Here is a 262225-nt window from a genome sequence, read left to right as displayed (position 1 = left end):
GAATAAATGTGTATGTGTGTGAACAAACACATAAAACCGATAAGTGCAATTATTAAGATGCAAAGAGTGCAAATAAAATTACACAAAAATAATAAATGATAAAAGGTGAAGGTGTATATAAAAGCGCTCACCATTAGAGCAGCAAAACAAATAAATAAAGGCACTAGACTCCGCACTGAAAGTGAGGACACGAGGCAGCCTCGCCTGCAGGAAAGAGGCCAGCCAATCATGAACATCACTCAGGGCGTAATCCAGCATTCATATAAAATTAAGTGAAGAATGGAAAAGTGAAAAATTCTTTAATAAAGAACTAAAGTGAAAAATTCTTTAATAAAGAACTAAAGTGACAAAAGTGTAAAAAATACACTAAAAAAGTATCAAAGTGCAATACTGTAAATACATATACAGATAATTGAAAATACAATACTTATAACATGACAAAGCTAAATTCACATTTTGATAGTGTTATCACATAAACCATGAAAAACCAATGTGCCCAACAGAATTCATAATCAAAGTCAAAAAATATTAATTCTTACAGCATAAGATGCTGCTAAATTGGACCACAGTAGAAAAACAAAAAAATCAATCCAGCAAAATAAATCAGTCCACATAATTAAAATTATGATAATATATAACGTTCATGTTAGGCGGGATTCTTGATTGTAAACCATATAAAAGTATCTCTTGTCCAAACATTTCTATTCTTCAAAAATTCTCTCCACTTGACCAGAGATGGCAATGACGGATGATACAGATGAGCCAGGATAACAGTATAACATCCTACGAACAACAAAAATAATTAAAACACATAAAAACAAGCAAAAAAAATTTTTAAAAATAAAACCAGAGACACATTAAAATTGTGGATTCAGAAAAACCACAAATTATAGAAAAGCACTGAACCCAAGGCTTTCATTGAGGCCCTGAGGGGCCAGAGAGCCTAGCCAGTAAATCCAGCAGCTCTCAACTTGGGCAAGTGCTTTACCCAAATCCCCCCCTCTAGGTCCCAAGCTGACCAAATCAATACCCTTTATCTTAAGAAGATAAGGATCACAGCCATGAATTTTTTTTATAATGCCTCGGAATTGTCTTTAAAGTGGAAATATCATCCACAGTTTTGGCTTTAACAATATCCAAATGATGTTCTCGGACACAAATCTTCAGCTCCCTTGTGGGAAGGCCAATATACAATTTGTCACATGGACACGTCGCATGGCACACATCCCCTTTTGACGTGCACGTGATAAATTTCCTGATATCATATTTTTTGGAACCATCAAAGTTAGTATAAGTTTTGGGCTTAATGCAATTTGCACAGGCTTTATACCTGCCACAAGGGAAAAAGCAACCAGTTCCTTATCAACCCTATTACTGCCTTTCATAGGCTCATAGTGGCTGTGTACTAGGATATCCTTAAGATTCCTAGATCTTTTTGGCACAATCATAGGGGTAGAAAGTAAGATTTGTTTCAAAACTGGTTATGCCTGTAAAATGGGCCAACACTATCAAAATGTGAATTTACCTTTGTCATGTTATAAGTATTGTATTTTTAATTATCTGGATATGTATTTACAGTATTGCACTTTGACACTTTTTTAGTGTATTTTTTACACTTTTGTCACTTTAGTTCTTCATTAAAGAATTTTTCACTTTAGTTCTTTATTAAAGAATTTTTCACTTTTCCAGTCTTCACTTCTTTTTATATGAGTGCTGGATTACGCCCTGAGTGATGTTCATGATTGGCTGGCCTCTTTCCTGCAGGGGAGGCTCTAGTGCCTTTATTTATTTGTTTTGCTGCTCTAATGGTGAGCGTTTTTATGTACACCGTCACCTTTTATTATTTATTGTTTTTGTGTAATTTTATTTGCACTCTTTGCATCTTAATAATTGCACTTATCGGTTTTATGTGTTTGTTCACACATATACACATTTATTCTGCAGTAAAAAAGTTCTCTTTTGTTAATAGAAGGACTGAGTGGGTGCGTGTCTATATATACATATTTATTCCATTGGACCAACTTTCCTTTTTTGATTTGGGGTGGCTACCTTTTCTGGTGGTTTAATGCGTGCTGGATCCCACTCCTTTTATTGGATTCACATGTTCCTTCCCATGTGGGTCCGTATAATTTATAAAACAATATGAGTGTTGTCCTTGGCGCCTGATTTATTGGGTTGTTCAGGTTATTATTTTTTGAGGTTTTTTTCATTATATATTTATATTTTTGCCAATATTGGCAACATGCCTGGGCTGGATTGAACCACAAGTGCATCTTAAATCTAAGTGGTTTCTTTGATTTAATGCCCTGTGCTTGCGCTTCTTATATTTGAGTCTGGTAACTGTAGTAATTTAGGGGAGCATGCGCAGTTTCATTTTGAGTCCGACATCTTGGTCACTTCCACAGAATTTGGTTTGGTTTATGCCATGTACGCTTTTTCCAGTTGCCGGGGTGATTCAGAGCCGCATGCGCAGTCCTGACCAGGTATACAAACCTTAGTCCTGCCCAATGGATTTTGATTGGTTAGAGTCAGGATATAACTCCTACGTTGTCCTTCCATAGACACGCCCCCAGGAAGAAGCACTTGCGATGCGAAACGCGCGTCGGGGTCCGAGAGTTCAGCGTGTCACTTGACATTATATTCGTGGGTAACACCATTCAGGTAATATGTATTATTTATGGGTCTATGCGCTTGAATTTGTTTAATATGCATGGGTCACTTTTTTGTTTGGATATGTGCAATATTTGTTTGAATCTGTGCAATATACATGGGTCATGTTTTCTGTCTGGACACGTGCAATACCATTAGGAGCAGGACTCCATTGAAAAGATAAGGCTAAAATGACAGCCATATTTGGCCTGTTTTTGCACAAATAGTTTTTTTCTGTATGGGTCTGCGCGAACACGGCACTTTCTATATATACATGCATTTATTTTAGGAGTACTCTCTAGTATTGGATTGCATGATGATGTTTAATATTTAAATACGCAGTAAGTGTGTGGATACCATATAGATGTGAATTGTTCATTTCATTGAGATATATTGCTTTATGATTAGACCTTTCTTTCCTGAATTTATTTTTATGTGTTCCTCAATTTGTCTGTACTCTTTTGTTCTTTTTGTTTGGTTTGAGGCACCAACATTTATTTATTTTTTAATTATGGACTATTTAAAAAAAAAAATTATTATTTTATATGTTTTTTTGAGTAGACACTTCTTGGTCATATTGTTAGCTTAGTGGCTACATGTTCAATATGTTTGATTATTCTGTGAAGTGTTGCCCTTCCTGTGTTTAGGTAAATGGGCTTGGGTGGTATGTTCATCAACCCTGTGCCAGATGCAGCAAAGTGGCCCCAGAGCATAACAGAGCCTCCTCCATGTTGAGTGTGATACACACACCATGTCACCAAACAGCACAGTGAGTAACTGTAGCCCTCTATACAGGCCCACTCACTGATTCCAAGATTGTAGACACCTGTGATGCTAATTAGTGGACACACCTTGATTTAACATGTCCCTTTTGTCACATTATTTTCAGGGGTACCATCATTTCTGTCCAAGCCTATTTCATGAGTTTTAATTTTAAAAAATTCTGTGGAAGCATGGTTGAAAAGCAATGTCTGACTTTCATTTGTTCATTTTCATAGATTTTTGATTTATTATTACTTTTGTCAGATTCAAGTTATTTCTGTGACCATTGTGGGTTTTTCTGTTGTTAAACGAGGGGTTCCAACAATTTTGACCACGAGTGTATTTGTGTTTCTTCAGATACTGTGTTAAACCATACCTGATGAAGAGACCGAAGAAGTCTCAAAAGCTTGCTTTGCAACATCACTTACTGTAGCTGTCACAGCTGATAGTTCCCACTTTGAATATAGAAATGTTCCCTCATCCCCTGATAAGATATGCTCAGGACACAACCTGTTTTGCCATATCAAACAAGATGGACAATTGTCACCATATCAGGAAATAGCCACAGACTGCCAGGACAAAGGATCAAAGTGAATGCGCAGTACATCAAAGCGCCCTGCCGTGGTGCTTGGGTGTGAGCAGGGAGTCAGCATTGCCGTGCAGTTTCCCTGGCCTATGCGCCACATGGAAGTTAAAATCCTGATGTGCTAGGAACCACATGGTCACTTGGGCATTGTTTCCCTTCTTCTCCCTCATCCACTTAAGTGGGGCATGGTCTGACATTACTCTGACCTTCCTGCCTAAGAGGTAGTACCTTAGAGTGTCCAACGCCCACTTGATGGCCAAACATTCCTTCTCCACTGTGGAGTAATTCTTCTCACAGTATGACAACTTCTGACTCAAATACATTATGGGATACTCTTCCCTGTTCACCTCTTGTGATAAGACAGCACCCAGCCCAACACTGACGCATGCATCTGGATCAAAATGCACAAAAATAAGGCTTGCATAAGACGTAAGTCACACAGATAACTAATACCCCATGTAATGTATTTATTACAGTACTAGATGGTGGTCTGATTCTAACACATCGGGTATTCTAGAATATGTATGTAGTTTATTTATGAAGATTTAAGAATAATGCAATGAATACACAGGATTTTCCAGGTGCGGCAGGAGATGACCCACGGTAACCGTCGGGGGATCAGCGGCTAGCGCCGCAGATCTCCCGATGGTAGCGGTGGCGTGCGTCGTTCGAATTCCGCGCCAATTTCCGCGACCAATCAGATACGTGGGATTTCCATTACAGAGAGACAGACAGAATTAGACGATTATATAGAAGATATGCATTATTTTTTCATCTTTTTTGCACTTTTTATCATTTTTGCAAGATGCAACTAGGCCTCTTTATGTTGGCTTGGTTTTCTGTGTGATGCACATATATAGTGCTTAACAGCCCGCCTGCTATTACTATGGGCGTGATCAATAGGCTATTCAGACACTTTGTATCACACTTATCTGTGTGACTTACATCTTATTCAAGCATTATTTTTGTGCATTTTTCCACTAGGCAGCCAGCCCCTCCATTGTTTGGTTGGGTGGCTGGTTGTTTTCATCAGTGGAATGCACCTGTGTTGCCCCAGCCTTTATCAATGGGGGTCTGCTGCATCCTGCTAGTGCATTAGTCAAGGTTTTGGTGACTCTACCTTTCATATTATGTGTTTTTTTTATCAAACTTCGAGACCTCATTCAGCTTCCTATAGCTGTTGCAAAACCGCCATTCTTCATCTGGTTTTGCCACTAAGACTACGAGACTGGACCAGCCAGTCTTGAACTCTTCAATGACTCCCAGGCTCAGCATCTGCTTCACCTCTTTCGAGATCACCTCTCGAAGGGCTTCGGAAATCCGATATGGCTTCAAGTTTACCTGGACATGAGGCTCCGTTAGAACCTCATGCTCAATGATCTTAGTTCAACCAGGTAGTTCTGAGAACTGGTCTCGGTTCCGATGTAGCAACTCTCGGCACTGTTGCTTTTGGGCACGTGACAGCGTCTCTGCCACCTTAACCTTTTCCACATCAGCTTCAGTTTTAGCCACTAAACACGGAGCTTCCACAGGCTCCCTATCTAGCCATGGCTTAATCAGGTTGATGTGGTAGACCTGGCAGGGTTCCGTCTTCCTGTTGGATTTTGTAGTTGACGTCTCCAACCTTTTCAACTATCTCATAGGGGCCCTGCCACATGGCTAGGAATTTCCTCTCCAACTTAGGTACCAGTACTCGAACCCCATGGTTGAAGAGTCTCACCCTCGTCGATCTATTGTACACCCTCGCCTGTGCTTCTTGTGCTTTCAGGAGGTGTTCCTTCACAATGGACATCACCTCGGCAATTCTCTCTTGCATCTGGGTCACATGTTTGATTATACTCCAGTAGAATCTAGATTCCGCCTCTCCGGTCTCCTTTGCTATGTCTAGGAGTCCATGGGGGTTTCGGCCATACAAGAGTTCAAAAGGGAAGAATCCAGTGGAGGCTTGTGGGACTTCTCTGATGGAGAACAGTAGGTACAGCAGTAGACAGTCCCAGTCTCAGCCATCCTTCTCTATGACCTTCTTTAACATCGCCTTCAAGGTTTTATAAAACCTTTCCACCAAGCCATCCATCTGTGCATGGTAGATTGAGGTCCGGAGTTGTGTGATTTGCAGGGTTTTACACAACTCCCTCATCACCTTTGACATAAACCTTGGACCAACTACTGGGCTATACACTTGGCCGAGGAGTTTCATAGTGGCACGGCATCCAGATATCGTGTAGCATAGTCCAGTACCACCAAGATATACTGGTGCCCTCTGGCAGACTTGACCAGGGGTCCCACTAGATCCATGGCTATGCAGTCAAATGGAACCTCAATGATGGGAAATGGCACTAAAAGCCTACAGAAGTGAGCCACTGGGGATGTCAGCTGGCCGGTGGGACATGACCTACAATAATTTACAATTTCTCAGTGACAACCAGGCCAATAGAGCCTCTGGAGGATCCATTCCTAAGTTTGCATCTCTATGGCCCTTGCACCAGTAACTGCTTAATTACCTCGCTTCTCAGCTTGGTGACCCAGTAGAGTAACTCCCCATTTACGACAATGTACAGGTATCGGGTGTCAGCCCCCCGGCTCTTGAACAACACCATTAAATGTGATGCTAGTGACTTCTCACAGCCAAGCTGTCAAGCTGTGAATCAGAATGGTCAGGGAGTCCAATGTCAGAAGCCAGGAGGGTACGTCATAAACAGAAGGAAGAGACAAAAGCATAGTCAGTTAACGTTCCAAGGTCAAAGTACTGGGAAGATAATGGATCGGAGCTGAAGGTGTTAAACAGGCGGATGGTCAGAACGAAGTCCAAGGTCAGGCAACAGATCAAGCATACAGAACTCAAGGCACAGGAGAACAAACCTCACAACTGAATGTTAGAGCAGCACTCATTGGGACAGTAACTGGCTGCTTGGTCATTCCTCCATACGTCACCATTGTACCACCATAGTCCATATGACATATCATTTCAGTTGTGCTTTTTCCACCAGCACAGTTTAGTATCAATCACTGAAGTGGGCAATTCTTAAACAGATCTTTCATTTCTGGCTTTCTGGCTTTCGCAGTTGTTCTTCAGTGATCACATGGTCGGCTTCTAATTCACAAAGTCTTTCCACCAAACTTTAGAGAGTTGGCCTGTTACGTACAACATTAATAGTAGTGGTACCCAAAGAAGCTGCAATCTGTATAACACACGGAGACCTGCCACTACTGCACCCACTCCTTACCATTCTGACTTACAACTTGGCCATGAGAAGTGACTAGCGTCACATTATATCTAGCCAATTTCTGGGAGACATAGCTTAGTTAAGTAGCATGGCAATTACCTGGAATAATTAACACTAGGAGACAGCTGACGCTTAAAAGTCTCAGATTGGATAGTTGAGCTGTCAATCAACACACTGATATCTCAGCACATCCCTCTACCAGATTGGATGGCCGAGCTGTCAGTAACTGCATCCCATTCACCCTGAGGGGTGGAACTGTGACATAAGTACCATCACATTATCAAATGCCCCTTTTAGAGTTAAATCCCTGAGTTGGGCAGTTCCAAAGTTCCCCTGGACACTTCCAGCTCAGGGATGTCAGCCTTCGGGGATGCTGCCTCACCCTCATCGCCAACAAGCACAAAAAAAGGAAACCTGTCAGCTGCCACCTGTGACAAGGTTTCTTTGGGAGAGACCTGGCTTTTGTCCAGACAACCAGGCATACTCTCTTTTCCCCACAAGTCCCAAAATAATACAAAGTCCCGCCCTATTATAATAGGGTGCAATAGGTCCTTGACTACGCCCACCACATGGGTTTCGGTAGCCCAGTTTGTGTCTATGATCACTCGGGCCACAGGGTAATTCTTAGTGTCCCCATAGATACAGCGGATGTCCACCATCTTCCCAGGAATCAGCTGATGAGGAATTGTGGCCCTCACTAGGGTTACCAAACTACCTTAGTCCAACAGGTTAGACATTTTGCACTCTGTTCACTGATTCGGGGCGCACCTGTGGCCCCTCGCCTGGTTGAGGGACAGCACTGCAGGCAGGATATGCAAAATAAAAGCAGCACCATCCTATGCTGCAGGCCATTGTCTCGGTGGTCGTAGGGCAACTGGCGGCTATTTGACCCAGGGTGTGGCATCGCCAACAACTTACATTATTGAATGGAGCCTTTTGTAATAACTCAGACTTAGGTGCCCCCCAGATTTATCTCTAGTATCCCTCTTTCCCTCTTTTGGGTGTCTGCCTCCCTTTGAGAACCTCAGTATGGAGATGCTATGACCCCATGCTTCCCCAAGGAACTCTCGACTGCCTGATAACTTTCGACCAGACCCACCAGTTCATTGGCATTACGGGGATCTCCCTGGGCGGGATCGCACCGGCCTCGAAAGGGAATGTATGAATCTGTCCATACCGACCATCTCCAACATTTGTGCTAAGGAGGAAGATTCAGGTTGTAACCATTTTTGGACCAGGTATAGGAGGTCAAACATTTGGGACTGAGGAGGTTTGTCACTGTAATAGGCCCAGTGGTGCACCCATTGCGCACTGACAGTCAGTTACTCCTAAGCGTGCCAAGATCTCAGTCTTCAACTTAGCATACTCTTTTGTATCCTGCATGGCTAAGTCATAATAAGCCTTCTGCGTTTCCACTGTTAAATATGGCACCAGAACCTACTCCCACTGCTCCAAAGGCAATTTGTCCAATTCCGCCACCCTTTCGAAAACCGTCAGGGATGTCTCAACATCATCACCCGGGTCATCTTTTGCAATGCTCTTCTTTCCATCTTCCTTGCATGTAAGTCATCACCTGGATTTGGGTTTGGGTTGGTTGCCCTGCCACAGATCACTTCGACTAGGAGTTCCAACTGCTGTTGCCACTGCTGCTGTTGCTGTTGATGCTGCTGCTATATCTGTTGCTGTTGGAGATTAGCCTGCACTAGTTGCTTGTAGACTTTCACCCGGGACATGCAGTATCTCTGCGGCAGTCACACTGCCCCTTAGGATTCATGCCCGTGTTTCTATCAACAATTGTAGGATTTCGGTACTCACTCAGCTGCAGTTGAGGTAGGCACAGGAAGCAGTTTTCATAAAATTGTCCACTCAGGTTTATTAAAACTTCATAAACCTGCTTAAGCACAAGCAACACAAAGGATAGCTGTCTCCGGCACAAAGTGAAAACAAACAAACCGCGATGATACATATCTTCCCTCAAGGACCCGTTCGGCCACCGTTTTACAATTGATACACAGTTTTGTCTCAGTTATTCTCCGTTCATATACTGTATAGCTGTAAGGAGGTGGCAGGGACCCTCACGTTCCTCCTCTCCCCTAGTGGCTGCGTGCGGCACCTCATTGTTCTTGATGTGATATGAAATGTTTATACATTGCGATGTCATGTACTATTATAAGATTAGGGCTAGAATAGGAACTTAGGTAGTATAGAACCATAGTGGGGTAGAATAGAGGGGGAACATTAGAGATAGAGAACAGCATAGAATAGAGTGGGAGAAAGGCAGCACAGGAGTTAACAAATTGGGAGTAGCACGGGACCGTGCTGTACACCAAGGGAAGGTGGCACACCTCTTTTAAGGACAGAGAACTTCTGCTTGCACAGTGTTGTTCCTGGACTGCCGATGCTTATGGATGGACTGTATCCGTGCACCCGCTTGTATATTTCATAAGAAGAAAGTGCTCCACTCAAAGGAAGGGGGATCATCCTTGAGGACTGTGGACCCTAGGAGGTCAATTGTTTGCACCTTAGTGTTGTTTCAGAGACGTAACGAACATTTGCTTCGTATAAATGTGGCTCATATTGAGTCGTTACATAAATGTGTTTTCCTTGTGTGGAGTATTTATTGCAATTCATAAAAAAAGGGTTTTTATTAAGTATAATGTGGGGGACGACAATAGTTAAAGAAGGAAGAATGTAAGGGGTGACAATGAGATGGGGGCACACAGTTCAGTAGTATGTGCATAGTAGTGAGCAGGGTAGGATATAGTTAACTGTAGGAGAGGATAAATGGAGAGTAAGACAGGAGTATTTCCTGGTTATGGTCAGTCAGGGGTTATATCCCTAGGTGCTCAGGTGGGCTATAGGCCCAGGCTGCCCAATTAACCCGTAACGTTCAAGCGAGTGCCCAGCCATCCAGGGTACACAGAGAAGAGCAAGGAACAGCAGATCCATCTGTAGAGAGAGAGAGAGGAAGTAGAGGAAGGCAAGAGGTCACTGTAAAAGTGTATGGGCAAGTCGCTCCAGAATGTGGCAGATAGCTTCGGGGGTTGAATCTCTGATGTCTGGGGCAAAACTGATGGGAGAGTGCTTCACCGTGGTGATGCTGTACAGAGAGGACACTGAGGGGCTGTCTGAGAAGCTCCGTCCCACAGAAACACTTAGTGAGGAAGGAAACAGTCAAGGGAAAGATGAAGTGATGTGCAGTATCTACTGTGATGGGAATGCTGGAAACTATTTGGATCTGCTGTGTCCTGAAGTGAATAAAATTGTTTGGTTAAGAGTTACCCTGGACTGTGTCTCTATTCATTGTGATTCTGTAGCTGCTTCATGCCAGCGCGGAAAAGGGGACACTGACAGCACAGTGAGTACTGATTGTAGAATGCAGCATAAGAAGCACCTTTTTCATGTAAAAGGAGGCCAGGGTACACAATGCCCAACAACCTTAGCCACGACTACTGCCTTGGCCGTCCTTTACAATTGGCATAGTTGGCAGGATGCCGGATGCAGGATACAGTGCGGAGGAGCCATAAGAAGAGTTGAAGATTCAAGTGTCAGCAGTAAAAATGTCAGCCACAATGACTGGCGGTGACATCATCGAGGTTACATCTGGTCACTGAGGTTGCGTTCCCAGCCAGGATGAACTGCCAGTCACACACCACTGGTTCTCAGCCTGGATGGTCGCATCTTGTTTTTCCCCCAGGCATAGATTATGGCGTGGGAAAGAACGACCGACAGGTGAGAGATATTGTTGTTTTTTCATTTTTTGTTTATTACAGGAGATCGAGGGCTTCAGTGGAATTAGGAATTAGGTGAGTATAACTGTTTGTTATTTTTAAATAAAAAAGGATAAGTGTGTTTTGTTTTATTTCTATTAGAGGACTTTATTCTGGCTGTTTCTTTATTTACCATACCACTATAGGATTTGCAATGGGTAGGTGTTTTATAGAAGCCTCTCTATTGCTAATCCAAGTCCTTGATGTCACCTGACAATACAAAGGTGACATCAACCCCACAAATATTGTGAGTTTTGCCTCTCTGGTTATCAAAAATATAGGGGAATCCACGCCGGTTTTTAAAAAAATTATTTATTTACAGCGCAGGAGCTGGCTAATTAATACACCCATTAGCAGCTCCTTCACTTGCTGTTATTAGCGGCAGCAGGTGTTGGATGATAGGAGCTGTAGTCCCATCAGCTGACACCAGTGACTAAAGGTAAACTTTATACCTCTAAACACAACTGAGCACTTACGCTGTCTTTTGACAGCGTGGGAACTCCGGCTCTCTGACCGGCGGGGATGATTTCACAGCTGATCAGAAGCGGTGTTTGCTGCGCTGCCATGCACATGACAGCACTAAAAGCACCAGGCGTTCGGGTAGCCGAACCTGAACAGTAACACGGACTTTCTGGTGAAGTCCATGTTCGGTGTCTGTGCCCAAACAGTAGGTGTTCGGTACGGATGCCGAATTTTACTGTTCGGGTTCGCCCATCTCTACCTATCAGCTTAATGTTAATGGGTATATCCTGCTGCACACTTGATACATAATTCTCTGGTAGTGGTAAAATGGCAACTACTTCACAGCAATATCTGCCAGGGCATTACTCTGAGCTTCTCTTGTCTTTTTCTACTTGTGAGCCTGGACTTTGATAATAGACACCAGATTGGGCAACTTCAGAGCTCTGAATAGTGTGATACTTTCAGCATGCGAGAAAGGAAAAAAGTGGCACTTATTGTCCCTTTAAATCTTTCTTTATTCATGAAGTTTAAAACATGGAAGCAGGATGAAAATGCATTCTCAACCTGTGGGATGTGGGGCCATGGTGGGGCCATGTTTTGAAGTTCATGAATAAAGGAAAATTTTAAGTTACGGTGAGTGCCAGTTTTTTCCTTTCTCACATTCCACAATATTTGTTTGTTTTTACTGGCACCCAAGATCCCTACTGTTTGGAAGACTGTCCACATATTTTCAATGATATGGCAAGTGTTGGTGAAAGTTTTTCTGTCACTGAATAACTTCCAGCATTGTATATGGACTTACTTGAGGACCCAATAAAATCCCTGCTCTTCCAGGTGAGTTCATAGTCATGTGCCTCTCCAAAATCTTACTTGTAATCAGTGTAAATGTTTGTCATGTGATTTTTTTTGCCATTGTACACACTGTAGTGTGTGCTTTCAGCTACATCTCCTGCACTGAACAGGAGGACAGGTGTGGTTCTTCTAGCAACACATCTTCCAAAGTGGTCACCCCATATTCCGTGTGTGGACTTCCCTCATAGCAGTACGTGAAGCCATCTACAAAATTTAAAAATCTGCATTAGCAATAGGGGTTTTATTCTCAAATTCTTTCACCTCAGTTTTCATTAGCTCCAAACAAACATGATCATCATCAGGTTAAAAAAAGGAAAATTATGTATGAAGACCCATTTTTTATTTCCATCCTTGTGCTTTCTCTATCCTCGTTTGAACTCAACTACATTGTTACCACTGAGTTTAAATCTGTACATCTTTTTATAGTAGTCACATCTGTGAGTGTTAATAGAACTACTTCATATTTTGTATAAATCTTAAGCAGCAGCAGTCACAGTCTAGACAAAAGAGGGTGCACCTCTTATGATGTAATCTTTAGTATAAACTGTCAACCAGTGATAGATCATTAAAATTAAAAAAAACCTAATCAACTTCATGTTACTAAAACAAATTGCAAAACTTTTTATTCTTTTCTCCATCTGGGTCAAAGACCATTCCTGGCCTTTAGTCCCTTTCCAACAGTAGCTTTACTTTTCTTCCCTATCCATAAACCTCATCCAGTTCAATCCTAATTTCTGCCTAGTGATACACCCTGTTGTACCCCCCTCTTCTGCTCACATGGCTTGGCATGCCAATCCTGAAAATCTGTGAAGGAAGAGGTGTAGAATTTGGGTGGCAGGTCTGGTGGTAACATTGGTGTTGGTGATGTATCATACACCTCCCTCTTAGTTGTTCTTCTCATGGTTTTGTTCCTCCTAGTCTTCAGATCCAGGGAGCAGGTGTGAAGGCATCCCTTCTTTTGTAGAAACTTTCTGTATATTTATTATTCAAAACATTACTGCATTCTACTGCTCACTATAGCTCTGGCGTCTTTGTTATTCGGGATCCCCATGGGATCTGTAAAAGTAATTCCAGGTACCTTGGAAAAATCTCTACTCTGAGAATTTAGATCCTTTCTATAAAACTAAGTTTAAGTATCTCGAAATTTTCTCTAATCTATCCTGAAATTAATATCAGGTATTTTGAAAATATCACAAATTTTATTCAACTTATTTCAAGCACATTTAAATAACCTCTAGTTGAAAAATACAACTTTAAATCTCAAAGTGAGGGTACGTTCCATATTACCTAGCTCAATTCTTGTACTCCTAATCTATCTTTGAGGCAGAATATAAAAAAACACTACCAATGCAAATATAAAAGCACCAAATTCCCATCAGTCCAAGATGCCTGGCATTTTTTGTTTCCTTTCAAGGAAAGAACATTTCAGAATGTATCAGGGGAAAGATGTAGTCTCAGTTTCTACTAGCCAGGTTACTTACCAGTCTTCTCCATACACAGATTCTGTAAATCAAACTTTAGGATAAAAAGAAGACAAAAACAAAATCACACTAATATATAACAAACAGATTAGTTCTGAAATTCATACCCTTAGGGAATTTAGTATCTGGAGTCAAAATCCAAAAGGCCTCACATAAGGTAAGATATCTTTGTCAGCTACCTCCTCTGATAAGGTGTTTAACTCTCTCAATACCATAACATATTTTAGATGTGTAATATCTCCATTATATTTTTTAAAAATTAAGGGGTACCCATGAAATTCCAACAGCTCAAGTCTGTTCCTGTCCCCTGGTTGGTCTCTACTTTCAGAATCAAAGAGGGGTATCATAGTCCTGAATTCAACTTATCTCAATCGTTCACTCAAACACATGCCTAAAATCAATTGAGACACATAAAAAAGCATAAATAGCATGGAATCCCAGAAAGTACTTTAAAATTCTGTAATAATCTCAATAAACTGACTGGGGAGTTTTCACATAGAAGAAGAGTGCTTGTAAGACAAAGGCTTAAGTGCATCATTTTTACTTAGAATCATAGAATCATAGAATCGTAGAGTTGGAAGGGACCTCCTGGGCCATCTGGTCCAACCCCCTGCTCAAAACAGGATTCGCTAAATCATCCCGGTCAGATGTCTGTCCAGCCTCTGTTTGAAGACTTCCATTGAAGGAGAACTCACCACTTCTCGTGGCAGCCTGTTCCACTCATTGATCACTCTAACTGTCAAAAAGTTTTTTCTAATATCTAATCTGTGTCTCCTCCCATTCAGTTTCATCCCATTGCTTCTAGTCTTTCCTTGTGCAAATGAGAATAAAGTTGATCCTTCTACAATGTGACAGCCCTTTAGATATTTGTAGACAGCTATTAAGTCTCCTCTCAGTCTTCTCTTTTGCAAACTAAACATTCCCAAATCCTGCAACCTTTCCTCATAAGACAGGGTTTGCAGACCGGTCACCATTCTGGTCGCTCTTTTCTGAACTTGCTCCAGTTTGTTGATGTCTTTTTTAAAATGTGGTGCCCAAAACTGGACACAATATTCCAGATGAGGTCTGACCAAAGAGGAGTAGAGGGAAATAATGACTTCACGTGATCTAGACTGTATGCTTCTGTTAATACATCCTAGAATTGCATTTGCCTTTTTTGCTGCTGCATCACACTGTTGACTCATATTCAGTCTGTGATCTATTAGTATACCCAAGTCTTTTTCACATGTGCTGTCACTTAGCCCTATTCCTCCCATTCTGTATATGCTTTTTTCATTTTTATTGCCCAGATGTAGTACTTTGCATTTCTCCCTGTTAAAAACCATTCTGTTAGTTGCTGCCCACTTCTCCAGTTTATTTAAATCTTTTTGAATCCTCTCTCTCTCTTCTCTAGTATTAGCTATCCCTCCTAGCTTAGTGTCATCAGCAAATTTAATCAGTTTACCCTCAATTCCTTCATCTAAATCGTTGATAAAGATGTTGAACAATACAGGGCCCAGGACAGAGCCCTGTGGTACCCCACTTGAGACATTCTTCCAACTGGATGTGCAGCCATTTACGACCACTCTTTGGGTCCGATCACTAAGCCAGTTATGAATCCACCTAACAGTTGCCTTGTCCATTCCATACTTAGTCATTTTTTCAATAAGGATTGTATGAGAGACTTTGTCAAATGCTTTGCTGAAGTCAAGATATACTATATCTACAGCATTTCCTTGATCTACCCAATCAGTGATACCGTCGTAAAATGTCCCCTTTTTCAGATCTCGGAAGGTATTGTAGGGATCTCAGCAGTACCTCCAAAACCTTTCAGAGGAGTACTAACTCCAATTTACATGTTTCTGGGATTCAGTTTACGGCCGGCGAAAATAAAAAATGCATTTTGTGATTTCCAACAATCTCTACTGTTTAAGGTAGTGTTTATTTATTTTATACTCCTCATGAGCATAGGTGTTCTGTGCATAAATGTAGACCTTTCTTACAAGATACTAAATAGCGGAATGCATAGTTGTATAAGAAGTATAAGACAAGCACTGTGTCAACGCAACTTAGGCACACCCCTCAACAAGTCTTTGTTTCATGAGACTTACCACACCGCTTGGGATTCAGAAAGACTGAAGATATTAACCCCTTCTTTACTCCTACATAAGCATGTAATCTAAGTGGATAAAGAGAACTAATTGAATACGTGTGTGGATGGAGTGTAAAGTAGATTAGTGTGTCTGTGTATATGTAAAGCACCCTGGGGAGAGAGAATCTAGCAGTGTAAAGAAAAAGGCGCTCAGGATAAAAATATATGCAGAGAAAAAATAAAAAAAAAAATTAAACATACTTGGCAATAACTATAGAATGTTTAAAAATTGTACAAAAGGTAAGTGTGTAGTAGAAAATCATGACATATGTACAGTAAATAATAAAGTATTTGTGTGACCAATAAAGTGCAAATGAATAATAAATGCGCACATAAATGTTGCCAGATGTTGTCTTTTAATAAATAAGCAAAGACAATAACATACTGTATGTAGTACCTGGTAGGAAAATAAAATCAAAAAATACAATCCAAAGAAAATAATAATTCCATATAAATAAACAAAGTGCAATAGATGCTGGTTTCACCTGTAGGATTTGTTCTTATTTCCACGCTGAGGCTCCGTCTCGCAGCTGTTGGCCGAGCATGTGTGGCTTTCTCTACTCATTTCAATCCTTTTCTCAAGATGGGTGTTTGTTAGCAAAAATTACTTGAAATGTGGTCAAAATATATATAGGTATACTTTTTTTTAAAGTTTCTTTACTTCATTAAATGCATAACAATACAGAACAATATATAACTTTAATGTAACTTTATTGGAAGATAAGCGATGCAAACACCAGTATAGTGACATTAACAAGTAGATGCTCAATTTCAATGAAGCTCATATACATCTATGTAGCAGAGACAGGTAAATCTGCTTATATTAGCTATATGGCATTTGTCTGGATAGGGTATTAATGCAAAGCTCCGAAGAGTACATAAGTGCAACTATAGTGTTTGCCCCAGAGACATCATGACATTATAGTACTCTCTACATGTTGGCATTATTGAACTCTGTTCAGATGAATGTCAGAAAAGCCATGACAATGTATCTACACTTCATAATTATTCTCTGATTGTCTTCTTGTTATTTATTTTGTTTTGTAATATTCAGTATCACAAATTTCTGTATTTTTTTCAGAATGTTGTAAAACAATAGAAAAAAGCCCCAATATGTATGCAACCAAATTTGCCTTTTAGCCCTTTTAGTCATACTAAATTTTCCAAATATGTAAACCTGTACTGTATTTTGAACTATATATAGAAACATATACAGGGAAGGAAATAATCATTTGATCCCTTGCTGATTTTTTAATTTTCCCCACTGACAAAGAGATGAACAGTCTATACTTTTAAGGGTAGGTTAATTTTAACATTGAGAGAAACATTGAAAAAAGAAAATCAAGAAAATCACATTGAATAAATTCTATAAATTTATTCGCATTTTACAGTGAGAAATAAGTATTTGATCCTTTTGTCAAACAAGACTCTCGCTTGTCAACTCGGAGCTTCAACTCCCTCCATAAGTTTTCTATGGGATTAAGGTCTGGAGACTGGCTAGGTCACTCCATGACCTTAATGTGCTTTTTTTTTGAGCCACTCCTTTCTTCCCTTGGCTTTATGCTTTGGGTCATTGTCTTGCTGGAAGACCCAGCCATGACTCATTTTTAATGTCCTGGTGGAGGGAAGAAGGTTGTCTCTCAGGATCTTATGGTACATGGCTCCATCCATTCTCTCATTGATGCGGTGAAGTAGTCCTGTGCCCTTAGCAGAGAAACACCCCCAAAACATAATGTTTCCACCTCCATGCTTCACAGTGGGGATGGTGTTGTTTGGGTCATAGGCAGCGTTTCTCTTCCTCCCAACACGGCGAGTTGAGTTAATGGCAAAGACCTCAATTTTTGTCTCATCTGACCACAGCACCCAATCACTCACAGAATCATCCAGGTGTTCATTAGAAAACTTCAGACGGGTCAGCACATGGGCCTTCATGAGCAGGGGGACCATGCGTGAATTGCATGATTTTAAACCTTTACGGCGTAATGTGTTAGCAATGGTTTTCTTGGTGACTGTGGTCCCAGCTGCCTTGAAATCATTAAATGGTTCCCCCATGCAGTTTTAGGTTGATCTCTCATCTTCCTCATAATTAAGGATAGCCCACGAGGTGAGATTTTGCATGGTGCCCCAGTTCCATGTCCATTGACAGTCATTTTCTATTTCTTCCATTTTCTTACTATTGCATCAACAGTTGTCTCCTTCTCATCCAGCATCTTATTTATGATTTTGTAGCCCATTCCAGCTTTGTCTTTTCCCTGACATCCTTATAAAGCTCTTTGGTCTTGCCCATGGTGTAGAGGTTAGGGTCTGACTGATTAATTGAGTCTGCGAACAGGAGTCCTTTATAAAGGTGACTATGTAAGACAGCTGTCTTTAAGGCAGGTAACGAGTTGATTAGGAGCGTCAAACTGTTCTGTAGGAGCCAGAACTCTTAATGGTTGGTAGGGGATCAAATACTTATTTCTCACTGCAGTATGCAAATATATTTATAGAATTTATGCAATCTGATTTTCTGGATTTTATTTTTGATATTCTATCACTCAATGTTAAAAGTAACCTACCATTAAAATTATAGACTGTTCATGTCTTTGTCAGTGGGCAAACTTACAAAATCAGCAAGGGATCAAATACTTATTTCCTTCACTGTATGTATCTAATTTATACATTGAACACTTCTGAAATATTAAGATGTAAGATAGCGAATGATAATCTGTATAATTCATTTTAAATTTATTCTGTTTATTCTTCCCATTGTTCCAAAGATCTTTTATAAACAATTTAAGGTTATGTCAGAATTATCCGGACCTTTTCATAGACCTTTGTCTGAGCCTTAAAGTTAGTTACTTAGTTAGATTAAAAGGTCAGACAGTATCGTCTTTATTCTTGTTTAATCCAAATGGAAGTCAATCTCCTTCTAAACTCATTTAAACTGGATTTAAAACAATGAGTAGCTGATAGATTACTTTTTGCTGGTCTAGTACAGACTGGTATGGTTTTGCTTTCTTACATAATATAAAATTTCTTTCAAGGCAATAGCTGTAAAGTACTTGAAGCATTCAGTATGTCTTAACTTTGCTGTTTTGTTCATTCAGTCTTAGCAACCACCATCCATACAAAACATTCCTGATGATAAATGCAGAGATCTCCAGAAAACAAGACATCCTCTTATGTAAGACAGTTATATAGAGATCCGAAGTTTATGGCATTCCGTTTATGGAATACTTCTCCGTCTTCCATTCTGAATAACTTTCAATACATTGGATAGGTCAAAACTTTTTGAGATTATTTCCAAAAGCTCTGGGTTTTTTTCTATTCCACCGATAAACTCTTCTAAGGTCAGCTCACCTAGAAACAGAGGGCAGCATATGAAAATGTGTGCAGAATTCATTTTTTACATTGAAACAAAGGGCAGTACCTTCAATCTTTCACAAAAAAATTTAAAAAATCCATATAATAATGAATCTTATTAGACAAGTAGTCAAAGCTTCGTCATTGTTTTGTTTTGTTTTTTTGTTTTTACTTAGAGATATTGAAATGTTTCTATTTTATTACATTTCTTGTCAATTGTGGTGCTAATTTCTACAAAAATTACAGTAAGAACTGCAGACATATTGGTTTGCAGCTTAGTCTTCAACTATGAATAAAAGAAATGTTTCCTGAAAAAAAAAGTAGGCCTTCTTTAACCCCTTCGTGACCTTGGGCGTATTATTCAGTCCAGGTGCCCTGGCTCCTATGACCCTGGTCGGAAGAGTACGTCATACACGATCAGCCGCGCTCATGGGGGGAGCTTGGCTGATCACGGCTGGGTGTCAGCTGTTTATCACAGCTGACATCCGGCACTAAATGCCAGGAGTGTCAGACACTTTAACCCCCGGCACACTGCGAGCAAACATGATTGCAGCATTCCGGAAGCAGGCACAGGTGCTGTCAACTGTGACAGCCCCTCTGCCTTTGGATCGGAGACCCCGCGGCATGACGCGGGGTCCCAATCGCTCCCATGGTAACCCGATGTCATCATGACAACATCCCGGTTACCAGAGCTCAGAGACTTCCTGTCATGCACAGTGCATGTCTCTGAGGTTAGTGAGAAATTACATGCAGGGCTGACAGCTTTTATGGCATGCAGATCAGCATGCCATATAAGTGATCAGCCTGCACAAAATGAGTGTCTCATAGTGGGACCCAGTGTAAAAGTAAGAATGAAATAATTTTTTTTTTAATAATTGTAAAAATATGAAAAAAAAATAAAAAATGAATATTTATTTTATCATGAAATCAATATTTGAATAAAAATTCTAAACAATAAAAGTACACATATTTATTATCGCCGTGTCCGTAATGACCTACAAAACTGTCCGACTAGTTAATCCCTTTAGTGAACACCATTAAAAAAAGGCAAAAAAAATACTTCATTATCATACCACCGAACAAATAGTGGAATAACACGCAACTAAAAAGACAGATATAAATAAACATGGTACCACTGGAAACGTCATCTTGTCCCGCAAAAAACGAGCCACCATACAGCTCCATCACCAGAAAAGCAAAAAAGTTATAGCTCTCAGAATAAAGCAATGCAAAAATAATTATTTTTTCTATAAAATAGTTTTTATTGTATAAAAGCGCCAAAACATAAAAGATATAAATGAGGCATCACTGTAATTGTACTGACCCAAAGAATAAAACTGCTTTATCAATTTTACCACATGCAGAACTGTATAAACGCCCCCCCCAAAGAAATTCATGAATTGCTGGTTTTTGTTCAGTCTACCTCCCAAAAATCAGAATAAAAAGAGATCAAAAAATGTCATATGCCCAAAAACAGTACCAATAAAAACGTCAACTCGTCCCGCAAAAAACAAGACCTCACATGACTCTGTGGGCCAAAATATGGAAAAATTATAGCTCTCAAAATGTGGTGATGCAAAAACTATTTTTTGCAATAAAAAGCCTTTTAGTGTATGACAGCTGCCAAACATAAAAATTAGCTATAAATAGTAAATCAAACCCCCCCTTTATCACCTGTTTAGTTAGGAAAAAATAATAAAATAAAAAAGTATTTATTTCCATTTTCCCATTAGGGTTAGGGCTATGGCTAGAGATAGCGTTAGGGTTGGGGCTAAAGTTAGGGTTAGGGATGTATTAGGGTTAGGTTAGTGGTTAGGGTTGGGATTATGGTTGGGATTAGGGTTAGGGGTGTGTTAGGGTTGAAGTTAGAATTGGGGGGTTTCCACTGTTTAGGCACATCAGGGGCTCTCCAAACACTACAAGCGTCTGATCTCAATTCCAGCCAATTTTCGTTGAAAAAGTCAAATGATGTTCCTTCCCTTCCGAGCTCTGCCATGCACCCAAACAGTGGTTTACCCCCACATATGGGGTATCAGCATATTCAGGACAAATTGCACAACAACTTTTAGGGTACAATTTCTCCTGTTACCCTTAGGAAAATAAAAAATTGAAAGCGAAAATATCATTTCTGTAAAAAAATATGATTTTTTATTTTTACGGCTCTACATTATAAACTGCTGTGAAGCACTTGGGGGTTCATAGTGCTCATCACACCTAAATAATTTCCTTAGGGGGTCTGTTTTCCAAAATGATGCCACTGCCATGCACCCAAACAGTGGTTTTTCTTGCATATATGGGGTATCAACGTACTCAGGACTAATTGTACAACAACTTTTGGGGTCCAATTTCTCCTGTTACCCTTGGCAAAATAAAACACATTGGATCTGAAGTAAATTTTTTGTGATAAAAAGTTAAATGTTCATTTTTTTAATCATTCCAAAAATTCCTGTGAAGCACCTGAAGGGTTAATAAACTTCTTGAATGTGGTTTTGAGCACCTTCAGGGGTGCAGGTTTTAGAATGGTGTCACTTTTGGATATTTTCTATCATATAGACCCCTAAGGCTATGTGCACACGCTGTGGATTGGTCTGCGGATTTTTTATCTGCGGAACCGCAGGTAAAATGACCTGCGGTTTTACCTGCGGATTGGCCTGCGTTTTTTCTTGCGGTTTATCATCTCTACAATGGAGGAGATGGTAAACCGCAGCAGAATTCGCAGAAAAGAATTGACATGTCATTTCTTTCTGCGGATTTAAAACCGCAGCGTTTCCGCAGTTAAAAATCCACAGCATGTGCAGAGAAAATTGTTAATCCCATAGGATAGCATGCTACTGTACACTGTCTGCAGAACTGCTACAGTTCTGCTGCGGCCAAAACCACAGCGGAACCGCAGCAAAAACTGCAGCGTATGCACATAGCCTAAAAGTGACTTCAAATGTGATGTGGTCCCTAAAAAAATGGTGATGTAATATGAGAAATCGCTGGTCAACTTTTAACCCTTATAACTTCCTAACAAAAAAAAAATTGTTCTAAAATTGTGCTGATGAAAACTAAACATGTGGGAAATGTTATTTATTTACTATTTTGTGTGACATATTTCTCTGTTTTAAGGACATGAAAATTCAAATTTGGAAAATTGTGAAATTTTCTAAATTTTTACCAAATTTCCATTTTTTTCACAAATAAAAGCAAGTCATACCAAAGAAATGTTACCACTAGCATGAAGTACAATATGTCACGAGAAAACAATGTCAGAATCACTGGGCTCCATGGAAGCGTACCAGAGTTATTACCTCATAAAAGGACAGTGGCCAGAATTGTAAAAATTGGATTGTCATTAATATTCAAATCACCCTTGGGGGTAAAGGTGTTAAAGGAGTTGTCCACTACTAGAACAACCCCTTCTTAAACTACATGTTTGAGCCGGATAAAATGATAAAGCCTATACTCAACTCCAGTGCTGGTTCCATTCCCGCGGTATCAACACTTGCTGTCCCAGGGCTGTGATGCGGTGTTGTGACACGTGATGCCCAATCATCGCTGGCGTCAATGTCTCCGCCTTCAGATAAACTACACATGAAGAGGAAGTCTGGGATGCAGCCCTGGTTTCCTCTTCATGTTCAATTTGTAAGAAGGCGGTGACAGTGATGCCAGCACTAATTGGGCGCCGGAGTCACGCGTCACAACACCGCATCACAGGCTTGAGGACAACGACTGCCAACACCACAGGAATGGCGCTGACACGGAAGGTGAGTATAGACTTTATTATTTTATTGGGGCCAAACATTTAGCTTAAGAAGGGGTTATCTTAGCAGTGGACAATCCCTTTAAGATTGCACATGTCACCTCACTTTCCTATTATAAAGATGGCACCACTCTGTTACCACGTAACAAATCATCTATGTAGAAGACTGTTAGTGATGGGCAGGCACTGAATTTACTTTCTCTGAAAGCCAGCTCTTCTGTTCATATATCCTTCAATCCTTCAACTAATTTGCAGCTAGGAGCTTGAAGGATCAAGCACCCCAGGGGAGGCAAATCAAAAAAGGAAGAGGAGGTGTGGTCATTGGATTTTAGTATATGTCGTCTATGCTATGTATATATGTACTGTTATGTATGATGTATGTATATGGTGTAACTGTAGTGTATTTTGTTTGTATAATGTATATTGTATGTGTAGTATATACTGCATAAGTGGGTAAGTGAGCAGTACTGCAGTAGTTCTGTAAGTGGTGGAGACTCATCTGAGGTCCAACTTGATATTTGATCTGGTCTGAGATCTAATGGCTTTTAAGGAACCCTGGATTCTGGATGTATTATAGACCTATTCTAGTATGTGAATTTATTTTAGGATCTACCGTGTTTCCCCGAAAGTAAGACCCTGTCTTACATTAATTTTACCCCAAAAAGTCCCACCCTGTCTTACTTTCGGGGGAGGTCTTACATTAGCCGAAAAAAAATGACAATTTCTTTTTAACCAATAAATTAACATTTATTAACATGCTGTTATACCCCATAACAGTGCCGTATCCCACTGCACACAGCCCCACACCCCATAACAGTGCCGTATCCCACTGCACACAGCCCCACACCCCATAACAGTGCCGTATCCCACTGCACACAGCCCCACACCCCATAACAGTGCCGTATCCCACTGCACACAGCCCCACACCCCATAACAGTGCCGTATCCCACTGCACACAGCCCCATACCCTATACAGTACATGCTTCCCTACTTGGTTTTTAAATGCTGGACGTTTTCCTCTGCGGTGCGGCTGTGGGTGCGGAAGACCTGTGCTGCAGGGAACGCTGTGCCAATCAGCAGGGAAACAGCGGTGACGTGGGGCTGGGGCGGCCAATTACAGCCCGAGCTGCTGGACCAATCAGTGCTCGAGCCGGGGGCCGGCGGTGACGTGGGGAACAGGGGCGGCCAATGAGCTGTTGAGCTGGGCGGATTGCGGGGTTAACACGGCGAGTTAACCCCATGAGCGCTGGACCCGCCCAGCTGCACCTGAGGACACCTCTGGAGCCTGGGGACCCAATGGGGGACAGCGGCGGCCCAAAGGTAAGGGCCTTACATTTCACAGCGGCCCCCAACCCTGCCTTACATTCGGGGGAGGCCTTAAAGGACCCCCCCGTAACCCCCACCCTGTCTTACTTTCGGGGGGGTCCTACTTTCGGGGAAACACGGTACAATTAGATCTGATTTTTTAAGCTGGTTTCACACTGATGCATAATGAGTGCATTTCAGCATAAAAAAAACATGCAAGTTTGAAAAACATTTGCTCCTCTTGTGATTCTGCTGATCTAAAGCTAGTGTAAATCATATAACAATCTTCTTGTCTTTTCATGCGAGGTAGAAAGAATTATGTATTGACTGACATTTAACTGAAGGAAGGCCCAGTCTGGGTGTACTAATTAGTGATAATAAAAGTCTGCCAAATTTAAAATTCCGCAATTTGCTCTTATTTGGTCACTAAATTCTACCTGAATCATATGTTTATTATAATTTTTAAATAAACTCCAGAGCTTAATAAAATTGGAGTGAAAAAAATTACCTTGCTGTTCACATTTTTCACTGTTGCAGCCCTGTCTTCATTCCTACACATATCAAAGATGATGGAAGAGCCAAAGAGCACGAGTGGAGCACTGTACGTAAGATGGTGGCAATGAGACAGGAGACCAAAGTGGCATTTTTTATGACAGTCTATAATTCAGCAAAATGGCAGTTGGATGTCATTTTGCTGAAATCGCACAAATCAAGTTTTCAGATGAATTCAAATTATTTGTAAAATTTTAGATGTAATCAATTTGTGAAGGGAATATAGAATTAATAAGGGAAAAGCATCACAACAGTAGAGTTACATTTTGTTGACTAAAGGGTGAAACAATATACCAGTTTTGCAAACACAAAGGGGCTTTTGCTATAGGTGTTAGCCACGACATCTAGGCTCCTGATCCATGATCTTTAAAGGGGTTGGCAAATGGTCTGTACTAGACACAAAATATTTGAAATGCCTCAGCTTATCCTGTCCTCCACTCACAAACAGCATCTTTTAAAGGGGCCAATCCGGGTCATCCTGGAAATATGAGCTTATGGTCAGGATTATAAAAAGCTGGGTGACACAAGGAGAAGTTGTTCTCATTTGAGGGCAGCCCAATAGGCTGATGTGATCCATAATTTCCTTCCCTCAAGGAAAACAGAAGGTAACTGTAGATAGAAACGTTTAGAGATTTTTCTGTTATTTCTCCCTTTTTATTTTATAACTGTTTTGCATATTTGTATGTCATTTTATTTTTACCTTTTTATATAATTATTGTAAGCACTGTATTTTTATATTAGAGCTTAAAATCTGTAAGTTGCATGCTCTAAAAGAATCTATTGCTCTTCAGAGCATGTATGACCTTTTGATTGTCCGACAGTAACATATTTTGGGGACTCATCATCACCCCGTGTGTTTGAGTGGGGGCAGAGTGCTAGGAATCGGGGTGTGCTGAATGTGTTGGGGTGTGATTTATGCTCACAGTATAGACTAAAACAAAGGTTGAGAGCTAGATTGAATGAGAGAAGATAAACTCATCCGTGCAGGCGTACTCCACGTCTCGTGCTGAGAAGTTTGTATGTGATAAATTTGCCTAGAACAGATTCACACATTTCTTCTATTAACACTTCCAAACAAGAAAGCAAACATACCATCTCCATTGATATCAATTTTTTCGAACAACATTGATGTGAAATCCTCAGGACTTATTCCCTGGTGACCGTTTATAGATTGAACTGCCTAAAAAAATAGAATCACATGTAAGATAAAACTACTTATGTATAATTGTTTGAATAGTCCATCAATAATAGCCAGTAGAATGTTAAACTTTAGCAGAATGATAAACTTTCAGGAACAATATGGCTAATGTACCTTTATTATAGAAAGCATACTATGTTATGCATAAAATAAAAGTTGCTTTGGTGACACATTCATTACTTTTTAATGATTTTTAGTAGCGAGTACTAAAACATTTACACTGTGAATATTGTATTGACAGAAACGCACTCCTGTCAAAAGTCCTGTGTTTCATAGAACATCCCTGTGAAAGAGTAGCAAAAGAGTGAACAGTAATTATAAATGTTTATTTATTTATGTCTTCAATGAGATGGGAAAAATGGCACTCACCATTCCATAAAAAATCCTTTATTTTAACCTCATAAAGATTTGTTGCAGGGGGCATGGGAAAGCACGGTCAAAGGCTGTTTTGTGTTATATTAACGCTTCAACAAGTCGTGTTGATTGAAAACATTTCGGTGCATTGCAATGTACTTTACCAGTGATCAGAGTAATAAAAGTTAAAGTCAGATAGAGGGACTAAGTAAACAAACAAGAACTGTAAAAATAGAAATGTGTATAAAAAAATAAATAACAAAAAATGTAAAATATAAAACCAATAAACACGTATACTTATGTAAAAATAAAACGGAAACAGTGCATATATTGCCACGTCCGGAACAATGTGATCTATAGAACTGTCAGTGTTGAAACCCTTACAGTGGACGCTGTAAAAAAGTATATAAAAAACATAGCAAAAAAAGTCGACAGAAAAATGAAATAAGATGTGATCAAAAAGTAATATGTAAATAGACATGCTATCCTTCCATCCTCAGAGAAATGAAAATGCCGTGCAAATGCAATTTTTTTTATGAAATAGTTTTTATTGTGTAAAAGTAGAAAAACAGAAAAAAAAAACAAAAATATAATTGTGGTATCACTGTCTTATCACTTTTACAACATGGTAAACAGTGTAAAAAAATACAGTTCCTGGATTGCTGTTCTTTGTTCATTTTGCCTCCCAAAAAGTGCAATAGAAAGAGACAAAAAATGATGTGCCCAAAAATAATAGCAATAAAAACACCAATTCATAACACATAATACAAGTCCTCACACATAATACAAGTCCTCACATGTCTGTCAGCAGAAGAATATAAAAACTATAGCCTTCAAAATTTAATGATGCAAACAACTTTATTTTGCAAAAAAACGGATTTTTAATATGACGATAACCAAACATAAAAACCCCCCCATATAATTGTGGTATAGCTGTAATCTTTGAAAAATGCATTTTAGACATAGAGGGAAACCCATATGTAAGTGCTCAGTGTAGAGCACAGGATAATTGCGAACTGATCCAAACTGTTCTGTACCCCAAAATGCTACCAATAGCTTTCAACTCAACCCACAAAAAAACAAGATAAGCAAAAAAAAGTAGTCAGCTCACTTGTCTGGGTGTGTAGTTCCCTTCAAAGGTCCAAGTCACATGTGGATCAAGGCAGTATGCATAAGAAAAAGGGAGTAATGATCAAGCGATATAAGCTGTGTGCCTTCTTCAGTAAAAATATAGCTTTTATTGAGCCACTTTATTGATCCAAGTACATATAAGCAGATAGTTGGCAATAAATACACAGGTGCTATGGTTTAAACCAACACATTTCGACTTGTGTATTAATCATGGCTCAATAAATGGCTCAATAAAAGCTATATTTTATTCGAGAAGGCACACAGCCTACATTGCTGGATCATTACGTCCTTTTTCTTGTCCAAAAGAAGTCCCCACTCAGGTCTTACATCTGTTAATGGAAATATAGTAAGCTCCCACACTACTAGTAGCACAAAGGTCCTGGAAAAGCGACATGGCTCCCAATGTACCCCCTCACTATGCTGGAAAGAAATCCAGCAAAATCTGTGCCCCTGAACCCAGATGCTCCTTTCTGCACCCCACAGTGTGCCTAAACCACATTTAGCATCAATATGTTTGGCATTTTTGTAGCGATAGGAGTCTGATTAATTTACAGAGTGCTTGTCTATAGAAGCATGAGCTGGCACATTGTATGGGCACTACAATGTACTGGGCACTACAATGTATGGGCACTATAATGTACGGGCACTACAATTGCAGATTAGAAATTTTCACTCAGCAACATTGCTGCTTGTTTTTGAAAAGCACCCATGGAGTCAAATTTTCACTACACCTGTAGATAAATTTCCAGAGGGGTGTATTTCCAAAATCAGGTCACTTCTGCTTTTCTGGTACTTAGAGGCTCTGTATATAGAGTCTTCAAACTATTCTATGTAAATTTGTTCTCCAAGAGTTAAATAGCATACCTTGCTTTCAGAATCTCGCCATGTGGCTAAGCAGTAGTATACAACCACATATGGGGTATTGCGACATTCAGCAAAATTTGTGTGACAAATTTTGGTTCCCTATTTAGCTATTTCCCCATGTGAGAATCGTAAAATCTGGGGCTGAAACAACATTTTTGTTGTAAGAATGTAATTATTTTTTCTTCGCTGCCCAATAGTATAAAATTCCGTGATGCATTCAGGGTGTCAATATGATCACTGAACCCCTTAGGTGAGTTCATTGAGAGGTATAATTTGTAAAATGGGGTAACTTATGGGGGGTTCTGCTATATTGCACCTCAGAGACTCTGCCAATATAACATGCCACAAGTAAACCATTCCAAAAAAATCTGCTCCTTTCCTTCTAAGCTTTGCACTGTGTCTGAAAGTAGTTCCCAATTATATGTAGGGTATTGTCACAATGAAGAAATTGCACACCAAACTGTGTGGGCAATTTTTCCTATTAGTTTTTCTAAAAATGAAAAAATTGGGGCTAAAACAACAATATTTGGGTATTTTCTATCACATAGGCCCTTCAAAGTCAGTTCAAATGTGATGTAGACCTTCCAAAAAATAGGTTTTGAAATTTTGGTGGAAAAATGAAAAATTGCTGATAAACTTTTAACCCTTCTAACATCCTAATAAGTAGACATGTGGTAATTGTTATTTATGAATTATTTTAGTGGTGTATCTAGTTTAACCCCATAACTCATAAGGGTGGTTTGCACATTATTGACCAGGTCAATTCTGACCATTGCCCCTTTATGAGGTAATAACTCTGAAATATTTCCATAGATCCTGGTGATTCTGAGATTGTTTTTTTTCATGACATATTGTACTTCATGTTAGTGGTAAAATTTCTTTGATATAACTTGTCTATTTGTGAAAAAAACAGAAATTTGGCAAAAATTTTGCAATTTTCCAACTTTGAATTTTCATGCCCTTAAATCAGAGATATGTCACACAAAATACTTAATAAGTAACATTTCCCACATGTATACTTTACATCATCAGAATTTTTGAAAAAAAATTTTTTTGTTAGGAAGTTATAAGGGTTAAGAGTTGACCAGCGATTTCTCAATTTTCCAACACCATTTTTTTTAGGGACCACATCACATTTGAAGTCACTTTGAGGGGTCTATATGATAGAAAATACCCAAAAGTGACACCATTCTAAAAACTGCACCCCTCAAGGTGCTCAAAACCATATTCAAGAAGTTTATTAACCCTTCAGATGCTTCACAGGAATTTTTTGAATGTTTAAAAAAAATGAACATTTAACTTTTTCATTAAAAAAATTACTTCAGGTCCAATTTTTTTATTTTACCAAGGGTAACAGGAGAAATTGGACCCCAAAAGTTATTGTGCAATTTGTCCTGGGTACGCTGATCTCCCATATGTGGGGGGGAAACAATGTTTCAGTGCATGGCAGAGCATGGAAGGGAAGGAGAGCAGTGTGACTCTTTCAACACAAAATTGGATGGAATTGAGATCGGATGCCATGACACATTTGGAGAGCCCCTGATGTGCCTAAACAGTGGAAACCCTCCATAAGTTACCCCATTTTGGAAACTAGACCCCCCCAAGGAACTTATCTAGATATGTGGTGAGAACTTTGAACCCCCAAGTGCTTCACAGAAGATTATAACGTAGAGCCATAAAAATATACTGCTCAAAAAAATAAAGGGAACACTTAAACAGCAAAATGTAACTCCAAGTCAGTCAAACTTCTGTGAAATCAACACTGATTGTGATTCAATTTCTCCTGCTGTTGTGCAAATGGAATAAACAACAGTTAGAAATGATAGGACGGTCACTATCATCCATGTGTCTGCTCAGTAAGAGTGCCCAAGGTTCCCTTTATTTTTTTGAGCAGTGTAAAAAATCATATTTTTTTCCACAAAAATGATCTTTGAGTACCCAATTTTTTTTAATTTCCCCAGGGTAACAGTAGAAATTGGACTCCAAATGTTGTTGTGCAATTTGTCCTGAGTAGGATGTTACCCCATAGGTGGGGGTAAACCACTGTTTGGGCACATGGCAGAGCTTGGAAGGGAAGGAGAACCGTTTGACTATTTCAACGCAGAATTGGCTGGAATTGAGATCAGACGCCATGTCGCGTTTGGGGAGACCCTGATGTGCCTAAACAGTGGAAACCCCCCAATTCTAACTCCAACCCTAACCCCAACACACTCCTAACCCTAGCCCTAACCTTAACTCTAGCCCTAACCCTAACAGGAAAAGGGAAATAAATACATTTTTTAATTTTATTATTTTTCCCTAACTAAGGGGGTGATAAAGGAGGGTTTGATTTACTATTTGTATCATTTATATCCTTTTTATGTTTTGGCGATTTTATACAATAAAAACAATTTTATATAAAAATTAATTATTTTTGCATCGCTTTATTCTGCGAGCTATAACTTTTTTATCTTTTCACTGATGATGCTGTATGGCAGCTCGTTTTTTGTGGGACAAGATGACGTTTTCAGCGGTACCATGTTTATTTATATCTGTCTTTTTGATTGCGTGTTATTGCACTTTGTGTTCAGCAGTATGATGATAAAGCATTGTTTTTTGCCTTGTTTTTTTTAAGGTTTTCACTAAAGGGGTTAACTAGTGGGACAGCTTTATAGGGCAAGTCGTTACGGATGTGGTGATACTAAATATGTGTACTTTTATTGTTTTTTGTTTTACATAAAGAAATGAATTTAATATTTTTTTTTCTTTATTTAGGAATTTTGTAAAAATTATTTTACACATGTTTTTTTTTTTTTAACTTTTTTACATTGTCCCAGTGTGGGACATTACTATATAGTGTCAGATCACTGATCTGACACATTGCACTGCACTGTGTCAGATCAGCGATCTGACAGGCAGTGCAAGAGGCATCTCAGCACCTGCTCTCAGCAGGCACCAAGAAGCCACCTCCCTGAAGGACCTGGAAGGACCCCGTGGCCATCTTGGATCTGGGGGCATGCAGGGAGGAGGCCCTCGGAACAACGCGAGCACATAGCGTTGTTCTGAGGGTCTCAGGGAAGCACTCAGGGAGCCCCCTCCCTGCCCGATGCTTCCCTATGCCCCCGGAAAACTGCGATCATGTTTGATCGCAGTGTGCTGGGAGTGGTCCGTGACTGCTCCTGGCACTTATTGCCGGGGGTCAGCTGTGATAATCATCTGACACCCGGCCGCGATCAGCTGTGCTCCCCCCGTGAACGCAGCTGATCGGTTTTATATACTATATTGTCCATGGGCATTAAGGCCCAGGGCACATGGATGGTATAGTAGTCAAATGACAGGAAGGGGTTAAAGGTTTAAAGGCATAAAACCTCAAAGTTCAAGGATTGCAAAGTTTTCAAAATTTTCACCAAATTTCCATTTTTTTCATAAATAAACACAAATCATATCAACCTAAATTTACCACTAACATGAAATACAATGAAAAAATTATCTCAATTTTTCCTGGTCAGGAAGGTAAAAATAGGCTTTGTTGGTAAGGTGCTAAAATATCAGGTTTTTGTCATGTAAAAAAATATTATACCAAGAAGAATATCACCTTTAATGTCAACCATAATCTATACAATTCTATTCAGAAACAAAATGAAATCATTTTGAGGGGAAAATAAAAATACAAAAATAATTTGGTTTCATACATGTGAATACCTCTCATAATTAAGGATGAGTTTATGCCCAGAATTAATTACATTTAATCTCATGTTAAAGTGTATTCAGTAGACAGCTGCCACCATTTACACTGATTCTGATTAATTCCATATCAAGCTTAGCTGTTCTTGTATGAATTTCCTGATGTTTAGTTTTACAACACAAGCCATGGTCCATAAATATCTTACAAAACAGCAAAGAGATCTCATTGTTGAAAGTTATCAGTGAGGAGAAGGGTACAAAACTTTTTCCAAGGCATCAACAAGAAGTGGCTCAAATGTGACACAACAGTTACAATACCTAGAACTGGATATCCCTCCAAAATTGATGAAATGACCATGAGAAAATAGGTACAGGAGACTGACAAGAGGCCTATCGCAAGATTAACGGAGCTATGGAAATCTCTGGCACGTACTGGTTGTCTACTGTATGTGACATCAATTTCTCATTTGTTTGACCTGTGGGGTAGGGTAGCAAGATAAAAGTCTTGCCTCATAAAGAAAAACACTCAAGCCCAGCTGTTTTTCCAAAACCTGCTGTCACGGATGTGGTTTGTGGAACCATTGTGCCACGGACCATGGAGAGCCTGGAGGGGCGTGACTAAGCTAACACTTGCCTGTTCACTAGAGCCACTGATGGTGAAGTTAGACTTGGCTCCCGATGAACACCAGGTGCCACTCCAGGACAGACCAACGGACGCGCAGCTGCTGGACCCAGAGGACAGACTGGATGGAGCAGCAGGCAGAACTCGTATTAGAATGCAGCAGACAGAGTTCGCACCAGAGTGCAGCAGACAGAGTTTGTATTAAAGTGCAGCAGGCAGGATTTGCCTGCAGCAGGCAGGATTTCAACTGAAAATCTTTGGGTTGAACTGGAAAGGGTTGTACAAAGGAGATGCCCTCACAATCTGACAGATTTGGAGCTGTACTGCAAAGAAAAGTGGGTTAAAGATTGCCATATCTAGATATACCATGCTGATACAGTTGTGGCCAAAAGTATTGACACCCCTGCAATTCTGTCAGATAATACTCAGTTTCTTCCTGAAAATGATTGCAATCACAAATTCTTTGGTATTATTATCTTCATTTAATTTGTCTTAAATGAAAAAACACAAAAGAGAATGAAGCAAAAAGCAAAACATTGATCATTTCACGCAAAACTCCAAAAATGGGCCAGACAAAAGTATTGGCACCCTCAGCCTAATACTTGGTTACACAACCTTTAGCCAAAATAACTGTGACCAACCGCTTCCGGTAACCATTAATGAGTATCTTACAATGCTCTGCTGGAATTTTAGACCATTCTTCTTTGGCAAACTGCTCCAGGTCCCTGATATTTGAAGGGTGCCTTCTCCAAACTGCCATTTTTAGATCTCTCCACAGGTGTTCTATGGGATTCAGGTCTGGACTCATTGCTGGCCACCTTAGAAGTCTCCAGTGCATTCTCTCCAGTGCTTTTTGAAGTGTGTTTTGGGTCATTGTCCTGCTGGAAGACCCATGACCTCTGAGGGAGACCCAGCTTTCTCACACTGGGTCCTACATTATGCTGCAAAATTTGTTGGTAGTCTTCAGACTTCATAATGCCATGCACACGGTCAAGCAGTCCAGTGCCAGAGGCAGCAAAGCAACCCCAAAACATCAGGGAACCTCCGCCATGTTTGACTGTAGGGACCATGTTTTTTTCTTTGAATGCCTCTTTTTTCTCCTGTAAACTCTATGTTGATGCCTTTGCCCAAAAAGCTCTACTTTTGTCTCATCTGTCCAGAGAACATTCTTCCAAAACGTTTTAGGCTTTTTCAGGTAAGTTTTGGCAAACTCCAGCCTGGCTTTTTTATGTCTCGGGGTAAGAAGTGGGGTCTTCCTGGGTCTCCTACCATACAGTCCCTTTTCATTCAGACGCCGACGGATAGTACGGGTTGACACTGTTGTACCCTCGGACTACAGGGCAGCTTGAACTTGTTTGGATGTTAGTCGAGGTTCTTTATCCAACATCCGCACAATCTTGCGTTGATATCTCTTGTCAATTTTTCTTTTCCGTACACATCTAGGGAGGTTAGCCACAGTGCCATGGGCTTTAAACTTCTTGATGACACTGCGCACGGTAGACACAGGAACATTCAGGTCTTTGGAGATGGACTTGTAGCCTTGAGATTGCTCATGCTTCCTCACAATTTGGTTTCTCAAGTCCTCAGACAGTTCTTTGGTTTTCTTTCTTTTCTCCATGCTCAATGTGGTACACACAAGGACACAGGACAGAGGTTGATCGAACTTTAATCCCTGTCAACTGGCTGCAAGTGTGATTTAGTTATTGCCAACACCTGTTAGGTGCCACAGGTAAGTTACAGGTGCTGTTAATTACACAAATTAGAGAAGCATCACATGATTTTTCGAACAGTGCCAATACTTTTGTCCACCCTCTTTTTTATGTTTGGTGTGGAATTATATCCAATTTGGCTTTAGGACAATTCTTTTTGTGTTTTTTCATTTAAGACAAATTAAATGAAGGTAATAATAACAAAGAATTTGTGTTTGCAATCATTTTCAGGAAGAAACTGAGTATTATCTGACAGAATTGCAGGGGTGTCAATACTTTTGGCCACAACTGTAGACTCCTACCCATAAAGACTGAATGCTGTCACAAATGTGAAGGGTTTTTCAACCAAATATTAGTTTAAGACTGTACATATTTATGCAACTACATTTTTTTGTTTATTTTTCTTTTCCCATTCAAAAAGATTTTTATTTGTTTTCAATTGAATTGTAAAGTTTATGTGACATGAAACATGGAAAAAAAAATTGCAATGATTCTTTTTCATATGTTTTTTTTACATTGCAAAAACCTGGCATTTTAACAGGGGTGTGTAGACTTTTTATATATTCACTGTATATTTTACTGACGCTAAATGTACAATACACACAGAAGAAAAGGAAACATTAGTAAATTCATTCCATACATATTATTGAAATAAAACATAAATATATATATAAAATACTCAGAAACCTATATATTTTTTATAATTATTTGGAATATAATGAGAATCATATTCTGGATGCACAAAAAAAATTAAATAAAACACAGAGGAATACATATCCCGTGTTACGTGAATCAGTCAGCAAATGTGTTTAACCCCTTGAAGACTGCTGATGAGCCTTTTAATGGCAGCAGTTAAGGTACTTATTCCTTAGTGCCGCTTTTTAACAGTGATGAGAAATAAGGTTATAGCGCCACCCAGCGTCATAAATTAGCCAAGACTCTGGAGAACATGATTCGGGTCGGTTGTTACCGACCCCAGTGTTGCGATCACTGTTATTCATGGAATAATGGCGGCCGCAAAAAAAAAGTCTGAAATCCCATTTAATTTCTCTCTCCTCTGACATGATCTAGCACACCAGAGGAGAGAGAAATGTGGTCACCTGAGGCCCCCGATACCTCCGGTGTCCCTGGACTCTCCCGCGTCTCCCAGTCCTGTCCCCCGGCCAACATCATCTTCTTTCCAGAAGAAAATAGTAGGCGCATGTGCAGTGTGCCCGCCAAGATCTGCCGGCCGGCACCTGGCAGCAATAGATTTCACCTATTGGTTAATTTTGATCACTGTGATAGACCTTATCACAGTGATCAAAATAGATAAAAATAGTAAATCAAACCCCCCTTTATCACTGCCTTAGGTAAAAATAAAATAAAAAAAATGTATTTTTTTTTCCATTTTTTTCATTTGAATTAGGGATATAGCTAGGGTTAGGGTTGGGCTATGCTTAGGGTTGGGGCTAGATTTAGAGCTAGGGTTAGGGTTGGGCTAGGGATAGGGTTGGGGCTAGGGTTAGAGCTAGGTTTAGGGTTGGGCTGGGGTTAGAGTTGGGGCTAGGGTTGGGGTTAAGGTTGTGTTGGGGTTAGGGTTGTGGTGTTGGAGTTAGGGTTGTGGTTAGGGTTGGGATTAGGGATAGGGTTTTGCTGGGGTTGGGGTTAGAGATGTGCTAGGGCTGGAGTTAGAATTGGGGGGTTTCCACTGTTTAGCTACATCAGGGGGTCTCCAAATGCGACATGTCACCAGCCATTGATTCCAGCCAATTTTGCATGCAAAAAGTCAGACGGTGCTCCCTCCCTTCTGAGCCCTGCCATGCGCCCAAACAGTGGCTTTTCCCCACATATGGGGTATTGGCGCACTCAGGAGAAACTGCATAACAAATTTTGTGATTCATTTTCTCCTGATACCCTTGTGAAAATAAAAAGTTTGGTTCCAAAGTCAATTTTTTGTGAAAAAGTAAATTGTTCATTTTTTCCTTCCACTTAGTTCTCTTGAAGCACCTGAAGGGTTAATAAACTTCTTGAATGTGGTTTTCAGCACCTTGAGGGGTGCAGTTTTTAGAATGGTGTCACTTTGGGGTATTTTCTGTCATATTGACCGCCCAAACTTACTTCAAATGTGAGGTGGTCCCTAAAAAAATGGTTTTGTAAATTTTGTTGGAAAAATGAGAAATCGCTGGTCAACTTTTAACCCTTATAACGTCCTAACAAAAAAACTTTATTTCCAAAGTACCAAATTGGCTCTGTCACTAAGGGGTTAATAACAGCATGCTTGTAAAGTCTTGTGTATCTTTTCAAGTCTGATATTAAATGTGTTCCCTTGTTTGTAGCTGTTCAAATGCTTAAAACCTGCTCTGCATTGTATACAGATCCAGAGTGTTGAAAACTGTCCATGGAAAACATACCTTAGTTCCTGGCATAATGCTGGAACATGAAACAGTTTCTTGACACAATGTTGGTCAATGTGTTAGCTCACGTACATGTTTTTCCACGCACACTTTGGATAAAATGACAGCATGTGCTAAGTCTCATCTTTTTTTCTAATGAGAACCATCTTTAACAGTGGTGGCAAACCTATGACACATATGCCAGAGGGGGCACGCAGAGCCCTCCCTGTGGGCACACATGCCATCGCCTCAGCACTAGCGCAGTTCCACATGAATGGACTGGGCCCATGCGGGTGAGGAGCCCGGCGACGTCAGTCCCTACTTCAGCTAGATGTGCATCCTTCGATGCAGCTGAAGTGTATTGCAGCCCATGATCTTACAAGGTCCGTGCGCCACAATACACGCTGCTTGGCAATCAGAGGTCAGCTTCTGATACTGGCGTACATGCGAGTGGGCGGCATGGCAGCGACGTTGTACATCCCTGTTGCTTGGAGGCTGAAGGCAGCTGCTAGCTTGAGAAAATGGAGCAGAGGGGGAGAGGAAAGAAGGTGAGTTGGAGTGTTTATTGTGTGTTTTGCTTTTTTTCTATGTGTTGAACAACAACGGCCCCGCCAGAATGAGGACACATACCAGAATGGTGGCATATATACCAGGATGAAGGGCATATACCAGGATGGGGGAGAATATGCAAGGATGAGAGCAAATATACCAAGTTGAAGGGCATATATCAGGATGGGGGCATGTATACCAGAATGGGGTGCATATACCAGGATGGTGAGCAAACTGCAAAGTATGTCATACAAGGAACAGTTAAAGGATCTGGGAATGTTTAGCTTTCAAAAAAAAATAGTAGACTTAATAGCTGTCTACAAATATCTGAAGGAATGTCAGGGTAGAGGGATCATCCTTATTCTCATATGCACATGGAAACATGAGAAGCAATGGAATTAAACTGAAAGGGAGAAGATAAAGATTAGTTGTTAGAAAAACTTTTTGACAGTGAGGGTGATCAATAAGTGGAAAAGACTACTACTAGAGGTGGTGAGTCCTCCTTTGATGGAAGTCTTCAAACGGAAGCTGGCCAGATATTTGTCTGAGATGGTTTAGTGAATCCTGCATTGAGCAGGGGGTTGGACCTGATGAGCCTGGAGGTCCCTTCCAACTCTAGCATTCTATGATCCTATGATGGATATATATACCAAGATAGGGGGTCATAAACAAGGATGGGAGGCATATCCAAAGGTGGGGGCATATACAAGAATGGAGGGGCATATACAAGCATGGGGGGGCATATACCAGGATGGGGTGCATATGAAAGGATATGGGCTTCCAGGATGAGGTGCATATACAAAGATGAGGGGCATATACCAGAATGGGGGGAGCATATACCATAATGGGTGGAGCATATAACTGGATAGGGAGCATATTCCTTATATATCTGCATTTTTGTACCCATGCTCCTGTCTGTGGCTGCTCTCTGTTGCTTATGTTAAATTGCCGTGTTGGCACTTTGCGATAAATAAGTGATTTTTGGGTTGCAGTTTGGGCATTTGGTTTCTGAAAGGTTCGCCGTCACTGATCTATACATTTCAATAGGTGCACAAAAGCAAACCATGCAATATTGGCACCATATTCCAATACAGCTAATAACATGCAAAGCTGTATGTATCCTTCTATCACTTTTACTTATCTACTATATAATCGTCTAATTCTGTCTGTCTGTCTATTTGTAACGGAAATCCCGCATCGCTGATTGGTTGCGCCCGGCTGGCAGCGACCAATCAGCGACAGGCACAGACCGGCCACAAATCCCTCGTCGCTGATTGGTCGCGCCCAGCCGGCCTCGACCAATCAGCGACAGGCACAGTCTGACCGTGAATTGGTGCGGAATTCGAGCAACGCACACTACCCCTACCGTTGGGAGATCTGCGGCGCTAGCCACTGATCTCCTGATGGTTGCTGCAGGTCATCTCCGGAGGTCAGCGGCGACGCAGCCGGGAGATGACCGGCGCTAATCTCATTGGTCGCAGCCGGCTGGGCGAGACCAATCAGCGACAGGTGCAGTCCGCCAAAGAATTGCCGCGGAATTTGAACCACGCTTTTCTGATTGGTCGCGCCCGGCGACTAATCAATGATATTGGCGTGTAATTTAACCCTCACAGCGCGACGTAGTTCACTCATCTTTACTGAACAAGTTCTGTCTTAAATCTTCAGAAGTAAATTACATACATGTTCTAGAATACCCAATGCGTTAGAATCGGGCCACCATCTAGTTGATGTATAAAAACAGATCCCATATGGATGTCTAAAATGGGAATATGGATGGCATATGGGTGACAATACGTGTGAACAATTGACACTTTTTTATTTTGAATGAAAAACGGACAATTGTTCATACATTTATTTGAAATTAGACAGTTACCTGTGTGCATAAGCTGTTACTCCAGAAAGTTGAGGACATTTGAGTCTTGCATTTATTTTACATAACGATAGGAATCACACTGTTCTGTTGGCCAGAAACAAATACAGATAATTTTAAGCTCAGCAGGAAATACAGGACAGTTGGCAGCTATGTTATATACATATTCAATCTGTAAGTACATACTTATCTGGTATTTTCAACTGTCTGTGCCATCTGTTAGGATCAATTTGCATTTAGTGAATAAGTCAAGTGGTATGGTAATTTTGGTCTAATTTTTGTTGTTATAACTGTCAGCCAGTCAGCATCTGTGTTGGTGACATGCAATAATGCTTCTCAGTGTACTTATCTTCCCGCACAGGAGTGCTAACAGCAACTAGCAGAAAGTCTTATTTGCTCCTTGGTTTTAAAGTATTCTAGGCCTGTGTGCTGAGCCTTATCTAACTGTACAATAAGATACATTGTTAAGGTCCACTGAATGATTGATTGTAAGGAGATGGACCTACTGCCCATGTTCCCCAATGAAAACACATGTTTTTTTGTAATGTGTAATGTGACATGTTGTTGGTGACAGTGTTGTGTTCAGTAAAGAGAGTAAGGGATAATGTTTGGGACTAGCTCATAGTGGGTGTGGATAAATTGAAGGGACAGAGGTAGTTTCCTGACAGGATGCTAGATAGGGCCCAGTGTGTGCCCGAAGCAGACCTAAAGTCTGACTAATTAGCAGATCCGCATGGCGTGGGTGTCCCTGACATGAATGGAGACCTTGACAGTGGATAGCAAAAACTGGAGTATAGAAAAGAGAAGTGACTAGAGGATGATCAACAGGAGATAAGTCCTGGGACAGAATGCTTAACAGTATGGCTCTGATTTTATAACTCAGAGAGATAAAGGACCAGGACAGAACAGAGATCATGAGACAAAGAGAGTGCCCTGGGCAGAAGTTCCAAGGCATCAGCAAGTTGAGTAGCTAAGTACCAGTCATATTGGCAAATGAGTACCCTTAAGAATGAAGCGTGCGCAGAACCGAGGGTTGAGAATAGGACTCTCACTAACTGGACTGTACAATCCGCAGCGTCCAGATGTTACAGCATAGTGGAGGGGATTTTATGAAATCCCGTCTCCACTATGCGTGCAGGGGACGCTGGTGACACACCCGAAATTACGGACATGCGGCGCATCTTTTCAGACTGCAGAATGTCTATTTATCTTGCGGAGACGCTCCATCTCCGCAAGATAAATAACCCAGTCTATGGATAGGATGCGGTGATTCCGGACGTGTTCAATGAGCACATGCGGTATCGCCACGCGTACAACAGGGAGCGACGCTTTGGGGGGAGCGGGGTTTCCGCTGCATCCAAAACGCTGCAAGTACGCAGTGTGGAAACATACCCTAAAAGATGAATTTCTCATCCAAGACTACCACCCCACGCCACACAGCTACAGAGTTTTGATCTGGTGTCCCAAGTACAACCATTCTACACCAAATTAAAAGATATTTGTCAGAGACACCGCACTACACTCGCTCACAGAGCCAGTGCGCGTGTTCTGAGTACAGAAACAGTGCTAAAAGATACCTGTGGAGCAGGGCAGCAGAGGTGACAATGCGTGCCTCAAACTATTGGTATCAGGGTCCAGTCAGCGCCGGAAAGTAAAGATGAACAGGACCTGTGGACACAGAAGTTAGCAAGCTGGCACAGGACCTATGGTCATGTGACTGCAAGGGGGCGGGGCTTAGCGTCCTGCTTTCAGATATGACAGGACACCATACAACAACTCAGAGTCAAACAAAACGGAGGTCACAACAGTACGGGCAAACGAGGCACAGGAGGGACAAACAGACGGGTGGTCAGACAAAGCCAAAGGTCATACACAAGAGGGCGACGTGGTACAAAGGGGACGAGCAGAGAAAAGTCGGGTCACAAGCAGAGAGTCATACACGAGAGGTAGCGCAGTACAGGAGGGGCAGGCAGAACTCGCAACAGGGACAGAACCGGATCAAAACCAAACAAGCAAGCAAGATATCAGGCACAAGGCACACGTATGCACAAGGTCAACTAACTCAGCCGAGGGCAGGAGTATAACTGACACCGGACCTAGGTCCAGTGAGCATTAAATAGCCACCCTCTGCCAGAGAGAGGCAGAACAATTAACCCCTAGTCTGATCAGGACAGGCCAAAGCGAAACCCCATCCTGGATCATGACAATATTATAACTAAATTTGAGAAAGAAATCATTGAGGGAAACGGCCCAAATGGGCACGAGACAAACAGGACTACGTCAAGCAATCAGCCTACAGGTGGAAACACACAGGGTATATCAGAGGAAATTTCCCAAGAGTCCACCAGTCCTCTGTAGTTCACTCAGACCCTAGCCTGAGTGATTTTTTAGTGTCAGAAAACAGCGACACAGACGAAACACCAGACAGCGGAACTTTCCCCAAGCCAAATGGAGGAGATACAAGCAGTAGAACCAGATAACTCATAGCTTCAGATTATCAACCTTTCAACTCATGTCCTGACAGATACGGAGAGATCAGTTTTGGAGAGAGGCCTTACCTTCTCGCCCATGCCCCAAACTGATAAGTTTACCTTAATTAAAGATCTTTTCTTGTCTTGTAGAAAAATTGTTTTACAGGCACTGCACTCTAAACCGGATCTTTTTCCAGAGTCTTCAAGTCAACTTGATAGAAGGGTCTTCAGGGACCTTTTGGATCTGCTTAATGAAAACGAGACATACACAGGTAGGAGACGATCTCTTGCAGACTTCCATCGGTAACCACACCCCCATTGTCACTTATACCATCTGTTAAAACTTTTTTTGAAGTTATGAAGAATGAAATTCAGGGTCTTCCTTTAAATTCCTCCCAGGGTGAAAATCTTTCTATTTTGGACAGAAGGGCAGTTACTAATTTAAAGACCAATACCTCGGTAGTCATTAAGATGGCTGACAAAGGAGGAAACGTAGTCTGTCATGAACTCATTTTCTGCCCCACCAGTTGAGAGTTCCCCTTCCGTTCTCCCTCTGGTGGTGACAGGAGGTAGTGCAGTTGGTTTAAGTGGTAGTGATCTGCCACCTGATGAGGAAGATAACGATTGGATCTCTGGAGTATCAGACTGGATATAAGACAGCCGACGCCCTATCCGGGTGCTGGTGATTCAGTCTGCTTCTCAGGTCCTGGACTTCAGCTCTCTTCCAGTCTTCTTAAGTTTGTTTTTTGCTAATGTTCACACTTGCGCTTGTTGGTCAATTCAGTTTTTTGTGTAATCAGCCTGCCCCTGCTGGGGCTATGCTGAAATTCCACTCCTATTAATCAGTATTTGCCAATCTGCTTTTTGTCCCTTATTAGATTGGCCTCTTTTTTGCTCTGTCTCAGAATATTTCAGAGTGCTGATATAGGTTTAGAAGTCTAGTGACTTCAGGGTTAATTTTGCTATCAGAAGTGTTGGACATTATTTTTGTTGGTTGTTTTTGGCAGATTGCAGACAGTGTCTTTCCTTTTCTGTCCTTTTTAGTTAGCCGGGCCCCATCGTTTGCTCAGCCTATTTTCTGCCTTTATTTGTATTTTCATCTTGCTTCACCGTCAATACATGTGGGGGGCTGTCTTTCCTTTGGGGTCTGCTCTGGGGCAGTTAGTTTCCCTCTTTTCCTGCTTTAGGCTTATGTAGTTCTCCGGTAGTGACGAGGCATCTAGGACCAACGTAGGAACGCTCCACGACTGCTGCTAGTTGTGTGGGTAAGATCAGGGATCTGCAATCTGCATAGTTACCAACTTCTCTGGTTTTCTGAGACTTAGCTTGTTGTCTTTTTTCCTCTTCGGTTTCCCATTCATAACAGAATTACCAGCCATACCACAGATTCTAGGGTACTCAAAAGCAGGAAAGAATTGTTAGAGAAAGAAAAAAAAAAAAAAAGGAAAAGTGTCAGAATTTTTTTTTTTTTTATTATGTATTTTTTCCTCTTTTTCTCTGGGGCCGTAGGAGGATTTTTTTCCTAATGGAGATTAAGCAACTGTCTGATCGTGTGGAGCAGCTTGCTGCTGAAGTACAGGGAATTTCCACCTACCTTATTGAGTCACCTGCTGTTGAACCCAGGATTCAAACTCTTGATGTGTTTTCTGGGGATCGGTCTAAATTTCTGAATTTTAAGAATAATTGTAAATTATTTCTTGCTTTGAAGCCTAACTCATCGGGGAGCTCTGTGCAGCAGCTTAAAATTGTCATCTCCTTGCTGCGCGGCGATCCCTAAGATTGGGCTTTTTCTCTGACACCTGAAAATCCTATTCTGAATAATGTGGATGCATTTTTTCAGACCTTGGGGTAGTTGTTTGATGAACCTAATGCCGTTGATAAAGCTGAGAGAACTCTGTTGGCATTAAACCAGGTTCAGGATCCTGCAGAGTTGTACTGTCAAAAATTCCGAAAGTGGGCAGTCCTTACTACATGGAATGATAGTGCATTGGCAGCTCTCTTTCGGAAAGGTTTGTCAGAGACCATAAAAGATGTTATCATGGGATTTCCTGTTCCCTCTGGTCTGGATGGCTCTATGTCATTAGCCATTCAAGTTGATCGGCGTTTACGTGAACGTAAAACTACACGGGAGGCGCTGCCACCTTTTGAACAAATGTCTGAACCTATGCAATGTGATGGGGTTTTCTCTAGGGCGCAACGTCAGGAGTTTAGAAGGCGTAATAAGCTGTGTTTTTTCTGTGGAGACGCCTCTCATACTATTTCTGCCTGCCCTAAACGAGAGAAACGTTTTGCACACACATTTGCTGTGGGCAGTATACAACCTAAGTTTCTTTTGGCAATTACTCTGATCTGCTCCTTGTCCACATTTTCCACTAAGGCTTTTGTGGATTCAGGAGCAGCTCTGAATCTGATGGATTTGGACTTTGGTAAACATTGTGGTTTGTCCATGACGCCCCTGCAGACGCCCATTCCTTTAAGGGGTATTGATGCCACTCCTTTGGCGGAGAATAAACCTCAGTTTTGGACCCAGGTGATAATGCGAGTTGCCCCAGATCACCAAGAAAATTGTAAATTTTTGGTGCTGCATAATTTGCATGATACTATTGTTTTGGGATTCCCATGTGGAACATGTCCGGACTGTGTTCCGGATTTTGAGGGAGAATTCCCTGTTTGTTAAGGGATCGAAGTGCCTCTTTGATGTACAGAGGATTTCATTTTTGGGATTTATCTTGTCTCCATCGACTATTGAAATGGACCCAGCCAAGGTACAGGCCATTTATGATTGGGTTCAGCCTACTTCTTTGAAGGCTCTCCAGAAGTTTTTGGATTTTTCTAATTTCTATTGTAAATTTATAGGTAATTTTTCTAGTATTGTCAAACCACTGACTGATCTGACCAAGAAGGGAGCTGATGTGCTGAATTGGTCTCCTGAGGCTGTCTCAGCATTTCAGGAGCTTAAGCGGAGATTTACTTCAGCTCCAGTTTTACGGCAACCTGATGTCTCACTTCCATTTCAAGTGGAGGTGGACGCTTCTGAGATTGGTGCAGGAGCTGTGTTGTCCCAAAAAGACTCTGTGACTTCTAAGATGAATCCCTGTGCCTTCTTTTCTCGAAAGTTTTCCCCATCTGAACGCAACTATGACGTGGGGAATCAGGAATTGTTGGCCATGAAATGGGCATTTGAGGAGTGGAGACATTGGTTGGAGGGAGCTAGACATCAATTTGTGGTCCTCACCGATCACTAGAATCTGATTTATCTGGAGTCGGCCAAACGCTTGAAATCTAGACAGGCTAGATGGGCCTTGTTTTTCACGCGTTTTAATTTTGTGGTCTCTTTTCTTCCGGGCACTAAGAATGTTAAGGCAGACGCCCTTTCTAGGAGTTTCTTTGCTGATTCTCTTAATGTGACCGAGCTTACTACTATCCTAGGTGAGGGGGTAGTTCTTTCTGCCATTTCGCCCGATTTGAGGCGCGCCCTGGCAGAATTTCAGGAGGATAAACCTGAGCATTGCCCTATGGGAAGATTGTATGTTCCTGACCAGTGGAGAAAGAGAGTGATGTCTGAAGTCCATTGCTCCGCATTGGCTGGTCATCCTGGTATTTTTGGTACAAGAGATTTGGTGAGTCGGTCGTTTTGGTGGCCTGCCTTATCTCGTGATGTCAGGAATGTTGTACAGTCCTGTAGGACTTGTTCTCCGTCTAAACCCTGTTCTCGTTCTAGTGGGTTGCTGATGACCCTGCCGGTGCCCAAGAGGCCATGGACCCATATCTCAATGGATTTTATTTCTGATCTTCCTGTCTCTCAGAGAATGACTGTTATCTGGGTGATTTGTGATAGATTTTCGAAGATGGTCCATCTTGTACCACTCCCAAAGTTGCCATCTTCCGCTGAGTAGGTGCCCTTGTTTTTACAACAGGTGGTTCGGTTACACGGGATTCCTGAGAACATTGTGTCCGATAGAGGAGTCCAGTTTGTTTCCAGATTCTGGAAAGCCTTTTGTTCCAATCTGGGAATTCAGTTAACCTTCTCCTCCACGTTTCATCCCCAGACCAATGGGCAGACTGAGAGAACAAACTAGACCCTGGAGTCTTATTTAAGATGTTTTATATCTGCTGATCAAGATGATTGGGTCTCATTTTTGCCCTTGGCCTAATTTGCGCTGAACAATAGAGCTAGTTCTGCCACTCAGATGTCACCCTTTTTCTGTAATTTTGTGTTTCATCCTCGATTCTCTTCAGTGCAAGTGGAATCTTCGTCCTGCCCAGGTGTGGACACTGTGGTTGTGAGAATGCAGCAGATATGGGACCAAGTGGTGGATAAGTTGTCACTCTCTCAGGAAAAGGCCCAGCGTTTTTCCAACTGGTGTAGGACCATTGGTCCCCGGTTTAAAGTGGGTGATATGGTTTGGCTGTCGTCTAAGAATATTCCTATGAAGGTTGCATCTCCAAAATTTAAGCCAAGATTTATTGGATCTTATAAGATTTTGGAGATTCTTAATCCTGTTTCTTTTCGATTGGCTCTTCCAGTTACGTTCAAAATCCATAACGTATTTCACAAGTCACTGTTGAAGAGGTTTGTTGAGCCAGTAGTTCATGTGGCGGCACCTCCTGATCATGTATTGGTTAAAGGCAATGTGGAATATGAGGTAGAGAAAATATTGGATTCTCGTTTGGTTAGACGGAAACTCCAGTATTTGGTCAAATGGAAGGGTTATGGCCAGGAGGATAATTCTTGGGTCTCTGCCTCTGATATTCATGCCAATAAATTGGTTCATGCTTTTCACCGGGCCCATCCTGATCGGCCTGGTGGCATGGATGAGGGTTCAGTGACCCCTCCTCAAGGGGGGGGGTACTGTCATGAACTCATTTTCTGCTCCACCAGTAGAGAGTTTCCCTTCCGTTTTCCCTGCCCTGATTCAGTCTGCTTCTCAGGTCCTGGACTTCAGCTCTCTTCCAGTCTTCCCAAATTCAGTTTGTTTTCTGCTAATGTTCACACTTGCGCTTGTTGGTCAATTCAGTTTTTTTGTGTAATCAGCCTGCCCCTGCTGGGGCTATGCTGAAATTCCACTCCTATTAATCAGTATTTGCCAATCTGCTTTTTGTCCCTTATTAGATTGGCCTCTTTTTTGCTCTGTCTCAGAATATTTCAGAGTGCTGATATAGGTTTAGAAGTCTAGTGACTTCAGGGTTAACTTTGCTATCAGAAGTGTTGGACATTATTTTTGTAGGTTGTTTTTGGCAGATTGCAGACAGTGTCTTTCCTTTTCTGTCCTTTTTAGTTAGCCGGGCCCCATCGTTTGCTCAGCCTATTTTCCTGCCTTTGTTTGTATTTTCATCTTGCTTCACCGTCAATACATGTGGGGGGCTGTCTTTCCTTTGGGGTCTGCTCTGGAGCAGTTAGTTTTCCTCTTTTCCTGCTTTAGGCTTATGTAGTCCTCCGGTTGTGACGAGGCGTCTAGGACAAACGTAGGAACGCTCCATGACTGTTGCTAGTTGTGCGGGTGAGATCAGGGATCTGCAATCTGCATAGTTACCAACTTCTCTGGTTTTCTGAGACTTAGCTTGTTGTCTTTTTTTCCTCTTCGGTTTCTCATTCATAACAGTAGTCCTATGGCCTACAGAACTTTATATCAAGGAGGCCAATAGACAGTTGAACAACACCAATAACTATGTTAAATTGCCGTCTGATCCGACTGAAATTTTTAATAGGAAGCTAGAACGCCTGCTACTTGTAGCCCAAGATGAGGGCACGATTAGCAGGCAAGAAAAAGAATATATCTTTGTGGAAAAAACAGTTATTCCAACCTTCTATTTAACTCCTAAAGTGTATAAAAATCTAGAGTCTCCGCTGGGGAGACCTATTGTGGCGGGAATTGGATGCCTTGGGGAGAGGGCCTGTATTTATTTAGATTTTTTTCTACAGCCCATTTATTTACTTTACCATCTTACTTGAGGGACTCACTAGATCTAATTCACAAAGTGGAAAGTATGCAGGTACCAGAGAAGGCTCTATTGGTGGTAATTGATGTTGAATCGTTATACACGAGTATAGCACACGAAAAAGGCCTACTAGCAGTTCAATATTTTTTGAAACGTCAGACACATGGTGATGAACAGCACAATGAGTTTCTTTTGGGCTTATCAAATTTTGTGTTAACACACAATTATTTCATTTTTGATTTTATGTTTTTCCGTCAGATCTCTGGTACAGCGATGGGTGCACAATGTGCCCCGTCTTTCGCCGACATTTTTCTGGGTTGGTGGGAGGCGGAGCTAGTGTACCCATCGCTGGAATTTCAGGATCATGTTTTTGCTTGGTTTCAGTTTATAGACAATATTTTTTTCATTTGGACAGGCACAGAGTGTGAGGAGTTTCTTTACATCTCTCAATCAGAATGTCTTAAATATTCATCTGACTCACTCAATCTCCTCCTCTGTCGTAGAATTTCTGGATTTGAGGCTTTCCCTGGAAGGGGAGCATTTATGCACTGACTTGTTCCTAAGAAGACAGCCACAAATGGACTGTTGGACTACCGGAGTTTTCACCCAGACCATTTAAGATGGGGAATACCGTATGGACAGTTTGCAAGACTGCACCATAACGGCTCTAGAGAACAGGGCTTTCAGGATCAATATAGGATCTTACGAAGCGTTTGAAAAATAGGGGGTACCCTAAATTTGTGATTTCGCAAACGTACAGTAAAACATTGCCTAAAATGCGTGATGAGTTGCTAAGACCCAAACCACGAAGTACAGACATAGGAATAAGATTCATTAGCACGTTCCACAACCAGTGGGATGCGGTAAGGGGTCTTTTCCTGAAACACTGGCAAATCTTGAAGACAGATGTCAGGATCTCAGAATTGTTACCAGAGCGACAGATGCTCGCGGCTAGGAGGGCACCCAATCTTGGGGATTCTTTAATGAACAGTCATTTTATTTGACCCACAGTGAAGACTCAGGCAGGGATCCGGTTATGGGGATCATATACCTGTGGTGAGTGTAATGTTTGCGCCTTCATGAATCGTACAGATTCATTCAGCAATCCGTATGATTCCCAGCTTCATAGGCTGGGTGATTACATCAACTGCAAAACGCAAAATGTGGTGTATGTACTGACGTGCTCTTGTCCCATGGTATATGTAGGCCAAACTTCACAAGAGGCTACGGAAGCGGATACAAAAAAAACACCTCTAATATCAATTTGGCAAAATCGGATTTGGCAAAAGGTAAGACATTATCTTCAGTAGCGCAACATTTTCTAGAGCATCACAATGGCAATACTAGAGGGTTGAGAGTGGTGGGCCTACAGAAAGTCAGGGCTAACATCAGGAAAATGGACAGGCAGGGAGAGCTGCTAAGGTTGGAATCCAGATGGATTTATAAGCTCAAGTCAGTCAGACCGGCTGGTATGAATGAAGAGCTGTGTTTTACAGAGTTCCTCATGACATAGGGTTTTTTCATATACTTTCATTAGGGTTTTTAGGTTGGAAGATAGGACCATAGGCTTTAGCAGTTATGGTGGTTGAGGGGTTAAAAAGTTATATCTATATATCTATGGCTATACATCATATATGTCACAACAAGTCTGTGGTCGCTTTGGGTAATCTGATGCATGTCTTGCCATCTATTGATATATTTAAGGTTTATATTCATGGAGAATTATTTCCCATTTGGGGCATGGGAGATTTTTTTAGTAGCCCTAATGTAATGGGCTCAATTTACAAGTATATATAGGCATGTATTTTTCATAGGAGAATCTAAGACAAAATAAGATATATAGTACCTATGTTAGCGATGGACTTTATGATAGCTGTGTATATGCCAATATTTTTTAGTTGTTTTCTTTATAGATATATGTGCTGGCAAGGACTTCTAGATCCTATACAGTAGTGGAATGTATTTGGATTACATCTGTACCACCGTATAATGGGTAAATGGATGGACATATATCAGGTTTAAAAACCATATGTCCATAGTATATAGGAGTAGATTCTGTATTATATCCATGTCAGCTAAATACATGGAGATTCACATATTGAATGGGGATGTGGGGGTTGCTACATAGCTAAGTAACAGCTTGTGTGCCTGGCTCTGTAATCATGGATTTTTACCATCTCCCATATCTCCTGCCTTTGCAGCTTGTCAGTGTCCCTGCTGTGCTGTGACACAGCCTGTGTGCCCCATGCTGTCATTGTGCATTTCTTACTACCATCCATAACTCCTGCATCTGTAGCACATTAGTGATCTTGCAGTTTTGTAAGAACCAGTGAGCCCTATGTTACTATAATGTATTTGTCACTACCATCTATACCTCCTGCCTCTGCAGCGCATAAGCGCCTCTAATTGACTGTATGTAGTGATTTATTTAGCAGAGCAGATCGCTGAGCTAAGAAGAATGCTTTTCCATATATATTTTCTGTCGCTGGTACACAGCAGCACCATCTTTTTGGTGGATGAAGTGAATAACCTCCTACAGCGTATGCCCAGTATTACACTTCCTGTCACTGGTGCACAGCAGTGCCATCTTTTTGGTGGATGAAGTGAATAACTTCCTACAGAGCATGCCCAGTATTACACTTCCTTTTGCTGGTACACAGCAGCACCATCCTTTTGGTGGATGAAGTGAATAACCTCCTACAGAGCATGCCCAGTATTACACTTCCTGTCGCTGGTGCACAGCAGTGCCATCTTTTTGGTCGATGAAGTGAATAACCTCCTACAGAGCATGCTCAGTAACTCAGAATTAGTTTCACTTTCCATTTGATTGGAAGCACCAGGGAAACGCTGCACACAGCTGCTGGTGTGATCCAGTGTGATTGTAAGTGCACTGAGTGTGATTTGTAAAATAAACGTTTATAAATTGGTGCCGCTGGGGCTTTGCTGAACAAACCAAATAGGCAACAACAAACTGTCCTCGCAGGGACTCAATAACATTTACAACACTTTTCTTATACTAGATGCGACTAATCCGGCTAGTCCGGGTGTTGTAGGCCACGTATGACCAAACTACGGGTCCTTATCTCATATATTAAACTTATTCTTCCAGGGGTCTGTTAGGATCACAAGCGTGGCCGCGTAGAGGTCGCTGATGCGGATGCCTTGACGCCTCGATATTCCGGGAAGGAACTGGGCTCGACAGGCCCTGAAGAGACAATGCTGGTGGGGCGCAACGGGCCCTGACGACACGATACCGGTGGGGTGCAACAGGCCCTGAAGGAACAATGCCGGTGGGGCGCAACAGTGTTGTGAGTTCATTTTTCCCTTCACAATTGAGGTATGATGAACTCCCTCCTCTGGTGAAGGAAGGTAGTGAGGCTGATTACCAAACACCTGGGCAGCTAGATGATGACTCTGTGGCTGGAATTGAGGACTGGATATAAGGCTGCCGACGCCCTTCTTCCTGGCTGGTGACTTTCCTGCTGGATTCTTGGAGACCAGTCTGATTCCTGCATCTCAAAGCTAAGTTTTTCTGCTCTGCTTTGTACTCTTCAGTTTTGTTTTTGTTTTGCCTTGTTTTATTGGGAGTTCTGCCATCCCCGGCCGGGGGTGAGCTGAATTCCATTTTTGTCTCTGATCTGTTGATCTTTTGCTCTGTCTTCAGAATATACCTGAGTGCTGATATAGTCTTTTGAAGCCTAGCGACTTCAGGGCCTGTTTTTCCTATCAGTCAGTTGGCTCCTTTTGAATAGGGTTTTTGTGGATGGCAGACAGCAGCTTTCCTATCCTGTCCAATGTAGTTAGCTTGGGCCCCATCATTTGCTCAACCTATCTTTCTATCTGTGTTAGTGTTTTCATCCAAGTCCATCAGGTTCAGAGCTGCTCCTGAATCCACAAAAGCCTTGGCGGAAAATGTGGACAGGGAGCAGATCAGAGTAATTGCCAGAAGAAACTTAGGTTGAACACCACCCACAGAAAACGTGTGTGCACAACGTTTCCCTCGTTTAGGGCAGACAGAAATAATATGCGAGGCATCTCCACAAAAAAAACACAGCTTATTACTCCTTCTGAACTCCTGACGTTGCGCCCTAGACAAAACTCTATCACATTGCATAGGTTCAGACATTTGTTGAACAGGTGGCGACATCTCTTGTGTAGTTTTGCGTTCACGTAAACGCCGATCCACCTGAATGGCTAATGACATAGAATCGTCAAGACCAGAGGGAACAGGGAATCCCACCATAGTATCTTTTACAGTTTCTGACAAACCCTTCCGAAAGAGGGTTGCCAAGGCACCATCATTCCAGGTAGTAAGGACCGCCCACTTTCGGAATTTTTGACAGTACATCTCTGCCGAATCCCGACCCTGGCTTAATGCCAACAGGGTCTTTTCAGCCTGATCAATAGCATTAGGTTCATCATACAACAACCCCAAGGCTTGAAAAAATGCGTTCACATTATTCAGAATAGGATCTTCAGGTTTCAAAGAAAACGCCCAATCCTGGGGATCGCCGCGCAGCAAAGAGATGACAATTTTAACCTGCTGCGCGGAGTTCCCCGACGAGTTAGGCTTCAAGGCAAAAAATAATTTACAATTATTCTTGAAATTCAAGAATTTAGACCGATCCCCTAAAAACACATCAGGAGTAGGAATCTTTGGTTCAGCAGCATGTGAATGAGCAAGATAGGTGGAAATTCCCTGCACTTCAGCAGCGAGCTGCTCCACATGATCAAACAATTGCTTCATCTCCATTGAGAGAAAAATTCCCCCTACGGCCTCACTACCTTCCTTCACCAGAGGAGGGAGTTCATCAGACCTCAATTGTGAAGGGAAAAATGAACTCACAACAGTGAAAACACTAACACAGATAGAAAGATAGGTTGAGCAAATGATGGGGCCCAAGCTAACTACATAGGACAGGATAGGAAAACTGCTGTCTGCCATCCGCAAAAACCCTATTCAAAAGGAGCCAACCGACTGATAGTTAAAACAGGCCCTGAAGTCGCTAGGCTTCAAAAGACTATATCAGCACTCAGGTATATTCTGAAGACAGAGCAAAAGATCAACAGATCAGAAAGAAAAATGGAATTCAGCTCACCCCTGGCCGGGGATGGCAGAACTCCCAATAAAACAAGGCAAAACAAAAACAAAACTGAAGAGTACAAAGCAGAGCAGAAAAACTTAGCTTTGAGATGCAGGAATCAGACTGGTCTCCAAGAATCCAGCAGGAAAGTCACCAGCCAGGAAGAAGGGCGTCGGCAGCCTTATATCCAGTCCTCAATTCCAGCCACCCAGTCATCATCTAGCTGCCCAGGTGTTTGGTAATCAGCCTCACTACCTTTCTTCACCAGAGGAGGGAGTTCATCAGACTTCAATTGTGAAGGGAAAAATGAACTCACAACACAACAGGCTCTGAAGGAACAATGCCGGTGGGGCGCAACAGGCCCTGAAGAAACGATGCCGGTGGGGCACAACAGGCCCTGAAGAAACGATGCTGGTGGGGTGCAACAGGCCCTGAAGAAACGGTGCAGATGGGGCGCAACAGACGTCTCCTTGTGGCTCTCGTCTCACCGCAGAGTTATGACGCAGTCTCTAAATATAACCGTTCTCCAACCTCTGCTCAGGGTCCCTTAGCAAACCGGACGGGGGCCCCTGCTGCCGCCTGTAGCGAGGTGGCGCTCCCTGGGGCCGGTGATGACAGGGCCGCAGCTATGGGAGAAGGCGGGGGGCAGTGTCCTGACCGCTGTAAAGGAACCGTCTCTAGTCGCAGCGGTCAGTGGAGGTCGTGGACTTGTCACAGCAGGGAGGGAAACAGCGGGGGCGGCTGTATGCGTCCGTATGAGGGGAGCGGCCGCCGGTGCAAGGCTCTCACGTGTCACTAGCCGGTAAGTCCGCAGCTTTCCTTTCACAGGGCCCTGTCGGTCTCTCCACAACACACCATCCGCTCCCTCGGTCCTCTCTGTCTCACACGGCTTCCTGTCTGTTGTCCGGCTCTCTGTCAACTGCCACTTCAGCGCGCCCCCTGCTCCTTTTAAGCTTGCCCTGCCCCCTGTTCCCCTGACAACTTCAGTCAAGTCTTTCCCTTTACTGTCCTCCCTGTATTGTTCCCTCAGGAACTCTGAAGGCGGTCCCCTGGGTACCTGCCCATTCACTGTCTGGGAGTCCTCCTCCCCACACTCCTCCACCCTGTAAGCTCACCAGTCCTCGGGCGAGGGCCTTAGTCTATTGAGATCGGTCTGTAGGGGTTTCAATGTTCGTTGCCATATGAATTGATCTTGTTCATATCGTTCAGGGGGTTTGCCGGCTGTTGACCGCTTGGAGCGGCTAAGTTCAACTGGGGTAGAGTCATCTGGGGTGGTGGACATTGGTCGGCTGGTTGGTGCGGGCGGGCTAATTGTGTCAGATGATTCATTACTGAATGGAGGGCCTCCGGGTCCTGGGAGACAATCTTCGTCATCGTCTGGGTCCCAACATACGGAAGACGGTTAAGATGTTGATGGGATAGGCTCCGGTTGCTTCGGGTAGGAGGAAGTACATGGGCGTAACATATTACGATGCACAACACGAGTGGGCAGTGTTTCAACCTCCTCAGGTTTTATTTCGTGCACCGGTCCGTCCGGATGGATACGGCATAAGACCTGTGATAGAACACTTCGGGATCGCCTTTGCTGGGGTCAAAGGTCACGTGCGTCCAGCATGAAACTCAGGCGCAGAGCTGGGATTCGGGTGTAACTGACCCTGCGTCAGGTTTATTAACGGTGAAAGCAATGCAAAAAGGAAATAAAACATAAAACAAATCCTTGCCTGTCCGGCACTAACTAAACAATGGACAACCTAACTACCAACTGGCGGGCTTCTCCCGTCCAGCCAAACCACAGTTGCAGTGGGCACTGCTTCCACTCACGTGTGTCTCTCACACAGACAGGCTCTCTGTGTTCCCAGGCTGAGACACTCACACAACCACCTGGCATCCTTTTATATCCACCTCCCATTATTCATTAGCAAGCAGGTGCGATACTGACCAGACTAGGCCACATAGGAAAGGAATCTGGGCGAGATATACCTGCCCTCATCCACTATTCCCACATGATTCTCACATATCCCCCCCCTCTGCTCAGACCACTCCGGTCGAGCAATGACACCCGCCAAACAGTGCACTCGGGACAGGGCATCTGCATTTCCCATCTGTACGCCTGGGCGGTGCTCCACCGTAAAAGTGTAGGCCTGCAGGGCAAGGAACCACCGGGTCACCCGGCTATTCCATTCCTTGTTCAAGTGCATCCACTTGAGAGGGGCATGGTCAGTGATCAGCCTGAACTTTCGGCCCACCAGGTAATATTTGAGGGCCTCTAGAGCCCACTTAATGGCGAGGCACTCTTTTTCTACGACTGCATACCTTTGCTCGTGTTTATTCAGCTTCCTGCTGAGATAGAGGACTGGGTGTTCCACTCCGTCCCTCACTTGTGAGAGTACGGCCCCGATACCGGTATCAGAGGCATCCGTTTGTACCAAAAACTCGCTTCAGAAGTCCGGAGTCACCAGTACGGGCTGAGAGCAAAGTGCCCGTTTTAGGCTATGGAAGGCTTCTTCAGCTGCTAAACTCCATTTAATCATGACGGAGTCTTTCCCTTTTGTAAGATCCATCAGGGGGGTAGCGATGGCTGCAAAATTGGGTATGAACCGGCGATAATAGCCGGCGATCCCCAGGAAGGCTTGTACCTGCTTCTTGTTGACAGGTTGCGGCCAGTCCTGAACTGCCTGAATCTTATCAACCTGGGGTTTAACAACACCCCTCCCAATTACATACCCCAAATACCGGGCTTCTTCTAGCCCGATGTAACATTTCTTGGGGTTCGCGGTTAGACCTGCCTCCCACAGGTCGTCAATCACAGCTTGTACTTTCTGGAGATGAGTCTCCCAGTCCAAGCTGTAAATGACAATGTCGTCCAAATAGGCCGAAGCGTACCACCTATGTGGCCTCAGGACTCGATCCATCAGTCTCTGGAAGGTTGCCGGTGCTCCGTGCAGTCCAAACGGCATATACACATACTGAAATAGACCTTCTGGGGTAGCAAATGCCGTCTTTTCTCTGGCAGCCTCCGCCAGAGGGATCTGCCAATACCCCTTTGTTAGGTCTAGGGTCGTAATATACCGGGCTTTTCCTAACCGATCTATTAACTCGTCGACCCGGGGCATAGGGTAGGCATCAAATTTTGAGACCGCATTCAGTTTCCTGAAGTCATTGCAGAACCGGATGGTGCCGTCCGGTTTAGGAATTAGCACAATCGGGCTGGACCAAGCACTGTGCGATTCCTCAATGACACCTAACTCTAACATTGCCTTCACTTCTCGGGAAACGGCTTCACGGCGCGCTTCCGGGATTCGGTAGAGCTTTACGTGAACTGTGACACCAGGTTCCGTTACAATGTCATGTTTCATTAGCGTAGTCTGCCCGGGTTTTTCTGAGAAAAACTTTTGGTTGTAAAGTAGAAACTGCCTGACCTCAGTCTTTTGCCGCTCCGAGAGAGTCTCTGCAACCCGTACCTCCGGTACGGTATGTGAGCAGACGGGACGGGCCAGCTCCGCTGACAAGGCAGACCGATCTTTCCAGGGTTTTATCAGATTTACATGATAAATCTGTTCAGGTTTCCGTTTACCTGCCTGGTATACTTTGTAGTTTACTTCACCAACTCTTTCCTTAATCTCAAAGGGGCCCTGCTACTTTGCCAGGAACTTACTGTCCACCGTGGGGACCAGGATCAACACCCTATCTCCGGGTGCAAACGTACGGATCTTGGCGCCCCTATCATAGATTCTTTTTTGGGCTCCTTGAGCCTGTATCATGTGTTCTTTGACGATAGGCATAACAGCCGCAATACGGTCCTGCATTTGTCTGACGTGATCTATCACTGTTTTAAACGGTGTGACCTGACCCTCCCAGGTTTCTTTTGCAACGTCTAACAGTCCGCGAGAACGTCGGGCGTACAATAACTCGAAAGGCGAGAATCCCGTGGAAGACTGGGGTACTTCCCTGATGGCAAAAAGCAAATATGGAAGTAAATAGTCCCAGTTCTTCCCATCCTTGTCTATCACCTTTCTCAGCATCTGCTTCAGAGTTTTATTGAACCGTTCGACCAACCCGTCTGTTTGAGGGTGATACACGGATGTGCGTAACGGTTCGATTTGTAACAATCGGCAGAGCTCCTTCATTACCCTGGACATAAAGGGGGTCCCCTGGTCGGTGAGTATCTGTTTTGGTATACCGACCCGACTAAACACATGCACCAGTTCCTTGGCAATCGTCTTGGTGGCCGTGTTACGCAAAGGGATGGCCTCCAGGTAACGAGTGGCATAATCCAAGATGACCAGGATATGTTGGTGTCCACGTGCAGACCGTGGAAGGGGCCCAACTAAATCCATCCCAATCCTCTCAAACGGGACTTCAATAATAGGTAGTGGTACCAAAGGGCTACAGAACCGGGGCTTAGGTGCAGAGGCTTGGCAGTCAGGACAAGACTCACAATATACACGAATATCGTGATGCATGCCTGGCCAAACAAAACAGTGTAATATCCTTTCGGTGGTTTTCTGGACTCCCAGGTGACCTCCCATCACATGTCCGTGGGCCAGGTCCAGCACCTGCCGCCGGTAGGGTTTTGGCACGACTAATAGTTGCACCGTATCTTCCCCCTTTTTCTCTATCTGATAGAGTAAATCATTCTCCAGAACCATGTAAGGATATGCCAGCCTAGAGCCAGGTTCTACGGGTACCCCATTTATCACTTTTACATTTGTCCTAGCCTGAGAAAGGGTAGGATCCTTTATTTGCTCGCTTTGGAAGTCATCTTTCTGAACTTCTAAATCCGGCAAACGGGGAGGTGGACGGCTGTCGGCTTCCTCCTCTTCCCCGGTCTCCTCCGTATCACCCGCCATGACTGAAAACGGGAACTGCAGGTCATTTCCCGCAGACTCTTCCCCCGAGTCTTCCGGGGAGACATCTTCCAGGGGTTCGAGACCCCCACGCGCCCTGGGAGAAGAATCATGTACACTATTACCCGAGGGCATCAACTGATTCTCCCACAATTGCCAGAAGTGGGGAAAATCCCGGCCCAGGATAACATCATGCAATAACGCCGGGATGAGTCCCACTTGATGTTGCACAGACCCATAGGAAGTAGTAATGCATATGACCGTGGTGAGGTACGAACAGGTGTCTCCATGCACACACGTTACAGAAAATTTGTCTGATGGTCCAGTCGGGGCTGACACCAGAATGGCCTTCACCAGAGTCACCACACTTCCCGAGTCTAACAATGCCACCACATTTTTGCCATCAACAGTTAAATCACACAAGTGTTTTTCCACATCCTTTTGACCGGCATTCACACTCACTACCCGTGCAACCATAGACATGCGGATTTTAGAGTCTGTGATGTCGCACTGCATGGGTTCAGTAGTGACCGGACAGTTCGCAGCAATATGTCCCATCTCTTGGCAGTGGAAACACCTAACGGGCCCCTTGCTTAGACCATAGTTCGTTACTCTCGGCCTCGCAGTGCGGGCAGTCCCGTTTTCCTCCCCCACTGTCTTAGGGATTTTTCCATCTCCCCTACTCCCTGGAACAGTCTTACTGGTTCCACGTGGAGATGATGAAGAACGAGGTGGGGTAGCGTCGTCTCGGAGTCCTTCCGCCACGGAGTAACGTTCAACCAGATCCACCAGTTGATCTGCCGTCATAGGATTTCAATTTCTTACCCACTTCCTCAGGGCTGGCGGTAGAGCTCTCAAGTACTTGTCCATGACGACTCTCTGGATTATCTCTGGCGCTGTCAACACCTCGGGTTGTAGCCACTTCTTCGTCACATGGATCAGGTCGAACATCTGTGACCGCGGTGGTTTATCCGGCTGATAAGTCCATTGATGCACTCTCTGTGCACGGACAGCGGCCGTCACTCCCAGCCGGGCCAAGATCTCGGCTTTCAGTTTGTCAAAGTCCTGCGCGGCTTCAGGCTCTAAGTCATAATAAGCCTTTTGGGCCTCACCGGAAAGAAACGGGGCAATCAGGCCGGCCCATCGTGCCTTCGGCCATTTTTCTCGCACCGCCGTCCGTTCAAACGTGGTCAGGTATGCCTCGACGTCATCTTCGGTAGTCATCTTCTGCCAGTACCGACTCACGTGAATCACTCTCGACTCGGCTTCCAGGTTAACCTCATGTAGGCTTGCCAGGCGCTGCGCCACCTGCTGGAGAAGCGAACGATCGGTAGCTGTCATGTCCACCAACTCCTTCAGCTGGGCCATCATCACCCGATTAGCTTCTTGCTGGACGGCGGTGGACTGTACCAGCGCTTTCACCACATCCTCCATGCTCATGCTTGCAACGTGATGCCCGCATTCTCCACCACAATGTGATAGAACACTCCGGGATCGCCTTTGCTGGGGTCAAAGGTCACGTGCGTTCAGCATGAAACTCAGGCGCAGAGCTGGGATTCGGGTGTAACTGACCCTGAGTCAGGTTTATTAACGGTGAAAGCAATGCAAAAAGGAAATAAAACATAAAACAAATCCTTGCCTGTCCGGCACTAACTAAACAATGGACAACCTAACTATCAAGCGGCGGGCTTCTCCCGTCCAGCCAAACCACAGTTACAGTGGGCACTGCTTCCACTCACGTGTGTCTCTCACACAGACAGGCTCTCTGTGTTCCCAGGCTGAGACACTCACACAACCACCTGGCATCCTTTTATATCCACCTCCCATTATTCATTAGCAAGCAGGTGCGATACTGACCAGACTAGGCCACATAGGAAAGGAATCTGGTTGAGATATACCTGCCCTCATCCACTATTCCCACATGATTCTCACAGACCCAATAAGGACTTTCTTCCCAATGCGGCTCCAGTTTGTTCTGGGGGCGTTGATCTAGTACAAGCACCCGGTCCCCGCTTTGGAGGTGAGGAGGCGGGGTTGCATTCTTCCCTGGGTGCTCCCAGTCTCGGAGCTTGGTGTGTACAATTCGGTGAAGAGTTTGCAGCCGATGGTGATGATTTCGGATCCAAGACGACACTCCAGTCCAGGGCTGAGGCTCTTCCGGGTCTAGCTCCACCTCCGTGATCCCTTTACCTTCTCGCCCAAACAACAGGGAATAGGTGGTATAGCCAGTCACTCAATGTACCCTATTATTATAGACCCAAACTAATTCGGAAACGTATTCGGGCCAACGGGCCTTCTTGTCACTTTCCAGAGTGTGCAACATCTGAATCAATGTCCGATTAATTCGTTCACAAGCCCCATTCCCATGCGGGTGATACGGTGTGGTCCGGGATTTGTCAATTCCATAGAGGTGATGTAGTTCTTCCATGACTTTTCCCAAAAAACATGCTCCCTGATCAGAATGTATTCGTTGAGGACAGCCATATACTTGTATAAAGTTTCTACAAATTGCGGAGGCAGCTGACTCTGCGGTCTGATCCCGAGTGGGGGTGACCACAGCGAATTTGGTGAAATGATCTACCATAACGAGACAGTGTTCGTATCCCATAAATGCTGGCCCAATGGTCAGATTATCCACCTTCAGGAGCTCAAGGGGCGCTGAGGTCACAATAGTCTGTGTTGCGGCTCGCTGAGTGGGTGGTTTGGCTAATTCACACAGGCGGCAGGTCCGGCAAATTTCGTCCACAACAGCCGGCAAGCACGGGTGGTAAGCTTTCTGTTGCAGCCATTGCAAAGTTTTTTTTGTTCCAAAATGGGCCCCTTTTTCGTGAGCCTCCCGAGCCAGTACATGAAGTTGGGCTCCTGGCGTAACCACCTACCAAACCGTCATTGAGGTTGTTTGTGATGTTATTTTACAATACAATAATCCCTTTCGGATAACCAACCTCTCCCATTGTCGCAGCATAAGTAACAGGTCTTGAGTCAAATTTTTCCATTGAGAGTGGGTAATTGCCCAGTGGCGACCCATGTCCTGAGAAGGCCAACCTCTTCGTCTTCTTGTTGCTGTTGTATCCATTTATCCCGGGATTGTTCCAGTATGCCCCTTGGGGTCTCAGAGGAAGATATCTTTTTATTGTCGGTTGTGAGCACGGTAGCAGTGAGAGCGAACGGTATTTCCTCTCCTTCCAATTCTTCGTCTCGATTCTGCCCTGGAGTTGTATGTCGAATCCTGGAGAGGGCGTCTGCATGGACATTTTCGGCCCCTCTCTTGTAGATAATCTTATAATTGTACTTCACCATCCGGGCCACCCATCGTTGTTCCAGAGCCCCCAATTTGGCGTTTTCCCAATGAGCCAGTGGGTTGTTGTCAGTTTGCACTACCACCTCGGAGCCCGCTAGGTACTCTGCGAATCTCTCCGTCATAGCCCACACCACTGCGAGGAGCTCGAGCTTAAAAGAGCTGTAATTGTCAGGGTTACGCTCGGAGTCATGGAGTGAGCGACTTCCATATGCGATCACTCTCTCCCGGCCAGCCTGAACCTGTGACAACACAGCCCCCAGCCCGTGAAGACTCCCGTCAGTGTGCAAGATGAACAGTTGAGAGAAATCCACATAAGCCAACACTGGGGCATCCAAGAGCGCAGCCTTGAGGTCTCGGAAGGCCTCTTCCAGAGGGTGTTGCCACTGGATTTTTCGCCCATTGGCCCCAGCGGGAGCCCCCTTCAGTAGGTCATGCAGGTCTCGAGCTCGACATGCAAAATTCTTTACAAAGCGACGGTAATATCTGGCTAACCCCAGAATAGTCCGCCCATCTTTCACCGTCTCGGGGGTAGGCCATTCCTGGATAGCAGCAACCTTCTCCCGGGATGGCCTCACACCCTCTGCCGAAATGACATGACCCAGATACTCAATCTGAGAGTGAAATAGGTGGCATTTCTGAGGCTTCACCTTCAACCTGTACTTTTGCAATCGGCTGAGTACCTGTCCCAACCGCTTCAGGTGGTCCTCGAAGGTGGCGGCATAGACAATGATGACGTCCAGGTAGATCAACGTGGCCTCCAAATTGAGATCTCCCAGACATCGCTCCATCAATCGCTGAAAGGTCCTGGGGGCGTTGGCCAGCCCAAACGGCATCCGATTAAGCTCAAACAGTCCCATGGGCAATATGAGCGCCGTTTTGGCCCTATGTCCTTCTGACATGGGCAACTGCCAGTACCCACTGGCCAAGTCCAGGGTCAAAAAATATGTTGCCTTCCCCAAGGCGGACAGGGATTCTTCTATGCGGGGCAGTGGGTATGAGTCTTTAATAGTGCAAGCATTCAGTTTACGATAATCCACACAGAATCGTAGTGTACCATCTTTCTTCCGGACCAACACGATTGGGGCCGCCCAGGGGCTTTGACTTTCCCGTATCACCCCTTTTCGCAGCATTTGGGCCAGCAAAGTTTTCACCTCTTGATAGAGTTGTGGCGGAATCTGTCGATATCGTTCCCGGATAGGGGCCACTCCTGCTGTGGGGATTTCATGAGTGATGGCGGTGGTACACCCAAAATCGTCCTCATGACTAGCAAATACTTCATGGTACTGTTCCAGCAATGTTGTTATCTGTGAAAGCTGGGCTGCAGTTAATCCAGAAAGCTCGGCCCGAATATAGGCTGTACAGGATGGACAAATGTATTTTTTCAGCCTTACTAACTATGTTACTATGCCCTTAAATCAGAGAGATGTGCCACACAAAATAGTTAATAAATAATATTTCCCACATGTCTATTTTACATCAGCACAACTTTTGAAATAATTTTTTTTGCTGGGAAGTTATAAGGGTTAAAATTTGACCAGCGATTTCTCATTTTTCCAACCAATTTTACAAAACCATTTTTTTAGGGACCACATCACATTTGAAATGACTTTGGGGGCCTATATGACAGAAAATACCCAAAAGTGACATCATTCTAAAGACTGCACCCCTCAAGGTGCTCAAAATAATATTCAAGAAGTTTATTAACCCTTCAGGTACTTCACAGGAATTTTTATAATGCGGAAAAAAAACTGCAGATCCAATTTTTTTTTAATTTTAACAAGGGTAACAGGAAAAAGTGGACCACAAAATTTGTTGTGCATTTTCTCCTGAGCATGCCGATACCCCATATGAGGGAGAAAGCCACTGTTTGGTTGCACGGCAGAGTTCTGAAGGGAAGGAGCGCCATTTGACTTATTGAAAGCAAAATTTGCTGGAGTAATTGGCAGCTGCCATGTCATGTTTGGAGAGGTGTTGTGACGATTTTGATTCCATGGGTATTTTCCAGAAACAAGCAGCAATGAATGTTGCCAAGTGAGAATTGCAAACTGCCGTTGTAGTGACCAGTACACTGTAGTGTTGTGGATTGAGTTGAAGCTTTTATTGGGAACATTGAGTGACGTGATTCAGTTGAAGCCCCCGAGGGATCCATTCACTATAATTAGGCAGCAGAGTTACTCTGGCCTCTGTTCAGCAGTGTCCTTCTTTTCAGAAGTGCACAAAACTGTGGCCGGCAGCACTTTTATGCAATCCTAAAAAGACAAACACCACCGGCTCACAGGTTAGACGGCATCCACAGTGCCTCTATCTGCCTCATTGTAGGGAATCTTCCATTGATGGTTCCATTTGAATCACGCATTTCAGGGATTTACACGGAAACCCCGGTGCAAGCGCTCAGCTCAGAGAGCAGGATAAATGTGCGTCGAGCCTTAGTGCGGTCTTTGGGAAGCGGAATGAAAAAATCAACTGCAGATGAAGAATTGGTTATTTTTATTTCTTATGCCGTTCCTCGTGCGGTATAAGTGGGCGACTTTATTCTTCAGGTTGGTGTGATTACAGGGATACCAGATTTATATCGGGTTTTTATGTTTGGCTGCTGTGACACACTAAAAGACGCTTTTTATTGCAAAAAATAGTTTTTGCATCACCATTTTTTGAGAGATATATTTTTTTCATATTATGGCCCAAAGAGTCATGTGAGGGCTTGGTTTTTGCGGGACGAGTTGACGTTTTTATTGGTACCATTTTCAGACAAATGACTTTTTCTTTATCTCTTTTTATCCCGATTTTTAGGAGGCAGAATGAACCAAAAATAGCAATTCAGGTTTTTTTTTTGGGGGGGAGGGTTTATGTTGTTTCATGTGTGATGAAATTGGTAATGCAGTTTTATCCTTCGGGTCAGTATGATTACAGCGATACCTCTTTTATATCTTTTTTTATGTTTTGGCGCTTTTACACAATAAAAACAACCATATTTTTCAGACTACAAGATGCACCGGACCATAAGACGCACCCCAAATTTTCAGAAGGAAAATAGGGAAAGAAATATAATGTGTCAAATGGGGGTCCATCTTACTGTCCGAATTCAGCTTATCGGGGGGATTGGCACAGGTGAAGGAGTGGTCACAGGGTTTGTTAGGTGGTCCAGGCTGGTGCGGTGGCCTCTGGGAAATCCCATCCCAGGCTGGTGCAGCGGTGGTGCTCTATGGTGCGGGGGGCTCCCACGGCATTTTGCGACAGGTGCGACGCTGGTGCTTCTCTGTGGGGTGGCGGTGGTGGTGGTGCTCTGTGGTGCTTCTCTGTGGGGCGGCAGTGGTGGTGCTCTGTGTGGCGGCTGGGCTCCGCCGGCATTTCGTGAAAGCCCGGAGGCCCCTGCAGATCCAGCGCTACGATGCGGTGGCCTCTGGGAAAAATTACATTAGAAAAAAACTTCAGTTGAAATCAATATAAAGCATATTCTAATATTTTGGTGTGGATCTGTGTCAAAATCCTTTAAAAAAAAAAAAATCTCTGTGAGCATACCTGAAGTGTAAGTATCCTATTGATATCCATGGAAAAAACCTATGGTTTTGAATATTGAGCAGCTGGTGCTGTTATTTTCCACATGTTTTTTTCAGTGTGGAAAAACAAATTTGAAATGTGACGCATTTTAGCGTGATAAGAAACTTCATGCTCAAAAAAATATGCCAAAAAGCTTACTTTCTTTTCTAATGTAGTTTTGGATGTGGATTATTTAGGGTATGTGCACACTAGGGTGACCGCAAAAAATCGATTTCGGAATTTTGTCCGTCTGGACCCCACAAAACGATTCCCCTTTCCAGATATTAAGATAGCCAAAATTTGAGCTCGATCAAACGACGTTAACCCGTGCCGCTCGTCGCTCAAAGTTTGAAAAAATCCAAATTGAGGTATTTTAAGATTTAGGTATTTTGCATAGTCTGTTAGACTATAAAGAATGTGACAACAACATTGCAGAAATAGCCCTGACCAAATTTTCGAACCATTTGTGGTATTTGAATGCAGAGTTGGTGGGATTATCGTTTTTTGATCCCACCATTACAGACAATGAAAAGTTGTTAATGGCTAATAAATTGCTCAGTAGCACAGATGAACCATCAGAGCACGCTAGGGTTGTAAATCCAAAAGTTAGGAAAGAAAAATTAAAAGAGGTAGGAAGTAACCGACTTTAACGACCTTCTGACAAAAGATGAAGAACAAAAGCAATATGTCCTGCAAGTTGTAAGCAAATGCCCAGCATTATATTCTGACGTTTCAAAAACTACTTTAACAAAAGCTCTAGAATAGTTTAGATAACTATGTAAAATTATCAACTCATGTAGGTTAGCGTGCTCTGATGGTTCATCTGTGCTACTGAGCAATTTATTAGCCATTAACAACTTTTCATTGTCTGTAATTGTGGGATCAAAAAACGATAATCCCACCAACTCTGCATTCAAATACCACAAATGGTTCGAAAATTTGGTCAGGGCTATTTCTGCAATGTTGTTGTCACATTCTTTATAGTCTAACAGACTATGCAAAATGCCTAAATCTTAAAATATCTCAATTTGGATTTTTTCAAACTTTGAGCGACGAGCGGCACGGGTTAACGTCGTTTGATCGAGCTCAAATTTTGGCTCTCTCAATATCTGGAAAGGGGAATCGTTTTGTGGGGTCCAGACGAACAAGATTCTGACACTTTTTCCCCCCCATATGAGATCCGGTGACCCTAGTGCACACGTTGCGGATTGAGCTCAGGAATTTCCTTAGCGGATTCTGCATATCTTGGCAAAATCCGCAGGTCAAAATCCACACTTTTTTTTCGCGGATTTTGTGCATTTTTTGTGCGGATTTTGTGTGGATTCTTTGCAGATTGGCATGCGTTTTTAGCCCTGCGGATTTCATTAATGGAATGGGTGTAAGAATGCATGCGGATCTGCAAAAAGCATTGACATGCTGCGGAAAATAAACCGCTGCGGATTCCGCGCAGAATTTTGCGCAGCATGTGCACAGCTTTTTTTTCCTATTGAATTACATTGGTTGGTCACACACTTGTGAATCTGCAGCGAATCCGCATGGAAAATCCGCTGCAGATCCGCAACAAATCTGCAACGTGTGCACATAACCTTAGTGAGAAATATTTATAGTGGGGAAAGTAAGTATTTGATACACTGACAATTTTGCATGTTTTCCCACCTACAATGAATGGAAAGCTCTGTAATTTTTATCGTAGGTACACTTCAATTGTGAGAGACAGACTCTAAGGCTGGAGTCATACTAGCATACCATATCCAATGCGAGAGCATCAGATGCTATATGCTAATGACCCTCGGCTCCTGCTCCGCTGCGAGCGGGAGCTGAGTGTCAGTGCTCTGTGCTCTGATCCTCTCGCACAGAAATTAATTTCTCCATATCCTCCGCTGCTGATGTCAGAGTATATTGTAGTGCACTTGGATGATATCCAAGTGCTGTGCGTTGTGTCACACGCACCCATAGACTGTTTTATCGCATAGCACTTGGCCGTATTGTACGGTAGTGTGACTCCGGCCATAAAAATAAAAAACTGAAAATTGCATGGTATGATTTTTACATAATTAAATTGCATTTTATTTCCTGAAATAAATATTTCATCACCTACCAACCAGCAAGAATTCTGGCTCTCAAAGACTGTTCAGTTTTTCTTTAAGAAGCCCTCCTACTCTGCACTCATTACTTGTATTAATTGCCCCTGTTTGAAATTGTTACCTGATTAAAAGACACCTGTCCACTCACTCAATAAACCACACTCCAACCTCTCAATCATGGCCAAGACCAAAGAGTTGTCTAAGTACACCAGGGACAATATTGTAGACCTGCACAAGGCTATGATGGTCTACAGGACAATAGGCAGGCAGTTTGGTGAGAAGGCAACAGCTGTTCCCACAATTATTAGAAAATGTAAGAAGCACAAGATGAATGTCAATTTTTCTCGGTCTAGGGTTCCATGCGAGATCTCGCCTTGTGTAGTAAGGGTGATTCTGAGAAAGGTCAAGAATCAGCCAAAAACATGCGGGAGGATCTAGTTAATGACCTGAAAAGAGATGGGACCACAGTCTCAAACATTACTGTTAGTAACACTCTGTTATACAGTATCAAGCTGTTATGGATTAAAATCCTACACATCACACAAGGTCCCCCTGCTCATGCCAGCACATGTGCATGCCTGATTGAAGTTTGCCAATGACCATCTGGATGATCCAGAGGAGACATGGGAGAAGGTCATGTGGTCAGATGAGACTAAAATAGAACTTTATGGTATCAACTCCACTCGCTGTGTTTGGAGGAAGAAGAATAAGTACAATTCCAAGAACAGTGTCCCTACCGTGAAGCATGGTGGGGGAAATATCATACTTTGCAGGTGTTTTTCTGCAAAGGGACAGGACGACTGCACCGTATTGAAAGGATGATGAATGGGGTCATGTATCATGATATTTTGGCCACTGTATAGTGTGTGTGTGTATATCTATATATATATATATATATATATATATATATATATAAATCAAGGCAGAAAAGTCCAGCAAGCGGAAACTTCAGGTGATATAATAAAATCCAAGAGTTTTTATTGCAGAAAATTTAAAAAATCCAGAGTTCAGTAACAAGATGCAGACATAATGCTGAACAGACTACGCGTTTCGGCGGTAACAACTGCCGCCTTCTTCACGGTCTCAAACTGCTTCTGGAATACTCCAACATTCTTAAGTAGAAAAAACATTTCTTAACCTCATAAACAAGAAGTAGTAACAGGTGTAGATAACATCCTTCAATGTTAACTCTATAGCTTCCGGAAACAAGTAGAGAAAAAAGAGCATCAGTATGAACAGTACCTGCGCTAACAAAGTTATCTGACCAGGATAACTAAATAATTAAAAACACACATTATTACATTAATACAACGGTGTTATATAATGAAAACATTATGACTGAAATATAATAGCACTACTTAGAAAAACATAATATCAGAAATTATTTATAATGTATTGCTAGATCCATTCTATTATTGAATCCATGCAGTAACCTTGTATCAAAAAGAAACATCCATTTGCTTTCTCTTGCAAGAATTTTTTTGTGATAATTCCCCCCTTTCTGGTTTTTTAACCTGTTCAATGCCTATAAAAGAAAAACCCTTGATATCACCCCCACGTATTTGTGAAAAATGTTGGGAAACTACAGAGGCTCCTGCTGGTGGTCAATTAACTGCATCAGAAAGATGTTTTCTGATCCTTTTTTTTAAAGTATTCATAGTACAACCTACATACTGTTTGTTGCAAATTTCACAATTAATTAAATAGATAACATTGGCGGTATTACAATTAATATATGAAAGAATATCAAAAGTCTTATTATTGTGCATAGACATAAATGTTTTAGATTTTTTGGCATGCTTGCAACATTTGCACACATTAGCTCCACACCCATGGAAACCTTTGATTTTTAACCAGTTGGTGTCCTGTGAGTTCAGAGACAAGGGATCCTTAAAAAGGCTAGAAGATAAAAGTGAACTTAGCAACAAACAAAATAGATTCACTATCTACCAATGTTTTTAGGATTTTATCTTGACACAGAATGGGCAGATATTTCTTAATGATCGCAACAATATTATGATACTGGGGACTAAAAGATGTAGTAAAAGTAACTTTATTTGAGCCATTACCAATATCATTGCATTTTGTCTTTTTATTTTTAGAGTACAGCAAATGGGCTCTATCCATATTATCTACCAGTTTTTTTTGCTCTTTCCAAATAATAACTGGGATAACCTCGTTCACTTAATCTGGTGCAGGCGAAGTCCGATCTTTTTTATAGATGGATTCTTGTGTGCTATTTCTTTTTAGCACCAAGAGAAATGTTTTTAATAGTATGTTTGGGATGATTGGAATTAGCCGTTAGAATACTGTTGCAATACGTATTTTTTCGGTATGGTGAAATATTAACCCCTTCACCCCCAAGGGTGGTTTGCACGTTCATGACCGGGCCAATTTTTACAATTCTGACCACTGTGCCTTTATGAGGTCATAACTCTCGAACGCTTCCATGGATCCCGGTGATTCTGACATTGTTTTCTCGTGACATATTGTACTTCATGTTAGTGGTAAAATTTCATTCAAATAACTTGCGTTTATTTGTGAGAAAAACGGAAATTTGGCGAAAATTTTGAAAATTTCGCAATTTTCCAACTTTGAATTTTTATGCCCTTAAATCACAGAGATACGGCACACAAAAAACTTGATAACTAACATTTCCCACATGTTTACTTTACATCAGCACAATTTTGGAACCAAAATTTTTTTTTGTTAGGAAGTTATAAGGGTTAAAAGTTGACCAGCGATTTCTCATTTTTACACCACCATTTTATTTTTAGGACCACATCACATTTGAAGCCACTTTGAGGGGTCTATATGATAGAAAATACACAAAAGTGACACCATTCTAAAAACTGCACCCCTTAAGGTGCTCAAAACCACATTCAAGAAGTTTATTAACCCTTTAGGTGCGTCACAGGAATTTTTTTGAATATTTAAAAAAAAATGAACATCTAACTTTTTTTCATAAAAAAAATACTTCAGGTTCAATTTTTTTTATTTTACCAAGGGTAACAGGAGAAATTGAACTGCAAAAGTTATTGTGCAATTTGTCCTGAGTACGCAGATACCTGATATGTGGGGGGGAACGACTGTTTCGGCGCATGGCAGAGCTCAGAATGGAAGGAGCGCCGTTTGACTTTTTCAATGCAAAATTGGCTGGAATTCAGATTGGACGCCATGTCACGTTTGGAGAGTCCCTGATGTACCTAAACAGTGGAAACCCCCTACAAGTGACCCCGTTTTGGAAACTAGACCCCCCAAGGAACTTATCTAGATATGTGGTGAGAACTTTGAACCCACAAGGGCTTTACAGAAGTTTATAACGTACAGCGGTACAATTAAAAAATCATATTTTTTCCACAAAAATGATCTTTTCACCCCAATTTTTATTTTCCCAAGGGTAACAGGACCCTAAAAGTTATTGTGCAATTTGTCCTGAGTACGCTGATACCCCACATGTGGGGGTAAACCACTATTTGGGCGCATGGCAGAGCTCGGAAGGGAAGCAGCGCCATTTGACATTTTTGGCTGGAATTGAGATCGGACACCATGTCGCGTTTGGAAAACCCCTGATGTATCAAAACAGTGGAAACCCCCCACAAATGACACCATTTTGGAAACTAGACCCCCTAAGGAACTTATCTAGATGTGTGGTGAGAACTTTGAACCCCCATGGGCTTCACAGAAGTTTATAACATAAAGCCATACAATTAAAAAATCATATTTTTTCAACAAAAATGATCTTTTCACCCTCAATTCTTATTTTTCCAAGGGTAACAGGACCCTAAAAGTTATTGTGCAATTTGTCCTGAGTACGCTGATACCCCACATGTGGGGGTAAACCACTATTTGGGCGCATGGCAGAGCTCGGAAGGGAAGCAGCGCCATTTGACGTTTTTGGCTGGAATTGAGATCGGACGCCATGTCGCGTTTGGAAAACCCCTGATGTACCAAAACAGTGGAAACCCCCCACAAATGACACCATTTTGGAAACTAGACACCCTAAAGAACTTATCTAGATGTGTGGTGAGAACTTTGAACCCCCATGGGCTTCACAGAAGTTTATAACATAAAGCCATACAATTAAAAAATCATATTTTTTCCACAAAAATGATCTTTTCACCCTCAATTCTTATTTTTCCAAGGGTAACAGGACCCTAAAAGTTATTGTGCAATTTGTCCTGAGTACGCTGATACCCCACATGTGGGGGTAAACCACTATTTGGGCGCATGGCAGAGCTCGGAAGGGAAGCAGCGCCATTTGACGTTTTTGGCTGGAATTGAGATCGGACACCATGTCGCGTTTGGAAAACCCCTGATGTACCAAAACAGTGGAAACCCCCCACAAATGACACCATTTTGGAAACTAGACACCCTAAGGAACTTATCTAGATGTGTGGTGAGAACTTTGAACCCCCATGGGCTTCACAGAAGTTTATAACATAAAGCCATACAATTAAAAAATCATATTTTTTCCACAAAAATGATCTTTTCACCCTCAATTCTTATTTTTCCAAGGGTAACAGGACCCTAAAAGTTATTGTGCAATTTGTCCTGAGTACGCTGATACCCCACATGTGGGGGTAAACCACTATTTGGGGGCATGGCAGAGCTCAGAAGGGAAGCAGCGCCATTTGACGTTTTTGGCTGGAATTGAGATCGGACACCATGTCGCGTTTGGAAAACTCCTGATGTACCAAAACAGTGGAACCCCCCACAAATGACACCATTTTGGAAACTAGACCCCCTAAGGAACTTATCTAGATGTGTGGTGAGCACTTTGACCCCCCCAGTGCTTCACAGAAGTTTACAACGCCCGGGCGTGAAAATAAAAAAATTCATATTTTTTCCACAAACATGATCTTTTAGTCACCATTTTTTTATTTTCCCAAGGGTACCAGGAGAAATTGGACCCCAAAAGTTGTTGTCCAATTTGTCCTGAGTATGCTGATACCCCATATGTGGGAGAAAACTACTGTATGGGCACACGTCGGGGCTCGGAAGGGAAGTAGTGACGTTTTGGAATGCAGACTTTGATGGAATGGTCTGCGGGTGTCATATTGCCTTTGGAGAGCCCCTAATGTACCTAAACAGTGGAAACCCCCCACAAATGACACCATTTTGTAAACTAGACCCCCCAAGGAACTTATCTAGATGTGTGGTGAGCACTTTGACCCCCCCAGTGCTTCACAGAAGTTTACAACGCCCGGGCGTGAAAATAAAAAATTCGTATTTTTTCCACAAACATGATCTTTTAGTCACCATTTTTTTATTTTCCCAAGGGTACCAGGAGAAATTGGACCCCAAAAGTTGTTGTCCAATTTGTCCTGAGTATGCTGATACCCCATATGTGGGAGAAAACTACTGTATGGGCACACGTCGGGGCTCGGAAGGGAAGTAGTGACGTTTTGGAATGCAGACTTTGATGGAATGGTCTGCGGGTGTCATATTGCCTTTGGAGAGCCCCTAATGTACCTAAACAGTGGAAACCCCCCACAAATGACACCATTTTGTAAACTAGACCCCCCAAGGAACTTATCTAGATGTGTGGTGAGCACTTTGACCCCCCCAGTGCTTCACAGAAGTTTACAACGCCCGGGCATGAAAATAAAAAATTCGTATTTTTTCCACAAACATGATCTTTTAGTCACCATTTTTTTATTTTCCCAAGGGTACCAGGATAAATTGGACCCCAAAAGTTGTTTTCCAATTTGTCCTGAGTACGCTGCTACCCCATATGTGGGAGAAAACTACTGTATGGGCACACGTCGGGGCTCGGAAGGGAAGTAGTGACGTTTTGGAATGCAGACTTTGATGGAATGGTCTGCGGGTGTCATGTTGCCTTTGGAGAGCCCCTAATGTACCTAAACAGTGGAAACCCCCCACAAATGACACCATTTTGTAAACTAGACCCCCCAAGGAACTTATCTAGATGTGTGGTGAGCACTTTGACCCCCCCAGTGCTTCACAGAAGTTTACAACGCCCGGGCGTGAAAATAAAAAATTCGTATTTTTTCCACAAACATGATCTTTTAGTCACCATTTTTTTTATTTTCCCAAGGGTACCAGGAGAAATTGGACCCCAAAAGTTGTTGTCCAATTTGTCCTGAGTACGCTGACACCCCATATGTGGGAGAAAACTACTGTATGGACACACGTCGGGGCTCGGAAGGGAAGCAGTGACGTTTTGGAATGCAGACTTTGATGGAATGGTCTGCGGGTGTCATGTGCGTTTGGAGAGCCCCTGATGTACCTAAACTATTGAAACTCCCCACAAGTGACCCCATTTTGGACACTAGACCCCCCACGGAACTTATCTAGATGTGTGGTGAGCACTTTGAACCCCCAAGTGCTTCACAGAAGTTTATAACACTCGGACGTGAAAATAAAAAAATCATTTTTTTCCACAAAAATGATATTTTTGCCCCCAATTTTTTATTTTCCTAAGGGTAACAGGAGAAATTGGACCCCAAAAATTGTTTTGCAATTTGTCCTGAGTAGGCTGATACCCTACATGAGGGGGTAAAACACTGTTTGGGCGCATAGCAGAGCTTGGAAGGGAAGGAGCACCATTTGACTTTTTCAACTCAGAATTGGCTGGAATTGAGATCAGACGCCATGTTGCATTTGGAGAGCCTCTGATGTGCCCAAACAGTGGAAACCCCCAATTCTAACTCCAACCCGAACCCCAACACGCCCCTAACCCTAGCCCTAACCCTAGCCCTAACCCTAGCCCTAGCCCTAGCCATAACCCTAACCCTAGCCCTAACCCTAACCCTAGCCCTAACCCTAGCCCTAACCCTAACCCTAACCTAACCCTACCCCAACACACCCCTAGCCCTAACCCTAGCCCTAACCCTAATGGAAAAATGGAAATAAATACATTTTTTTTATTTTATTATTTTTCCCTAACTAAGGGGGTGATAATGGGGGGTTTGATTTACTATTTATGGCGGTTTTTATGTTTGGCGGCTGTCGCACGCTAAAAGACGCTTTTTATTGTAAAAATAGTTTTTGCATCACCACATATTGAGAGCTATAATTTTTCCGTATTTTGACCCACCGAGTCATGTGAGGTCTTATTTTTTGCGGGACGAGTTGACGTTTTTATTGGTACCATTTTCGGGCACGTGACATTTTTTGATTGCTTTTTATTCCGATTTTTGGGACGCAGAATGAACAAAAACCAGCGTTTCATGAATTTCTTTTGGGGGGGGGTGCGTTTACACCGTTCCGCGTGCGGTAAAATTGATAAAGCGGTTTTATTCTTCGGATCAGTACGGTTACAGCGATACCTCATTTAGGTCTTTTTTTATGTTTTTGTCGGTTTTATGCAATGAAAACTATTTTATATAAAAAATAATTATTTTTGCATCGCTTTATTCTGCGAGTTATAACTTTTTTATTTTTTCACTGATGATGCTGTGTGGTGGCTTGTTTTTTGCGGGACAAGATGACGTTTTCAGCGGTACCATGGATATTTATATGCGTCTTTTTGATCGCGCGTTATTGCACTTTTTGTTTGGCGGTATGATAATAAATCATTATTTTTTGCTTCGTTTTTTATTTTTATTTTTTAAGGGGTTCGCTAAAGGGGTTAACTAATGGGACAGTTTTATAGGGCAGGTCGTTACGGATGCGGCGATACCTAATATGTGTACATTTATTGTTTTTTTTTATTATTATTTTAAAAAAATGAATTTATTGGGGAATATTTTTTTTTTTTATTACTAATTTATTTGGCGATTTTTTTTAATTTATTTTTACACTTTTTTTTTAATTTTTTTTTACTTTATTACATAGTCCCAGGTGGGACATCACTGTCCTGTGACAGATCGCTGATCTGTCACATCACAGATCACTGTGACAGATCAGCAATCTGTCACAGGCAGTGCACAAGGCTTCCTCATGCCTGCGCTTTGCAGGCACTGAGGAAGCCAGCTTCCCCAGGCCCCCGAAGGCCCCCGTCGCCATCTTGGATTCGGGGGCCTGGAGGATAGGAGTCCCCCGCAGCAGCGCTGCACATTGCGCTGCCGTGGGGGGCTCAGGGAAGCACGGAGGGAGCCCCCTCCCTGCCGATGCTTCCCTTTAACTCCCGGTACACCGCGATCGCGTTTGATCGCGGTGTGCAAGGGGTTAACGTGTCGGGGGCGGTCCGTGACCGCCCCTGACACATTGTGCCGGGTGTCAGCTGTGATAATCAGCTGACACCCGGCCGCGATCAGCGGCGCTCACCACGTGGGCGCCGCTGATCGCGGTAGACGTACTATCCCGTCCCCGGTCATACGGGCCCGGGTACCGTGGACGGGATAGTACGTCTCATGTCAGGAAGGGGTTAATCTGATGTGTGATCAAATCACCTGTTAGGCTGGGGTCACTCTGGCGAGGAATATGGCCGCGTTAGAGGCGTTAAAAGCACGCATTAGACACGGACCAATGATTCTCTATGGGGTCCCTCGCACCAGCCGTATATTTCTCATCCGTATTCTACGCTCCGTGCCAATCGCAGCATGCTGCGATTGTCAGCGTACTACGGCCATAGTACGCCAATGCAAGTCTATGGGTGCGCAAAAAATACGGATTACACACGGACCACACATGTGACCTGCGAGAAATACGCACCCGGTGTCTTTTAGCAAAGCCAGCAATTCAGTGCGCTATACAGTAAACTCACCCTGACAGGTTTTATAAAGAAACGAAAGAATAGATATAGATACATAGAATACATATATATATATATAAAAGTAAAAAAATAGGCAGCACTCAAATTAAATGTGAAAAAAAGTGGATACTTTACTGATTCTCAAGTGGCAACGTTTCAACGGTGACCCGTCTTTATCAAGCCTTGATAAAGACGGGTCACCGTTGAAACGTTGCCACTTGAGGATCAGTAAAGTATCCACTTTTTTTCACATTTAATTTGAGTGCTGCCTATTTTTTTACTTTTGTTAATTTGGCTGTTTGGACACTGCTGAATAGGTTTTGCACCAACTATTTAATTTTGGTAGTGCTGCCCTTTTTTGATTTATATATATATATATATATAAATATATATATATACACGCATTCTATGTGTCTTTATCTATTCTTTGGTTTCTGTTAGAAACCCTGTCATAGGGCTCCATTATATGTCCATTTTGCAAGCCTGCGAGAAAATCTCGCCATACGGATGCCATACGGATGCTGACATGCGCAAAATATGCGACCACACCTTGATTACGGATGACATACGGAGCACTATTTAGGGGTCTGTCATCCGTATTACGCATGTAAAATACTGACCGTATTTTGCGTCGGTTAGTGTGACCCCGGCCTTAGAGTCAAGTCCAGAAAATTGGCCGAAAAATTATGTACTGAGCTGGTAAATTTAAGGTTGTAATCATTGCTATCTAGATAATTGAAAAAATCACTAATAAAAGTATCTCCTAGAACATTTTTATCCCAACTAAACACCAAATCATCAATATATCTTCCTAGCCAAACAATACCATCTTTATAAGGGTTGTCATCACAAAAAATAAAATTTTCCTCCCATGTAGCCATAACTATATTAGCAAGGGACGGGGAAAAGCGTGCTCCCATGCTAACGCCCTGTGTATGTAAGAAAAATCTATTATTAAATGAAAAATAGTTGTGTTCAAGGAGAAACTCTATTGCAGAAATATTAAAATGTTGGATGTTTATGTCATATGAGCCATATCGATGTAAATAGTACCTAATGCATCTCAGAGCTATATGATGTGGAATAGAGGGATAAAGTCCCACCACATCACATAACAACCAAACATAATTCTTCTGCCACTGTAATAATGTGTGTTTTTAATTATTTCGTTATCCTGGTCAGATAACTTTGTTAGCGCAGATACTGTTCATACTGATGCTTTTTTTTGTCTACTTGTTTCCGGAAGCTATAGAGTTAACATTGAAGGATGTTATCTACACCTGTTACTACTTCTTGATTATGAGGTTAAGAAATGTTTTTTCTACTTAAGAATGTTGGAGTATTCCAGAAGCAGTTTGAGACTGTGAAGAAGCCGGCAGTTGTTACCGCCGAAACGCATAGTCTGTTCTGCATTATGTCTGAATCTTGATACTGAACTCTGGATTTTTTAAATTTTCTGCAATAAAAATTCTTGGATTTTATTATACCACCTGAAGTTTCCGCTTGCTGGACTTTTCGGCTTTGTTTTGTACATTGTTGGACTTGTTCCCAGTTTTGGTCCGTGCAACACCGAGGAAACCGGTATTTACCATCCAGAGCATGGAGGTTAGCTGGTCTGTGTTGTTTTGCTATATATATATATATATATATATATATATATATATATATATATATAATTAGTAATGAGGGGCACTGGGTATCACTACTGTGAGTTGGGGCCCAGGATTTCACTACCCAGGGGGCCCTGGATGTGGCTTCCAGCAATCTGATGGAACTGAATGTGGTCTTAAGTTAAGAAAAGTTGGGGACGACTGTCGTAGAATTTTGATTAGTCTATTTATGATTTTCAAAGAAGAGACAGATGGAAGGTATGGTGAAGCATAAATAGCTGAATTACTTGTTTTTCTGCTCGGTGTCTTTTTTTTTTAACATTCAACAATATTTTTGCTGTTACAGACTTTTTTTATTTTTAACACATTCAACTAAAATAGTAAAAAGAGAATGCAATGATGTTTACTTGCCACAAAGTCGCTAAATTAGGGTACACCATCCATACTTCACAGTTAAGTTAGAAAGTTTTCTATTATCCCCTTTACAATGAGGGTGGTTTGCACGTTAATGACCGGACCAATTTTTATAATTCTGACCACTGTCCCTTTATGAGGTAATAACTCTGGAAAGCTTCAATGGATCCTGGTGATTCTGGCACTGTTTTCTCATAATATATTGTATTTCATGATAGTGGTAACATTTCTTCGATATAACTTGTGCTTATTGGTGAAAACCTGCCCCAGAAATTTGGTGAAAATTTTGCAGTTTTTCAACTTTGAATTTTCATACCCTTAAATCACAGAGATATGCCACACAAAATACTTAATAAGTAACATTTCCATATTTTCCACATGTCTACTTTAAATCAGTACAATCGTGCAACCCAAATTTTTTTTCGTTAGGAAGTTATAAGGGTTAAAACTTGAACAGCGATTTTCTCATTTTTACAACACCATTTTTTTTTTTGGAGCACTTCACATTTGAAATCACTTTGAGAAGTGTATATGATAGAAAATACCCTAAAGTGACACTATTCTAATAACTGCACCCCTCAAGGTGCTAAAAACCACATTTAATTTTATTAACCATTCAGGTGCTTCACAGGAATTTTTGAAATGTTTAAAAAAAAAAAAAAAACTTTCACAAAAAATTTACTTCAGATCCATTTTTTTTTATTTTCACAAGGGTAACAGGAGAAATTGGACAAAAAAGTTGTTGTGCAATTTGTACTGAGTACGCTGATACCCCATCTGTGTGGGTAAACCACTGTTTGGGCACATGGCAGAGCTCAGAAGGGAAGGAGTGCTGTTTGACTTTTTCAAAGCAAAATTGGCTGGAATTGAGATTGGACACCATGTTGAGTTTGGAGAGCCCCTTATGTAGCCGAAACAGTGGAAACCCCACACAACTGACACCATTTTGGAAACTAGACCCCCCCAAGGAACCTATCTAAATGTGTGATGAGCTCTTTGAACCCCCAAGTGCTTCACAGAAGTAGAGCTGTAAAAATAAAAAAATCATATTTTTTCCACAAAAATGATCTTTTCGCCCCCAATTTTTTATTTTAGCAAGGGTAATAGGAGAAATTTGATTGCAAAAGTTGTTGTGCAATTTGTCCTGAGTATGCTGATACCCCATATGTAGAGGGACATTATATATGGGACACAGTGCAAAGCTCATAAGGGAAGAAGAGACGCCATATTGGAGTTCAGATTTTGCTGGAATGGTTTGAAGGTGCCATGTCAAATTGGCAGAGCCCCTGAGGTGCCAGAACAACTCATTTTACAAACTACAGTCCCCAATGAATTCATCTAGGGTGCAGTGATCATATTAACACGACATGTGCTTCACAGAATTTTATACCACTGAGCGGTGAAGAAAGAATAAATTACATTTTTACCACTAAAATTTTGTTTTAGCCCCAAGTTTTCAATTTTTAAAACAGGAATTTTTAGTGCAAAATTTCACTGTTATGCTTTGCAGGTGCCATGATCCACTGGAAGAGCCCATGAGGTGCCAGAATAGCAGAACCCCCCCCCATAAGTGACCCCATTTTATAAATTACATCTCTCAATGAATTCATCTAGGTGTGCAGTGATCATATTGTCACCATGGGTGTCACAGAATTTTATACCATTGGGCAGTGAAGATAAACTACATTTTTACCACCAAAATTTTGATTTAGCCAAAGATTTTACATTTTCACACAAGAAGTGGGTAAAAATGGCACCAAAATTTGTCCCACAATTTCTACTGAGCGTGGCAATAACCTATATGTGGCTGTACAGTACTACTTAGCCATAAGGAGAGACTTGGAAGAAACGGAGCGCTATTTGCTTATTGAAGTGAATGGTCAGGGCTATGGATATTGAGCCCCCAGCCTAACAATAGCAGCCCGCAGCCGCCCAGAAAAGTCACGTCTATTAGATGCGCCAATTCTTGCACTTTACCTGGCTCTTCACACTTGCCCTGTAGTGGTAGCAAGTGGGGTTTATATTTGTGGCGCTGATGTCACCTTTGTATTGTCAGGTGACATCAAGCCCACGGCATAGTAATGCAGAAGCGTCTATAAGACACTTATCCTTTACTAATCCTATAGCTATCTGGTAAATAAAGACACAGCCAGAATAAAGTCTTTTATTAGAAATGAAACAAAACAATTTTCCATTTTTATTTAAAAATAAACAAACACAGTTATATAAACAAACACAGTTATACTCACCTAACGCCTAATTCCACCAAAGCCCTCGTTCTCCTGTAAACCAAAAATGAAAAAAAAAAACAATATCCCGCACCTCTCCATTGTTCCGTCCCATGCCATAATCCATGTCTGGAGGAGAAATAGTTTTCAACCTGGACGGTGCCAAGAAGCGCACCAAGCTGAGAACCACTAGTGAATGAGCTGCTGCGAGCGCAGCATTAGTGACTGGCGGTGACGTCATTGAGGTTACTACCGGTCACTGAGGCTCCGTTCCCAGCCAGGCTGAACAGCCGTGAACTCAGTGAGATCCCGTGAATGGCTTGTTTTTTGTGATACAAGATGATGTTTTCAGTGGTACCATGTTTATTTAAATCCATCTTTTTGATTGCATGTTATTCCACTTTTTTTGGCGGTATGATGATAAAGCGTTGTTTTTTGCCCCGGTTTTTATTTATTATTTTTAAAGTGTTTTCTGAAGGTGTTAACTAGTGGGACAGTTTTATAGGTCGGGTTGTTGCAGACGCGATGATACAAATATGTGTACTTTTATTGTTTATATTTTTTCATTCAAATATTTATTTTGAGATACAATATCTTTTGATTTTTTATTTTTTTATATTTTTACAATCATTTAAAAAAAATTAAAACTTTTTTAACCTTTTTTTGCTTTGTCCCAATATGGGACAATCGTTTTTTGCAGGCTGATCGCTTCTATAGCATGGAGATGAAGCAGCCTCCCCATGCTATAGAAACTGTCAGGTCTGCACTGACAGAGCGACTTGCTGGTCATGCACTGGGTATGATCAGCAAGTTTCCTAGCTCTGGTGACCTGGATGCCATCATGACGACATCCGGTCACCATTGCAACGATCGGGACCCTGCGTCACGCCGCGGGGGTCTTTGATCAAAAGGCAGAGGGGCTGTCAGCCCTCTGCCGGCTTCTGGAATACTGTGCCAGGTGTCAGCTAGTGCCGGATGCGCGCGGGTGATCGCTCAGACATAATATTCCATCTATGGTCAAATTGGCCCAGGGCAAATGGAGCGAATATTATGTCTGATGTCAGAAAGGGGTTAAAGAGGATCTGTCTGCTTTTTTGAAATGTCTGTTTTAGTAAATATGCAACATAAAAAATTCATATGTATTTTAGACACCTTTTTTGAAAACCCTGCATTGTGCCATTAGGCTTCTGTTTTTCTTCCTGGAAAAGTATTACAAGAGGACTATGGCTACGTTCAGACATTCTGATTTTGGCTTACAAATACTGATATAAAATACTGACTAAATACTGGAGAGGAACAATCAGAGGAAAAAGTATAATAAAACTTGTCACCAATTTTGGATTTATCACCAACTCCTGGTTTCAGCTTACAAATACTGAGGTATAATACTGACCATTTGAACATGGCCTTACAGAGGAGCAGCACTATGCAGGGAAGAAGATGCCCAGAAATGAAGCAGGTCAAGAAATCTACTTTAACATGCATACATAGTACTTTCCTCTTCTATCATGCTTTACATATGCACATTTTCTCTTTCCTTCTTTTGCACATTTAATCTTTTACCGTTAATTCCTTTCACTTTTTTATTTGTCATACAACTGGATAGAAGAAGGTATAACATTTATGCCACACAATCTTTTTCGCTTTATAAATTTGCCAGAAACCCAAGCTTCAATGACTGCACTATTTAATGTAAACTGAACTTTCTTTGGCCTCAATATTCCCTGTTGAATTCTACACAATACCTGAATCATGCCATGAAAATTTATTTGTCACTTGGGTCAAATAAAACATTGGGTAGAAACTTTAGCAGACAAAGTAAAGATGACTGATAACTAAAAATAATGTACATTTACTTCTATAAACAGTCTTCAATCCCTAGAGAGAAGTTTGTTTTTCCTTACCGTTAGTATACTTAGCAATTCTTTTCGGTCAATTGATCCATTTCCATCTGCATCATATAGTTTAAAATACCACTTTAATTTTTGATCAATTTTTCCTCGTAAAACTAGGTTTATTGCAGCAATGAATTCCAAAAAGTCAATAAATCCATCCTGAAAATGAAAAAAAAAAAAAAAATACAAGCTAAGTACAGGCAAGAAGAAGAAGAACGTTTGTATTTTTGCATTATTAGTTTTTTATGTGCATATTATGGGCTTTATCTTACATTATTATTTATTATTATTTATTGTTATAGCGCCATTTATTCCATGGCGCTTTACATGTAAGGAGGGGTAAACATAATAAAAACAAGTACAATAATGTTAAACAATACAAGTCATAACTGGTACAGGAGGAGAGAGGACCCTGCCCGCGAAGGCTCACAATCTACAAGGGATGAGTGATAATACAGTAGGCGAGGGTAGAGCTGGTCGTGCAGCGGTTTGGTCGATCGGTGGTTACTGCAGGTTATAGGCTTGTCGGAAGAGGTGGGTCTTCATGCTCTTTTTGAAGGTTTCGATGGTAGGTGAGAGTCTGATATGTTGTGGTAGAGAGTTCCAGAGTAGGGGTGATGCGCGAGAGAAATCTTGTATGCGATTGTGGGAAGAGGAGATAAGAGGGGAGTAGAGAAAGAGATCTTGTGAGGATCGGAGGTTACATGCAGGAAAGTACCGGGAGACGAGGTCACAGATGTATGGAGGAGACAGGTCGTGGATGGCTTTGCATGTCATGGTTAGGGTTTTGTACTGGAGTCTCTGGGCAATGGGGAGCCAGTGAAGGGATAGACAGAGGGTAGAAGCTGGGGAATAGCGGGGGGACAGGTGGATTAGTCGGGCAGCAGAGTTTAGAATAGATTGGAGGGTGCGAGAGTGTTCGAGGGGAGGCCATAGAACAGGAGTTTGCAGTAGTCAAGGCGAGAGATGATGAGGGCATGGACTAGGGTTTTTGCAGATTATTGGTTGAGGAATGAACGGATTCGTGAAATATTTTTGAGTTGAAGTCGGCAGGAAGTGGAAATGTATTACATTCGGTGCTGCTGTGTTATATGTGACACATCATGCTACATGTGTCTCTTTACACACTTGCATTATGGTTGCTATTTACAACTGAAGCCACAGCACATAGGTGGATACATTGGATGACAGACACCGCCAGACTCAACTAACTCTCCTGACATACAATGGTGTCCTTTGGGTTCTTCCAAGTTATGGTATTTGTTGTTATTACTAGAGATAAAATACAGCATTCAGCCCAGAATTATAACTGACTCTGCCATGGAGGCTTACAAAAGAGCCTTCTGCACAGATGTGAACATAGGCATACAGGTGGTATGTTTTTTGTGCAATCTGAGCATATCAAATATTGGTACTGTTACATGTAAGATGTTATGTGCATTGTGTTATAAAGTCCATTTTATGTAATCAAGGCAATAGTTGCAATGTCATCTGTATTATAGTATATATGAAATGTTATAGGTGTGGTATTTTACATATTCAATATTTTGTGCTACTTAATGTGCATTGTGTTATGTGTAGTATTTTAAATATGCTACAGCATGTATCATACTATGTGTACTTTGTTATGTACGCTGTGTTCAGGCTCATTCACACGTCAGTATTTGGTCAGTATTTTGCATCAGTGTTGTATGCCAAAGCCAGGAATGGAACTTACCGAGAAAAAAATAAAATTGAAAGACTGACTCCTGTTCCTTATTTTGGAGACAGTCCTGGTTTTGGCATACAAATACTGATCAAAAATACTGATGTGTGAAAGAGGCCTTAGGTGTGTTGTGTTAAGTGCACTTTCAGGGATATAACTACAGCAGTCACAGAAGTTGCTGCCACGATCGGGCTCGGTGGGTGAGGGGTCCACCGTCACCAGCAAATAATTCAGCTGAATGTGCGTCCTCTGGTCCATACGCATCATTACACGCTGCTGGTCAATCAGAGGCCAGCAGCTGACGTCGGCGTGCAGTCATGCACTCCCGTCACTTGCTCGCTGAAGTTAGCTGCCGGCTTCAGAGTGGAGGGAAGGTGAGTATATATATTTTTTCTTTCTACACGTTAAAGAACATTGGCCGATGGCAGGATGGGGCCCAAGATAAGGGACCTATACCAGGATGGGGACCATATATACCGTGGCTTGCGAAAATATTCACCTCCCGCTCTTGACCTATTTTTTTACATTACAACCTGTTTTAAATATTTTTGCAATCCAATTTGTGTGTAATGCATGTGGTCTAAATAGCCTAAGTTGGTGAAGGGAAGTAAGAAAAATATAGGCATAAATAAAATTTATGGTATCAAATAACTAAAAATTGGCATGTCTATATGTCTACCGCCCTTTTGCGATGAAGCCCTTAAAAATTTCTGGTGCAAGCAATTACTTTCATAAGTCACATGTTAATCTCCCTTTGTGCAATCTAAGTGTCACGTGGCCTGTCAGTATATACAGTCATATGTAAAAGTTTGGGCACCCCTATTAATGTTAACCTTTTTTCTTTATAACAATTTTGGTTTTTGCAACAGGTATTTCAGTTTCATATATCTAATAACTGATGGACTCAGTTATATTTCTGGATTCAAATGAGGTTTATTGTACTAACAGAAAATGTGCAATCTGCATTTAAACAAAATTTGACCGGTGCAAAAGTATGGGCACCCTTGTCATTTTCTTGATTTGAACACTCCTAACTACTTTTTACTGACTTCCTGAAGCACTAAATTGGTTTTGTAACCTCATTGAGCTTTGAACTTCATAGCCAGGTGTATCAAATCATGAGAAAAGGTATTTAAAGTGGCCACTTGCAAGTAGTTCTCCTATTTGATTCTCCTATGAAGAGTGACATCATGGGCTCCTCAAAACAACTCTCAAATGATCTGAAAACAAAGATTATTCAACATAGCTTTTCAGGGGAAGGATACAAAAAGTTGTCTCAGAGATTTATCCTGTCAGTTTCCACTGTGAGGAACATAGTAAGGAAATGGAAGAACACAGGTACAGTTCTTGTTAAGCCCAGAAGTGGCAGGCCAAGAAAAATATCAGAAAGGCAGAGAAGAAGAATGGTGAGAACAGTCAAGGACAATCCACAGACCACCTCCAAAGACCTGCAGCATCATCTTGCTGCAGATGGTGTCACTGTGCATCGGTCAACAATACAGCGCATGCATAACGCCTTTTTGTATGACCAAACAACTCAATCTTTGTTTCATCAGTTCACAGGACCTTCTTCCAAAATGTAACTGGCTTTTCCAAATGTGCTTTTGCATACCTCAGGCGACTCTGTTTGTGGCGTGCTTGCAGAAACGGCTTCTTTCGCATCACTCTCCCATACAGCTTCTCCTTGTGCAAAGTGCGCTGTATTGTTGACCGATGCACAGTGACACCATCTGCAGCAAGATGATGCTGCAGGTCTTTGGAGGAGGTCTGTGGATTGTCCTTGACTGTTCTCACCATTCTTCTTCTCTGCCTTTCTGATATTTTTCTTGGCCTGCCACTTCTGGGCTTAACAAGAACTGTACCTGTGTTCTTCCATTTCCTTACTATGTTCCTCACAGTGGAAACTGACAGGATAAATCTCTGAGACAACTTTTTGTATCCTTCCCCTGAAAAGCTATGTTGAATAATCTTTGTTTTCAGATCATTTGAGAGTTGTTTTGAGGAGCCCATGATGCCACTCTTCATAGGAGAATCAAATAGGAGAACTACTTGCAAGTGGCCACTTTAAATACCTTTTCTCATGATTTGATACACCTGGCTATGAAGTTCAAAGCTCAATGAGGTTACAAAACCAATTTAGTGCTTCAGGAAGTCAGTAAAAAGTAGTTAGGAGTGTTCAAATCAAGAAAATGATAAGGGTGCGCATACTTTTGCACCGGTCAAATTTTGTTTAAATGCAGATTGCACATTTTCTGTTAGTACAATAAACCTCATTTGAATCCAGAAATATAACTGAGTCCATCAGTTATTAGATATATGAAACTGAAATACCTGTTGCAAAAACCAAAATTGTTATAAAGAAAAAAGGTTAACATTAATAGGGGTGCCCAAACTTTTACATATGACTGTACATCTTTTCTGAAGCCTGCAACACCATTAACCAAGAGACACCACTAACCAAACAACACCATGAAGACCAAGGAGATAGCCAAACAAGTCATGGACAAAGATTTTGAGAAGTACAAGTCAGGGTTGGGTTATTTATATAAAAAAAAATAAAAAAAATAAAAAAATATAAATCTCTGATGATCCCCCAGAGCACATCAAATCCATTATCATCAAATAGAAAGAACATGGTACCTTTTGTGAGCTCATCTGTTCATTCATCTTTTGTGTCTGAGGATCTCCCTCTTCTGGTGAAGGAAGGTACTGAGGCTGATTTGGATGAAAGAAACCAAACACCTGATCAGGTGGATTGTGACTGGGTAACGGGAACTTCAGACTGGATATAAGGCAGCCGATGCCCTTCTGAGTCGCTGGTGATTTCTCTGCTGGATTCTTGGAGACCAGCCTGATTCCTGCTTCCCAAAGATAAGTTTTTGCTCTGCTATTGAACTTATTAGTTTTGTTTTTGTTTACCTTGTTTTTTGTTTTCAGCAATCCCTGGCCGGGGGTGTGCTGGATTCTTATTCCTTGATCAGTGTTCTCTTTTGCTCTGCTTTCAGAATATTCTGAGTGCTGATATATGGTTTGAAGTCTAGTGACTTCAGGGTCCTTTTTGCTTATCAGTTGTGTTGGTAATATTTTTAGCAGGGTTTTCTCGGATTGCAGACAGCAGCTTTTCTGTCCTGTCCTTTTTAGTTAGTTTGGGCCCCATCGTTTGCTCAACCTATCTTTCTATCTGTGTTAGTGTTTGTGTTTTCATCTCGTATCACCGTCATTATATGTTGGGGGCTGCCTATTGCTTTGGGGTCTGCTCTGGGGCAGTCAGTTTTTCCCTTTTCTCTCTTTAGGCTTATTTAGATCTCCGGCTGTGACGAGGTGTCTAGGACCACCGTAGGAACACTCCACGGCTACTGCTAGTTGTGTGATAGGATTAGGGGGTCTGCAATCCGCTAGTTTCCAACCTCTCTGATTTTCTGGGCTGAGCTTTTGTTTTGTTTTTTCCTCCTCGGTGACGCAATCATAACAGGTACCACAACAAACCTGCCAAGAGAGGGCCGCCCCCCAAAATTCTCAAGGAGGGCTTTAATCAGAGAGGCAGCACAAAGACCAATGGTAACCCTGAATAAGTTGCAGAGTTCCCAATCAGGGACTGGAGTATCTGTTCATACAACATAATAATCCATACACTCCATAGAGGTGGCCTTTATGGAGGACTGGGTAAAAAAAAGCCTTTACTTACACACACAAAAATGTAAGGCTTGTTTTGCGTTTGCAAAAAGACATGTGAGTGACTCCCAAAATGTATGGAGAAAGGTTCTGTGGTCAGACCAAAATTGAACGTTTTGACCACCATGGTAAACGCTATGTCTGGCGCCAAACCAAGAACGCTCATTACCATCACACCATCACCACAGTGAAACATGGTGGCAGCATCAGGCTGTAGTGAAGTTTTTCAGCAGCAGGTACAGGGAAAATGGTCCAAGATGAGGGGGAAGATGGATGGTGCGAAATACAGGGATATTCTTTAACAAAACCTGCTTCAGTCTGTCTGATTTGAGACTGGACGGAGGTTCACCTTCCAACAACACAAAGATCTAAAACATACTGCTAAAGCAACACTTGAGTGGTTTAAGGGAAAATGAGTAATGTTTTGGAGTGGCCTAGTCAAAGTCTAGACCTTAATCCTATTGAGAATCTTTGGTCACACTTTGGTCACAAAGTTCAGCAGAGGAAACAATATATCGTGAAAGAGTTGGATCAGTTTAGCCTTGAGGAATGGACAAAAATCCCAGTAACAAGATGTGGAAAGCTCATAGAGATGCAAAATGACTAGCAGCTGTAATTGCCGCAAAAGGAGTGTCTACAAAGTACTGACTTTGAGTAATAAATAGCTATGCACACAGACGTTTTCAGTTATTTTGTCCTATACGTTGTTTTCTTCATAATAAAAAGAAAACCAAGTGTTTACAGTTGTAGGCATGTTCTATGAATGAACCGATGCAAAATCCAGGTTGTAAGGTAGCAAAACACAAAAAATGCCAAGGGGGTGAATAATGAGAGAGAGAGAGAACATTTTAGGCATTTTTATTACTGCAAAGTCAAAACTTTACATACACACATTACTATGCTTTTAAACAATTCTGGAGTGCCCATATGATGTCATGTATTTAGAAGCTTCTGTTAATTAGAGACACACCTGTGGATGTATTTTAATGCACACCTGAAACACACTGTTTCTTTGTGTAACATTATGGGAAAGTCTCAAGAAATCAGCCAAGATATCAGGAAGAGAATTGTGGACTTGCACAAGTCTGGCTTACCCTTGGGTACAATTTCAATATACCTGAAAGTGCCTCGTTCATCTGTACAAACAATTATACCCAAGTACAAACAAGATGGGAATGTCCAGCCATCATACCGCTCAGGAAGGAGACAGGTTCTGTGTCCTAGAGTTGAACGTGCTTTAGTCCGAAATGTGCATTTCAAGCCAAGGACAAAAGCAAAAGACCTTGTGAAGATGATGGCATAAGCTGGTAAGATTGTTTCAATATCCACAGTGGAACGAGTACTGTATCAACATGGGCTGAAAGGCCAGTCTGCCAGGAAGAAGCCATTACTCCAAAAGAAACATAAAAAAGCCAGATTAATGTTTGCAAATGCACACAGGAACAAAGACCTTAATTTTTGGAGCCATGTCCTGTGGTCTGATGAAACTAAAATTGAACTTTTTGGGCATAATGACCATCATTACGTTTGGAGGAGAAAGGGAGAAGCTTGGAAGCCTAAGAACACCATCCCAACTGTGATGGTAGCATCATGTTCTGAGGTTGCTTTTCTGTAGGAGAGACTGGTGCATTTCACAAAATAGATGGCATCATGAGAAAAGGAGATTGTGGCAATACTGAAGCAGCATCTCAAGACATCAGTCAGGAAGTTAAAGCTTCGGAGGAAATGGGTCTTCCAAAAGAACAATGACCTGAAACATGCTGCCAACATGGAAACAATGTGGCTTAAGAAAAGTCAATGTTTAGGATTGGCCATCACAAAGCCCTGATCTCAATCCTATTGAAAATTTATGAGCAAAGATGAAAAGGCAAGGGGCGTGGCTATGTAGTGGCGGAGAGAGGATGCACTTAGAAAGAGCTCCTGGCATCCTGAAGATATCCGACCAGTGGACCCTTACCACTGCGACATATTTGCCGGTCTTTGGACCCCTCTGGACTCTGGAGCACTCCTGGACCCCCGCTGGAGAACGCTGATGGACTCCTGTGTGCTGGCAGCTGTGAAGACCGGGGCAGCCGGCGGGACCTGCATGAGGCGGCGGCCATCTTTGGAAGCGCGCGCTCTGTGAGAGACACGGCGCTGGTCCCCATCGCTGCAGCGCTGACGGACGGTGAGCACAAACCCTGAAGATCTGTGGGGGACAAGCGGTGTGTGCTCTGAAAGATTGGGCCCCACGTTCCTCCTCTTTGCTAAGTCACCTGGCCTGCCAGCACTATTACTTTAAGGGCTTTGGATCCCTCCCTGGCTGCTGTCCCTGTGGGGTGCTGTGGGTCCCCCCTGGATCATAAGGGTCCTTGTTTGCTGCTTGGAGCCGGACATTGCCTCCCTGTGTGACCCTTCAGATCTGCGCTGCTCTTGGGGCTCTGCTGTCACTAAATGATAGCCCTGCTATGTCTATAACTTTGAATCAGAGGACTCCGGAGTGTACAGTTCTTAATATCCGGCTGTGCCATATTGCTATTGAAATGAGTCGTTCTAAGGTGTCAGGAGCAGCTGAAAAACTGAGAGTATGTTAGAATAGACCATTCTGATGTTTCAAGATCCCTTTAAAATAACCCCTCACAGGCTCAGCGTAAAAGCTGCCTTTCTGGGGGTGAGGAGGAAAGTGAGCAAGAGGAATTAACCCTTAAGCAGGCGTCCGAGCAACTGATGCAGGCAATCTCCTTAACCAGGACATCTCTGACTGGGAAGATAGAGGACGTGTACACCAAGGTGGGATGTCTCCGACAAGATATGCAAGCCATGAGGGGCCGCATTACAGAGGTGGAGACAAGGGTATCCCAGGTAGAAGACACCATCACACCTATGGAAGCCAAACTAACGAAAGTGGCAGGTTCAATGAACACGTGGAGGCAAAAATCGGATGACCTGGAGAACAGAATGTGTCGGAATAATATCCGAGTTATTGGATTACCGGAACGCTCAGAAGGTCAACATCCAGAGCAATTCCTAGAAGATTGGCTCAAAACTACTCTGGGAGACGAATTCTCTCCAACATTTGCGGTGGAAAGGGCTCACAGGGTCCCTACTCGGCCTCTTCCTCCTGGAGCCCCACCTAGACCTTTTCTGACGCGTCTCCTCAACTGCAGAGACAGGGATGTGGCTCTGCGTCTGGCACGGCAAAAAAGTCCTATCAAGTTCAACAATGCCATGATCTCGATTTTCCCAGACTTCTCTATGGAACTTCGGAAACAATGGGCACAGTTCACGGAAGTCAAGAGGCGTCTCCAGGAGAGGAATGTTATGTACTTGACGATCTATCCAGCCCAGCTCCGGGTGGTCCACGAGGGTTCTACCTTGTTTTTTACGGATCCAGCGGAGGCGACTGAGTGGCTACGGTCCCACAAAGGGTCTGCTGCAAAGGAATCCTAATGTATCTATTGCTAGTTAGTACCTTTCTAATGGTTTGATTGGAGCTTTGTTCGCTAGCGTACAAATTACCAACAATACCGGACACTGAGCTCAGTGATGGTATCCTGTTATGATTGGGACACTGAGGAGGAGAGCAAGCCCAAGCTAAGCCACAGAAAACCAGAGAGGTTGGTAACTAAGCGGATTGCAGACCCCTGATCCTATCCACACAACTAGCAGTAGCCGTGGAGCGTGCCTACGATGATACTAGACGCCTCGGCACAGCCGGAGAGCTAAGCAAGCCTAAAGCATAAAAGGGGAAATCTAAACTGCCCCAGAGCAGACCCCAAAGGAATAGATAGCCCCCAAACATATATAGTCGGTGAGACAAGATGAAAACACAAACGCAGGTAGGAAAATAAACTGAGCAAACAATGGGGCCCACACTGACTAGACAGGACAGGAAAGGAAAGACACTGTCTGCAATCATGCAAAAAACCCTGCAAAAAAGGTCCAATTCTCCAATTTGAGTAAATTTAGAGAATTGGGCTGAAAAATGGCAAATGAGGTTTAACTCAGATAAGTGTAAGGTTATGCACATGGGAAGGAGAAACAGATGCTATAATTACTTACTAAATGGGAAACTGCTGGGGAAATCAGACATGGAAAAAGACTTAGGCATCTTAGTCAATAAGAAGCTAAATTGGAGTGCCCAGTGTCAGGCAGCTGCCACCAAAGCAAATAGGGTCATGGGATGCATTAGAAGAGGTCTGGGGACACGAGATGAAAACATAATTGGACGCCGGTGCTCAAGAAAGATATTACTGAACTTGAAAGGGTTCAAAGGCGGGCTACTAAAATGATAAATGGAATTGGTTCACTACAATACCCAGAAAGGTTATCAAAATTGGGTCTATTTACTCTAGAAAAGAGAAGACTTAGGGGAGACTTAATATATATGTACAAGTATATCAGAGGGCAATACAGAGATCTCTCCAATGAACTGTTTGTACCAAGGACTGTGACAAGAACAAGGAGGCATTCTCTTCGTTTGGAGGAAAGACAATTTCTGCACCAGCATAGAAGAGGGTTCTTCACGGTAAGAGCAGTGAGGCTCTGGAATTCGCTTCCTGAGGAAGTGGTGATGGCCAACTCACTGAATGAATTTAAGAAAGGAATGGATGCTTTTCTTGTGAGTAACAGTGTAGAAGGTTACGAATAACAGAATATTATAGGTAGATGGTTGACCCAGCTTAGGGGAAGGAATTTTTTCCCTACGGAGAAAATTGGCTTCTACTCTGTGGGTTTTTTGCCTTCCCCAGGATCAACAATGCAGAACAGCTGCACTAAAAATAGGCTGAACTAGATGGAAATAAGGTCTTCCTTCAGCCTTCAAAACTATGTTACTATGTTACGTCTGATGCAAAAATACTGAAGTCGCACGACTTCGCCCACTATATCAGCACTCTGGCCTCTTTTTGCTCTGCTTTCAGAATATACCAATCTAATAAGGGACCAAAACAAACTGGCACAAGCAGTAACATAAGGATGGTGATTCAGCACAGCCCCAGCTGGAGCTGGATGACCCACACAAAACTGAAATAGACAAAACAAGAACAAATGTGAACAGAATAGCAAAAGAACACTTAGCTGAGCATGCAGGGACTGAGCTGGAAACTAAGACCTCAGGAGGCAGGAAAAAATCACCAGTAGGGATAGAGGGAGTTGGCTGTCTTAAATCCAGTCTGAAACCCCAGATCTCCAATCGTTGTCCTCATTATCAGATGGCATGCCTCTGTTAATCAGATCTGCTCCATTACCTCCAGTAACCACCAGAGGGAGCCCAGAAAGAGAACTCGCAACCCCTCCATCAACCTGACTAGCTCCACCACTTTCAGCAGTAACCAGAGGTAGGCCAGAAAGCGAATTCACAACAGTATCCCCTTGTTTGCTTCATAATGGGAGCACAGGACTCTGCTCCCATATTGTTTGCTGTTTATTTACTTTGTTTTTACTCTATAGTGGTTCTATGTATTTTTTAGGTAAAAATCGCAGCCGACAGTAATTTCAGTCTTTAGGTGATGTCTCTAAATTTTACCCTGGTAGTGCTATTCGCCATATTCAGCAGAGTAAAACATGGGGTCTGAGTTGATATGTATTACATGGAATGTGAGGGGTATAAAAACACCTCGAAAAAAGATCAGTTTTCTCACAGATCAGACATTATCACCCCCACATGGTGGCCTTGGTGGAGACTCTCCTGACCAGGGATACAGCTTGGTGCGTGCAGAATCCTTGGGTACAATGGTCTGTTCATGCACTCCACACTAGCTATTCGAGAGGGGTTTCACTGTTGGTACATAGAGACGTTAGATGGGAAGCCAGGAAATATGTAATCCTATGTGTTTATAACCCCCCTCCGGCTCGTATGTCCATTCTTCAGAAGGCAATGAGTTTTGCCCTAAATTATCCAGACGCAGATGTTATTTGTATGGGAGACTTCAATATGGTCATGAACAACTGCTTTTAATAAATTGAGATTGAATGATGGAATAGCTGGGGGGTCCTCTTCGCCGACTACAACCCCGCTGTCACTATTTATGGGGGATAGCGGGTGCTTGGATATGTGGAGGGTGCGTCACCCTGAGTTAAGAGAATATACCTGTCACTCATCCACTAAACGCTCTCTATCGTGCATAGATTATATATTTGGTTCCAGCAGTTGGCGATGTGGGTGGATGATATAGAGCATGGTAGTAGGGGGATCTCAGACCATAGCCCGGTCATTCTTAAACTTAAATATGGACAATTAAACAATAGGATAGCTTGGAAGTTGAATCCTTTCTGGTTAAAGTTGATGGGGTCCCCAGATAGAACGATCGATCAGTTGCATTGTTTCATCGTGTCCCACCCGGAACCTCAAGATATTTATTTTGGGATGCCCTTAAGCCATATCTGAGGGGCTGTTTGTCCTCCACGATCTCTTATATCAAGCGGGTAACCTCAAGGGAGGATGATGAAATGGAGCGACGATTGAAAAATTCAGAGGCTGCATATATATCTAACCAAACTAACGGCAACAGGATTGAGTGGCTGGCTGCCCAGAGGTTATACGCTAAGCATACAGACACTAAGTCTAAGCGTAAACTATTCTTTACCCATCAATCTTATTTCGAACTGGGAACCAAGCAAGCAAATTCTTGGCCTATTTAGTGCGCCAACACAACACCTCTAACACAATATTACACATTCGTAAGGCAGATGGTCTATTGGTGTCTTCGACCGAGGAGATACTTGGTTGTTTTTATGACTACTACAGGTCATTATATGAATCTAAAAGTGACTTTGATAACTTGGGGTGTTTAGACTATTTGTCAGATGTGTCATTCCCCACATTAGATCCTGAACAGTGAACCCTTATGGACGCTGTGTTCACCGCGGAGGAGATAGAAAATGCTATAACGGACATGGCCTCTGGGAAGGCCCCTGGACCAGACGGGTTCCCTATTGAATTGTACATGAGATACCGGAATATATTGACGCCACTTCTGGTGAAGGTATTTTGGGGAATTTGGGAAGGGAAATCTATGCCTGAGTCCTTTTATGAGGCTAACATCATAGTGCTTAGAAAGGAGGGGAAGGACCCTTTGGAATGTGGATCCTATTGCCCTATTTCATTAGTAAATGTGGACTATAACATTTTTACCAAGATCCTAGCTACCAGACTGAATTCAATTATATTGAACCTTATACATCCTGATCAAACGGGCTTTATGCCTGGTAAGAGTACCTCCACTAACATCAGACGAGTCCAGTCAATAGTCCAATATAGTTCCCAAATGCCAGACAGCAAATGGGCACTGGCATCGTTAGATGCTGCCAAGGCTTTTGACTCTCTTGAATGGCCTTTCCTCTCCGCATGCTTGCAAAGATATGGCTTTGGTGATAAATTTATAAAATGGATCATAATAATATATATGAAACCAAAAGCCTGTATTATAGTAAATAATTCTGTATCTGAGTCTTTTTCATTACATAGGGGGACTCGTCAAGGCTGCCCCCTTTGCCCGGCCCTCTTCGCCCTTGTGATTGAAACACTGGCAATACGTATAAGGTCTTCCCCTGGTATTAGGGGTATAGATATGGCAGGTCGGGTAGATACCACAGGTCTATATGCTGACGACATGGTGATATACATGAATGAAGCAGAAAAAACTTTACCGCAGGTGATAGCTGTTATAGATAGATAGATTCAGTAAATATTCAGGCTTATATATAAATTGGGAGAAGTCTGCCCTGTTACCCCTTTCCCATGCGCCAGTTGAAGGCTCTCTCCTCGCTGTCTATTGTATCTAATTTTAAATATTTGGGTATCTACATATCTCACAATAGTACGCTTGACTTACAACTTAATATCCACCCACTGCTGGAACTAGTTAAAGTTAAATTTGCATTCAGGAGCAAGCTTCCGTTGTCTGTAGCCAGACGCATTAATTTGATTAAAATGATATTACTCCCCAAGCTTAGCTACTCCCTTCAACACAGTGCTGTAATGGTACCCAAATCTTTCTTTGTGAATCTCAATTTCCAGATCACATCCTTTATATGGGGGAAAACTAGGCCCAAACGTAAACTGTCCACTTTACAAAGACCTAAAAAGGGAGGTGGGGCGGCGATACCAGATTTTTTCCTGTAGTATTTGACTAGGCAGGCTAAAACTTTAAGTAAATGGATGCCGGGTAATTACTTCCCCCAATTCTGAAAGTCACCTGCTTCACACTGCACAAACGGACTGCCCATTAGGTTTCCTTGAGTTGGAGAAGACTAATGCCCCTCGTCTGCTGCCCCTGCTCCGACTGGCACGATTAACATGGAGGCAAATCAAGAAAGTGATTGGGTTTAAAGATTTTATAGCTGAAATGCCCCTGTGGAATAATGATTATTTTCCAGAATTGCTAAATCACCCATCCACTGATTTTTGGATTCAACATAACGTCTCCTCGTTGGGGGACGTATATGACCAGGGAACCTTAATGTCTTTTGAACAATTACAGGTTACACATGATATCCCGAGATCTCAATTTTTTCGCCAATTACAGCTGATATCGGCTGTTCATTCACACATGAGGTGTAGGGGTGTGGGCCGTACTATTTCATGTTTACCTCTGCTAGGAATCCTTAATACGCATGGTCCCCAGGGTCTCATCTCCTCTTTATATACATACATGCTGTCAGTAGGGGCAGAATCTGCCATAAGCTCTATTAAGAGGAAGTGGGAATGACTCATCCCTAATACGCAAGGAGAGGAGTGGGAGGAGATCCTGGAATCTCAGATCGGAGTATCACCATCTATTAATAACAGAATGATACAATTATATATAACTAGCTGAAGAGCCCGACGCTGCCCGGGCATAGTAACTATCTACGGTTACGGTTAGTGTGCAAAGCTGAGTGTATAGCCCTGCCCAAGCCACATAGTCACATTCACTATTATATCCCACATCATCCCGTCAGCCAGAGCTACCGAACTACTACCACTAATATCCCATAACATCCCGTCAGCCAGAGCCACCGGAATACTAATATTCCACATCATCCCGTCAGCCATAGCTGTTATGAATGGGTCACCGAGGAGGATAGCAGGCCAGGCTAAGCTACAGAAAACCAGAGAGGTTGGTAACTAAGCAGATGCAGACCCCTGATCCTGTCCACACAACTAGCAGTAGCAGTGGAGCGTACCCATGATGATCCTAGACACCTCAGCACAGCCGGAGAGCTAACTAAGCCTAAAGCAAGAAAGGGGAAACTGCCCAGAGAAGTCCCTAAAGGAATAGACAGCCCCCAAACATATATTGTTGGTGAGACAAGATGAAAACACAAACGCAGGCAGAAAGATAGACTGAGCAAATGATGGGGCCCACACTGACTAGACAGGACAGGAAAGGAAAGACACTGTTTGCAATCACGCAAAAAAACCTGCAAAAAGTCCAACACGTCTGATGCACAAAAACACTGAAGTCGCACGACTTCTCCCCACTATATCAGCACTTGGTATATTCTGAAAGCAAAGCAAAAAGACCAATATAAAAGGGGACAAAACAAACTTGCACATGCAGTAACATATGGGCGGTGATTCAGCACAGCCCCAGCCGGAGCTAGCTGACCCGCACAAAGCAGAGATAAACAAAACCAGATCAAATGCAAACCGAATAGCAAATGAACCACTTAGCTGAACATGCAGGGAAAGAGCAGGAGACATCAGACCTCAGGAGGCACAGGAAGAAAATCACCAGCAGGGATAGAGGGAGTCAGCTGTCTTAAATCCCAATCTGAAACCCCAGATCTCCAATCGTCTTCCTCATTATCAGGTGGGAAGCCTCTGTCAATGAGATCAGCTCCAGTAACCACCAGAGGGAGCCCAGAAAGAGAACTCTCAACCTGACCAGCTCCACTATCTTCAGTAATCACCAGAGGGAAGCCAGAGAGAGAAATCACAACAGTACCCCTCCCTTGAGGAGGGGTCACCCAACCCTCATCCTTGCCACCAGGCTGGTCAGGATGGGCCCGGTGAAAAGCACGAACCAGTCTTTTGGCATGAATGTCAGAAGCAGAGGCCCAAAAATTATCCTCCTGGCCTTAACCCTTCCATTTGACCAGGTACTGGAGTCTCCATCTAGCCAAACGAGAATCCAATATTTTCTCTACCTCATACTCCAAATTACCTTTAACCAATACAGGGTCAGGAGGCTCTGCCATGGGAACTACTTGGCTCTAGAAACCTCTTCAACAAGAATTTATGGAACACGTTATGAATCTTAAACGTAACTGGAAGAGCCAAACAGAAAGAAACGGGATTAAGGATTTCCAAAATCTTATAAGGTCCAATGAATCTTGGCTTGAATTTTGGAGACGCAACCTTCATAGGAATATTCTTTGAAGACAACCAAACCATATCACCCACTTTAAACCTGGGACCAATGGTCCTATGCCGGTTGGAAAACTGTTGGTGGGCTTTTTCCTGAGAGTGGGACAACTTATCCACCACTTGGTCCCAAATCTGCTGCATTCTCTCTACCACAGAATCCACACTTGGGCACGCCAAAGATTCCACCTGCCCTGAAGAAAATCGAGGATGAAACCCAAAGTTACAGAAAAAGGGCGACATCAAAGTGGCAGAACTAGCCCTATTGTTTAGCACAAATTTGGCCAAGGGCAAAAATGAGACCCAGTCATCCTGATCAGCAGATATGAAACATCTCAAATAGGATTCCAAAGTCTGGTTTGTTCTCTCTGTCTGCCCATTGGTCTAAGGATGAAATGCAGAGGAGAAAGATAACTGAATTCCCAGTTTGGAACAAAAAGCTCTCCAAAATCAGGAAACAAACTGGACTCCTCTCTCCGACACAATGTTGTCAGGAATCCCGTGCAGTCGAACCACCTGTTGTAAAAACAAGCAAGGGCACCAACTCAGAGGAAGATGGCAGCTTTGGGAGTGGTACAAGATGGACCATCTAAGAAAATCTATCACAGCTCACCCAGATAACAGTCATTCTGAGAGACAGGAAGATCAGAAATAAAATCCATTGAGATATGAGTCCATGGCCTCCTGGGCACCGGCAGGGGCATCAACAACCCACTAGAACAAGAACATGTCTTGGACCGAGAACAAGTCCCACAGGACTGCACAAAATTCCTGACATCACGAGATAAGGCACGCCACCAAAAAGATGGACTCACCAAATCTCTGGTACCAAAAATACCTGGATGACCAGCCAACACAGAGCAATGAATTTCAGACATTACTCTTTTCCTCCACTGGTCAGGGACATACAATTTTCCCATAGGGCAACGTTCATGCTTGTCCTCCTGAAATTCCTCCAGGGCACATCTCAAATCTGATGAAATGGCGGAAAGAACTACACCCTCATTTAGAATGGTAGTAGGCTTGGTCACATCAAGAGAATCCGCAAAGAAACTCCTAGAAAGGGCGTCAGCCTTAACATTCTTAGTGCCCGGAAGAAAAGAGACCACAAAATTAAAACGCATGAAAAACAAGGCCCACCTAGTCTGATGCACAAAAACACTGAAGTCGCATGACTTCGCCCCACTATATCAGCACTCTGGTATTTTCTGAACGCAAAGCAAAAAGACCAATATAAAAGGGGACAAAACAAACTGGCACATGCAGTAACATATGGGCGGTGATTCAGCACAGCCCCAGCCGGAGCTAGCTGACCTGCACAAAGCAGAGATAAACAAAACCAGATAAAATGCAAACCGAATAGCAAATGAACCACTTAGCTGAACATGCAGGGAAAGAGCAGGAGACATCAGACCTCAGGAGGCACAGGAAGAAAATCACCAGCAGGGATAGAGGGAGTCAGCGGTCTTAAATCCCAATCAGAAACCCCAGATCTCCAATCGTCTTCCTCATTATCAGGTGGCAAGCCTCTGTCAATCAGATCAGCTCCACTATCTCCAGCAACCACCAGAGGGAGCCCAGAAAGAGAACTATCAATCTGACCAGCTCCACTATCTTCAGTAATCACCAGAGGGAAGCCAGAGAGATAATTGACAACACATAGCCACCTGACTACTACCCCTAATATCCCACATCATCCCATCACAGCCGTCAGACTACTACCCCTAATATCCCACATCATCCCGTCAGCCAGAGCCACCGGACTACTACCCCTAATATCCCACATCGTTATATATTATATATATATATATATATATATAGCTGAATGTAGAGCCCTGCCCACTCCGCATAGCCACATTCACTATAATATCCCACATTATCCCATCAGCCAGAGCTACCGGACTACTATCCCTAATATCCCACATCATCCCTTCAAAGCCAGTAAAAGTAGAATAGTGAAATTGCACAGAAACATGGTTCACTAAGATCCCAGGTCAACTTGTAATTTGTCGGGCTGAGTTGCTCATGGATGTACAGCATCTGTATGCAGTATAGTATCATATTTAATGGGTTGTTATGGGAAAAGCATTACGTGTTATATGGGTATAATCAGGTGAATTATGGGGAAAGTAGCACATTAAAAAAAACTCACAGCATCAGAGCACAGTAACACATCAATAATGCATAAAAGTGTGTGTGAAAATATTAAATCCACATGACCTTTAATATGTGCACTTTCCTTCATTCATGTGTGTCAGTTAATGATACCACATGGGAGGGGGGGATTCATTTCTGGCATGTAGTCACTGCTCCTTTCTGGGGGACAGACGATGGCTGGAGCTTATGTTCCTGAGGATGCTAGATTTCTCCCACCATGTCAGTGTCCGCTGAGGTGTTGTCAAATGGGAAAACTTGCGCATAGCAACCAATCACAGCTCAGCTACTGTTAACAAGCTCTGGTGAAATGAGAGATGCTTAGTGATTGGTTGCAAGGAAAACTGTTGGTAATAGCAACCAATCACAGCTTAGCTTCTTTTGAACAGCTCTGGTGAAATGAAAGATGCTTCATGATTATTGGTGATACACACACACACACACACACACACACACACACACACACTGATTTTTATATATAGAGATAAATCAATCATACTTGACTCCGACACAACTTTTTAGGATGGATCGACTTCAATCATCAGAATGTTTGCGATGTTACTCACCAGATGCAGATTTTATTCATATGGTGTGGCAATATCACACTATCCCACATTACTGGAAAGAGGTGTCATCGTTACTGGCATCCCTGGTACAAGCTCCTGTCCCTATAGAGCCATTGGTCTGCTTGTTTGGGGTATGGGATGAGGAGATTTGGGATCGCTATACAGGGGTCTTCCTGCGTGAGACACTGTTTATGGAACGGAAGGTGCTGGCACTGCGGTGGATGGGAGGCTCATGTCACTCCCTTAGAATTTGGATTGATTTGGTAAATTCGATTGTTCCATATGAGTGCACATTATGCCAAAATAGGGGATGCCTGGGTAAATTTGAAAAGATTTGGGAGAGGTGGAATTCCTCTCATCTTACCTTACAAGGTTGAGACATCACATGCGAGATAATGATACAGGAAACCAGGCTGCGAAAATAGTAGATACTAGTTGATGTAGCGGTAGTCGTAGTTTAGGAATGTTTAGTTAGACTTCATTATCCGAGTGATATGACAAGGCTTGCGAAATTTGATTGATATACATGCTGAACAGTGTATAGCTAATTATCCTTTGCATATGCTTGGAAGGGTATGTACATATTACCTTGTTTATCAATAAGAGTGTGCAATTTCTTTGCTTTATATTTCACAATGGATGGAAACATGTATGCTCTGTATAATGCTTGTTATCATAAGCCAATATGTATGTTGTACATTTTTTATGTCCTGAGGTTCAATAAACGAATTTAAAACAAAGATAAAAAGGCATGTGCGAATAAGATGACCTACAAATCTCAATCAGTTACACCAGATTTTTCAGGAGGAATGGGCAAAAATTCTGACCAACTATTGTGAGAAGCTTGTGGAAGGATATACCGAACGTGTGACCCACGTCATTCAGTTTAAGGGCAATAGTACCAAATGCTAATAAAATGTATGTAAACTTTTGACTTTGCAGTAAGTAATAAAAATGCCTTAAATCATTCTATCTCTCTCATTATTCTGGCATTTGGCAAATATTAACCTCTTCGTGACCGCCCACGGTAGATATACGTCAGTGCTAGCAGGGCTTTGTGCAGCACCGACGTTTGTCTACGGTAGGTGGTCTTGCAGCGCTCAGGTCCCGATGATGTTAACCCTTTGCTAACTTCTAGATGCCGCGATCGCGGCATTTAGAGGATAGGAGGAGGAGACCCCTGCTATACTCACCTCTCCGACGCCACCATGATCAGACCAGCGTTGTCCTGGTAGCTGGAGGTCACGTGATGTCCTCCGGGTCTGCCAGCTATGGTGGGCTTGTTAGGCTCAGCCTGCAGTTGAGCCTAACAAGCGATCTGCCTGTGCAACACTGACAGGTCTCTTGCAATGCAATACATATGTATTGCATTTGTAAGAGACCAGTGATCGGACAAATAAGAATTGAAGTCCCATACACGGACTAAGTAAAAAAAATAGTTTTAAAACTATTAAAAAAATCACAAAATAAATGAAAAAAAGAAAAAATATTAAACCAATAAATACATATATATATATTTTTAAAAACAAAAACGTACACATTTGGTATCGCCGCTTCCGGAATGAGCCAACCTATAAAACGGTCACACTTGTTCACTCCTTCGGTGCACACCATACGAAAAAACAAAAACGGAGCAAAAACCTTTGCTTTTTCATCATGTCACCACACAAAAAGTAGAATAAAACGTGATCAAAAAGTCATATCAAAATAAAAATGGTAGCGATGAAATTGTCATCTTGTCCCGCAAAAAACAATAGCGGAAAAATTAAAGTTATAGCTTTCAGAATAAAGCGATGTAAAAACAATTATTTTTTTGCATAAAATAGTTTTTATTGTGAAAAAGCGTCAAAACATAAAAAAAAATATAAATGTGGTATCACTGTAATCGTACTGACTCGAAGAATAAAACTGCCTTATTAATTTTACTACACACGGAATGTCATTAAAAAAAACAAAACAATTCTTGGTGTTTGATCATTCTGTCTCCCAAAAATCGGAATAGAAAGCGATCAAAAATTTTCATGTGCCCGAAAATGGTACCAATAAAAACGTCAGCTAAACCCCCAAAAAACAAGCTGTCACACTACTCTGTCGGCCGAAATATGGAAAAAATTATAGCTCTCAAAATATAGTGATGCACAATAAAAAGCGTCATTTAGTGTGTGACAGCTGCCAAACATAAAAATCCATTATAAATCTGGTATCGCTGTAATCGCACCAACCCGAAGAATAAAGTCACCTAATCACTTATACCAGACGAGAAATGGCATAAAAAATAAATAAAACCAATTCTGCCTCCCAAAGAGTAGTAATGATTGGCGCACATTTATCCTGCGCTCTGCGCTGAGCGCTTACACCAGGGTTTCCGTGTAAATCTCTGAAATAGGTGATTCAGACGGAATCCCCGGCAGGAGATTCCCTATACTGAGGCAGATGGAGACACTGTGGATGCCATAAGACCTGTGATCCAGCGGTGTCCGTCTTTTTAGTCATACATGAAAGCGCAGTCAGCCAGTTTTGTGGACACCGCTGAACAGAGGCCAGACGGAGTCCAGAGTAACTCTGCTGCCTCATTATAGTGAATGGATTGGGGGTTTCAACTGTCACGTCACTGTCAGAGATTTAGATAGAAACCCTAAAGTAAGTTCTCAGCGTAGAGCGCTGGATAAATGTGATCCCAAACATTACGTAAAATGTTCCCAATAAAAGCTTCAACTCATTCCACAAAAAAAGCAAGTCCTCACTCAGGTCCATCATCTGTTAACAGAAATATGGGGGACTTCCACATTACTGGTAGTACAAAGGCTCTGGAAAAGAGAAATAGCTTCTCACTCGCCAAAAGAAATTCTGCGCTCCCAAATTCAAATGCCCCTCTCCCTTCTAAGCCTCACAGTGTACTTAAACCACATATAGTATATCATCCACATGTTTGGCATTTCTGTAGCGATGAGAGCCCACCTAATTTATGGGTGCATGTATCCAGAAGCATGGGCTGGGCATAATGTGCTGGTGACTGCAACGTACTGGTCACTAAAACGGCAGTTTTCATTTTTCACTCTGCAATATCCACTGCTGCTTGTTTCTCGAAAACACTTATGGAGTCAAAATCATCATTACACATGTAGATAAATTCCTTAAGGGGTGTAATTTCCAAACTGGAGTCACTTGAGGGGAGATTCTGCTTTTCTGGCATTTAGGGGCTCTTTATATAGTCTGGAAACTAGTTTGTTCTCCAAGAGTCAAATAGCTCTCCGTCCCTCCAGAGTCTTGCTGTGTGGCTAAGCAGTACTGTACAGCCACATATGGGGTATTGCCAAGATAAGAAGAAATTGTGTAACACATTTTGGCACCATTTTTTACCCATATCCCAGTGTGAAAATGTAAAATCTGGGACTAAAACAATTTTTTGTGTAATTATGTTTTCACTACTGCCCAATGGTATCAAATTCTGTGACACACTTGTAGTGTCAATTTGATCACTGTGTAGGGTCGGTGGGGCGAGCTGGGGGGGGTGGTCCCTCTTCTTACCGCGCAGAGACGAAACAGAGACAAGATGGAGGCAGGTACTGGGTACAACAGGTCCAAGTTTATTTCTGCGCACCGTCCGTCTGACGGCCCTCACAACACATCGCCATATCGCTCTCTCTCGGCCCTCCGCATCCAGAGCCGCTTCACGACACAGCACAGTACCTCACTCATGGCCCTCTACATCCAGAGCCGCTTCACACACCGTGTATCTCGCCGGGGACGTATATATACGTCCTGTCCTTTCTCCTTTCCTGACGTAGTTACAGCTTCCGACACTGTGGCTGCCCTAAGCCAAATCACCAACAGTCCGTTCACTGGTCAGACGTCGTACTCTACAAGGTGTGCCTATTCCCTTTTAACTCATCTCTGTTGCGGTGTATCTGTCAGGACCACCCCCCTGTTGTTCTCTCTCCTCAGTCCCCCTGGTCTGGATTCACCTCACAGCGCACAGACTGTCACAGTCCTCCTGTCACTGGAGCTCCCCCTGGGGACTGGACCTTTCTGGAACCCTCCCTCAGTATTTATAGCTAACCCGGTTCCTTGAAACTGTCACTGTCACCACGCCCCCCATGACCAACGGTTTCTAAAGCCCTAAGCTGATGTTAAGTGTCAAGTCCTTTGCTCACACTCCTCCCTGCCATCTAATGGTCAACCCAAGGTACTGCACGTCCACTACACTTTCCTAGCTGTTTCCCCACTGTACACCTACCTGCACTGTGCAAACCTTTCCTTCTACACTCAGACTAGTCCGTCCGTCCGTCAGGTCACCTTCCCTACAACTGCACCCCTAGATGAACTCACTGAGAGGTGTAGTTTGTAAAATGGGATCACTTATGGGGGTTTCTGCTGTTCTGGCACCTCAGGGGCTCTGCCAATGTGACATGGCCCCCTCAAACCAATGCAGCACAATCTGCACTGTAATATGGCACTCCTTACCTTTCATTCCCTGCTGTGCTCCCAGACAGTAGTTTTCCATCACATACTGGGTATTGGCATACTCAGGAGAAATTGCACAACAAACTTTGGGGTCCATTTTTTCTTGCTACCTTTATGAAAATAAAGTGGGGGCTAAAATAGCATTAATGTGGTAAAAATGTTTTTTTTTTTTATTTTGATGGCTCAATAAAATAAAATTCTGTGCAACCCCTGGAGTTTCAAGGTGTTCACCAGACATCTAGATAAATTCCTAGAGGGGTCTAGTTTCCAAAATGGGGTCACGTGTTGGGGGTTTCCACTGTTTATGCATGTCAGGGGCTCTCCAAACGCAACATGGCGTCCGCTATTGATTCAGCCAATTTTGCATTTCAAAAGTCAAATGGCGCTCCATCCCTTCCCAGCTTTGCCGTGCACCCAAACAATAGTGTTCTCCCACATATAAGGTATCGGCGTACTCAGGAGATATTGCCAACAAATTGTTTGGAGCAATTTCATCTTTTACCCTTATGAAAATGCAAAACATGGAGCTAAAAAGATTTATTTGGGAAAAACTTTTTTTTTTATTTCCACCGCTCTACATTATAAACTTCTGTGAAGCACCTGTGGATTCAAGGTGCTCAATACACATCAATATAAGTTCCCTAAGGGGCCTAGTTTCCAAAATGGTGTCAATTGTTGGGGGTTTCCACTGTTTAGGCACATCAGGGGCTCTCCAAACATGACATGGCGCCCGCTAATTATTCCAGCATATTTTACATTCAATGTTAATGTAATTTCCCTGCCAAATTCGAGCAATCTACCAACTTAAACCCCTTTCTGCCATTAGACGTACTATCCCGTCCATGTGCCCTGGGACTTAATTCCCAAGGATGGGATAGTACGTCTAATGCGATCAGCGGCGCCCACATGGTGAGCGCCGCTGATTGCGGCCGGGTGTCAGCTGATTATCACAGCTGACACCCGGCACAATGTGTCAGGGGCGGTCACGGACCGCCCCCGACACGTTAACCCCTTGTACACTGCGATCAAACACAATCGTGGTGTACTGGGGGTTAAAGGGAAGCATCGGCAGGGAGGGGGCTCCCTCCGTGCTTCCCTGAGCCCCCCACGGCAGCGCAATGTGCAGTGCTGCTGCAGAGGACTCCTTCCCTACAGGCCCCCGGATCCAAGATGGCGACGGGGGCCTGTAGGGAGCTGACTTTCTCCCTGCCTGCAAAGCGCAGGCATGAGGAAGCCTGCAGAACTGCTTGTGACAGATTGCTGATCTGTCACAGTGATCTGTGATGTGACAGATCAGCGATCTGTCACAGGACAGTGATGTCCCACCTGGGACTATGTAATAAAGTAAAAAAAACAAAACAAAGAATTTAAAAAAAATCGCTAAATAAATGAGTAAAAAAAAATAAAAAATTCCCCAATAAATTCATTTTTTGTAAAAAAAAAACAATAAAAGTACACATATTTGGTATCGCCGCATCCGTAGTGACCCGCCCTATAAAACTGTCCCATTAGTTAACCCCTTTAGTGAACCCCTTAAAAAATAAAAATAAAAATAAAAAACAAAGCAAAAAATAATGATTTATTATCATACCACCGAACAAAAAGTGCAATAACGCGCGATCAAAAAGACGCATATAAATATCCATGGTACCACTGAAAACGTCATCTTGTCCTGCAAAAAACGAGCCGCCATACAGCATCATCCGCAAAAAAATAAAAAAGTTATAGCTCACAGAATAAAGCGATGCAAAAATAATTATTTTTTATATAAAATTGTTTTCATTGCAAAAATCTGACAAAACATAAACGACCTAAATGAGGTATCACTGTAACCGTACCGACCCGAAGAATAAAACTGCTTTATCAATTTTACCGCATGCGGAACGGTGTAAACGCACCCCCCCCAAAAGAAATTCATGAAACGCTGGTTTTTGTTCATTCTGCGTCCCAAAAATCGGAATAAAAAGCGATCAAAAAAGTCACGTGCCCAAAAATGGTATCAATAAAAACATCAACTCGTCCCACAAAGAATAAGACCTCACATGACTCGGTGGGTCAAAATACGGAAAAATTATAGCTCTCAATATGTGGTGATGCAAAAACTATTTTTACAATAAAAAGCGTCTTTTAGCGTGCGACAGCCGCCAAACATAAAAACCGCCATAAATAGTAAATCAAACCCAGCGTTATCACCCCCTTAGTTAGGGAAAAATAATAATAAAAAAAAAAGTATTTATTTCCATTTTCCCGCTAGGGTTAGGGCTAGGGTTAGGGCTCAGATTAGGGTTAGGGGTGTGTTGGGGTTAGGGTTGGAGTTATAATTGGGGGGTTTCCACTGTTTGGGCACATCAGGTGCTCTCCAAATACAACATGGCGTCTGATCTCAATTCCAGCCAATTCTGCGTTGAAAAAGTCAAATGGTGCTCCTTCCCTTCCAAGCTCTGCCATGCACCCAAACAGTGTTTTACCCCCACATGTAGAGTATCAGCATACTCAGGACAAATTGCAAAACAACTTTTGGGGTCCAATTTCTCCTGTTACCCTTAGGAAAATAAAAAATTGGGGGCAAAAATATCATTTTTGTGGAAAAAATGATTTTTTTACTTTCACGCCCAGGCGTTATAAACTTCTGTGAAGCGCTTGGGGGTTCAAAGTGCTCACCACACATCTAGATAAGTTCCGTGGGGGGTCTAGTTTCCAAAATGGGGTCACTTGTGGGGAGTTTCAATAGTTTAGGTACATCAGGGTGTTATGAATGAGTCACCGAAGGAGGAAAAAACAAAAATACAAGCTAAGTCCAGAAAACCGGAGAGGTTGGTAGCTATCGGATTGCAGACCCCTGATCCTATCCACAACAACTAACAGTAGCCGTGGGGGGTTCCTACGATGCCCTAGACCCCTCGAACACAGCTGGAGAACTAAATAGGCCTAAAGAAAGAAAGGGGAAATCTAAACTGCCCCAGAGCAGACCCCAAAGCAATAGGCAGCCCCCAACATATAATGACGGTGAAGCAAGATGAAAACACTAACACAGATAGAAAGATAGGTTGAGCAAACGATGGGGCCCAAGCTAACTAAAAAGGACAGGATAGAAAAGCTGCTGTCTGCAATCCGTAAAAAACCCTACCAAAAAAGTCCCAACTGTCTGATAGGAAAAACAGGCCCTGAAGTCGCTAGGACTTCAAAAAGACTATATCAGCACTCAGGTAAATCCTGTAGACAGAGCAAAGAGACAATCTGATCAGAGACAAAAATGGAACTCAGCACACCCCCGACCGGGGATGGCTGAGCTCCAAAAAACAAGGTAAACAAAACAAAACTAATAAGTTCAATAGCAGAGCAAAAACTTATCTTTGGGAAGCAGGAATCAGACTGGTCTCCAAGAATCCAGCAGAGAAATCACCAGCGACTCAGAAGGGCATCGGCTGCCTTATATCCTGTCAGAATTTCCTGTTACCCAGTCATCATCTACCAGATCAGGTGTTTGGTAATCAGCTTCACTACCTTCCTTCACCAGAAAAGGGAGTTCATCAGATATCGACAGTGAAGGGCAAAATGAACTCACAACAGTACCTCCCCCTTGAGGAGGGGTCACCGAACCCTCATCCACGCCACCAGGGCGATCAGGATGGGCCCGATGAAAGGCACGAACCAATCTTTCGGCATGAATATCGGATGCAGGGACCCAAGAATTATCCTCCTGGCCATAACCCCTCCATTTAACCAAATACTGGAGTCTCCGTCTAGCCAGGCGAGAATCCAGTATCTTCTCAACCTCATATTCCACATTACCTTCAACCAATACCGGGTCAGGAGGTGCCACCACAGGAACTACTGGCTCAACAAACCTCTTTAACAGAGACTTATGAAACACGTTATGGATCTTAAATGTAACAGGAAGAGCCAATCGAAAAGAGACTGGATTAAGAATCTCCAAAATCTTGTAAGGTCCAATAAATCTAGGTTTAAACTTTGGAGAAGCCACCTTCATAGCGATATTCTTTTATGACAACCAAACCATATCACCCACCTTAAACTGGGGACCAATGGTCCTATGCCGGTTGGAAAACCGCTGGGCCTTTTCCTGGGAGAGAGACAACTTATCCACCACTTGGTCCCAGACCTGGTGCATTCTCTCCACCACAGTGTCAACACCTGGGCAGGCAGAAGGCTCCACCTGCCCTGAAGAGAATCGAGGATGAAACCCAAAGTTACAAAAAAAGGTGACATCAAAGTGGCAGAACTAGCTCTATTATTTAAAGCAAATTCGGCCAAGGGCAAAAATGAAACCCAATCATCCTGATCGGCAGAAATAAAACATCTCAAATACGACTCCAAAGACTGGTTTGTTCTCTCCGTCTGCCCATTGGTCTGAGGGTGAAACGCAGAGGAGAAGGACAACTGAATTCCCAGCTTGGAACAGAAAGTCCTCCAAAATCTAGACACAAACTGAACTCCTCTGTCAGATACAATGTTCTCAGGAATCCCGTGCAAGCGAACCACCTGTTGCAAAAACAAGGGCACCAACTCTGAGGAAGATGGCAACTTAGGGAGTGGTACAAGATGGACCATCTTAGAGAATCTATCACAAATCACCCAAATAACAGTCATTCTCTGAGAGACAGGCATATCAGAGATAAAATCCATTGAAATATGGGTCCATGGCATCCTGGGCACCGGCAAAGGCATCAACAACCCACTAGAGCGAGAACAAGGTTTAGACCGAGAGCAAGTCCCACAGGACTGCACAAAATTCCTGACATCACGAGACAAGGCGGGCCACCAAAAAGACCGACTCACCAAATCTCTAGTACCAAAAATACCTGGATGACCAGCCAATGCAGATCAATGAACTTCAGACATCACTCTCTTCCTCCACTGGTCAGGAACATGCAATTTTCCAATGGAACAACGCTCAGGTTTGTCCTCCTGAAACTCTTCCAGAGCACGTCTCAAATCGGGCCATCACCTAAGATGGTAGCAGGCTTGGTCACAACAGGAGAATCAGCAAAGAAACTCCTAGAGAGGGCGTCTGCCTTGACATTCTTAGTGCCCGGAAGAAAAGAGACCACAAAATCAAAACGTGTGAAAAACAAGGCCCACCTAGCCTGTCTAGGATTCAAGCATTTGGCCGACTCCAGGTAAATCAAATTCTTGTGGTCAGTAAGGACCACGACTTGATGTTTAGCTCCCTCCAACCAATGTCTCCACTCCTCAAATGCCCATTTCATGGCTAACAGTTCCCGATTCCCCACATCATAGTTACGTTCGGATGGGGAGAATTTTCGGGAAAAGAAAGCACAGGGATTCATTTTAGATGTTACAGGATCTTTTTGGGACAAAACAGCTCCTGCACCAATCTCAGAAGCGTCCACCTCTACCTGAAACGGGAGTGAGACATCAGGTTGCCGCAAAACCGGAGCAGAAGTGAACCTTTGCTTCAGCTCCTGAAAGGAAGAAACAGCCTCCGGAGACCAATTCAGCACATCAGCACCCTTCTTAGTCAAATCAGTGAATGGTTGGCAATACCAGAAAAATTAGCTATAAATTTACGATAAAAATTAGCAAAACCCAAAAACTTCTGGAGGGCCTTCAAAGAAGTGGGCTGAACCCAATAATAAATGGCCTGTACCTTGGCCGGGTCCATTTCAATAGTTGACGGAGACAAAATAAATCCCAAAAATGAAATCCTCTGTACACCAAAAAGGCATTTCGATCCCTTGACATACAGGGAATTCTCCCTCAAAATCTGGAACACAGTCCGAACATGTTCCACATGAGAGTCCCAATCCTTGGAAAAGATCAAAATATCATCTAGATAGATGATCAAAAATGTATCCACCAAGTCTCGGAAAATATCATTCATGAAGCACTGGAAGACAGAAGGGGCATTAGTGAGCCCAAAAGGCATCACCAGGTACTCAAAATGTCCCTCCGGAGTATTAAACGCCATCTTCCATTCATCCCCATGCTTAATGTGAATAAGATTATACGCCCCCCTGAGGTCGAGCTTTGTAAACCAGCAAGCACCTTTAACTCTGGAGAATAGATCAGAAATCAGGGGTAACGGATACTGATATTTAACAGTAATTTTGTTGAGGGAACGATAGTCAATACAAGGCCCTAATGACCCATCTTTCTTAGCCACGAAAAAAACCCAGCACCTAAGGGTGAATAGGATGGTCTAATATGACCCTTCTCCAACGACTCCTTAATATAGGATCGCATAGCCTCATGCTCGGGTACAGATAAATTGAAAAGTCGACCCTTGGGAAATTTACTCCCAGGGCTCAGCTCAATTGCACAGTCATAACTCCTATGAGGAGGCAAGGACGCAGACTCATTCTCACTAAATACATCATAAAAGTCCGCCAAATAGTCAGGAACATCATGCGACTGAGGAGAGGTGGAAAAAACCGGAGCCTCACTAAAGGCACACCGACAACCCCAACTCACCACAGACACAGACTTCAATCCAAAACTGGATTATGAATTTGCAACCATGGAAACCCCAGAACAACGGCATCATGCAGACCATGCAACACCAAAAATCTGCAATTTTCTTGATGGTCTGGGGCGACCCGCATGACCACCTGGGTCCAAAACTGAGGTTTATTTTTAGCCAAAGGAGTAGCATCAATCCCCCTCAAAGGGATAGGCGTCTGCACAGGTGTCATCGGAAATCCACAACGTTTAGCAAAATCCAAGTCCATTAGGTTTAGCGCTGCTCCCGAATCCACAAAAGCCTTGGCGGAAAATGTGGACAGGGAGCAGATCAGAGTAATTGCCAGAAGAAACTTAGGTTGAACACCACCAACAGAAAACGTGTGTGCAAAGCGTTTCTCACGTTTAGGACAAACAGAAATAATATGTGAGGCATCTCCACAGAAAAAACACAGCTTATTACGCCTTCTGAACTCCTGACGTTGCGCCTTAGACAAAACTCTATCACATTGCATAGGTTCAGACGTCTGTTCAACCAGTGGCAACACCTCTCGTGCAATCCTGCGTTCGCGTAAACGCCGATCAACCTGAATGGCTAATGACATAGAATCGTCCAGACCAGAGGGAACAGGAAATCCCACCATAGTATCTTTTACGGTTTCTGACAAACCCTTCCGAAAGAGATCTGCTAAGGCACCATCATTCCAGGTAGTAAGGACCGCCCACTTTCGGAATTTTTGACAGTACAACTCTGCAGAATCCCAACCCTGGCTCAATGCCAACAGGGCCTTTTCAGCCTGATCAATAGCATTAGGTTCATCATACAACAACCCCAAGGCTTGAAAAAATGCGTTCACATTGGTAAGAATAGGATCATCAGGTTTCAAAGAAAATGCCCAATCCTGGGGATCGCCACGCAGCAAAGAGATGACAATTTTAACCTCCCCGACGAGTTAGGCTTCAAGGCAAAAAATAATTTACAATTATTCTTAAAATTCAAAAATTTAGACCAATCCCCAAAAAACACATCAGGAGTAGGGATCTTTGGTTCAGCAGCATGTGAATGAGCAAGATAGGTGGAAATTCCCCGCACTTCAGCAGTGAGCTGCTCCACACGATCAGACAATTGCTTCATCTCCATTGAGAAACAAAAAAAAAAAAATTCTCCCTATGGCTTCAGAGACATAGAGGAAGAAATATACACACACAAAAAAAAAAAATTCTGACAAACTTTTTTTTTTTTTTTTTACAATTCTTTCCTGCTATTGAGTACCCTAGGATCTGCGGTATCGCTGGTGATTCTGTTTATGAATGAGTCACCGTAGGAGGCAAAAACAAAAATACAAGCTAAGTCCAGAAAACTGGAGAGGTTGGTAGCTATCGGATTGCAGACCCCTGATCCTATCCACAACAACTAACAGTAGCCGTGGAGGGTTCCTACGATGCCCTAGACCCCTCGAACACAGCCGGAGAACTAAATAGGCCTAAAGAAAGAAAGGGGAAATCTAAACTGCCCCAGAGAAGACCCCAAAGCAATAGGCAGCCCCCAACATATAATGACGGTGAAGCAAGATGAAAACACTAACACAGATAGAAAGATAGGTTGAGCAAACGATGGGGCCCGAGCTAACTAAAAAGGACAGGATAGAAAAGCTGCTGTCTGCAATCCGTAAAAAACCCTACCAAAAAATGTCCCAACCGTCTGATAGGAAAAACAGGCCCTGAAGTCGCTAGGACTTCAAAAAGACTATATCAGCACTCAGGTAAATTCTGTAGACAGAGCAAAGAGACAAACTGATCAGAGACAAAAATGGAACTCAGCACACCCCCGACCGGGGATGGCTGAACTCCAAAAAAACAAGGTAAACAAAACAAAACTAATAAGTTCAATAGCAGAGCAAAAACTTATCTTTGGGAAGCAGGAATCAGACTGGTCTCCAAGAATCCAGCAGAGAAATCACCAGCGACTCAGAAGGGCATCGGCTGCCTTATATCCAGTCAGAATTTCCTGTTACCCAGTCATCATCTACAAGATCAGGTGTTTGGTACTCAGCCTCACTACCTTCACCAGAAGAGGGAGTTCATCAGACATCGATGGTGAAGGGGAAAATGAACTCACAACATCAGGGGCTCTCCAAACGCACATGACACCCGCAGACCAATCCATCAATGTCTGCATTCCAAAACGTCACTACTTCCCTTCCGAGCCCCGACGTGTGCCCATACAGTAGTTTTCTCCCACATATGAGGTATCCGCGTACTCAGGACAAATTGGACAACAACTTTTGGGGTCCAATTTCTCCTGTTACCCTTGGGAAAATAAAAAAAATGGGGACTAAAAGATGATGTTTGTTGAAAAAATACGATATTTTTATTTTCACGCCCAGTCGTTATAAACTTCTGTGAAGCACTGGGGGGTTCAAAGTGCTCACCACACATCTAGATAAGTTCCTTAGGGGGTCTAGTTTCCAAAATGGGGTCACTTGTGGTTGGGTTTCTACTGTTTTGGTACATCAGGGGTTTTCCAAACGCGACATGGTGTCCGATCTCAATTCCAGCCAAAAACGTCAAATGGAGCTGCTTCCCTTCCGAGCTCTGCCATACGCCCAAATAGTCATTTACACCCACATATGGGGTATCAGCTTACTCCGGAAAAATTGCACAATAACTTTTAGGGACCTGTTACCCTTGGAAAATTAAAAATTGGGGTGAAAAGGTCATTTTTGTGGAAAAAATATGATTTTTTAATTGTACCGATGTACGTTATAAACTTCTGTGAAGCCCTTGTGGGTTCAAAGTTCTCACCACATATCTAGATAAGTTCCTTGGGGGGTCTAGTTTCCAAAATGGGGTCACTTGTGGGGGGTTTCCACTGTTTAGGTACATCAGGGGCTCTCCAAACGTGACATGGCGTCCGATCTGAATTCCAGCCAATTTTGCATTGAAAAAGTCAAATGGCGCTCCTTCCTGGCTGAGGTGTGCCATGCGCCGAAGCAGTGGTTCCCCCAAACATATCAGGTATCAACGTGCTCAGGACAATAACTTTTGCAGTCCAATTTCTCCTGTTACCCTTGGTAAAATAAAAAAAATTGAACCTGAAGTATTTTTTTAGTGAAAAAAGTTAAATGTTCATTTTTTTTCCTGTGACGCATCTAAAGGGTTAATAAACTTTTTGAATGTGGTTTTGAGCACCTTAAGGGGTGCAGTTTTTAGAATGGTGTCACTTTTGGGTATTTTCTATCATATAGACCCCTCAAAGTGGCTTCAAATGTGATGTGGTCCGTAAAAATAAAATGGCGTTGCAAAAATGAGAAATCGCTGGTCAATTTTTAACCCTTATAACTTCCTAACAAAAAAAAATTTTGGTTTCAAAATTGTGCTGATGTAAAGTAAACATGTGGGAAATGTTACTTATCAAGTTTTTTGTGTGCCGTATCTCTGTGATTTAAGGGCATAAAAATTCAAAGTTGGAAAATTGCGAAATTTTCGCCAAATTTCCGTTTTTTTCACAAATAAACACAAGTTATTTGAATGAAATTTTACCACTAACATGAATTACAATATGTCACGAGAATAAAATGTCAGAATCACCTGGATCCATGGAAGCGTTTCAGAGTTATTACCTCATAAAGGGACAGTGGTCAGAATTGTAAAAATTGGCCTGGTCATTAATGTGCAAACCACACTTGGGGCTTAAGGGGTTAAATATCCACAAATTTGTTCCTTTCAAAATATCATGGCATCTAAATAAAAACAACTAATTTCACGATTTTAGCACAGAATAGGTCGCTCCTCCCAGCTTAGTACAATATATCATCATAAGGGCTCATACCAATCATGAATACAGTCCGATTTTTAACACCTAGCATCCGATTTCCATACAATTTCCATGCAAATGTGATCTGATTGCAATGCAATATTAACATGAGCTTTTACATAGAGTAATTCTCTATGTCATTTACACAAAGTTTTCCAAGGAAATATTCTTCAAGATACAGTGGGTACGTAAAGTATTCAGACCCCTTTAAATTTTTCACTCTTTGTTTCATTGCAGCCATTTGGTAAATTAAAAAAAGCTCACAGTGCATGTCAGACCAAATGAGAATCATGAGGTCAAAGGAACTGGCCAAGGAGCTCAGAGACAGAATTGTGGCAAGGCACAGATCTGGCCAAGGTAACAAAAGAATTTCTGCAGTACTCAAAGTTCTTAAGAGCACAGTGGCCTCCATAATTCTTAAATGGAAGAAGTTTGGGACCACCAGAATTCTACCTAGACCTGGCTGTCCAGCCAAACTGAGCAATTATGGGAGAAGAGCCTTGGTGAGAGAGGTAAAGAAGAACCCCAAGATCACTGTGGCTGAGCCCTACAGATGCAGTATGGAGATGGGAGAAAGTTCCATAAAGTCAACTATCACTGCAGCCCTTCTCCACTCAGTTCTTTATGGTGAATGGCCCAACGGTGCCTCTGTGTCAGACATGCGAAAGCCCGCATAGAATTTGCGAAAAAACACATGAAAGACTCCCAGACTATGAGAAATAAGATTCTCTGGTCTGAGACGAAGATAGAACTTTTTGGTGATAATTCTAAATGGTATGAGTGGAGAAAACCAGGAACTGTTCATAACCTGTCCAATGCAACCCCAACAGTTTAACATGGTGGCAGCATCATGCTATAGTGGTGTTTTTCGGCTGCAGGGACAGGATGACTGGTTGCAATTTAAGGAAACATGAATGCAGCCAATACAGAGATCCTGATGAAAACCTCTTCCAGAGTGCTCTGGACCTCAGACTTGACCGAAGGTTCACCTTCCAACAAGACAATGACCCTAAGCACACAGCTAAAATAACAAAGGAATGGCTTCAGAACAGCTCTGTGACCATTCTTGACTGGCCCAACAAGAGCTCTAACCCAATTGAGCATCTCTGGAAAGACCTGAAAATGGCTGTCCACGAACATTCACCATGCAACCTGACCGAACTGGCGAGGATCTGCAAGGAAGAATATCAGAGGATCCCAAATCCAGGTGTGAAAACTTGTTGCATCATTCCCAAGAGGACTCATGGCTATATTACCTCAAAAGGGTGCTTCTACTCAATACTGAGCAAAGTGTTCGAATACTTATGATCATGTGATATTTCAGTTTTACTTTTTTAATAAATTTGCAAAAAATTCTACATTTCAGTTTTTTCCCAGTCAAGATTGGGTGCAGAGTGTACATTAATGAGAAAAAAAATGAACTTTTTTGAATTTACCAAATGCCTGCAATGAAACAAATAGTGAAAAATTTAGCGGGGTCTGAATATTTTCTGTACCCACTGTATATTAGATAGATATACAGATAGATACATAGATACATACAGAAAGATAGATATAAATATGTGGTTGAGAAATATAATCAGTGCTTTGCGTGTGTAGTTTACTGCACATGTATTTTATTAATAAATACATTTTTATTGGAAAAAATGATGTGGGATCCCAACTAATTTTAATAACCAGCAGAGAGAAAGCTGGCAGCTGGAGAGAGATGTTTATAGCATGGGAAGGGGTTAATATCCATGGAGCTTCCCAGGCTATTAATATCAGCTCACAGCTGTATACTTAGCCTTTCCTGGTTATTAAAATGGGGGATCCCAAAAAAATGATATAGGGTCCCACTATAATTAATAACCAGCAAAGGCTAGGCAGACAGCTGTGGGCTAATGCTAATAGCCTAGGAAGGGGACATGGATATTGGGCCCCCTGCCAGACTAAAAATCAGCTCTCAGCTACCCCAAAAATGGCGCATCCATATGATGCACCAATTCTGGGACTTAGCATTACTCTTCCCACTTGCCATAGTGTGGTGGCAAGTGGGGTGACAGTGTAGAGGTTTATGTCACCTTTGTATTGTCAAGGGACATCAAAGTAATGCTCGTGGTGCTGTCAGAAAGGTCACAGGAGTACAGGGATGACATCAGTGTATTGAATTGAGTTCATTGGCTGTAAACTCTCAGGACCTCTCTGATGGCACCATGAGCATAACTTTCTCACGCTCACAGTGATGTCAGTGAGGTGAAAGGAGTTCATTAGATATAAACCCCGCTTAACTTTACCACATCACCGTGATGCACTGAGCAGAGCAAGCACAAGCAGGTCAGTGTCTCTGTTAGATGGCAGTCTGTAGAGTCGCATCATGTAACAATGCAGCCTGCCATCTACATGTAACAGGGATAGATGCATCCCGGGACAATTGGATTATTATCTGCTTGTCGGACAGGTGAGGAATATGGTCATTTATAATTACAATTCTTTTACAGGACACATTATCTTCAGTGGATTGGGCGTTGCAGTGAGTATATGTGTTTTTGGTAAATTTAGATTCATTAATAATCTGTGTCATTATTTCATATAAAGGACTTTATTCTGGGTGGGTTTTTTTTACAATTTGACTATTGGGTTAGTAATGGGGGCATGCTATAGATGCCTCTTCATTACCAACCTCTGAGTTTGATGTCACCTGACAATACAAAAGGTGAGATCAACCATAATACTATCACCCGACTTGCTACCGCACAAGGAAAAGTGGGGAAGAGTGAGACTAAGTGCCAGATTTGGCACATCTTATGGTTGTGACATTTCTGGGGTGGCTGAGTGCTGATGTTTCTAGCCTGAGAAAGAGCCCCTTCCTAGGCTGTTAATATCAGCTCTCAGCTGTCTGTATCAGTTTTTTTTGTAGGGTCCCCAATTTTAATAGCCAGGAAAGGCTGGGTTTACAGCTGTGAGCTGATATTAATAGCCTGGTAAGCTCCATGGGTATTATCCCCTTCCAGGCTATAAACATCTGCACCCAGCTGTCTGCTTTTCCTCTGCTGGTTAATAAAATGTCAAGGGACCCCACATCATTTTTTTTCAGATATTTATTTATTGATTAAATACATGTACAGTAAACTACTCTATCACTGTATTAATTATACACACGTGGTCAAAATTGTTGGTACCCTTCGTTTAATGACGGAAAAACCCACAATGGTGACAGAAATAACTTGAATCTGACAAAAGTAATAATAAATAAAAAATCTATGAAAATGAACAAATGAAAGTCATTGCTTTTCAACCATGCTTTCACAGAAGAAAAAAAAAACTCATGAAATAGGCCTGGATAGAAATAATGGTACCCCTGAAAATAATGTGACAAAAGGGAAATATTAAATCAAGGTGTGTCCTGTCCACTAATTAGCATAACAAGTGTCAACAATCTTGAAATCAGTGAGTGGACCTGTACATAGGGCTACAGATACTCACTGTGCTGTTTGGTGTCATGGTGTGTTTCACACTCAACATGGACCAGAGGAAGTGAAGGAAAGCATTGTCTCAGGAGATTAGAAAGAAAATTATAGACAAACATGTTAAAGTTAGAAGTTATAAGGCCATCTCCAAGCAGCTTGATGTTCCTGTGACTACAGTTGCACATATTATTCATAAATTTAAGATCCATGGGACTGTAGCCAACCTCCCTGGATGTGGCCGCAGGAGGAAAATTGATGACAAATCAAAGGGACGGATAATACGAATGGTAACAAAAGAGCCCAGAAAAACTTCTGAACAGATTAAACGTGAACTTCAAGCTCAAGGAACATCAGTGTCAGATCGAGCCATCCGTCTTTGCATGAGCCAAAGTGGACTTCATGGGAGACGACCAAGGAGGACACCCTTGTTGAAAAGAAATCATAAAAAAAGCCAGACTGCAATATGCCAAACTACAACTTGACAAGCCACAAAGCTTCTGGGAGAATGTCCTATGGACAGATAAGACAAAATTGGAACTTTTTGTCAAGGCACATCAGTTCTTTGTTAACAGATGGAAAAATGAAGCATATCAAGAAAATTACACTGTCCCTACTGTGAAACATGGAGGAGGCTCTGTTATGTTCTGGGGCTGCTTTGCTGCATCTGGCACAGGGTGCCTAGAATCTGTGCAGAGTACAATGAAATCTCAAGACTATAAAGGGATTCTAGAGAGAAATGCACTACCCAGTGTCAGAAAGCTTGGTTTCAGTTGCAGGTAATGGGTCTTGCAACAGGATAATGACTCAAAACACACAGCTAAAAACACCAAAGGATGGCTAAAAGGAAAACATTGTACTATTCTGAAGTGGCCTTCTATGATCCCTGACCTAAATCTTATTGGGCATGTTTGGAAAGAGCTGAAACATGCCATCTGGAAAAGGCAACCTTCAAACACGAGACAACTGGATCAGTTTGCACTTGAGGAGTGGGCCAAAATACCTGTCAAGAGGTGCAGAAGTCTCATTGACAGTTACAGGAATTGTTTGATTGCAGTGATTGCCTCAAAGGGTTGTGCAACTAAATATTAAGTTAAGGGTACCATCATTTCTGTCCAGTCCTATTTCATGAGTTTTATTTTTTTTTTTTTAATTCTGTGGAAGCATGGTTGAAAAGCAATGTCTGATTTTCATTTGATCATTTTCATAGATTTATTTATTATTACTTTTGTCAGAGTCAAGTTATTTCTGTGACCATTGTGGGTTTTTCGGTCATTAAAGGGAATCTGTCACTCTATTTTTCGCCTATCAGCTGCGGCCACCGCCATCAGGGACTTATCTACAGCATTCTGTAATGCTGTAGATAAGCCCCCGATGTACCCTGATAGAGAAGAAAAATGAGTTAGATTATACTCACTCAGGGGCGGTCTGGGTCCGGATCGGGTCCGGAGGGAGTCGCGGTGCGGTCTGACGCCGCCCATCTTGCAGCGATGGCGTCCTCTTCATTCCTGCCTGTCGCAGCTCCGGCGCAGGCGCACTGCTCTGCCTTGTTGAGGGCAGAGTAGAATACTGCAGTACGCAGGCTCTGGACCTCTTCTGCCCCTGGGTGAGTATAATCTAACTAATTTTTCTTCTCTTTAAGGGTACATCGGGGGCTTATCTACAGCATTACAGAATGCTGTAGATAAGCCCCTGATGGCGGTGGCCGCAGCTGATAGGCGAAAAATAGGATGACAGATTCCCTTTAAACGAGGGGTATCAACAATTTTGACCACATGCGTATATGTCAATGACATCTTTATATCTATCCATTATATGTCACTTTAATCTATTTTGTCTGGTTACGCTGTGATTTTACTCTATGCGGCTGCGGAAATGTCAAGTTTCCAAAGACATGGGTGTGTAAAAATTGGACAGCACTCACTCGCATGATTCGAGTGCTGTGAGATTTTTTTTTAACAAACCCATTGACTTTCATTGGCGAGTCTCGTCCGAGATACGAGGACAATCACAGTATGCTGCAATTTTTTTTCTCAGTCCGATTTCAGCTGAGAAAAAAATCTCAGCTGAGCAAGGAATCATAGATCAACATTGGTCAGAGTGCAGATAAGTATGAGCCCTTAGACTGAGAATAATTATTCTACTTTAACCCCTTAGTGACAGATTTTTAGACCGTTGTTTTCCTGCCATATTGTACTTCATGATAGTGGTAACATTTGTTTGATATAATTAGCATTTATTTGTGAAATGTTGAAAATTTGGCGAAAAATTCTAAAATTTTGCAATTTTGAAACTTTAATTCTTATACCCTTAAATCAGAATGTTATGTTACACAAAATATTTAATAAATGACATTTCCCACATGCCTACTTTACATCTGCATCATTTCTTAAACATTTTCTTTTTCTTAGGAAGTTAGAAGGGTTAAAAGGTTATCAGCAATTTCTCATTTTTCCAACAAAATTTACAAAACCATTTTTTTAACCTCTTTCTGCCATTAGATGTACTATCCCGTCCATGTGACCTGGGACTTAATTCCCATGGACAGGATAGTACGTCATAGCGATCAGAGGCGCTCCTGGGGGGGGTGCCGCTGATCGCGGCCGGGTGTCAGCTGATTATCACAGCTGACACCCGACACTATGTGTCATGGGTGGTCACAGACCACCCCCCGGCACATTAATCCCTGGTACACTGCGATCAAACATGATCGCAGTGTACTGGGGGATCAGGAAAGAAACGCACAGGGAGGGGGCTCCCTGCGTGCTTCCCTGGACCCTCGGAACAGCGTGACGTGATCCCGCTGTTCCAAAGGCCTCCCTCCCTGCAGGCCCAAGGATCCAATATGGCCGCAGGGGCCTTCGGGGTCCTGCAGGGAGCCGGCATTGTCAGTGAGAGCCTCCTGCAGTGCCTGTCAGATCGCTGATCTGACACACTGCTGTGCAAGATGTCAGATCAGTGATCTGACACTTTATTATATTGTCCCACACTGGGACAATATAATAAAGTTAAAAAAATAAAAAAATCAATGTAAAAATAATTAAAAAAAAAATTACAAAAATGTAAAAAAAAACCCTAATAAATTCTTTTATTTTGTAATTAAAAAAACAAACAATAAAAATACACATATTTAGTATCGCCGTGTTCGTAATGACCCACCCTATAAAACTGTCCTACTAGTTAACCCCTTTAGTGAACCCCTTAAAATTTAAAAACAGGCAAAAAACAATGCTTTATCATCATACCGCCGAACAAAAAGTGGAATAACGCATGATCAAAAAGGCGGATATAAATAGCCATGGTACCGCTGAAAACATCATCTTGTCCCCCAAAAATCAAGCCACCACACGGCATCATCAGCGAAAAAATAATAAAAAAGTTATAGCTCGCAGAATAAAGCGATTAATAATTAATATATATTCTTTATATAAAATTGTTTTTATGCTATAAAAGCGCTGAAACATTAAAAAAACGACATAAATGAGGTATCGCTGTAATCATACTGACCCGAAGAATAAAACCCCTTTATCAATCTTGCCACACGCAGAACGGTGTCAACGCCCCCCCCCAAAAGAAATTCATGAAATGCTCATTTTTGTTCATTCTGCGTCCCAAAAATTGGAATAAGAAGCGATCAAAAAATGTCACATGCCCGAAAATGGTACCAATAAAAACGTCAACTTGTCCCGCAAAAAATAAGACTTCACAAGACTCTGTGGGTTAAAATACACAAAAATTATAGCTCTCAAAATGTGGTGATGCAAAAACTATTTTTACAATAAAAAGCGTCTTTTAGCGTGTGACAGCTGCCAAACATAAAAAGCTGCCATATATAGTAAATCAAACCCCCTTAGTTAGGGAAAAATAATAAAATTAAAAAAAGTATTTATTTCCATTTTCAAATTAGAATTAGGGTTAGGACTAGGGTTAGGGCTAGGGTTGAGATTAGGGTTGTTTTGGGGTTAGGGGTGGAGTTAGAATTGGGGGGTTTCCACTGTTTAGGCACATCAGAGGCTCTCCAAACGCAACATTACATCTGGTCTCAATTCCAGCCAATTCTGTGTTGAAAAAGTCAAACGGTGCACCTTCCCTTCCAAGCTCTGCCATGCGCCCAAACAGTGGTTTACCCCCACATATGGGGTATCAGCCTACTCAGAACTAATTGCACAACAACTTTTGAGGTCCAATTTCTCCTGTTACCCTTGAATATAAAAAATTGGGGGCAAAAATATCATTTTTGCGGAAAATAAAATGATTTTTTTATTTTTATGGCTCTATGTTATAAACTTCTGTGAAGCACTTCAGTGTACTCAGGACAAATTGGACAACAACATTTGGGGTCCAATTGCTCCTGTTACCCTTGGGAAAATAAAAAAATTGGGGACTAAAAGATCATGTTTGTGGAAAAAATATGATTTTTTAATTTTCACGCCCGGGCGTTATAAACTTCTGTGAAGCACTTGGGGGTTCAAAGTGCTCACCACACATCTAGATAAGTTCCTTGGGGAGTCTAGTTTCCAAAATGGTGTCATTTGTGGGGGGTTTCCACTGTTTAGGCATAAACTACCCAAAAGTGACACCATTCTAAAAACTGAACCCCTAGAAGTACTCAAAACAACATTCTAGAAATTTATTAACCATGGGCATACCCAGGAAATAACTAGGGGGGGGCAAGCCATGGTCGTCCAGGTTGTAAAATTATAGAACAAAAAAGGTGAATGAAACTTTTCCATACAGTATAATGAGCCCCATACCTGTATATACATCATCACCAGCCGCAGACCACTAAGCCCAGTGCCTGTATATACATCATCACCAGCCCCAGCCCACTGAGCCCAGCACCTCTATATACATCATCGCCAGAGCCAGCCAACTGAGCCCAGCACCAACTGTATATACATCATTACCAGCCCCAGCCCACTAAGCCCAGCACCTGTATATACATCATTACCAGCCCCAGCTGTTATGATTGAGTCACCGTAGGAGGCAAAAACAGAAATGCTAGCTAAGTCCAGAAAACCAGAGCAGTTGGCAGCTATCGGATTGCAGACCCCTGATCCTATCACAACAGCTAACAGTAGCCGTGTGGGGTTCCTACGATGCCCTAGGCCCCTCGATCACAGCCGGAGAATTAAATAGGCCTACAGAAAGAAAGGGGAAATCTAAACTGCCCCAGAGCAGACCCCAAAGCAATAGGCAGCCCCCAACATATAATGACGGTGAAGCAAGATGAAAAGACTAACACAGACAGAAAGATAGACTGAGCAAAGACGGGGCCCAAACTACCTAGATAGGAAAGGACAGGAAGGCTGCTGTCTGCAATCCATGAAAAACCCTATGAAAATAAGAGCCAACAGACTGACAGTGAAAAAGGCCCTGAAGACGCTAGGCTTCAAAAAAGCTATGTCAGTACTCAGGAATATTCTGAAGACAGAGCAACAGGCAAAAGGAGATTCAGCTCACCCCAGCAGGGAATGGCAGAATCCAGAAAAGCAAGGAAAACAAAACATAAATGCAAACTGGCAAAGCAGAAAACTTAGCTTTAGGGAAGCAGGAATCAGACTGGTGTCCTAGAAGTCCACAGAGAAATCACCCGCAGGGCAGAAGGGCGTCGGCAGCCTTATATCCAGTCAGTGACTCCACTCAGCCAGTCATCCTCATTAGGCTCAGGTGCCTGATAATCAGGCTCATTACCTTCCTTTACCAGAATAGGGAGTTCACCAGACCTCAGTGACGAAGGGGAAAATGAACTCACAACAGTACCTCCCCCTTGAGGAGGGGTCACCAAACCCTCAACCACGCCACCAGGGCGATCAGGGTGAGCCCGATGAAAGGCACGCACCAGTCTTTTGGCATGAATATCAGAGGCAGAGACCCAGGAATTATCCTCCTGACCATAACCCTTCCACTTAACCAAATACTGGAGTCTCCGTCTAGCCAGACGGGAATCCAGTATTTTCTCTACCTCATATTCCATGTTACCTTCAACCAATACAGGGTCTGGAGGTGCCACACCAGGAACAACTGGTTCAACAAACCTCTTCAACAAGGACTTATGGAACACATTATGGATTTTAAATGTGACAGGAAGAGCCAAACGAAAAGAGACCGGATTAATAATCTCCAAAATCTTGTAAGGTCCAATAAATCTAGGCTTAAACTTAGGAGAAGCCACCTTCATAGCAATATTTTTTGATGATAACCACACCATATCACCAATCTTAAACTGGGGACCAATGGTCCTATGTCGATTGGAAAACCGCTGGGCCTTTTTCTGGGAGAGAGATAACTTATCCACCACTTGGTCCCAGATCTGGTGCATTCTCTCCACCACAGTGTCAACACCTGGGCAGGCAGAAGGCTCCACCTGCCTTGAAGAAAATCGAGGATGAAACCCAAAGTTACAAAAAAAAGGTGACATCAAAGTGGCAGAACTAGCTCTATTATTTAAAGCAAATTCGGCCAAGGGCAAAAATGAAACCCAATCATCCTGATCAGCGGAAATAAAACATCTCAAATACGACTCCAAGGTCTGGTTTGTTCTCTCTGTCTGCCCATTGGTCTGAGGGTGAAAAGCAGAGGAGAAGGACAACTGAATTCCCAGCTTGGAACAGAAAGTCCTCCAAAATCTAGACACAAACTGAACTCCTCTGTCAGATACAATGTTCTCAGGAATCCCGTGCAAGCGAACCACCTGTTGCAAAAACAGGGGCACCAACTCAGAGGAAGATGGCAACTTAGGGAGTGGTACAAGATGAACCATCTTAGAGAACCTATCACAAATCACCCAAATAACAGTCATTCTTTGAGAGACCGGCATATCAGAGATGAAATCCATTGAAATATGGGTCCATGGCCTCCTGGGGACAGGCAAAGGCATCAACAACCCACTAGAACGAGAACAAGATTTAGACAGGGAGCAAGTCCCACAGGACTGCACAAAATTCCTGACATCATGAGACAAGGTGGGCCACCAAAAAGAGCGACTCACCAGATCTCTAGTACCAAAAATACCTGGATGACCAGCCAATGCAGAGCAATGAACTTCAGACATCACTCTCTTCTTCCACTGGTCAGGAACATACAACTTTCCACTGGGACAACGCTCAGGTTTGTCCTCCTGGAACTCTTGCAGAGCAAGTCTCAAATCGGGCGAGATGGCAGAAAGAACTACCCCTTCGCCTAAGATGGTAGCAGGCTTGGTCACCACAGGAGAATCAGCAAAGAAACTCCTAGAGAGGGCGTCTGCCTTGACATTCTTAGTTCCAGGAAGAAAAGAGACCACAAAATCAAAACGTGTAAAAAACAAGGCCCACCTAGCCTGTCTAGGATTCAAGCGTTTAGCCGACTCTAGGTAAATCAAATTCTTGTGGTCAGTGAGGACCACAACTTGATGTTTAGCTCCCTCCAACCAATATCTCCACTCCTCAAATGCCCATTTCATGGCCAACAGTTCCCGATTCCCCACATCATAGTTACGTTCAGATGGAGAGAACTTTCGGGAAAAGAAAGCACAGGGATTCATTTTAGATGTTACAGGATCCTTATGGGACAAAACAGCTCCTGCACCAATCTCAGAAGCATCCACCTCTACCTGGAACGGGAGTGAGACATCAGGTTGCCGCAAAACCGGGGCGGAGGTAAATCTTCGCTTCAGCTCCTGAAAGGAAGCAACAGCCTCCGGAGACCAATTCAACACATCTGCACCCTTCTTAGTCAGATCAGTCAATGGCTTGGCAATACTAGAAAATTTTGCTATAAATTTCTGATAAAAATTAGCAAAACCCAAAAACTTCTGGAGGGCCTTCAAAGAAGTGGGCTGAACCCAATCATAAATGGCCTGTACCTTGGCCGGGTCCATTTCAATAGTTGACGGAGACAAAATAAATCCCAAAAATGAAATCCTCCGTACTCCAAAAAGGCATTTCGATCCTTTGACATACAGGGAATTCTCCCTCAAGATCCAGAACACAGTCCGAATATGTTCCAAATGAGAATCCCAATCCTTGGAGAAGATCAAAATATCATCCAGATAGATAATCAAAAATTTATCGACAAAGTCTCGGAAAATATCGTTCATGAAGCACTGGAAGACAGGGATAGGCATCCGCAGAGGTGTCATCGGAAATCCACAACGTTTAGCAAAATCCAAGTCCATTAGGTTCAGGGCTGCTCCCGAATCCACAAAAGCCTTGGCGGAAAATGTGGACAGGGAGCAGATCAGAGTAATTGCCAGAAGAAACTTAGGTTGAACACCACCAACAGAAAACGTGTGTGCAAAGCGTTTCTCTCGTTTAGGACAAACAGAAATAATATGCGAGGCATCTCCACAGAAAAAACACAGCTTATTACGCCTTCTGAACTCCTGACGTTTCGCCTTAGACAAAATTCTATCACATTGCATAGGTTCAGACGTCTGTTCAACCGGTGGCAACACCTCTCGTGCAATCCTGCGTTCACGTAAACGCCGATCAACCTGAATGGCTAATGACATAGAATCGTCCAGACCAGAGGGAACAGGAAATCCCACCATAGTATCTTTTACGGCTTCTGACAAACCCTTCCGAAAGAGAGCAGCCAAGGCATTATCATTCCAGGTAGTAAGGACCGCCCACTTTCGGAACTTTTGACAGTACAACTCTGCAGAATCTCGACCCTGGTTTAATGCCAACAGGGTCTTTTCAGCCTGATCAATAGCATTAGGTTCGTCATACAACAACCCCAAAGCTTGAAAGAATGCGTTTACATTAGTCAGAATAGGATCATCTGGTTTCAAAGAAAACGCCCAATCCTGGGGATCGCCACGCAGCAAAGAGATGACAATTTTAACCTGCTGCGCGGAGCTCCCTGAGTTAGGCTTCAAGGCAAAAAATAATTTACAATTATTTTTGAAACTCAAAAATTTAGATCGATCCCCAAAAAATAAATCAGGTGTAGGGATCTTTGGTTCAACAGCATGCGAACGAGCAAGGTAGGCGGAAATTCCCCGCACTTCCGCAGGGAGCTGCTCCACACGATCAGACAATTGCTTTATCTCCATTGAGAGAAAAAAAAATTCCCCCTACGGCCTCAGAGATACAGAGGAAAGAATATACACACACCTTTTTTTTTTTTTTTAACACAATTCTTTCCTGCTATTGAGTACCCTAGGATCTGCGGTATGGCGGGTGATTCTGTTATGATTGAGTCACCGTAGGAGGCAAAAACAGAAATGCTAGCTAAGTCCAGGTGCCTGATAATCAGGTTCATTACCTTCCTTTACCAGAATAGGGAGTTCACCAGACCTCAGTGACGAAGGGGAAAATGAACTCACAACACCCAGCCCACTAAACCCAGCACCTGTATATACATCCCCAGCCCCACTGAGCCCAGCACCTGTATACCCGTATTAGCATCATCACCAGCCCACTAAGCCCAGCACCTGTATACACATCATTATCAGCCCCAGCCCACTAAGCCCAGCACCTGTATATACATCATCACCAGCCCCAGCCCACTGAGCCCAGGACCTGTATATACATCATCACCAGTCCCAGCCACTAAGCCCAGTACACCTGTATATACATCATCACCAGCCTCAGCCCACTGAGCCCAGAACCTGTATATACATCATCACCAGCCCCAGCCCACTGAGCCCAGCTCCTTTATATGCATCATCACCAGCCCCAGCTCACTGAGCCCAGCACCTGTATATGCATCATCACCAGCTCCGGCCCACTGAGCCCAGAACTACCTGTACAGTATATGTCATCACCAGCCCCAGCCCACTGAGCCCAGCACCTCCTGTTTATATATCATCACCAGGTCCAGCCACAGCCCACTGAGACCAGCACCACCTGTATATATATCACCAGGTCCAGCCCCAGCCCACTGAGACCAGCACCACTTGTATATGCATCAGCGCAGCCACAACCAGCCCCTGTATATACATCAGCCCAGCCACAGCCAGCCCCCAGCCCCTGTATATACCTCAGCCACAGCCAGCCCCTGTTTATACATCAGCCCAGCCAGCCCCAGCCCCTGTATATACATCAGCCCAGCCACAGCCAGCCCCTGCATATACATCAGACCAGCCAGCCCCTGTATATACATCAGCCCAGCCACAGCCAGCCCCTGTATATACATCAGACCAGCCAGCCCCTGTATATACATCAGCCCAGCCACAGCCAGCCCCTGTATATACATCAGCCCAGCCACAACCAGCCCCTGTATATACATCAGCCCAGCCACAGCCAGCTCCTGTATATACATCAGCCCAGCCAGCCCCTGTATACATCAGCCTAGCCCCAGCCAGCCCCAGCACCTGTATATACATCAGCCCAGCCAGCCCTGTATACCTTAGCCCAGCCCCAGCCCCTGTATATACATCAGCCCAGCTAGCCCCCAGCCCCTGTATACATCAGCCCAGCCAGCCCCTGTATAAATCAGCCCAGCCAGCCCCCAGCCCCTGTACACATCAGCCCAGCCCCAGGCCCCAGCTCAGAACCTGTCCTGTCTGACACTGTAGCGTTTGCCTCAGGAGCACGCGGGTACGCTCCTCCAGATGCCTGAGTCACTAACCTGATATGTACAGGTTCAGCGGCACACTGCAGCCAGGGGTGGGAGACGGGGAGAGCAGACCGCTCTCTCTCCGCCCACAAAGAACATCCTGACGTTCAACGTCAGGCATTCTTATTAACCCGATATCATGTACAGGGCACCTGGGCCACTGCGCGCACCTGTAAAGCCGCCGGCGCCGTGCCCGAAGATTTAAAGGGCCGGTGGCAGGATAGGTGCACGGCGCCCCACTCTTTCTAGTGGGGGGGCAGCTAACATTTAACTTTTTTTTTCAAAAATTTTACTTTAGCTCCAATTTTGTTATTTTCACAAGGGTAACAGGAGAAAATGGACCCTAAAATATGTCATGCAATTTATACTGATACCCCATACATGGGGGAATACTACTTTGGGCGTTGGGCAGGGCTTGGAAGGGAAGGAGCTCTGTTTGAACGCAAAAATACCTGGAATTGAGAGCAGTCACCATGTCGCATTTGGAGAGCCACTGTTGTGCCTAAATAGTGGAAATCCCCCACAAGTCACCCCATTTTGGAAACTAGACCCTTCAAGGAATGTATCTAAATATGTAGTGAGCAGCTTGAACCCTCAGGCGCTTCACAGAAGTTTATATCGTAGAACTGTGAAAATGCAAAATCATATTTTACTAACAAAAATGTACTTTTAGTCCCAATTTTATTTTCACAAGGGTAACAGTAGAAAATGGACCCCAAAATGTGTTGCACAATTTCTACTGAGTACGCCAATATCCCATATGTGGGGGAATACTACTATTTGGGTGCACGACAGGGCTTGGAAGGGAAGGAGCACCGTTTGACTTTTTAAACTCAAAAATGGCTTTAATTGAGAGCGGATGCCATGTAGTGTTGGAGAGTCCATGATGTGCCTAAACAATGGAAAACCCCTCAAATGACCTCATTTTGGAAGCTATACCCCTCAAGAATATATTTAAATGTGTGGTGAGCACCTTTAGACCCCAGGTGCTTCACAGAAGTTTATAACACAGAGCTGTGAAAACATAAAATCACATTTTGCCCACACAAATTTACTTTTTGCTACAAATTATTTATTTTCACAAGAGTAACATGAGAAAATGGACCCCAGAATTTGTTGTGCAATTTCTCTTGAGTATGCCAATACCCCTTATGTGGAGAAAAACTACTGTTTGGGTGCACAGCAGGGCTCAGGCAGAAAGGAGTGATGTTTTGGAATGCAGGCTTTGATGGAGTGGTCTGCGGGCATCATGTCGGATTTGTAGAGCCCCTGATGTGCCTAAACAGTGAAACCCCCACAAGTTACCCCATTTTGGAAACTACACCCCTCAAGCATTTCATCCGGGGTATAGTGAGCAGTTTCAACCCACAGGTACTGCACAAAATTTGATAACATGAGGTAGTCATGTTGAAAATCTTCATTTTTTTCACAAAAATATTGTTTTAGCCCCAAATTTGAAATTTTCACAATGGTTAATAGGAGGAAACTGACTCTATAATTTGTTGAGCAATTTGTCCTGAATGCGACTATACCCCATAATTGGTCAAAAACTTCAGCTTGGGCACTATTTGCCTGGGTTTTTGAATGCCATATCGCATTTCTAGAGATGAGAAAACAGTAGAAATCCCCCCACAAGTGACCCCATTTTGGAAACTAGACAGCTAAAGGAATTCATCTAGGGGTGTAGTGAGTATTTTTAACCAATAGGTGCCTCACAGAATTTTATAACATTCAGATGTGGAAATGTGACATTTTAGTGGTAAAAATGTAATTTTTGTATTTCCTGCAAATTTGTCAGGTACACAAGGGCAAATAGATGAAGCCAGACCCCCACAATGTTTTGTGAAATTTCTCCTAAACAGGTTGCTGCCCCATGTATTGTCAGAAATCACTGTTAGACCACATGTCAGAGATGAAAAGGAAAGAGGGCTATTTGGCTTTTGAAGCACAGATTTTGCTAGAATAGTTTGTGGGCGACATTTGTGGAGCCTCAAAGGTGCCAGAACAGCAGATCCCCAAAAATCCCTAAAAGTGACCCCAATATAGAAACTGCACCTTTCAATGAACTCATCTATGGCTGCAGTGACTATTTTGCAACATCCACGCCAAGCTTTTTTTGTGGAGAATTGCAAATTTGTCAGTTTAGTGCCCATACATTGTGCCTCCATACAGTGTAGTGGCCCCATATACTGTACATTTTGCCCAGCTTGTGTTTCTGGTGGTATACACCCATAAATTAAGTGCCTTCTCTCCATTACAATAATGCCAAACATGTGGCCACTTACTGTGATTTAGGCACAATGGGACTCAGAAAGAGGGGGCCATTTGGATTTGGGAGCGCAAAATTAACTGCATTTTATTTGAGGGGGCGGGAGCCATATTGCTTTTCCAGAGTCTTTGTTCTACCAGTAATGCGGGAACTCCCTATAGTTCCAATGACAGATGATGAACCTGAGTAGGGGCTGATTTTATGTGGGATAAATTAGGGTTTTTATTCATAACATTTTGGGGTACATAATAATTTTCGATTGCTTCCAGAATAAGGTTGGGATTACAATCTTGTTTTCTACACTAAGCACTTACCAGGGGATTTCCGAGAAAATCTCACAAAAATGCGATTCAGACGAAACCCCCAACGGAACCACTCACCATAATGAGGCAGATGGAGACACTTTGTAGTCCATTTGGTGTCTCCTCTGGTGCTATCTATCTTTTAGGTGTGCACAGATATGTGGTCGCCCACACTTGTGCTCTAAAAGCATGCCTAAAATGATGGGACACTGCCGTAACAGAGACCAGTCCAAAGTTACTCCATCTGTTCCATACGCGAGTGGTTCCATAGGGAGTTTTGTCTGAATCGTGGTTTTGGGGAAGTTACATGGAAACCCTGAGGTAAGAGCTCAGCGGAGAGCTCAGGATAAATGTGAGGGAGTAATTCTTATTTTAATCTTTGCGCGGTTCACCATGCAGTAAAAGTGATAAAGTGGATTTATTTTTCTGGTCTGTGCGATTACAGTGATACTAGATATATATATTGTAGTGTGATTAATGGCCGGATAATTAATGTGAGGTATGTGTCACTGAGGTGAGTGCTCCCTATGATGTAACCCAGAGTATTTTTTCTTTAGTACACGTAAGCCCTAAGTGGTTGATGTTTACACTTGGGTCCGGGTTACTGGTAGCTCTGAGAGATGGGAGGGTCAGGCTACCCATATACTTCACCCCGAGGTGAGGGTTCTCACAGTACCCCTTTTTCCCTGCAGAAGCCTGTGTGGTTACAGCTATGTAATGGAGGTGTGTTTGGCACATGTGCGTGAGTGTTTGGGAGTCTGTCAGTGTGGACAGATTTCCATATGTCCAGGCTGGACACTACAGAGTGGTCTGTGTACAGAGAAGGAGAAGTCTTCCTGTGGGTGTGGCTCCAGACCAAACCTGCTTGCTAGACATTGCACAGCCTGGGGAAGCAGTGCTGGCTAGCCTAAGCCAGAGGAAGGAGGTCTGTGAGATACCTCCGGAGTGGACGGTCTGACAACCGTGAGTGATACTGACCAGGGTCAGTGAGAAGTGTTTGTGGGATACCTCTGGGGATAAGAGGAATCTGGGAATCTGTGTGGCCGACACTAACAGGTAACCGATAGGAATCCGTGTTATGCTGACTGGGGTCAGTGAAAGACTGTGATAATGCTATAAAGCTGAATGTGTAACGGTCCACTACTTGGATCCTGAGGAGCAGTTTATGCTGTACTTTAATAAACCGGATGGATTTTTTTAACCCTGAGTGTCCCAGCGTATGCCTCAACGACAAGCAAAGCGAGTAATCCCTATCCACAGATAGTGTGGGTTGTTAAAGTTATATTTTTTTTAGGTTTTGCTGCTATGATAAAAAAACCATTTTTGGCATGTTTTTTATTATTATCTTTTCTACAACGTTTGCCAAAGGGAATAAATAATGTGCCAGTTTTATAGAGAGGGCTGTTCCGGACACGGAGATACCAATCATGTGTAGTGTGTACGTTTATTTGCTTATTGTTTTTTCATCTTAAATGCTGTGTTTTTAGTGGCGAAATGTATTTTAGCATTGTGTTCGCTTTTTTTTGCGTTTTTTCTACTTTTTGATATGTTATTTAACTTTTTCACTTTTTTACTTAGTCCCACTGTGGGACATGTATAATTTTGATCACTGATCTCATGCACTGCTGTACTCATGTACAGCAGTGCATGAGACTGTCAGTGTCTCACTGATTGTGCCTGTGAGTACCAGCTTATAGCTGGATCTTACTGTACGCTGGAGTCATCACATGACCTCAGGTTACCATGGTAACCATCGGTCCTCTTGATTCTCATCATGGGGATCCGATGGTTACTAAGAGGGTCTTTTGACCCCCTTGCAACAACTTAAATACCGCTGTCGCGATTAAGGGGATAATTGGCACCGATCGGTCGCAAAACCGGCCCTGTCCGATACTGCAGGGTGTCAGGCGCTATTCCCTTATTCCCCACCGCAGTTTTAAAATGGCAATGAGGGAATAAGTACCCTCAATGACTGCAGTTTTAATGCAGTTTCTGCAAATATTTGTTATTCCTTGTAAAATTAAAAGTTGTATAATTTCCTGCCACACTTTCTGTATCAATTTCTCTTGGTTGCTTGTGCAACTCCTTCCACTCAAATGTCCATTAATATGCATGGATACAGCCCTCTGTGAACAGCCAGCTTCTTTAGCAATGACCTTTTGTGGCTTACCCTCCTTGTGGAATGTGTCAATGACTGCCTTCTGGACATATGTCAAGTCAGCAGTCTTCCCCGTGATTGAAGAGCCTACTGAAACAGACTAAGGGACCTTTTTAAATGCTTAGGAAGCCTTTGCAGGTGTTTTTTGATATTTAACATGGGCTTTCATAACACCTCAACATGGCCAAAGGCTGATTGCCTTCATGCCACGCCAAATTGATGCAGTAATTGATGCAAAAGGAGCCCCAACCAAGTATTGAGTGCATTTACTGAACATATATTTCAGTAGGCCAACATTCAGATTTTTAAATCCTTTTTCAGCTGGTGTTATAAAGTATTCAAATTTACTGAGATGACTTTTGGGTTTTCATTGGCTATAAGCCATAATCATCAACATTAACAGAAATATACACTTGAAATAGATCACTCTGTTTGTAATGACTCTATATAATGAGTTTCACTTTTTGTATTGAAGAGCTGAAATAAATTAACTTTTTGATGATATTCTAATTTTGTGAGATGCACCTGTATATAGTATTTGTATATAGTATAATCTCAGAGTATGAAAGTTGCTTTTTGAATTTATATAAGCAAAGCATAATAATTATATAAATTAAATGCTCCACAATCCTCTACTATACTAATCTATTCCAGACCATTACAAACCACAGGCCCGATAAGAAGGTCCGATGTGGTCTACGGACCAGGACATCAAATTGCTGGAAACAGTGGTCTGCAAGACACACCAAACACCTGCCCTTCTTTGCTGATCTCTCAATTTCCTGTAAGTGCAACACAATTTCTAGTAAATGTAAAGGTGGAACAAAGAGCAGTCAGCTCCCTCTTCCACCATTCAGTCTAAGGCCGGCGTCACACTAGAGAGAAATACGGACAAGTGAGAGGCGTGAAAACCACGCATTGCACACGGACCAATGATTTTCTATGGGTCAGCTCCCAACAGGCATATATTTCTCGGCCGTATTTCACGGGCCGACACAATCTCAGCATGCGATTACTACTGCCAGCGTACTACTGCCAAAATATGCCAATGCAAGTCTATGGGTGAGCAAAAAATACACAATATACACGGACCACATGTGTGACTCGCGTGAAATATGCAAGACTTCTCCAGGTGACAGGAAATGGGCCAATCCATTATCAGGAAGCTTAGACATGCTAATTAGCTCAAAAAGCGCTCCAGACATCCTGGAAGAATGCCTCCACGGAGTCCAGCAGCATGTCTCCACCACACATCAATGTGGAGATGTTAATTGTTTTAGTCCAGGAAAGGCCTGAAATTTGGTCCAGGAAAGGCCTGAAATTTGGTACCAGCGGGATGCCCATTATTCAGACCGGGCCAGAAAAGAGGCGGCATGGAGGCGCATCTGTGGGCACATGTTTACAGATTTTGATGAACGGCCACATGAGGAGCAGTAACTAATGAGTGAGTTAGTGCCTTTTTTACCAATCATCTTAAAGGCCATAACTAAGCTTTTTTCAAAGTAGCCCCTAAAATCCTATACTGTGTATGTAGTTATCATTGCTTGTAGTCATAAATTTTGGAATTAATGCACACCCTACTAGGCCACATGACTATTTGAAATGTTTAGAAAGTTGCTTGTCACATTTCCCAAAGGTAAATTTACATTTTTCGTTCACATTGCAGTTGAGGATGTGATGAGACACTGGCGCAGCATCCGCGACCAGTACCGGCGGGAAAGATAGCAGAGGGCCAGGAGTGGGGCAGCAGCACCGACCAAGCGAAAATATATTTATTTTGACCGCCTGACTTTTTTGGCACCAATTATGGATCTCAGACCGTAAGTACAGACATCACACCACATTACACATATGCTGTTTAGGGTCAGAGCTCCAACTTTTTTTTTTTATTACACTTCCTAACAGAACTCAGTCCAACCCCACAGAGAGGGAGACAGGGTCGGATTCTGAGGCCATTATAGACCCGGTCAGGGGAGGTGAAGAGGTCGCTGGCCCATCTTCTGAGGCTTCCAGTTGCAATCCCCAAGCTCCCCCAGCATCAGGACCAGCATCTGTTTCTTTACCTGGTCCAGAACCAGCAGCTCCACCAGCACCCGGCATCCTTGATGAACTTGGCAACAGCAGCAGCCCTACTGTCCGTCTTGAGGGCTCCCCCCCAGCCTGCAGCCATAGCCAGCCGTGGGAGATGTAGAAGAGACATCACTGCCTCTGATACCCGGAGGCATATAGACACAGGTGTCCTCAATTACCTGTCCAGGGCTGCCCTGGATGAGGGTGAAGAGGCTTATTTCCGAAGCTCCATCCCCTAACTTGTGAGGTGAGGCTACATGTGCGAGGATCCATTCAGATCCTAATTGATGCATGCACACACTCCATTACCCCATATGAGGTGTTTGAGTTTGAGAGGTGGCAACTCTCACCCCGTAACCGTCTCCGCACCCAGATGTGCCTGCTCAATTAGGATCTGAAGTTCCTCTTGCACGTGCGCCTATACCTCAAAACATTCCCCCCAAAACCAACCTTGGCCTCAACAGGCCCAAATTGCAGCGTATAACCAACCTGCCCAATATGGCCACTTGTACAGACCTTGTGTTGGAGGCTGGCCCCCACCTGGATTTGCTCAACATGGTCATATTGGGGGGTATGATGGACGGGCCTACAATCAGCCACAGGAGTATGATCTCCATTATCCATATGGCCACTTCGGCGCACAGCTACATGACCCTGGCCACATATTACCACAGGGCCAAGATTATCCACCCCAACAGGGTGATGGTCAAGCTGGGAGCCCCACCCACCAACAAAGATATGAAGGCCTCCCGCCCTCACCTCCACCAACATACCAGCAATTATAAGGCAAAAATGTTCTGGTTTGTTCTGCGCTAGCAAATTATGTTTTTTTATATATTTGGTTGTACAAATTATGTATAAAACATAAATGCCCACATTTTAATGGCAATATATGCCATATGAAAAAAATCTGGTAATCACTATCCAAATTTACCTTTTGCATTTATAAAAAAAAGTTGAACATGCAAAGTTACGACTCTTGTTTCCTTATTTTCAAAAATGGAACTATTTACACATCTTTAAGCCAAATTAAAAGAACACACACAACATATTAAAATGCACAAAAAAATTTATATACACACATAAGAACGTCACAACATAGATACAGCCTGATCTTGCAGGGTAGTAGCACCTGGAGGTGAAATAAAATACTGGGTGAACACATCACGGACTTTGATTCCTGAGAGAGGACGCCGTAAAGGGAGCACATGTGGCCTAGGCCTATCCACATTGTCCACCACACCTTCAGCCACATCAGATGAGGAGCAATCTTGCAGTCTAGTGAAGTTATGGAGGACCACAAAAGCTTTGATGACCTCATTGACGTTGGCGTCACTCAGCTGGAGGGCACGCCATTTGGCACAAAGAATGCCGAAGGTGTACTCCACCAGTCGTCGGGCATGTGATAGGCGCAAGTTAAATATCCGGCGTCTGTGGTCAAGGTTTCTGCACTGGTATGGCCTCATTACATGCCTGGTCAATTGAAAGGCTTCATCCTCCACTAGGACATAAGGCACCACTTCTTGATTTGAGCCTGGAAGCTGTTGTTGTGGTGGTAGGTCCAACTGGCTATTGCGCAGCCGCCGACCCATAATGGAAGAATTGAAGACTCTAGAGTCTCCAGTTCTTCCATAAGCCCCAATGTCTACAATTATATACCTGTAGTTACTGTCAACCAGAGCCAACAAAACTACAGAAAAATATTGTTTATAGTCATAGAATTGGGACCCAGAGTTCGGCGGCTTACCAGTGTAAAAGGAGGAGTCCCTGCCGTTTGCCTGGGCTGGAACCAAGGGGACTGTCACCAAGGTTCCTAGGGGGACTGTTTCCGGGGGACATAGTAAGGAGACGGATGATGAAGAGTTCCAGAAGGGTTGGGGAGGAGCTAGTATAAAAGGCGCTGAGAACACCAGCAGGGGGCAGTCGACAACGCAGGAGAGAAGTAGCAAGGAAGCGAGACAGTGCCAGAGAGCCAGAGCCAGAGACAAAAGAAGGGAGCAGCAACTGGAGAGAGTGAAGGGAGACTCACCACGAACAGAGGGGAGACGGCACTAAGCTGTCCAGCAGAGGAACACCGACCGACCGTCCGCGCTCCTAGCGGCCGCCACCACCCGACTCCAGCCCGCAGTTGCAGCCTGCCCGCGGCCGCCACCGCCAGACTCCAGCCCGTGGCTGCGGCCTGCCCGCAGCCGCCTACGTCCGCTGCCACTCCACTCCAGCCCGCGGCTGTGGCCTGTCCGCTGCCGCCCACGGCCGTCGCCGCCTCACCCGAGCCCGCGGCTGTGGCCTGACTGCTGCTGCATGTGGCCCCCGCAGCTCGGCTCCTGCCTGCGGCTGCGGCCTGTTCGCCGCCACTCGCGGCCGCCGCTGCCCGTCTCCATCTTGGGGCTACGTCCTCCATTGTCCAGTCCCCGGGCAATGCCATATCGCCTCCACCGGGAGGCACAACTTAGAGGAACTATCCAGGGGCCTGCTGTGCCCCCACTTCGCCTGGTCGTAGGAACGCTCGAAGTCTCTGCCAGATCCTCGTCGGCTGGGTCCAGCGGCTGAAACGCCAAAGCATCGCCGATCACCACTCTGCCGGATGTCAGAGAGGATGAGTGACATGTTGTAATTAATATTCAGGACCCGTAGTCGGCCATACTGCGGCCCTATAGTGACCGGTCTTTGCCGAGTTAGTCGTATTTGTGTTACCAGTGTATTCTTGTTTTGATCCCTGCAAGGATAACTATTGTTAGCTTGTTTGGTTGCTCGAGATAGCCCCTATAGGCATCTATAAATATATAATAGTTACATCTTAAAGTTCATCCCGTTTCGTCACTGCATACCGCGTGCCTGCGATTATTACATTTGGCGTAGTCGGCAGGGTGCAGTCTCCGAGCATGAGCGGAGATGTCGCAGATCAAAGAGGGGCCGCGAACTCGGCGGGCAATGATGGCTACTGGTCCAGTATATCCTTGGGGGTTATGCTGAGCAACCTGCCCATGTTCACTAGCACCAACACCTCGCTGTGGAGCTGGACGGAGTGGATGCGAGGGCTATTTAGAATGCATCCGATGACCCCCGACTTAGAAGCAGAGGTGGCCCTTATGGCCTTGGATGGGAAGGCCCGAGACTGTGATGTTGAGACCCCCAGGACACCGCAACACCTTTGCTAGAGTCTTACAGATATTGGAGGAGACTCATGGGGATCCGACGAATATGGGGAAGCTGAGAACCCAGTTGTTCAGCTGTATGCGGGGGGAAGGGGAGACAGTCACCCAGTATATGAACGTCCTTCAGGAATTGTACACGGCCATCGAGCGGAAGGACGACGTAGGACCCATCAACATCACTCTACGTGACCTATTAGTGACTAGGCTCCGAGACCCTTTGACTAAGCCGGCATTATGGGAGCAAGTCCGGGTAAACCCGCGTATGGTGGGGAGTCAGGCGCGCACACAGGAGCAGGAACAGGGGCTGTCAGTCCCCGTGGGGAAGGTCCGGAGGTCTCCATGAATGCCATTGGAGAGCCCCAATGGGTGGAAGAAACGAAACAGGAGCTGAAGAATATCAGGGGCGAGCTGGCCGAGGTGAAGAGAAGGGCCGAGGCCACCAGTGAACGGTCTAGTGTGGGTCTGGGGCCCTGGGGACCTCGCAGTACCAGGGGCGGTCAGTCTCAACCTCGGGAATGTTATGAATGTGGAGAACCTGGCCAATTTGCTCGAGAGTGCCTGCGGCATGGTAAATACCCACCCTGGTGGACATTAAACTAGAGGGCTCTGAGCTGGGGGGAAGCCGCTCGGAGCCAGGAACCACGACGTGGGGTAGTGGAAGTCCCGAAGATTTGATTGCGAAGTGTCTAGTGATATGGGCAGAGGTCAAAGGCTGTGCCGTACGGTGCCTGGTGGATACCGGGTCTCAAGTCACGACCATGCCAGAGACTTATTGTCGGCAGCACTTTCCCGAAGCAGTGAGACCTCAGTGGGGGTCCGCGATAAAGTTAGGAGCCGCCAACCAGCTACCGGTTCCTGTCATCAGAGTAGTCTTAATGCAGATTTCGTTATGCAGCAAACCACTTGGCCGCCGAGGAGTGATCCTGACCCAGGGTGACGCAAACGATAAACATCCAGTTACTCTGGGTATGAACATACTGCGAGAGTTTGGCAGCCTACTCCTCAATGAACCCATGCAAAAGACACTGAGCCAATGGGGCTCCCGCATGCCCCAAGGGCGGGTCTTCCAGCAGTTGGTAAGGAGAGCGTGAGTCCTCTAGGACTGCCAGGAGGGCGAGGCACTGGGGAAGGTGATCGCACCAACGGCTCCCCCAATCGTGCTGTCACCAGGGCAGACAGTAGTGACCTTGCCTATCCGGGCCCCTGTGCCCCTGGAGGGAGTGAAGATACAGGTGGAGCCGTGCTTCTTGGAGTGCCTACCCCCTGGAGTCCTGGTGGCCCGCACCTTGGCCACTGTGCGGAAAGGACCGGCCTGGTGCGCTGCATCAACCTCGAAGACCAAGACATCGCCCTGAAACCACGAGCCGAAATGGCGAAACTGGTGAGACCTCTGGAGGAGGTGCTCCAGACCCCTGCGTTCCAAATAAAAGTGCAGGCAGGGGACACTTGGGCAGTATCTATCCAATCTCTTTAGACCACCGGGTCCCCGGCCGAAGAAAAGGGCTGAGTCATCCTGGAGAAGATGCGAGCAGAACTCTCTGGCCTTACCCCGGCCCAAAGACTCCAGGTAGCAACGCTTCTGGGCCAGTACTAGGGGGTGTTCGCCAACCATGAGAACAATTTTGGATGAACCACAGCCATCACGCATGGCATTCCCACAGCAGGAACGGCTCCTGTCAGGGAACGATATCGAGAGATACCTTCCACAACTATACCAGGAGGTAAAAACACTGCTGGGTCAAATGCTGCGAAAAGGAGTTATCAGAGAAAGCCAAAGTCCCTGGGCGGCCCCCATCATGCTGGTCCACAAGAAGGATGGCACCTTGCGATTCTGTGTGGATTATCGGAAATTGAACACCTGTACCATCAAAGACTCGTACCCGCTACCTCGGATAGAAGAGTCCCTATACGCCCTGGGGAAGGCAACATAACTTCTCGACCCTAGATCTGGCCAGCGGGTACTGGCAGGTGCCAATGTCGGAGGAAGACCGCGCTTAGACCGCGTTCATCTTACTCATGGGGCTGTTTGAATTTAACCGCATGCCAACACCCCTGGGACTTTCCAACGGCTGATGGAGCGGTGTTTGAGAGATGTACCATGGACATACCATCTCCACCGAAGGCGTTAGACCGTCCATGGAGAAGGTCGCCACAATCCAAGGGTGGCCTACTCCCGAGACTGTAAAAGACGTACAAGCCTTTCTGGGGTTGGCCGGATATTACCGCTGCTTCATAAAAAACTTCGCCTGTCGAGCCCGAGCCCTGCAAGACTTGCTGAAAGGGGCCCCTGCCAGAGCAAATGGATGGAAGATTCAATGGCGAGAACCGCAGGAGGAGGCCTTCTGAGATCGCAAAACTGCACTCTCGGACGCCCCGGTGTTAGCTTATGCGGATTTCTCGCAGCCATTCATACTGCACACCGACGGGAGTCTACATGGGCTAGGAGCTGTGCTGTCACAAGTCCAAGATAGTCGGGAAAAAATGATCGCTTACAGTAGTCGATCACTCCACGACTCTGAACGTAATCCCGACAATTACAGTTCCTTTAAGCTTGAGCTCTCGCGGTAGTGTAGGCCATGACGGAGCGGATCGCAGAGTACCTGGCGGGCTCTGAGGTAGTGGTACGAACTGACAACAACCCGCTGGCCCACCTCGATAATGCCAAATTAGGGGCCCTGGAGCAACGATGGGTGGCCCGAATGGCCAAATTTAAGTACAAGATCATCTATAAATGGGGAGTGGAGAATGTCCATGCAGACGCTTTCTCCAGAATTCGACGTACAGCCCCGGGGCGAAGCCGACATGATCAACTAGAAGGAGAGGAGACGCCGTTCGCCCTGGCCCCCGCCGGGTTCACAGCTACGACCCAAGAACAATCTCACATAGGACTCACTAGGGGCCTGTTAGAACAATCCTGGGACAAATGGATCCAGCAGCAACAGGAAGATGGAAAAGTTGGGCCCCTGCGACAATGGGTGGCCACCGGCAAGATATCTAATGACACTCAGAGGCAAACTTTGTCTCAGGACACGTTGTTGATGCTATGTCAATGGGAGAAATTGGTAATCAGAGAAGGACTCTTGTACCGAAAAGCAGTGTCGCGAATGACATCAGCGATAGCTTGGCAAGTAGTAGTACCGGGAGCTGTTGTGAGCTCATTTTCGGGTTTGCCTCTGGCTTCTGGTGAGGGTTATGGAGCTGGCTGTGCTGACAGAGGAGTAGTGAGTTCTCTATCTGGACTCCCTCTGTTGGTGAAGGGAGGTAATGAAGCTGATCTAAATGGCAGAGACCGGCCACCTGAGGAAGAGGACTGCGATTGGACATCAGGAGTTTCTGATTGGATTTAAGGCAGCCGACTCCCTAGTTTCTTGCTGGTGATTTTTCCTGACTGTTGCTCCTGGTTTCCAGTTTGGTTCCTGCCTTCCTAAAGCTAAGTTTTCTCTGCTATTGTTCATATGAGTTTTTGTCTGGTTTACTTAGTTTTTGTGTTCAGCCAGCCCTGGCTGGGACTGGGCTGAATTCCCATTTTATCTCTGATCAGTTGATCTCTTTTGCTCTGTCTTCAGAATATACTGGAGTGCTGATATAGTGATTTGAACTCTAGCGACTTCAGGGCCTTTTTCTATCAGACGTGTTGGACATTCTTTTTGGCAGGGTTTTTTGCGTGATTGCAGACAGCAGCTTTTCTTTCCTGTCCTTTCTAGTTAGCGAGGGCCCCATCGTTTGCTCAGCCTATCTTTCTACCTGTGTCTGTGTTTTCATCTTGTTTCACCGACAATACATGTTGGGGGCTGTCTATTGCTTTGGGGTCTGCTCTGGGGCAGTTTAGATTTTCTCTTTCTTTCTTTAGGCTTATTTAGTTCTCCGGCCGTGACGAGGCATCTAGGACCACCGTAGGCACGCTCCTCGGCTACTGCTAGTTGTTGTGGATAGGATCAGGGGTCTGCAATCCGCTAGTTACCAACCTCTCCGGTTTTCTGGGCTTAGCTTGCTTTTTGTTTTTTCCTCCTCGGTGACTCATTCTTAACAGGGAGCCCTACTTGGTGAACTAGCTTGGGAGGCCCATGAAAAAGGGGCTCATTTTGGGGCTCAAAAGACTTTTCAGTGGTTGCAACAGCTAGCCTACCATCCTCGCTTGCAGACCACTGTGGAAGAAGCTTGCCGTGTATGCTGTCTGTGTGAACTAACTAAACCGCCCGCACAACGGGCCCCCAGTATAGACAATAGTAATGTCAGGACCCCTCGAACTCTTGATGATAGACTATTTGACCATTGGCCCCGCGCACCAGGGGTACGAACACTGTCTCATCATGGTGGACCATTTCACCAAATTCGCCGTGGCAACCCCTACTCGAGATCAAATTGCGGAGTCAGCCGCCTACGCGATTTGTAAAAACTTTATCCAAGTATACGGCTGCCCCCAAAGGATCCATTCAGATCAGGGTGCGTGCTTCTTGGAGAAAGTCATGGAAGAGCTACACCATCTATATGGCATTGATAAATCGCGGACCACTCCATACCACCCTCAAGGGAACGGAGCCTGCAAACGATTTAATTGGACATTAATCCAAATGCTACGCACCCTGGAGAGTGACCGGAAGGCCCGCTGGCCTGAATACATCCCTGAATTGGTGTGGGTTTATAATAACCGGGTACAGCGAGTCACCGGTTACACCCCTTACTCACTGCTATTTGGTTGAGAAGGCAAGGGAATCATGGAAGTGGAGTTAAATCTGGAAGAGAAACAAGCATGGACTGGGGTCTCCTTGTGGGTCCGGAACAACCGGCATCAGCTGCAAACCCTGCACCAAATCGTCCACACAAAACTTCAGGACCTAGAACATCAGTAGGAACTCTACCTCAATCCATTGACCTTCAGGCCGGAGATCGGGTACTTGTACGAGACCAATGCCCTCAGAACAAGTTGGAACCCCCGCTGGGAAGAAAACCCCTATCGAGTGTTATGCCGAATAAGCCCCGATGGGCCCGTGTACGAAATACAATCTGAACAAGGCGGGGACCACCTTACTCGCACCGTACACCATAATATATTACGACCCAGTACCTTCACCGACCCCGCACGACCCGAGGCCCCTCCTCAGGTCTCAGAACCTCCGCCAGCTGTATGGGATGAGGATGACGAGGAAGACCTCCCAGCAGTACAAGCAGAGACTTCGAGAGATAATATTCCAGTGGACCCAGTCGACCCACCAGGCTTGGTTGACCCGCCATCTTCCACCACCCCAAAGGACTCCACCACAGTCGAACCACGGCGCTCCGAGCGGTCAACAGCTGGCAAACCCCCCGAACGCTACGAATAGGATCAGTTCGTGTGGCAGAAGAAACTTTTGTTTCAAGAAACTGGCCCAGGCCTTCCCAAGCCCTCGCCCAAGGACTGGCGAGCATACAAGATGGGGGAGTGTAGGAGGAGGAGTCCCCGCCGTGTGCCCAGGCCGGAACCAAGGGGACTGTCACCAAGTTTCCTAGGGGGACTGTTTCCGGGGGACATAGTTAGAAGATGGACGACGGAGAGTTCCAGAAGGGTTGGGGTAGGAGCTAGTATAAAAGGGGCTGAGGATGCCAGCAGGGGGCAGTCGACGAAGCAGGAGAGAAGGAGCAAGGAAGCGAAAGGGCGCCAGAGAGCCAGAGCGAGAGCCAGAGACAAGAGAAGGGAGCAGCGACTGGAGAGAGTGAAGGGAGACTCACCGCGAACAGAGGGTAGACGGCACCGAGCCGTCCAGCAGAGGAACACCGACCGTCTGCACTTCTAGCGGCCACCACCACCCGACTCCAGCCCACAGTTGCAGTCGGCCCGCGGCCGTCACCTCCCGACTCCAGCCCATGGCTGCAGCCTGTCCGCTGCCACCCGCGGCCGTCGCCGCCTCACCCCAGCCCGCGACTGTGGCCTGTCCACTGCCGCCTGCAGTCCCCGCAGCTCGGCTCCTGTCTGTGGCTGCGGACTGTTCGCCGCCACCAGCAGCTGCTGCTGCCCGTCACCATCTTGGGGCTGCGGCCTACATTGTCCGGTCCCCGGGTAATGCCATATCGCCTCCATCGGGAGGAGGAATGCAGAGGAACTCTTCAGGGGCCTGCTGTGCCCCCACTTCGCCTGGGCGTAGGAACGACCGAAGTCTCCGCCAGATCCTCGTCGGCTGGGCCAAGCGGCTGAAACGCCGAAGCATCACCGATCACCACTCTGCCGGATGTCAGAGAGGATAAGTGACACGTTGTAGTTAATATTCAGGACCCGTAGTCGGCCATACCGCGGCCCTATAGTGACCGGTCTTTGCCGGGTTAGTTGTATTTGTGTTACCAGTGTATTCTTGTTTTGATCCCTCCAAGGATAACTATTGTTAGCTTGTTTGGTTGCTCAAGATAGCCCCTATAGGCATCTATAAATATATAAAAGTTATATTAAGAAGGTCACTCAGCCAAAAAGGGGTCACTGAGTAAGATTATTATTTAGCAAAGAATCATCTACATACATTCTGTAGCTGAGGAATACATACCGTAACGTAAGGAGAAGGTGCTGCTCAGCAGAGATACATTTGCGCATCCGGGTGTCCTGGAAGGTGATCCCTGGGCGCACTGTCTCCAGCAAAACATCAAAGGTAGAAATGGTCATCCGACAATAGAGGAAAAACTTGTCTTGATGTGTCCTCAGAGATGCATAAAGCCTGTGAAAATGGCCTTTATTGAGGCGTTGTCTCAAATGCAGATGCAACCACATTTGTCTCCTCCTCCTCGGATCCACAATCACTGGGTATGGCTGGCCAAAGCGGCGGGACAAAACCCAGTTGTACAGAACACGGTCAGTTGGGGTGAACTGAAGTGTGTCAGACATGTTTGCAAACAACCAACAAAACACCAACACAAGCACAGCAACAAAATGGGCAGATTGGAGGCTGACACCTGTTGTAGAGTCAATAAATAGGGTTGCTGATGATGATTTAAATCATGTGCAGGCCTCAAAACCATTAAATGTCCATTTTGCAAGGTTGCGAGAAAAATACGCTATATGGATCAATTATGGATTACTTGCGGATGCTTACATGGGCTAAATACACGGCCACACCCTGACAACGGATGACATACGGATCACTATTCAGGGACCATTTCTGTGTATTATGACCGTACAATACGGTCCGTATTTTTATACGTTAAGTGTGACTCCAGCCTAAGGGACTCAATCTCAGTGCAGCAGGCGTGAAGATTTCACTAGATCATGTCTGCCATGCGGAGCCTCAGTTTGCACACAGCATAGACTTCAGCAGCAACCAGGGGATTGGGTGAAAAGTGAGTTTAATTTTTAAAAAATTTCATTCATGTGTGAAAGTTAAATGTGGGGACATCATACCATTCGGAGCCATCATACTGTGTTGGGCAAATGTAGGGATATCATACTATTGGGGCTATTGGTGACCATACTGTGCGTGGAGGGACCTCATATTGTCTGGGGGGACAACATACTGTGTAGAGGACTGTGGGAGTCATCATACCTTATGTGGAAGAGCTGCTAATTATTGATGAGCGAGCGTGCTCAGATATCGTGTTATCTGAGCATGCTCGAGTGTTATCCGAGTATCTCAAGCGTGCTCGAATAATATGTTTGAGTACCCGTGGCTGCATGATTCATAGCTGTTACACAGCTGTAAAACATGTGGGGATTGCCTAACAAACAGGCAATAACAGGAGCAGTATGATATACTGCATTTTATAAACTTTATAGAAAGCAGTAAATTCTAGACTTTTGATTAGCTGCTACTGATAAGAGTATATGTTACAATAAGCTCTATCGTGATCTGAATTTCCAGTAGCAGCCAGTCAACATAATTAATTCTGTTCAATATTAAGCGATCAAAGTAATGTTAGTATAAAATAATAATATGCTGATATTAATATTAAACAGAATTAATTTCACTTGGCAGTAAGAGAAGGAAAAAACGCTCTGGGGCACAATGTGCTTCACTATAACGCACAATGAAGCTCATATTAAAAAGGGAGAATGCTTTCAGGCAAATGTAAGTTTTTAGGAGCGGATTTCTGCATTATGTATCTAAAATAAGATAAAATAAATATTCAGGTTGAAAAGTCAATTTTAAAGGGCATAACAAACTCCAATTAACCCTTTTACATGGGTCAGTGGAAACTGTATGGGGACAAACGATCGTCAACTAATTACTTCCATGTTTCATCTTTCTTTATTTCTGTATAAAAAGGCCTTAAGTTTTATCTGTATTGATAGGTGACTAAATCCACTTCCTGCTGTAAGTTTGTTTGGGAATATATGCCATGGAATAGATATAAATTGTGGCAGAAAGCTCTTTCTTAGACAGAAACCTCTGTGCTAGCTTAAAGTTATATTTTGTCATTATTGATTAATAATTTTCCATTCACTGTTTGGAAATAATGCTGGTGGTCATGAAAGCACACACAAAACTCCTTTGAAAGTTACTTTTACATAAGCAAACTTGTGGATGGATGATATCGCTATGTCTTATGATGATCACATTATGAATAGTTCCACTTGTTGGTTCTTATCCGTGACAAACAGCATTTCCAGGTATCCAAAAGCATGCAGTATGGAAATGAACAGTTACTTCACATTATAACATAACGGCATGATTTTCTACAGGTTTATATTTGGTAAAAGAAAATATCATCGCATGGAAAAGGAGATTATATGCTGAGTTCAACTTGAATAATGGTCTCCTTTCATCTTTCTAACAGGCACAGAGAACTACTGAAATAGACTTATTATTAGAATTTGAAATGGGGCAATTTATGAAGAAACTTCTGAATATTTTTCAGCTAAATCACTATTTTTTTTGTCCTAAAAAATAAGGATTATGTGTATGCATTTAATAATTACACTTTGACTGCTATGCTTGCATAGATCATGGGAAGGACATGATGCTCTGGGCCTGCAGCATTACATAAACTATCTCAGTTTTTCTCAATAGCATATGTACACTCACTGGCCACTTTATTAGGTACACCATGCTAGTAACGGGTTGGACCCCCTTTTGCCTTCAGAACTGCCTCAATTCTTCGTGGCAGAGATTCAACAAGGTGCTGGAAGCATTTCTCAGAGATTTTGGACCATATTGACATGATGGCATCACACAGTTGGCGCAGATTTGTCGGCTGCACATCCCTGATGCGAATCTCCCGTTCCACCACATCCCAAAGATGCTCTATTGGATTGAGATCTGGTGACTGAGGAGGCCATTTGAGTACAGTGAACTCATTGTCATGTTCAAGAAACCAATCTGAGATGATTCGAGCTTTATGACATGGCGCATTATCCTGCTGAAAGTAGCCATCAGATGTTGGGTACATTGTGGTGATAAAGGGATGGACATGGTCAGCAACAATACTCAGGTAGGCTGTGGCGTTGCAACGATGCTCAATTGGTACCAAGGGGCCCAAAGAGTGCCAAGAAAAAAATCCCCACACCATGACACCACCACCACCAGCCTGAACCGTTGATACAAGGCAGGATGGATCCATGCTTTCATGTTGTTTACGCCAAATTCTGACCCTACCATCCGAATGTCGCAGCAGAAATCGAGACTCATCAGACCAGGCAACGTTTTTCCAATCTTCTACTGTCCAATTTCGATGAGCTTGTGCAAATTGTAGCCTCAGTTTCCTGTTCTTAGCTGAGAGGAGTGGTACCCAGTGTGGTCTTCTGCTGCTGTAGCCCATCTGCCTCAAAGTTCGACGCACTGTGCGTTCAGAGATGCTCTTCTGCCTACCTTGGTTGTAACGGGTGGCAATTTGAGTCACTGTTGCCTTTCTATCAGCTCGAACCAGTCTGCCCATTCTCCTCTGACCTCTGGCATCAACAAGGCATTTCCGGCCACAGAACTGCCGCTCACTGGATTTTTTTTCTTTTTCGGACCATTCTCTGTAAACCCTAGAGATGCTTGTGCGTGAAAATCCCAGTAGATCAGCAGTTTCTGAAATACTCAGACCAGCCCTTCTGGCACCAACAATCATGCCACGTTCAAAGGCACTCAAATCACCTTTCTTCCCCATACTGATGCTCGGTTTGAACTGCAGGAGATTGTCTTGACCATGTCTACATGCCTAAATGCACTGAGTTGCCGCCATGTGATTGGCTGATTAGAAATTAAGTCTTAACACACAGTTGGACAGGTGTACCTAATAAAGTGGCCAGTGAGTGTATAATCCAGTAGTAGGAATGAGCGAACCCGAACTGCAAAGTTCGGGGTTCGTACCGGACACCTGGTGTCCAGTGCCGAACGCCAAACATGGAATTTTTTTTCCAGAAGTCCGTTTTACTGTTTCGGGTTTGGTGCCGAATAAAGTTCGAAGGGCTGCAGATTAGCCAATCAACAAGCTTTTAAGCTGTGGGCACGTCCACAGCCATACCAATTGTATAACTGCCGGAACTCGTGTGGTGCCTCCATTGTGCTTTGACTAACATAGATACAGGATGCTGCTCGAGTGATGGACAGTGTAAAAGAAATAAATAATTAAAAATCGTCATCTCAGATGCGCCATTTCTGGGGTGGCTGAGGGCCAATGTCCATGGACCTTCCCAGCCTAATAATATCAGCTGTTTTTTTAAAGGTTCCCCCATTTTTAAAAACCAGCAAAGGCAAATCAGACAGCTGGAAGCTGATATAATAGGCAGGGAAGGTCTCTTCCCAGCACAATAAGACCAGCTCACAGCTGTCTGCTTTCCCTTGGTTGGTTATTAAAAATAGGGGGAACCACAGATTTTTTTCATTTATTTATTATCAAGTACAGTAAACTACACACAAATGGCACTTCTCCACTCCTCCACTTGGGCCTCCTGATTCAAGATCATTCTTTTTTTATTCTTTGTTATTTTAAGTAATCTCCCTATCCACATTTGTTTGCAGGGCAACTGCCCTGCTCTTACCCCCATCTTGCTTCCTTTTGCACCTCCATATACCTTACTATGACCATTTTACAGCCATTTACAGCACCAAAGTTTGGGGGTGCATTAGCTTTTATTGGGTTTGGGTTCAGGGTCAAGTTTTGATACCTGAACCGAACTTCGGGGATGAACCTGAACTTCCACAGGTCCACTAATCCCTATCCAATATGTACCCACAAAACTCCACTTCTGCTTCAATAGTTATGCCCTCCCAAATCATTTTATTTTCTCACCATTTCCTGTCTGCAATTGAATTTAAGCACTTACATTTTGTACCCACTGCTTATATTCTCTGTGGGAGATGTATTTCTTCCCCCGCATGACATTGATCAACACCCCCTACATTAGTTAGCACAGTTTTTTCTTTGTGTGAGACATGTAATGACAAACAGCCATGCATACACTGACATCACTGTAGAGCCGTGTGTGCTACAGTGCCTTGAGAAAGTATTTATACCCTGTGAACTTTTTTTTCAAGTTACACTCACAAACTTGTTTGTAAAGTGTAAGGTCCCCCTATACAGGTCACCTTTTTGTGTCCGTATGAAGTCCGTTTTTTAAAGACTGCAAATACAGACACATGTCCGGATTTTCACATGGCCCGTTATTTCCGTGTGAAAAACTCGCAGACATGTGAGTTTTTTACACACAGCACGGACAAAATGCATGCCATACACGTGCACACTGATGACACTTTATTTGAAATGAAACTCAACACCCAATATTAGACATTTATTTAAAAAACAAAGTTATACTCAACTGTACGCTTATAATGCATTAAAGCCCATGTCCACTGTAAAAAAAAACAAACAAATATAATAAACAACCTTATTCCTTGCCTGTCCAAAAATGCTCATGGTGCTAGTGATGATCTCACTGAGGTCACGAAAGATCATCAGGCCGCTCACAATGAGCTGCCTATGAGAACCGCAGCTTCAGTGACCGAAGGTAACCTCTATAACGTCACCACTCGTCACTGAAGCTGTGCTCTCAGCAGCTCCTTGACTCCTGGATTTCAGCCTGAATGTTGGCATCATGCCACTGTTCTTTTGAAATCCAGATGTAGCATAGATTACTTCTTGGGACATTATGGATTATTTTCTTGTCGTACAGGTGATGAATATGGTTGTTTATTACTTTTGTTTTTTTACAGGAGACATGGGCTTCAATGAATTATAGGCATAAAGAGAGCATAACTTTGTTTTTTTATATAAATGTGCAAAAGAAGGTGTTGAGTTTTATAGCAAATAAAGGATTTTATGCTTGCTGTTTGTTTATTTCAAAACGTTCTATGGGGTTAGTAAAATGGATGTTTTATAGATGCTTTTGCATTACTTACCCCAGGGCTTGATGTTAGCTGACATCAACCCCAACCCTATTGCCCCACTTACCACCACCTTTGGGCAAGTGGTAAGAGCGAGGCTAAGTGTCAGATTTGGTGCATCTTATGGATGTGCCATTTCTTGGTCAGCTGAGGGCTGATTTTGATAGCATGGAAGGGGAGGCAATATCCATGGCCCCTTCCCAGGCTATTAATATCAATCCACAGCTGTCTCTTTAGACTTTGCTTGTTTGAGTTTATAGAGGGACCATATGTTATTTTTTTTATGGGGTTCCTCGTGAATACTAAGCAAGCAGCTGTGAGCTGTTATTAATAGCCTGGGAACCTTTTGGAATATTGTCCCTTTTCCCATATAATCAACATCGGCCCCTAGCCATGGGCTTTCACTCTGCTGGTTATGAAAATTACATGGGTACACACTCCATTTTTTAAATTTAATTCTTAATTTTACACAGGATGTACACAGCGGGTGCTGAATACAATTCACATCATAGTTACCTGTTTGCACTAATCTCTGAGAGACCAGGCGACAATTATGAGACCTGTCTTCATAAGCCGGTGCCTGGGATCAACACAAACTGCACTGCTTTTCTCAGGTGCCAGTACATGTCACACGGACAAACGGCACACAGACAGAAAACGGATACTCAGATATCACTCGGATGTCACATACGTACATATGGATGGCACGCGGACACGGACCACGGATCTCACTAGTGCTGTTTTTTCCTGTACAGGAATCACCAGAATGTGTAAAGGAGGCCTAAAGGATCTCATACAAGGTTTTTTCAAATTATTATAAAAATATGGTGATGGTCAAACGCTTGGTGAATCAAGTTCGGCGGTACCAGTGCGCACGTATCGATACCACTGGAGTCACATGAATGAAGATGTCACGCAGGTCCTGGAAGTATCTCAAGGTGCGCACTGGTACAGCTGGACTTGATTCACCAAGTGTCTGTCACTGGCCAGGACAGTACTTTGATATCTACGATTCTTAAGTTGGCTACTATGCTACCAGCCAGCTAGTCTCTTCATCTACCTATTTGTGTTCCTACGTCTGAATTTACCTATTGCTGAGAAATCAGAGCATTTTTTTGCAAGCATGGTTTTTTCCACATTACCACAGGTAATAATACATCACTATACTTCTAACTCTGTGGATTTGAAGTGCTTATATTTATCCTGCTTAATACCAGCATTACAACCACTGAGCATTTATCTTTCCCTCCTCTCATATCTGAATAGAACTCTTTAGATATATCCTATTTTGCACACTCAACCATAGCGCGAGTAAAACAGATTTTCCTTGAGTATTTTAAAAATATAAATCTGAAAATTGTGATGTGCATTTGCGTTCAGCCCCCTGGGCAGGGCCGGTTTTAGGCAATTTGGGTCCCTAGGCAAAGTTTAAAATGGGGCCCAAATGCTAACATATTGCACATCACACAGAAACATTTCGGTTGTAGTTACATGCGCTGAGTTCAGGCAGCTAAACAAGCGTGATCGACAATATTGAAATCGTTCAACAGTTGTTTCCTAGCCTCTTTACACCATCTGAGAAAGAATGATGGGGACAGAACAATCACTATTAGATCAATCTGTTCCCATACAGTATCATGTTATCCGCGGAACATCTACAGTTTGCACTGGCGATGTGCTGCTGAGAACAATGATTTCTGCTCCGGCATAAACAATCCAATCACTCGATGAATAGGTAGCATTTTGCCTGTTTAGTATAATATACCCCATAGTCCTCCAAATATTATAATGTGCATCACAGTCCTCCATATTGTAAAATGCACACCTCATAGTCCTCCATTTAATATAATGTGCCCCATAGTCCCCCATATAGTATAATACACTCCCTATAGTTCTCCATATAGTAAAATACACTGCTCAGTCCTCCATATATTAAAATACACTGCTCAGTCCTCCACATAGTATAATACACTCCTCATAGTGCTCCAAATAGTATAATGAACCGCCATAGTCATCTATGTAGTACAATTCACTTCCCATAGTATAATGCACTCCATATTTCTTTATATAGTTTAATGTATTCCCCATAGTCCTCAGTACAGTTTAATGCAGCCACCTCACAAAGTATAATGCAAGCACCCCACAGAGTATAATGCAACCACCCCATAGAATATAATGTAACCCCCATAGAATATAATGCAGCCCCCCTCATATAGTATAAAGTAGCCCCCTCATAGAGTATGATGGAATCACCCCTCATAGAATATAATAAATATAATACAGCCCTCTATAGAATATAATGTAGCCCTGGATAGAATATACAGTGCCTTGTGAAAGTATTCAGCTCCCTGGAACTTTTCAACCTTTTCCCACATATCATGCTTCAAACATAAAGATACCAAATGTAAATTTTTGGTGAAGAATCCACAACAAGTGGGAAACAATTGTGAAGCTGAATGAAATTTATTCGTTATTTTAAATTTTTGTGGAAAATAAAAAAACTGAAAAGTGGGGCGTACAATATTATTCGGCCCCTTTAACTTAATTAAATTAATTTGCTGCGATTACAGCTGCAAGTCGCTTGGGGTATGACTATTAGTTTTGTACATCGAGAGACTGAAATTCTTGCCCATTCTTCCTTGGCAAACAGTGAGGTTTGATGGAGATCGTTTGTGAACAGCAGTTTTCAGCTCTTTCCACATATTCTTGATTGGATTCAGGTCTGGACTTTGACTTGGCCATTCTAACACCTGGATATGTTTATTTGTGAACCATTCCATTGTAGATTTTGCTTTATGTTTGGGATCATTGTCTTGTTGGAAGACAAATCTCCGTCCCAGTCTCAGGTCTTTTGCAGACTCCAACAGGTTTTCTTCAAGAATGGTCCTGCATTTGGCTCCATCCATCTTCCCATCAAGATATAATATTGCATGCCCCACTTTTCAGTTTTTGAATTTACACAAAAATTTTAAATAACCAATAAATTTCGTTCAACTTCACAATTGTGTTCCACTTGTTGATTCTTCACCAAAAATTTACAGTTGGCATCTTTATGTTTGAAGCATGATATGTGGGAAAAGGTTTGAAACATGATATGTGGGAAAAGGTTGAAAAGTTCCAGGGAGCCGAATACTTTCACAAGGCACTGTAATACCGCCCACCTCACCATAGAATATAATGTAGCCCCATCAAAGAGTATGATGCAATCCTCCCTCATAAAATCTAATACAGCCCCCATAGAATATAATGTTGTCCCCATAGAATATAATACAGCCCACCTCCCTATAGAATATAATGTAGCTCTCTGTATATAACACAGCCACATAGTATATAACACAGCCTCACCCATAGAATATAATATACCCCCTATAGTATATAGCACAGCCCACATAGTATATAGCACAGCCCACATAGTATATAGCACAGCCCTCATAGTATATAGCGCAGCCCACATAGTATATAACACAGCCACATGTAGTATATAACACATCCAAGATATATTATATAACACAGCCCACATATAGTATATAACACAGCCCACATACAGTATATAACACAGCCCATGTAGTGTATAACACAGCCCATGTAGTATATAACACAGCCCACATAGTATATAGCACAGCTCACATAGTATATAACACAGCCACATAGTACAGTTAGGTCCATATATATTTTCTAATTCTATACATTTTATTCTAATTCTATACATTTTATTCTATATTTTCTAATTCTATACATTTTTCTAATTTTGGTTCTAGACATTACCACAATGAATTTTAAACAAAACAATTCAAATGCAGTTGAAGTTCATACTTTCAGCTTTCATTTGAGGGTATCCACATTAAAATTGGATGAAGGGTTTAGGAGTTTCAGCTTCTTAACATGTGCCACCCTGTTTTTAAGGGGACCAAAATTAATTGGACAGATTAAATAATTGTAAATAAAATGTTCATTTCTAGTACTTGGTTGAAAACCCTTTGTTGGCAATGACTGCCTGAAGTATTGAACTCATGGACATCACCAGATGCTGTGTTTCCTCCTTTTTGATGCTCTGCCAGGCCTTCACTGCGGTGGTTTTCAGTTGCTGTTTGTTTGTGGGCCTGTCTGAAGTTTATTCTTTAACAAGTGAAATGCATGCTCAATTGGGTTGAGATCAGGTGACTGACTTGGCCATTCAAGAATATTCCACTCCTTTGCTTAATAAACTCCTGGGTTGCTTTGGCTTTATGTTTTGGGTCATTGTCCATCTGTAGTATGAAACGATGACCAATCAGTTTGGCTGCATTTGGCTGGATCTGAGCACACAGTATGGCTCTGAATACCTCAGAATTAATTTGACTGCTTCTGTCCTGTGTCACATCATCAATAAACACTAGTGACCCAGTGCCACTGGCAGCCATGCATGCCCAAGCCATCACACTGCCTCCGCCGTGTTTTACAGATGATGTGGTATGCTTTGGATCATGAGCTGTACCACGCCTTCGCCATACTTTTCTCTTTCCATCATTCTGGTAGAGGTTGATCTTGGTTTCATCTGTCCAAAGAATGTTCTTCCAGAACTGTGTTGGCTTTTTTAGATGTTTTTTTTAGCAAAGTCCAGTCTAGCCTTTTGATTCTTGATGCTTATCAGTGGCTTGCACAGTGCAGTGAACCCTCTGTATTTACTTTCATGCAGTCTTCTCTTTATGGTAGATTTGAATATTGATATACCTACCTCCTGGAGAGTGTTGTTCACTTGGTTGGCTGTTGTGAAGGGGTTTCTCTTCACCATGGAGATTATTCTGCGATCATCCACCACTGTTGTCTTCCGTGGGCGCCCAGGTCTTTTTGCATTGATGAGTTCCAGTGCTTTCTTTCTTTCTCAGGATGTACCAAACTGTAGATTTTGCCACTCCTAATGTTGTAGCAATTTCTTGAATGGGTTTTTTCTGTTTTTGCAGCTTAAGGATGGCTTGTTTCAACTGCATGGAGAGCTCCTTTGACCGCATGTTTCCTTCACAACAAAACCTTCCAAATGCAAGCACCACACCTCAAATCAACTCCAGGCCTTTTATCTGCTTAATTGAGAATGACATAACGAAGGGATTGCCCACACCTGTCCATGAAATAGCCTTGGAGTCAATTGTTCAATTACTTTTGGTCCCTTTAAAAACAGGGTGGCACATGTTAAGGAGCTGAAACTCCTAAACCCTTCATCCAATTTTAATGTGGATACCCTCAAAAGAAAGCTGAAAGTCTGAACTTCAACCGCATCTGAATTGTTTTGTTTAAAATTCATTGTGGTAATGTCTAGAACCAAAATAAGAAAAATGTTGTCTCTGTCCAAATATATATGGACCTAACTGTTTATAGCACAGCCACTTAGTATATAACACAGCCCACATAGTATATAGCACAGCCACGTAGTATATAACACAGCCCACTTAGTATATAGCACAGCTACATAGTATGTAGCACAGCCATGTGGTATATAGCGCAGCCATGTAGTATATAACACAGTCCACGTAGAATATAACACAGCCCACGGAGTATATAACACAGCCCATGTAGTGTATAACACAGCCCTTGCAGTATATAACACAGCCAATGTAGTATATAGCACAACCCACATAGTATATTGCACAGCCAACATAGTATATAGCACAGCCCGCATAGTATATAGCACTGCTACATAGTATATAACACAGCCCACGTAGTATATATCACAGCCCACGTAGTATATAGCACAGCCCGCATAGTATATAGCACAGCCCACATAGTATATAGCACAGCCCACATCTCCCCCTGAGAATTTCCCCATGGTCCAGTACTCACTGTTGTATTAAAAAAACACAATCTTCACCTCTCCTCGTGCCAGCACTGCTCCCGGCTTCTGTCTCAGTGGCTTGCACTGCCTGGTACACAGTGAGTGCGCGATGAGGTCATCGCACACTGCCTGGTACACAGTGAGTGTGCGATGAGGTCATCGCTCACCCGCCGTGTCAGAGGCAGAGCGGGGAATGATGGTAGAGGGAGCATCAGCTGACACTCTCTCCTCCATCATTGCTTTGAACTGTACCGGCAGACTTCAAAGAAAAAATTGACCAGATCCGACAGGAAATTATCTCCAAATCCCCTCATACCATGCACTGTCCTCCCTCCCCCACTGCATCTAACTCACTCTCTGATTTTGAACCAGTCACAGAAGAAGAAGTAAGCAGGCTCCTTGCATCTTCTCGCCCAACTACTTGCACCAGTGACCCATTTCCGTCACATCTCCTCCAGTCCCTTTCCCCTGCTGTCACCCCTCACCTAACTAAAATATTTAACCTCTCTCTCTCTTCTGGTATTTTTCCCTCCTCATTTAAGCATGCCATCATACATCCACTACTTAAAAAACCATCCCTCGACCAAAACTGTGCCGCTAACTATAGACCTGTCTCTAATCTTCCCTTCATCTCTAAACTCCTGGAACGCCTGGTCCACTCCCGTCTTATCCGCTATCTCTCAGAAAACTCTGTTCTCGACCCTCTCCAATCCGGTTTCCGCTCTTTACACTCCACCGAAACTGCCCTCACTAAAGTCTCTAATGATCTGCTAACAGCTAAATCAAATGGTCATTACTCCATGCTAATTCTCTTGGATCTCTCTGCAGCATTCGACACTGTGGATCATCAGCTCCTCCTCACTATGCTCCATTCCATTGGCCTCAAGGACACCGTTCTCTCCTGGTTCTCCTCCTATCTCTCCGACCGCTCCTTTACTGTTTCTTTTGCCGGTTCCTCCTCCTCTCACCTTCCCCTTACTGTTGGGGTTCCTCAAGGATCGGTTCTAGGCCCCCTCCTCTTCTCCTTGTACACTGCCCCTATTGGTCAAACAATCAGTAGATTTGGTTTCCAGTACCATCTCTATGCTGATGACACCCAATTATACGCTTCTTCTCCTGACATCACGCCAGCCTTTCTAGAAAACACTGGCGATTGTCTAAACGCTGTGTCTAATATCATGTCCTCACTATATCTGAAACTGAACCTGTCAAAGACTGAACTCCTGGTGTTTCCTCCCTCTACTAATGTACCTATACCCGACATTGCTATTTCTGTGTGTGGTTCCACTATTACTCCCCAGCAACATGCCCGCTGTCTTGGGGTCATACTTGATTCCGAGCTTTCCTTTGCCCCCCACATTCGATCACTGGCTCGCTCTTGTCATCTGCACCTCAAAAACATTTCTAGAATTCGACCTTTTCTTACTTTTGACTCTGCAAAAACTCTTACTGTTTCTCTTATTCATTCTCGTCTCGACTATTGTAACTCTCTTCTAATCGGTCTCCCTCTTACCAAACTCTCCCCTCTCCAATCTGTCTTGAATGCTGCAGCCAGGATCATATTCCTCACCAATCGTTACACCGATGCCTCTACCTTGTGCCAGTCATTACACTGGCTACCCATCCACTCCAGAATTCAGTATAAACTTATTACCCTCACCCACAAAGCCCTCCATGGCTCAGCACCACCCTACATCTCCTCCCTTGTTTCAGTATACCACCCTACCCGCGCCCTCCGTTCTGCTGATGACCTGAGGTTAGTATCCTCAATAGTCAGAACCTCCCACTCCCGTCTCCAAGACTTTACACGTGCCGCGCCAATTCTTTGGAATGCACTTACCAGGTCAATACGATTAGTCCCCAATCCCTACAATTTTAAGCGTGTCCTGAAAACGCATTTATTCAGACTGGCCTATCGCCTCAACACATTAACCTAACCTATCCCTGTGTGGCAGAGCCAAAAGTTTTACCATAACCAGGTTCCCAGCATCATGTTCCCACATGCTTTATGCATCCATTAGCCCTCTGTGTCTGTACTGTTACACACTTAACATTATGGCTGGTCCATACAATCAGAGCAACTGTTACCACCCACCTTTCGTGTCTACCTCTTTCCTCATAGACTGTAAGCTTGCGAGCAGGGCCCTCACTCCTCTTGTTATTTGTTATAATCTACTGTATGTGATTATTGTTATGCTGTAATGTCTATTGTCTGTACAAATCCCCTCTGAAATGTAAGGTGCTGCGGAATATGTCGGCGCTATAAAAATAAAATTTATTATTATTATTATTATTAATGCGGCAGGGGTAGTCGGCACTGGTGGCGGGGGTAGCCAGTGCTGGGGGCAGGCGGGCCCCCCTGCCTCATGGGCCCCAAAGAGGCTGCGTATTGTGCCGCTATCTGGGGGTCCCTGGGGAGCAGGGCCCCTAGGCAGCTGCCTGCTCTGCCTGCTCCTAATGCCGGCCCTGCCCTGGGGTCAACAGTTTGTTGGACCACCATTTGTTGCAATTACTGCTGCAAGTCTTATGTCTTCACCAGCATTCCACATACAGAGGCTGAAATATTTGCTTTCTAATCTTTTCCTTTACAAATTATTTCCCTAACATTTCACAAATACTTGCCACTTTATGTTGGTATATCACACAATACCCCAATAAAATACATCTAAATTTGTGTGTGTAACGTGTGGGAAAGTTCATATTGTGTGAATTCTTTTTTAAGGCACTGTGCATTGTGCTGGGAGGCGGAGCTGAGCAGAGATTAGTGTGACTAATAACATTTCTTCCAAATAGTAGAAAAGACAGCGCCTCAAACGTTGGTGAAAAAGAACTCACATTTTATTGTGCCTCCTGAGGCAACGTTTCGATCCAAATATCTTTCTCAAGATACTGACAAAGATCTTTGGATCGAAAAGTTGTCACAGGAGGCAGAATAAAATGTGAATTCTTTTTCACCAACGTTTGAGGCGCTGTCTTTTCTACTATTTGGTATGGACTTTTTTCCGGGACGAACTCCCTGGATGTAACATCCGTCTTACTTAGTGTCCTGTAGGACTCTGGCTATATGATGTGCGGTTTAACTTATAATTTTTGATTAATAACATTTCTTCAGCTTTTTACTTACTGCATTTAGTGTGTGGGGGACAGTGCTGTGAGAGGAAAGCTGCTAGAAGTGTTAGCAATAAAATATAGCTCTGCTGCAATGCCCCTTCCCTCACACTGACTACTATGAGATGAAGAAGTGTTAGTAATATCACTTATCTCTGCTCTGCTCCAAGCAATTTGTAATCACAAACACTTCCCTGCCATGAGATCAGTGAGAGAAGACTGTCTGTTATTACATGTCTCACAGTTAGAAAGCATGATGTAAGCTTTGTGGGGGAATGTTCTTTTTTAGTTGCATGATGCCTCCTGCTTATGTTTAATCAGTGTCATGTAGGAGAAGATATACATTAGACAAATCTCTGGTAATGCCCATTTGTGCTTATTTTAATTTGTACCTAAATTTGAGATAGTTTCTATTTTATAATTTACTATGTTTTATTCAGCTCTGCAGCCACTGTTCCATAATATGGCCAGTTTAACGTGCATCAAGTCAAAATGTTGCTATCTAAATAGTACAAGCAAATTTTTTAAAACTTTGTACTATTGTGACATTGAGTCACTTCTCACGGTCAAGCCTTGAGTCAGAATAATCATGGAGTTCAAGGTCAAAAGCCAGGTGGGTATGTCATAACCAGAAGGAAGAGACCAAGGCATAGTCAGGTAATGTTCAGAGGTCAGCATACCAGGATGATAGTGATCAGAGCAGAAGGGGTTAACAGATGGATGGTCAGAACAAGGTTCAAGGTCAAGCAATGAAAAATCTATAAACAGAATACAAGGCACAGAGAGACAAACAACATAGTAGCTGAATGTATTTCTGGAAGAGGTCTGCGAGAAATAGCTCAGTTAAGTAGCTTGGCTGTTGATTTCTATGGATTCTGCCACACTAGGGTGTGGCCCGTCTTAATTGTCTGTGGCTGAATTGGATCTTTGGCAGAGATTATACGTGCACGGAGAAAAGAATACACAAGACAAGGTGTATCATGTCAATATGATTCTTCTTTAATCCAAGGTGTACAGTTTTTATAACAGAAATCGCGCTGTCTCATTGTGTTACATCATGGGTGCATTTCCAAATTACTGTTTACCCCAAATAGCAAATTAGTATTCATCTCGTGGGATCTCATATGTTCCCATGTCGCTACATAATCATTATGTACATAATTATCGTCTTCTAGCCCGATCCACCCTAGTCCACCCTAGTCCACCCAGTATTACATGAAGCCTAGTTGGGTTATACAATACAGAAACAATTCTCAGAAAATCGGAAGTATCTTACAGTTACATGATCCCAATATTCAGCAGAGCGTCTATATAGTGGTACAGTTTTGATTCTTGTATATATTCATATGCCATATATTTTCCCCTTAATATGGCAATCACCAGGGATAATGAACACTTGGAGACACCCAGCACCTCCTAGTCTCGAATTGGATGGCCGAGCTGTCAATCAACACACTGACAACTAGGCAAGCCCGAGCATCAGACTGGTTGACTGTGCTGTCAATCAAAGCACTGACAGCTTCAGCACATACCAGATTGTAAGACTGATATTTCAGTAACTGCATCCCGGACACACTGAGGGATGGAACTGTGACAATTCTTTTACAAAAGAAATGTATATTTTTTTCTCCAACTATAAGCTACATCTCCTCTCCTTGCCTACTGATTCAATCATTCACCCTAGTAGGGACTACTAATCAGAAGTAGGATACTGTAAAGTAGAAGTAGGTTCTGAAGACTCTCCTCCGGCTTCCATAAAATACTGATGTGGATACTGAACCAGGATCATACGAATCATTTTGCTCAGCTCTAATGGACATACATTATACATGGTGTAGAGCATATGGTGTAACACAGCAACCAAATTTATCAAACAAGCAAATATCATTTTTAGAATGTGTGATCTTAGTTTTGAATATTTTTTTTTTTTTTTTATATATACTGTATATGTATATACAACTCATATTCCCAAAAAGTTGGGACACTGTGTAAAATGTAAAGAAAACGAGAATGCAATGATATGGAAATTTCTTATAGCCATATTTAATTCACAACTGATTATGGAAGACAATGAAAGTTGAAAGAAATGTTTGCATTTCATATGAAAAAAATAATTTAGAAATTGATGGCAGCAACATATCTAAAAAAAAGTTGTAACAGAATTAACAAAAGGAGGTAAAAGTAAGCAGCACTAATGAAAAACAGCTGTAAAGTAAATTTTCAACTAAGTCACACGACGGTGTAAAAAAAGAGCATGTTAGAGAGGCAGAGTCTCTCAGAAGCAAAGCTGGTCAGAAGTTCATCGTTCTGTGAAGTACTGTCTCTAAAAATTGTAGTATAAGTACAGAAAAATGTTACTTAACTTAAAATTGCAAACATTTTGAATATGCCACAATCTATAGTATTTAACCCCTTTACCGCCAAGGGTGGTTTGCACGTTCATGACCGGGCCAGTTTTTACAATTCTGACCACTGTCCCTTTATGAGGTAATAACTCTGGAGCGCTTTCATGGAACCCAGTGAGAATGTTTTCTCGTGACATACCGTACTTCATGTTAGTGGTAAAATTTCATTGATATAACTTGCGTTTATTTGTGAAAAAAATGGAAATTTGGCGAAAATTTTGAAAATTTCGCAATTTTCCAACTATGAATTTTTATGCCCTTAAATCACAGAGATATGGCACACAAAAAACTTAATAAATAACATTTCACATATGTTTACTTTACATCAGCACAATTTTGGAACCAAAATTATTTTTTGTTAAGAAGTTATAAGGGTTAAAAGTTGACTAGCGATTTCTCATTTTTTTTCATCTCATTTCATCACATTTGAAGTCACTTTGAGGAGTCTATATGATAGAAAATACCCAAAAGTAACAACATTCTAAAAACTGCAGCATTCAAGAAGTTTATTAACCCTTCAGGTGCTTCAGATTAATTTTTTGAATGTTTAAAAAAAATGAACATTTAACTTTTTTCACAAAAAATTACTTCAGCTCCAATTTTTTTATTTTACCAAGGGTAACAGGAGAAATTGAAATGCAAAAGTTATTGTGCAATTTGTCCTGAGTACGCTGATACCTGATGTGTGGGGGGGACTACTGTTTCGGCGCATGGCAGAGCTCAGAAGGAAAGGAGCGCCATTTGACTTTTTCAATGCAAAATTGGCTTGAATTCAGATCGGACGCCATGTCACATTTGGAGAGCCCCTGATGTGCCTAAACAGTGGAAACCCCCCACAAGTGACCCCATTTTGGAAACTAGACCCCCAAGGAACTTATCTAGATATGTGGTGAGAACTTTGAACACACAAGGGCTTCACAGAAGTTTATAACGTACAGCCGTACAATTAAAAAATCATATTTTTTCCACAAAAATGATCTTTTCACCCCCAATTTTTATATTCCCAAGGGTAACAAGACTCTAAAAGTTATTGTGAAATTTGTCCTTAGTACGCTGATACCCCATATGTGTATGTAAACAACTATTTGTGCGCATGGCAGAGCTCGGAAGGGAAGCAGCGCCATTTGACTTTTTTGGCTGTAATTGAGATCGGACATCATGTCGCGCTTGGAAACCCCTGATGTGCTAAAACAGTGGAAACCCCCCACAAATGACACCATTTTGGAAACTAGACCCCCCAAGGAACTTATCTAGATGTGTGGTGAGCACTTTGAACCCCCAGGGGCTTCACAGAAGTTTATAACGCCCGGGCGTGAAAATAAAAAAATCATATTTTTTCCACAAACATGATCTTTTAGTCCCAAATGTTTTTATTTTCCCAAGGGTAACAGGAGAAAATGGACCCCAAAATTTGCTGTCCAATTTGTCCTGAGTACGCTGATACCTCATATGTGGGAGAAAACTACTGTATGGGCACACGTCGGGGCTCGGAAGGGAAGGAGTGACGTTTTGGAATGCAGACTTTGATGGAATGGCCTGCGGGTGTCATGTTCCCTTTGGAGAGACCCTGATGTACCTAAACTGCGGAAATCCCCCACCCCATTTTGGAAACTAGACCCCCTAAGGAACTTATCTAGATGTGTGGTGAGCGCTTTGAACCTCCCAGTGCTTCACAGAAGTGTATAACGCCTGGGCGTGAAAAGAACAAAATCATATTTTTTCCACAAACATGATCTTTTAGTCTCCAATTTTTTTATTTTCCCAAGGGTAACAGGAGAAATTGGACCCTAAAAGTTGTTGCCCATTTTGTCCTGAGTACGCTGACACCCCATATGTGGGGGTAAAACACTGTTTGGGAGCATGGCAGAGCTTGGAAGGGAAGGAGCACCATTTGACTTTTTCAACGCAGAATTGGCTGGAATTGAGATCAGACACCATGTTGCGATGGGGAGAGCACCGGATGTGCCCAAACAGTGGAAACCCCCCAATTCTATCTCCAGCACACCCCTAACCCTAGTCCTAACCCTTGCCCTAACTCTAACCCTAGCCCTAACACTAACCCTAATGGGAAAATGTAAATAAATACATTTTTTTAAATTTTATTATTTTTCCCTAAGGGGGTGATAAAGGGGGGTTTGATTTACTATTTATGGCGGGTTTTTATGTTTGGCAGCTGTCATACGCTAAAAGACGCTTTTTATTGTAAAAATAGTTTTTGCATCACCACATTTTGAGAGCTATAATTTTTCCATATTTTGACCCACCGAGTTATGTGAAGTCTTATTTTTTGTGGGACAAGTTGACATTTTTATTGGTACCATTTTCGGGCACGTGACTTTTTTGATAGCTTTTTATTCCGATTTTTGGGACACAGAATGAACAAAAACCAGCATTTCATGAATTTCTTTTGGGGGGTGCGTTTACACCATTCCATGTGTGGTAAAATTGATAAAGAGTTTTTATTCTTCTGGTCAGTACAATTACAGTGATACCTCATTTATATAATTTTTTTATGTTTTGGCGCTTTTATGCAATGACAACAATTTTATATAAAAAATAATTATTTTTGCATTGCTTTATTCTGCAAGCTATAACTTTTTTAGTTTTTCGCCGATAATGCTGTGTGGTGGCTCGTTTTTTGTGGGACAAGATGACGTTTTCAGCGGTACCATGGATATTTATATCCGTCTTTTTTATCATGCGTTATTTCCCTCTTTGTTCGGCGGTATGATAATAAAGCATTATTTTTTGCTTTTGTTTTTTATTTTTTATTTTTTAAGGGGTTTGCTAAAGGGGTTAACTAATAGGACAGTTTTATAGGGCGGGTCGTTACGGACGCGGTGATACTAAGTATGTGCACTTTTATTTTTTTTTTATTTGTTTCCAAAAAATGAATTTATTAGTGAATTAGTGAATATATATATTTTTTTAATTCATTTAGCGATTTTTAAAATAAATTATTTTTACACTTTTTTTTACTTTATTATATTGTCCTGGGGGGACATTGTTGTAATACGTCAGATTGCTGATCTGCCACCTTACACAGCAGTGTGTCAGATAGTCGATCTGCAGGCACTGCTGGAGGCTTTCTCAGAGCCTGCTCTCTGCAGGCACTGAGAAAGACGCCTCCCTGCAAGCCCCCGAAGGTCCCCGCCACCATATTGGATCCAGGGACCTGCACGGAAGGAGGCCCCGCAGCAGTGCTGCACATCGCGCTGCTGCTGGGGTCTCAGGGAAGCACGGATGGAGCCCCCTCCCTGCCGATGCTTCCCTAAACCCCCGGTACACTGCGATCATGTTTGACTGCAGTGTGCCAGGGGTTAACGTGCTGGAGGTGGTCCGTAACTGCCCCTGACACAGTGCTGGGTGTCAGCTGTGATAATCAGCTGATACCCGGCCATGATCAGCAGCGCTTCCCCCATGAGCGCCTCTGATCGCTATGACATACTATCCCATCCATGGGCATAGGGGCCCGGGTCCTGTGGATGGGATAGTATATCAGATGTCAGGAAGGGGTTAATATCAAAAGGTTTAGAGATTTTGGAGAAATCCATGTTTACAAGGAACAATGCTGACAGTTAATATTTGTTTCTTGCATATTTTTGTAAGATGATGCTAGATCACATACTGCATCCATCACAACAGCATGGCTTCACAGAAGAAGAGTTCAGATAATGACCTGGCCACCTGCAGTCCAGACTTTTCACCAACAGAGAGCCTTTGGTGCATTATGAAATGAAAAATCTGGTAAGGAAGACCCAGAACTGTTGAGCAGAGAGAATCCTACATCAGACTAGAATGGGACAACATTCCTCTCCCAAAACTCCCGAAATTGGTCTCCTCACTTCCCAGACATTTACAAACTGTTGTAAAAAGAAGTGGGAATGCTACAAAATGGTAGACATGGCCATGTCCCAGCTTTTTGGCATGTGTTGCTACCAACAATTTTAAAATGAGTTACATATATGTGCATATGTATAAAGGTACCTTTAACTGCATGATGTCGCTGCCTACATCATTTTCTGGCATTTGTACCTATCTATCCCTTCTCCATTGTATGTGTGTTATGCATGATTGGCCTGATTGAGACATAATTTCGATGTTGAAACACATTGCCCCTTTTATGTATCTTTTTTGTTTATTTAGTTTAATAAATTTTGACTACTTGGATTTTATATTTGTTCTTCTTTTAATCAGCAATACTAGAACTATAACTCCCATTTTTCCCCATTTGCTCCATTTCACTGTATTTGAAATGGCCTAAATCTTATGTCAGTTTGTACTACACAGAAAATAAAGATTTTTCTTCATAGATCAATCTTCAAAGAAATAATGTATAGATAAAAGTCAAACTTTAAACTTACTAGGCTCCAAGAGATAAGATTTTCCCTGTTATTTAAAAATGAAAATATCCAAAACAAATTCAATAAAAAGAAACCTGACATTATGCTAAAAGTATAACAAATATACATGAATCTGATGCTCTTATTTATTAGTTTGATAAATCTTTATTATAACTTATTTTTCTTTATTCCTAAAGAAAAACAAAATTAAATTTGTTATTCATTTAGTATTGATAAATATATCTTACTTCTAGGATTCTTGACTATTTTTCACATTTAATTTTTTCAGATATATAAAAGAATTGCAGTATAATAAAGAACCTGAATTAGCACAAGATTTTGGCCTTCGAAGATTTCTAGAATCTTGAAATTTTGTCTCAAAAGCTCTGAAATGTCGCAAAATTTAGGGACAACTCAGAGTTGTCCCTAAATTTTGTGACTTTCAATGTCTTCACAGCAGTTTATCACAGCTCTGACCATTTGAGGCGGCATGATGTATGATGACCGCTACTTGTTAAACCCATGAAAAGCAATGGTGTTTATTACACCACAAGTCTTACTCCAGAAGGGGCTGTAGTAGGATTTGTAATGAGACGCACACAAAGGTGCACACCTCTCGTCCAACTCTCTGTTCTGACTCCAGCACAACTCCTCATCAAGACCGGTGTGAACAATGCAGATCTTGATGAATCGGGGCCATAGGCTTTAATTTATCAGTAGAGATGGGTGGATATCTGGATGTTCAGGTTCGGCCGAACAGTTACAAAAAGTTCGGGATTGGGTACCAGAACAGTACCCGGACCCTAACCCGGACCCCATTCACTTGAATGGGGGGCCCAAACATCCAGTGTTTGCCACGCTGTCATGTGCATGACAGCGTGGCAAACACCGCTTCTTAATAAGTGGCTCAGGAATTGATATAGGAAGGAAGGGTTTGGGTTCCTGCAGAACTGGGCCAACTTCTCAGTTGGCTACAGGTTCTACGCTAGTGACGGGATGCACCTCAATGGGGAGGGTGCAGCTGTGCTGGTGGAGAAAATGGCTAGAAGGTTGGAGGAGTGTTTAAACTAGGGACGGGGGGAGGGTATTCCTTTTATAGGAGGGGAAGACAGTGCAGATAGAGACCTGGGCACAAATAATGACATTGGGGGTGGGGGTGGCATGGGGGGTGGGGTTAGAACAGTTAATAATTTAAGAAAGAATAGAGGTACAGAGAGATACATAAAGTGCATGTATACTAATGCCAGAAGCCTCGCCAATAAAATGGAGGAATTGGAGTTAATGTTGTTGGAACATAATTATGACATGGTGGGGATATCTGAGACATGGCTGGACGATAGCCATGACTGGGCGGTTAATTTACAGGGCTATAGTCTGTTCAGAAATGACCGTACAAATAAGCGAGGGGGAGGCGTGTGTTTATATGTAAAATCATCCTTAAAACCCATCCTTCGTGATAATATATAAGAATCTAATGAAAATGTAGAGTCCCTGTGGGTAGAGATAAGGGGAGGGGGGAAAAATAATAAATTACTGATAGGGGTTTGTTATAAGTCTCCAAACATAATGGAAGCAACAGAGAATATCCTCATAAAGCAAATAGATGAAGCTGCGACTCAAGCAAAAGTCATTATTATGGGGGACTTCAACTACCCTGAAATACATTGGGGAACCGAAACCTGCAGTTCCAGCAAAGGTAATCGGTTTTTGACAACTATGAGAGACAATTACCTTTCACAACTGGTTCAGGACCCAACAAGAGGCTAGACCTAATATTAACCAACAGGCCAGACCGCATATCAAATGTAAGGGTTGAGGGTCACTTGGGTAATAGTGATCACAAATTAATAAGTTTTCATGTATCCTTTAATAAGATGTGTAGTAGAGGGGTTACAAGGACACTAAACCTCAGGAAGGCAAATTTCCAATGGATGAGAGATGATCTTGGTGCAATTAACTGGGACGATATCCTGAGACATAAAAATACACAAAATACAACATTTATTAGCATCCTGAATAGGACCTGTGCACAATATATACCGTATGGGAATAAACATGCTAGAAATAGGAGGAAACCACTATGGCTAAATAGAGCTGTAAGGGGTGGAATAAGAGATAAAAATAAAGCATTTAGAGAATTAAAGCAAGTAGGTAGTGATGAGGCATTAAATAAATACAGAAAATTAAATAAATTCTGTTAAAAGCAAATCAAAACAGCAAAGATTGAGACAGAGAGACTCATTGCCAGAGAAAGTAAAAATAATCCCAAAATATTCTTTAACTGCATAAATAGTAAGAAACTAAAAAATGATAGTGTTGGCCCCCTTAAAAATAGTCTGGGTGAAATGGTGGATGAGGATGAGGAAAAAGCCAATATGCTAAAGGACTTTTTTTCAACAGTATTTACACAAGAAAATCCCATGACAGATAACATGATCAGGGATAAAAATTCTCCATTAAATGTCACCTGCTTAACCCAGCAAGAAGTATGGCGGCGTCTAAAAATCACTAAAATTGACAAATCCCCGGGGCCGGATGGGATACACCCCCAAGTACTGCAGGAATTAAGCACAGTCATAGATAGACCATTATTTTTAATCTTTAAAGATTCAATAATAACAGGGTCTGTACCACAGGACTGGCGTATAGCAAATGTGGTGCCAATATTCAAAAAGGGGACAAAAACTGAACTTTGAAATTATAGGCCAGTAAGTTTAACCTCAACTTTGGGTAAAATCCTGGAGGGTTTTCTAAGAGATACTATACTGGAGTATCTGGAGAAGAATAACCTTATGACCCAATATCAACATGGGTTTACAAGGGACCGTTCCTGTCAGACTAATCTGATAAGCTTTTATGAAGAGGTAAGTTCCGGACTGGACCAAGGGAATGCAGTGGACGTGGTGTACATGGACTTTTCAAAAGCTTTTGATACAGTGCCACACAAAAGGTTGATACATAAAATGAGAACAATGGGGATAGGGGAAAATATGTGTAGGTGGGTTAAGAGCTGGCTCAGGGATTGGAAACAAAGGGTGGTTATTAATGGAGCACACTCGGACTGGGTCACGGTTAGCAGTGGGGTACCACAGGGGTCAGTTTTGGGCCCGCTTCTGCTTAACATATTTATTAATGACCTTGTAGGGGGCATAGAGAGTAGAATTTCAATATTTGCAGATGACACTAAACTCTGCAGGGTAATCAATCCAGAGGAGTACAATTTTATATTACAGGAGGATTTATGTAAACTAAAAGCTTGGGCTGATAAATGGCAAATGAGCTTTAATGGGGATAAATGTAAGGTCATGCACTTGGGTAGAACGAACAAGATGTATAATTGTGTGCTTAATTGTAAAACACTGGGCAAAACAGTCACTGAAAAAGACCTGGGTGTATGGGTGGACGACAAACTCACATTTAGTGGCCAGTGTCAGGCAGCTGCTGCAAAGGCAAATAAAATAATGGGATGCATTAAAAGAGGCATAGATGCTCATGAGGAGAACATAATTTTACCTCTATATAAGTCACTAGTGCGACCACACTTAGAATACTGTGTACAGTTCTGGTCTCCAGTGTATAAGAAAGACATAGCTGAACTGGAGCGGGTGCAGAGAAGAGCGACCAAGGTTATTAGGGAACTAGGGGGTCTGCAATACCAAGACAGGTTATTACACTTGGGGTTATTTAGTTTGGAGAATCGAAGGCTTAGGGGTGATCTTATTACAATGTATAAATATATGCGGGACAATACCAAGACCTTTCTAATGATCTTTTTACTCTTAGACGTGTGACGGGGACAAGGGGGCATCCTCTACGTCTGGAGGAAAGAAGGTTTAAGCATACTCACAGACGCGGATTCTTTACTGTAAGAGCAGTGAGACTATGGAACTCTCTGCCATATGATGTTGTAATGAGTGATTCCCTGCTAAAACTTAAGAAGGGACTGGAGGCCTTTCTTGAAAAGTATAATATTACAGGGTATATACACTAGTTTCCTTAATATTGCGTTGATCCAGGGAGCTAGTCTGATTGCCGTATGTGGAGTCGGGAAGGAATTTTTTTCCCAATGTGAAGCTTACTGTTTGCCACATGGGTTTTTTTTGCCTTCCTCTGGATCAACATGTTAGGGCAAGTTAGGATAGGATATGGGTTGAACTAGATGGACTTAAAGTCTCCCTTCAACATTATTAACTATGTTACTATGTTACTATGTTCTGATCGGCGGTGAAATCATCCCGGCTGGTCAGAGAACCACAGTTCCCACACTGTTAAAAGACAGTGTGCGCATTCAGACAGATCAGGCTGGACCAACACAGGAGCAGACATAAAACATTTTTTCAATGAAGAAAATGCTGCAACTGCCGAGACTGACCAGTTTTAAGATCAGCCCCCTTACGAGCGAGATCAGTGAGAGGCTTGACCACCTGAGAAAACCCTTTAATACATTTCCGATAATAATTAGCAAACCCCAAAAAGCACTGAAGACCTCTCAGATCTTTGGGTTGCACCCAATCAACAATGTCCTGTACCTTTCCAGGGTCTATGCGAAACCCTTTAGCAGACAGAATGACCCCAACAAAGGACAGCTCTTGGACAAAAAATACACACTTCTCAGGTTTAACGAACAGCAAATTCTCCCGTAACATCTGAAGAACTGCAGGCAGATGACCCAAGTGAGATTCCATTTCAAAAGAAAACACCAGGATAGCATCTAAATATATCACCATAAAACGCCCGATGAAGTCAGAAAAAACATTATTAATGAAATCCTGAAACACAGCTGGTGCATTGGTGAGACCAAAGGGCATAGCCATGTTTGCAAACAAACCCTCAGTGGTGAGTAATACTGTTTTCCACTCATCCCCCTCCCAAATATGAATAAGATTAAATGCTCCCCTGAGTTCTAACTTGGAAAACCACTTAACCCTAGACAATTGGTTGAAAAGATCAGGGATGAGCGGGAGAGGGTAATTATTTCTTACTGTAATCTTATTAAGTTCACGAAAATCGAGGCAAGGGCGTAAACCGCCATCTTTTTTCTTAACAAAAAAAATCCAGCAGCCACAGGAGAGACAGAAGGATGGATGTGTCCTTTACGAAAACTTTCAGAGACATACTCTTTCATAGCGGAACATTTCAGGGCAGAAAGATTGTACAGACGGGCTTTGAGCAACCTCAGCCTCTTTTTCAGAAAACACGTCCTTAAAATCCTTCAGGTACTCTGGAATACCCTCCAGTTTAACGGACAACACCATTACAGTAGAAAGACAACCTTTAGAACAATTAGGCCTCCATTTTACAACATCCTGAGATTCCCAGTCGATAACAGGATTATGTAACAGCTACCGGAGAATCTCAATGCCAGTCCCACTAGAAGATTGTTCATAACATAACATGAGATGCGTTCCTGATGCAAGGAACCCACCTTGAGGACGAACTCCTCCGAGACAAATTTAAGTGTTCTTAGCCAGTGGAGTCTTATTAATAGCAGTGACATGAATTGGTGTTTCAAGCCTAAGGCCATGTGCACACGATGCAGATTTCCAGTGGATTCGCAGCGGATTTTACTGTGCAAAAACGCTGCATATACGCATTGTGATGTACAGTAGCATGTTAATCAATAGTAAAAAAAAACCCGCTGTGCAGACGCTGCGGATTTTTCCGAACGGTTTTCTTGTGGTTCAAAATATGCAGCATGTCACTTTTGTGCGGTTTTCCACCTGCTCCATTCTCCAAATCTGCAGGGGGAAATCCGCAGGGGAAAACCGCACAAAAACCTCAAGAAAAAAGGAAGAAATCCGCAGGAAAAATGCAGGTCATTTGACCTGCGGATTTCTTCAATTCTGTGCGGAAAAATCCGCAGGGCAAAAAAGTACGTGTGCACTTAGGCTGAGTGCAGACGTACTTTTTGGCCCTGCAGATTTTTCCGTGCAGAATGGAAGAAAACCGCAGGTCAAATGACCTGCATTTTTCCTGCGGATTTCTTCCATTTTTCCTGCGGTTTTCCACTGCGGTTTTCCCCCTGCGGATTTGGTGACAGGGGAGATGGAAAACCGCACAAAACAAGTAACATGCTACGGATTTTGTACCGCAGGAAAACCGCGCGGAAAAATCCGCAGCGTCTGCACAGCGTTTTTTTTTTACATCGATTTTAAGGCTACTGTACATCACAATGCGGATATGCAACGTTTCTGCGCGGTAAAATCCGCTGCGGAACCGCTGCAAATCTGCATCGTGTGCACACAGCCTTAGCCTCACTGTCCCTATCTGACACTTAGACACCAAGCGTGAGTCAATGAAGTTTATGGAAGACCCACAGTCCACGAAAGCTGAAGTGGGTGTGAAACAATCATCGTAACAAAGTTCCACCTCAGCAATATTTTTTGACGTGAGGAAAAAGGTACGAGAGTCTGGGTGACCTCCTCGATGATCACCCAGACTCAGCAGCTTGTCAGTCAGTGGGCAAAAGGGGCAGTCCTTTTTCCAATGTCCAGGATCTCCAGAGTAAAAACACAATCTCCCCTCTCATCACCTTCTCTCCTTCTCCTTCAGGTTCGTGGCCTCTGGCTCCATAGATTCAGTATAGGGTGCCATATCGGAATTAGCTGGACATAAAGGAGTCTCTTGTTGCATTATGCCTCTCTCCCGAAAACCTCAGATCCATACGGCTGGCCTGAGTCATAGCCTCCTCCAAGGAGCTGGGTGGCGGATGGAGAGCCAGAGCGTCCTTAAGATATTCCTACAGTCCTCTCTTGAACTGACAAAGTGCAGAGTCATTCCAGGTAATTTTGGTGGCCCACCACCTGAACTCAGAGCATTACCATTCGGCAGTGAGTTTACCCTGGAAGAAACCCATGATAGTGTCCTCTGCCACCCTGACACAGTCTGGTTTGTCAAAAATCAGTCCTAAGGCCTCAAAGAAGCTATCCAGAGACACATGTTCAGTGGCAGTAGCAGGTAACGAAAAAGCCCAAGTCTGGGGACCCTCCCAGAGTAATAAAATAATTATCCCCACCCGTTGACTCTCATTCTCAGAGGATCAGGGTCTCAGGGAGAAAAGCAACTTAAAACTCTCACTGATTGTACAGAACTTTTCTGGAAAAAGTATCTGGGAGCCTGACCGTAGGTTCAGGAGCGTGGAACGAGACATCTATGGAGTTCGAGTGCCTACAGGCAGATTGGGAAATAGAACCTTGAACAGACCTAACAGTCTCAGAGAGCTCCTTTTGAAGCTGATTATGAGAAGTGGCCAGGGCTCTATGTTCAACAGACAAATTCTGCATCATTTGAGTCAAATCAGACACCTGATCCGCAAGAGTACAAAGCGGATCCATAGAGAGAGAGAAGAGAAAAATATGTATGGTCATTTATAGTATCAAGCTGCTGCTATGTAGGTAGATGCAAGCTCCACTAGATGGCAATACAGTGGAGGGAGGACTGCACACAGCAAGAGCAGACCGGCAGTGCAGCAGCAAAGGCTGCCACCAGGTGGCAGCAGAATAGTCAAACAAGCCGAGTCGATATTGGTCTGTAGCGCAGTACCAAAGGAATAAACAAACAAAGTGTCAGAAACAAGCCAAATGGGTCAGTACCGGTCAGGAGCAGATATGTCAAAGACAAGAGGCAAACAGCAGCTCAGGGTCCAAGCCGAGTCAGATACCAGGGAGTCCTAAACATGAAAGGGAAACACTGAGTCAAGATGGGGGGAGTGGGGGACAAACAGACATGGGCAAAGTCAGCTACAGCAGGAGGACAAATCAGGGTACTACCAGAGTCAGATACTCACGCCGTAGGCAGAAAATATGTGACATGGCCTGCAAGATGCAGCAGGAAGAAATAGCAAACCTGAATCCAAAATGAAGCCAGGCAAAGTTAACCCTTGAAATGATCAGCCCTGGAAAATGGTAGACCGGACTGAAAACCCAGACTGGATCATGACACTGGGGGGCTAGTATTCTCAGGGGGCCATGGATATTGGCCTCCCCATCCTGAAAATAGCAGCCTGCAGCTGCCCAGAAAAGGCACATCTATTAGATGCACCAATTCTGGCACTTTGCCCGGCTCTTCCCACTTGCCCTGTAGAGGTGGCAAGTGGGGTGATAGTTGGGGAGGTTGATGTCACCTTTGTATTTTAGGCTGGGGGGGCCAATATCCATGGCCCCTTACCAACCAGAGACTACTAGCCCTCAGCTGTCAGCTTTAGCAAGGCTGGTTGTCAAAAATTGGGGTACCCCATGCTGTTTTTTTAAATTATTTATTTAAATAATTAAAAAAACAGCATGGAGACCCCTCTATTCTTGATAACTAGCCTTGCTGAAGCCGACAGCTGAAGGTTGCAGCCCTAAGCTGTGAGTTTTGCCTGGCTGGTTAGCAAAAATACTGGGGAACCCAAGCGTTTTTTTTTTAAATTATTTATTTACAGCGCAGGAGTGGCTAATGAATACTCCCATCCACCACTACTGCTCTCATTGTTATTAGCGGCAGCAGGTGTCAGATGATGGAAGCTCCAGTCCCATCAGCTGTCACCAGTGACTGGAGGTAAACTGTATACCTCCGATCACAGGTGAGCACGCACGCTGTCTTTTAACAGTGTGGAAACTGCGGCTCTCTGACCAGCGGAAATGATTTCACCGCCGATCAGAAGCAGTGTTTGCCGCGCTGTCATGCACATGACAGCTCGACAAACACCCGATGTTCAGGCAGCCGCACCCTAACAATAACACAGATTTCCTGGTGAAGTCTAAGTGAGGATTGGCATTAGGTTAGGGTCCTGAAAAACGAGAAACGCCTTACTGTGGCTTCCAGGTACACATAACTTGGCCATTTTATGCGCTAAGCTTTCTCAATTTTTCATATTTCTAATGCAGTAATTCAATTAATTTGTCATATTTCATGGTTGCATACTATGGCGCTACAGTGTGCTTCCTTTTTTGTTTGAATGTATATGAGTTGGTGACTCTAGGTTAAGCACCTGTTCACACTTAGTTTATGCTTGGATGTGATGGTCAGTTTTTTGAAATTTGAAATTACGAGTTCATAGACACCAAACATGTCTAGGTTCTTTTTTTATTTAAGTGGTGAAAAAAATTCCAAAATCTTTTAATAAAAAAAATGTGCCATTTTGCAATACCTATAGCATCTACATTTTTTGTGATCTCAGGTTGGGTGAGAGCTTATTTTTTGTGTACCGAGGTAACGTTTTTAACTATACCATTTTGGTGCAGATACAATCTTTTGATCGCCCATTATTGCAATTTTAATACAATGTTGCGACAACCAAAAAATTCTGGTGTTTTGATTTTTTCCCTTGTTATGCTGTTTAGCGATCAGGTTAATTTTTTTTATAATGATAGATCAGGTGATTCTGAACACGGCGATACCAAATATGTGTATGTTTTATTTTTGTATTGTTTTATTTTGAATGGGGCGAAAGGGGGGTGATTTGAACTTTTATATTTTTTTATTTTTTTCAATATTTTTGAAAACCTTTTCTTAACTTTCTTTATGCTTCAATAGTCTCCATGGGAGACTAGAAGCTGCAGTTGTCCAATTGGCTCCGCTCTATACAGACGTTGATCAGATCACCTGTATGCAGCAGAAATGCTCACTTATTATGAGCTCCGATCACCAGGTGGCGCTCATAGCAATCCGACAGTGACAACCATAGAGGTATGTTGAAGACCTCTGGTTGTCATGCCAACCCATTGGTGACCTGCCATCACGTCACGGGGTCACCGATGGGTGGGATTTCCGGCTCGCTTGCCGGAAGCATGAGTTAATGCCGCTGTCAGAGATTGACAGCAACATTTATCTATTTAACAGCCGCAGGTGGATCGCGATTTCACCTGTGGCTGTTGCGGGCACATGTCAGCTGTATATATCAGCTGTCATGTGCCCATAAGATGCAGGCTCAGCGCTGGAGCCCGCACCAAACAGGGTAAGTCCAACATTGGCGTACTATTACGCCCGATGTCGGAAAGGGTTTAATGGGGCTGCGCACTACTGTACAACTCATTTTTAATATGTCCCGGGATTTGAGAACATTAAAATAAATTAATCATTATCTTCCAGACTGGCGCAACTTCTTTGTAGTCAGCCATGTTGTCTCCAGTTGTCGCAACATCTGGCGAGGCGTCACGTGAGTACTGTAGACGATCAGCATTCTTGGACTACTGATTGGTTGCAGTGAACTTGTGATGCTTCCTCCAGATGTTGATTGAAATTGTCTGTCGTAGGACACACTACTGTATATAGAGGAGCTTCGGAGGTGAGTCAATTTCTTTTCTCACCTCCTTGTGCCTTTTAATAGAGGATTGTCCAATAGTGGACAACCCCTTTTTAGCGTAGAAGTTACTATTTCATTTTTGTAATATTCATGTTGGATACATTTTTTTAATTAAGTTATATTATCATATTAGTTAGAAGATAAAATGAGATATCTGTTATGCTCAATGACTTTTAGAACATTTTTAGGTATGGTGTCATTATATTAGCACTGATGTAAAGCCATAAATAGAGACACTGAAATAATTATTGCAAACTGCTTGCTCCATTCATTTTATCTGTTAGAGATAAGTTAAGCACTGTGATAAAAAACCCTTTTAACTGAGAATGTGATGTTTCCTTTAATTCTTTTGGAGTAAAATGAATGAAGAATTGATGTTGCGCATTGCCTTTGCGCAGTTGATTATAGATCATATTTTGACATATTGTGACAAAAGGTCGCAAATACTTGTTTGGTTCTTGATCTAGCTAAACCCACTGCAGAGATTTTAGATCGGTGGCAGGTCTAAATACATTGCGGGTGATTTTTTTTATAGCATTAGTAAAGTTACCATGTCCATAAAAAACTGTTTTATTAATTATATTAGAAAGGATGAACTGTGGAAGAGATTGACGCTTATGGCCTAATGCTAAATTATTTCAACTATGAAGTTTAACTTTAGTTTTAACTATACATAATCTTAAAACATAATTATATTTTTATGTTAACATTTTTAAAAGACAATCATTTTGCGAAAATTGTTTTTTTTTATTTTTAGCTTTATGAATATTTTATTTTACTGTAACTTGTTTATCATACCAGAACTTAACCACTATAATATAATGAGAAACGAGACATACTGTAAAGCTATATCAGAATGGCCAAATTAGATTGCTGAAGAATCCCATCAACCGCCAGATAATGCACAGATATTATTGGATTCAATATTAAATTCTTACCTTGTTCATATCAAAAGTACTGAACACTTGCTCAATGTATCTGTTTGCTTCTGGATTCATGCCTTGCAGGCCGAGTAATCCTTTAAACTCATGCAAGCTTAGTTGGCCAGATGGACACTCTCTCATAAATTTTCCGTACCAGTGATGTATCTCCATGGCATTAATATCATCGGCATTTGAGCTAGCTGCACCCATTTTGCTTATTTGAGGCAATGCTGTGCTTGGCATTCCATACACAGGGTTCCACAGATTCATCCACTTGTCCCAATGTTTCCAAAACGCTGCTCATATCACAGTAAAGATCTGTCTTAAACCTCTTAAAGCTTGTTACGGAAATAGACTAGAGGCATAAAAATAGAAACATGGCAAGATTAGGTGTATTGCCAATTGGTTCATTATGAAGCAGGATCACCCTTCCTAATAGTGCTTATTTTTGGAAGTTAAACAGAAAATACGGTTACGTTAACCTTTCAACCCCCAGTTTTGGTTTTTCTTGTAGCGTTCCATGATCCATAACTTTTTTCATTCACTTAGTAGTATGACGGTTTGTTTTTTGTATGCTGAATTATTTTTACCAGTGACATCATTTAGAGATACACGTACCTTATTAACATATTTTTAGCAAATTATTTTTTAGGAGGAATGTAAACAAAATGACAATTCTACCAATTTTTCTTTGCGTTTTTGATTTTATGCTATTCGCTTTGCTGCACAAACTTTATTCCGTGGAACAGCTGAATTAAGGAGATATACAATTTGTATAGTTTTATTAATCTCTTATTTTTCTCCAATAAATACACTCTTTGTAAACAATAATTTGTTTGGTTGCCATATTGTGAGAGCTATACGTTTTAAAATTTTCTCAACGGTGCAGTGAGAAGACTTAGCTTTTGTTGTTTTCATTGGTATCCTTTTGTGTTACATAAGACTTTTTATTACTCCCTTGGGGAGCAAAATGAACACCAAACTATAATTCTAAGTTCTTTTCCATTCCTCTAAATATGGTTCACTGTTTGGTTTAATCGACTCGTTAACTTTATATGGCTGGCCAATGATATTACAATACCAAATTTATATATATATATATATATATAGTATATTTTTTAAGAAAACTTATTTTTGGTCGCCAATTTCTGATACCCATAACTAGCAGGGTTTTTTGCAAGTACTATATTTGGGCACACGCAACTTTTTGATAACTTTTCACTGCATTTTTGGTCAGTTGCATGAGCAAAAAAAGCAATAAATGTGTAATTGTTTTTCAATGATATTTTCTAATAGAGTTCATGATACAGTATAATTGTATACTACCTTGTTCAGTAGAACCTCAATTACATGACATTGCTTTGTGAGTTTTTCTCAGAGGTTTATTGACAGATGCCATAGCTGGAATGCATTTTGTATACTCTTAATCTTACTATTCTCTAGTTCAGTGTTTCTCAACCTTATCAAGCCAATTACCCCCTAGCAACAAGAGTTGCACCCCTGTACCCCTCAAAAAAATCCATATGTTCTAAATATTAAAATAGACATGAGTGTGAGCATAGCCCTATCTTTAGCCTCTGTCGCCAGTTCCTTCAAAAAATTTTAAGTTGACAAGTAGAATATCAGGCAGTAGTAGGAAAGGAAGACTGAAGAAGAGCAGACTTCTGCTGCTGTGACCAGGAGATAGCTTGAAAGTACGAGGTAAGAATATAGGCTATCCCTTGGTCACAGCAGCCACTCAGTAGTCAGAAACACAGGGTGAACAGCATTATGAGCAGCCTATTCTTACCACAGCGTCCCTCGTATCACCAGTATTTGATCAGAAAGACATGGTAGACAGCAGCGTGAGCAGCATCTTCTTACCTCTTTATCCCTCGTATCTCCAGTAATTGATCATAATATTTACTGAAACATGGATTATATTGTAGAACAGATTTTTATCAGTGTAAAAAGATGGCAGCCATTTTAATGTATTACTGTGATTATCTTGCCAAGTTGAAGGAGTGTAATTTTCTAATTAAAGGAATTTAGAAATGTATTTATAATGACATTACATTTGTCTATTTCCATAGCTTTCCATCAAATTATTTGTGTAATACTAAACTGAACATTTCAATTAATGGTCATTTGAGTAGGTTGAGCTGATGCTTCAGCCCAATCTCTTTGTTTTCTATGCTAGCCTGTGTTGCATACCATGTGGGGAACCACAGATTGAGAACCACTGCATGTTGACCTCTGCATAAATTGTACCACGCTAGTGGAGTGGCTTAGTATACATTTTTTGCAAAAAACGTATCAACTAAATACCCTGTTTTTGTTATTATCTTTTACTAGCACTTGCTGTCCACAGTTATATATTTTATATAGCAGTGTATTTTTGCACGTTTGTCATACTGGTTTTTTCTCTGTGTTTCAGTCCTGTGTTTCAGTCATGTGAACACTGTCCAACCGACCTGTTCACTTTTGTGCATGTCACATGTGTTTTTAGTCAAATAATTCCTTGCTTAAGCAAGGTTTGGGAGATTCCCGCCCCTCTCGTGTGACATGCACATAAAGAGCCGTCTTGCACTGCGTGCCCACATCAGGAAGTGTCTTTCTGAATCCTGCTCATATAGGTACTGTTCACATGATCAGGTTTTAAATACAGTAGATAGGACTGCTCCGAGATGGGTATACCGTGACATTGGTGCAGTGGCTTAGTATACATTTTTTGCAAAAAACGTATCAACTAAATACCCTGTTTTTGTTACTATCTTTTGCTAGCACTTGCTGTCCACTTTTATATATTTTTTACAGCAGAGTATTATTGCACGTTTGTCATACTGTGTTTTTTCTCTGTGTTTAAATTGTACCAGGTCCAATCCTTACTTCACCTAATTTAAGAAAAGTTTTGAAGCCATGCAGAGAAGGGAAGTGTTCTCGGCTTTATCCGGAAGCCTGAGTGGCGGTTATCCACCTCCTTCAATGGCTCCCTTGCCTCACTCCTCAATGAACATTACTTCTATCCCCAACAGTAACAGGTCTATTAGTTATTGTATGGTAAAGTACTGCCAACAGTTTTACAGGTTCTGAGTACAGGCAAAAAAACATATAGCTGATGTGTTCCACAAATCTCAAGCTGGATGGCTCCTTGTTACCTGCAACTGGGCATTGTCATAAGCATCAGTGCCTTTGTAGGAAAATGGAGTGGGCTGGTGGTATCTCTCCCGTGTCAGGGCTGGAACTGTCGGGACTATCACCATCGTTGCCGGGGGAAGCACTTTTGGCTGGAAGAGACCTTTGCCCCTGGGGGCAGGTCTGAGATAAAAGGGATTGGTGAGAAGACAGCATGTGTTATAGGAGAAAGGTCACTCCCTCTCCGCAGACCGACGCCATCGAGCAGGCCCGCTTTGCACTCTCTCATCCCCCGCACATACAGACTGTGACTGCTGCCGGCCCACAACACAGTACTCGCCAAACAGTGCACGCTGAAGCAGGTAGTGTGACCGCAGCCTCCACTCCGGGACTTCGTTCACCAATCGCGGTGTCGCAGATACCCACTTGAGCAGTACCTTGTTCCAGGACCACAAGACTACGCGTGAGAAGGCCAGGATACGCTGCTTCCGATAAGAGACAGTGCTTCACCTTTCTCTGGGACCAGTTCTGGAACTTCACGCGTCACCTATGGTGCCATTGTGGGATTTTCCAGCCTCCTCCATCTGGGAACCACAGACTAATAAGTTAACCCGTTAATTGAACCCATACTATTGTTCTATAACTATATATGCTTTGTACACCTACATTCCCTCACTCCCTGCGTGGAGTATTAACTGTTATAATAACTCTTTATAAACAACCCGTTTACTCTTGCTCTGCCTCCTGCTCATCACTGCATCCCGCATTCCTGCTAGAACTTTAGACCTTGAACATTCTGGGTGCTATATGTTTAGTTAAAGCACCTCCTGTTCCATGTATGGTGCATGCCCTGATTAACTTGTGTAAAATTTCTTAAAGAAAGATACTCTCTTGAACAAGGTGGTGTCCAGGGTCAGGAGAGAACCTGGGTATTTTAGCAGTTTTTACGTGGTGAAACATCCCTCCAGGCTTTGCAAAAACAGGATGGTGTTAGGCGTCAGGTTCCTGCAGCTGCACAACAGGAATCCAGAGCCTTGCATCCAGCGGTCTCCCATTCTCCTCCGACCGCTCAAGAGCCTGCACAGCAATCTCGGCGTCACCACACCACCAGCTCTGTAGGACTGGTTGTTGCTGCCACCTCTGGGTCAGCAAAAGCAGCGCAGGCTGTCCTGCGGCAAGCCACTCCAGTGGCTAAGTTCTCTCATCATGCTACTGGGCATGCTCACGAGACGATCTCCCATTGGAGTTTGGGAGTCACGTGCTCAGGTCCTTCTCCTGATTGGTCCATTCCAGAGATCTGGAAGGTCCTGCACGACTATAAAAGGTCCGCATAGCCGCTCGGCCATGCGCTAATATAGACTTTACTTGCTACTGTGTGAATGATGATGGATGCATGTGCCTGCGAATGACTCATTAAGATCCTCTCCCTCTGATATTCTGTGTGTGGATAAGGACTTAGTCTTAGAGTTAGCGCCAGTCAGTGGCACGCTTCAGGCCACATTGCACATCTACACAGTGCCAGCGTCCGACAGTGCGCCCCTCTTGGGCATTGTCGTGCAGCGGCTGGTTCAGTCGCCGCGCTGCAGTCAGCAGCACTTGGGGCGTCCGCGGTAGCGACGCTGCACGCACGGTAGGTCTAGATGGACACCGACTCTGAGTCTTGGGCCCGAGTCCTGTGACCATATACTGTGCGTGCACACCGCTGAGACCTGTGTGGTCAACAGGCTCGGCATTTATGTTTATGCCTTAAGGCGTCTCTGTGAACATAAAAAAGTACACCCAGTGTACACCGGGTGACGTTCAAACCGTGTGCGATATACCGCCATATTGTGCGTCTGCCATTATATAGCAGCAGTTTAACACCTCTGCACGGTGGACCCCGGGCGGCGAACGCACTTTCTATTTTATATTTAGAGCGTTCCGCCATCCCTAACATTATACTAGCGCCAGGGTCTGGCTAGTAATGGTGGACCTGCAGCAGCTACAGCGGTACATTCGGCAGCTGGAGAGCAGGTTGGCGGCTATTGAGAGCGCCACTCCAGCTGTGAATGCTACTATGGCCGCTGCCCAGACAGTCGCAGAGGCTGTCTCGCACGTGCCCACATCCACGCCTGTGCCGACAATGCCCCGCTTCCCGATAAATTTTCTGGTGACAGCACCTGCAGGGGTTTTGTGAGCCAGTGCTCTATCCAGCTTGAGTTTCTGGCCGTGCAATTTCCTACAGAGCGGGCGAAAGTGGGGTTTATTGTCTCCCTCTTGTTGGGCAGGGCATTAGGATGGGCCACGCCGCTGTGGGAGCGTGGTGACCATGTGGTTCTGAGCACTGCTCAGTTCTTAACCTCTAAAACAGGTTTTTTTTGGGACCATGGGTCACTCACGACACCTCTCTCCAGTTATTAGCTTTAACACAGGGCTCTCTCTCGGTTAGCCATTACGCCGTCCGTTTTCGGACACTGGCTTCCGAGTTGGAGTGGCCTGATAGGGCACTCGTCCCTGTGTTCTGGAGGGGTTTGGCGGGGCATGTCAATGATGCCTTAGCTACCAGGGAGGTTCCAGTAACTCTGGAGGAGCTGATTGCTATCTCCACCCGCATTGATCTCCATTATACTGAGCGCGGGTTGGAGCGAGCTCAATCCAGACAGAAGGTTAGGTTGGCTCCAACCTTCTCTGTTCCTCTTGTACCCCCAGAGGTGTCTCGCACTGGCTCCAAGTCAAATCCGACGCGAAGCTTCGCACGCTGTTACCAATGTCGACAGTTAGGTCATCCGGCTAACAGGTGCCCGCAGCGCTCGAAAAAATGAGCACGTACCATGGTAGTAGGTGGGGGCCTACCTGATATGAAAACCTTTTCCCCCAAACCAGTATTCCGAGGGATGTTAGATAGCGGTGCTTCCACCTGGGAAGCAGAGGTCACGGTAGACTCCGGGCAGAAGGAAACTTCATGTCCTTGTCCTTTGCCCAAAAGCGCGCTATTCCTCTGGTATTACTACCCCATCCCTTGACCATCAGGGTGGTTGATGGTGTGCCTTTACCATCTCAGGTTGCACACCAGACGGCACCTCTTGGTTTCTCAAACTCACCCTCTCATCACGAGACGTTGTCCCTGTTCATTTTGACAGATGGCATCGACCAGGTAATTCTTGGACGTCCGTGGCTCCATTACCATTCCCCTCATATAGATTGGTCTTCGGGGAGTATACTTGGTTGGAGCAAGAACTGTAAGGGAAGGTGCATGAGGGGCAGTGTTCAAGTAGCATCCACGGAGGTGCCCGCGGATCTGTCCGCTCTTCCTGGACACTACCGGCAGTACGCGGATGTCTTCTCCAAAAATTCAGCGGAGACGCTTCCGCCGCTCCGTCCTTACGATTGTCCGATAGACCTATTGCCAGGCGCGGAGCCTCCTAGAGGTCGCGTGTACCCTCTATCTCTCCCGGAGACAGAGGCCATGTCACAATATATTCGGGAGAACCTGGCAAGAGGGTTTATCTGAAAATCAGTGTCGGCGGCTGGTGCAGGGTTCCTCTTCGTGCAGAAGAAGAGTGGGGAGTTGTGCCCCTGCATTGACTACAGAGGTCTCAATGCCATTACCGTAAAAAACAAATACCCTCTTCCTTTGATCTCTGAGTTGTTTGACAGGTTGCGAGGGGCCCGGATCTTTACTAATCTAGATCTACGGGGGGCGTACAACCTGATCCGCATACGCGAAGGAGACGAGTGGAAGACAGCCTTTAATACCAGGGATGGCCAATATGAGTACCTGGTCATGCCCTTCGGCCTCTGTAATGCGCCAGCTGTCTTCCAGGACTTCGTAAGTGACGTCTTTCGTGATATGCTTTCCACCTCGGTGGTGGTCTAACTGGATGACATCCTCATCTTTTCTCCAGATGTGGCCTCTCACCGGAGAGACAGCTGCAAGGCCTTCGACTGTTTGCAGGCAAATTCTCTCTTCGCCAAGCTGGAGAAGTGCCAGTTTGAGCAGGAGTCCTTGCCGTTCCTGGGCTATATCATCTCAGCCCAGGGGTTGTCTATGGATCCTGCCAAATTGCAAGCGGTAATGGACTGGCAGGAGCCCCATTCTCTAAAAGCGGTACAGCGCTTTTTGGGGTTCGTTAACTATTACCGCCAGTTCATTCCCCACTTCTCCACACTGGTAGCTCCTTTGGTTGCTCTCACCAAGAATGGCGCCAATCCTAAGGTTTGGTCAGAGCAGGTCTCAATGGCCTTTTCGTCTCTGAAAACCCATTCTGCTGGCGCTCCCATCCTCCACCGTCCCGATGTGGATAAACCTTTTATCCTAGAGGTAGATGCCTCATCCGTTGGTGCAGGAGCAGTCCTTTTCCAGAAGGATGCTCAAGGTCGGAAGCATCCCTGCTTCTTCTCTAAGACCTTCTCACCGGCAGAGAGAAACTACTCCATCGGGGACAGGGAGTTGCTGGCCATGAAATTGGCCTTTTCTGAGTGGAGACATCTCCTGGAGGGAGCCCGGTTTCCCTTCCTGGTGTATACTGACCATAAAAACCTGGTCTATTCGCAACCGGCTCAGCGCTTGAACTCTCGTCAAGCTAGGTGGTCGCTCTTCTTCTCCCGCTTCACCTTGCATTACCTGTCTGGAGAGAAGAACGTCTGTGCGGATGCTGTTTCTCGCTCGGTGGTCTCAGCGGAGGAAGAGGAGGCTGAGCCTCGGCTAATTGTCCCCACGGAGAGCCTGAGGACCGTGGCTCCGGTCGCTCTTGAGGCAGTTCCGTCGGGCAAGACCTTTGCTCCTCCTCGCCTGCGACTGGAGGTTCTCGAGTGGGCACACCCATCCAGGGTGGGTGGTCACTTTGGCATTAAACGGATCACAGAACTCCTGACAAGGTCTTATTGGTGGCCGCACATGGCTCGGGACACTAAAGAGTACATTCAAGCATGTGTCTCTTGTGCTCGGAACAGGTCCTCTAGGCAGAGGCCAGCTGGGTTACTGCATCCCTTGCTGGTGGCAGACAGATCCTGGGAGATGGTCAGCATGAACTTTGTGGTCGGCCTGCCCAAATCTGGTGGCAGCACGGTCATCTGGGTGGTCACCGATCATTTTTCTAAAATGGTGCACCTGGTGCCACTCGCGCGGCTGCCTTCTGCTCGTTGTCTTGCTGCACTGTTCATAAAGCATGTATTTCATTTGCACGGTATGCCAGACAAAATAGTCAGTGACCGAGGTCCCCAGTTTGCGTCTCGATTTTGGAGGGAGCTCTGCAGTCTACTCAGTATTGAGCTCAATTTGTCCTCCGCATATCATCCTGAGACGAACGGGTTGGTTGAGAGAGCCAATCAAACTCTGGTCACATACCTGCGACATTTTGTCTCTGCCAGGCAGGATGACTGGGCATCCTTACTACCGTGGGCTGAATTTGCCCTGAATAACGCAGTGGCTGATTCCACTTGTCAGACGCCGTTACTTCTTAATTACGGTCAGCATCCGCACGTCCCTGTCCCGATGCCAGTGTCTTCCACTGATTCTAGGGTGGCAGACTGGGCAGTGGAGGCTCGTGACATTTGGGATCGCACACAGGATGCTATTTGAGCCTCTAAGGAGAGAATGAGAGCGTCAGCTGACACACATCGGCTTCCCGCTCCAACATTTGCCCCTGGCGACTTGGTATGGCTCTCTGCTCATAATATCAAGCTGTGGGCCGAGTCCTCCAAGTTCGCTCCACGATACATTGGTCCCTTCAAAGTCCTCGAGCGCATCAGCTCAGTGGTCTACCGTCTGGCTCTTCCACCACACTTGGCCATCTCTGACGTCTTCCACGTGTCCCTTCTCAAGACTGTTCACATGCCGGGACATCAGACCTGTCCTCGGATGAGTTTGAGGTCAACACCATTGTGAGACGCAGGATTGTGCGTGGCAAAAATTTTTATTTGGTGGTCTGGAAGGGTCATGGTCCTGAGGCCCGGACCTGGGAGCCGGTGGAGAACATCCACGCCCTGCTCCTGATTGCGGCGTTTGAGCGTACCGAGGCTCAGAGGGGAGGGGGCCCTAGGAGGGGGGTAATGTTAGGCGTCGGCTCCTGCAGCTGCACAGCAGGAATCCAGAGCCTTGCATCCAGCGGTCTCCCATTCTCCTCCGACCGCTCAAGAGCCTGCACAGCAATCTCAGCGTCTCAGATGCTCTGCTCAGACCAGCTCTGTAGGTCTAGGTGTTGCTGCCACCTCTGGGTCAGCAAAAGCAGCGCAGGCTGTCCTGCAGCAAGCTACTCCAGTGGCTAAGTTCTCTCGTCACGCTACTGGGCATGCTCATGAGACGATCTTCCATTGGAGATCGGGAGTCACGTGCTCAGGCCCTTCTCCTGATCTGATTGGTCCATCCCAGAGATCTGAAAGGTCCTGCACGACTATAAAAGGTCCGCATGGCTAGTATAGACTTTACTTCCTACTGTGTGAATGATGATGGATGCATATGCCTGCGAATGACTCATTAAGATCCCCTCCCTCTGATATTACGTGTGTGGATAGGGACTTAGTCTTAGAGACAGCGCCAGGTAGTGGCACGCTTCAGGCCACATTGCACATCTACACAGTGCTAGCATTCGACAGCGCACCTCTCTTGGGCATTGTCGTGCAGTGGCTGGTTCAGTCGCCGCGCTGCAGTCAGCAGAACTTGGGGCGTCCGTGGTAGCGACGCCGCACGCACGGTAGGTCTAGACGGACACCGACCCTGAGTCTTGGGCCCGAGTCCTGTGACCATATACCGTGTGTGCACACCGCTGAGACCTGTGTGGTCAACAGGCTCGGCATTTATGTTTATGCCTTAAGGCGTCTCTGTGAACATAACAGAGTACGCCCAGTGCACACCGGGTGACGTTCAACCCATGTGCGATATACCGCCATATTGTGCGTCTGTCATTATATAGCAGCAGTTTAACACCTCTGCACGGTGGACCCCGGGCGTCGAACGCACTTTCTATTATTTATATTTAGTGCGTTCCGCAGTCCCTAACAGGATGGTCTGCCTGGACGCTGTCTGATTTGCAATGTCACAATGGGTTGAAATTGAATGTTGCATATGTTGGAACCACTGTATGAATTGGAAAAAGTAGAAAGAGCCAGCTCATCACAGTTGGCTAGTCCTACCGGAGCATGGAATGAATGTCTCTGCCACCGACGATGATGATCAGAATGTAGTAGGAGAAATTGAGCTCAACAATATAAAATTTTAAGCTTTATTTGCATTTGATTAAAACATCTTCGCATGCATCATAGGTATGTCAGAGCGTTTCTGGTGCACTCAGTGTAAAGCACTGACTGATTATATCACACAGCAAGCAAACTGGAGGTTGGGATCCTTTCAAATCCACCATTAGTACTTGACGAGAGATGTGCATCATCTACTGAAGCCATTCGAAGAGGTTACTAAAGTTGTGAGTAGGGAGAACTGTGGCATTCCTCTCGTATTTATATTGTAAAAAAATGCTCACAAAGATGTAACAGGGGATGGAGGAAGATCAGTAACTTGTAAAAGTTGGTTGCTGCTCTGGGACTGTTTCGGACCCCAAAGTCAACATTTCATGTGACAGGATGTTTAAGTGTGTGGGTGGGGGGGAGGAGCAGCAGCAGGTAGGTGTGGAGAGGGACATGGTGTTATCCCAAGCACAGGCACAATATGAGCTGACAAACAGTGTGAAATTGATGATGTTGGCCCTAAAAAACAACCGTCACAGCAGAGTGTAAAAAGTGAACCAACGGGGCACTTCGTTGTGCTTATGAGCATGAAACTATATGCAAAAGTGCTTGTGGAATGCCAGGAGTATTGTTAGCATCAAGCAAATGGATAGCTATTAAATAGACATGCTTTTAAACCCTCAAAATAAAAAAAATTGGTAATTATTTTCTGACTTCCAAAATGGAGTCAAAATTGACACATTTCTAGGATAACCTGTTACCTGCACAGCAAAGCTTTCACCAAGCAGACACCTGGTGACTGCATTGAAACAAAAACACATGGAGCGCATAGACCACCAGAAAATATTCTAAAAAGTAAATTTTAATGACAAAAAGTTCAAAATGTACAGTACAATACATGTATCACAACAGATTAATCATTAACAGAGCTATTCAAGTCAGGTACAAGGAGCAATAAATAAGTAGTATCACGCCACAGGCATGAACACAGATAAAGGAGCCCTTCACATTAAATTATATAGATACATAAAGTGCCAGTGCATATATTTATAATGCAAGTCTAAACCAAAAATGGCAGACTCTTGCCACCACATTAGAGAAACAGGGCATAGAATAGGTATTCTAAAGTCAGTGACCAACAAAGTATTCTCCCAAATACTTTTCTCATACTCACAGTCATGAATACAGGTTAGAACTAGTAATGGCATGACTTGGTTCATCATTATTTGGGAGAATACTTTGCCGGTCACTGACTGGGTCTCTTTTAGCCTGATTTTTAAACCATACCGGGATGCCCTATTACAAAAAAAAAAAAAAATTAATGCATGGCATACCCAGCTCCAGGGTTGATTATAGGCAAAGGGGGCCCTAGGCAAACGTTTAAAATGGGGCCCCAAATGCTAACATATTGCACATCACATAGAAGCATTTCTGTTGTATTTACATGCACTGAGTTCAGGCCACTAAACGAGTGTGATCGACAAAATTGAAATCGTCCGACGCTTGTTTCCCGGCCTCTTTCCACTGGCTGAGGAATAATGATGGGAACAGAACAATCACTATTAGATCAATCTGTCCCCATATGGTATCACGTTATCAGCAGCACATCTGCAGTTTTTACTAGGCGATGTGCTGCTGAGAACAATGATTTTTGTTCAAGCATAAACAATCCAATCACTCAATGAACATGCAGCATTTTCCTTGTTTAGTATAATACACCCCATAGTCCTCCATATTGTAAAATGTACACCCTATAGTCCTCCATATAATATAATGTGCCACATAGTCCTCCATATAGTATAATACACTCCCCATATACCTCCATATAGTATAATACTCTTGCCATAGTCCTCCATATAGTATAATACACTCCCCATATACCTTCATATAGTATAATACTCTTGCCATAGTCCTCCATATAGTATAATACACTCCCTATAGTCCTCCATATAATATAATACACTCCATATAGTTCTCCATAAAGTATAATATGCTACCTATAGTCCTCCATATAGTATAATACACTCCTCAGTCCTCCATATAGCATTTTCTCATCTGCTGTCGACTCCCCACAGGCTTCACTAAATGAGGTAGGTCGTAGAGGATCCTGAACAGTGTTCTATACTACCAAATGTATATAAGGAACTTGTTGATTGCCAAAAGTGTTGGCACCCTTGAAATTGTTCCAGAAAATGAAATATTTAACCCGGAAAAAAAGGGCAAATTGGACATAATTTCATGCTAAATCCCAAAAATAAACCCGACAAAATTGTTAGCACTTTTCCCAAAATTGTTGGTAAAGAACTTGGTTTCAAGCATGCGATGCATGTTCTATGATGCTCATTCAAACTCACATATGGCAAGTAACAGGTGTGGGCAATATGAAAATCACAATTGAAACCAGATAAAAAGGGGACAAGTTGACTTAATCTTTGCATTGTTTGCCTGTGTCTGCCACACTAAGCATGGAGAACAAAAAAAAAGAGAAGAGAACTGTCTTAGGACTTTAGAACCAAAATTGTTTCAAAATAACAATCTCAAGGTTGCAAGTCCATCTCCAGAGATCTTGATGTTCCTTTGTCCATGGTGCTCAACATAATCAACAAGTTTACAACCTGGCACTGTAGCTAAACTCCCTGGATGTGGACAGCTGTGAAATGAAATGCTATGGCAGGAGACCCAAGGGGACCCCACCTTTGACACAGACATATAAAAGATAGACTGTAGTTTACCAAAATCTACATGAGCAAACCAAAATCCCTCATTATTTGTAAATAAATAAACACAAAGCATATCAATCTAAATATACCACTAACATGTAGAAATGGGCAGAGCCCTGGATGTTCAGGTTTGGCTGAAAAGTTAAGAAAAGTTCTGGTTCAGATACCAGAACAGTACCGGGACCCGAACCTGGAACCCATTCACTTGAATGGGGGGACCGAACATCCAGTATTTGCCACGCTGTCATGTGCATGCCAGCGCGTCAAACACTACTTCTTATAGATGGTAAAATTATGACTGCGGGTCATACAGCCATGGTTCCCACGCTGCCAAATGATAGCATGAGCCCGCACCTGTGATCGGAGGTATAAAGTTTACCTCCGATCACTGGCGTGGGATGATGGGACTACTGCTCCCATCAGCCTACACCTGCTGCCGCTAATGACAGCAACAGCAGGAGCGGCTGATGGGAGTATTCAGCCGGCTCCGACACTGTAAGTAAAAAAAAAACAACGTGGGTTCCCCGGTATTTTTGATAACCAGCCAGGCAAAACTCACAGCTGGGGGCTGCAACCCCCAGCTGTCAGCTTCTGCAAGGTTTATTTTCAAGAACAGAGAGGTCCCCACGCTGTTTTTTAAATTACTTAAATCAATAATTTTAAAAAACTATGTGGGGTCCCCCCATTTTTGACAACCAGTCTTGAAACAGACAGCTGGGTGCTTGTATTCTCAGGCTGGTAAGGGGCCATTGATATTGGCCCCCGAGCCTAAAAATAGCAGCCCACAGCCACCAAGAAAAGGTGTATCTATTAGATAGGGCAATTCTGGCACTTTGTTCAACTCTTCCCACTTGTCCAGTAGAGGTGGCAAGTGGGGTTCATATTTGTGGGGTTGATATCACCTTTGTATTGTCTGGTGACATCAAGCCCATCAGGCTAGTAATGGAGTTATGGATATATTGTAAATAAACGGTGTGAGATATAGCGTGGCACTACTGTGAGGTGCACAAGTAGGTTACCCAAACCAATGTGAAAAATAAAAAAACTTGGCACTCAACTTGTGGATGTCTTTTCAGAAAATATTTATTAAAGCAGTCTGCAAAAATGTTTCGGTTTAACATAGAGCTTCATTAGTCTGACTGCTGTATTGCAGGCAAAAAGGTGAGTATGTATAATGTTGGTTTACTAGATCTTGTGTCTGATTAATAAATGCCTGTTGTAGTCCATAGATATTTTACCGATCCAAGAAGGGCCATCATGTATAAAGGATGTTTAATGCATCTGTTGATAGCAATGGTGGTCAGGGGTTGGGAGCGACATGTAGGACGCGGTATCCACCGCTTGTCATGTGACATGACTATATATTACACTTGTTACATTTAAATTGACACGGCTACACTTCTATCACTAATTTACTATTCTGGCTATGCTTGAAGCACTGTCACTATATTGGGATTTGCATATCCTGTTACCTTATCTTGCTAGGTTGTGATGCTTGCATGTGGTCTTGCTGCACCTGAGTCTGTCTAACTATAATCCTGTCTTTGATATGACTTTTTCTTATGTCTGTTGATTCTGTGCCTTATATTTATTAATCAAATAAAAATTATCTTGATTTTACTTTTCTTTTGTGGATGTGGTACTCCATTTTTTGGTTTGTATACAATTTCTGCTGAATATAGAAATACCCAGATGGGACAAAGCGCTATTTGCCTCCTGGTGCGCAGATTTTGCTAGAATAGTTTGTGGACTTTATATAAAGAGTCCCTAAGTGCTACAAGAGCAGACTACACTCCTCAAGTAACCCCATTTTGGAAATTAAACCCCTTTGAGAATTTATCTTTAGGTGTAGTGGTGATTTGACCCCCATGGGTGTTTTCTAGAAACAAGCAGTAGTGGATGTTGCAGAATAAAAATTGCAGACTACAATTGCAGTGCCCAAAACATTGTAATCACCAGTACATTGTAGTGCCCAGTACATTGTGGTGCCCAGCTCATGCTTCTGGAGACACGTACCTGTAAATTTGGCAGGCTCTTATTGCTACAGAAATGCCAAACATGCATATGCTAAATGTGGCTTAAATGCACTGGGGGGCTCAGAAGGGGGGCATTTGGATTTGGGAGGGCAGAATTTGCTGAATTTCTTTTGGAGTGTGAGGATCTATATTGTTTTTACAGAGTTTTTGTACTACCAGTAACGTGTACCCCCCTTTATTTACATTGGCAAATGACGGACCTGAGTGGGGACTTGTTTTTATTTTTGTGGATTGAGTTGAAGCTTTTATTGGGAACATTTTACATAACATTTGGGATCACATTTATCAGTAGCTGTATGCTGAGCACTTACATCGGAGTTTACATCTAAATCTCTGAGTGATGTGATTCAAATGAAACCCCCGAGGGAGGCACTAATTATAATAAGGCATATGGCCACTGTTCAGTGGTCTCCTCATTTCAGAAGTGCACAGAACTTTTGTACACACCTAAAAAGACGATCACTGCCAGATAACAGGTCAGATGGTGTCCACACTGCCTCCATCTGCCTCATTATATGGAACCTTCCGTTGAGGGTTTCATCTGAATCATGTATTTCAGAGATTTACCCCGATGTAAGCACTCAGCGTAGTGCACAGGATAAATGGAAGCCGAGCCTTATTGCAATCTTTGCAACGCAGAATGAAAAAAAAACAACAGCAGATTCTATTTAATTTATACGCTGTTCCTCGCGCGGTATAAGTGATTAGACAACTTTATTCTTTGGGTCAGTGCGATTCCAGTGATACCAGATTCATTGCATTTTTCATGTTTGGCTGCTGTAACAAACTAAAAAAATGATTTTTATTGCAAAAACTTTTTGCATCCCCATATTTATATTTACAGACAAAAAAACGAAGGTAGCAGCACACCAGTTCAGGGTGAAAAAATGTGGCTATTTAATTGTCCAAAATGGCGACGTTTTGGCTCAGGATTGTGAGCCTTTCTCAAGCTTGCTGCCTTCGTTTTTTGTCTGTATATGGAGGTTTGGTCATTGCCTTGGAGGAAAGGTACCCCGGAATGATATCTGCCTATGCTGCTTTTTGTTTTCGTTTCTTCATATTTATATTTAGATAGCTATAATTTTTCCATATTTCGGCTGACATGCATGGGGGCTTAGTTTTTACAGGACGAGTTGATGTTTTTATTGGCACCATTTTTGGACATATAACATATTTTGATCGCTTTGTATGTCGATTTTTGCGAGACAGAATTAAAAAAAACAGCAGTTGAAAAATTGTATTTTTTTATTGCCATTCCACTTGTGGTAAAATTGATAAAGCAGCTTTATTCTTCAGGTCAGTATGATTACAGTGATATCACATTTATATTTATTTTTTATGTTCTGTCGCTTTTACTCAATAAAAACTATTTTATAGAAAACAAAATTATTTTTGCATTCCTTTATTCTTAGAGCTATAAAAAATTTTTTTCTGCTGATGGATCTGTGTGTTGTGTGAGTAGATGTTTTTATAGATACCATTTTTATTAGCATTTGTTTTTTATCACGTTTTATTTCACTTTTTGTTCAGTGGTATGATGGGTAAAGCATTGTTTTTTGCCTCGTTTTTTATTGATTTTTTTTAACAGTTCACTGAAGGGGTTTATTTGTGGAACAGTTTTAATTGGGCGGGTCATTGCTGGACTTGGCGATACCAAATATGTGTACTTTTTATTGTTTGGGTTTGTTTTTATATAAATACTGTAAATGTATTTATTGGAATAATTATTTTTTTTTGTTCTTTGATGAATTTTAAAAAATATTTTTGCAACTTTTATTAACTTTTTAAAAACTTTTTTACATTGTCCCAGGATGGGACATCAACTGTATACTGACAAATCGCTGATCTGAGCATTAAATCAACGTCTTGCAAGCAGGGAAGAGACGTGTCAGCTCCTGTTCTGACCATGAGCTGACAGGCCACTGTCCCTGGGTGAACCCGTGGCCATCTTTTGGCCTGGGGTCACTTCGAAGACAATTGGTTCCCTCCCTCTGTGATACCCAGTGAAATCTCTAGCACTATTGACAGCGGCATCAGAGAGGTTAAATCCCCCCAATCGTGGGAATTGCTGCAGGGTGTCAGCTCTCATATACAGCTAACACCCGCATTTGTGGCTGCAATCAGCATGAGCTAACGCAATCATCATGTCATATGTATACTGCGATTTTCGGGAACATAGCTCCCACAGTTCCATCGAGAAGGGCTTAATTTAAAACATTCTTTATACTATATAGGCTGCTATAAAACCTTTTAGCCGTAGGATCCAATTATAAATTAAAAGTATTATGCAAGAATCCTTCTCTCCATGACATTTTGCAGCCTAGCATAGTTTTCAATACAGCAAAAAAAAACTAAAAAAAACCACAAAGCATGATGATAACAGGAGATTCACTTTTTTAACTTACTTGTGTGCTGAAAGTGACAAAAACACGGGAACTCTGTTGACACAATGTCATAGTAACAATTTAAAATAATGTGAATAAGGTCAATTTTGAGAGTGAACAGGTACTTATCCTGTTCACCCCAAAGCCTATTTTCACCTTCCTGACCAGGTCACATTTTAAGACAGTACAATAAGGGGATTGCCGACAAATATATAGTGCCTTCAAGGAAAAATATCCAATATTCTAGAGAAAAATCTTAAGGCACTGATTTCATGCAAAGTATTGATTTATTAAAAATTTCATATATTTTCTCTGTTATAAACATACGCTTGGCATATATGACAAAATAAATTGAAGTTTTGGCCAAAAGGCCTTGTTCACGATTTATCTAAACACAGAAAATTTTTAATATGTGTCTAGCAATATGTAACAGACACAGAATATAGACAATAAACATCATAAGTCAAAATAAGCAGATAGTCAAGATAATATGTCGAAAATCCGGATATACATATCTCCAACATTATCATACGAGAAAAGTATCCTTTCATCCCCAAAGATCAATATCTAAAAAATAAGAATGTCATAGAATGTATTAACAATAGACTAGATATCCATAACCACCTTTATAATCTTATATATTAAATGCTATATGAATAAGGAGTGTCACTACATCCATATAGACTATATAAGGTCTCTGCATCAGAATTCTGTTTATATGGGATATAACATCATCCATACATATTATATTAGGTCTCTGCATTGGCAGGTATAGCAGTAAAGTAGAAAAAAGAAAATTACCTTAGTGCACAAAGTTGAAAGGTGAGGACAGAAAAATAAAAAGAATCATAAGTATACACGAGAAAACTGATAATACTCACTGCATGGGACATGCAAAAGAAGATATATACCTGAGTCACAAGGATGTGTGTATATGTGTCTAGTGCCAGCGCTTCCAGAGAGTGTGTGATGAGGACGCTGTGAGTGTCTCTTTTAATAAGACATAATAGCTCTCAGGTGTAGCCAAGAAAATTTGTGTATCCCTGCGTGGTGTTGTTCCGATATCCGCTCAAACCAAAAGATTACGTAAATTGCTGGATTTTTTTGAAACAGATAAGAGGGGGATTCAAAAATTCAGAAATATTGGGATAAGAGCCTTTTAAAAGAGGCCAATGTTTGTTAATAATGCCATTAATACATTTAGAAAATGGGTAAAAGGTATTGACAAAAAACGTTCAAGGTGTGGTATTTCTCTGATTGGAAGATACTGTTGATCTCAATAGTGAATCTGGGTAACCTCGGTCTTTAAATTTTTTCCCCATCTCATTAAGGCGAACAGTCCAGACAGCACTGTCAGATACTATTCTACTTACACGGCAAAATTGAGATTTGGGAAGGGATTTTTTAACATGGAGATGGTGGCAGCTTGAAAAATGTAGGAGGCTATTTCTGTCTGTATTTTTGACAAATAGATCTGTTATGACTGGGTCACCGAGGAGGAAAACAACACCAAGCCAAGTCACAGAAAACCAGAGAGGTTGGTAACTACGCGGATTGCAGACCCCTGATCCTAACCACACAACTAACAGCAGCCGTGGAGCGTACCTACGATGATTCTAGACGCCTCGACACAGCCGGAGGAATAAATAAGCCTAAAGCAAGAAAAGGGGAAAACTAAAACTGCCCCAGAGCAGGCCCCAAAGGAATAGATAGCCCCCACACATGTATTGACAGTGAGACAAGATGAAAACATGAACACAGGTAGCAAAATAGGCTGAGCAAACGATGGGGCCCACACTAGCTAGAAGGGACAGGAAAGGAAAGATACTGTCTGCAATCACACCAAAAAACCCTGCAAAAATGTCCAACACTTCTGATAGCAAAAAATACCCTGAAGTCACTAGACTTCTCCCACTATATCAGCACTCTGGCATATTCTGGGAACAGAGCAAAAAGAGGCCAATCTAATGAAGGACAAAAAGCAAACTGGCTTGAGATGGCAAGAACTGAGCAGGAAGCTAAGACCTCAGGAGGCAGGAAAAAATCACCAGCATGGGAAAAGGGAGTCGGCTGTCTTAAATCCAGATGTCCACTCCTCTTCCTCATTATCATGTGGCAGGTCTCTGTTAATTAGATCAGCTTCACTATCTCCTGCCACCCCCAAAGGGAGCCCGGAAAGAGAACTCACAACTCCTCTGTCAGCACAACCAGCTCCCTCACCAGAAACCAGAGGCAGACCAGAAAATGAGTTCACAACATAGATCTGTGGACAGGGTGCCATCACTTTGGCTGAAAACATTGGTATCCAGAAAATTGATTTTATTAAAATTAAACTGCATTGTAAATTTGAGATTGGGAACCAAATTATTAATGGGCACATTTTACACTTCTGACCAGTGTCACTTTGTGTAATAATAACTCTTGACACTTCAACTAAACCCAGTTTGTTTTTTTTGTGTGACACATTGTGCTTTATGACAGTGGTAAATTTAGGCCAATAGTTTTTACACTTATAAGGGCTTGTTTTTTGCAAAACGCGTTGTACTTTTGAACGGCACGATTGATTTTACCATATTGTGTATGGGAAAATGGGAAAAGTGTGGTGAAATTGCAAAAAATAGTGCAATTCTACAATTATTTTTATTTTTTTTCTACCATGTTCACTAATTGCTAAAACTTACCTGCCTTTATTATTCCCCAGGTCATTACGAGTTCATAGATACAAAACACGTATACTTTTTTATTTAAAGGGAACCTGTCAGCTGTTTTGGCCTCTATAAGATGCAGTCACTGCCTTTCAGGGCTTATCTACAGCATTCTATAATGCTGTAGATAAGCCTCGGATCTGACCTGCAAGATAAGAAAAATAAGTTTTATTATACTCACCCCGGGGTGCGGCCCGGTGCGGTCCAGTCTGATGGGTGTCAGAAGTCTGGGTCTGGTGCCTCCCATTTTCTTGCGACACCACCCTCCTGCTTCCTTCATGCCTCCCCAGCATCGTGCTCCTGCGCAGGCATACTTCACTGCCTGTTGAGGGCAGAGCAGATTCCTGCAGTGCGCAGGCGCTGGGCCTCTCCATCCATTCCTGGAGCCTGCACACTGTAGTACTTTGCTCTGCCCTCAACAGGGCAGAGAAGTATGCCTGCGCAGGAGCGCGATGCCGGGGAGCTAGGAATCAAGCTGGAGGGCATTGTCGCAAGAAGATGGGAGGAGCCGGACCCAGACCTGCATCACCCATTGGACCGGACTGCACCGAACCGACCCCCTGGGTGGGTATAATAAAACTTATTTTTCTTCACTTGCAGGTCGGATTAGGGGCTTATCTACAGCATTATAGAATGCTGTAGATAAACCCTGAAAGGCAGTGGCCGCATCTTATAGCGGCCAAAACAGCTGACAGGTTCGCTTTTAGTGGTGAAAAAAAAGTCCACATTTTGTAAAAAAAAAGTTGTAATATTCTGAGGCCTGTAGCATCTCTATTTTTCATGATCTGGGAAAGGGTGAGGGCTTATTGTTATTGCGCCAAGCTGATATTTTTATTCACACCATTTGGGGGTAGATGTGATGTTTTGATAGTCCATTATTGCATTTTAATGCAATTCTTCGGTGACCAAAAAAATGTAATTCTTGCGTTTTGATTTTTTACACTGTTTGACGATCGGATTATTTCTTTTTATATGTTGACAGATTCGTCGACTTTGAATGTGGCGGTACCAAATATGTATTTTTTTATTGTTTTATTTTGAATGGGGCGAATGGGGGATAATTTAACGTGTTATATCTTTTCATTTTTTGGATGGTTTTAAAAACTTTTTTTCACTTTTTACTTGCTTCAATAGTCTCCATGGGAGACTAGAAGCTACGATCATCTGATCACCTGTGCTACAGCCCTGCTCTGTGCAGCAGAAATGCTCACTTGCTATGAGCGCTGACCATAGGGCGACGCTCATAGCTATACAGCAATGACAACCACAGGGGTCTCCTGTAGATATCCCAGGTTGTCATGAAAATCCATTGGCAACCCGCGGTCATGTGACACGGGCGCCGATGTGCAGGGCTTGCAACGCACTTCTGGCGCGTGTATGTTAAATGCTGCTGTCAGAGATTGACAGTGGCATTTAACATGTTAACAACTGCGGGTGGATCGCGATTCCACGCACTGTTGTTAGGGGTACATGATAGCTGATTTGAACAGCTGACATGTGCCGGGAAAGATGTGAGCTCAGTGCTAGATCCCACATCATTGGGAGGGACACAATGTGCGCGGTACATGTACAGCGCATGTCGTGAAGGTGTTATGTTCTGTTTTTTTATTCAAATACTTATTTCATGCAATAAAATTCAAATTTATTATGTAAAAAGCATACAATGTGATTTTCTGGAATTTTTTGTAAGATTCTGTCTCTCATAATTGAAGTGTACGTAAGATAAAAATTACAGACCTCTACATTCTTTGTAAATGGGAAAACTTGTAAAATCGGCAGTATATCAAATTTTTATTTTCCCCACTGTATATGACTAAATTGCCTACCTAACCAGCCCTGTATAATGCTATTCACTGAAATCTATGTTTCAAGAAAGTAGTTTTAACCTCCGCTTTTCGAATGCTAATTAGGGAATTGACTAGTCAATGGGGCGTTAGTTTCTTTTCATTTTATCATGCCTCTATGGGCGAGATAACATAATTTGCATCATCGTCATCGTCGTCAACTCATGCAAATCTCGCACATGCACGATGTTCATTTTGGCTGCATCACTGCATCTCTGTAGGTGGGTGTACGTTTCCCAGCTTCAGCCGCGCACTGTGCACAACCGTGAGCAGTCTTCTACTGTACACTTCCTTTTTGTAAGTTGTGCAATTTCTCCTGAGTATGCCTGTCAAGGGATGACACCCGCGAGAACAAACAGAATGTCACTGCTGCCACCAGTGCCGGTTTTAGACAAAGTAGGGCCCTGGGCAAAAGTTTAAAGTGGGACCCCAAATGCTCACATATTGCACTAGGAAAGGTATATATCTTTGCACCATGATAGCCAGTAGATAGAATAATATTTAGAATTGAGAGTACTCAGTGGTTGATACCTTTTTAATGGCTAACTGAAAAGATGGTAACACATTGCAAGCTTTGGAGATTACTCAGGTAGCTTCATGAGGCTAGACTAAGACAACATCTGAAGAATCACATATTTATACACAAAACAGCACAGAAATAACGCAATAGATAAGACAAGTGACATGAAGCAGAATTGTCATTATGGGAGAGGGATAAACATAAATATTGGAACAGTTCAAAGATAAGAAGTGTGAAAGTTTTATTGCACTCTGATTGAGGTCTGGTTCTGTATTGTGTGATGACCCCAGAAGGTCTGAAGAGCAAATTCCTTAATTGATGTATAATGTCTTTTTACATCAATTAAGGAATTTGCTTTTCAGACCTTCTGGGGTCATCACACAACACAGAACCAGACCCCAATCAGAGGGCAATAAAACTTTCACACTCCTTATCTATGAACTGTTCCAATATTTATGTTTATCCCTCTCCCATAATGACAATTTTGCTTCATGTCGCTTGTCTTATCTATTGTGCTATTTCTGTGTTGTTTTGTGTATAAATATGTGATTCTTCAGATGTTGTATTAGTCTAGCCTGATGAAGAAACCTGAGTAGTCTTGAAAGCTTGCAATGTCTTACCATCTTTTCAGTTAGCCATTAAAAGGTATCAACCACTGAGGACTCTCAATTCTAAATATTCACATATTGCACATCACACAAATTTTTCAGCTGTATTTACATGCCCTGAGTTCAGACAATTAAATTATCAACAATATTGAAGTCATTTGACACTTGTTTCCCGGCCTCTTTACATGTACTGCAGCCCTATAGAATGTAATGCAGCTCACATAGAATGCAATGCAGCCCCAATATAATGTAATGCAGTCAACCCCTATAAAATGGAATGCAGCCAACCTAGCTAGTCTGAATCACGTTTCAGAGATTTACATGGAAATCCCAGTGTAAGTGCTCAATGCAAGATGAATGTGTGCTGAGTAGTGTTGAGCATTCCGATACCGCAAGTATCGGGTATCGGCCGATACTTGCTGTATCGGAATTCCGATACCGACATCCGATATTTTTTCAATATCGGGCATCGGAATCGGAAGTTCAAAGTTGATTGACAGCCGAAATGACGTCATCATGATGCGCGGTGTGTGCGCATCATGATGCGCCGTCATTTCGGGCCTTCCGGGGGTCTCTGCCGGCCTGCTGGGGGGCTGTGCCGGCCTGCCGGGGGGCTGTGTGGACTGCCCGGGGTCTGTACTGGCCTGCCGGGGGGCTGTGCCGGCCTGCCGGTGGTCTGTGCACCCTGTGGGGGTCTGTACCGGCCTGCCGGGGGGCTGTGCTGATGTCCGGGGGTCTGTGCAGGCATCGTCCGATGGGACTACAAGTCCCATCTGGCGATGCCTGCTACCATGACAGTGATTGACACATTAGCCAATGATGGGACAGTAGTAGTCCCATCATCCGGCTAATGTGTTAAATGTTTAAAAAAAAAAAAAAAAATACTACATACATACTACATACATACTACATGCATGCTACATACATACTACATGCTACATACATACTACATATATACTACGTGCATGCTACATACATACTACATACATACTACATGCATGCTACATACATACTACATGCTACATACATACTACATACATACTACATGCATGCTACATACATACTACATGCTACATACATACTACATGCATGCTACATACTACATGCTACATACATACCACATATATACTACATACATACTACATGCATGCTACATACATACTACATGCTACATACATACTACATGCTACATACATACTACATACATACTACATGCATGCTACATACATACTACATGCTACATACATACCACATATATACTACATACATACTACATGCATGCTACATACATACTACATGCTACATACATACTACATGCTACATACATACTACATATATACTACATGCATGCTACATACATACTACATGCTACATACATACCACATATATACTACATGCTACATACATACTACATACATACTACATACATACTACATGCATGCTACATACATACTACATGCTACATACATACTACATATATACTACATGCATGCTACATACATACTACATACATACTACATGCATGCTACATACATACTACATGCTACATACATACTACATACATACTACATGCATGCTACATACATACTACATGCTACATACATACTACATGCATGCTACATACTACATGCTACATACATACTACATGCTACATACATACTACATACATACTACATGCATGCTACATACATACTACATGCTACATACATACTACATATATACTACATGCATGCTACATACATACTACATACATACTACATGCATGCTACATACATACTACATGCTACATACATACTACATACATACTACATGCATGCTACATACATACTACATGCTACATACATACTACATGCATGCTACATACTACATGCTACATACATGCCACATATATACTACATACATACTACATGCATGCTACATACATACTACATGCTACATACATACTACATGCTACATACATACTACATACTACATGCATGCTACATACATACTACATGCTACATACATACCACATATATACTACATACATACTACATGCATGCTACATACATACTACATGCTACATACATACTACATGCTACATACATACTACATATATACTACATGCATGCTACATACATATTACATGCTACTTACATACCACATATATACTACATGCTACATACATACTACATGCATGCTACATACTACATACATACTACATACATACTACATGCATGCTACATGCTACATACATACCACATATATACTACATGCATACTACATACATGCTACATGCTACATACATACTACATACATACTACATACATACTACATGCATGCTACATGCTACATACATACCACATATATACTACATGCATGCTACATACATGCTACATGCTACATACATACTACATACATACTACATGCTACATACATACCACATATATACTACATACATACTACATACATGCTACATACATACTACATGCATGCTACATACAATACATTCATACAATACATACATAGACATACAGTACATATAACATAGAGTAACATACTTACCAATACTTGTCACATTGTTCCCCGAAGCCATTGTCGTCTACGGAATAAATATTAACATAACAAACCACAAAAATACTCACCCATGATCCGAAGCAGTCCACGAGTGTGTCCCACGATGATCTTGGGTAGAGAACTGCAGCATCAGCTGATGCTGCCGCTCTCTACGGGCTGCAGGAATCCAATGACGGAAGGTAGGTATCCTTCCGCACTGTATTCCTCCGCCACTTAAAAAAAAAAAAATCCCTAGTCTCACTTTATGGTAAAAGCTGTGTGGGAAATTCCCACACAGCTTTTACCATAAAGTGAGACTAGGGACTTTTTTTTTTTAAGTGGCGGAGGAATACAGTGCGGAAGGATACCTACCTTCCGTCATTGGATTCCTGCAGCCCGTAGAGAGCGGCAGCATCAGCTGATGCTGCAGTTCTCTACCCAAGATCGTCGTGGGACACACTCGTGGACTGCTTCGGATCATGGGTGAGTATTTTTGTGGTTTGTTATGTTAATATTTATTCCGTAGACGACAATGGCTTCGGGGAACAATGTGACAAGTATTGGTAAGTATGTTACTCTATGTTATATGTACTGTATGTCTATGTATGTATTGTATGAATGTATTGTATGTAGCATGCATGTAGTATGTATGTAGTATGTATGTAGCATGTAGTATGTATGTAGCATGCATGTAGTATGTATGTAGCATGCATGTAGTATGTATGTAGCATGCATGTAGTATATATGTAGTATGTATGTAGTATGTATGTAGTATATATGTAGCATGTAGTATGTATGTAGCATGCATGTAGTATGTATGTAGTATGTATGTAGCATGCATGTAGTATGTATGTAGTATGTATGTAGCATGTAGTATGTATGTAGCATGCATGTAGTATATATGTAGTATGTATGTAGTATATATGTAGCATGTAGTATGTATGTAGCATGCATGTAGTATGTATGTAGTATGTATGTAGCATGTAGTATGTATGTAGCATGCATGTAGTATATATGTAGTATGTATGTAGTATGTATGTAGCATGCATGTAGTATGTATGTAGCATGCATGCAGTATGTATGTAGCATGCATGTAGTATATATGTAGTATGTATGTAGTATGTATGTAGCATGTAGTATGTATGATGCATATATGTAGTATGTAGTATGTATGTAGCATGTAGTATGTATGATGCATATATGTAGTATGTATGTAGTATGTATGTAGCATGTAGTATGTATGTAGTATGTATGTAGCATGCATGTAGTATATATGTAGTATGTATGTAGTATGTATGTAGCATGTAGCATGTATGTAGCATGCATGTAGTATATATGTAGTATGTAGTATGTATGTAGCATGTAGTATGTATGTAGCATGCATGTAGTATATATGTACTATGTATGTAGCATGTAGTATGTATGTAGCATGCATGTAGTATGTATGTATGTAGTATTTTTTTTTTTTTTTTTTTTACATTTAACACATTAGCCGGATGATGGGACTACTACTGTCCCATCATTGGCTAATGTGTCAATCACTGTCATGGTAGCAGGCATCGCCCGATGGGACTTGTAGTCCCATCGGACGATGCCTGCACAGACCCCGGACATCAGCACAGCCCCCCGGCAGGCCGGCACAGCCCCCCCCGGCAGGCCGGTACAGACCCCCACAGGGTGCACAGACCCCGGGCAGTCCGCACAGCCCACCGGCAGGCCAGCACAGACCCCCGGAAGGCCAGCAGAGACCCCCGGAAGGCCCGTACAGACCCCCGAGAGGCTGTACAAGGGCAGGAAAGGGTTTTTCCAATTCCGATACCGGAAGTCTCATAGACTTGAATGGGACTTCCGGTATCGGCATCGGCGATACCGATACTTTTTTTTAAAGATCGGCCGATCCATTCCGATCCGATATTTTGAAGTATCGGACGGTATCGCTCAACTCTAGTGCTGAACCTTACTGTGATCTTTGGAAGGCAGAATGAACAAATCAACAGCAAGTCAAGAATTGATTTTATTTATTTTGTGCGCCGTTCCTCGTGCGGTATACGTGATTACACGACTTAATTCTTTGGGTAGTTGTGATTATAGCATTACCAGATTAATATTTTTTTATGGTTGGCTGATGTCACACACTAAAAGATGCTTTTTTTTCAAAATCACTCCTGACAATGAGTGTTGGGTGTTAGCTGTCATATCAGCTGAACACCCGACAGTGATTGCATTTGCATAGATGCTGTGCCTGCAAAATCGCCAAGATATATCCATACATCCAAGGTAAGTAAATACTTACCCACTGCAAAAATAAAGCACAGCAGAACTTTATAAGGGCCAAAATATATGCAAACACTGAATACATGAGATCTAAGCTGCAACATTGCTAAATGAAATGTACTTACAAAAAAATGAAGGTTCTTAGCACATACATTGGCCAATTCATGTATGCCCATCAACCATGGCAAGGTGACCTTTTTTACTATGGGGGGAGGTGGTGGAGCGGGGTCACAAGAAGCAGGGTCGCCACTCCAGGAAGTCGGCAATGGCAGGAGTAGGGCAATGGTGTGGGCCTTGGTCTGGGAAGAGTGGTGTCCAGGCTGTGGCTTCAGTTGAGTGGAAGATGAGGGGTGCACTTCTTATCAAGTAAGAATGTACAACGATGGGGTGCTACATAATGTAGAATCATAGAATCATAGAATCGTAGAGTTGGAAGGGACCTCCTGGGCCATCTGGTCCAACCCCCTGCTCAAAGCAGGATTCGCTAAATCATCCCAGTCAGATGTCTGTCCAGCCTCTGCTTGAAGACTTCCATTGAAGGAGAACTCACCACTTCTCGTGGCAGCTTGTTCCACTCATTGATCACTCTAACTGTCAAAAAGTTTTTTCTAATATCTAATATGTGCCTCCTCCCATTCAGTTTCATCCCATTGCTTCTAGTCTTTCCTTGTGCAAATGGGAATAAAGTTGATCCTTCTACAATGTGACAGCCCTTTATATATATTTGTAGACAGCTATTAAGTCTCGCACAAAAGGAAATTTTCTGCTCACCCCTCTTCACTCCTTATCACACCTCTGACGCACGGAAACACCCTGACCCGGGTGTATAGTGCATGCACAACATAGAAAAAGATTTTCCAGCGTCTCCAGGAGATAAAATAACAATTGCTTTATTGAAAATATAAAATCTTCTTACCATCAAGTAAAAACAACATAAAGAGGCATATGGAGGGGAGCACTTTCCTACGCGTTTCACCCTGAAAGGGCTTAATCATGGAATGCGTCCACGCATTCCATGATTAAGCCCTTTCAGGGTGAAACGCGTAGGAAAGTGCTCCCCTCCATATGCCTCTTTATGTTGTTTTTACTTGATGGTAAGAAGATTTTATATTTTCAATAAAGCAATTGTTATTTTATCTCCTGGAGACGCTGGAAAATCTTTTTCTATGTTGTGCAGCTATTAAGTCTCCTCTCAGTCTTCTCTTTTGCAAACTAAACAATCCCAAATCCTGCAACCTTTCCTCATAAGACAGGGTTTGCAGACCGGTCACCATTCTGGTTGCTCTTTTCTGAACTTGCTCCAGTTTGTTGATGTCTTTTTTAAAATGTGGTGCCCAAAACTGGACACAATATTCCAGATGAGGTCTGACCAAAGAGGAGTAGAGGGAAATAATGACTTCACGTGATCTAGACTGTATGCTTCTGTTAATACATCCTAGAATTGCATTTGCCATTTTTGCTGCTGCATCACACTGTTGACTCATATTCAGTCTGTGATCTATTAGAAGACAATGCAGGTAAAAAATGGGGGGCGAAAAACACTGCATAAAGATGTGCACACCCAAAATATTGTAATATGCAAAAGTTTAATAACAAGGATAATATTAAAAGAAATTAACATTCAATCAGGAGTGCAAAATACATCCCAAACAACAGTTTGCCCATACAGCAGGTCTCATGGACCACAATTGGGGGAATAATACCCTCCGTGCTTAATCTTTCCAGCAATGCTTAAAATATTTTTTTTCTTTTTTTTATTCTATTGGGTATTTTTGGCTACTTTATCACAGTTTTATTTTTAGTTTTTTAAGTTTTTTTGTGATAGGTCAGTGTGGCCCTATAATGTTTGATGACCTTCTACCAGAGTTTAACCTTTTAAGATATGTGGGTCATTGGTTCTAGTGGCAAACATCCTTCACTTTGCAAAAAAGGTTTTAAAAAGACATGGCTATCTTTTCAGTATGGTTGTATAATGAAACTGATGAAGGCTTTTGCTCTTTTCAAGCTAAAAAGCGTTGTTTTTACTTGGTATACGTAGAATAAAAAACTTTTTCAATAAGCCACTATAGCACATGATACAATTTTTGGGAGTGCCAGCAACAGACAGGTTTTCTGCACCTTTTTCATTTCACCTGTGGACGATTGCGGATCGCCTCGTGGACCAGGAGCCGTGCAGCAGACTGAGTAACCAGGACCTTGGATGGGACCTTCCCCCACAGTCAATACGCTATTCATTCAACCGAAGTATGGTGAGTGCATCAGCTGTGCACTTTTATTTTTAATATTTTTAATATTGCGCTTAGATCCTGCGCGGTGTTTTCCTTTTTATATTCTCTTTCCTCAGGGTATTGTAAGAAAATTGATCAATTATAAGTAGGCAACAGTACTCAAGAAAAAGAAGAACACTCTCCCACAATAGCTTAGAGCAGATTTCTCCTGTACTAGACATATAATTATGGACACCCTGATCTTACTGTGGAATGATAAAAAGTTGCTGTGAGCATAGCAGACATAAGTGATTACTGACACCTTTGAGCTGTCATCTCCTTGTCAGTAACGTAATGCTAATACTGGCAGACCAACCCACAATTTTTTTCCTTTTTTAAACAATGAGTACGTTGTACGGGCCACTATACTGTTTGGTGGGCTATGTGTAGGCCATTATACTGTTTGGAGAGCTATGCTGTGGGCCAGTATACTGTTTGGTAGGCTATGTGGGGGCCAATATACTGTTTGGAAGGCTATGTGTAGGCCATTATACTGTTTAATGGGCTATATGAATACGAGGGACTATTATACTGTTTGGAGGGCTATGTGAAGGTGGGTATTATAATGTTTGCAGGGCTAGTGGGGACAATTATACAGTGTGCGAGCCATTATACAATGTTGTGGTTTGTGTAAGGTCCATGATCCTGTGTGGAGGGTTGTGTGAGGGCCATCATACTGTATGGAGGAAGATTATACTGTATTGAGAGTCATAATACTGGATTGAGGACCATAACACTATATGGACGGCTGTGTGAAGGCCATCATATTGTGTGGAGGTCTGTGTTGGAGCCACACTACTGCGATGGGGTCACTGCGATGGCATCATACTGTGTTGAGATCACTTTGAGAGTGTCATACTTTACGGGGGGTACTGTAAGGTCATCATATTGTATATATGAAGAGTACTGTGGAGGAATTCACTGTGGGGGTATCATGCTGTGTTTTGAGGGTACATTTGATGGCATCATACTTTATTTGGGCCATGAATAGGGCATCTTTGTGAGTGGGCACACTAAGGGGCTTCAACAGAAGTAAGCTTAGTTTGTATGGACTGCATAGTTGTGAGTTAGACTCTTCTGTGACCCTCCAGAATATTATTTATTTTTTTAGTGATGAACCTGCAGATTGATCAGGTGAGTTGAGCACAAGAGAGATTACTGACACCTTTGAGCTTTCATTTCAAGACAGACAGTGTGGGCAGAGGGGCAGTACAGAAAAGGTGACAGTGGTATAGGAAAAGGACAGCTGATAGAAATGTTTGTAATATGACACAGCTAAACTCAGCTGATGAATGCTCAGGTGTCAGCAATCAGTTATGTCTGCTCAAAGCAACTTGTAATTGCTGTGCAGTGAGATCATGTTGTCTGTCATTTTATGTCTAACAGAGAAGACTTTTCTAAGCTATGAAGGGGGATTGTTCTTCTTTCCCTTGAGTATATGTGCCTGCTTATGATTGGTCAATGTAATGCAAGTGGTAGAAATACATGTGGAACATGTATCAGTATTGGGCCGGTCAGTTCTTAAAGAAGATGTCACGGCAGCAGTGACCAGGTCCGTGGCCCTGGGTGTCCAGTAAAACTAATAAATGATGATGATGATGGGGTAGATAAAAGATGATGATGATGGGATGGTTGGTAGGGAATTTAGTCGTGACGCCACTCGTGGTATTCGGCAAGGGTAGCCGACGCTGCAATGCAGATCCTCAGGGATGGTGTTAGGGCAGCAAAGATGATTAAGCTCTCCACAGGCAGAGCTGCGTCCCAGGGCATTTAAGATGTTATAAGTCAAGATGGTGGCTGTTGTGGTGAGTGCGGTGCAGGGCAGATGAGACGTAAAATGACACAGATGACACATCAGGGTGCAGTTTCCAGAGTTTTACTCACAGTTCTTGTGCACACAGGTGACCGTTTGGTGCCATGTCTTCCAGGTGAGGGGCCCAGGTAGATTGGGATACACCTTTCCAGGACTCCCTTCTGTGTATTTCTCTCCTGGCTGTCTCACTGTGCTGATTTCTGCCCTCCTGCCCAGCACCTTCACAATCAGCGTCCCCACGTCGGCAGCCGTGAACCTTGTTGGGTCAATTTCTCTGAGTCCCCTTGCTCCTATAGGGCTGGCTTTTTAGTGAATGACTGTGGATGTGACTGAGGTACAAACAGTTACCCCAGCCTCTGGCTTGACAGCTGATTACTGTAGTTCTCCATTAGTCTTAGGGGCTGGCTCCCCCACTGCGACCTAGTCCTTCCACTTCTGGATATGGGTCCCACGGGTGGCCTCGCACTTCCCGTGCCCCAAGGACCCCTTCTGTCCTTCCGGAAGATTCCTTCAGGCTCCCCTCACAACTCTCTCTGAGCTTTTCCTACTGCTTTCCTTCTCCTTCTCTGTCTCCTCACCAACTCTCCTCCGACTCTGTCAGCCCTCACTCATTCTCTCACTTCCCTCTGACTGACTGACTCTTTCCAAAACAATCTTCTTACCTCAGCATTAACTCCTCCCACCAACTGTCACTCCCTTAAACTCCACCCCTTCTCTACCTTCCCCACTCATTTCCCAACAACCTTTCCTAGCCAGCCTGGGATGAGGCCATCCTCCCCAAGGGTACACCCAGATGCCCTGACTGAACTGGTGTGTGTTGGGTGTGAGTGTTAGGGCTCCTTTACATTTAGTGATGCACCAGCGATCCCGACCACGATATGACCTGGTCAGGATCACTGATGCATCACTAAAGGGTCGCTAGTGAGCTGCCAAACAGGCAGATCTCACCAGCAACGCAGCAGCAGTCGTTACTTACCTGTCAGACGCGGCGATGATGACGTCCTCATCCCGCGTCCACGCGTCGCTTGTCGGTGTCAGCAGGAAGCCCAGCAGGAAGCCGCCGACGAGAAATGGACCAGGCCGATCTTGCACGATCACCGATAACCAGCGGGGGGAGCCGGTCGTAGGTAAGTATCACATGTAGTGATATCGCTAGCAATATTGCTGCTGCGTCACAAAATCGGTGACGCTTTAGCGATATTGCTAGCGATATCGCTATGTGTAAAGCCCCCTTTAGAGTCCTGGGTAGTGCTCCCTCCTTACCTGTCAGTGGGATACCACACCTCTGGATGAGGTTCAGTACCTCTGTGGTGACTGGACCCTCAGGGGTGCCGTGCCACACATGCTCTCAGTGAAAACTCTCTGACAATACCCACTTAATATTAACAAAGTTTAAAGAAATAAACACACAGAGGCAATAGAAGCCAAATATTGCAAGTTTTGTTAATGCAGTTGAATTGAAAGAAATATTTTTAGTCCCAAATGCACAAATTTAAGTATGAAAAAAATTGTTTCCAAAAGTAGATAACACCATTATTATCTAAGTATAAATAATATAGTTTCAAGAGAAACTGCCTTTAGTTTGCAGAGAACCAAAGGCAGCTGTAAGCAAAGATAGTAAATGCAGTATTTCAGGAAAATTATAGCTTCCCCCTGCCCGTCTCCAGTTGATTTACATGTCTCTGCCTATGTACACATTTACATACCCAACTGAAGTGAGACAGAGCGAAGCTGGCTGGGAATGTCATCGGACTAGAAGGGTCTGTTCATATAGTGCTGTTTTTTTAAATGATATTTTTTCTGAAATGCCATGGCTGAAATGCATACCTGATTCCAATCAGACAAGCTCTGATTCATGCTGTCTATAGTTCCAGGAGCATCAATATAATGACTTGTTCAGTTTAATTTATTTAACAGGTTAATGGTTAGTTTTGTGTTTTCATAAAGTGTAGAAAAATTGGAAGATTGGGATTCATCAATCTGTCACCCCAGCATCACATGGAGACTGCATGATGTTAGAAGCTTAACTTGGCGGATGTTCCATTAGTCATGCCAGCTTCATGCTGCTAGAGTGGCCTGTTGCAATGAATGTTCCTTAAAAATATTCTACATAATGATAATTCCAAATGGCTTTGAAATGCACTGATAAATGTAGCTGGAAATGGGAACAGTGGCTGCATGAATAGTATGTGAACAGTTATAAGATTTTCTTATCTTATGAACTATATTCTTTGTGTCACTATTTAACGGTATTTGCATTGACATCAGTCCATATAAATGGCGTAATTAGATCCTGAAAAGATGCTTTTAGCTCTCTTTATTTCTGCCTCGTGCCAGGGCTAAAGTGCAATATCCTTATTAATTTAAAGTAGAGTTGAAATTATATTTACTGAATCACAATGATTAACTTAGAGCTCTGGTCCTCCAATGGAAAATTTTAATAGGAAATCCTGTCCAACATGTGCCAGTTACAATCCTGGTGTCTTTTTAAGTGGATGATGGTGGTTTGAGCCCCCCTTAAGTATTAAGACCTGGATAATAATAAATATTAAATTGATACAGATCAGAGACTTATCTTAAGAATGCAGATATCTCACAAGGTCATTGACAGATCTTCCTCACAGTTCACCAATCATTACATAGCCTAACCAACACTTTTTCTGCTACAGTTTCTCATGGTAAACACAAGGCAAACCATAAAAACATACATCGCCCCAGAATAGATGCATCTATTGGATGTGTAAGGAGGTGACAGTTTCCGTCAGGTGTCTTTCCCCCCTGTGGATACTGTACACGTCTTGTGTGCAGCAATGTGTCGTTTGCTAATGTTAGTGTAATGTGCTGTATTGTTCATGTACTGTATTGTGATGTATTTGTTCCAAATAGAAGAAAACAACTTAGCACTGCTACGCCACCCCGACCTCAGAATACAATCCAAGAGGTCTAATATCACACCAATTCATGTTGCCAAAGCCACTAAAAATATGAACGGGTGCTCAATCCTAAGAATCACAATATAGAAGATCCAGTTGCAGAGAAATGAAGGATGGCACTCACCATTCAAAAGTAAGGACTACGGCCGTTTCAGGACCCGTTGAAGCGCGGCAGCGCGAAACGGCCATAGTCAGTACTCTGCACATTTCTTCCGTGTCGATGCCTGCATATTCCTGAATAAAGCCTTGTATTTTTGAATGGTGAGTGCCATCCTTCATTTCTCTGCAACTGGATTGTGATGCATTTAATATGTGTAGGAGTAGGGATAGAATAGAAGGTAGTATAGTACAATAGTGGGATTAGAATAGAGGGGACACATTAGCGATAGGGATTAGGATTAGTAGTTTAGGTTTAGTTAGCATAGGGGTTTTCCTGTAGGGAGGAGTTACAGAGCAGTGCAGCACAGAGCACTGAGATATAGGAGGGCACTTCCTGGTTATGGCTCAGTGCAGTCAGGATGGAGTAGTGAACAGTGAGAAAGGACAGTCTGCTAGCCATGGGGATAATGCTGCTATGGCAGGAAGGGGCCCTAGGCTGAGGAATGTGCAGGCAGTCACCAGCTAGATCAGAGACCAATCTGAAGAGTATCCAAGGTCTATGACCGGGACAAGTGAAGCTGAGATGGTGAATCTGGCACCTTTTCCTATTGAAACTGGACCAGGGAATGGTAGGAAGCTGGTGGACCTGGAGCACGAGCGGGACAGAGATTGTCCCAAAACAAGGCAGAGATTGCTGAAAGGAGAAAGAGACTGCAAGAGAAACAGGGAAAGCTGAGGAAATGCCACGCTGTGTAGATTGTGATGCATGTGTAGGGAAGGTGACCTGATGGACGGACTAGTCAGAGTGAAGAAGGAAAGGTTTGCACAGTGTAGGCAGGTGTCAGTTATTACAGTGGGGAAACAGCTAGGAAAGTGTAGTGGACATGCAGTACCTTGGGTTGACCATTAGATGGCAGGGAGGAGTGTGAGAAAAGGGACTTGACAACAGCTTAGGGCTTTAGAAACCCTTGGTCATGGGGGGCGGGGTTACAGTGACAGGGGAGGGGACGGTGTGTGCAGACACGTTCCTAGTGTAAAGTACGGTGTGAGAAGCAGCTCTGGAAACGGAGGGCCGTGAGGTGAAGAAAGTACAGTGTGCTTTTGAGGCCGTCAGGCGGACGGCGAGTGTGAATAAACTTGGACCTGTTGCACCCTGAACTTGCCTCCATCTTGTCTCTGTTTCGTCCCTGTGCGGTAAGAAGAGGGACCACCCCCCCAGCTCGGCCACTGACCCTACATTTGGCGTAGTAGGCAGGATCGCCGCCGCTAATACATCATCTTCTGTGGCAGGCCTGCCTTAAAGGATGGAGAAGGACTTGGACTGTGCTGCTTGGATTATAAATACCTGTGGATTACAAATTGGGAGCGCTGTGGTGACGCTGTGGTGACTCAGTGGTGCTGACAGAAGATCTGGGGCGGTATCAGGTGCTGCGCAAGATGGCGGCATTACTACAGCTCAGGGGAGAGGTCCGGGTGTTTGCAGTCGTGTTGAATGGACTGGGGCCCCCTCCAACATACCCCCGTGGACAGCAGTATGTGCCCGGAGGCCGACGCTCCCATGTACTGGACCCTGGCAGATGGGTGGAAAGGCCTGCCGACGCCCCACCCCACAGAGGGAGTGACCCCAAGGGAAAGCTGGGGTGCGGCTGCTTGGCGCCATTTGATTGCTGCCCACCGATCGGTATGAGACGCTGCGGGTGTCGGGGCATCGGTCGCCTGGAGTGGCGATGGCGGCGAGAGAATGGACTGCGCCAGAACACGTCATCCTCGGGTCCCTGGTCAAGAAGCGGAGCTGGTGCGGAGCCAGAAGGAGCGGCCGCCATTGATACCGGCAGAGAACTTCCCCATGGAGCTCCTGAGCCTGGAGGCTAGGCCCGCTGAACACCGAGTTGGAGAGCAGAGACTGCGGGAGGAGCCGCGTGGTGACGTGATGGAGACCGCGGCGCCGGGGAAGGTGAGAATTCTGCCGGCGGCTTCACAAGCGGCCCCTATCATTCTGCCACAGCAAGCAGTCTCCAGCATACCGGAAGGTCTGGTTGCAGAGGGTTCTGTGGTATATGCAGAGTTGAGCGAGGGCCCTGCCCCTGTCCCTGAGCCATCCCGCCCGGAGTCATCAGGGCGGAGCTCGTTTGCAGAAGACACGGCTGTGCTCCCTCGGCCGGAAAAAGTTCCATCACCAGAACCGGCCGTCACTCCGGCTCTGCTGGAAGTTTTGGATGCGGCCTACCCTGTGGCCGCGGTTATGCCAGCGTTAGAACCGGCTGCGGCCTGTTTGACAGGCCCTGTGACTCCAGCCCTCAAGGACCCGGCTGTCCCCATTTGCCACCTCTGCCCCACGTGCTTTTACAGCGAAGTCCCACCCACCGGACTCTGGGACTGGCACGGCACCCTCCATTTGGGTCGCGGAGGTGATCAAACAGAAGAAAGTTCGGGAGCAGGAGGTATGGAGCCTGCTCCACTCAAAGGGGGAGGCTGGCATGGCGGTGCAGAGATCACGGGGACGGCTGGTATACACCAACGTCGACAGGGGGTATGGCTTCATCCGTGACACGACCGACCAGAAGGTGTATGTGAATGTGGCCTCCATACGGCATGGTCGGGCACTTAAGGAAGGGGACTTGGTTTCCTACTATAAAGGATACTGCCCCCGCGGGTATTATGCGGTGGCAGTGCTAGCGGAGCCCGAAGGAAGCGAACCCCCCGTAAAGAGGACTTGAATGGACACCCTCAGTATTGCCAGAACGCCACGGCTGTGGGGTCCCTCACTACTGACCGCTAGAAGGCGGATTAAACTGTCAGGAGTTTGCAGCAGCGTTGTGCAGGTTATAAGGACAGTTGCGTTTGGAAAAAAAAAATGTTTTGTTGTTGTTTATCTGTTGCAACTATTTTTCTCTCTTTCTTTCTTCTTTATGTTTGCCTGACAGAACGGGGATACGGAAAAGCGGACGAGTGTCCTGGTCCAAGGAAGGGTGGAGGACGAAAGGGGATCTGCAATGTTATGTTGTTATATGTTGGTTTTAAAATGAGCAAAAGAAAACGAAAAAAAAATATAAAAATGGGTACTTGTGCTATTATAAAGCTGTTTAATGTATAATATGCCAAGGTAAAATGCAACAGGTCCGGATAAGGGAAGGTCTGCGGGACCAAAGGAAAGTGTGAGGTCCGGTAGGGATCTAAGAGTTGAGGAGGTCTGAAAGACCGGGACGCCGACCATGACATGTAATTGAAAGAAGGGAAAATAAGTTGGAAGACGTGAGAGAGACAGCCGTCCTAGGTCAGGTCCCCAACACCACGGACACCCCTGAAGGAGGAAGGCGGGCGCTGGTAATGATCTGGAAGGTAAGAGACCTCGATCATGGCCTACCGAATAGTGGAAGGTGACAGTAGGGGAGAATAGGGGAAGGTACACGCCATAGAGAGAATATGGGTGTACCTAGCCCAATTTGAAAGACGTTGTCATGTGGCGTGCTTGCTGGTGAGTAGCAGTAGGCTGCTCAGAGCATAGTGCTCCCAGTATGGTTCGGCCCCCGCAGATAGTGGGTGTGGCCCAACAGCTGGTCCGACAACAGAGTGTAGGTGTAGCTTCAGAACGATGAAGGCAGGGATGACGATTGTCGAGGACGACAATGGACAAAGGAAGGGGGAGTGTAGGGAAGGTGACCTGACGGACGGACTAGTCAGAGTGAAGAAGGAAAGGTTTGCACAGTGTAGGTAGGTGTCAGTTATTACAGTGGGGAAACAGCTAGGAAAGTGTAGTGGACGTGCAGTACCTTGGGTTGACCATTAGATGGCAGGGATGAGTGTGAGCAAAGGACTTGACAACAGCTTAGGGCTTTAGAAACCATTGGTCATGGGGGGCGGGATTACAGTGACAGGGGACCGGGAGAGCTATAAATACTGAGGGAGGGTTCCAGAAAGTTCCAGTCCCCAGGGGGAGCTCCAGTGACAGGAGGACTGCGACAGTCTGTGCGCTGTGAGGAGAATCTAAACCAGGGGGACTGAGGAGAGAGAACGTCAGGGGGGTGGTCCTGACAGGAAGAACCGCAGAAGGGATGAGGGACTGGGTGTGAGACACCGTATTTGACACGACGACTGATCAGTGGAAGCGCTGTTGGTTTACGGGCCTAAGGCGGCCACAGTGACAGACCTGTCAGGAACGTCGACGAGTGAGGAGGGGACGGTGTGTGCAGACACGTTCCTAGTGTAAAGTACGGTGTGAGAAGCAGCTCTGGAAATGGAGGGCCGTGAGGTGAAGAAAGTACAGTGTGCTTTTGAGGCTGTCAGGTGGACGGCGAGCGTGAATAAACTTGGACCTGTTGCACCCTGAACTTGCCTCCATCTTGTCTCTGTTTCGTCCCTGCGCGGTAAGAAGAGGGACCACCCCCCCAGCTCGGCCACTGACCCTACACATGTGTAATGGATACCCTACTGCTCAGTAAAGTTAAACTGTTGGAAAAAGACAGCCTAGATGACTCTGGCAGTGAATGTGAGTGTTCTGCTGCGCACGCTGCACATGCAGCAGGAGAGACACTATATCTGATCTGTGGGGCGCCAGAGTGTGGGAACAGCACAGCGAGTTGCCATGAATACCACCCTGGCCCTGGGCACCTAACAGATGCACCAATTTTGGCACTTTGCCCGGCTCTTCCTACTTGCCCTTGTGCGGTGGCATGTGAAGTAATATTTGTGGGGTTGATGTCAACTGTTTTATGGATGCTGACATAAAGTCCAATGGTTAGCAATGGAGAGGTGCCTGTAAGACACCCCCATTACTAACCCTATAGTTATATTGTAAAAAAAACACAGCCTGAATAAAGTAATTTATTTGAAATAAATATAAAAAGGCAAAGTTATACTCACCTTTACACCTAATCCACTGAAGCCCATGTCACCCTTAAAAGGCAGAAAATAATTAACCACCATATTAGTCATCTGTCAGATATGAAGACAATCCTATGGTGGTTTATTATTTTTTGTCTTTTACAGGTGACATGGGAATCGGAGGATTATCTTCACGTCGGAAAGGTGAGTAATATGGTGGTTAATTATTTTCTGCCTTTTACAGGTGACATGGGCTTCAGTGGATTAGGTGGAAAGGTGAGTATAACTTTGCTTTTTTATTTCAAATAAAGGACTTTATTCAGACTTTTTTTTATATCTATGGGGTTAGTAAAGGAGATGTCTTGTTGGGAATTCTCATTTTTTATGGCACACTTTCTTTCAAATCTCTGAGTTATACTTTCTCTGGGGCTGTTGGCAAAGTGTTCAGGCAGCTTTGCACAGTGTAGAGCAGGAAAAAGGAAGTAAATATGGCTAGACTTTCATGCCAATGGACTATGCTACCTGACTGCTGTCATCCATGATAGGTGCAGTGATTCTGAAAAATAAATACAAAAATATAAGAATCTAGCATTATATGTGGAACACTGAAGAAAGGTCATATCAGCAATTCCACATGATACCATCTACAGAATATGGAATATGATAAAACATAAAAAAATGCAAAATCACCCAGTATACTTCATGATATGTTATTAGGTTAACAAATCATATTCCCTGTCACATTATATCACAAGCAAGGCTTTTTTGTGTTTTCATGTTCTTCACTGGATTTACTTTGAATTTGTAAGTAAACTTTTCTAACTTTTGCAAGAAATGAAGATTGAAGTCTGCTTTGTTTTTGGCATAGATTATTTTTGAGACAACTCTCCAGACTAGCACCACCAACTCTGATTTGCTTCAACTGATAAATGCAAAAATGCAGCTGAAAAATTGCAGCATTTACACTACATGGGAACATGGTTTATAATTTACTGCATATTGCCTAGGTAACTAGACACATTTGCAGTATGTTAGAGATGGCAAGGATTCGATGCAAAAAATGGGCATATGCAAGCTCTTTGCTTTAGTTAGAGCCTCCTACTGCTGCTCTGAAGCTATACAGATTGGTGAATACAGCCAGCTTCAAACTCGGATGAGTCTCGCATCTTAATACCCCGGTACTGCCGCCGGCACTTGGGAGCGGAGCATGTGGCTGCATGTATTTCTATGCAGTAACACACTCTGGTCCCGAGTGTCGACGACACTGCCGAGTATTAAGATGCGAGACTCATGCGAGTTTCTCGCATGTGTGACCCTGACCTTAGATAAACTATGATTTAAATAAAGTTTGCTGATTTCATGTTTTTAGATCAAAAACTGCTGATATGCAGAATGCCATATCCAGGGCAAATTACAAAATTGTTGACAAATAAGGGTCAACTGTTATGAGCTCATTTTCTGCTCCACTAGTTGAGAGTTCCCTTTCCGTTCTCCCTCTGGTGGTGACGGGAGGTGGTGAGGTTGGTTTGAGTGGTAGTGATCTGCCACCTGGTGAGGAAGATAGTGATTGGATCTCTGGAGTATCAGACTGGATATAAGACAGCCGACGCCCTATCCTGTTGCTGGTGATTCAGTCTGTTTCTAAGGTCTAGGACTCAGCTCTGTTCCAGTCTTCTAAAGATAAGTTTGTTTTTTGCTAATGTTCACACTTGCTCTTGTTGGTCTTTTCAGTTTTTTGTGTGGTCAGCCAGCCCGGCTGGGCTGCACTGAATTTCCACTCTTATTTGCCAAATTGACTTTTTTTTGTCCCTTATTAGATTGGCCTCTATTTGCTCTGTCTCAGAATATTTCAGAGTGCTGATATAGTGGGAGAAGTCTAGTGACTTCAGGGTTAATTTTTCTATCAGTTGTGTTGGACATTTTGTAGGGTTTTTTGGCAGACTGCAGACTGTGTCTTTCCTTTCCTGTCCTTTCTAGTTAGTCTGGCCCCATCGTTTGCTCAGCCTATTTTTCTGCCTTTGTTTGTGTTTTCATCTTTTTTCACCGTCAATACATGTGGGGGGCTGTCTCTCCTTTGGGGTCTGCTCTGGGGCAGTTAGTTTTCCCCTTTTCCTGCTTTAGGCTTATTTAGTTTCTCCGGTTGTGACGAGGCATCTAGGACCACCGTAGGAACGCTCCACGACTGCTGCTAGTTGCGTGTTAGGATCAGGGGTCTGCAGTCTGCATAGTTACCAACCTCTTTGGTTTTCTGAGACTTAGCTTGTGTTGTTTTTTATTTCCTCCTCGGCTACCCGTTCATAACAGTCAACACTGTAAATATTGAGTAGTTACATAAACTATGTATTTTTCAATAAAGGCCCCGTCACACTAAGCGACTTACCAGCGATCCCGACACCGATATCAAGGTGTCAGGATCGCTAGTAAATCGCTATGTGATCGCTGGTGAGCTGTCACACAGACAGCTTTACCAGCGATCAGCACAGCGATGCCGAGCGCCCGGCATCGCTTGCCATCGCTGTAAAAAATAGAATCAAAATAAAAAATATAGTTATTCTCACCTTCCGACGTCCCGTTCAGCCATCCTGCCTCTCTCCACGCTCCGGTCCCAGTGATACATTGCACGAATGACCGCGAGATGTCACGGTCTCGAGGGATAACAAAGTCTCGCGGTCATTCGTGCAAAGGCTTAATGGGACCGGAGCGTGGAGAGAGGCAGGATGGCTGAACAGGACGTCGGAAGGTGAGAATAACTATATTTTTTATTTTTTTTACACCTGATCGCTGGTCTCCCACCTGTCACACACAGCAATGCGTGCTGGCCAGCGGGAGACCACCGACCAAAGAAATGTCCAGAGGTTTCTTCCAGCGATACCGGCAGGGGGGCCGCTCGCTGATCGCTGTCACACATAGCAATCTCGCTGGTGAGATCGCTGTTACGTCACAAAAGTTGTGACTCAGCAGTGATCTCGCTACCGAGATCGCTTAGTGAGACGGGGCCTTTAATCTAAAAACTTATGAAATACTAATAGTTGTACTCCAGTAATTATAGAAACATCTGACTTAGGCTAATTTCACATTAGAGTTTTTTAGCGCAGCGCTTCGTGCGCAATAGAAACATATGCAAAAAGCGCATCACGCGTTTTGCATGCGTTTGCCTTTTTTAGGCGCATGTGTTTTAACCAGTTTCTAGCCATGTTAACTCTTAAAATGCATGCGATTTTAAATGCAGGCATGCGCATGTCCATGAACACTCCTGCGTTCCCATATACTGTAATGTGATTTTTTGGCGCATTCCGTGCGCATGCGTTTTTTGACACAGGTTGGACGGACCAAAAATGAAACCGGTTGCGTCTGGCGTGCCTAGGCGCACACTACAAAAAAACACATGCACACGAAAACACATACAAACACGTGCAAACGCTAGACCATGCGCCCCCATGTTAAACATAGGGGAGCATGGCACATGAGCATGGACGCGCATGATGCGCTGCGCTAAAAAACGCTAATGTGAAACCAGCCTTAAAGATTTAAATACACAACCTTTGTGAAAACCAAAGTTATTTCAGTCTCAAAGCGACTGTACTATTAATTTTTTTCTGTATAAATTCACCAACATTCACAGACAGCCTAACATTTTTACACACATTTGTCCCATTTCTTAACCCCTTCAAGCCGCAGTCGTTTTTCGCTTTTGCGTTTGTTTTTCACTCCTCTTCTTCCCAGAGCCATAACTTTTCCATTTTTCCATCAATATGGCCTTGTGAGGGTTTGCTTTTTGCAGGACGAGTTGTACTTTTGAACAACACCATTGGTTTTACCATGTTGTATACTCGAAAACGGGAAACAAATTCCAAGTGAAAAAAAGTGCATTTCCACCACTGTTTTTTGGATTTTCTTTTACCATGTTCACCAAATGCTATAACTGACCTGCCATTATTACTCTCCAGGTTATTACGAGTTTCTAGATACCAAACAAGTATAGGTTGCTTTTTATTTAAATGGTGAAAAAAAAATCCAAAGTTTGCTTAAAAAAAAGAAATTGTGTCATTTTCCGAGATGCATAGCATCTCCATTTTTCATGATCTGGGACTGACTGAAGGCTTATTTTTTGCATGCCAAGATGAATTTTTTAATGATGCCATTTTGGTGTAGATACAATCTTTTGATTGCCCATTATTGCATTTTAATGCAATGTTGCTGCGACCAAAAAATGTAATTCTGGCGTTATTACTTTTTTCCACTACGTCATTTACAGATCAGATTAATTTTTTTTATAGCTTCATCGAATGGGTGATTCTGAAAGCAGTGATACCAAATATGTGTATATTTTATTTTTTTTATTGTTTTATTTCGAATGAGGCGAATGGGGGCTGATTTGAACTTTTAGATTTTTTAAATTTTTTTAAAAACTTTTTTTTTTAACTTTTTGAGTGCTTTAATAGTCTTCATAGGAGAATAGAAGCTGTGATAACCCGATTGCCTCTGCTACACACAGGCGATGATCAGTTCTCCTGTATGTGTTAGAAATGCTCACTTGCTATGAGCGACGACCACCAGGTGGCGCCCATAGCCATCTGGCGATGAAAACCATAGAGGTCTGCTGGAAACCTCTGGTTGTCAAGCTACTCATCAGTGACGGGGTTAGTGATGGGCGGGATTAGTGTCACGATTCCGGTGCGATCACATTTAAAGCCGCTATCAGCAATTGACAGCGGCATTTAATGGGTTAACAGCCACTGGTGGATCACAATTCCACCTGTGGCTGTTAGGGGCACATGTCAGCTGTTCAAAACAGCTGACATGTGTCGGGAAAGATGTGGGCTCAGTGCCGGAGCCCACATCAAAGGGAGGGACACGACATGTGCCGTATTAGTACAGTGCATGTCGTGAAGGGGTTAGTAAAGAAGATGCCAAATAAAATGTCCAGAATAAGGCTAGGGTTGCACTATCATCTTTCTCTCATCTGGTAAAATCAGTCCTACTATCCTAACTACACTCTGATCAGAGTCTGATCAGAGTTCGATCACAGCTTGATCTGATTTTTTCAGATGTGGAAAATTTAAAAAAAATCATCCATGTTATCCATTCTGTCAATCTGTAAAAAGCAGACTGCACTAGGATGTCATCAAAGTGCGGTCCAATTTTTTCCATGGACCCATAGACATAAATGGCCAAGTGTGATCAGATAATTGGATGCAACTCGTTCATGCTGCAAATCTTGTATTTGGATATACTTGAAAAAAAATTGGACAAGTGCAAGGACCCCTAGAGTAATTTGGGGACAAGTGCTATGTGTCAAAACGATGGATAGGACACACCCAAATTTATGGTCACATGCACAAGTCCTAAGAGCTGAGAATTAGTACCAGAAAAAGGGGACACGAAAGGTCACATCACATAGGATACACTGAGATTGTGCTGCATACATTACAAAGGAGGATACACTGAGACTGTGCTGTATACACAAAAGATGCAATCGGACTATGCTGTATACATTTCATAGGATACACTGAGACTGTGCTACACAATTGAAAAAAAAAACTGAATTAACTCACTGTCTAATAGTTGCAACTTTCTGGCTTTAAGAATAACTAAAAGAAATCAAGATAAAAAAATGTGGCAGTCAGTAATGGTTACCTTTTTAAACCAAGCATAGGGGAAAAATTATGGAGTCATTCAATACTGAAGGAAAAGATTGTGGAATCACCCTGTAAAATTTTCATTCCCAAAACCAACACCTGCATCAAATTAGATCTGCTCGTTAGTCTGCATCTAAAAAGGAGTGATCACACCTTGGATAGCTGTTGCACCAAGTGGACTGACATGAATCATGGCTCCATTTGAGAGATGTCAATTGAAACAAAGGAGAAGATTATCAAACTCTGAAAAGAGGGTAAATCATCAAGCAATGATGCAAAAGATATTGGTTGTTCACAGTCAGCTGTGTCTAAAATCTGGACAAAATACAAACAACATGGGAAGGTTGTTAAAGGCAAACATACTGGTAGACCAAGGAAGACATCAAAGCGTCAAGACCAGAAACTTAAAGCAATATGTCTCCAAAACAGGAAATGCACAACAACACAAATGAGGAACGAATGGGAGGAAACTGGAATCAACGTCTGTGACCGAACTGTAAGAAACCGCCTAAAAGAAATGGGATTTACATACAGAAAAGCTAAACGAAAGCCATCAGTAACACCTAAACAGAAAAAAACAAGGTTACAATGGGCTAAGGAAAAGCAATCGTGGACTGTGAATGACTGGATGAAAGTCATATTCAGTGATGAATAGTGAATCTGCAATAGGCATGGTGATGATGCTGGAACTTTTATTTGGTGCCATTCCAATGAGCTTTATAAAGATGACTGCCTGAAGAGAACATGCAAATTTCCACAGTTATTGATGATATGGGGCTGCATGTCAGGTAAAGGCACTGGGGAGATGGCTGTCATTACATTTTCAATAAATGCACAAGTTTATGTTGATATTTTGGACACTTTTCTTATCCCATCAATTGAAAGGATGTTTTGGGCTGATGAAATCATTTTTCAAGATGATAATGCATCCTGCCATAGAGCAAAAACTGTGCAAATATTCCTTGAAAAAAGACACATAAGGTATATGAATATCTAATCAGAGCACCACATACCCCAGCTCCGCCTTAGGGCACAAGAATCTCATTACCACAAAACTGAAAATAAAGATTAAACAACAACCACAAGACGGATTTCATTAACCCAGGTATCATTTTATTCAGTATAATGGTGCTGACCTGACTATGGGATGGAGGATATCTATGACGGGTATATGGGCACAGGACTATGGCATGGCGGATATGTATATGGGCACGGGACTATGGGATGGAGGATGTGTGATGGGTATATGGGTACTCGACTATGGGATGGAGGATATGTATGACGGGTATATGGGCACGGGACTATGGGATGGCGGATATGTATGATGGGTATATGGGCACGGGACTATGGGATGGAGGATATGTATGATGGGTATATATGGGCACGGGACTATGTGATGGAGGATGTGTATAATGGGTATATGGGCATGGGCCTATGGGATGGAGGATGTGTGATGGGTATATGGGCACTCGACTATGGGATGGAGGATTTGTATGATGGGTACATGGGCACTAGTCTATGGGATGGTGGATATGTATGATGGGTATATGTGCACGGGACTATGGGATGGAGGATGTGTATGGTGGGTATATGGGCACGGGACTATGGGATGGCAGATATGTATGATGGGTATATGGGCATGGGACTATGAGATGAAGGATGTGTGATGGGTATATGGGCACTCGACTATGGGATGGGGAATATGTATGATGGGTATATGGGCATGGGACTATGAGATGAAGGATGTGTGATGGGTATATGGGCACTCGACTATGGGATGGGGAATATGTATGATGGGTATATGGGCATGGGACTATGGGATGGAGGATATGTATGACGGGTATATGGGCACGGGACTATGGGATGGCGGATATGTATGATGGGTATATGGGCATGGGACTATGGGATGGAGGATATGTATGATGGGTATATATGGGCACGGGACTATGTGATGGAGGATGTGTATAATGGGTATATGGGCATGGGCCTATGGGATGGAGGATGTGTGATGGGTATATGGGCACTCGACTATGGGATGGAGGATATGTATGATGGGTACATGGGCATTAGTCTATGGGATGGTGGATATGTATGATGGGTATATGTGCACGGGACTATGGGATGGAAGATGTGTGATGGGTATATGGGCACTGGACTATGGGATGGAGGATGTGTATGGTGGGTATATGGGCACGGGACTATGGGATGGCAGATATGTATGATGGGTATATGGGCACGGGACCATGGGATGGAGGATATGTATGATGGGTATATGGGCATGGGACTATGAGATGAAGGATGTGTGATGGGTATATGGGCACTCGACTATGGGATGGGGAATATGTATGATGGGTATATGGGCATGGGACTATGGGATGGAGAATATGTATGATGGGTATATGGGCATGGGACTATGGGATGGAGGATGTGTGATGGGTATATGGGCACTCGACTATGGGATGGAGGATATGTATGATGGGTATATGGGCATGGGCCTATGGGATCGTGGATATGTATGATGGGTATATGGGAACGGGACTATGGGATGGAGGATAATTATAATTTGTTATAACTAACCACAGTTAGTTACTATGCCCGGGCAGAGCCAGGCTCTTCAGCTAGTAGTCTATAATTTTAAGGGTAGGTTAATCTTAACATTGAGATATAGAATATCAAAAACAAAATCCAGAAAACCACATTGTATAAATTATATAAATTTATTTACATTTTGTAGTAAGAAATAAGTATTTTATCCCTCTGGCAAAAAAGACTTAATGAATACTTGGTGGCAAAACCCTTGTTGGCAAGCACAGCAGTCAGATATTTTTTGCAGTTGATGATGAGGTTTGCGCAGATGTCAGTAGGAATTTTGGTCCTCTCCTCTTTGCAGATCATCTCTAAATTATTAAGAATTTGAGGCTGTCACTTGGCAACTCGGAGCTTTAACGCCCTCGATAAGTTTTCTATGTGATTAAAGTCTGGACACTGGCTATGCCACTCCATGACCTTAATGTACTTCTTTTTGAGCCACTCTTTTGTTGCCTTGGCTCTATGAGCCATGACCCATTTTTAATGCCCTGGCGGGGGGAAGGAGGATGTCACTCAGGGTTTTATGGTACATGGTTCCATACATTCTCCCATTGATGCAGTGAAGTGTGCCCTTAGCAGAGAAACACCTCCAAAACATAATGTTCCCTCCTCCATGCTTGACAGTGGGGATGGTGTCCTTTGGGTCATAGGCAGCATTTATCTTCCTATAAACATGGTAAGTTGAAGTTAATGCCAAAGAGCTCAATTTTTGTCTCATCTGACCACAGCACCTTCTCCCAATCACTCACAGAATCATCTAGGTGTTCATTGGCAAACTTCAGACGGGCCTGCACATGTGCCTTCTTGAGCACGGGGACCTTGCGGGCATTGCAGGATTTTAAACCTTTACGGCGTAATGTGTTACCAGTGGTTTTCATGGTGACTATGGTCCCAGCTGCCTTGAGATCATTAACAAATTCCCCCTGTGTAGTTTTAGGCTGATCTCTCACCTTTCTCACGATCAAGGATTCTCCTCGAGGTTAGATTTTGCATGGTGCAACAGATCGATGTCGATTGACAGTCATTTTGTATTTCTTCTGGGTCGCCCTCCCAGGGCTGTGGGGTACTCGGTACCGGGCCGGTGTCAGTGGGATGTGTCACAGCAGCGGTGACCCGGTCCGTGGCCCTGGGCACCGAAGTAGAGGGGAAATGTAGTTAATGGAATGGAATAGTTCGTGACGCCACCTGTGGTGTTTGGCTTTGGCAAGCAAGATGTTAAGCCAACGCTGCTTGCAGATCCTCTGGGGCTGATGGTGTGTTGCAGCATAGATGGTGTAGCTACCCACAGGTGAAGCTGTAACCCCAGGACAGTGTATAGGCGCAGGCAGTGTGAGGAATGTTGGTAGCAGTGCTGACGGTGTTGGCGCACAAATGAATGGAAGACACCAGGGCTTGCAGTTCCAAAGCTTTACTCACAGTTCGTGGTACACACTGGTGCCTGCCTCCGTGCCGTGTCCTCCGGGGTAGAGACTCAATCAACCTCCCGGGCAAGTCAGGATTCTCCTCTCCAACACCCCGCCAACATGTACCTCTCCTGAACGACTCCTCTATTGCGCCTTGTAGGGTGAAGAGCTCCAGTACCGTGGTACTCTGAAGTTCCTCCTGTCAGATGTTCCTAACAACTCTACTTGTATGACAGACAGCTGTAGCTTCTCTCGGGGACTCCCTTCTCTGGAGTCCTGGCTCTCTATTCAGTTGCTGTTGTGCCCCAAGTCTTGGAAGGGAGTAGTGCATTTACAGTCAACTACTCCACCAGTGTCTGCTGCAGAACCATAAGTGTCCATACAACCTCAGGGACCGGACCCCGGCCTTGCGCTGAGAACCTATAGGCAGGGTTCCTCTTCCAACCCACAACTCCTCTCTGTTCTCCTAATCCTTCGTTCCACGCTGTTCCTTCTCTCTCTTATGGAAGCTTAGGTTGCAGTTCTACGTCTTTCTCCTTCTGTCCCTTTCCCGTGCCAGCTGGCTCAGGTCACTGAGGCAGCTGCAGCACTCCTTCCTCCATCCCTTCTTCCAGGGATCCCCACTCCTCCCGAGTGGCTTCCTTCCTCTCTGACCCTCTGTCAGTCTGCACCTCCAGACTGATCTGATCTCCAATTCTAAACTTTCCCACTCTTTTATATCAACTCCACCCACCTCCCAGCACATCTCGTGTTACGAAGCAAGGAACCACGAAAGGTGCTCTGCTACCCTCTAAGCATGAAGCCGCAATGTGGTCAGTGCTGAACTATCCTGTGTGTGGGATGCAGGTGTTGGAGTGTGGAAAGGAGCTCCCAACTTACCTAGGTGGTGGGGCACTACACCTTAGGAGAAGGTGCAGTACCTCTGTGGCGACTGAGCCTCAGGGGCGCCACACTTCCATTTTCTTACTATTACACCAACAGTTGTCTCCTTCTCATCCAGCGCCTTACGTATGGTTTTGTAGCCCATTCCAGCTTTGTGCAGGTCTCTGGAGACTGCCCTTCCCGTGGTTGTTCCTTCCCGGGGAAAGACCTGGCTAGTCATTGCTTGCGTTGAGAAACATGTGATGGTGTCTCCGCGGCATGTGTTTTGCATGTTTTTACATATTTCCCATAAGGGATGGGGGCATTGCTCTAGAATTACTGCATTGAGAAACATGTGATGGTGTCTCCGCAGTATTGGATGATGACCTCAATGAGTTCATTCATCCTCATTTTTCACAGTCTTCTTCTAGGCATTGCTCCTACTGGCCAGTTTCCTACTCCACACTGATGAGGGGCAATACCCCGTAACAGCTGTCTGTGGATGGATACCATGTTTTGGCATAGGTGGTTTTCTTCATTGGAGACTGCCCTTCCCGTGGTTGTTCCTACCCGGGGAAAGACCTGGCTAGTCATTGCTTGCGTTGAGAAACATGTGATGGTGTCTCCGCGGCTTGTGTTTTGCATGTTTTTACATATTTCCCATAAGGGATGGTGGCATTGCTCTAGAATCACTGCGTTGAGAAACATGTGATGGTGTCTCCGCAGTGTTGGATGTTAATCTCCATGAGTTCATTCATCCTCATTTTTCACACTCTGATCTTGTCCCTGACATCCTTAGAAAGCTCTTTGGTCTTACCCATGTTGTAGAGGTTAGAGTCTGACTGATTAATTGAGTCTGTGGACAGGAGTCTTTTATAAAGGTGACTATGTAAGACAGCTGTCTTTAATGCAGGTAACGAGTTGATTAGGAGCATCTAACTGGTCTGTAGGAGCCAGAACTTTTAATGGTTGGTAGGGGATCAAATACTTATTTCTCACTGCAAAACGCAAATAATTTTATATAATTTATACCATGTGATTTTCTGGATTTTATTTTTGATATTCTATCTCTCAATGTTAAAATTAACCTATCCTTAAAATTATAGACTGTTCATGTCTTTGTCAGTGGGCAAACTTACAAAATCAGCAAGGGATCAAATACTTATTTCCCCCACTGATGCAGAATCCTGCTGACAGGTTCCCTTTAAACACACACATCTATGTATGATACAAAAAAGAAGATAGTCAAAAGACATTGCGATTTTCCATTACGTTTTTTGTCTATGTACTTTTTTGCATCATGCATTGAAGTATGTTGTGGAGGATCAGGCTATACATTATGTATACTATGAATACAGTAGGTTGCTGTATATGAACAAACACAATAAGGGTTCGCTCTCACTAGCGTATAAAATAATTTGTCCCATTTTCATCCAGAAGAGTGAGAAGATTTTTTTTCTCACTTGTCATCCGTGTGCAATCTGTATGCAATCCATTTTTCTTTTACTCAGTATGATGAAGACACACTTCGTCACCTCGTCTGATGTCACCATTACATCAGACAGATCACGTAATGTGGTCTCCCCACTTTCACTTAGGTGACATTCCGCACCCTTGAGGACACGTAATCTCAGCTTGGTACAGTTTTACACAGACATACTCTGTCCACACTGGCCCAGGGCAGCATGGGGAGTCAGAGGATGTGGTCCACGCAGTCATTAATATGGCACCACACTCGCTCACAACCCTGACAGGCCCCTTTCACTAGCACCAGTGAAGCAGAGCGCTGCCAGCCTGGTGAGATTGCCACTAGTTCCTCACAAGATATAAGCCGTATCCATTAACGGGATTATATCGGGCCAGCCCCGGTACAACTGAAAGTTAAACCGAGAAGCAGACATGTGGATTTGTGGATCAATATAAAATATCAGCCCAAAGTTAAATTATACCTTTAATTGACTTAAGGACACACTAGACAATACACTATATACACAATGGTTACACATATACTATGGTCAGACATGTAAATATAATAGTAGTAGGACAAAAGATATAAGCAAATGGATCATGTCAATTACCGGATTGATGTTCAACCTCATGGGCGCTGGGCCGCAGGGGACATGGGCTGCCAGCTGGCTCCTAGGTCTTCCATAGCACGTTATTCAACAAGACCTCCCTTTCAAAGTAGACCTCATGTATAACAGAGAAACGGACCACATGGCCTTACACTAGCTTTTATCCCCTTTGGGTCACTCCCCTCCTACCCTCTGGGCTGAGCCCAAATCCCCTCCCATTGCCTCTAGCAGCTAAAAACTCCAAAACCTACGATGAGTCATAACTCTTAAGTGGAGGTGGTTTTGGCACCATCTGATCCACCCATTCCCCTGCTACGCATTAAGACCAAACACAGCTTTGCTACCTGTCTCCTAATAGCCATTCTACGTATCTCCCCTTCCTGGGGTGCTAGAACGGATTGAGACCCTGGGAGGGGTTCAGTCTGCTCCAGAGATCACAAAAATGTACATAATGCACGGCAGGATGCATAGTATCTCCACAACTCCTTATGGAATTATGTTTCTAGCATGTTCTTTGGCAGCTTCAACATGATTCTATATTGCAAGCAAGTCTTTCCCCTGCTCCGAGCTGGCTGGCTCAATGTGTGAGATCTGTCACTCACAGCCTTTTGAGGCTTGACGTCCCTGTTGAACTAGGTGTTCTCATACAGCTACATGCAGGTTTTATAGTCCCATGATAGATAGGATACAAATGATTGACATGAAATTATATCTCCCATATCATTCACACTCAACAGTTATTAGTCTTTTACAGGACCATTTACAGTTTCCTATCTTACAGACTTGTAATGTATTCATAAAAATATTCTATGCAATACCAATATGTCAATATGGCATACATTTATTTTTTCTCACACCCATCTGATTTCGGAGTAAAATCGTAGCATGCTGCAATTTTTTACTCATGCCAAATACAGCTGAAAAAAAATATGCAGAACTGCACTGCCTCAATCAATAACATTGGCCCAAGTGGAATCTGTTTTTTTATTGCACTTGTCCATTTTATACATAAGTGTGAGTGAGCGTAAACACAGAAAGTCAGTAAGTTACACTGAACTGCAGATGCTGAGACGGCGCTTCTGCTATCTTGGAACTCGGAGGAAGAGAATTGAAATTGAGACCTAGTGCATGCTATGTTGATAGGATGGATTCATTGATGTTCTTCTTCCTCTCCCCTCCGGCAGGTACCTTTTTGTACTGCACAAGCACCTGGTTTTTACTGACTGTCCATAAAAAAATTACAGACAGTTGACAATCCATATCACTGCTCCTGCACTCCTCTTATGCTACAAAAGCAAAGCTGCTTCTGTTTGCAGCATAAGGGTATGTTTCCACGGGCCGTATTACATCCGGATTTGCTGCGGATTGAAAGCTGCGTACAGCCGCAGTGTTTAATCCGCAGCATCCAGATGTTACCGCATAGTGGAGGGGATTTTATGAAATCCCATCTCCACTATGTGTCCTAATACGCGGGTGACACCCAGGAAACCGGACATGCGACGAGTCTGTTTACCTTGCGGAGACGTTCAGTCTCCGCAAGGTAAATAACCCGGTCTATGTATGCGATGCGGTGTTACCGCATGTGTTCAATGAACACATCCGGAATCACCGCGTGTACAGAAGGGGGCGGGGCCTTGGGCGCAGCAAGGTTTCCTCTCTGTCCAAAATGCAGGCAATGCGCTTAGTGGAAACATACCCTAAGAGTGTGCACAGGTTGGGATAGAAGTGTCACTATACCACCAACCTGAATTGTCAATCTTCAATGGTTTACCAAAGGAGTGATGGGCCCCTGAAGAACAATTATGATAAAACACTTTAAGACTGTGTGCCCACGTAGCGATTTTTAAGCGTTTTTGCCGCGATTTTCGGCACGAAAACGCTGCGAAAACGTTTAAAAATCGTGTACAGAACGCCCCCCATGCATTCCTATGGCATTCCGCACATGCTGTGCTAATGCTGCGCTTTTTTCCGCGACGGAAACGCATCGCGGAAAAAATCGCAGCATGCTCATTCTTTTGTGCAGAATCGCAAAGAATTGCGGCGATTCCGCACCCATAGGAATGCATGAGAATCGCTTACTTCCCGCATGTGGCTATGCCCACCATGCGGGAAGTTAAGCGTCTCATGTGCGGTTGGTACCCACGGTGTGGAGGAGAGGAGACTGTCCTCCAGGCCCTGGGTACCATACCCCTGTAAAAAAAGAATAAAAAATAAAAAATCCGGGTATATTTACCTTACGGTGTCCCGCGCTGCATTCCCGGCCTAAGCGTTCCCAGTAATGCCTTGCGGCAAGGTCCTGTAATGACGTAGTCTCGCGTAACTCTAGCAGTCTCGCGAGATCGCTATAGCAACGCGAGACTACGTCATCACAGGTCTCGCAAGGCATTACTGGGAACGCTGAGGCCCGGGATGGCAGTGCGGGACGCCGGAGGGTAAATATACCCCAATTTTTTTATTTTTTTTAGCATTTTAACATCCTATCTTTTACTATTGATGCCGCATAGGCGGCCTCAATAGTAAAAACCTGGTCACACTTGTCAAACACTATGTTTGACGAGTGTGACCAACCTGTCAATCACTTTCCAAGCGATGCTTCAAATCGCTTGGAAAGTGCTTGAATATCGCACGCGAAAATCGCGGTAAAATCGCGGTGAAATCGAGCGGAAAAAACCGCGCGATTTCTGGGAAGGAGTCCGGTTTTTAGTGAGCGTTTTAAAACGCTACGTGGGCACATAGCCTAAGTGTGGTTTCACAAACTACCTCTGCCTTTTTTTTAAAAAAAATGCAATTATTTATTTGTACTGGTTATTTTAAGTTTTTTAACTAAACTAAATGGTGTGTGAACTTTAGAGGAATAGAGGAAGAATTTTTATTTCTTCTTGGTAGTGTAAGGCAACGCTTACTGCATGTCTTGGGGGGACACTCGCTTAACAATGGGATTAAGGCACACAGGAACGTTTTTCCACTTATACAGTCTATTCTGGTTTATTTTACTCAGCATAAACCATCATGTAACACATCACACACAAAGTCCATAGCACTTCTTGGTACACGACTTAACTTGCAGTCCCTAAACATGCTGAACTTCTTTGTCCAGTTACCGTGGGTGACTGCACACCAAACAGTTCATTAATGTCCATGGAACACAACAGGCACCAACAGACAACATTAAGTTGCAGTCTCTAAACATGCTGGACCTTACTCCGTCCAGTTACCATGGGTGACCGCACAGTTCATTGGCATCCATGGAACACAAGAACCAACACTCTGTTCAAATGGCAGATACTTCTCTGCCCATAACCCCCTTGTCTGGAGTTACCTTACAGGAGCTCCTGCTCCACATGCTGACTCCTCGTCAGTCCTCTCTCCCAGTGAAACTGCCTTACTGGGTTCACCGTCTCAGCAGATGCCTTGGGACAAGAGCACTCCCGACAGTCCAGACCTTTAGAAGGTCCATAGCTTCCCCAATGCAGTGCCGTCACAGACTCTGCACACACATGGTCTCACCCTGTGCTATTCAGGAGTCTAGTCCCCACGTGGGACCTTCCAACACTGCAATCATGCAGGTCCATGGCTTCTCCATGTGCTATTCAGGACGTCCGTCCTCTCATAGGACCGCCCAACACACAGGAATTCAGGTCCATGGCCTCTACATGTGCTCTTCAGGAATCCGGTCCTACTCTCAGGACCTAACAGCACATGCCATCCAGGACCTTACACACTGACCACATGACACATGACCCAAACCATAGTCCCATTATGTAGCTGAAACCACATCCCTAGGTGGGAGGTGTATGTGGTTAGCCTGTCCCGCCCAGCTCACTGACTAACCCTGTAAGCCCCCCTTAGTATAAACAAAAGCAAAAGCTTGTAGAGCTACAGGTCCCACAGCAACATTACTGGCTTGCAGCGCAGAGGACCCCCTCCTCTGCAACACATACCGACCATTTACCACAATGCTGATCACTGTCTCACAGTAGATTAACTTTTGGCTTTGGCTGAAAAAAATGCATTTAAATTTTGCGGCATTTAAAAATAAAAACTATATGAAAACAACTCAAATGCAATATTGTTTCCTTCCCAACCCCCCAAATGTATAATTAAAGATTGTAGCAAACTTATATTTCATACATTTGGCCCACAGAAGTATCTATTTCTATTTTTAACTTTGAAATTCACATTGACAATTTTTATGCAGGTCAAATTTCATGCAGTTTGCTGGATTGGTGTGCTCACTATTCTCTCCAACAATAATACAGTTAATGCAGAATTATTTATTCCAAAATGATAGTAACATGAATAATAAATAAAAAATATTATAGTAGATCCACACTGCAAAATATTTACATGTCAATATAAATCAGCAGTCATCCCAACAAATGTATTATAGCAATATTGATAGAATATTAGAAGATACATTTTATCACTGTAGCTTTTGCCCAGTATAGAATGCTATTCTATTTCATATTAATAAGGAATACAAAGTGAATCCACTTATAAGAAAATACAAATAAATTGCTAATATGTAATGTGACGCAGGGCTGTAGCCGCGAGCGAGGCACTCATCTCTTTAGCATACTAAATGACAGTGTGAGTCCTGGCTAGGTGTCAGTATCTGTATCGTGAGTGCTCTGCACTCATTCAAGCCACCTATAGCCGGTGGCTGACCAGGACCGTAGGTTTGACAGTTCAAAAAAGGAGACTTTAGTTCAAAAACACACTTTTTACTGAACTATAACTTTGTAAGGCTTATGTACAAGGGATAGTGGGTACAAAGTCTTATGAACATTTACCTTTCAGTACAAAGCATTTTTACTCACACAGTATGCTTCCTTTGTAGTTTACTCCAGGGCTTGTGAAGGACACCTTTTCACCATACTTTGTCAAAATCCAGCTTCTATGTTACAGTCCAGATCAGCAAGGTTCTCTACTCGCTCAGACGTTTCGTGTCCTACCTCTTACACTACTGATACCCTGGATCTACCACTCAGGACCCATACTAGTCCCATAAACTCAATCCTGTTTAGGTCCATTACCTTCAGCATTTGATAGCTCAGTGTTTCTCGTGACTCGTCATCCTATTCAAGGACCCCTTTCTGGAAGGTCATTCTGTCTTGTCGGTTACTTTGTGATCTCACTATCCCTGCCCTCAAGTCTCCTTTCTTTTGTGGATCACCGCAACAGCAGCATACTGCTCTCTTCACTCTCAGAATCCTATCTGCCTAACTATCACTAAGTTCCCCACAGTCTTCCTAGAAAGCCTCTCCCACTATGGGCTAGAAATAACTCTTAACTTTTACCCTGCTGTCTGTTGCTGGGCAGAACTTCCCGGCAACACACTAATCATACTGTCAACTATCTTATAACACTATGCATTACATTACTGTCACTGGGTTACCGCGACAGAGAGGAGCACTGCTGAAAAGAAGCACTTCACCTTCCTTTTAAATGGTGTTCTGCCCATTCTGTGCAGCAATATATTTTTAAGTGCTGTTCCAGTTATCAACAGTAGGTGTCATAAGTCGCCCTTCTCTTTTTATTCATGCGTTTGGAATCTTCTGTTCTCCCAAATGGTTAACTGTTCAGAACCGTCCCTTCTTCCTGCCCTGGTCAACAACATGTAACCATTCCTGCTAGTCTTCTGAGTATCTCACATGTGTTCTGCTCAGCTCTTTGCAAAACCATTGCTTATAACAAGCGGATTCTGGTAAGGTTTAATGCATTTATGAATATATATTATGCATCTCTGTTAGCTGGCCATAATGTATTCCTCATGATGTTTGCAATGCATGTTCAGCTCCTGTAATGCTAGTGCACTGCATGATAGTTATGCATCCTACGTTCAGTGAGTGTAAAGCTGGCAGCCATTAGTTGTTAGATATTTCTTTCTCTTTTACTGCTGTGTATGTTATATTGCTCAACTTCTATATAATGCATGCTGCTGATGTAGCAGCACCCTGTATAATTGCTACTGTTGTGATTAGTACTCTGTATTGCTGTGATTACCTGCCAGTACTGATGTATTGTATATTGTCTACCAGTACTGACATGCTGCATTATCTGTTTTTTATAGTTTTTACCTGAATCATCCACATTGTGTACAACAATATCTGAATCATAAACAAAACACAAAACAAATATCCAGGAATAAAAAAGTAAAAAAATATATTGCAAAAATTGCATGAAGGTAGTAATAATAGTAATAATAAGGGTATTTAGTTAACATAATTTTGATCAAAATAATGTAGAAGCCATCCCGCCACGTCAAGGCATCCCTTGAGGGACAGTCCTAACACTTGTATTTAAAACCTTTCCACTTGTCAAGTGACGTAAATGTGAACCAGGACAGAGGGACTAAACCACCAGTAATAGTATAGGCCAGACAGGATGGATTTTCCAACTCAGAAACAGGGCGGTCACACCCTTATATGCACAGAATGCACAATGAAACAAATAAGAAACTGGGTCTGAGCAGAAAAAGTAAATTAATGTGCATGCAAAATGTAATTACATATGAACACATGACCTTTACACAGAGAAAACCAAAAACAAAACACAAAACAAATATCCAGGAATAAAAAAGTAAAAAAATATATTGCAAAAATTGCATGAAGGTAGTAATAATAGTAATAATAAGGGTATTTAGTTAACATAATTTTGATCAAAATAATGTAGAAGCCATCCCGCCACGTCAAGGCAACCCTTGTGGGACAGTCCTAACTCTTGTATTTAAAACCTTTCCACTTGTCAAGTGACGTAAATGTGAACAAGGACAGAGGGACTGAACCACCAGTCATAGTATAGGCCAGACAGGATGGATTTTCCAACTCAGAAACAGGGCGGTCACACCCTTATATGCACAGAATGCACAATGAAACAAATAAGAAACTGGGTCTGAGCAGAAAAAGTAAATTAATGTGCATGCAAAATGTAATTGCATATGAACACATGACCTTTACACAGAGAAAACCAAAAACAAAACACAAAACAAATATCCAGGAATAAAAAAGTAAAAAAATATATTGCAAGTTAGGACTGTCCCACAAGGGTTGCCTTGACGTGGCGGGATGGCGTCTACATTATTTTGATCAAAATTATGTTAACTAAATACCCTTATTATTACTATTATTACTACCTTCATGCAATTTTTGCAATATATTTTTTTACTTTTTTATTCCTGGATATTTGTTTTGTGTTTTGTTTTTGGTTTTCTCTGTGTAAAGGTCATGTGTTCATATGCAATTACATTCTGCATGCATATTAATTTACTTTTTCTGCTCAGACCCAGTTTCTTATTTGTTTCATTGTGCATTCTGTGCATATAAGGGTGTGACCGCCCTGTTTCTGAGTTGGAAAATCCATCCTGTCAGGCCTATACTATTACTGGTGGTTCAGTCCCTCTGTCCTTGTTCACATTTACGTCACTTGACAAGTGGAAAGGTTTTAAATACAAGAGTTAGGACTGTCCCACAAGGGTTGCCTTGACGTGGCGGGATGGCTTCTACATTATTTTGATCAAAATTATGTTAACTAAATACCCTTATTATTACTATTATTACTACCTTCATGCAATTTTTGCAATATATTTTTTTACTTTTTTATTCCTGGATATTTGTTTTGTGTTTTGTTTTTGGTTTTCTCTGTGTAAAGGTCATGTGTTCATATGCAATTACATTTTGCATGCACATTAATTTACTTTTTCTGCTCAGACCCAGTTTAATATCTGAATCATCCACATTGTGTTCAACAATCTCTGATATCATCTACAACTTTGTACAACAACCCCTGATCTCATCTACTACTGTGCTCTACTATACCATCTGTTATGATCAACCATTGTTGTTCATATCACCTCAATAAATATAGACTTAAGCACCCATACAGTCTTGTTTCTGGGAGTGGATGAAAGGTTAACCGTTTGCTGGAATCCACATAGCATCATATGTGGAAGAAGGCAGAACAAACGGTGTAAATTTATTTTGGCACTGCAGAGGTTAATCGGCCATGTTGGGCGCTCTTGGAGTCTGGGTTCTCAGCTGAACTGAGTTAGCTATTCCTATCCCCTATATGATCTGGGTCCTGACTAACACACATCATCATAGTAGCTTATGCTGCATAACTGGGAGGATGGTTGTTTGGTGGTTATATGAAAAAGTGTTTGGTGGGTTTATCAGTGACTGTTATCTGGATTAGTAACTGTGATAATTCACTTTCCTTCTCCTACTTTGGTTTTCCCCATCCTCCATTCCCCAATGCATTCCAGTATTCATGTTACCTTGTTCATCTGGTTGGTGGAGGGCAGATTCATGAGATAAGGCAAGGTACGTGGCCCTGGCATCTTCATCTTCAAAAGTAACCAGGGGAACAGGGCAAGCTTGGGCGCCCCCTAGCGATAGGGACAGGGAAGGAGCCCCTGGTCCCGGGTCACTTGACATCCAAGTCGTGAAAATTGATATACGCTATACATTACCAACATTATCTATAACACTACTACACACTATACATATTATAATTACAATACTTATCACACTCTGTACATTACACAGGAACATATTACATTTCACATGGAACATTATGTCACAATCTTCACAAATCAACAGATATATCGTGGCACTACTGCGTTGATGCACAAAAGAAGGTTCCCACACCAGTATAGATAATATAATAAATTTTGGCACTCAACTTGTTGCAAAGTGAAGAATTTTATTTGCAGTCTCAATAATTTAGACGTTTCGGCTTGCACACATAAGCCTTCATCAGTAGGCTGCAAATCAGATACAAATATATAGTACAAGTCAAGGGCTACATAGTGTACAAAACATCAAGATAACATGCAGTGAATAATACAATGTATTCATAGTCGTGCACTAGTGATAGACAGGACGGGTTGAGGTATAGGGAGAGATGGGGGAAAAAAAACATTTTTTTGGGAGAAAAAAATGTAATAAAAGAGAGGAGGGTGTATAACCTACCCAGACTGCTCTCTTGAATAGGTCTGCAATATGTCTAAAGTGACAGAAAAAAAGAGTACATATGTAATATATATAACCATAATTGTATTAGCTTAGTAGCTGGAATCAATGGTCCGTCACTACTCACTTAATGGTAAGGTACCACTATATTGGTGGTGTAAATGGTCAGATTCGTGTTGAGAATGATTCTCATTTATCTTGAAAGAAAAAGAAATTGTGTCTGAAACAGAGACCTAAAATGTAACTGTAACGTGTTTATACACTAAATGAAAAATAAATTATTATAGATACCAACCGATAACGTTTCGTGACAGAAATGATCTGTGACGACACTATACAGTATCATATTTGAGGGGTCTGTAGATTATAAAAAGAGAAAGGATTTCACTTAGTATATTGAAGGGTAAGGTTAACAACGAGCCATCAATTGATTCACTCACTTAATGTCAGTTTGAGGAGTCAACTGTAAGATTCAATTACACAAGGAGCCCATACAGCGCTGTGTGATGTAGCTGTAAAGTCAAAACATATCCTCTATGAAAGGTTAAATTGCGCTACAGAATCAAGTATATATGAGTGCGTCCTGTTGGGAGTGGGCTTACCGTTGGTGGGTGGCGGCATGTTGTATCAGGTAGAACGCGGTATCCACCGCTTGTAGCCAGGGTGTCCATAGCGTGCAACGTGGATTTTAAATAGAGGGTGGGTGGGACATTGTCAGATTGATTGGTCCGCGTCACCGGAAGTGACGTATGCGTCCATTGGGATGCGCTATGTGGCTTAGTAAAGTGAAGGGGCGTGTTTAAGGGGGTGGCGCTGGGATGCTCGTCATTCTACAGACCCTACACAGGCAAATGTGCTTCCTGTGTTGACGCACAGAGCAATTGTTTGTAAAGAGTGGAGTTTGAGCGAGTATGTATATAGTGTTATGTATGAATGCGGTTATATCTTAAAGAAGGGAAAGAAAATAAGATATGTAGATGTGAAAAAAAATATATGAAAAATTGAGCAATCTATCTCAAGTCACTGTGGAAAAAGGGTTTTTGTTGCATGATATTTCACATAAAAGTGAGTTCAAAATGACTAAATTGGTATTCCAAAACAAGAGAGATTTCAATGGGTACAAATGGAAAATAGTTTCAAAAGAGACTATAGTATGTAGAAAAAAATTTTTTAAAATTTTTTTTAAAAAAGGAGAGGCTTGAAGGAGGCAGGAGGGGGAAGTCCGAGGGAGTAACAGAGACAATCGGTGACATTTGCGTGAAGCTCATAATTGACGACTCTGCAAAACCAAAACAACGTGTTAGAAAGAGGCAAAAAATAACATGATTTTATGTCAAAATATATTCTCGAATATATGCGTTTATTGAATCGCAGGACTATTTGACTAAATGTGTATTGATCCCTTATATAAAGGCCAGTAGATCATAATCCCTATTAAGGCCCTTAGGCGCTAAAGTATGGAGTTCGTGTATCCAAAAGGCCTCTCTTTTCTTAAGGAGTTGAATACGGTTGCCGCCTCTACGTGGAGGAGGCACATGTTCTATGACACAGAATTTTAATTGAGGAATGGTGTGACCTGCCGTAATAAAATGATGTGGTATTGGCAATAATGTATTACCACACCTGATGGTGGATTTATGTTTACTTATGCGGTCTCTAATAGGTTGAGTGGTTTCACCAATGTATAGTAGACCGCAAGGGCATTTAATCAGGTAGACCACATTTGATGTGTCACAAGTAGAGAAGTCTTTGATCTGATAGCGTTTCCCAGAATGGGGGTGGTGGAGATAATCCCCCTTGAGTACATTATTGCATTGATTACAATGTAAACACGGATAGGTACCTGTTTTGGGTATGGAAAGGAACCTCTGTGTAGTTGGCCTACCCCTGAACCTATATCAGCTCTGATTAAGGTGTCCCTAATGTTTTTGGGGCGTTTGTAGCATGGTAGAAAGTTCTGTTGAAATTCCGTAACCTCCGGATAAGCTTCCTTCAGAATGCCCCAATGTCGACGTATGGAATGATGTAAAATCTGCACATATGGATGATATGTGTGAACGAAGGGTAAGCGTCCTGAGACCCCCTTCTGGTGCCGGATCTGGGGTTGTCGTGCTTGGTTGAGTAGATCTGAAGGGTAGCCCCTTGTGCGAAACTTGTTATGCATCTCATTCAATGTGATACTACTGGTTGTTGGATCGGAGACAATACGTTCGACTCTCTTAAATTGTGATGTAGGTATGGATCTTTTGGTAGAAGGAGGGTGTAGGCTCCTGTAGTGTAGTAAACTGTTACGGTCGGTGGTTTTAACATATAAGTCAGTGCTCAAACTTCCCTCGAAGTTCTTAATGATCCTTGTGTCCAAAAAGCTGACTGTGTGTATGTCTCTGGTCATAGTAAAGGATAGGCCTGGCCAGGCCATATTCAATGTGTTGAAGAATGTGTCTAGTGTGTCAGCCGTCCCCGTCCAGATGCAAAAAATGTCATCAATGAATCTCTTCCACAATTTACAGTGGGTTTTAAAGAAGGGGTCTGAGTAAACAATATCTTCTTCGAATGTTGCCATAAACGTGTTTGCATAAGGGGGCGCGACATTAGAACCCATCGCGGTCCCTTTCGTCTGCAAATAGAATGTGTCCCCAAAAAGAAAATAATTTTTGGTAAGTACAAGGGTTAGTAATTCAATGCAAAACTCTATCATATTCTTATCCATCTCAGATTTAGACAGGCGTCTCTTGACGCAATCGATACCCAATTCGTGTGGAATTGATGTGTATAGATCTTTAACATCGAAGGACACAAGGAAAGAGTCACCGGGAACTGGGCCTAAATTGCGTAGGACTTTAAGAAAATCACCTGTGTCTAATAAAAAGGAAGGTGCTTGTCTCGTAAGAGGAGTCAGAATTTTTTCTAATAGGATGGATAGTGGCGATAAGATAGAATCAGTAGAAGCTACTATTGGTCGGCCAGGGGGACAGTCTAATCTCTTGTGAATCTTGGGAAGAGTATAGAATACTGGAGTGATGGGATCAGTTTTAATCAAAAAGTCATGTGTTTTCATGTCAATTATACCCCGTGTAGTGTAGTCTGTGACTACTGCTTTGATACAGTCTCTAATGGTCCTCACTGGATCATAGGGTAGGACTGTGTAGACAGAGCTGTCATTCAATTGGCGCAACACTTCACATATGTAATCTTGTTTGTCCATCACTACGATAGCGCCACCCTTGTCAGCAGGTTTGATAATAATGTTAGGATCTTGACGAAGTGTTTCCAAAGCTTGGAAGTCCACTGTGTCAAGATTAGGAGAGACATGTAGGACACCTCTCTCTATATCCTGGCGTAATCTGAGAAATGCTTTATCGATAAACTCGATGAAGGATTCGACAGCATGTGAGGACGATGGTGGCCGGTAGGTGCTTTTATTACGAAGTCCCAGGCGGTCGATGGAAATAGGACATGGAGTAATGGATTGGGGTCCAAAGGTCTCCTTGTCCTTTTTTGCAAAATGGACCAATAGCCTGATACGGCGGTAGAATCGCTGTAGATCCATGTCCATCTGAAACGTACTGAATCTAAAGGAAGGGCAGTATGACAAGCCCTTTTGAAGAAGATTATTCTCTGCTATGCTCAGGGACCTGGAGGAAATATTGACCACTAGGGATTCCATACCCTCTTCTGCGTGGACGTCTTCTTCGCTGATCTAAAAAATATGAGGATCGATATTCTCTCCTATCGGTCTCGGAGCCCGACGTGGAAGGGTCATTGGAGGATTGCTGCTCAAACCTAGAAGAGTTGGAACGAGAGGTAGTGTTATAACGCCAATGGTATACCCTATTATTATTATAGTCCTCTGTGTCTCTTTAGAATTTAATTCTCTTTCTCTGTTCAGTGTCACATTTATGCTGGTCGATGATCCCTTTAAGTTTATCTTTCAGAGTGGTGAGCTCTTCAGATGTACTAGATGAGGCCAGTTGTGACTCAATATTTTTTATACTGTCACGGCTCTTATTGATGGATGTCTGCAGATGTTCGACGGTGAGAGTCATCAAATCGAACGAGCATTTATTTAATATCTGCTCAAATTTCTGGCAGAAGTCTATGGAGTCACTAAAGAGTGTTGGTCGTAGCGTAACCCGTAGTCCTCTTGGAATACGTTGGACTCGGAGATATTCTGATAATGTTGCACAATGTAACTCAAGATTCGTCTGATGTCTCAATTCACGCTCTAGGTCTTTCCCTCTTGTCTCCTTAGGTGGGACTTTAAGAAAATCACTAGAAAAACTAAGCTTGGACAAAATTGCATTAGTTTCTTCTTGGTTATAAGAAAAAGTAAGGGAGGACATAGTAGCCAGTGTGCACACGTAAGGGTGAATAGATCAACAGATATATCGTGGCACTACTGCGTTGGTGCACAAAAGAAGGTTCCCACACCAGTATAGATAATATAATAAATTTTGGCACTCAACTTGTTGCAAAGTGAAGAATTTTATTTGCAGTCTCAATAATTTAGACGTTTCGGCTTGCACACATAAGCCTTCATCAGTAGGCTGCAAATCAGATACAAATATATAGTACAAGTCAAGGGCTACATAGTGTACAAAACATCAAGATAACATGCAGTGAATAATACAATGTATTCATAGTCGTGCACTAGTGATAGACAGGACGGGTTGAGGTATAGGGAGAGATGGGGGAAAAAAAACATTTTTTTGGGAGAAAAAAATGTAATAAAAGAGAGCAGGGTGTATAACCTACCCAGACTGCTCTCTTGAATAGGTCTGCAATATGTCTAAAGTGACAGAAAAAAAGAGTACATATGTAATATATATAACCATAATTGTATTAGCTTAGTAGCTGGAATCAATGGTCCGTCACTACTCACTTAATGGTAAGGTACCACTATACTGGTGGTGTAAATGGTCAGATTCGTGTTGAGAATGATTCTCATTTATCTTGAAAGAAAAAGAAATTGTGTCTGAAACAGAGACCTAAAATGTAACTGTAACGTGTTTATACACTAAATGAAAAATAAATTATTATAGATACCAACCGATAACGTTTCATGACAGAAATGATCTGTGACGACACTATACAGTATCATATATGAGGGGTCTGTAGATTATAAAAAGAGAAAGGATTTCACTTAGTATATTGAAGGGTAAGGTTAACAACGAGCCATCAATTGATTCACTCACTTAATGTCAGTTTGAGGAGTCAACTGTAAGATTCAATTACACAAGGAGCCCATACAGCGCTGTGTGATGTAGCTGTAAAGTCAAAACATATCCTCTATGAAAGGTTAAATTGCGCTACAGAATCAAGTATATATGAGTGCGTCCTGTTGGGAGTGGGCTTACCGTTGGTGGGTGGCGGTGTGTTGTATCAGGTAGAAATAGAGGGTGGGTGGGACATTGTCAGATTGATTGGTCCGCGTCACCGGAAGTGACGTATGCGTCCATTGGGATGCGCTATGTGGCTTAGTAAAGTGAAGGGGCGTGTTTAAGGGGGTGGCGCTGGGATGCTCGTCATTCTACAGACCCTACACAGGCAAATGTGCTTCCTGTGTTGACGCACAGAGCAATTGTTTGTAAAGAGTGGAGTTTGAGCGAGTATGTATATAGTGTTATGTATGAATGCGGTTATATCTTAAAGAAGGGAAAGAAAATAAGATATGTAGATGTGAAAAAAAATATATGAAAAATTGAGCAATCTATCTCAAGTCACTGTGGAAAAAGGGTTTTTGTTGCATGATATTTCACATAAAAGTGAGTTCAAAATGACTAAATTGGTATTCCAAAACAAGAGAGATTTCAATGGGTACAAATGGAAAATAGTTTCAAAAGAGACTATAGTATGTAGAAAAAAATTTTTTACAAATTTTTTTAAAAGGAGAGGCTTGAAGGAGGCAGGAGGGGGAAGTCCGAGGGAGTAACAGAGACAATCGGTGACATTTGCGTGAAGCTCAAAATTGACGACTCTGCAAAACCAAAACAACGTGTTAGAAAGAGGCAAAAAATAACATGATTTTATGTCAAAACATATTCTCGAATATATGCGTTTATTGAATCGCAGGACTATTTGACTAAATGTGTATTGATCCCTTATATAAAGGCCAGTAGATCATAATCCCTATTAAGGCCCTTAGGCGCTAAAGTATGGAGTTTGTGTATCCAAAAGGCCTCTCTTTTCTTAAGGAGTTGAATACGGTTGCCGCCTCTACATGGAGGAGGCACATGTTCTATGACACAGAATTTTAATTGAGGAATGGTGTGACCTGCCGTAATAAAATGATGTGGTATTGGCAATAATGTATTACCACACCTGATGGTGGATTTATGTTTACTTATGCGGTCTCTAATAGGTTGAGTGGTTTCACCAATGTATAGTAGACTGCAAGGGCATTTAATCAGGTAGACCACATTTGATGTGTCACAAGTAGAGAAGTCTTTGATCTGATAGCATTTCCCAGAATGGGGGTGGTGGAGATAATCCCCCTTGAGTACATTATTGCATTGATTACAATGTAAACACGGATAGGTACCTTTTTTTCTGTCACTTTAGACATATTGCAGACCTATTCAAGAGAGCAGTCTGGGTAGGTTATACACCCTCCTCTCTTTTATTACATTTTTTTCTCCCAAAAAAATGTTTTTTTTCCCCCATCTCTCCCTATACCTCAACCCGTCCTGTCTATCACTAGTGCACGACTATGAATACATTGTATTATTCACTGCATGTTATCTTGATGTTTTGTACACTATGTAGCCCTTGACTTGTACTATATATTTGTATCTGATTTGCAGCCTACTGATGAAGGCTTATGTGTGCAAGCCGAAACGTCTAAATTATTGAGACTGCAAATAAAATTCTTCACTTTGCAACAAGTTGAGTGCCAAAATTTATTATACAATCTTCACAAAGACACAGGACACAATTCACATGATATTACTACTAAAAACTTGTCTTCAGGAGGGAAATGTGAGTAGCATGTCCATATCCTTACAAACTGGCACAGTACAATTATCTGATTGTAAAAATTTTCCTTTGACCTTTTACAGCCACTTCCCAACTCCTTCTTCCCAGTAGAACTGTAGAGTCCTGTTCTGAGAGTTCCTAAGTATATTTGCAGGCTTCTTAAAATTAAGCCCAAAGTAGTGCAAAAAAACTGCTGCACCTACATGATCATTTATTTTGGTACTTGACATCATAGTGCCCTTATAGTTTCTGACCTTCTGTATTTCTGGCTTCTGACCAAGAAGAACTACCGAGCTGAAAAATACAGATGAAAACAGAGTGGAATCCTCACCCAAACCCCCCATAAAAAGCAAATGTCAAGCTTTGTTTTCTTTCTTTTAAAGAATTTCAGTCTGATGCTTTAGAAGATAGATGTTTTGAGAGTGAATGGTCAGTGCAGGAAAAAAAGTGACTGATAAGTAAAGAAACAAGTAGCTTTAATAAAATAGATCAAAGTTTATTATTTTCCCTTACACTATTCTCCATTGTGTTGTTAGTTTGTATGACTACACTGACAAATGGTTGTGCATCTGACACTGTTTAATCAGTGCTGAGAATATCAGACTATAGATACACATCCTGTTGGCATCAGTAATCGTAACACAGTTGTTAATAGTCAATGAAAACTCAAAGAACACTAGCACAACATTGAGTTACAAGAAAAGCTGCATCAGACTTGTTTTTATATTACAGGGTGGGCCATTTATATGGATACACCTAAATAAAATAGGAATGGTTGGTGACCCAGATCGGCGAGCTGAAATTGCAGAATGGGCAAAACAAAAATTGAAACAGGACCCTCAGTTTACAAAGAACATTATGTTCAGTGATGAGGCACACTTTTTTGGGCTGGCTATTTATATGGATACACCTAAATAAAATGTCTTGCATTAAAATCTGCGTTCACCAGACTTCAACACAATTTCTATCTGCTCCTCATGTGTTAAGCTCTGCGACATGGCATTGGCTATAAACAAAGAGAAACTTGTAAATAATTCATGAAAGAATAAAGTTATATTAAAACCAAGCACACCGTTGTTTTACTTGTGAAATTCTCAGTAAGTTTGATGTGTCACATGACCCTCTTCCCATTGAAAATAATAAAGTTGGATCCAAAATGGCCGACATCAAAATGGCTGCCATGATCACCACCCATCTTGAAAAGTTTTACCCTCCTATATACTAATGTGCCACAAACAGGAAGTTGATATCACCAGCCATTCCCATTTTATTTAGGCGTATCCATATAAATGGCCCACCCTGCATAGACAAGTATTTACTTGATAGACATTGATGGGAGCTGACATGTCCTCTTGATAGGATGTTAAAGGAAACCTTTTTTCTTCTGTCAGATTATCCCCTCGGTGATAGACCCAGTATGGACATGAGAAGCAGAAGACAACATTGCCCACTTAGTCTCCAGCAGTTTATCACAGAGCTCCTCCCTTAGGCTGGTTTTACATTAGCGTATCTGTACGCAGCGTATGATCCGCATCCACATAGATCTGCATGCATCATGCGTACATATATTTAACATTGTTTACAAATGGATATGCATCAGTCGGTTTGCATCAGTTCGCATGCGGACGCGTGCGCATGCGTCGTTTCATGGTGTGTGGCGGTGTACGGCAAATGCAACATGTTGCATTTTTTGAGGCGTAAATTATGTGCAGTCATGCGCATGCAGATGAGTGCGTCAAAACAATACATTACTGTCTAAGGAAAGCATTGGTATGCAAGGACATGAATATGCATGCGTTAGATACACATGCGTAGTTCAGAATGAGCAGGTCCAGGAAGTGATTTCACCACCTGCTAATTGCCAGCTGTATAAAAGGAAGTGTGGACACTAGAGTTGAGCGAAACGGGTCGAAAAATTTCAAAAGTCGCCGACTTTTGGCAAAGTCGGGTTTCATGAAACGAAACCCGACCCTAGGATGAGGTCGGCCACGAGGTCGGCGACTTACGCGCCAAAGTCGCGTTTCAAAAGTTTGTTTTGCGCTCTTTTTCAGCCAATCAGGATCCACGGACACTGTGGGCAACGTGATGACATAGGCAGGGGTCACCACCATCTTTCAGAAGGGCATGCAAGTGATTGGCTTGCTTTGGTGGGCGTCACAGGGGTTATAAAAGGGCGTGCACGCCGACCGCCATCTTACTTCTGCCGATCTTAGCATAGGGAGAGGTTGCTGATTCTGTAGGCAGAGCGTTAGGCAGGGAAGAAGAAAAAAAAACTGCTTCTGCTGCTAGCGATTTTGCCTGTGCAACACACCAGTCACTGTGTGCGCAGTGCAAGGGGAGGCTATATTGTGGTGGATCAGCGGTGTTGGTTGCTAGGCTGCCTTCTAAGGCTTCCTGACAGCTGCATTGCTGTTTCCCCACTGCTCTGCAAACTGCTTTTTTAAAAGCAATCCCAATTTTTTTTTTTGTCCTGCTGAGGTACTGAGCGTGCATTTTTTCACACCATACAGCGGTGTACGCTCCTCACACAGTACCGTGTAACAGCTGTTATCACAGCCACAGTGAAGCTATCTGTGTGTCACTGTGGAAGGATAAGAGGAGGACTTGTTCCGTTCTTACAGACCTACACTCTAGGGAGATTCCTATTCTGCCCAATTCTACATACATCTTGTAGTTTGTGATACACTAGCCAATTTCTGCCTGTGTCATAGCGCTCTGATATTCAGTGGGCCTCACACAATCCAAAAGTGTCCAGTGTCCACAAGTGTCTGCAGAAATTCAAAATCTCCCTTATCCTGTAGTCACTTTTTTCACACCTGTGCCATCGAGCCTGTGACATAGCGCTCTGATATTCAGTGGGCCTCACACAATCCAAAAGTGTCCAGTGTCCACAAGTGTCTGCAGAAATTCAAAATCTCCCTTATCCTGTAGTCACTTTTTTCACAACTGTGCCATCGAGCCTGTGACATAGCGCTCTGATATTCAGTGGGCCTCACACAATCCAAAAGAGTCCAGTGTCCACAAGTGTCTGCAGAAATTCAAAATCTCCCTTATCCTGTAGTCACTTTTTTCACACCTGTGCCATCGAGCCTGTGACATAGCGCTCTGATATTCAGTGGGCCTCACACAATCCAAAAGTGTCCAGTGTCCACAAGTGTCTGCAGAAATTCAAAATCTCCCTTATCCTGTAGTCACTTTTTTCACACCTGTGCCATCGAGCCTGTGACATAGCGCTCTGATATTCAGTGGGCCTCACACAATCCAAAAGTGTCCAGTGTCCACAAGTGTCTGCAGAAATTCAAAATCTCCCTTATCCTGTAGTCACTTTTTTCACACCTGTGCCATCGAGCCTGTGACATAGCGCTCTGATATTCAGTGGGCCTCACACAATCCAAAAGTGTCCAGTGTCCACTAGTGTGTGCAGAAAATCTAAATCTCCCCTGTCCTATAGACACCTTGTACCTTGTTTTACATTACTATATAGTTTGTTGGATTTTGTCTACATTTCTACCAAAAATGAGGAAGGCTGGTGGAAGAGGCCATGGAATTGGGCGGGGGTTGGCAGCTGGTAATGATGGTGTTGGTGGTGGATCTGATGGTAGTGGCAAAAGCAAAATAAGACCGAATGCAGGAGGTGTTGAGCCTGCGTCATCGTCTGGCTCCATAAGGCTTCGAAGGCTTAGTTTTCTAGGAGTTGGCAAACCGCTTTTAAAGCCAGAGCATCAGGAAAAAGTTTCGTCTTTCATTGCTGACTCAGCCTCCAGCTCTATCGCCTCCTCTTCTGAAGTTGTAAAAAGTAAAAGCACTGAGTCGTCATTGGAGGCTCATGTTCATGAACCACACCTTTCCTTGTGTCCTTCACCCCAACCAAGATTGAAGGATGACGCAGGCCATACTACTGATTACTCCATGGAGCTATTTTCACATACCATGCCTGGATTATCAAGTGAAATGGTGAATTACCCAGGCCAAGATGAATCTGACATGGAGTGCACTGATGCACAGCCGCTGATAGATGATTCTGCTGGTACATTCACTCAGAGCACTACATTGTCCTCGCAGTGTACAGAGCCAGATTCTGACCCTGATGAGACTCAGGTGCCCCTTCCCGCACACTATACCACCATACACGGTGACACAGAGGAAGGTGCACATGACATTGAAGAGGAGGTGATGGATGACCCAGTTGTTGACCCAGATTGGCATCCATTGGGGGAAGAGGGTGCTGCTTCCAATAGCTCAGATGAGGAGCATATACAGCAGACATCGACATCTCAACAGCTGTTATCTGGCAGGCCCGGAGCACTCCAAAGACAGGTTCCAAAAATCAAAAGAGTTGCTGGACAGCTTGTCCAGAGGGTCAAAAGATCACAGCGTGCTAGGCCGCAAAATGTCTGCCAAAGTAGGAAGAGTGCAGTGTGGCACTTTTTTGAACAAAATCCTCATGATCAGGCTAAGGTTATCTGTAAGAAGTGCGCAAAGACCTTTAGCCGAGGGAAAAATCTGAAAAATTTGAATACCAGTTGCACGCTTAGACATTTAACCAGCATGCACTTGCAAGCGTGGACACAACACCAAACCTCAAGTGCCACATGTGCAACTGATCACAAAGAAGGTAGTCAGCAACGCTACATTGTTTCCCCCACCGTAAGCCCACCGGTTAGCACAGCAGCAAATGTTGAGGTGTCGTTGCAAGGCCACAGCAGTCAGGGAATCCCACTGTTATATCAACGAAATACTGAATTTGGCCATCAGAAAGAACACCAACTCCATCACCATCATCAACCCTCTCTCAGTCCGCCCTGTCCACCGCTACTTCCACCATATGCAGCTCTCAAGTCCAGCTCACCCTCCCAGACACTATGAGTAGGTCAAGAAAGTACTCAGTCTCTCATCCGCGTACACTGGGTTTGAACGCCCACATTGCCAAACTAATCTCGTTTGAGATGATGCCCTATCGGTTGGTGGAAAGCGCAGCTTTCCGCGAACTCATGGCCTATGCAGTACCACGCTATGACCTACCCAGTCGCCACTTCTTCTCTCGCAAAGCCATCCCATCCCTCCACCATCATGTAAAAGACCGCATTGTCCATGCACTCAAGCAGTCAGTGAGTGGAAAGGTGCACCTCACAACTGATGCATGGTCCAGTCGGCATGGCCAGGGCCGTTACGTGTCCATCACTGCGCACTGGGTTAATGTGGTGGATGCAGGGTCCACAGGGGACAGCGGTGGTGGGACAGTGCTGCCTAGCCCACGGTATAGGAAACAGTTGGCTGTAGGCGTTCGACCCTCCTCCTCCTCCTCCTCCAGAAGCGAAAGCTCGTCCACAGAGCGCAGTCGTACGAGCACTCCATCTGCAGCTGCCACTGTTGTACATGAGGTGTCCCCCTATTGAGCAGCTAGTGGAAAGCGTCAGCAGGCTGTGTTGCAGATGATGTGTTTGGGCGACAGACACACCGCCGAGGTGCTGGCCGAGTACTTGAAGCGACAAACTGAGTCATGGCTGGGCAGTGTACATCTTGAGGCAGGCAAGGTAGTTAGTGATAACGGCCGTAATTTTGTGGCAGCCATAGCCCTTTCAAAACTCAGCCACATACCTTGCTTGGCTCACACCTTGAACCTGGTGGTGCAGTGCTTCCTCAAAAATTATCCGGAGTTAACAGCCCTGCTCCATAAGGTGCGAAGACTGTGCGCGCACATCCGCCGGTCGCCTGTACACTCCGTTCGTATGCAGAAGCTGCAGCGATTGCTCCACCTTCCCAACCACCGCCTCATTATCGACATTGCAACAAGGTGGAACTCCACCCTGCACATGGTGGAGCGGCCCACATGTCAGATTATGCCTTGCGGATCCTAAAAAGGGACCCCCGCATTGCCAAAATGATGAACGATGACGACTTCTGGTTGGCCAGCATCCTGGATCCACGCTATAAAGGCAAATTACAAAACATCATGCCACAGGAGAACCTTGACCTAATATTGGCTAATAAACAAGCAACTCTGGTAAATCGGTTGCTTGAGGCATTCCCAGCTCACAGCAGCGGTGATGGTTCTCACACGAGCCGTACGGGCCGGGGGCAGCTTGGCAGAGGTGTTCATTGTGCACACAGCAGAAGTGGCGTTGGAGACAGGGGTTTCATGACAATGTTGTGGACTGATTTTTCAAGTACCGCTCACACAACTGGTAATACAGCATCGATGGAAAGTGACAGGAGACAGCAGTTGTCAACTATGGTTACAAACTACTTTTCCTCCCATATCGATGTTCTCCCACACAGGTCATTCCCCTTTGACTATTGGGCCGCTAAACTGGACACCTGGCCTGAATTGGCACAATATGCCTTACAGGAGCTCGCTTGCCCAGCTGCAAGTGTGCTATCGGAAAGAGTCTTCAGTGCAGCTGGATCAATCCTGACAGAAAAAAGGACCCGTCTGTCAACCCAAAATGTGGATGATCTAACCTTCATTAAAATGAACCATGCATGGGTTTCCAAGGATTTTGTCCCACCTTCCCCTGATGACACATAGGGTGACAGAAAAATGGCTTGCTTTGGTCCACCTCTTCCTGGGACTTGACCTATTTCGCCTTTTGCATCAGCTGAATGTCCAACATCAACATATGCCACTTTCTAAAACTCCCTAACTGTGCTGCCTCCCCCCCCCCATGGCCGGGGTCACCACCTAGTGCACGACACCGTGCGAGTGCCGTTGCCCTGGACAGGTGGGTAGGCCGACTCTTGGGCGCGGGCACTGGCACAGGGTCCCTCATAGTGCAATCAAGTGTCTCTGACGGTGGTGGTGCACACCCGCCGTCAGACACACCGCCGTACTATGAGGGGCCCAGTGCCTGTACCGACGCCCACGAGTGGGCCCCCCTTGCTTGGGCAGGGCCCCAGCATTTGCAATCTTTACCTCTCCCTGCTCCTCCGCTGTGTAGTCTGGGCCGTCAAATCCATACTGTGCCTGACACCGTCTGAGCCTGCCTCCTGATGTATAGACATATCTTTTGAATGTGTACGCTATCCATACATGTTATCCGGGGATACGGTACCTTTCTCACCTTTGTGCAATCACGTCCAAGCCATACTGGGCCTAACACCGTCTGAGCCTGCCTCCTGATGTATAGACATATCTTTTGAATGTGTACGCTATCCATACATGTTATCCGGGGATACGGTACCCTTTCTCACCTTTGTGCAATCACGTGTAATCCATACTGGGCGTGAGAACGGCTGGCGAGCTGTTAAGCAAGCTACAGCACCTGTGGTTTGCACACGTAAGTTTTTCATTTTTTCAGGAATGACGGTTAGGCCTAATTCCGGAACTGCGGTTGACCTGCACTTACTGGGAATTCATCGTTCGCAGGTAATAATTGTAATCAGTGATCCCCATCACTAACGTTGTTCAGCGGGTTATCTGCACCTGTAAGCGACAAACGCTGGCCTTTTCAGTGTAGCGCACATGCAGCCACGGACATGTAAGGGCATGACACACCAGTTATTGGCCAATCTCATGTGCCAGAGCCTCACGTGTCCCTCTAGCAAGCCGGACTCGGACCGCGGGGCATGACGGAGTCTCGTTCGTTAACGGAATTAAGCTTGCAATGTGTGCATCTGTTCTGTAGCTGGCATGGTTGAGGTTTCCCAGGTGGAGTCGAATTTAACCGTAGGCTCCACTCCTGGTGGTGCCCTTCTGGACATTCCTTTAAGGTACAGCTTTGCAACCATACTGCCCACGTAAAACAAACACTTTGCTTTCATGAACGCTGTTTGGAGGGTCATGACTCGTGGGAATAACGCCGCCCAATCAGTTAACCTGCTAGAGAGATCCTTCGTTGCTCCCAAGCATGACAGCACACTCCCTAGGAGGAAGGTAATGCCACTGTGGCGACCGTACTCCTGGGGGCGACAAAAGTGCACTGATGCCCAGCCACTGCTCGATGAATCTGCTGGTACATTGACCCAGACCACTACATTCCCCTCGCACGCTACACGGCCTGAATCTGACCCTGATGAAACTCAGGTTACCCTTCCCATATACAGTTCCATCTTACACGGTGACAAAGAGGAAGCTGCAGATGAAAGTGCAGGTTCGGCCCACCCACCATCAGACACACCACCGTACTATCAGGGGCCCTGTGCCAGTGCCGTCGCCAACGAGTGGGCCCCCCCTGCTTGCTCAGGATCACAGCACTTGCAAGGTTGAAATACTGTGCAGTGAGATGGAAGATGGGGACGACGAGGAGTCCAGACTAGTACAGGGATTCCCTAGCGAGGAGACTTATTTGATTGTTTTCAATGTTGGGACAGCAATTTTTGGGGAGCACTATACTCTGGAGAATGATAGATGGGGCCCACCATACACTGGAACATTCCAAAGGTGGACATCAGACACTGGAGCAGCATTTACAGGGCCTATTATACACTAGAGCAGTGGTCCCCAACCTTTTTTGCACCAGGGACCGGTTTCAAGCAAGACCATTCTTCCATGGCCCGGCAGGGCAGGGATGGAGGTGTGGCAGGGGCGGGGCTTTGGTCATAAGGGGGCGAGGCTATGGACGCAGTTGTGGTGTAGCAGTGCATACTTATAATTAAATAACTTTTATAATGTGACTCAACTCACCATAGGTTTTGAATGAGTGCTCCATCACCCCCTTCTCCCCATCATTGCCTTCACCCCATCACTGCCATCTCTCCATCATTGCCTTCAATCCATCACTGCTGTCTCCCCATCATTGCCTTCACCCCATCACTCCCTTCTCCCCATCATTGCCTTCACCCCATCACTCCCCTCTCCCCATCATTGCCTTTACCCCATCATTGCCTTCACCCCATCACTGCCGTCTCCCCATCATTGCCTTCACCCCATCACTGCTGTCTCCCCATCATTGCCTTCACCCCATCACTCCCCTCTCCCCATCATTGCCTTCACCCCATCACTGCTGTCTCCCCATCATTGCCTTCACCCCATCACTGCTGTCTCCCCATCATTGCCTTCACCCCATCACTCCCCTCTCCCCATCATTGCCTTCACCCCATCACTCCCCTCTCCCCATCATTGCCTTCACCCCATCACTGCTGTCTCCCCATCATTGCCTTCACCCCATCACTCCCCTCTCCCCATCATTGCCTTCACCCCATCACTGCTGTCTCCCCATCATTGCCTTCACCCCATCACTCCCTTCTCCCCATCATTGCCTTCACCCCATCACTGCTGTCTCCCCATCATTGCCTTCACCCCATCACTCCCCTCTCCCCATCATTGCCTTTACCCCATCATTGCCTTCACCCCATCACTGCCGTCTCTCCATCATTGCCTTCACCCCATCACTCCCCTCTCCCCATCATTGCCTTCACCCCATCACTGCTGTCTCCCCATCATTGCCTTCACCCCATCACTCCCCTCTCCCCATCACTCCCTTCTCCCCATCATTGCCTTCACCCCATCACTCCCTTCTCCCCATCATTGCCTTCACCCCATCACTGCTGTCTCTCCATCATTGCCTTCATCCCATCACTCCCCTCATGACCTTCTCCTCATGTCCCCATCTCCTCCAGGGCCAGGCTACACAAACACACACACACATTATACATACACACACCACCTCTCTCCTCTCACCTGTCGCAGCATCGCCCGCGCTTCCTCGCTCTGACACAGCAGCGGCGCGCTCCTCTCTGCGTCAGTCAGAGACAGGAAGCGCGGGCGGCGGGCAGGAAGCTGGACGGGTCCTTGCAGCTCCGCTCCTGCTATTCCCTCTTGCAGGCAGCGGAGCTGCTTGGATCGCTCCCTGGCCGCCGCTAAGAACTGCTGCGCGCCGCCCCAGCCCCCGCTATGCCACTGACCGCCCCTGGCTCCCCTTGTGTCCGCGGACCGGCAAGGGCACTGCAGCGGCCCGGTGCTGGGCCGCGGACCGGCGGTTGGGGACCCCTGCACTAGAGCATTAGAAATGGGGCCCATTATGTTTGGAGCATTATTTGGGCCCATAAGACAGTGGAGCTTCATCCATGGGGACCAACATATACTGTAGCATTATGTGGAGCTCATCATATACTGTTTCAAACATTATATGGGACCAATGATTCTGTATGGAGAAATAGATGGGCTTCGTCATGAGATGTAAAAAGTGAAGTATTTTTCATTGTACTATACCGCTATTTCTCTGCCGTATCGGAGCATGATGAGTTGTGGTATGTGTTAAAGGGGCGCTCTTTCGCCCAGGGCACATGAAAACCTGGAGCCAGCCCTACCCCCCCACAACTTTAGCCAAATAACCCCCATTTTTCAGTGCGTAACTTGTATTATGAAGTTAATTAAGGTTGACAAGCTTAAGTAAGAAGAATTGATACTTTTGGCATTCAAATGAGCACTGTAGGTGTGTTTCCTGTCCTCCTCTCACTGCCGACTTTTATTCCCCATTGACTTACATTGGGTTTCGTGTTTCGGGACGACCCCGACTTTTCCCTATAATTGGCCGATCTTGCTCGACCCGACTTTTGGAAAAGTCGGGTTTCACAAAACGATACGACCCTAAAAACCAAAAGTCGCTCAATTCTAGTGGACACTACAAGGCCATTACTGTCCAGACTCTGGATGTGAGCACAAGACTGTCTATGTAAGTATAGAAGCTTTGAAAATGTCTGTCTCTGCAGTCTGTACTCTGTACTAACTTTTTTTCTGTTCCTTGTAGACTGGTTGCTGCTACGGCCTCGGACTACTGTTGTGGCTAGCTTCACTTGTTCAGGATTTCTCTGTTTCGGTGGTGTGGTATTGACCCTTATTTCTCCTGTACAGGACTTTGGCGTTCTGGTGGTGTGGTATTGGCCCTTCAGTTCTCTTGTTCAGGATTTCTCCATCCCAGTGTTGTGCTGCTGTCCTGGTGCTGTGCTGCTGTCCCTGTTCTGTGCTGCCTGACTGCTGTGCTGTTGGACTACTGCCTGTAATGTAAGCATTGGTGTCCATTGTATTTTTCTTTTTTTTTTCTTTTTGTCTCTTAACAAGTTTAATTTTTCTTCTCTGTTTTTTTCTGTAGTGTTTCACTTGACTGCTGCCAGCTATTCCAACATGTCCTCCAGTGAAGCTTCCCAGAGTGGACATGACACTGAATATGTAATCACATTTGATATACTGATTGGTATGTATTAACTAGCAATACTATGCATGTGGTAAATCATGTATTTTCTTTACAGGTACCTTCCAGTGCGGAAGAGCAGGAGCAGTCACGTGGAAATGAATCTCCCAGGGTCCTCGGCCTCAAGCTTCTGAGAAGGAAAGACAGGGTGTAAGTAGTGTTTTCATTATCAGAGTTGTAATTGAATTTGTTTTCAGTTTAACTTACAAATTCTTTTTTTTATTTGATCTATAGGTTCCACAACATGAGGAAGGAAAACCAGAGATTGATAATGACCAACTCTTTCAATCTATGCAAGAGCGAGTGTGGCGCCCCTGAGGGTTCAGTCGCCACAGAGGTACTGCACCTCCTCCTGAGGTGTAGTATCCCACTACCCAGGTAAGATGGTAACACCTGACCAGACTCCAGCACCTACATCCAGCACAGACACCTTAGAACAGCAGCTGCCTTTATGGCAGCTGCTTTGGTTCATGCTGGGTGGAGCTTAGTTTACACTAGAGGGGAAAGCTGACAGGAAGTTAGTCAGTTCCCCACAGGGGGAAGCAGAGAGAGGACCTCTCTGCAGTCAGAATCCCCATAGAGGGGGAGTAAGACAGTTTCACCACGGGGGGAAGAAGGGAAAGGACGTAGTTGCAGTAGCCTCCTGTGAGCTGGAGCTGCTGGCTAGGAAAGAGGAATAAAGAAGGGTCAGTTGTTCAGAAGGAAGATAGATAAGAACAGAACATGAGGAGCAGAGAGACTGGGGATTAGGGCTAGAGCAGTGCCATTTCCTAAGTTTAATGCGCCAAGGCCAGGCGCTGGTATCCGAGGCTGTGTGTGACACTAATGATCCTACAGCAGAAACCGGAGGAATAGAATTTGTGACCACTTTATTCCCACTTAACAATCGAAGACACAGCAGCAACTTGTGTGAGCCGGGACATAGAATCATAGAATCATAGAATCGTAGAGTTGGAAGGGACCTCCTGGGCCATCTGGTCCAACCCCCTGCTCAAAGCAGGATTCGCTAAATCATCCCAGTCAGATGTCTGTCCAGCCTCTGTTTGAAGACTTCCATTGAAGGAGAACTCACCACTTCTCGTGGCAGCCTGTTCCACTCATTGATCACTCTAACTGTCAAAAAGTTTTTTCTAATATCTAATCTGTGTCTCCTCCCATTCAGTTTCATCCCATTGCTTCTAGTCTTTCCTTGTGCAAATGAGAATAAAGTTGATCCTTCTACAATGTGACAGCCCTTTAGATATTTGTAGACAGCTATTAAGTCTCCTCTCAGTCTTCTCTTTTGCAAACTAAACATTCCTAAATCCTGCAACCTTTCCTCATAAGACAGGGTTTGCAGACCGGTCACCATTCTGGTCGCTCTTTTCTGAACTTGCTCCAGTTTGTTGATGTCTTTTTTAAAATGTGGTGCCCAAAACTGGACACAATATTCCAGATGAGGTCTGACCAAAGAGGAGTAGAGGGAAATAATGACTTCACGTGATCTAGACTGTATGCTTCTGTTAATACATCCTAGAATTGCATTTGCCTTTTTTGCTGCTGCATCACACTGTTGACTCATATTCAGTCTGTGATCTATTAGTATACCCAAGTCTTTTTCACATGTGCTGTCACTTAGCCCTATTCCTGCCATTCTATATATGTTTTTTTCATTTTTATTGCCCAGATGTAGTACTTTGCATTTCTCCCTGTTAAAAACCATTCTGTTAGTTGCTGCCCACTTCTCCAGTTTATTTAAATCTTTTTGAATCCTCTCTCTCTCTTCTCTAGTATTAGCTATCCCTCCTAGCTTTGTGTCATCAGCAAATTTAATCAGTTTACCCTCAATTCCTTCATCTAAATCGTTGATAAAGATGTTGAACAATACAGGGCCCAGGACAGAGCCCTGTGGTACCCCACTTGAGACATTCTTCCAACTGGATGTGCAGCAATTTATGACCACTCTTTGGGTCCGATCACTAAGCCAGTTATGAATCCACCTAACAGTTGCCTTGTCCATTCCATACTTAGTCATTTTTTCAATAAGGATTGTATGAGAGACTTTGTCAAATGCTTTGCTGAAGTCAAGATATACTATATCTACAGCATTTCCTTGATCCACCCAATCAGTGATACCGTCATAGAAGGAAATTAAGTTAGTCTGACATGACTTATTAGTTACAAACCCATGTTGACTCTGTTTAATCACTTCATTCTTATCCAGGTATTGACATACATGTTGTTTAATAATTTGTTCAAAGATCTTTCCTGGTATAGAAGTCAGACTCACCGGCCTATAGTTGCCTGGGTCCACCTTCTTCCCCTTTTTGAAGATAGGAACAACATTTGCTCTTCTCCAGTCTTCTGGTACTTCTCCTGTTCTCCAAGAATTTTCAAAGATTATGGAGAGGGGTTCAAAAATTTCTTCTGCTATCTCCTTCAGTACTCTGGGGTGTAATTCATCTGGACCTGGAGACTTGAATTCATTTAGGTTAGCTAAGTGTTTCCTCACTATCTTTCTGTTTATAGATATCCTGGATTCTTCTATTCCCTTAATAGGACAATGAATAACAGTTGATGTTACATTTCCTTTCTGAGAGAAAACAGATGCAAAATAGGAATTTAAAAGTTCAGCCTTCTCAACATCCTGTCTTACCATTTCATCATTTTCATCCTGTAAAAATCCTATAGCATCTTTGACTTTTCTTTTACTTTTGACATATCCCCAAAATCCTTTATTATTGCTTTTGACATCTCTTGCAAGCCTCAATTCATTTTCAGCTTTAGATAATCTGATTTGTGCCCTGCAGGTTCTGCAGACAGCATTATATTCTTCTTTAGATATGCCTCCCTCTTTCCATTTTATAAACATTTTTTTCTTCCTTTTTAGCATGTGCTTAAGTTCTGTGTTCATCCATCCTGGTTTCCTTAAATGCTTCCTATTCTTCCCTCTTTTCGGAATTGTTAACAACTGTGCTTTGAGAATTTCATTTTTCAAGATTTCCCATCCTTCCTGGACATTTTTGTCTTTAAGGATATCCAGCCATTGGATCCCTCCAATTCTCTTTCTGAATCCCTTAAAATCTGCCTTTCTGAAATCTAACCTTGACGTCTGAGTCTTCACAGGTCTTCCGCCTCTAGTTATCCAAAATTCTAAAATAGCATGGTCGCTACCTCCTAGGGTCCCAGCCACTATTACCTCCTCAACCATTTCCTCCCTGTTTATAAGGATTAGATCCAAGGTAGCAGTTCCTCTTGTTTTCTCCCTTACCTTTTGGAAGATAAAGTTGTCAGCAAGAGAGGATAAGAATTTCCTTGACCTGTTAGTTTTGCCTGAGAGAGATTCCCAACAAATGTCTGGATAGTTGAAATCTCCCATGACAACTATGTCATATTTTTTGGAGAACTTGGCCATTTGATGCATAAAGAGTTCATCCATATCTTCAGCTTGCACAGGCGGCCTGTAGTAAATGCCTACAATGGTGTCCTTTCCATTGTTCTGTCCTTGTATTCTTACCCAAACAGTTTCCACAGAACTCCCAGTCTCTGAAGCTTCAATCTCTGTGCAGATATACGCGTTTCTAACATACAATGCGACACCCCCTCCTCGTTTATCAAGTCTGTTTCTTGCAAATAAGTTGTATCCTTCTAGTCTTGTATTCCAATCATGTGTATTGTCCCACCAAGTTTCAGTGATTCCAATGACATCATATTTCTTTTCCTGTGTTAGTAGTTCCAATTCTCCTTGTTTGTTGCCCATGCTTTGTGCATTAGTATAGAAACATTTTAGTTTGTGATTGGTTTCTCTTTCTCCAATATTTTTATTAATTAGATTCTTTTGTCTTTGTTCTTCCTTTCCACTTCTAATAGCAGAGTTCTCAATAGCATTTGTCAGATGTATGGCTTTTTCTGGTCTTTTGCTTCCCTTCCCATGTTGTTCTAGTTTAAAGCTCTCCTTACAAGTGTAGCAAGGCGACTTCCAAATACATGCTTTCCAGTCTTCGTAAGGTGCACCCCATCTCTAGCAAGTAGTCCATTGTATAAGTAGTTCACTCCGTGATCCAGAAATCCAAATCGTTGCTGACGGCACCATCGACGTAGCCAGTTGTTCACCTCCAGAATCTTATGATCCACAAGCAGCGTTGTGGGACACCTGTGATAGTAATCATGCAGACTCAGCATTGATTCGACGACTCTGGGAAGAAATGGCAAGATCGCTGCTGGCTGATTGGGACCATGCCACTTCACATGCCAGAAAGGATTTTCGGAAATATTGCAATGTGGTCTGACATGGCAGTGAACCTGTTAATGTAGGTGCATTGTTTAACAATTAATTTTTTCCTTTTTTCCCCCTTCACAGTAAAGAGGATAAAAGTTCATTGGTGTTTGATGAAGGATCGCTTCAATAAGGACATGAAAGAGGTGATTCGGGTTCAAAGTGGTGCTGCTCCAACGCTCAGAAAATATAAATACCGTCGTCTGCTTTCATTTCTGAGGAACTGCAGTTGGTCGGCGAACGTATCTTTTGTGCTGTCTTGCTATTATTATAAACAATATAATTTTTTTACTAATGTTTTTCATTTATTTTCTACACAGAACCTGGAGCAGCCCAACACAACCCGGATCATCCTCAGATAGAGCGGTCCCTCATCAACCAGCCAACGAACAGGCCCAATCCCAATCATCCACCAGTGATGGAGCAACCAGGCTGGCTTCACAAGCTGGGGAGCAGGCAGCCGGTCCATCTGGTTTTCCCCTCTCCCAGCCCTCTGCCACTGGTTTTGTTGGGTCTTCTCGTCAGTGACAGAGGGCCTGGGAGAGGCCAGTCATGCCTGAGTTTCTTCACTTAAGCTCGATCCTCCGGGATGGGATAAAGGCATTTTAAGAAAGACTGGATAGTGGGTTCACTCAGGTGAACACACTTTTCCAGGAAGTCCACAGACACCTTGACCACCTGGAAGCCAACCTTTAGAGACCGGCGCAACATTTTTTTCATCAATCCAGCGGTGCGTGTCAGAAAACCTACTGCCTGATCTCCAGCTGAACGTGATGCAGACCTGCCAGGCTGCTTACAGTCAGACATTGTAGCAGTCCCAATACCAGCAGCAGGCACAAACTTTGTTTCATACAGGTCAACAAGGGCAAGCACAGCAGCAGTGGCAGAATCCTACAGCACCTTTCCAAACATCTCAAGGACTTGGATACCAGTCTGCTCAGCAACCGATGACAGTGCAAGTGACCTATCCACCACCAACACCACTGGACATTAA

The 262225-nt window shown here is 43.3% G+C and overlaps 1 protein-coding gene across 1 annotated transcript; it reads right to left on the bottom strand.

The window, feature by feature from the left end:
- Positions 1-19125: 19125 nt before the first annotated feature.
- Positions 19126-177772, bottom strand: GUCA1C (guanylate cyclase activator 1C). Its single transcript, XM_073542526.1, has 4 exons — positions 177518-177772; positions 81282-81431; positions 25957-26044; positions 19126-19259 (listed from the first exon to the last, which is right to left on the bottom strand). Exons 1-4 carry the CDS (start codon positions 177770-177772, stop codon positions 19126-19128), a joined length of 627 nt encoding a protein of 208 aa, XP_073398627.1.
- Between the last annotated feature and the right edge of the window lie 84453 nt (positions 177773-262225).

The sequence above is a fragment of the Dendrobates tinctorius genome, unplaced genomic scaffold (genome assembly GCF_039654945.1).
Source record: "Dendrobates tinctorius isolate UK_male_01 unplaced genomic scaffold, ASM3965494v1 ptg000127l, whole genome shotgun sequence".
Classification (NCBI taxonomy): domain Eukaryota; kingdom Metazoa; phylum Chordata; class Amphibia; order Anura; family Dendrobatidae; genus Dendrobates; species Dendrobates tinctorius.
Note: the sequence above shows the minus strand (reverse complement) of the source record. Positions and strands in the feature narration are given on the sequence as shown.

What these genes read in the sequence shown, in the direction of transcription:
- GUCA1C (XM_073542526.1), bottom strand. Translation starts at nt 177,772, where the DNA reads ATGAATCTGTGGAACCCTGTGTATGGAATGCCAAGCACAGCATTGCCT. An exon ending in AATTGCTAAGTATACTAACG is followed by an intron (nt 26,045 to 81,281) that starts GTAAGGAAAAAC and finishes CTATTTTTTTAG; the next exon opens with GCAGTTCAATCTATAAACGG. An exon ending in AATTGATATCAATGGAGATG is followed by an intron (nt 19,260 to 25,956) that starts GTATGTTTGCTT and finishes CTCTGTTTCTAG; the next exon opens with GTGAGCTGACCTTAGAAGAG.